General features: G+C 48.6%; 1 protein-coding gene across 2 annotated transcripts; it reads right to left on the bottom strand.

The window, feature by feature from the left end:
* Window positions 1-51,209: 51,209 nt before the first annotated feature.
* On the bottom strand, window positions 51,210-264,238 carry LOC147663529 (large ribosomal subunit protein mL66-like). Of its 2 annotated transcripts, XM_086950384.1 has the most exons (6): window positions 264,099-264,238; window positions 245,420-245,451; window positions 227,457-227,570; window positions 155,076-155,199; window positions 114,959-115,031; window positions 51,210-51,988 (listed from the first exon to the last, which is right to left on the bottom strand). In XM_086950384.1, the coding sequence occupies exons 1-6, from the start codon at window positions 264,187-264,189 to the stop codon at window positions 51,844-51,846; spliced, it is 579 nt and encodes a 192-aa protein (XP_086806510.1). In that variant the 5' UTR covers window positions 264,190-264,238; the 3' UTR covers window positions 51,210-51,843. The 2 variants fall into 2 exon arrangements, with proteins under 2 accessions (XP_086806510.1, XP_086806511.1); XM_086950385.1 differs by lacking the exon at window positions 227,457-227,570 and having other exon boundaries at window positions 264,099-264,220.
* Between the last annotated feature and the right edge of the window lie 24,120 nt (window positions 264,239-288,358).

Below are 288,358 nucleotides of genomic sequence, written 5' to 3'. Positions count from 1 at the left end.
CTAATTTCCAAGCTTGCTTCAGCCCTCCAATCTGCTTGAATAATTTGTGGTGGTGATATCATCCAATCTATGGATATAATTTACACAGACAACAAATTCATAACCCTCGCATGTGCCTATTCAGCGGAGACCCCAGTCTCCATACTTACCGGCCCCCGCATTCTGCTGTTGCCAAAGGTGGGAAATAATGTCAGCCAACAAAACCTGGTATCATTAGTGGTCGTTGTTGGCCGCAGTTTATTAATAACCAAAGACATATTAATAACACAAACTGGTTTCAAGCAATCTTCCATTTACGAACATTACTCATCAATCATAATTATCAATCATAATTGGCATATTACACATTATGACACCCTCTTGTGATAGCGGGTGTCAGTCTCTTTGTGCCCTCCTTAGTTCGAAAATGGGGCTTGTACCCAAACCAGTTTGTTGCCAGTCTATTGGTGCTCCAGTGGTTGGTTGACCACGCCCTTTGCGTGTTGCGGAGGGGAGCTTTCCAGTCGGGAGTTAGGTCCCCAGCTCGCTACCAAATTGCGCCCTGCCGTCCGGCCGGGTCTGGGCCGCGAGTGCCGTCTCCTCCTGTTACTCCCCTCCTTTATGCCGCCACGTCACCCTGCCGTGCGGCATTCAAAAGTGAGTGGCCATCCTCTTACACACCGCCCGCCGGTGTGTTTTCTTAGCCAACCAGTGTAGGATTTCCGCTAACACCCTTTCCCTTATCCAGCACTGCGACTTTTGCTGTTCCTTAGGTGTGGGTGGGTGGGCTTCAGTCGTTGTTGCTGTCGCGCCGTTCTCCCAGCTCCTCGAATGCGATGTGCTTCTGCTGGGAGGGCGGCGTCGCTTAAATCCTCTTGAGCCCTCCATGCAGGTCTCAGGTGAGTCCCCCTGATTGGGGGGTTCAAACAAAGCCAGGTTGACCATTGGGCGCCCTTTGGGGGCGCTCAGGTCAACAGGTCACTTCCGGTCGGGTGGCTGGTGCGCACCCCGCTTCCGCTGGTTCCTGTGCGCATCGAAGCGCCCAGAACCAGTTTACCCCCGCTGGTGGCACCACGAGGGTTATGGCGCCGGCCTTCGAGCCTCCCCCACCCTTCGGGCAGGTGCGGCGGCCTCTGCAATAACCCTCGCATGTGCCTATTCAGCAGAGACCCCAGTCTCCATACTTACCGGCCCCCGCATTCTGCTGTTGCCAAAGGTGGGAAATAATGTCAGCCAACAAAACCTGGTATCATTAGTGGTCGTTGTTGGCCGCAGTTTATTAATAACCAAAGACATATTAATAACACAAACTGGTTTCAAGCAATCTTCCATTTACGAACATTACTCATCAATCATAATTATCAATCATAATTGGCATATTACACATTATGACACCCTCTTGTGATAGCGGGTGTCAGTCTCTTTGTGCCCTCCTTAGTTCGAAAATGGGGCTTGTACCCAAACCAGTTTGTTGCCAGTCTATTGGTGCTCCAGTGGTTGGTTGACCACGCCCTTTGCGTGTTGCGGAGGGGAGCTTTCCAGTCGGGAGTTAGGTCCCCAGCTCGCTACCAAATTGCGCCCTGCCGTCCGGCCGGGTCTGGGCCGCGAGTGCCGTCTCCTCCTGTTACTCCCCTCCTTTATGCCGCCACGTCACCCTGCCGTGCGGCATTCAAAAGTGAGTGGCCATCCTCTTACACACCGCCCGCTGGTGTGTTTTCTTAGCCAACCAGTGTAGGATTTCCGCCACGCCGCAGGGAGGCCCACGTCTCACTGTGGCTCCCCCCCCTGCACCTGGTTCGTGGCTCCCACCTTTCACCATATCTTTTCCCTTTTTTTTTATTTTCTTTTTTTATATGCAACCTGCGAGTGACATTGCACCCCACAAGTTATCCCAAAACACCTTCATCCCCTTCTCGGATAGGTGTACCCCGTCTTGCCCATAGAGCTCCGGGCGGCCCGGGTGGATGAGGCTGTGCCGAATTGATTCCAGGCCATTGGCGAGGCAAAACTTGTGCATTGCCACATTTAGTTTCCTTCTTGCGTTGTCGACGGCCTTGTTGGAATCGTCCCCTCTCCAATGTTTCCTGCTGATCATTTCGGACCAGACTACCGTCGTGGGTCCCAGCCACGCTGCTGTCTTGGTGAGATCCCTTTGGATGGCTTGCCCGACTGCTTTTCGCCCTAGCCGGGTCAGGTCGTTGCCCCCAAGGTGGATGATCAGGACGTCGGGCAACCAGGCCAAATCTGCCATGAGGCCGTCCAGCGTCGGCAGTAGCTGCTCCCATCTCATACCTGGCTGCCCTATCCACCGGATGTACGTCGCTTTGGGCCTGTTTATGCTGCGGCCCCCCTGCCGCCACCAAGACTCCATCCGGGACACGAATGAGTGCCCCACCACCCAGACCAGCTGCGGGCGTCCCCCTGTCGAGAGAAAGCATTCTGTTAGGTGGCTTATCTGCGCACCGTGTGCATTTAGGAGAGGGAGGGGGGTGCTGTCACCCTGCCGTGCGGCATCCCAAGGCGAATCCCTCTCGTTCCCTCCCCCCCGTGGCTTTCTCTCTCTTTTCTCTTTTTTTAAATTTTTTTTTTTTATATGAGGTGAGGGCGTATGTACGACTTGTACGCCCCGGAGCGCCATCTGCCCACTGCCTGGATCCTGTCCGCTGCCGAGGTCGCTGCGCCGATCCTGAAGGAGTGAGAGGCAAAAGATGCCGCGCAATACCCGGCTTTACCCAAGCCTTGGCGCATTATGGCTGTAAACTGGAACTTACTCAGGTTCCTCCCGTCCTTATGTATGAAGAGAGGGCCCTCACCAGCTGGTCGAGCCCCCATGTACTTAAATAACCAGCATACCGCACAGAGCCCTGACTCTGGGATGCAATGGAGACGTATCGTCGTCCCCCTCCTTGCCCTGTCCGTTTTGGACTGTCTCAGCGTTAATTTGACTGCCCTCTCCATTGGTCTAATGTCTCTTGCCTGCAGGCATTGCTGCGCTGGGCCCGATTTGCTGGGGGCTACCAGTTCGCTGATACGGAATGCTCCGAAGAAAGCCGTCGTGAAAGCCGCCCTAAACAGCAGCAGCTCATATTTATCCGATATTAAGCCCGTGAGGGCTCCAAGGAGCTGGCCCAGTTTGGCAAAATCGATGGGACGCCTGTCGTCCTTCTTTCTACCTTCAACCCTCCTCCAGCCTTTTAAGGCCGCCTTTAGATAGGCCGAGGTAGTGGGGTCCTCGCCTGTGTAAAGCCTGGCAAAATGGGCGATGGCGGATAAATGCGCCTGGGCCCACGATCTCGTTTTTCTCGACTCGAATGCCCATTGCACGAATTTCTCGACTGCTGTGCGAGTTTTTGCCCTGTCTTCCAGCGATCTTAGGCCCCCCACTCTCATTACCGTGCCCGCGTTCGTCTTGTACCTTCTGTTAGCCTCTGCGGTAAGTGATTGCCCTATTAGCCATGATAAGTCTACTCCCCCAGGTCCCAAAGGGACGATGGAAAGGGGGTCATCTCCTTGTCCGCCCCGGGCACCAGTTCTCTGAAACGTTTCATTTGGGCCCGTGAGAGCGCGTCTGCTGCTGAGTTCTCTGCCCCTGGCACGTGGCGTGCTTTCAGCTCCAGGTTCCCTTCCAGCTGCAATTTAATTAACCGTCGCATTAGCCTCAGCATGTCCGGGCATCTCGCTGCGCCTCTGTTAATGGCCTGTACTACTCCCATGTTATCTGACCAAAGCGTGAGTTTCAGGTTTTTTATTTTCTCGCTCCAAATGGTCAGAGCCACAATGATTGGGAACAGCTCGAGAAACGTGATGTTCCTGGTGAGCCCCTGCGCATGCCATTCATCCGGCCACTGGCTGGCGCACCAACTGTTTCCCAGGACCGCGCCGAAGCCAAGGCTTCCGGCCGCGTCTGTGTAAAGAGCTATCTGTTCGTCCGTTACCCAACCTGTCCTCCAAATCAGTACCCCGTTGAAATCTTGTAGGAACTCGTCCCACACCTGCAGGTCCTGTTTCACGCCTGCGCTCAGCCTGATGTGGTGGTGCTTGTGGGTGACGCCGGACGTTAGCCCTGTTAGGCGTCTTGAGAATACCCTGGCGGGCGGGATTACTCGAGCCGCGAAGTTAAGTCTCCCTATCACTCGTTGGATTTCCCTCAGGGTGGCCTTGCTCCGACCCCGTAGCTTCGATACTTCCTCGCGAAATTCTTTCACCTTGTCGGGAGGCAGCCTGGCTGTTCCCGCTATAGAGTCCAATTCTATGCCCAGGAACGTGAGACTTGTGGTCGGGCCTGTAGTTTTCTCTTTTGCGAGGGGGACCCCTAGGGACCTAGATAGCTCCTCGAAGGCTGCCAATGAGCTTGCGCACACTGAGGACCCTGCCGGGCCTGTGAACAGGAAGTCGTCTAGGTAGTGCAGCTTTCCACCTTCCTGGTGCCGGTCATGCAGCGCCCATTCTAAGAAAGTGGCGAACTGCTCAAAGTATGCGCATGAAATTGCGCATCCCATGGGCATGGCTTTGTCAATAAACACGTCCTCGCCCCATTGGAAACCCAATAAATGGAAGCTGGAGGGGTGGACCGGCAATAGTCGGAACGCAGATTCAATATCGGCCTTCGCCATGAGGGCTCCTCTGCCTGTCGCCTTAACCAGCTCGATAGCGTCGTCGACTGACGCATAGCTCACTGAGCAAGCTTCGGGGTCGATACCGTCGTTCACGGAGGAACCTTCCGGAAACGATAGGTGGTGTATCAGCCTGAATTGACCTTGTTCCTTCTTGGGGACCACACCTAGCGGGGAGATGACTATGCCTTCATGCAATTCCTTTGGGAGGGGGCCCTCAACTGTACCCAGTTTCAATTCTTTCTCTATCTTGGCGCTAACCACTTCGGGGTGTTGGCTTGCCGACTTCAGGTTACTCGCTCCCGCCGAGGGGAGCGGGCCCTGGAATGGAATAACAAAGCCTTGCTCGAAGCCCTCTACCAGTGATCTGGCCTCTGCTTTGTTCGGGTATTTGTTTGTTAATCTGCGCAGCTGTTGCGTAACAATGGGGGATCTGGCCAGCTGGCGCCTACAAATGTCCACCAGTCCCCTCCTTTCCCCTGCGTTGGGGCTAACGCTTCTTGCTCTTTTCTCTCTTCTCTCTTTTCGCTTCGTGCTTGGAACCTTTGCACGCAACGGTGGCGTGCTTGCCCCCGCAGCTAGCGCATGCGTGTTGAAACTTACAAGACGAGCCCCATGAGCAGTCCCCCGCCTCGTATCTCCAACAGATCGCCTTGGTTGCGGTTGGGGAGTACGATCTCCCGTTCGACCGCCTTTGATAAGAACCGCTCTTCCCCTTTTGGTAGGAGCTCCGAAAGGGCTGGTCGCCTTTTCCCGCCCAGGCCCTAACATCTTTGGCTGTGAGCATCTTGTGGATGAAACCCGAGACATCCTCCTCATTCCACTCCATTTCGGGGTGCCTCTGCATTTTTAATCTAAACCCTTTATCGTATTCTAACCAGGCATCCCCCGGGAACTGCCTCTGTGCTAGGTGGATATTGGCCTCGTAAAGCCACAAGTCAGCCGCGCAATGGGGGAACCTTTCCACTATAATGCACGCCATGATTCTAAAGGCATCTAACCAATTGTCGAAATTGCGCTCCTTTCTGGCCCCACGCCTTTCTCTCCTGTCCTCTTCCTTCCTGTCGCACGTGGTTAGATCAAGTCCCTCTAGCTGTATTTCGAGCAGCGAAAATATGTCAATGAATTCTTTGCGCCATATCCTCTCTTTCACCGCTAGGGGGATGAGACATGCCAAGCCGGTGGCTTTCGTAGTCAGGGACGCCGGACCGGGGGATGGCCTGATGTAATGATCGTTGACTACCCCACTCGGAGGCGGGCTTCCCGAAACGGGGCCGTAACCCCAACCGGGTAGTGGGGAGATTTGTTCCCCCTGGTTGGACAAGCTTACCTGTTCTTGCACTCTTGTCTGACGGGCCCACCCCGGGTCGACCATATGCCACGTGAGACCTGCCGCTTCCTCCGCGCGCTGCTCCCTAGGCCCTGGTACCCCCTGCCCTGTGCCATTAAGTAGCCCCGGCGCCAGCGATTTTAGACATTCCCTTACGATGTTGCTAATATGCTCACCCTTTTTCTTTGGGTCGGTGGTCTCGCTCTGGTCGCCGCCCTCTGGTCTCGGCGGGAGGGGTTTCTGCCGCACTTTCCTCGGAGGGTTCCTCTTCGATGTTCTCTTCATCGGCGTGTTTTTCAACTTCTTGGGTGCGGAAGGCCCTGGCTCTTCGTCCGCCTGTTCTACCGGTCTGTTCTCTTTCCCTTTGCCCAGGTGGGGGTGAAGCCAGTCGTCGCCGTGGATGGCCGATAACTCTCGGATCTTCAACAGCACCTCTGCCATCTCGTCCGGCTGGCCTTCCGACATGTCGTGAGTCCCTGCGCACTTGTGTGTGGCTTCTTGGTTTCCCGCGTCTGCGCCAGGCCGTCAGCTGGGGGCACAGCTAGCTGCGTGTGCTTATCCCGGGCTCTGAGCTTGCTGCGGTTTTTACCTGCTGCTGCTTCGGGGGAGCTGGCACGGCGCGCCGCGCTCCGTAAGGCGTCCTCGGTGATGACGACCTTGATCTTCAACTGGAGCCTTGCCGTCTTCCTCTTCGTCCTTCGCCGCGTCGCCTCTCTTCCTCTTCAGTCGTTGTTGCTGTCGCGCCGTTCTCCCAGCTCCTCGAATGCGATGTGCTTCTGCTGGGAGGGCGGCGTCGCTTAAATCCTCTTGAGCCCTCCATGCAGGTCTCAGGTGAGTCCCCCTGATTGGGGGGTTCAAACAAAGCCAGGCTGACCATTGGGCGCCCTTTGGGGGCGCTCAGGTCAACAGGTCACTTCCGGTCGGGTGGCTGGTGCGCACCCCGCTTCCGCTGGTTCCTGTGCGCATCGAAGCGCCCAGAACCAGTTTACCCCTGCTGGTGGCACCACGAGGGTTATGGCGCCGGCCTTCGAGCCTCCCCCACCCTTCGGGCGGGTGCGGCGGCCTCTGCAAGACCACTTAAACCTAACAACATCAAGAATAACCTTTGCTCTTCTTACAGCCTTGCAGACGTTTGGAGACTGCATAATCTCCCAGGCAATGACTTAACCTTTTTTGACCCCTTCATCAGAGCTTCTTAAGAACTGAGTATATACTCATTGATGCCCGCCTCCCACAGGAAACGTGTTACTCGTCAGTTGAACCCATTGTCACATCTGACCATGCCACCATATCTTATCACTCAAGAATGCTTCCACTCAACCGAAATCCCACTCATGGCGAGGTAATAATTAACGACCAGAAAAGGATTCGGATGTCGAGGAGCCAGATTGAGAACTAAATCTTTTCCTACAAGAAAATGTAAACCCAGTCTCTTCCTCTGTGATTTTGTGGAATGCCTTAAAAAGGCTCCATCAGAGGCCAAAGTATAAATGCAATGACAAATGCTAAAACAAAGGATTAAAACACGCTCTCAAATCCTTACTTAAATATAATAAAATGAAGCAGGAAGCGATAGCACCACGCTGGGAGCCTGTGGGCTGCCCGGGGAGGCGACTTGATGTCTGCAGGGAGCACCTACATTTCGATTAGGTGATCACTCGGAGCCGGGCCCTGTTCTATGCAAACAGTGCGTTTTATTGGTAACACGACATCATGCAGTACTTGTTTATCGGTTTTCACTTCAAGCAGTTTTGAATATGAACTGACTGGTTCTGTACATGAAGTGATGTGAGAGGTGACACTTTAATTGATCTCACAGGAAGCGAGCCCAGGAGCACTGTTATTATCGTACTTCTAAAAACGAAAGATTTATATTCATGAGATGCTAACTGCTGATTTAAAAAGTGTGTTTTTATCACCAGCACTCGGCTTTCATAAAGGACTGTGCCTTTAACTAAAAGTTGCACAGATAGCAGTAGCTCTTCCATGTCAGTGTAAGATGAAACACCTGTGGGCAGCGCTTAAAATGGTGAAAAAACATGCATTGTAAGGTTGACAAAGGATGCAAGGACATCTGAAACGCGTTCCTGCTCCTTTTTAATCAAGCACTGCAAATAAATAAGAATCTCTTATACAACAGAGTGAGGGCTCCTTTGAGAGAACCGGTTATGGATGGATATATGGATTATATATATGTATGATCCCTTAGTCCAATATAAGTTAGATCGCTCACCCTTAATCTGCAAGAATGTAATGTTGATCTACATCGTACTTCAAACATGTACCTACAACCACAACTCTTTGAATGTCTGTGACTGCTCAACACCTGGCATGCCTGTGGTGCCTGGAGTCAACTCCAAGGCCTGCGCATCGGTGAACCTGAAGACTATCAGAGACTGCGAGGTGAAGCTTTACATCACCAAGTATAAAAAGACCACTCACCAGGATCTGTCCAAAGACTGACTCTGGTCTTGTTCGAGGAGTCAACAAAGCCGCTCTAGAGGCCGGTCTTCGTTGTGTTCAAAATCATCAGCAAAGTTGAAAAAAACCCACAAGAAATCAAACTGGGATTCTGCTCCCTCATGCCACTCGTGTTCACCTGAGCACTTGCCGTGGTGGCGCAACAACTCTCAATCTCGCACTGGAAGCCAGACTACTTTGGAGCCAATCCCGCAAATGGTTCAAACACAGTCCAAGTTACCGGAATCAACAGCCACACTACTTCAGATCAAAAAGTTCCACACCGCCATGTTCCGACTCTTCAGATCCTTACCAACTCACTCTGGGCTACTTCGGGCCCCAAGGAGCAGAGAGGCCTTCTATCTGGAGTACTGCCCTGTTAGACGGACCGGGAGGGTCGGCCGAGGACAAGGGGAGAGGTCTCCGAGGAGAGCCGTCTCCAGCGATCGTACAGACAAGTAACTTCCCCCCCACAGATGTACACCACACAAGGATAAGGTTCAACGTTACTTTATAAGCAATTCTTGAAGTACGGTGAAATGGTACAAGGAGGTCTGGACTCAGGGGTCCCCTCTATTTTAGTCTCTTGGTGGGGAAAAGGGTAGCGGGACAGTCTCGGTACCAATCTGGTAGATGGAAATAGCTCACAATCCTCGAGCTCGGCGTTCTAGGTGGTCGGGCCGCGGCGGAGCCAGCAGGTCCCGGGAGGGTTGAAGGTAGCGACGGTCCGCGGCGGAGCTAGCAGGTCCCGATGAAGGTGGTGGTTACAAACGGTCCGCGGCCACGCCAGCAGGTCCCGACGACGATGAAGGTTTCAGAAGGTTGCGGCAGCGCCAGCAGGTCGATAGTTCGCAAGGCAGGGCTACAGCAGCGCCAGTAGTCCGTCAAGGATGAGTTCTTCACTGCGTCTCTCGACTCCAGGATACAACTGCCTTCCTGCTCTGGAGCTGCCCCAGTTATAGGTCTGGCGCCCTTTGATGTCCGGACCCTCGCACTTGGAGGTCGGGAGGTCCGGGATGAGGGAGTCCAGACACCCAGCAGGGGGGGTGGAGCCAGCGCCTGGGGGAGCTGGGGGCGATCGGCACCTGGCGGGGGAGAGCCATCGACACCTCTTTCTCCCATTGACCTGCCAAGTAGTCCGCTCACCTCCTGGGTGGATGGTGGTGCCGGGATGTCGGGGCCTGGCCAGGCCCAGGGTTAGGGTCGATCGGAGGCCACGCGGCCTCGTGGTGCTGTGTCCAAGATGGCGCCCAGGCCGGGCGAGAGGGCCGGTAGGGAATCGGGCCCATGATGTGGAGATGTTCAGGGGCAGGGGTCCCATCTGAGACGGGAAACGGGTGGTTGTTGCGTGTAACACCTGAAGAGCCGGGCTCGGGCCTGGTCGTGCGGGGAGGGAGCAAGCCTTACACGTGGCCTGTCCAACATGCGTCCCCCCCAGCTGAAGGCGGGGAGAGTCACCCATCCTCTTGGGGACTCTCTTCGTCGAGGCGGAAAAAGCGTGACAGGCCATCTGCGTTGGCGTGGTCTTGCCCGGGTCGATGTTCCACAGTGAAGTCCATCCCCTGCAGGGAGATGGACCAACGCAGTAGCTTCGGGTTTTCCCCCCGCATCTGCATTAGCCACTGCAGGGGCCGATGATCAGTCTGTACCCGGAAGTGGGTGCCGAAGAGATAAGGCCGGAGCTTTTTGAGGGCCCACACCACGGCGAAGGCCTCCCTCTCGATGGTGCTCCAGCGTTGTTCTCGGGCCAGGAGCCGTCTGCTGATGAAAGCCACTGGCTGGTCAAGTCCTTCGGGGTTCAGCTGGGAAAGGACTGCCCCAATGCCGTGGTCGGAGGCATCCGTTTGGACGATAAATTCCCGACTGTAGTCGGGGGCCTGGAGCACGGGGGCGGAGCACATGGCGGCCTTCAGCTTCTCGAAGGCCGCTTGACAGTCTGGGGTCCAGTTGACCTTCTTTGGTTGGTTTTTGGATGTGAGTTCCGTGAGGGGCCCCACAATGCTGCCATAGTCCCTCACGAACCGCCTGTAGTAGCCTGTGAGTCCCAAGAAGGCGCGGACCCCGGTCTGGGTGATGGGGGGCTGCCAAGACTGGATGGCAGCGATCTTGAGTAGTAGAGGGGCCACCAGACCGCTTCCCACCTGGTGTCCGAGGTAGGTCACGGACCCCTGGCCAATTTGGCATTTGCTGGCCTTGATCGTGAGGCCAGCTCGTTGGAGGGCCTGTAGCACCTCTCGGAGGTGGTGGAGGTGGTCGGACCAGTGGCGGCTGTACACAGCGATATCGTCCAGGTAGGCGGCGCTGAATTCTTCGAGTCCCGCCAGGACCTGGTTTACTAGCCGCTGAAATGTTGCTGGGGCATTCTTCATGCCGAATGGCATGACCTTGAAGTGGTAGTGGCCATCAGGGGTGGAGAAGGCAGATCGTTCTTGGGCCCGGGGTGTGAGACCGATCTGCCAGTAGCCCGCTGTCAGGTCGAAGATGCTGAGGTAGCGGGCAGCCCCCATGCGGTCGATTAGTTCATCTGCTCGGGGAATGGGGTGTGCGTCTGTTCTGGTGACCGCATTCAAGCCCCGGTAGTCGACGCAGAACCGGAGCGCAGGCGTGGTGCCGGGGGCGGCCGCTTTGGGGACCAGTACCACTGGGCTGGCCCAGGGGCTGTCTGAGGGCTCGATGACACCGAGCGTGAGCATCTTGGCCACCTCCTCTTGGATGCAGGCCCGTACCCGATCTGGTACGCGGTAGGCCCGATGGCGGATAGGGGGACTGTCTCCAGTGTCCACGTCGTGTAAGCACCAGGGGGTGACCCCTGGGGTGAGGGAGAACAGGGTGGCGAACTGCAGCAGGAGGTCTCGGCAGCCTTGGTGCTGTTCCAGGGTGAGGGCCTCCGAGAGTCGGACCCCGTCCACGGAGCCGTCCTTCTCCCGAGTCCGTAGGAGGTCAGGGAGGGGTTCGGAGTCCTCCTCGGCTCCATTGTCTGTTGCCATCAGGAGGCTAAGCTCTGAGCGCACAAAGTGGGGATTCAGTCTATTGGCGTGGAGGACCCGGAGAGGGTTCCGTGAAGATTCCATATCGATGAGATAGGTGACAGGGCTCTTGCGCTCGACTACTTTGAAGGGCCCCGTCCACTTGTCTTGCAGGGCGCACGGTTCGGTGGGAGACATTACCCACACTTGTTGGCCGGGTTCAAATTCGATGGAGGAGGCATTTTGATCGTACCACCTTTTCATGTCTTCCTGACTGGCCTCCAATTTGGCTTTTGCCATCTCTCTGAACCGTCTGGTCTGGTTGCGGAGGGTTAGGAGGTACTTGAAAACATCTGGAGGGTTCTTTAGAGGGGGCATTTCCCAGCCTTCTTTGACTAGGCTGAGCGGCCCTCGCACAGGGTGTCCATACAAGAGTTCGAACGGGCTGAAGCCGAGGGACTTCTGGGGGACTTCTCGGTAGGCAAAGAGGAGGCACGGCAGTAGCACATCCCACTGGCGACGGAGGGGCTCCTCCAACCCCCCAATCATCCCTTTGAGCGTGCGGTTGAACCGCTCAACTAGTCCGTTTCCTTGAGGGTGATAGGGGGTCGTGAATTGGTAGGTGACCCCACACTGTTGCCAGAGGGACTTCATGTATTTTGAAATAAAGTTTGTGCCCTGGTCGCTGACGACTTCTCGGGGGAAGCCCACCCGGGAGAAGATCCCCATCAAGGCCCGGCCGACTACCGGGGCTGTCACAGTTCGCAGGGGAACAGCCTCGGGGTAGCGGGTGGCGTGGTCCACCAGGACCAGGATGAACCGATGTCCTTGTGCTATACGGGGGTCCAGGGGCCCCACAATGTCTATCCCCACCCTCTCGAACGGGGTGGTGACCACTGGAAAAGGTTGCAGAGGTGCTTTGAGCTTGCGGCCGCTCTTCCCGCTGGCCCGGCACGTGGGGCAAGATCGGCAGTGCTGCAGTACGTCGTTCCTCATCTTGGGCCAGAAAAAGTGGGTCACCAGGCGACTGTAGGTTTTGTCCTGACCCAGGTGGCCAGCCAGGGGGACACCGTGGGCCAGGTTTAGCAAGAAGTCTCTAAAGCGGAGGGGCACCACTAGCACTCGACTGGCCCCTAACTCTGCGATTCTCTGTTCGCTGTACAACAGGTCATTGTCCCAATAGACCCAATGGGTTCCGGAGGTATCCCCTGCACTCTGGGCGAGGGCTTGTTGGCGGAGTCCCTCGAGGGAGGGACAGGTCTTCTGCTCGTGGCGAAACTGTTCCTGGGTGGGCCCCCCCTCCTGACGCCACTGAGCCAGGTCGGGAAGGTCCTGAGGCTGAACGAGCCCCTCGGGAGTTTGCTCTGGGGGGACGGCCCGGTCGGTGTCTTCTACTGGAGCGACCGGGGGAGGAGGTGCCGGCCATTCAGGTTCTTCGGGTCGGGGGATGGCACGGGTAGCCATGGACCGGGTGGTTATGCACGCCCAGTCTGGGATGCCCAACATCCCCAGGTGCTCTCTTCTCTCTACGGCGGCCCACGGGGAACTCTCAAGATCATTTCCCAGGAGACAGTCTACGGGGGCATCATCTCGGACCGTCACTTTCAACATACCGGAGACTCCTCCCCACTCGAAGGGGACGCAGGCCATCCGACATAGACTCTCCGAATTGTCGGCTGAACGGACAGGGCAGAGAACGTTCGGCAGGATCTGTTCTGGGGTCACCAGGTGACAGCTGACGGCCGTTACACTGGCCCCGGTGTCACGTAGGGCTTCGGCCCGGCGTCCATTAATGTTCACCCACTGACTGTACTTCCGGGTGTTGGCGGGCAGGGGGACCCGCAGGACCATGTCTTTTCCCCCTAGGCACGCTAGAACCATGGCGGCTGGTTCCCACTCTTGGTGTTCTTGCTCGCACTCCTCTTGTTCTTCTGAGATATGTTCTTCCCCCAGGGCGGCGGCAGCCATCTGGCGGGGTCTCGGAGTCTCGGAGTCTGGCTCTGTGGACAATTTGGGTCGTTTGCGTAGTGGCCGACTCGCTGGCATCGGTGACACGTGACATTGGCTCTGTATCCCGGCCGCGCCGGGGTGTTGCCCCGGTTGGCCGGGGGTGGGGTGCTGGTAGCGGGAGCGGCCGGGGCGTTGTCTCTTCCGCGTCCCTGGCCCCCTCCTCCTCCTCGGGGACGGTGCTGACCGTGGCTGTTCCGGTTCTGTTCATGTGACCCATTTCGGCCCACTCGGGTAATTTCCCACCGGTCAGCCTCAGTGGCGAGCTGCCAAGGATCAGTCAATTTACTGTCGAGGAGGTGCTGCCTGAGCTCGACGAAGCAGTTGTTTGATAGATGCTCCCATACCATGAGATTGAAGAGTTGTTCGTAGGTCGTTACGTTGCTTCCCTTGATCCAACCCTCGAAGGCTCTGCTGAAATAGTTCACGTATTCCACCCACGTTGTACCCGGGATCCGGGTGCAGTCTCGGAACCTCTGGCGGTACATTTCGGGTGTGAGCCCATAGCGGGTGAGGAGGGTAGCTTTCATGTGGTCATAGGAGGTCATCAGATGGTCTGGGAGCTGTAGTAGGGCATCGCGGCCCTCATTGACGAACCTCCCCCATAGACCGGCTCCCCAGTCGTTTCGATCGATCCGGTGGGAGGTCATAGCGATCTCGTAGGCCTTGAACCATTGCTGTATGTCGTCATCTCGGAAATATTCACGAACGACATCCTTGGGGATGTGTACCTTCTTTTCTGTTGCCCCCGGGGTGCGCGGTTGCTCGGGCACCCCTAATTCTTTGTTCTGCTTGCGTAAGTCTATCTCAGCTAGTTTGCGCTCGTGTTCATACGCCAGTCTCTTCTCTTCGAGCTCTCTTTGTCTCTGTTTCTCTTCCCGTTCTTCTCGGAGCCGCAGATGTTCCAGGTTCAGTTTTTGTTCGGCTAATTTGAGTTCGCCATCCATTTTGAGCCGGGCCATTTCTAGTTCATGTAGTCGGTTTCTTTCTCGTTCTTGGATCTCATCTTGCGAGAGACCCGTTCTTCGCTCCTCGGGAGCCGTGGTGTCTTTCTCTGCTGCTGCGACATTTTGGTCCGGGGGTCTGACGGCCCCAGTTTCTGCCCATGACTCAATGGCGTGCTTGAAATCGTCTTTAGTACTCAGACCGGTGGTAGCGATACCTAGTTCAATGCAGAATTGTTTCAACTCACGATGGCTGTATTCTTCCAATTTCTCCATCTGGAATTTTTCGGTGGATCCGCTTTCTTTGGTTGACATTGTGGTTTTGTCGTGGGGTGAGCTACTCTGTACGATTACGCGTCGATTCGGATCGCGCCGCTGGCCACCAATGTTAGACGGACCGGGAGGGTCGGCCGAGGACAAGGGGAGAGGTCTCCGAGGAGAGCCGTCTCCAGCGATCGTACAGACAAGTAACTTCCCCCCCACAGATGTACACCACACAAGGATAAGGTTCAACGTTACGTTATAAGCAATTCTTGAAGTACGGTGAAATGGTACAAGGAGGTCTGGACTCAGGGGTCCCCTCTATTTTAGTCTCTTGGTGGGGAAAAGGGTAGCGGGACAGTCTCGGTACCAATCTGGTAGATGGAAATAGCTCACAATCCTCAAGCTCGGCGTTCTAGGTGGTCGGGCGCGGGCGGAGCCAGCAGGTCCCGGGAGGGTTGAAGGTAGCGACGGTCCGCGGTGGAGCCAGCAGGTCCCGATGAAGGTGGTGGTTACAAACGGTCCGCGGCCACGCCAGCAGGTCCCGACGACGATGAAGGTTTCAGAAGGTTGCGGCAGCGCCAGCAGGCAGGTCGATAGTTCGCAAGGCAGGGCTACGGCAGCGCCAGTAGTCCGTCAAGGATGAGTTCTTCACTGCGTCTCTCGACTCCAGGATACAACTGCCTTCCTGCTCTGGAGCTGCCCCAGTTATAGGTCTGGCGCCCTTTGATGTCCGGACCCTCGCACTTGGAGGTCGGGAGGTCCGGGATGAGGGAGTCCAGACACCCAGCAGGGGGGTGGAGCCAGCGCCTGGAGGAGCTGGGGGCGATCGGCACCTGGGGGGGGAGAGCCATCGACACCTCTTTCTCCCATTGACCTGCCAAGTAGTCCGCTCACCTCCTGGGTGGATGGTGGTGCCGGGATGTCGGGGCCTGGCAAGGCCCAGGGTTAGGGTCGATCGGAGGCCACGCGGCCTCGTGGTGCTGTGTCCAAGATGGCGCCCAGGCCGGGCGAGAGGGCCGGTAGGGAATCGGGCCCATGATGTGGAGATGTTCAGGGGCAGGGGTCCCATCTGAGACGGGAAACGGGTGGTTGTTGCGTGTAACACCTGAAGAGCCGGGCTCGGGCCTGGTCGTGCGGGGAGGGAGCAAGCCTTACACGTGGCCTGTCCAACATGCCCGCAGGCTCACTCTCCGCGCCAGTTGAATAGGTTGGCAGGCAATAACTCAGGACAGGAGGGTTCTACAAATCATTCACTGGGGCTACGCCTTATTCTTCCTTTCTTCCCCGTTGCACGGACGGTGGAAGAACCATCTCTATTTTTCAGCAGAAAGCGTAAGCTCTTTTGCCAAAGGGGTATCGAGAGCGTGCCTGCGCCAGGAGTAGGATGGTTTTCATTCCTGCTACTTTCTGGTGCAAAAGAAAGATAGAGGCCTGTATTTTACACATGCGCCCTTTCAACACATTCGCAAATGCTCACCTTGCAAGGCTGGATGCTAGTGTTGGACCTGCAGGGCACCTATTTCCACAAACCTGTCCTGCTGGCCCACCGGAGTAACCTGCGGTTTATGGTGGGACATGATCATTTTCAGTCTGCAGTGCTCTCCTTTGGTCTCACCAGTGCTGGCGGTGGTGACAGCACAACTTCGGAGGTCAGGGGGCACCAGTCTTCCCCTACCTTAGGGACGCGCAGTTGAAGGCAGGCTCACCCAGGCAGTCATCAGCCACCTCCAGACTGTAGCAAACCACCTATCATTCTTTGTCTTCACTGTCAATGTGCCCAAGTCACACTTGACTCCTTTTAAGATGCTCCCTTTCATCTGAGCAATTCTGGACATGGTTCAATTTTGTGCCTTTCCCCCAGGAAGGAGAGCCCTGGATATCAGTGAGGTTGACTCCCAGGGTATTGTGCTGATGGCCTCCTGCATCCCGCTGGTCAGACATGCTAGATGGCATATGTGGGCTCTGCTGTGGGATCTAAAGTCCCAGTGGGCCCAACAGCAAGGCGACCCCTTTGACCAGGTTCAGATTACTTCAGTGGACTATGCAGTGGTGGTTGCTGGACCGCTTTTGGGTCTGCGGTAGACCCCTCTCTTAACCCCACCCAGAGATCACAGTGGGGACCGATGCTTCACTTCTGGGTAGGGGCAGCCATCTGGGACAGGTGGCGATCAGAGGTCTTTGGTCTCCGGCGGAGTCTTAGTCCATATCAATCTCCTCAAACTGAGGAACATCTGCTTGGTATTGAATGTCTCCCATTAATCCATCAAAGGGAGGCTGGTAAGGTGCTCAAGGAAAACACCACTGCCATGTGGTACAGTACCAAACCGGGCAGGGTGGGGTCTCGGACCCTGTGCCTGGAGGCCTTGCGCCTCTGGAAATGGGTGGCCACCAATGAATTTTCCTGACAGGGAACCACCTGGCAGAATCTTTGAATGCTAGGGCAGAAGAGCTCGGCCATCAGCATCTCACTGATCACAAATGATAGTTCCACCTGAAGTTGCCATGACGTGTCTTCTGCAAATGGGAAGAACCTTGGCTCAATCTGTTTGCCACCGCTGAGAACTCACAAGGTCAGCACTTCTGTGCATTGGCGTTTCTCACTCAGGGACAAGTAGAGCATGATATCCAGAACTCCTGGGCTTGAACGTATGTGCTCTGATGCACCTTCGGGGGGACCTGCTGTTGCTGCAACATGGCTGGGTTGTGCACCTGGGCCAATGCAATCTCCACTTTCATGATTGAGCTGCGACCACTGAACATTTCAACCTTCCTCTGGAGATGGTGGATGTTATCTTGGAAGCCAGGCTTCCCTTGACAAAAACTAGTTACACCGGTCATTGAGGAGCGAAATTTATGGTTTGGTGTACATGCCAGATTGACCCCCTCCAGGCCAAGTTATCTGATGTTTGTTTTGTCTCTTGCCCTGCAAGGCTTTGCTTTCGGCACAGATAAAGGTTATCTTTCAACCCTTTTAGCCTTTTTACTGTTGCCAGATCTGCACTCCTTGTTTAACTCACCAGTTGTGATGTGATTTTTGAAAGGGCTACAACCTATGTTGCCCCCCCTTCTCCTACTGTGATGCCCCAATGGGAACTTTACCTGGTCCTCACTTTTTTGATGTGCACTCCATTCAAGATTCTTAACAGCTACCCCTTACAGCTCCTTACCTCCAAGACTGTGTTCCTTGTCGCCATTACCTCGACACAGCATGTAAGTGAGCTTCTGGAATCTCTGTGTTAATCCCCCATACACCACCTTCTTACCATACAAAGTTGATGTGCGGACTCGTGCATCTTTTCTGCTGAAAGTTGTGACGCAATTCCACGTCTGTCAAACCATCACCCTGCAGTCATTCTATGGTCCGCTCACCCCTCAAAGGAGGAGGAGAGACTCCATCGCTCGAACTCCAAAAGAGTACTGGGTTTCCACATAGATCATACCAAAGAACACTGGCTTTTTGTGGGAATCACTGGAGCAGAAAGAAAGCAAGGCTGTGTAGAAGAGAACCATCTCCTGCTGTATCACACTCTGCATGAAGATGTTCCGCAATGCCTAAAAAGTAGCCTCCTGAGGGACTGCCTGCTCACTCTACAAGGGCCAACGATACTAGCGCTGCATTAGCATGTGGAGTCCCCATCCTAGACATATACCAGGCGGCTACTTGGGTGTTCCTTCATACGTTCACAAAGAACTATTGTCTGAACCGTCAGGTTCACTGGGAGGGGCATTTTGCCTGCTCAGTTCTGCTGGACTTTCTGGTTTGGGTCCACTCGCAGACCCGCTTCCACATAGGTACTGCTTTGGTATCGACTCAAAAGGTGAGGAATTTGCGGTTAGAAGTCTTTTTCAGAAGAGCAAGTTACTTACTCTCTGAAACGCTCTCTCTGGTAATGATTATCTAGCCGCAGATTCCTCACTAGCCCGCCCATCCTCCTTGTATTGTAATTGAACTCTATCAATCAATCAATCAATCAGACAAGGTATTTGTAGACCGCGCTTCTCACCTGTGAGGGTATCAAGGCGCTGGATATGGGGGGGGGGGGGGGGGGAAGGTGCTGCTACTGCTCGAAGTGCCAGGTCTTGAGTAGCCTCCTGAAGGTTAGTAGATCTTCGGTCTGCCGTAGGAGAGTGTTACTTGTTATTCAATGTCCATCTGCTCCATGCTTCTAATTCGACACTGTTTTGACTTCCAAAATGAATCCTACTGATCTCTTCCATTGACCGCGCCTGTATAAACAGGACTCGAAATAGGTTTACCTGTATTCTCTAGCAACTATATACTACCCTGCAGATACATAGTATACCAGGACAACCAAACAACAGAGTAAGACACATTCCCTCTATTCCATTTACTCACAGAGAAACCATCAGGAATGCAACTCAATACAGAACTGAAGAACGTGCATTAATAACTTTTAACAACAACCTTTCCTCTAGACTAACAATTGCATGTAACTAATCAGCATAGCATCTTCAATAATGTTGCATACTACACAACCAACTGCAACGCCTACACCTATCACTACAGACTTGCAGTGGGGCTCCATGAGGTAGTGTACTGTCTGCAAACTATTACAGTGCTTCACCATGGGTAGTAAGCACTATATGAAGGTACAACTTATTTCTTTGTCGTTCAGCACCCCATGAAAGCGTATGTGATCTGTAGCTCTCTCCGTTGTGTGCTTCTCCCCTTGCAATACACCTTCATCCACACTCAGTGTTGCTATATCTACTGTCTGCATCGCTCACTCGTGTGCTTCTCTACCAGTCCAAATGTTCCATGCTGCTCTTTGCATTGTATGCCTCTTTTACCTACCTGGCTTTATTTCTAGTTTTATCTCTTCCCTGTCCACCATACATGTTGCTTTCCCCACCCACTCCTCCATTACTCCATCAACTCGCGAAGGAATGTTTTAAAACAATTTTTAAACAGCTTAAATGTAATGTTGCATTTTTGGAGGGCCTAGAAGCTGTCACTACTAGGGTGTTCTGCTACAATGAAAGCGCTTTCACATACAAACAATTTATTATTTTTAATTACTGATCTACGTGGTGCCCCCTCCCTCATCTTAGACTGATCCATGAAAAAAAACATGGTACCCAAATGTGTAGTGATGCTTGCGTACCCCTACAGAATGATGCAATTGCCAAAAGCCTTTTTAGGTATCGCCTATTCAGAGCATGCGTTGTCTCTGCGAGACGTGTACCTTCAGTGGGCTTACAGAATGCCAATAGCTCAGCATTTGTTAGCTTCAGCGTCGCTCTCATTTGCTTCCCTCCCGTTTCTCACGACATGTCTGTGTTATGTCCTCTTTTTGATTAGGCCCTCCCCTTGGAGCATGGACCAAGTACTGTGTCCATCCACTGCTCTTGTTTTTGGAGCGATTTGTTTCTGCGTGTTCAAGCACTCCATTGAGTTCTTGTATTTTTAGTCTGTCTCCCATATCCCTATACACGTAGCTTCTATTCCCTCCCACCCTTCAATTTCTATGTTGCTGCTTTTCCTCCCCACCCCGCTACTCTATACTCTACACCAATGCATTCTATGCCTTTGCATTCGACTCTGGAACACTTTACTCTAGACCATTCTACTCTACATCACTCTACTCAACACCACTGATCTCTTTGCTATTGTACTCTGCACCACTCTGCTCTTCTCTATGCCACTGTGCCATAGACAGCACAGGCATTTATGTCATTTCAGAAAAAACTAAATATGAGAAATACAAGTGTGACGATGAAATACAATGGAATTGGATCAAATCAAAGATATAAATCTCCACTTGCTGCACACAGTCAGACACTGTTCAGGCGGCCACAGGGTGAGCGGGGGCGACTGGTTCTCAGCCCAGGGGGCTGGGGTCGTTTGTCTTTGAAGTCCCAAGTTTCAGGTCTGTTGTGGTTCAGCTGGCCCAACACAACCCTATCAGCATTTGATTCAGAAATCAATAACAAATGACGTCAAACAAAACAGTCTCCACTTAGAATAAAACTGTGAATGTGTTCAAGCAATGCTTGAGGATCACGTTATAATATAAACTCATGTATGTTCTATATATCACACGTATGCACTTCTCGATGAATTGATTGGTACATGCAACTCAATAAGGGAAATACCCAGGAGAGAAAAGACACAATAATGGTGAAACTCTCACTCTGGTCACTCAAACACACAATGCATATACTACGCAGGTCCGATAAATGCACATGCATAACACGCACTCTGGATGTTAGCGCTCAGACCTGGTGAGTGCATAGAAGTGGCACTTTACACACGTGCGCCAGATAAAATGATACGATCACCACAATGGATTCACAAACACGTTCCACTGTCACCACCGCTCTACACGCCAAGTCCAAGACTGGCAAACGTGTCCACTGCCAGATAAGTACGAGCACACTCGGTGCACCCCTCCAGGTCACAGGACAGGACCTAGCTTGTGTCAAGGGGCCGGCTTAGGCGCATGCGCACTCACTAGACTAGTGTGACGCGAAGGCCAACATCAAACATCAGGATACCAGATGCGAGCATTCAGGGCAGGGGGACACGATTGGACACTATGCAGGGTACATTCCCACCCCAACATGCACTGTCTTGTATCATCTCTCAAACCCTCCCATAAAGCACAGAACTCAGCTGTCCCCCCACTGCACATGTTCGATAGAAATACCAAACATATACATATAGGGACATTTGGGTGATGGCTGTCAAAACCATACGCTTTTGCTAGTCATAGCACTTGCACCGGGGTTTAACTGCACGAGACATTGTTTTGTAATCATTCAATAAAATGAACAGCAGAACTTAACAGGCAAAGCATGTTTGAAAACGAGATGAAAAGTGGAGAAATAAAAAGTAGAAAAACAGGATTCCAGAGCTCATGTGGCGCCAAATTACGAAATCTGATCCAAGAACAATTTACATGATTATAAAAAGCAGAGTTAATGATTCGTTGCCTAACTGAATATTTTATGTTACTATCGCTACGTGCACATAAAGCAGCAAAAAATTACAATAACATACTTTGAAGGTTTTGCAAAACACACAAAGCTTGGCACACACAGCCGCGGCTCACATCAGCCAGGCATAACAAGCAGAGCTGTATCTAAACTTTATAAGAACAAGTTATAGGCACAGTCAAATGTGCTCTGGAAAACTCCAGTGCAAAGGAACAGTTATGTTATGTTAAAAGCATTTGTAAAGCGCGTATACACCAACTATCTTTTTTGGCGCTAAGTAACAGGACCATGACCTACTGCTCGCCTTTTCAATCACATGCTTGTTTGAAAAGCCATGTTTTAAAGAGATGTCTAAATCTAGTGTAGTAAGGAGTCATCCTGCTGTCAAGTGAAAGGAAGCTCCCGAAACGAGGGGCTAGTACGGAAAATCTGGAACCACCAAGTCTCTTCTTCCTAAAGGAGGGAATGGGGAGAAGATTCAGGCGAGTAGATCTCACGTCACAAGTGGGTGTGTCATTTTGGTTGTGGGAAGAGATAAACAATTGACTTATCATAGACCGATTTAACAAGCATTTGCCATGCAATAGGTCTCGCATTTGAGAGAGTTTAAGCTAATGGCATTGTAAATGATAATGCCTTTTATTTATATGTTTTAATAATTCACAGATAAAAGGCATGGTTATGTACAATGCCAATAGCTCAAACTCTTGTAAATGTGTGACCTATTCAAAGAAGCGGCCACTATTGTCCCGGCTTCTTAGAAAGTGAAAGCGCGCATGGCACGCTGAATGTTGCAGGAAAACATGTCGTGCCTGCAGTAGAAGAAACTATTTAAAGAAAATAGTGCTTACAGACTAAAAAAGACTCACCAGGTAGCAACTAAAGTAAAAGGGCGAGTCCTCATGGGAGGTTACGAATAAAGACAAGGCGGTACTAAGAAAGAACTAACAAGAAACAGAAGCCAGCATTTAGGAAGGACAATGACACAAGCCAATGACGAATATGGTCACCCTTTACAACGCCTCAGAAACATCGGAATCCAAGGTAAGGCACTGGAATGGATCACCTCGTTCCTCACCGGAAGAACCCAGAGAGTCCGCCTCCCACCATTCAAGTCCGAGGCCTCCGAAATCATCTGCGGCGTACCACAAGGATCCTCACTCAGTCCCACCCTCTTCAACGTATACATGAGCCCCCTCGCGGCCATCGCCCGCCAACACAACCTCAACATCATCTCTTACGCGGATGACACTCAACTGATCCTATCTCTCACCAAGGACCCCAGCACCGCTAAAACTAACCTACACGAAGGAATGAAAGAAGTCGCCGAATGGATGAAACAAAGCCGTCTGAAACTGAACTCAGACAAAACAGAAGTCCTCATCCTAGGTAAATCCCCCTCTGCATGGGACAACTCCTGGTGGCCGGAAGCCCTCGGAAATGCACCCATCCCGACAGACCACGCACGGAACCTTGGCGTCATCCTGGATTCTTCACTCTCAATGAACAGACAAGTCAGCGCTGTATCCTCTTCCTGCTTTAACATTCTTCGCATGCTCAGAAAAACATTTCGCTGGCTCCCCCCCGAAACAAGGAAAACAGTCACCCACGCTCTAGTCACGAGCCGACTGGACTACGGAAACACCCTCTACGCAGGTACCACCGCGAAACTCCAGAAGAAACTACAACGAATCCAAAACGCCTCAGCCAGGCTCATATTAGACATCCCACGCAACGAACACATCTCCGGTCACCTTAAAGACCTCCACTGGCTACCCGTCAATAAGAGGATCACTTTCCGACTGCTTACCCACGCACACAAATCACTCTACGACATCGGACCAGATTGCCTCAACTCTCGACTGTCCTTCTACACCCCCTCCCGCCAACTCCGCTCTTCCAGCCAAGCCTTCGCCACTGTACCTCGCATCAACAAGACCACCATGGGAGGCAGATCCTTCTCATACCTGGCTGCCAAAACATGGAACTCACTCCCCGCTTACCTTCGCCTCACCCAGAATCACCTAGCGTTCAGAAAGCAGCTTAAAACGTGGATATTTGACAAATAATCCACCTCCCCTTCCTAAGCGCCTTGAAACCCTCTGGGTATGTAGTGCGCTATATAAATGTTTTGACTTGACTTGACTTGACTATGGGCGGAGAGTGGGCAGGGATTCTATTCCATACTCAAATGCAGCAGGACTCGCATGACCTGCCCAGGCTCAACCTAAAAATGATGCATCCAGTTTTTAATGCAGTTTGCGGTTTTACCGGCAGCCAATGTAGTTTCCTCATCAGGGGTGATTGACACTTCCATGGTTGTCGGTGGATTTATCTGGCTGCCCGATTTTGTGCCAGTTGTAGTCTTCGGTTAAGGCTTTCGGGAAACCTAGGTCAAGTACATTTGCATAGTCTATCTGCGAGAGGACTAATACAAGGATGACCTGGATAAAAGCTTTGAAGGTGAAAAATTTACCAATTTTTCACATTTTCCGAAGTCATAAAAAGCAAGATGAAATAACTGCCCCCTACTTGAGGCTTCAATGACAAGTTTTTATCAATGAGAACTGCAAGACTCCTAACTGAGTTCTTAGGCTGGGTGGTGTACCCATTGCGGCTGGCTAGAATGAGGAGTTCCGCAGGTCATGCGTGCTGCTATATAAGACAATCTCCATCTTATCGGGGTTTAATTTAAGTTGATTACCATTCTTCCAATCGTGTATGAATTGCATTGTGTTTTGGAAGGTCCCTTTGGCTTCTGGTGAGTTGTCGATAGCAAAAAGCAGCGGCATATCGTCTGCATATTTGTAAATTCTCACCTTAATTATTTTCAGGGAGTACAACTGGGGACTTCTATAAAAATTAAAAAGGCAGGGGGACAAAAAGGATGCTTGCGGTACGCCACAGGTATTGGACCTTGGAGGAGCAAAAGGGGATACGTGGACTGCCTGAGAATGGTATTTCAAAAAGGAAACAATCCAAACGAGGGCCATGCCCCATAGCCCAGCGGTTCCGACATGATCCACCAGAAGCTCATGATCGACCGTGTTGAATGCCACAGAAAGATCAAGGAGCACCAGTGCCTGAGTAGTGTCCTTGTCAGCTTCTTCCCTCATATCATCCATGATTGAGAGGATGTCTTCTTTGGTAGAATGGCCTGGCCGAAAGCTCGCTTGATGGGGTCAAGAAAGTGGGTTTAGTCAAGGAATGAGCATAAACATCTAGCAGCACGTGCTTCCAAGACTGCTAAATATAGAAGCTGAGAAATAGGGTGGTAGTTCTTTAGAATATATGGATCATAACTTGTTTTTTCTTTTCTTTTTAATAGCGGGACCACTATCGCCTCCTTAAAAGAGCTTGGAACCAAACCTTGGCTCAGAGAATAATGGAGGAGGGCTAGAGCAGGGAAGAGGGAGAACATTTCTTTAACACCTTCAGCGGGCAAGTGTCAGAGGGGGCGCCCAATTTCTCTTTTGTCAGCAGGTCCATGAGGTGCACCTTGTAGATGACCGGCAGCTCAGACAGTGTAGTTGGATTCTTAGAAATGGTAGGTGTTATCACAGGGGTGGGGAGGACTTGGAGGGATGCTGTCTTTAATTGCTTTGATCTTATCAATAAACATGTAAGTGCGTCGCAAAAGGATTGGGTAGGCAGAATCGTTGCAGTCCCTGTGTTGGGGTTTGATAGTCAAGACGCAATTCCAGAAAGATCCTTTGACTTATTTGTTGAGTTTAGGATTATTCCATAGAAAAAAGCAGTTCTACCTCGTACAATTGATATTTTGTATTGTTTAAGATGGGAAAGACAGACTTTCTGTTTTCCAGGTGAGTAGTTCCTCCGCGAAGTTCAAGTTTTGCAAGTTTTAAATCCCAGAAAACCCTTTCGGAGCATCATGGTACCTAGTCAACCTGGCATCAGTATGTATTAGAGCAGAAAATCAGAATGGGACAAAAGTGTTCATGCACAAGTGTTGTTGATAAGATACACCAATGGAGGCAACAAAAGCAATCACACAAAGGCTGATTAAGCACTGATAAGATGAGAAGCGTAGCCCTGCCAGGCTGTTGATGTCCATGTGGAGGGTCACCCACATATATATGACTTTCTCTGAAAAAAGTAAAAATATGTAATGGAACATCATGTGCATTACAAGAGGTCAAGATTGAACATGCTGTGGCAATGCCAATAGATCTGGCTTTAAAGGAATGTTGTCTGTTAATGTGAAGCATTACAAGTTGATGACATGTAAATAGACATGAATTTGTGTGAAAGCAAAAAAATGTAGAATAATATTGGTGTAGGGTAAAAAGTCAGGTAACAGGTTCAATTTCAAGCCAGACCTAAACATCCATGTAGGTAAATGATTGCCCTCCTCCCATCTGTGCTGCTGCCAGAAAAAACATCATAAATTATTGAGTTATCTAAAACACTTTAACAGCCTTACAATGACATGTGTGTGCCCTGGAAAGTTCAAGCTGAGGAAGCTGGATACATAAACAAAATGATCACAGCTGTGTGAAGGGCAAGCACTTCTTTTGTGGAAGCACACAACTTTTGCCCAATCAAAACATGTACTCATGACACCAAACAGGTCATAAAAAGGGATGACAAAAATTATGTAGGGAAAAGGCACTCTGCTGAAGTATGCCTGTCGTAGAGATTAGTTGTAGGATATAAGGCTTACTTTCTGATTGGGCAGAATCAAGTTCCAGAAGTCATAATGGTATTCCAGGTCTCCTGGCAGCCCGCAGTTGAGTTGGATATCTACAGTTTGCTCAGGGGTACACCTTCAGAAGATCTCTTCGTGGCACTAAACAAGAAGGAAGATAGCAGGGCTGCTCCTCTCCCGACATGTCTGGAGTGTATATGATGACTGAGCAGGACTTACCCAGCTTGAGTAGATACACCTTGGCTTGGTTTCTTTTCAGTCTCAGGCGCAGCCCACCTGGAAGTGCAAGAGTAGGTGTCTGAGAGTGAGGAGTCAATGTGGGGAGCTGGAGGAATTCAAAAAGTCTCAGACTCATTATCTACGGAATGTTGAAGGGGTTGTCAATTGTGTACATGATGCAAGGGAAGTAAACCTGCCTCGCGCTGCTTGATTGGCACAGCAGGTATGCATGCTAATCGCTGTGGGAGGTGAGTGTGGATGCTCGAGATAAGTCTTTCCAATCTTAGGTGGGGTGAGCGATCCACCCTGGTCCCCGATTTATCATTTAAATGTCAGAGCTGCATACACATTGGTTGGGAGTGCCAACTGTGTTTTGAATGTTAGACGAACGCGAGGAGGATGATGTCCTGCGTAGTTAGCATTGCCCACTACAATGTTACTGTTTCAGGAAATGCACTATAGGCATGGATTTTAGCTCATGTTTAGGTTATACCTGCTGCTTAGCCAGTGTGACTGTGGTTGTGGAATGTTGGTGTGTGGGGATGCTGTGGAATGTTGGTGAGTGAATCAGCTGGAGGATGGGCGTCTTTCATTTACAACAGTTTAGTCCTGAGAATTGAGGTCATTTAAATTCTGAAATCATTGGGACTTCGGATGAGTAGATCAATTATTAACCTAGATGGGCAGTGGGAGATATGTTGATAGCTTCAGACAGTCTGTCTATTCATCATGTCACTGTGGGTAATATGTATTCAGTGAACACCGAGGAAATGGGGGGCACTTTACAATAACTTTCCTGTGGTGCAAGGACAGGGTACACAAAAGGGACTGGATCACTGCATTGATAGAGGACTTCACAATCACGTCAAGCCGGCCAAGAGCTTTGATGACCGGCTAACTGGGAAGTGGTTTTCAATATGTCTGGAATGCTGTAGCTTTGCAGTGTGACCTTTGGGGGGAGCCTAGCTGTAGTACATGTGATGTTCAGAGATGTGCACCAAGCTTGTCACAGTGAACACAAGGCTGTGCTCAAATCTGAATTGTGAGAAAAACCGCACAAGCACGTAATTCAATAATTGACTGTCTTGTTGACGTTATGTGCTTCGAAATGGACACCGTTCTAGCACTTTACAAATTTAGAGATAATTGTGAATTATTATTATTGCAGGAATCGAGACCGTCTGAACTGCAGAGCTACCAGATTTTTTTGAAGAGGTGCAAGATTTTTTGAAAGGAGAAATGATCATTTGTGTGGGGCAATCTAAAACAGAGTGGCTTAGTTTGGTGGTTGGCAAAGAGTTTGTGCTGAAGGAAAAATGGTCCTGTACTGTGGATGGCTGGAAATGCCAAGCACATATAAAAAAGCATCAAGGTGCTGGTGGTCTGATCTTTATGGCAGAATCTTAGGTAAAGAAAGATATAGTGTACAGATCACATGGTGTAGAACTGTGTGTAGAACACTCCTCTGGCAACTTGGTTTACTTATCCTGGAAATATGAGACTAGAACCCATTGTCATTCCAGAACTGCACATCTGGAGCGAGGTGATGAGGGTAGACCATGCTCTTCCGGGCAGATGGTGGAAGAGTAATACGCCCTAGACCTTCCATACGAATATCTTGGTTTTCAAAGACTTTAGCTTGATGTGTTTGATTAGCATCCAGTGGTCGACAGCTTGGAGGAACTGGCCCAAGGTAGGAGTCCTGATCCGCTAAGTTTGAGCTTTAGGTTGTCTGCCATGTTGTCAGCGCATCTGTAGCACGGCAGGATGATGGGGGTAATCAGGAAAACTATTTCCTTGAAATTTGGTGGAGGCTGAATTTTCAAAATGTTTGGGTCATTGGATAAGAAGTGAAAGGTCTGCTGGGCCGAAGCCTTAACCCGTTTATTGCTGTGACAATTCCGCAGCGATGCGGGGTTCCATTGCGCAGGTGGGGCCGCGTTGGCAAACGGACAAGCGCAGCACTACCGAGGTAGACCTCGCGACGGCCGCTGGCCGACAAACGCACGCAAGGGGTTAATATTTTGATGACTCAGAACAGCTTCTTATACCAAGGAGTAGTTGATGATAGCTTGTGCGATACATAAAGGAGCAGGCACATTATGCTGATACTCATGTTACAGAATTATTCTGTTTCACCAGGTCAGAAAAGAAGCTCTAGTGTTTTGTCGTACAACTGACGAATGTATCAACACATTACTCACTTACTCTTTACAATATATATAAAAAAGAAGTTTTAGCAAAGAAATGTTAGTACCTAAAGAATCTTTTTTACGAAAAAAAAGAAAAATTATTTTGCAGCACTTTTGCTAATCCTTATGTTCATTAAGTCGAAGAAACTGATTTTGTGCAAAACCTAGTCTTCCCTTTCACATTCGAAAAGTGGAGAAAATGCATTTTCTGCTATTGTTGCCATGTATACGCTGAAAGAATAGTGTGATATTAGTCACCCACATATTTTACCACATTCACTCATGCTACAGGCAAACAAGGCCCCCAGATAGGCGATGGCTTCTGCCACATGAGCCTGAACAGAGAGACTGAGTTTGCATCTGTAATTATTACATTAATCCATGGACTTTGTTAGGACAATTCTCCTGGACATGTAGGACTCACAGATACTGCCAACCCTCTGAGAAGTATTGCCTTTGTCCTTGTGCCCCAGTGACTGTGCCTACTACGAGCTCACTCAAACGCCGGAAACCATATGGTGAAGAAAGATGGCCTTTTAGGTCTCACCTAGGCAGCTCTTGCGAGGGCTCTTCAAGACATGCTGTATTGAGGTATGGACTTGAAGGTCCGCCCATCTTTTTAATTGCCTCCGGTCACTGTTCTTTGTAAATAGTGGCTTTTCATTGGTCAATAGGCGTAGTAGTACCTCCTTAGTACCGCCATTTCTCTTCTTGTAACCTCCCATGAGGACATCCCCGGTTAGATGTGTTGTTACTCTGTAAGGTTTCATTACTGCCTCAGAGCACTATTTTGTTAAATGGTTTTCTCCTGCCTGCTGTTGGAGATGCTCTCCCACAACACTTTTTTTTTCTTTTATCATCTGATGTAATGGTGGCAGCACCTTTCTTTTGTTATTTGCGGCGCTGAACGTGGCAGCATGGTTTTCTTTTTTTTTATTAACTTTTGTTATAATGGGAGCACCTGCACTTTAGCTTTTTTCATCTTAAGCTAAAGCGTAGGTGCCACAATTGCATTCAAAAGTAAAGAAATAAAAAAAAATTAAATCAATTTTGTTATCCATTTCTTGACTTTTGAAGCAATCGTTGCACATGCACTTAAGCTTAAGATTTTAAAATATTTGTAACAAAAGCAAATAAATAGAAAAAAAGGGCTTGGCCGGCATTTTCTTTCCTACTACATTTCTTTTTTAAGTCTCGCGCCTAGCGTTGCTGTGCACAGTATTAGAAGCGCAGCGCAAGACATTTAGTAGGTAAAAATGGGGTTTTAGAAGCTGACCTAGTAATGGCACATGCACAAGCGTGTGCTTTTCCTTTTGTGGCACGCTATTGGGCTTTGCAGGCGTGTTTTTTACCAAGAGAGCACGCAATAGGCCAAAGGCGGGCGCATTGCTCCACCGATGGCCTATTGGGGTCTATTACGCGCACCGGCCGTCATGTGGTTTCAATTATCATGCCCAGACACAGGGGCGAGAATTGAAACCACATGGTTCACCGTTACACGCGCGGGCTTGTTCCTTTTTTTTTTGGATCCATTTCTCAGGGAAGCAACTAAATGAAATTAGCCGTGTTTTGTTCGGCACCACTTTCACACCTCCCAGGATAGCGATGTTTATAAAACAAAGTCTACCTATTTTGATGTGGTAGGCAGGCAGTGAAATCGTTAAGCTTCACAGCAGACAATATTAGTAGCATATATATCGTCACCCATGTAGGTTGCTTTGGTCAGCGCCTGGCTTCCTTCCAGTATCACCTGTAGCAGATACAGTGTCAGATTCTTCGGAAGGCAGATCTGCTCTTTATGTAAAGTAAACAGCAAGAGCTTTGCAAAATCTGCAGGAAGACAACAGCAACCGCAACAGGCACCACATTTCAGTGTTTTCAAGACCTGTTCAAAGTGAATGGGAGTAACCTTGATGACAGCAATGGGACTAGTTCTGATGACAATTAAAATAGCGCTGATGATACCAATGGGACTAGTGCTGATGCCAACAATGAGAATAGCATTGATGATAACAATGAGACTAGTGCCGATGCGAACAATGAGAATAGCGCTGATGATACCAATGGGACTAGTGCCGATGCCAACAATGAGAATATCGCTGATGATACCAATGGGACTAGTGCCTATGACAACAATGAGAATAGCGCTGATGGTACCAATGGGACTAATGCTGATGCCAACAATGAGAATATCGCTGATGATACCAATGGGACTAGTGCCGATGCCAACAATGAGAATAGCACTGATGAGAACAATGGGACTAGTGCCGATGCACACGAGAATAGCGCTGATGATACCAATGGGACTAGTGCCGATGCCTACAATGAGAATAGCGCTGATGATACCAATGGGACTAGTGCCGATGCCTACAATGAGAATAGCGCTGATGATAACAATGGGACTAGTGCCGATGCCAACAATGAGAATAGCGCTGATGATACCAATGGGACTAGTGCCGATGCCAACAATGAGAATAGCGCTGATGATACCAATGGGACTAGTGCCGATGCCAACGAGAATAGCGCTGATGATCCCAATGGGACTAGTGCCGATGACAACAATGAGAATAGCGCTGATGATACCAATGGGACTAGTGCCAATGCCAACAATGAGAATAGCGCTGATGATAACCATGGGACTAGTGCCAATGCCAACAATGGGAATAGCGCTGATGATACCAATGAGACTAGTGCCCAAGACAACAATGAGAATAGCGCTGATGATAACCATGGGACTAGTGCCAATGCCAACAATGGGAATAGCGCTGATACCACCAATGGGACTAGTGCCCAAGACAAAAATGAGAATAGCACTGATGATACCAATGGGGCTAGTGCCCAAGACAACTATGAGAATAGCACTGATGATACCAATGGGACTAGTGCCCAAGACAACTATGAGAATAGCGCTGATGATACCAATGACTATAGCGCTGATGATACCAATGGGACTAGTGCCCAAGACAACAATGAGAATAGTACTGATAACCAGGTTACTAGTGCCCATGATAACAATGAGAATAGCGCTGATGATACCAATGACTATAGCGCTGATGATACCAATGGGGCTAGTGCCCATGATAACAATGAGAATAGCGCTGATGATACCAATGGGGCTAGTGCCCAAGACAACAATGAGAATAGCGCTGATGATACCAATGACTATAGCGCTGATGATACCAATGGGACTAGTGCCCAAGACAACAATGAGAATAGCGCTGATGATACCAATGACTATAGCGCTGATGATACCAATGGGACTAGTGCCCAAGACAACAATGAGAATAGCGCTGATGATACCAATGGGGCTAGTGCCCAAGACAACAATGAGAATAGCGCTGATGGTACCAATGGGACTAATGCTGATGCCAACAATGAGAATAGCGCTGATGATACCAATGGGGCTAGTGCCCAAGACAACAATGAGAATAGCGCTGATGATACCAATGACTATAGCGCTGATGATACCAATGGGACTAGTGCCCAAGACAACAATGAGAATAGCGCTGATGATACCAATGACTATAGCGCTGATGATACCAATGGGACTAGTGCCCAAGACAACAATGAGAATAGCGCTGATGATACCAATGGGGCTAGTGCACAAGACAACAATGAGAATAGCGCTGATGATACCAATGGGGCTAGTGCCCAAGACAACAATGAGAATAGCGCTGATACCAATGACTATAGCGCTGATGATACCAATGGGACTAGTGCCCAAGACAACAATGAGAATAGCGCTGATGATACCAATGGGACTAGTGCCCAAGACAACAATGAGAATAGCGCTGATGGTACCAATGGGACTAATGCTGATGCCAACAATGAGAATAGCGCTGATGATACCAATGGGGCTAGTGCCCAAGACAACAATGAGAATAGCGCTGATGATACCAATGACTATAGCGCTGATGATACCAATGGGACTAGTGCCCAAGACAACAATGAGAATAGCGCTGATGATACCAATGGGGCTAGTGCCCAAGACAACAATGAGAATAGCGCTGATGATACCAATGGGGCTAGTGCCCAAGACAACAATGAGAATAGCGCTGATGATACCAATGGGGCTAGTGCCCAAGACAACTATGAGAATAGCGCTGATGATACCAATGGGGCTAGTGCCCAAGACAACTATGAGAATAGTACTGATAACCAGGTTTCTAGTGCCCATGATAACAATGAGAATAGCGCTGATGATACCAATGACTATAGCGCTGATGATACCAATGGGACTAGTGCCCAAGACAACAATGAGAATAGCGCTGATGATACCAATGGGGCTAGTGCCCAAGACAACAATGAGAATAGCGCTGATGATACCAATGGGGCTAGTGCCCATGCCAACAATGAGAATAGTACTGATAACCAGGTTACTAGTGCCCATGATAACAATGAGAATAGCGCTGATGATACCAATGACTATAGCGCTGATGATACCAATGGGACTAGTGCCCCTGCCAACAATGAGAATGGCACTGATGATACCAATGACTCTAGTGCTGATGCGAACAATGAGAATAGCACAATGGGACTAGTGTCGATGCCAACAATGACAATAGCAGTGATGATAACAATGGGACTAGTGCCGATGCCAACAATGAGAATAGCGCTGATGATACCAATGGGACTAGTGCCGATGACAACAATGAGAATAGCGCTGATGATACCAATGGGACTAGTGCCGATGCCAACAATGAGAATAGCACTGATAAGAACAATGGGACTAGTGCCGATGCCAACGAGAATAGCGCTGATGATACCAATGGGACTAGTGCCGATGCCTACAATGAGAATAGCGCTGATGATAACCATGGGACTAGTGCCTAAGCCAACAATGAGAATAGCGCTGATGATACCAATGGGACTAGTGCCGATGCCAACAATGAGAATAGCGCTGATGATACCAATGGGACTAGTGCCGATGCCAACAACGAGAATAGCGCTGATGATACCAATGGGACTAGTGCCGATGCCAACAACGAGAATAGCGCTGATGATACCAATGGGACTAGTGCCCCTGCCAACAATGAGAATGGCACTGATGATACCAATGACTCTAGTGCTGATGCGAACAATGAGAATAGCACAATGGGACTAGTGTCGATGCCAACAATGAGAATATCGCTGATGAGAACAATGGGACTAGTGCCGATGCCAACAATGAGAATAGCACTGATGAGAACAATGGGACTAGTGCCGATGCCAACAATGAGAATAGCACTGATGAGAACAATGGGACTAGTGCCGATGCCAACGATAATAGTGCTGATGATACCAATGGGACTAGTGCCGATGCCTACAATGAGAATAGCGCTGATGATAACCATGGGACTAGTGCCTAAGCCAACAATGAGAATAGCGCTGATGATACCAATGGGACTAGTGCCGATGCCTACAATGAGAATAGCGCTGATGATACCAATGGGACTAGTGTCGATGCCAACAATGACAATAGCAGTGATGATAACAATGGGACTAGTGCCGATGCCAACAATGAGAATAGCGCTGATGATACCAATGGGACTAGTGCCGATGCCAACAACGAGAATAGCGCTGATGATACCAATGGGACTAGTGCCGATGCCAACAACGAGAATAGCGCTGATGATACCAATGGGACTAGTGCCGATGCCAACAACGAGAATAGCGCTGATGATACCAATGGGACTAGTGCCCCTGCCAACAATGAGAATGGCACTGATGATACCAATGACTCTAGTGCCGATGCCAACAATGAGAATAGCGCTGATGATACCAATGGGACTAGTGCCCATGCCAACAATGAGAATAGCGCTGATGATAACCATGGGACTAGTGCCAATGCCAACAATGGGAATAGCGCTGATGATACCAATGAGACTAGTGCCCAAGACAACAATGAGAATAGCGCTGATGATAACCATGGGACTAGTGCCAATGCCAACAATGGGAATAGCGCTGATGATACCAATGGGACTAGTGCCCAAGACAACTATGAGAATAGCACTGATGATACCAATGGGACTAGTGCCCAAGACAACTATGAGAATAGCACTGATGATACCAATGGGACTAGTGCCCAAGACAACTATGAGAATAGCGCTGATGATACCAATGACTATAGCGCTGATGATACCAATGGGACTAGTGCCCAAGACAACAATGAGAATAGCGCTGATGATACCAATGGGGCTAGTGCCCATGACATTGAGAATCGAGCTGATGATACCAATGACTATAGCGCTGATGATACCAATGAGACTAGTGCCCAAGACAACAATGAGAATAGCGCTGATGATAACCATGGGACTAGTGCCAATGCCAACAATGGGAATAGCGCTGATGATACCAATGGGACTAGTGCCCAAGACAACTATGAGAATAGCACTGATGATACCAATGGGACTAGTGCCCAAGACAACTATGAGAATAGCACTGATGATACCAATGGGACTAGTGCCCAAGACAACTATGAGAATAGCGCTGATGATACCAATGACTATAGCGCTGATGATACCAATGGGACTAGTGCCCAAGACAACAATGAGAATAGCGCTGATGATACCAATGGGGCTAGTGCCCATGACATTGAGAATCGAGCTGATGATACCAATGGGGCTGGTGCCCATGATAACAATGAGAATAGTACTGATAACCAGGTTACTAGTGCCCATGATAACAATGAGAATAGCGCTGATGATAACCATGGGACTAGTGCCAATGCCAACAATGAGAATAGCGCTGATGATACCAATGGGACTAGTGCCCAAGACAACAATGAGAATAGCGCTGATGATACCAATGGGGCTAGTGCCCAAGACAACAATGAGAATAGCGCTGATGATACCAATGGGGCTAGTGCCCATGCCAACAATGAGAATAGTACTGATGATACCAATGGGGCTAGTGCCCAAGACAACAATGAGAATAGCGCTGATGATACCAATGGGACTAGTGCCCAAGACAACAATGAGAATAGCGCTGATGATACCAATGGGGCTAGTGCCCAAGACAACTATGAGAATAGCACTGATGATACCAATGGGGCTAGTGCCCATGCCAACAATGAGAATAGTACTGATAACCAGGTTACTAGTGCCCATGATAACAATGAGAATAGCGCTGATGATAACCATGGGACTAGTGCCAATGCCAACAATGAGAATAGCGCTGATGATACCAATGGGACTAGTGCCCAAGACAACAATGAGAATAGCGCTGATGATACCAATGGGGCTAGTGCCCAAGACAACAATGAGAATAGCGCTGATGATACCAATGGGGCTAGTGCCCATGCCAACAATGAGAATAGTACTGATGATACCAATGGGGCTAGTGCCCAAGACAACTATGAGAATAGCACTGATAACCAGGTTACTAGTGCCCATGATAACAATGAGAATAGCGCTGATGATACCAATGACTATAGCGCTGATGATACCAATGGGGCTAGTGCCCATGCCAACAATGAGAATAGCGCTGATGATACCAATGGGGCTAGTGCCCAAGACAACAATGAGAATAGCGCTGATGATACCAATGGGGCTAGTGCCCATGCCAACAATGAGAATAGTACTGATGATACCAATGGGGCTAGTGCCCAAGACAACTATGAGAATAGCACTGATAACCAGGTTACTAGTGCCCATGATAACAATGAGAATAGCGCTGATGATACCAATGACTATAGCGCTGATGATACCAATGGGGCTAGTGCCCATGCCAACAATGAGAATAGCGCTGATGATACCAATGGGGCTAGTGCCCATGCCAACAATGAGAATAGTACTGATGATACCAATGGGGCTAGTGCCCATGCCAACAATGAGAATAGTACTGATAACCAGGTTACTAGTGCCCATGATAACAATGAGAATAGCGCTGATGATACCAATGACTATAGCGCTGATGATACCAATGGGGCTAGTGCCCATGCCAACAATGAGAATAGTACTGATAACCAGGTTACTAGTGCCCAAGACAACTATGAGAATAGCGCTGATGATACCAATGGGGCTAGTGCCCATGCCAACAATGAGAATAGTACTGATGATACCAATGGGGCTAGTGCCCAAGACAACTATGAGAATAGCACTGATGATACCAATGGGGCTGGTGCCCAAGACAACAATGAGAATAGCGCTGATGATACCAATGGGGCTAGTGCCCAAGACAACAATGAGAATAGCGCTGATGATACCAATGGGGCTAGTGCCCAAGACAACAATGAGAATAGCGCTGATGATACCAATGACTATAGCGCTGATGATACCAATGGGGCTGGTGCCCAAGACAACAATGAGAATAGCGCTGATGATACCAATGGGACTAGTGCCCAAGACAACAATGAGAATAGTACTGATAACCAGGTTACTAGTGCCCATGATAACAATGAGAATAGCGCTGATGATACCAATGACTATAGCGCTGATGATACCAATGGGGCTAGTGCCCATGATAACAATGAGAATAGCGCTGATGATACCAATGGGGCTAGTGCCCAAGACAACAATGAGAATAGCGCTGATGATACCAATGGGGCTAGTGCCCATGCCAACAATGAGAATAGTACTGATGATACCAATGGGGCTAGTGCCCATGCCAACAATGAGAATAGTACTGATGATACCAATGGGGCTAGTGCCCAAGACAACAATGAGAATAGCGCTGATGATACCAATGGGGCTAGTGCCCATGCCAACAATGAGAATAGTACTGATGATACCAATGGGGCTAGTGCCCAAGACAACTATGAGAATAGCGCTGATGATACCAATGGGGCTAGTGCCCATGCCAACAATGAGAATAGCACTGATGATACCAATGGGGCTAGTGCCCAAGACAACAATGAGAATAGCGCTGATGATACCAATGGGGCTAGTGCCGATGCCAACAATGAGAATAGCGCTGATGATACCAATGGGGCTAGTGCCCATGCCAACAATGAGAATAGTACTGATAACCAGGTTACTAGTGCCCATGATAACAATGAGAATAGCGCTGATGATACCAATGACTATAGCGCTGATGATACCAATGGGGCTAGTGCCCATGACATTGAGAATCGAGCTGATGATACCAATGACTATAGCGCTGATGATACCAATGGGACTAGTGCCCAAGACAACAATGAGAATAGCGCTGATGATACCAATGGGGCTAGTGCCCATGCCAACAATGAGAATAGTACTGATAACCAGGTTACTAGTGCCCATGATAACAATGAGAATAGCGCTGATGATACCAATGACTATAGCGCTGATGATACCAATGGGGCTAGTGCCCATGATAACAATGAGAATAGTACTGATAACCAGGTTACTAGTGCCCAAGACAACAATGAGAATAGCGCTGATGATACCAATGACTATAGCGCTGATGATACCAATGGGACTAGTGCCCAAGACAACAATGAGAATAGCGCTGATGATACCAATGGGGCTAGTGCCCATAACAACGAGAATAGCGCTGATGATACCAATGGGGCTAGTGCCCAAGACAACAATGAGAATAGCGCTGATGATACCAATGGGACTAGTGCCCAAGACAACAATGAGAATAGCGCTGATGATACCAATGGGGCTAGTGCCCAAGACAACAATGAGAATAGCGCTGATGATACCAATGACTATAGCGCTGATGATACCAATGACTCTAGTGCCCATGCCAACAATGAGAATAGCGCTGATGATACCAATGACTATAGCGCTGATGATACCAATGACTCTAGTGCCCAAGACAACAATGAGAATAGCGCTGATGATACCAATGGGGCTAGTGCCCAAGACAACAATGAGAATAGCGCTGATGATACCAATGGGGCTAGTGCCCATGACATTGAGAATCGAGCTGATGATACCAATGGGGCTGGTGCCCAAGACAACAATGAGAATAGCGCTGATGATACCAATGACTATAGCGCTGATGATACCAATGGGACTAGTGCCCAAGACAACAATGAGAATAGCGCTGATGATACCAATGGGACTAGTGCCCAAGACAACAATGAGAATAGCGCTGATGATACCAATGGGGCTAGTGCCCATGACATTGAGAATCGAGCTGATGATACCAATGGGGCTGGTGCCCAAGACAACAATGAGAATAGCGCTGATGATACCAATGGGGCTAGTGCCCATGACATTGAGAATCGAGCTGATGATACCAATGGGGCTGGTGCCCAAGACAACAATGAGAATAGCGCTGATGATACCAATGACTATAGCGCTGATGATACCAATGGGACTAGAGCCCAAGACAACAATGAGAATAGCGCTGATGATACCAATGGGGCTAGTGCCCATAACAACGAGAATAGCGCTGATGATACCAATGGGGCTAGTGCCCAAGACAACAATGAGAATAGCGCTGATGATAACAATGGGACTAGTGCCCAAGACAACTATGAGAATAGCACTGATGATAACAATGACTATAGCGCTGATGATACCAATGGGACTAGTGCCCAAGACAACAATGAGAATAGCGCTGATGATACCAATGGGGCTAGTGCCCAAGACAACAATGAGAATAGCACTGATGATAACAATGACTATAGCTCTGATGATAACAGTGGGACTAGTGCTAACGAGAACAGTGAGAATCGCGCTGACGATAACAATGAGACTAGCGCCGATGACGAGACTAGTGTTGATGACGAGACTAGTGCCGATGACAACGAGACTAGTGCCTATGACAACAATAACAATAGCGCTGATGTTAACAAGACTAGTGCAGATGGCAAAACTGCATGATTAAGAGACTGTTACTCAGGGTCCGCACTGCTCAGTCATAGGAGACACTGTCCTGGACTCACATGCCTCTCAACAGTGTGCACACTGGTCTTTAACCATATTCCTCCAACAGATTCTACCACATTATTACAGGTTAATATGTTCCTTGTGAGGCCTCCTGAATCCTGCCATTGGTATTTAAGTTCTGCCACTATGTTGATTATAATTCCAGTACTGGAGCATTGTACTTTTGGTAACACGAAGCCATCTCGTGCTTTACCTATACTTGTTTGTTTTTGTGAGTAACGTTAAAAGAGCCAGTATGCGTTGTTGAAAGGGCTTTTCGGTAACAACAAGCATTTGCAATGCAATAGGTCTCGCATTTACGCGAGTTTGACATATTGACTTTTATTTACGTTTCAAAAACCAATACATAAATAAAAGGTAATGTCATTTACTATAAAAATAGCTCAAACTCCCGCAAATGCGAGACCTATTGTATTACAAATGCTTGTTTTTTACCAATTGCGACAACCACGCTTTAGCTTTAACCCTCCTATGCTAAAGAGCAGGTGCCATGATTGCTTAAGTAAAGAAATAGAAAAAAATATGTTTTTTCTATTTCTTTACTTTTGACCCAATTGTGGCACTCGCACTTTAACTCAAGATGTGTAAAGCTAAAGCGCGAGTGCTGCCATCCACTTGAACTGTAATAGCTACTGAAAGTTTGAGCTATTAATGTTGCATTAATATTAGCAATGCCAACAGCTTAGTCTTTCAGTAATGCGAGACCTATAGCATTGCAAATGCTTGTTCACTGAAGGGACCAGTAAGACCGAAGCTGGCACAGGAACTCTTAACTGTGGCCTCAGTCCCATTTCATGGCGCTGCTACAGTAAGCCTCACTTGGACATTTGACTCCGGGGCTTTCCGTGCCTCTGGGTGTCTCCTGTTTCAGCGCGCACTTCCAGAATCGGTTTACTTTTGGTTTCCCTCCAGGTATCAGGTGCAGGGATGTCCCAAGTGGGGCTGGGCCCAGCTCTTGTCCCCGGTGGATTTCCCATGCTTGTGGCGCCCTCCCTTCCTACCTTTACCTCAAGGCTTGGTCCGTAGGTTGGTGCTCAGGGCTAGAGGCGAATCCTATACCTCGTGCCGAATTCAACCCTGTGGAGGTCCCTAAGCAGTTGAAATTGTGGGCCCCCCCTCGCAAATTATCTCCTACCCGATGCACCGGATTTTTTTTTACAAACTTACAGCTGGCAGAAGATGAGCTTTTAAGAGACAAACTTATGTGAATCTATATGTCTCTAGTTTATGTACTTCAAGTTGGTAATGGGTAAATTATATTAATACAATATTTTCACTATAGAGTCTTTAAAGCAATCTTTTCGTTTCGAGTTGATTAATGTTTTTCTCTTTTGGAAACAATATAAAAAAGTTTGATTGTAATTTTCTTGCAAACTCAAATCAATATTTTTTCATCCATGGCGTGGAGCCCCTAAAAGAAGTGGGGTCCATTGCCGGGGCCTATTTGGTAGCATTAGTTCTCCTGTTTGAACTTTGGCTTTGGGACCAGTTGGAGGTAAAATTGGCCACTCTTGAACTTCCCCTGTAGACTCCCACTGAATCCCCCTGAGCCCACAAACCATATATAATACTTTGACTTTTAAAACCATCATCCTTTGCGAGTGGACGGTTCGCATTTTCTAATCTATGATAGGTTTGGGAGTTTTAAAGACATCTTGCAGAGTCTAAATCTGCTGGGTTCCAACCCTCTTAGGTATCAAGCCTTGCACCCATTGCTGCTGAAAACGAGGTCAAAGAGAAGATTAATTATAAGCTGCTTAATAGGTGTGCTGCATTCTGCTGCCACTGGTGTCTGCTGGGAAACAACACAGTTGTAGAGGATCCGAGGTATTAAAACTTACAGAGATAACAAAGGAGCTGAGATTTCGTCCCTTAGTACACTACACCAAGTTTATAGCAAGACCACAGAAATAACACCCTCCCAAGACCTCTGCAACAAACTCTGCACCTACTTCCACCACAAGGTCAAGCAGATCTACGACAGTTTTGACAGATAAGACTCGCCCGTCTCTCCCGCTGCCACCACCACCTGCGACGACACTGCCCCCACAACTGATTCTACTCTGGACCCCGCTCACCACAGACGTCACTCAACCATGAAGCGCATTCACTCTTGAGCACCCTCGTACCTCTGCCCATACCACATCTTCCACAGTGCCGTCACCTCCATCGCCCCCGTATTACGCCGCACCATCAACTGCTCAATCGAGACAGCCACCTTCCACAACTGAAAACACACTCAGAACAACCCCCTGCTGAAGAAAATGTCAGCTTACCAGACAAACCTCAAGAACTTAAGACCCATCTCCCTGCTCCGCTTCCCAGCCAAGGTCATCGAGAAGGCCATCAATGCCAACTCTTCGAGTTCATTGAAGCGAACCACATTATGGATTCCTCATAATCCAGCTTTCGAAGCAATCACAGCAACAAGACCACCCTCCTCGCCGCTGCCATCGACATCCGCTCTCTACTTGACTGGGTAAGAATAGCAGCCCTCATCATCCTGGACCTCCCGGCTGCCTTCGACACCATCTCTGACCGTACCCTAAAAGCGGGACTCCACGACGCCGGCATCCACGACAAAGCCCTGGACTGGATTCGCTCCTTCCTCACCGGTAGCAAACAGTGTGTCAGACTTCCACCATTCCTCTCAGAACCCACAGATATCAGCTGCGGAGTCCCCCAAGGCTCCTCCCGGAGCCCCACCCGCTTCAACGTCTACATGGCCCTGCTCACAGTCATAGTAAGGAACCACAGACTCAACATAGTGTCCTATGATAATGACACCCTGCTGATCCTCTCTGTCACCAACGAACTCACAATCGCCAGAAACAACTTCCACGACAGGATGAAGGCCGTCGCTACCTAGATGAAAGAAAGCTGCCTCAAACTCAACTCGGAAAAGACGAAAGTCCTCATCCTAGGGCCCTCACCTCTGCCTGGGAAGACTCCTGGTGGCCAGCTGCGTTAGGAACCCCCCTCCACACCCACAGACTATGCACAAAACTCTATTTCATACTGGACTCTTGGCTCACGCTAAATAGCTAGATCAATGCTCTCTCCTCATCATGCTTCCACACTCCACGTCTGCTCCGAAGTACCTTCAGATGGATCTCCACTACAGCCAGAAAGACGGTCACCTACACACATAGCAGTAGCAGGCTTGACTAGGGCAATGCACTCTACGCAGGCGTCACCCAGAAACTCCTCAGGTAACTACAGAACATTCAAAACGCAGCATTCAAACTGGTCCTCAACATTCCCTGCTGCAGCCACATCTCCAAACTCCTGCGAGAACTCCACTGGCTCCCAGCCAATAAAAGAATCACGTTCAAGATCCTCACACAAGCCTACAAAGCCCTCCACGTCACTGGACCAGCATACCTGAACCACAGTCTTTCATTCCTCGTACCCACTAAACACCTCCGCTCCACCGAACTGGCCCTTGCCACCGTAACCAGGATCCGTAAGACCAGGATCGGAGAAAGATCCTTCTCCTACTTTGCCAACAAGACCTGGAACACCCTGTCTCTCCAGGCTATTCCGGCAGCTAACCCTGTTCAGGAAGGATCTCAAGACCTGGCTCTACGACTGATCCTCAGCGCCCAGCAGCACCTTGAGACCCTAATGGGTAAGTAGCCGCGCTTAACAAATACTGATTGATTGCTTCACTAGATAAGCGCTATACAACTATTTGACATCATTCTTAAAATACAGATAGCGCTAGAACCTACTAGTCGGTTGGTCATCACTTTCAATGCCTTACCGTTCCTTTATGCAAAAAAAAATCCTACTTTGCCACTGAATGTAGCAATGCGATAGTGTCCTAGCACCTCCTGGATTAAGATGTACTCGGTTAACTCATGGGAGGTCTACAGTCCCGGATGCCATTGGTAGACGGTGGTAAGCAGGAGTAGCTGCCTTGGATATGGCCCAGTAGCCCCTAATTGACATGCCCTGAAGCACTTTGTGGCCTGCTGGGTGTATGGATAGAAGATAACACAAATCCGACTGTGCACTATTTGAGGTGAATGGAATTGAAATGGATGCTTGCAGACTGTGACTTTCGGTGTAATATTTTCGAGTGAAAGGCACCACTTGATGTTCTATTTTTATTTTTTGTTAACATGGCCTGAGCTCTAGGTTGGGCACAGCAATTTGTAGAAAGGTGAAATTGGGCACGTAACTCAGCTTTGCAGGTGAACTAGAGAAAGTGTTAAACTTTTAGCCCAAACTGCGCAAGATGTATGAACTGTATGGGAACTGGAAATTTCAGTATTCGTTATAACCTGCTGTTTGCTTTTTCTTTTGCTGAATCTAGTAGGATGGGAATCTGCCAAAAATTAACCAACCAAACAAGCACTGCTAACGGCAACAGGTTTCACCTTGTTAACCTGTTGGATTTGCAGCATCAGAATAATCAGGGTAATGCCGTAGTCACCATCTAATTTTGCTGCAACACCACATGTTCAAGAAATGAAGTGGGCACCATTTTTTTTATTTACTAATCCAAGAATGCGGACACCCCTTGAATTGATGAATAAATAACCATGTAAATACTTATTTTAACAAAAGCTGTTTTGCAGAAGGGAGAGGCCCAGCAGCAAATTGCAGTTGCTGGGCCCTCCAAAAATCTAAATAAAATGAAAAAATATGTAATGCGTGCGAGTGGGAGAGTAACCAAGGAGCAGGTGGAGAAAAGCAACAAGGAATGGGTGAAATGGTGAAATGTAAAAGTGCTTACTAGACTGTGGGGCGGCCCGGCAGCAAATGCTAGCTGCTGGGCACTCCAAAAAGAAATAAATGAAAACGAAAGCATTTACTTATACCCTGAGGGGTACACGATCAACTAAGGGGCAGGTGGGCGGGGGGGGCAGTAGGTGTGAAAAGTGGAAGCAAGGTGGATGCAGTTATGTGAGGAGGGATCGCAATAACACACATGGACTGTCTTGGAGTGCTTAATAAAAATGTTGGAAGATACAAGTCAACCAATCAAAATCATGGTAAACAGGCTAAGCTCCAGGGCTGAGACAAACAAGAGAAGGAAAACAAGCCATCAAATAAGCAAGTAGATAAGTGACAATAAAATCAACCAATAGTAAACCTCCCAGCAGGGTCGCCCCTAAGCATCATGGTTGATGCAGTCCGACAAGCGAGTACACTTGCAAAGTCTTTAGAGTGTTTCACCAGGTGGGTGCAGATTAGTGCTGGCCATCTCTGGACAACTTTGCTGGGAGGTGAAGTGGTGTGCTCCCACACCTATTTTCTACTTGAAGGCTGCCCTCGAGCCGCTGTGGGCTGACGAGCTCGTGGAGAGGCACCTGCGCGCCTGGAGAGATACTACGTTCCAAGGATACGGCAGCCTGCTCAGCAACCCCAAATAATGCCTAATCTCTGCTGATGACAGATAATAATCTAGAAACACGTGTCCAGAGATGGCCAGCACTAATCTGCACCCACCTGGTGAAACACTCTAAAGACTTTGCAAGTGTACTCGCTTGTCGGACAGCATCAACCATGATGCTTGGGGGCAACTTTGCTGGGAGGTGAAGCGGTGTGCTCCCACACCTATTTTCAAATCTATATCTACTTGTTAGTAGTGCTCCATTTGTTAGGCCATTCTTACCTCTGCCCCCCATGGGCCTGGCATGGCCCTAGAAGAAGGGTCTATCCCCAGACCCCTCGCCTGCCAGACCATGCCATTCAGGCAATGGTGGATGGGGGAGAGTGGGAGTATGCAGGAGCCTTGCTGGGGGCCCCAGGATTTTCTGACTGTGGGCCATCTTCACCTCAGCCCTCACTAGAGCAACAGTAGCTGTGTCCTATTTCTTTACCCCTCCCCTGCAAGTCCATCGCCCTGAGGCTATGGAGGGCTAGGGAGGGAGCCTTTCTAGAGACAGTGTGTGTGTGTATTTGCCTAGGCCTCGGTGTGAGGCAACCTTTATTAACTTTTTATGAAACCAGATAGAGGTGGTGTTACAGACAAACCTGCTGCTGGCACCAGCAGACCAGTCTCCAGTCCTGGCGTCAGCTCATCATCCTGGGGTTCTGGACAAATCATTTAATCTCCCAATGCCTAAAGCAACAAGCATTTGCAATGCAATAGGTCTCACATTAGGAAAGTTTGAGCTATTGGTCTTGTAAATGACATTTTTTATTTATGTGTTGGTTTTGAAAATAGCGAAATTAATAGATTTGTCATTTACAATGCCAATACTTTTAACTTTTGCAAATGTGACACCTATAGCATTTTTTATGCAACATGTTTTGTATTTACGTGACTTAGATGTATTGATATTACAAATAACAATGGCTTTTAATTTTTTTAAATAATTAATACTTAAATAACAGTTATTGTAATTTATAATGGCAATAGCTTAAACTTTTGTAAATAACATGCCTTGGGAGGAATGCAACAAATGAGCTGCAGCAATGCAAGCACCATCCTATGGTTGTGCATGGCTGCAGTGGCAGCCTCTATTGCGGTCTCTCTTTTGCTGGTTGGGTTTTGAACTGCGGTCTCTTTTCTTCTCTGAGGACTATCAGCACAATTTGTCAAGGGTACCTTGGAGGTTTTTATAGGGTAAAGCTAGATGAAACATTACATTACTGAAATAATTGTAAAATTATAGCAAGCTGAATCAATGTCAGACGCCTTTTAATTGCTCATATCAGGGACAACTCAAGAAACACATTTTATGTCCGCTTTATATTCTGCTGCACCTACACATTTTAGATTGCCCTCTGTGACTTGCGGGGGAGGACCTTCGTCTTTCACAAAATAAAGCACATTTGGTAACTAAGCAACGAATAACCGCTTTGAGCTAAAAAGCAGAAGAAATTATTTTTTTCACACTTGTGGATGTTTTAACTTACCTGCCCATAGCCAGTTCCATTTTTTACTCCAGTGGTAAATAAGTGTGATGTGTTATTGAAGACATTTCATGTTCCCTGAAAAAGTTCTCTGTTCTTAAATCTCCCTGTATTTAGACACAGAGTTAAGAAGGTTCGATGTTGTTTGAGCAAAGAAGGAAGTAGGCTTTCCATTGTTCATTGATTGACAGACACCACCTTTAAATGCGTTACTAAGCGTGCAGTCTGCACTTCAAAGACTGCTGTCATTCCTATACATACCACCCAGACATTTCTACACATTTGTAACCTCAGTCTTTTTGCTCATCTTAAGAGCCCTTTAGGCAACATTTTGTTAAAGTGAGAGGCTTCGAATATTTTAATTTGAGCCTAATTATTTAAAAGCGTCAGAGACCGTTACCCTAAACTCAGAATTCCCCTTGTACCTTCTTAGTATAGTAAATATAGTTGTGACGAAAAGAAAGACATCTGGCTTTTAAAAGAACTTTCTAGTGGGTTGAAAGGACTTTTCTGACATTCAAAGCCCGGTCATGCACAGGTAAGTATTAAAATTCCGGATCCGTCATTAGATCTAGTTAGTTTTTTTTAACCAAATATTCTTGTGGTTTAAATTTGAATTCTGATCTGTGTTTACTAGCTTTTCAGTAAACACATTTGGTCTGTGATTCCAACCGCTGCCCTGAACTATCTCCAGATCTCAGCTGGAAAGCCGCGGAATTGTTTTAAACAGACTGTAAGCTGTAGTGACCCATTTTTAAGGTTATTAACTTTGCTTTGTTACTGCTTGGATTTTATGATCAGTGTTTGAATATTAGTTCCATTGCTAGCATCATTAAAGGCCTGCCATCCGCGATGAATTTAATTTGTAATGGTGCGGACCTCGCTTTTAATTCATGGAGCAGCAGTCCTAAAAAACAGACATTCAAGTGCTGCGAAGGGGTAGAGCTGCTGAACAGCAACCACGCCACGGGGGTTATGACCTTACACTGTATCTGACTCAGTTCCGCCTATCAGTCAGCAGAATGTGGCCCACTCGTCTATGCTGCTCCACGCGGGGCTGAGCCTGGTAAATTTAGAGCACAGCCTGCCCACACTTAAAATACTTACTGTGCGTCATGAAGTCTGTTTCTTACCCCCGCCCAAATAAAAACGGCGGATTGAGAGTAAAGGAGTGGGTGGCTGGAAAACAAAAAGGATCGAGTGATCCCTTGAGGTTCATTGGAAAATAAGTATAAAACCTTTTTCACAGTGAGTCGAGATTTAGTTGATTTAGTTGATGCTAGGAGAAACATCCCCCCTGACCCCCCCCTCTCCCTTATAAAACTGCCTAAGATCAAATGTGTGTTTATGTTCAGGAATTGAACGCGCAACTCGCCTATTTGAACAGCTCAGTCTATTGATTTTGCAGCACAAACCCCATGAATTCTGGGCGTGCGTGTAAACCAATGTATAGCCTTTTTATGTGGCAGAGAGCGAGCGGGCGCTGTGGGGGATACCATTCTGTATGATTTTTTAGGTATTTGATTTTGTAGTTTCTGCGTGTCCTGGAGAAATGTTCGCGCCTTCCTCTCTCTGCATGTTCAGAAAGATGCGGTATGGCCGCTTCCGTATTTCTGTAAACACTGCACAAACTACTGTATTCGGGTTTCTGTGCACCGTGTCTATCAAGTGCACTGCCTTGCATGCCATTTTAAAGTTGTTTCTTACACTGCCGTAAAAGTTGCGGTCACTCATGAAAAACGAGTCTAATAGGGGCAGAAGGGCAGAAAAACAAGGGAAAAAATATAGAGCTATTTGTAAAACAAAAAATAATATTCTCTTAACGAAAATCCCTCTTTCTCTCTAGGTAGCCCGGTGCAATACTGGAGTGATATCAAATGTTTCGGAAGGCTGAGTTTAGCCTCCGGTCGAGGCCTGTATGATTGACAATTAAAATAATGATTTCTAGTGCTTTTCATCTCCAATGCTGAAATCAAACGAGAATTCAGTGGTGCTTCACGGCGGTGCTCGCGGGATTTGGGCTGCCAGAACATTTGACTCATTTCATCACATCAATATCCTCAGCCTGGCTACTTACGGAAGAGTTGCAGCAGGAGCAGAAGCCGTGCGGGCTCCATTCTCAGCGGGCGCGCAGAGCTCAGCATCCCCGGCAACGCCTCCTGGCCTTGTCCGACGCTGTGGACTTTCTTCCGAGAGCCTGCAGCACGTGATCAGTGGGTTCAAAAGTCACCAAGGAGGCTAGATCAAACATTAAGCACGTCCAACACGATTCATTTACAGGAGACACAAAAAGTGCTTTTCTCTTAAAATTAAAGACGCACAGACGAAAAGTGAATGGTTTTCCTCTCGATGACTCTCCTGGCAAATGGAATTTCGACTGATTTAACAGGAAGCAAACCGTTTTAAAAGAGTGAGATCGGGTTTAAAGGCAAGTTGCTAGGACTGAAACCGAAACCTTCCATGGGGCGGGACTTCCGTCTTCAGAAGCCCGCGCACGCGCCCACGGAGAGAAGCAGTGCTGGTGACGCGGGGCTCCCATGCCCGAGGGAGAGCCCCGCGGAGGCTGCAAGAGTTTAGAATGGCGGTAAGTGGGGCTTGGGGGGGGCACTTGTATGTATGCGGCAGTGGCGGCGGCCGGGGGGCGCTTGCATGTATGCGGCGGTGGCGGCGGCCGGGGGGGGGGGGGGGGGGTCTCTGTATGTGTGTGTGCGTGCGTGTGTGTAGGTGCGCTACTGTGTGTGTGCGGTGGGTAGACTTTGTGATTTTCTTCATTTTCGCACCGGCCAGGATATTAAAATATAAGTCATATTGGTAAAAAAAAAAAAAAACGGCAAGGTGGGAACCCAAACCAGATCAGGTATTGTGGCCCTTGTACCATTTTATTTCAACTCGCCCACCTGTCCAAAATGCAGTGTGTTACATTCTTATCCATTGCATATCTCTTTAAAAAATGTAATGCTGTGGTCGCATGACAGTGCATGAGACATGTTTGTTTTCAAGTATGTTCTAAATTCTAAGGACTGCAAGCTAGGACTTTTGCTGTTGAAGTTCAGTACAGGCTGAACTGAGTTAACTGATGGATGTTATTCAAGCTGTCAATAAATTAAGATTTATTTTTATCAATTTGACTGGATTATTATAACACAGTGCTTCTAGTTTTCACCAATCTTACTGATTGTAAAGGTTTTAAAATGCTTAGGTTAGCAAACATTCAACTAAAAATGAGTCTACTTATTAACCTAATGATGTTTATGCAAGCGTCCGACCCGCAAATGTCGGCCACTTTTTGGGGACTGCCCGGGCCCAATTACAATCCCAATCCGACCCTGTAAAATACGAGCCACAGGATCCTGCTTTTAACACCATAAATGGTTGCTCCACAAACTACTACTCTACTATTCTGACCAGATACATCTCCAATGCAAATCTATGCTTGTCGAACCTCAATCTCCAAGCAACACTCGTACCTCCTTCTGCGGCACAATCATGGATGCTCTCCGAAACATACTACAATACTGAAAGAGTATCAATGTTCTGGCAGTGGTCAAGGAGAGGATTTGTGCCATGTTGACATGACTCATACAACAAACACTAGCAAAGCGAATAGGAAGTGCCTATGAAAGACGGTTGGTACCTTTTAAGTTTGCCAATGCTCGTTTCAGATTCTGAACAGCATTGGCAAAGTGAAAAAATACATCTGGCTGCAGTGTGATAACATTTACACATGCATAATACATTACACTGGTGGTGTACATGAGGACACTTGCACACGTATGCAATCAAGACACTGGCAGACTATTTTTTTAATTCTTATATTGGCCATTTTAACATGGTGAATCCATTTTACAGAGTTAAGGAAAGAAATATGAAGGGTGCATGAAGTGGCCTAGTAACAAACCGCAGTAACTGGGTCCTTCGAAAATAGATGAATGAATAATAAAAAATACAATGGGAAAGGACGGGGGATCAAATGAGGAACAAGAGGAAGGCGTTGCAACACGGGAGAGTATGGAAGTAAGGGGAAAGCAGCACACAGGCAAAAGAAAGAAAACATGTACTCTTGTAGAGTGCAGAAAGTACAAGGAGAAAAAAACAGTAGTTGCCTGAAACCAAGCAGTCGAAGGTTCCAATGTAATTGAATCAGAAGTATAGTAAAGAAGGTATGCTCCTTTGGAGGAACAAAAAAGAAGACAAATTCAAGCCATCAACAAAGAAGTAAGCAAATGAGTGACAAGAAAAGCAACCAATGATAAGCAAGGGGCTTACCCAAACCCCACTGTAAGCATTGGCACTGCGTACAACAGGTCTTTCAACAACAGAGAGCTTCATCGGTCTTTAGGTGGGAGCTAAAAAGAATTCAAACTTAAAAGACTGCTTTGCAGGCAAACTACACACCAGTTTTTAACAAAATAGTAAACCGCTTTTTAAATTATCTTAAAGGTTTCTGCTTATATTCAACAAGTAATTTTCATCATAGTTAAAAAATATATATTTGGGAAGATATCAAACTGTTTATACATAAGAATGGTTTGACAATATATCATGGCATTACTAGAACCTGCGGAAAAAATCGTTGCGGCTTGCCACTCTGGCTTCTTGTGCCGACACCCAGGCTGATGGGGCATCCTCTCCAAGGTAACGTATCAGGCTACACAAGCGTGTTGCCACTGACAACCACTGCTGAGCGCCAAATTAAATTTAAGATTTCTAGCTGGAATGGCATCATTCAAAATTATATGAAATATTGAGAAACTGAGACAAGACGTTCATTAAAAATATGTTTAGGAAAATGTTTTGAGTTATGGAGCCTTACGAGTCCAACCCTTTATGTAGACAAAGAGTTCCCGCTTGTAGCCAGCCTCATAACATCCAACTGGCTTCCTTATCTGCAAGGAAGAAGCATGTTTAGTAAACCACAGGAAGCCTCATTGTGCACGCACATATTTCATAACCATTTTATTGGACTGTTGTGAAACCAACTCAGACTGCTCTCCAAGTTACAGACTCAAGGGGCGATAGCTTTTTCCACAGAGTGAGGGGATTAGAAATAGGGAGGAAAACAAGTCAATACAACTGCTTGTTCTTGACCGCAGCCTGTTTGGACTCCTTTACGCTGGTCAGGATTACTTTCACATTGCGGCCTGGTGGTGAGTAGGACAGCTAACCTTACAGCACGACCATGAAGGAAATGCTGCATAGAGTGAGTCTCACTTCATGAAGTTTAGAAGAGATCTCCTTCAGTAGATGGTCTGTAACATCAAGCTTGAGGCACCTATTGATATATAGAGAAAACCTTCAGCTGATGTCACACTCCCACCAACTAAATACCTTAATCTAGCATGTGCAATGTTTGCCGTGAGGATCATCTGCCATCTTCTGGGTCCTGAAGTGGGGTAACTGGTCTTAGAAGTAAAGACTTTCTTCGGAGAATCTGTAATGGGCAAACCTAGTGATGGTGGCAAAAGTAAGTTCAGTGGAGACAGCAAAGTCCTTCTGGGGCCAGAAACGCTTCAGCGGAAGGCCCGATACATTGGTTTATAACGGTGACATAGTTAAAGGCGGTCAGTGTTTCAGGTAGAGAGGCTTCTTCCCATAGTTAATGTTGTCCTTTAGGACCGGGTCCCCCACTTCCATTCGTATTTTGCACCACTTCAGACCAGTCTTGTAAATGGGTTTTACAGAGCTAATAGACCACCTTGTGAGATACCTGTAACAAAAGCAAAAAAAACGCTGAGTCAAGGCTGACAGACTAAGAATTCTCAGTACTCGGTTGAGAGCTCTCTAGGCTTCCATTAGAAGGTACCAACATTTTAATTCATGCAAAGGTTTACACACACATTGCCCAAATCCTTACAATCAATGCATTTTACAAAGGTGGTAACAAAACAAACTTGGAAGAAACCACCAGGAAGCAACCGGCGTAGCACTCTCCCTTCATATAACATTAAGGAGCTGAGCAGCATCAAGAGGGAACCAAGACCCCGTCCTCAAATGCACTCATCTGACGAACAGGTATCTGCTCTATAGATTCACCGCTGCTCTGTGGGAATCTGCCACCATTTAGCATGCAGAGTTGTGTCTACTGTACTATGCATAATCTCACATACCTATTGCTTTGATTGTAGGCGCCTAGAAGCTAGGCTTGTTTCTGCCATTTGTTGTGCAAAACAAATTTGTAAAAACACACAGTAAATGCAAATAGAAATATAGACAACTATACAGTCAGCACCATAAGGCAAAAGGGCAACTGGTCTCAATCTTGAAAGCGATGAGTTGCATTCGTCCTAGATGAGTGGTTGCTGTTTCTATCACCAGACTGAGTAAAGGCTTCAAGATAAAGTAAACTGAGCTCAGTGTGAAGAAGAAAGGAGTACAAAGGAATCTTCAAATATCAGAATCAGTGGACACCTTCCAGATTTCAGGATGTTGGAGTCACTTTGAACTTGAAAACAAGCATCTGTCAAGGACCAAATTAAGGAACCCCTCAGATTCAGAAAATCACTGCTGATTGTTCTAGAGACAGACTATCCACTGGAAAATCCTGCTGTGGTGGAGAAGCCTGCTCTGAACCAATGACCTCATAACGTTAAGGTAACCTACTTCCAACTCACCAGCATGCAGAGCTGTTCCACAAGTTACCAGCTAAGATGATGAAAGCATACTCGGCCGAGATTACACCCTTGAGTGTTATGCTAGCATGTATCCCTTTGAGGGAATGCCTGGTCTCCCATCATTCCTGGAGACCCAAAGAGCACCTGATCATTTTCTCGACCATCATGTTCTTCACCAGAGAAACTGTTCATGTTATACGATGCCAGTGAGTCTGACAAGAGCAAAGGAAATACTCTGCAGAACAGGTCAGCTTTTCGCGCAGAGGCTTACCTAGCCCAGGTGGCATGGGTAGCGGTGTGGCACCCACAGTGCCATTGCAGATATCCAAGGCTCACTATCATCATCACAGGCATGTATCACCTTATGAGAGCCTTAAAACACAAACCAAGTCAAGTCTGTACATATGAACCGATCGGAAATCAGAATATTTATTCACAACAGAAATATCCCCGGAATGAGTACACTTCACTACATCCACAACATGCCAACTAAATCTACGGCAGAGGCTATGTATACCGGCTCATCCCATCTAGTAATCAACACTGTCACACAGCAAGACATGCTACAACAACAAACTGTCCATATGCTCAGAGAGGAGGCAGGGTAGAAAGAAACAATAGGCCATAGCCATGATGAATGATTTGGAGAGCCCATCTGTGGGATGTGACGTGTCTCCAGTTTCGGAGAAAGGTGGATCCCACCTCTAGGGGGAGGCTGTGCACCACCAATGGCAGGCTGAAGCAGCTTGATGAACGTTGCAGCAGGAGAAAGAGTAGGGAGGACTAGTGACCTTTGCAGATCAATGTCCCCAGCATCAAAAGGACTGCAGTGAGTACAGGTTAGGTTGGGGAGACTAACGTTGCCTATGCGCTTGCAGTACAGTACGGTAGCCTCAGAATTTCCGAAACTGGTGAGGAAATTGTTTGGCAGGGGCCAAACGCCTGGAAGCATGCGGTTGCCCTACTCTCCTTGAAATGTTCCAGGGTGAATCGGATTTCTCACTGAACAGGTGTTAGCCATCGAACGACATACTCATAAGCGAGGCCTGTAAGTTTTCCGGAGAAACCAGTTGAGAGCATCTGCACATACCAGTAGAGCACCATACTAGTGCCAAACACCCTTCCCATAAAATCAGTAGTATCAAGGCCAGCACGAATCATAAATTAGGCAGAATCTTGACCACTTTAAATGGTTTGCGTTGTGGCCCTAAGGTCTTTTGGGACCGCCAGCTAGATCTTGCTGGCCATGTCTGAGAGGGCATGCATATATCAGTCCAGTAGTAGACTGCATGGACTGACGTTAATGCTAAGGTAGCCAAAGGGAACATTTATTTACCGAATACCTCATTCCTCTTAGCCTCCCTATCCAGGGGAGTCGTAGAGAATGAACTGGGTTTGCCTTGCTGGTGGAAGCCTGATTAATCAGACTCTCTGGAGTAGGATCTTTAGTGAGGAAATACGGGTCGCCCAGGCAGCGCTCTGTGGAGTCTGGCCACTTGCTCACTTGTGGGGGTTCACTGAATGGGAGCAAGAGCTCAGATCTGGCTGGCCCAGGCTTGTCTTAACCTCAACGGAAGGCAGTCCTAGGTCGAGGACCTCAGCTGCTCATTGAATTATCCTAATAATCAAAGCACTCTTCTGTTGGAGTGCCAAAAGGCGAGTTCAATCCTGTATCAGGTGAAGTATCAAGCAACTGGCCTTTCATAAATCGATGTAAAGTTATCATAATGAGGGGCAAATCATCCTGGCCATCATCACCCCGGAGTCGTGGCAAGCTTTGGTCAGAATCAAAGCCGAAAAGGAGAATGGTGCGGCAGAGCATGCGTCCGCGAAAGTGGGGGCACAGAAATAGGCTTAAGCTGTACGGTGACCACCTGGGCTATAGTAATTGAGGACACAACTTTGGTTAGGGTGGTTCCAAAGCCGGTCGGGACATCGGAGCCAGCACCAGATTGCTTCTCTGGCTGCGTCAGCACCAACAAAGGGCATAAAGTTGGGCTGAAGACTGTACCAGATCAGACACCACTCAAGACAGGACCCCCAGGGTCAGATGGCAATCCGACAACAGTAATCTGACTCAGGGCCCCTCCAGATCCTTGGGCGCCACAGGAACGCTAAAGGGCCAAGAAGAGTGCCAAATATACACAACACAGCCTCCTTAAAGGTCTCAACTTGCTGCAGCATTGCGGATGCTCCGGGGAATTCGAGGCACACAGGATTCAACTGTGCAATCGGCTCTGCAATTAGAGATCGACTGATATTGTGACACCCTTGCGCCTTCTCTTAAACAGAGTGGAGGGATGGGGTGAAGTTCTGCGCTGCTTTCTTGTATTTTCATCAGGAGTTCTACTTCCTGGAGGACGTCGGCCACAAAGTTGACTTCAGGTGTTTTTGTAGATGTGCAACTTAGCTTACCAGTCCTGGATCACCTTCTGGTGCATGATGGTGCACTCTTCACACAACTTTCAGTTGCCCAAACAGCAGAGATGCACATCGTGTGGGCCTCTGACCAACATCGGCTTCCTGCAGCTGTAGCACAGTTTGAAACCTGTAGTTTTAGGAAGGGACATTGTTCCCTTGCGCACTGGATTTTAAGAGTTGTCTGAAACCCAACGAAAGGGCAACTTTAGCTCAAGATCCGTGTCTGAAGGTGTGGACAGAAAGGAACTAGTATTGGAGCGCAGGGGTGGCGCTTATATGAGGATTTGCTGTGTCACTGCCGAGGCAGTATGGGACAGCACAAGGCGCCACCGAGCGGCATGCAGGCGCATTACTGGAAAAAGCTTCCGGATCGAGTCTGACGCCTAGGGAAAATTCAAAAAGGTGAGGCATCTGCACTGAGAAGTATCCATCAGAATGAAGGTTAGTCTGGTCTTGTCCTGACAATCATTCAAGATAGTGTACAATAGTCCATTTATTAGTGTACGTCTTTGAGCAGACACAGTCTTCCCCATCTCTGGCAGGCGGTCCGTGTACCCAAGATCACAGGGTTTAGAAACATGATACTCCTGAGCCCAGTGCTCCCATGGTGGGCTCTAGAACTTTAACCAAGGACCCCATGAGCTGAGAATCTGGCCCTCTTCCACATGTGCGAACAGCTTTTGTATGTATTCCAATATCTAGACTTTGTCATTTATTCATCCTGCAGTACTACTTACAATGGACTTTTAACCCATTACAAATTCACAAAATGTGGAAGAACGATTCCCTCTTATACCCACATTCTTCCTTTCCATTATGACGTCAGCTGGGGCAAAGGAAGGTGGAACAAAAACCATAGCCTCATGTCTTCATGGTGATTTCCTATGCCTGCAGAGCGCTCAAAATGTCCGATTCAATGGTAATAGTAAGTGGCCCTGGGATCCGCTTGCTGAATGGACTTTAGAGCGGTTTTCTCCATACCACAGTGTTTGCTGATTTTGGCGTGGACTCTCTGCTCTGGAAACAGAACTTCAAAGAACACGACCATCCTTTTTCATGGACTGTCTAACTTCAATTCTAATCATACTTCGGACTAGAGCGTGGCTTGGGGGAGGTTAAACGGAGAGTGAAGAAGATTACACTGTGCCAAATCCAGGGTAATGAGACATTCCCCGCTTCAACCCCATATGCCTTCATGATAAAGTACTTTAATCAGAGTAACAAAACTTCAGCTGTACATTTTAAGCAGATTACAAGTCACTGTGGAAGACGTAGCGGCCATGAACGACGTACAGAGTACACATGACCCCAGACAGTGAGTGGCTGGATCCAGGGTCATTGCACGAGACTCCATTCATGTAAGGTGCCATTTTGGAAGATCCGACTTGGGTCTTAAGGGGGAAACAATATCACCTCATTAACACAAAACAAGCTTCAGTCTGGGGCCACGTGCACAGTGGGCTGAGATGTGACCCCACAAAGCAGGAACACCAGTAAATACAGCTGGCGGGGCTTTCACACCGCTGGGATACACCCAGGGAGCTTTTCCAAGTTTCATTAGTGCACAGAGAACACTTTGCTGTTTAGTGTCACCCATTCAGGAAGGGGGCGCAGCCTTATTAGGTCATGATGAATGAAAGTACCCCACCCTCCTGGGTGTTTGAAGACTTTAGAGGAGCTGGACAGATCACCAAGCCTGGGTACAGTGAGGCGCACCGACATGTCCAGGACCATGTGTGACCAAGGAGGCTGAGAATCTCAGCTTCACCTCTCACGAACACCATCTGGAGGTGGACAAAACTAATGAAACAAGTTCTACAATGAAGCGGGCATGGAAGCTCTAACCCAATGTACCAGGGTTTATCTAAGACTAGGTATTCATGTTGTGTGCATCTAAAGGTACAGATAGTCACACTTCTCAACTTTAAGCAACAAAGAAATGCAAAGCTCTGCTGGCAGTACAGTTATGTTGTTTCTTTGCTTGGACCAAATGGAGTCTAAAACTAAACCCCAGGAAGGAGGTAAAGCTAGGAGGCGAGCAAGGTGGGCCCTTTCCTTTGAGGCTTGGCGGCGGGCAGCAACCGCCAAAGGAGCGGTCGAGACTGCAGGGCAGGGAGACCAGGTGTCGCGGATTTGACAGGACAGGGTTTTTTTGCGGTTTCTCTCTTGTCCGGTTCTCAAGGAGAGTCGTCTAAAAACAGAAGTGGGCAATTGGTGAGTTCCAAGGGAGGAGGAGTTCGCAAATCTTATCCATAGCACGCAGGGTTTATGTGCTTATGTGTGACATTTCCAAGTGTTGAGGCTGTACGTGTATGACATTTGAATGTTTGTGTGCGACACCTAGAGTGGCACTTTCTTGCATTTCTGGACATTCAATGAGATCCTTTCCAGACATGTAACCATTGTGGGTCATTTTGAGGTCTAGAGTAAGACTTCCATTGATCATAAAACGTCTTTGTCACAGACCGAATTCCCAATTCAATCACGTTTATGCTTGAAGCATCACTAAAGGGACGGGTGAGGATCCCGGCTGCTTCTGGCCATAAGCACGGCAGGTGGACGGATCCGTGCTCCCACCTGTGCAGCACTCCTGCCTGCATGGATACCTCAATGCAGAGGAGTGCTGGTTATTTGAGGTACAACCTATCCGGTATACATCGAAGAGATACCATGACCTACTTAGAGACCAGAGAAAACTGGGATCCAAAAGGCAGACATCAGTACGGTTACCAGATAACCCCATGTTTCCACGGACATATTGCTCCTGTTCTAGGTTTTCATTTAAGGAGGAATCTACTGCATTGTGGGATTTGCAGTCCTGGCTAACAGAAAACCCAGGAATATAGCATTGTGTCCTTACTTACTTGGAGTCATAAGAAGTAACAGGAAAGTTTGGTTACCCAGTAGAGGCCTTAAAACCCGCCACAGGCAGCAGGCCTGGCGTGTGGCTGAGTCGAAGCAAGAAGAATATCCTCACACAATTTTCTTTTAGGGACAAGCGCAGCGGTCACAATCCTAGCCAAAGGAGTTTTGAGTGCCCCTCAGAGACAAACACAACGCTGCAGTGGTGTTTCCACTGCAGGTCTCTTATTATGAGCGGTTTTAATAGAGTCTGAACGCAGTATTTACATGCGAGTCAAGAATCACTGAAAGCAGCATTAGTATGGGCAGACTACAGAGACCGATGCGGCTCACAGTCCATGATACGCGTATAAGGTTTGTGTGCATAGCACAGCTTAAGTATTTTGTGCCCATAGACTTAGAGCGTTTTTTTTTAGTAAACCATTTTTATTGGCATTTTAAGTGATGTAACAATTATAAATAGTTCAATAGGATTTGACGGTACATATAGAGTGATACAATAAGTTATACAATAGTGAACTTGCATACATTCGACAGTTAGAAATGCTCTGCACAGAACTTTACTAGTGTGCAATCAGTATGCTTAGTATCGCGCATTCTTTCTTTTTTACGTTGCATTCCAGTCACTCACTTATATCCGACCCAGATTCTTCATGCAGAGGTTCACATATATTGCCTCAGTAAGTATTCCATCTACCCCATACCCGTGTCCATTTTTTGGGACATCCTCGGTGTATGTAGACTGATTTCTCCACTAACATTGCATTGTCCATGTCTTTACACCACTGGTGAAGGGTAGGAGTTTGATGTAGAGCATTTTTGAAAAATATTTTTGGGGATTGCATAATGGAAGAGAGCTAATCAAAATGTGTGCATCTCTAAACAATGTAGAATACCTCTCAGGGGTGCTTGTGATATGCAATGAAAGTCTGTCTGCCTATCACAGACAAGGAGAGGAATATGCTACTTACCAGTATGCATCTGTTCTTGGCATGTAGGGCTGCTGACATTCATATCGGTGCATGGATCGCCGCCTAGTGTTGGGTCCGGATGATTGCATATTGTTGGCCTGGAAGAGTCTTCGAGGTATCACAAGATAGGTGGTTCCTCCCACGGACTACAGTGCGCATGGGCATCCTCTCCATTCTCAGATTGTTTTTCGCCATTGTGGCAGAGATGGAGCATGATACAGTAAGTGATGTCCATGCCAGAAAGTAATAGTGAATGCTACAGCTGCGACAGGCACCGGGGAGGAGGGTGGGCGATATGAATGTCAGCAGCCCTACATGCCAAGAACAGATGCATACTGGTAAGTAGCATATTCCGTTCGAGGCATGTGGGCTGCTGAACTCATATCTGCGCATAGAATGTATAGCAGTCTCTCCCTTAGCGGTGGCTACCTGTGCCAGATGCAGCAGTTTGAAAAAGTTTTTAGAACAGCCTGTCCTACAGCAGCTTGCTGTTTGGAATGTACATCTACACAGTAGTGTTTTGGTAGACCATGTGGCTGCTCTACATATTTCCTCTAGAGGAATGTTTCCTAGGAAAGCCATAGATGCCCCTAGTTTGCGTGTAGAATGCGCTCTTGGGGGAACTGTTAAGGTGCGTTTTGCTTTTTGATAACATATTGGAATGCACTTAACGATCTATCTGGCTAACCCGGATTTTGAAATTGGGTTGCCTTTGTGTTGTGGTGAAAAGGCAACAAACAATTGTTTAGTTTTCCTAAAATCCTTAGTTCTGTCAATGTAGTAAAGAAGAGCTCTTTTGACATCTAGTGTATGTAGTTCTCTTTCAGGTACTGACTGTGGATTTGGAAAGAACACTGGCAGTTCTATTGTCTGATTGATATGAAAGTGGGATACCACCTTTGGCATGAATTTAGGGTTGGTTCTAAGCACCACCCTATTTGCATGTATTTGGATAAATGGCTCTTGAATAGTTAGGGCTTGCAGCTCGCTAACTCTTCTAAGCGAAGTAATTGCTACCAGAAAAGCCACCTTCCATGTTAGAAATTGTAATTCACATGAATGTAACGGCTCAAATGGTGGTCCCATCAGTCTCGTTAAAACAATGTTTAGGTTCTAGACTGGTGAAGGTGGGTGTTTTGGAGGAATGATTTGTTTGAGTCCCTTCATGAATGCTTTAATTGCTGGCACTCGTAACAGCGAAAGATGCTGTCTGTTTTAAAGATAATCTGCTATGGCAGCTAAGTGTATTCGTATAGATGAATAAGCTAAATTGCAACGATGTAAGTGCAAAAGATAGCAAATGATGTTTTGTGTTGAAGCATATAATCGGTTTATGTCATTATTATTACAATAAATGACAAAGCGCTTCCACTTTGAAGCGTAACATGCTCTGGTAGCAGGTTTTCTTGCCTCTTTGATAATATTCATGCAGTCTGGAGGTAAGTTTAGGTACCCAAACTCTAGGACTTCAGGAGCCAGATTGCAAGGTTCAGCTGTTGCGGATCTGGTATGTCTCCATGGCTCTGCGTTAGAAGAGCGGGTGTTAGATGCAGTCTTTGATGAGGCACCACGGAGAGTTCTAGAAATGTTGTGTACCACGGTTGCCTCGCCCATGTTGGGGCAACTAGGATTAGTGTCATTGGATGCTGGGGTAGTTTGCATGCCACCAGCGGTATTAGTGGTGCTGGGGGAAAAGCGTAAGCAAATCTGCCTGACCAGTTCATCCATATCGCATTGCCCTGGGACTGCGGATGTGGGAACCTGGCGGCAAAGTACTGGCATTTTGCGTTTTCCTTTGTGGCGAACAGGTCTATGTCTGGTTGTCCCCATTGTTGGAAGTATGGTTGTAGCACTTTGGGATGAATCTCCTACTTGTGCATCTGTTGGCTGTGTCTGCTGAGCAGATCCGCTATGTGATTGTCCTTGCCTGGGAGGTGTTCCGCCATGAGAAAAATGTTTCTTTGAATGGCCCACTTCCACATGCTTTGAGCTAGGTGTGACAGTTGTGGAGAGTGTGTTCCTCCCTGCTTCTGTATGTAATACATTGCTGTCATGTTGTACGTCCGGATCAACACAGTCTTGTTGCACAAATGTATTTTGAATGCTTTCAGTGCCAGAAAACTGCCATCCTTTCTAGCAAGTTGATGTGCATTTTCTTTTGTTGTGTTGTCCATAGGCCTTGCACTGTGTACTGAAGGACATGGGCTCCCCATCCGAACAGGGATGCGTTCGTCGTCATGACTATCTGTGGTACAGGCTCTTGGAACAGTCGACCTTTGTAAAGGTTTTGTGGATTCCACCAATGCAGAGAGTTGTATGCACGACTGGTCACCAACACTAGGTCTTTCAATTGTCCTTGAGCCTGGTTCCATTGTTGTGCTAGGCACTGTTGTAGCGGACGCATGTGTAGTCGTGCGTGAGGGACTATGAATATGCACGAAGCCATCATGCCTATGTGTTGCATAAACACTCGTGCAGAGAGCGAGTGTTGTGGCTTGAACGTTTGAATGAGGAGTTGCGTACTGTTGATCCTTGCTGTGCTTGGGTATGCTTTTGCTGCTAGAGTATCTACTGTTGCTCCCAGGTACTGTTGTACATGGGGCGGCTGTAGGTGAGATTTTGGGTAGTTCTGCGAGAAGCCTATACTGTGTAGGAGATGAATGGTGCGAGACATGTGGCTGGCACATTGCTGGGCTGACTTTGCTTGTATTAGCCAGTCGTCCAGGTATGGGTAGACATGAATATGCTGTCTTCTTAGATGTTCAGCTACTGTCGCTAGGCATTTTGTGAACACCCGTGGTGCTGTTGTCACACCAAAAGGAAGGACTTTGAATTGGTAGTGTTGACCTTGTATTGTGAATCTGAGATACTTCTGTGAGCCGGGTGTATCGGTATATGGAAGTATGCATCTTTGAGGTCTAAAGTTGCGAGGAAGTCTCCTTGCTGCAGCAGTGGTAAGACTTGTTGTAGAGTGAGTATAAGGAAATGCTCTGATAGAATGTATTGATTTAGGGGCCTGAGGTCCAATATTGGTCTGAGAGACCCGTCTTTTTTGGGGATTAGGAAGTATAGAGAGTATACCCCTGTACCCTGATGTTGTATTGGTACTGTTTCTATGGCTCCTTTTTGCAGCATACTGATAACCTCTTGCTGCAATAGGTTGAGATGTTCTGTGGACGTAGAACGGTGTACGGGTGGTATGTTGGGCGGTGTGGAGATGAGCTCTAGGCAATAGCCATTTTGGATAATTTGTATTACCCACCTGTCCGTGATGATGTTTTGCCAGGCAGGTAGGAACTGCTGTAGTCGTCCCCCGACCGGTGTTGTATGGTCTGGGGTTAGCGACAAGAAGTCACTGCTTGGTGTTGGTAGAGGATCTGGTGGTATTACCTCCTCTCCCTCTGCCCTTGTTGCTATTGCCTCGGTAACCACCTCCATTATTGTTTTTGTTGTAGGTGGTTTGCGTTTTCCCCTTGCAGTTTGAGCTGTGCTGTGACAAGGTACCTCTTGCAGCTCCTCTGTAATTAGAGCGACGAAAGGAGCCCCTATGTTGTTGGGACTACAAGGCTCCCATCGACTTAGCAGTCTCAGTGTCCTTCTTCATTTTGTCCAGAATGTTGTCGACAGCTGGACCAAACAAGAAATCTGGATTTACTGGCTGATTTAATATAGTGGACTGAACTTCATTTTTGAAACCCGAGATGCGAAGCCACGCATGTCTTCTGAGAATAACACTGGTGTTAATTGACCTGGCAGCTGTGTCTGCAACGTCTAAGGCACATTTAATGGAGGCATTAGTTATTAACTTTCCCTCCTGTACTAGTTCCTCAGCCTGTTCCTTGTAAGGTTCAGGTAAATGCTGGAGGAGTGTCTCTAAGGTGTCATAGTGTGCCCTGTCGCACCTAGCTAGCAGGGCTTGCGTATTTGCAATACGCCATGTGTTTGCTGCTTGGGCAGCTACCCTTTTGCCTGAAGCCTCAAGAATTTTCGACTATTTGTCTGGAGGAGGAGCTTCTACTGTTTGAGAGTTTGCACGTTTACGTGCATTGGATACAACCAATGAATCTAGAGGCAGTTGCCCCTTAATATATGTGGGGTCTAATGGTGCTGGCCTGTATTTCCTCTCTATTCTAGGGTTAATTACCCTTACCCTAGTTGTTTCCTTAAATATGTCTCCTGCATGTTTAAGTACCCCTTTCAACATAGGTAATGTTTTTACAGACCTTTCTGATGTAGCAAAAGTGTCAAAAAAGGAAATCCTCCTCGATGGGGTCTGCATGCATCTCTACATTGTGATGGAGGGCTGCCTTATCTATCAGTGCATTAAATGCAGCCATATCCTCTGTAGGGGAAGGCTTAGCATGGTATGCAGGTGCATCTGGAATGGGTGTAGAGCTATAAGGGTCCACTGAGTCCACCCATGGATGTGGCTGGGTGTCTGGGTCAGGGTCTACTGGGTAAGTGTAATCCTCATTATTTTCATCAATCACCTCTTCCTGTGAGTGTGTGGGTGAATAGGTGTATGGGTTAGGCATAGCTGGATGGATAGGCTCAAATAGAATAGGGGAAGTAGCACAGTCCCTTTTCTTCTTTAGTGGGATAGTATAGGAGTCTTTACTGGATACTGGTCTGACTTTCCTTTTGTAGAGAGTAACTTTGCCAGTATTAGGGTCAATATAGAGTTTTGACTGTTCTTCTGCTGAGGGGTCTGGGTACAAGTTCTCCTCTTCAGCAGTTTTTGTATTTTGCACTGATGCCTTTGTTTTTAACTGTTTCGGTCCGACACTGCTCTTTGGGTCGACCAGTCTTGACGTTACAAGAGTCTTTGGCGTTTTGTCAAGGGGAGTTGGAAGTCCAAATTTAATTGGTCCCAAAGGCTTCGGCAGTACAACCGTGTTTTTTGGCTGTGTTGGTTTCTTTAGAGCTGATGTTTTGATCGGTTCGACATTTCTAGTCGGTTCGATTGTCCCCTTTTGAACTTGAGGCGTCTTCGGAAGCTGTTGTTTCGGAACGATGCCTTGAGTTTTCGGCTCGATGCCCCTCTTTGGAATGATTGGCTTTGGCTCGATAGTTTTCGATGGAACTACTTTTGGCTTGTCGACTTTCTGTTTTGGTTCGACAACCCTTTTGGGATCGAGGCCTTCTTGAAGTACCCCTTTTGTTTTATTGGCAGTCGGAGCCGATTTTTTCGGGTCGACGGCCTTTGGTTTTGGAGTTTGTATGGGTACGTTGGCCTTCGGCTCGGCGACCTTTCTGTTCGACTCCGATGGGTCTACGTTGTTCGGTCCGAAGACTGTATTGTCTATTAGTTTCGGTTTTGGTTCCGGTTCCTCTGTTTTTGGTTTCGATACCAACAGTTTTTGATGCTGTTTATGAGATGGCTCTTTTTGAATATTCTTAGCCGAGCTGGAGTGCGGGCTATAGAATCGGTATCGAGATCTTGGCTAAGGCCTTCCGGCGATGCCGCGACCTGAGCCTTTGGAACCGACGTAATGTTTTTGTGGGGCGGTGTAATCACGGTTCGCCCCACTTCGTCACTGGAGTCGTCCTCGACAGCTCCAATCCCTTGATCATCGTCTCCTACCTCGACAATGTCTTCTTCGTCGTCGACATAGTAATTGGATTCTTGCTCGGAGTCTTGATCGGACTGTCCCTCCGATTCTTCGGCTTCGACAAGTTCTTCCTCGTCGCCGAAGATATTTTCTGGCTCCGGCGCTGATTGCTGCATTATTAACCTAGTGGCCCTTCGATCCCGGATCGTCTTTTTGGATCGAAACTGGGCACAGGCTAGGCAGTCGTCTTCGTTATGATCTGGGGATAGACATCTGTTACATACAGGGTGTTTGTCTGTATGTGGGAATTTAGCGTTACATTGAGGGCATCTTTTGAAAGGAGTCCGTTCCATCGACGACCAGTCCACGTGGCGCTGAGAAGGCCCTGCGGCCCGATTCGACGTCCGGAGCTGGATAACTCTAAATAAAGTTTCTCTACACCGATCGAAACAATACCGACGAACTCTAAGGCCTTTTGGCCTTTTAGAATAACTTTTTTCGATTCAGAACTTCGAGTAAAGGAAAGTACATCCGAACCCAATGGCGGAAAAAAACAATCTGAGGATGCCCATGCGCACTGTAGTCCGAGGGAGGAGCCACCTATCTCGTGATACTTCGAAGACTCTTCCAGGACAACAATATGCAATTATCCGGACCCAACACTAGGCGGCGATCTATGCACAGATATGAATTCAGCAGCCCACATGCCTCGAACATAATGTAATCAAGGTAATGTCCTATCAAACACCATCCCAGGATAGTCATCCCAGTTTCCTGTAACACAGAGGTGTTATCCCTAGCACTACAAAGACTCTGTGGTAGGATACACCTCCTGGTAGAATTACCAGTCTAGGCAAGCGGAGCATAGGCTTGGGGCAGACCCTCTTCTAGGCTAGAACAAGGGACGGTCTGCACAGACTCCAGCAGCAGACATGCCGCCTCCGTGCTAGTGAGCATAAAAGTAACCAGTGAGCCCTGTAGAATGTAGTCCACGCACACTACAATGGGAGGCTTCCGTGTTCTGGAGATCGGTATCTGGAAGAGCTCGGAAGTGCGTGACAAATGTTTTCAGTGCGATAATGCGGGACGGTAATGCATGCGCGTTGGTCTGATCCCCTAATGAGTGACACTTGGCAAGGCTGCTTATCATAAAGCAATATAAAAACCATGAGGCTGGGTTTAAACCTTGAATTAAATGCAGTCGCTTAAGTTCTTGCGGTCTGTGTTTTTATGCAGTTGCAGAGAGAGGCAATATGAACCATGGGCCCAAGAGTGGCTTCATCGCCCAGTGACGGTGACCCCGAGTTGTGAACAGCAACAGCAGGGAAGGCAGACACAAACTCTCGATTCTAAAAGGTACAGAGCACAGGGTTGCATACCTAGAGGGCAAAGCACAGGGGCTCAGCTGGCCCTGCCAAGCGTAGGAGGCCTTGATGGAGCTCTGGACTTGATGCTGAAAACACTGGTGCAGACAGTGGAGAAATCTCCATCTGCAGTTGAGGTAAAGCTAAAGGCATGCAGTCAAGGGAGAGGGAAGCGGGTCCGTGACATCCTTGCTAGAACATGGCATGGGCAGTGTGCAAGGCACGTCTGGTGACCTTGAGAGACACGTTAAAGACTGTGAGGGGTCAAGGGTCCTTGGAAAAGCGTCGCACTTCAGAACCCTCCTTGACTCAGCCAAAAATAGACCCAAAAAGCTATTCAATCTCATCAAAAATCCCAACTGCTCTCCCCCAACCTCTAAGTTGGAGGATTCTACAAAGAAATCAGCGGAATTCGCTATGTTCTTTGACGAAAAAGTGAAATCACTTGTGGATCAGGTCACTCATCCTACCTCTCCAGAGGAGCGCAAAGCCTTAGCCATTTGGCAGAACTTTGACCCCATCTCTGAAGATGCCCTCCTCAAATGCATCCTCGAAACAAAGCCCTCCAACCATTCTCTTGACACCATCCCTAGTGCCATTGCCACTGACTTCTATACCCATTGTCTTTCCTATTGGACCACTCTGATTAACTTCTCCCTCTGTCAAGGCTCCCTTCCTGTTTCCTTCAAAACTGGGCAGGTCACATCTCGGCTTAAAAAACCCACTGCTGATGCGAATGACCTCAACAACTTCCGTCCCATCACAAACCTACCCTTTCGTGCGAAGATCACAGAAAGATGTGTAGCAAAACAACTCTCTCGTCATATCAAGGACAATGATCTTCTTGACAATTTCCAGTCCGGCTTCATTCAAAACTGCAGCACTGAAACAGCCCTGCTGCAAGTGATTGAGGACGCGCTGCGGATACTCTATTCGGGGGGGGGGGGGGGGGGCTCGTCTTCTAATTCTCTTGACCTTTCTGCTGACTTTGACACTGTCAATCACAACACTCTTCAACAGAAAATGGGCATGGAAGGCACTGTGCTTAAATGGTTTGCCTCCTTCCTCTCCGATAGATCCCAAATGATCAAAATAGCGAACAGTCTTTCATCTCCTTTGGCGGTAGGTTAAGGTGCTCCTCAAGGCTCTATACTTGCACCCAAATTGTTCAATTTCTATTTAGAACCATTGGGAAATATCCTTAGTAAATCCGGGATCCACTATCATCTCTATGCAGACGACACTCAAATCTACCTCAAGGTTGCCTCCACTCACGATCTCTCCATCCTAAGCTCTACTCTTGACTCCATTCAAAACTGGATGTTAACTCATCAACTGAATCTGAATCCCTCCAAAACTGAATTCCTCCTCCTCTCCTCCTCACTTTCTCCTCCCCCGGTTCATTATGGATGGTCAGATAAATCTAATTAACAATAAACCCATCATTGTCGACAGCTCAAAATCCCTTGGTGTCATACTCGACAAAAAACTCAATCTAATCTCCCACATCAATTCCATTGCAAAGTCTGCTCGATACAAACTGCGCCTTCTTTGGGGGGTTCGTCGCTTCTTCCCAGAGCAAGACCTTAAAACCCTGGTCCAATCGCTGGTCCTCTCCAGACTAGAATACTGCAATTCTCTTCTTACTGGCCTCCCCAAATCCCATCTGTCCCCCCTTAAATCTGTTCCCCATTCAGCAGCTCGTTTCATATATGGGGCCAAAAGAAGCGACCACATCACACCCATTTTATCCACCCTCCGCTGGCTTCCCATCGAGGTAAGATCTATCTACAAGACTGCCTGTATCACCCACAAAGCCTTGCTCTCCTCGCTACCTGGCGAATAAACAAACTCTCTGGAGGCTCTAGACCATCACGTAATGCGGAAAATTTACTGCTTGAACCACCCTCTTTCAAGAAGGAAAGATCGATGGCCCAATCCTTTTCAGGCAACGCGGTGAGAATCTGGAACTCGCTTCCGCCTCAGCTCCGGACCACCACCTCTTCCCAGGCCTTCAAAACCGACCTCAAAGTTCTCCTCCTTCAAAGACACTTCCAAGTTCTATTCACACCCTCTCTATTATCTGAAGGAAGTCCTTCCATTATAGGAAATTCTATTCTCCATGACTATGGAAGTGCATCCCAGTGTGTTCTTGTGGTTTGAGTATCTGCCATTTATTGCCGTATTATCCTTCTACCTGTATTTTGTACTCTTTTGTAACATGCACACGTCACTTTTTTCTTGTAACATATTGTTTGCTACCTCTTGCATCTTGTTTGCTTTTGATACTCGCACAAGTGCCACCATTGCCTATGTAAAGTTTGTTCTTGTGTTTTGAGTGTCTGACATTTATTGCTGTATTATACCTCTACTTGTACTTTGTACGCTTTTGTAACTTGCACACATGTCACTTTTTTCTCCTGTAATGTATCATTTGCTACCTCTTGTATTTTTTTTGCTCACAATTGTCACTATTGCCTCATGTAACGTAACGTTTGCTTTTGTAATTTGTTCACTTGTAATTTTCTCCTCATGTATCATTACTGTTCCTATTGCAAAGCGCTCCGACAACTTCGGGTAAAGTCTGCGCTATATGAAAACACATAAAATAAGTAAAATAAAATAATCAAATTCTAGAGAAGAGGAAAGGGGTGCTAGAGAACTACAGGAGAGCGGTAAATATCTGCATACTGTGCGCTCCCTCAAATACCATCGATGACCCTTAGCTAGAGGCAGTGCGTGCCCTTCATTGAGGAGCATTTTGCTCCCCAAGATGGGAAAGAAGGAGGTGGTGCGCGGGGCCTCTGGGTTACCTTTAATGGTAACAAATGGCTGCAACCTGTGCTGGCGGCATCATGATGACCAACCTCAAGGACCCAGAGCCTGTCATGGTCACCCTCAGGAACCCAGAACCTGTGATAGCCACCCTAACGCACCCAGAGCCAGTGATAGCGAGACTGTGACAGTCACCCTCACGCACCCAGAGCCTGTGATTGCGCTACTGTGATGGTCACTCTCAGGCACGCAGAGCCTGTGATTGCACTACTGTGACGGTCACCCTCAGGCACCCAGAGCCTGTGATGGTCACCCTCAGGGACCCAGAGCCTGTGATGGTCACCCTCAGGGACCCAGAGCCTGCGACAGCCACCCTAACGCACCCAGAGCCAGTGATAGCGAGACTGTGACAGTCACCCTCACGCACCCAGAGCCTGTGATTGCGCTACTGTGACGGTCACCGTCAGGCACCCAGAGCCTGTGATTGCGCTACTGTGACGGTCACCCTCAGGCACCCAGAGCCTGTGATGGTCACCCTCAGGGACCCAGAGCCTGTGATAGCCACCCTAACGCACCCAGAGCCAGTGATAGCGAGACTGTGACAGTCACCCTCACGCACCCAGAGCCTGTGATTGCGCTACTGTGATGGTCACTCTCAGGCACGCAGAGCCTGTGATTGCACTACTGTGACGGTCACCCTCAGGCACCCAGAGCCTGTGATGGTCACCCTCAGGGACCCAGAGCCTGTGATGGTCACCCTCAGGGACCCAGAGCCTGTGACAGCCACCCTAACGCACCCAGAGCCAGTGATAGCGAGACTGTGACAGTCACCCTCACGCACCCAGAGCCTGTGATTGCGCTACTGTGACGGTCACCGTCAGGCACCCAGAGCCTGTGATTGCGCTACTGTGACGGTCACCCTCAGGCACCCAGAGCCTGTGATGGTCACCCTCAGGGACCCAGAGCCTGTGATAGCCACCCTCAAGCACCCAGAGCCAGTGATAGCGAGACTGTGAGAGTCACCCTCAGGCACCCAACCCAGAGCCTGTGATTGCGCTACTGTGACGGTCACCCTCAGGCACCCAGAGCCTGTTATGGTCACCCTCAGGGACCCAGAGCCTGTGATGGTCACCCTCAGGGACCCAGAGCCTGTGATGGCGGGACTGTGATGGTCACCCTCTGGGACACAGAGCATGTGAAGGCAACCCTCAGGGACACAGAGTCTGTGATGGTCACGCGGTCACCCTCACAGACACAGAGCCTGTGATGGTCACGGTCAGGGACCCAGAGCCTGTGATGGTCACCCTCAGGGACCCAGAGCCTGTGATGGCGGGACTGCAACGGTCACCCTCAGGGACCCAGAGCCTGGAGATGGTCACCCTCAGGGACCCAGAGCCTGTTATAGCGGGACTGTGACTGTCACCCTCCGGCACCTACAGCCTGCGATAGCGAGACTGACTGTCACCCTTAGGCACCTAGAGCCTGTGATAGCGAGACTGACTGTCACCTTGAGGGACCCAGAGCCTGTGATGGTCATCCTCAGGGACCCAGAACCTGTGATGGCCACCCTCAGGGACCCAGAGCCTGTGATAGCGAGACTGTGACAGTCACCCTCAGGCACCCAGAGCCTGTGATAGCGAGACGGACGGTCACCCTCAGGGACCCAGAGCCTGTGATGGTCACCCTCAGGGACCCAGAACCTGTGATAGCCACCCTCACGCACCCAGAGCCTGTGATAGCGAGACTGACGGTCACCCTCAGGGACCCAGACCCTGTGATGCCCACCCTCAGGCACCCAAAGCCTGTGATAGCGAGACTGACGGTCACCCTCAGGGACCCAGAGCCTGTGACGGCCACCCTCGGGGACCCAGAGCCTGTGACGGGCACCCTCGGGGACCCAGAGCCTGTGACGGTCACCCTCAGGGACCCAGAGCCTGTGACGGGCACCCTCAGGGACGCAGAGCCTGTGACGGGCACCCTCAGGGACCCAGAGCCTGTGACGGGCACCCTCAGGGACCCAGAGCCTGTGACGGGCACCCTCAGGGACCCAGAGCCTGTGATGGCCACCCTCAGGGACCCAGAGCCTGTGACGGCCACCCTCAGGGACCCAGAGCCTGTGACGGGCACCCTCAGGGACCCAGAGCCTGTGACGGGCACCCTCAGGGACCCAGAGCCTGTGACGGTCACCCTCAGGGACCCAGAGCCTGTGACGGTCACCCTCAGGGACCCAGAGCCTGTGACGGTCACCCTCAGGGACCCAGAGCCTGTGACGGGCACCCTCAGGGACCCAGAGCCTGTGACGGGCACCCTCAGGGACCCAGAGCCTGTGACGGCCACCCTCAGGGACCCAGAGCCTGTGACGGGCACCCTCAGGGACCCAGAGCCTGTGACGGGCACCCTCAGGGACCCAGAGCCTGTGACGGTCACCCTCAGGGACCCAGAGCCTGTGACGGTCACCCTCAGGGACCCAGAGCCTGTGACGGTCACCCTCAGGGACCCAGAGCCTGTGACGGCCACCCTCAGGGACCCAGAGCCTGTGACGGCCACCCTCAGGGACCCAGAGCCTGTGACGGGCACCCTCAGGGACCCAGAGCCTGTGACGGGCACCCTCAGGGACCCAGAGCCTGTGACTGGCACCCTCAGGGACCCAGAGCCTGTGACGGCCACCCTCAGGGACCCAGAGCCTGTGACGGGCACCCTCAGGGACCCAGAGCCTGTGACGGGCACCCTCAGGGACCCAGAGCCTGTGACGGTCACCCTCAGGGACCCAGAGCCTGTGACGGCCACCCTCAGGGACCCAGAGCCTGTGACAGCGGGACTGCGATAGTCACCCTCAGGGACCCAGAGCCTGAGATGGCGGGACTGTGACAGTCACTCTCGGGGACCCAGAGCCTGAGATGGCGGGACTGTGACAGTCACCCTCAGGGACCCAGAGCCTGAGATGGCGGGACTGTGACGGTCACCCTCAGGGACCCAGAGCCTGAGATGGCGGGACTGTGACAGTCACCCTCAGGGACCCAGAGCCTGAGATGGCGGGACTGTGACAGTCACCCTCAGGGACCCAGAGCCTGAGATGGCGGGACTGTGACGGTCACCCTCAGGGACCCAGAGCCTGAGATGGCGGGACTGTGACAGTCACCCTCAGGGACCCAGAGCCTGAGATGGCGGGACTGTGACGGCCAAACTCAGGGACCCAGAGCCTGTGACAGCGGGACTGTGATGGCTACACCCAGGGACCAGAAAGTCAAGGAAACTATCCTGCGGAAGGGGGCTTCCCTCAAGGATACCGTTCAAATAGAGGGTCACAGGATTTCCCTTTTTCTGATCTTGGTGTGCGGAGTCTTCATAGGAGGCAAAAACTACAAACGATTCGGAAAGAAGATTCGGAGAGAAGTATCAGAGCAGCAGTGTGGGCCTTGCAAGGAGGAGAGTCTGGCAAGACAAGACATCTGTGTGTTCATGTCAAGTTGCAGCTCAGTCCTTGCTACGGGGACTCAAAGCCACCCATAGAGAGGTATGGAGTGGTGCGGGTGAATGATGACGTGTGTCCTATAGTGTGAAACGTAATGCGCTCGAGCGGTCACCCAGGCAGCAACATTGGTGGTAGTGGTGGAGGGGGGTTTAGAAGTTTTGCTATTCATGGAAAATAAAAAGTACAACAAGGGGCAAAGGATCTGCCCCCTCATCCTGCAGACACCGTGTAATGTGTTATTTCACTTTTATCTGGTATTTATAGCTCACAATATTATGGTGATTTTATCCCTGACAAAAAGAGCAGGTACATAAGGCTTTGTCAGAAGTTTGGAAAGTGTAAGGTTTTGCATTGTTTTCATACTTGAATAAAAAGAATATTGAGACCTAAAAATAAAACCAAGGGCATATTCCAAAGCTCAATGTATAAATGAAAGAAGATTTTTGGCAGGGATAAATATGCAAGTAATTTGTATTAGTGGAGGCTGTAGCGCCCGCACCTCCCTACAGAGATCAAAGCCACAGAAACACCATCCGTCTGTACATTGTGGGGCTTAGGACCCCCCAGTGGGCCAGAGGCGTGCTTTCATAACCTCACCAAGTGGGCAGTGATACCCAGAGAGGAGGAAAGCTCTCACAGGAGGACACAGATGCAGAGCACGTTTGAAGTGATGTCAAGAGGTGAGGCTGCCCACGAAGACATTCATCTGTAGACTTCATATATGCTGAAAAGCAGCTTGATCCTTCACGCAGAACTTGGCAATCTACAACATGAAACTCTCACTGGCAGCGGAGCAAGCGCGGACACGAGCATTTCTGTGCTGCATCAGCCGGGATCAGGACTTTGAAATGTTAGTGAAGCAAACTAATATAGAGATGTTCATGAGAGCTCCCAAGGACAGCAACAGCTTGTCCATGCTCCCTTAAACACAGAGGAGAGCATACAAACAAGCCCATGCGAACTGTCAGTCTTCAAGGGCACTGGCATCCTGCCAAGAAAAAGTCCTTATTCAGGAACCATTTAAACCTTCAGCATGCGCTACATCTGGAACTCATGGTGGTTGCGCTCTTCCCATCACCAGGTGTGTAGTAACCAGGAAGAACCTACATCAAAAAGCTTACGACAAAGTCACCGGTGAAGTGATTGTGAGTTACAGAAGCGCTGGGTCATCCTTGGGTGAGAGAACTTCTAAGGATGCTAGCTGGGTGCACGTGACTAGACCCATTTCCATGTGCTGACCCTAGAAATGCTCCTGTGGCTGGGTTCCTTAGATGCAAGAAGCCGGACGTGGATGCAAAGCCATCCACTGGTACCTGACTCAAGAAAGCTCCTCAATCCGATTACTGCAAGTGAGAAGGGCACAGACTGCCTCACATCTTATGGGGGAGGCGGGCAGTAATCAGAAAATGCCAACTACAGACCACGAGCTCCCAGAAGCATGGCACTGTCATCAACCAGCAAAGAAAAAACACATTACAAAGAAATGCTGTCTCGAGAAAAAGCAACTTCGTGAATGAGAAAGCAGCTAACCCTTTGCTCAGTATCAATTTGAAGCACGATCACTGCGTAGCAGTTGCTAGTTTTCTTTAATCCACAAGAAAAGAATCTGCGGTATTACAGCAAGAGCCATTTATGAATAAACGCCCGTGTGTGGCAAGACCCATCATTGCAGCAGTCAGTAGTCTAAGGAGTTGTCTGATAAATAAACCAAACCTCTACTCATACCACCTGAACTGCCTTAAGCTGCGTCCAGTTTCTCTTTCTCGTTAAAGAAACCAAAATAAATGTATCTCCGTGGTTTAAAAAACTGGCAACTACGTAATTATACAAAAAAATGAATCGTTCACTACAGTGCCTTAAAGACCTGGTAACACGCCTAGTCACATCCACAACCAAGCTTGATTGTTTCAGATGCATATTTTAATTCTGTCATCATTTGTTTGATGTTGTGGTAACCTGGGCGTAGTTCGCAGAGTTTCACAACGTCGAACTCCACAAAGTGACAAAAAAAACCTCTGCGTGGTTCCGCAAGTGGCAGAGTGCAGTGCCAACTACCGTTCATGCTGGTCTTCCTGCCGTTTGGGTAGAAATTCTACCCAAGCAGCAGCTTGCACTTGCGAACTTAAACGCTTGAGTGCACGAATGGGGAAAAAACTCCCTACACGGAGCGGAGTTTTCTGCACTCTGTGAAGCGCGGAGTGCAAAAAACTCCGTGAGTCAAATACAGTGGAATGAAAAATCATATGAACTGGAAAAATCTCAGGAGTTTGCTCTGGCCCTCTATCTCATACTCATTTTTGGGTCTCGGCTAGAAACGCGCGAAGCGCGTTCTCGCCAGAGAACTATAGTGATCGTTTCAGGGGACAAAATCCGACAAAACGAGACAAGAGCTGTGCACACGCGCAGCATTGTGAATGGGAGAGGGAGCGACAAGAGCTGGGCACGAGCTTTGGCCGCGCGCCCGCTCACGGCACCAGCGTCTCCGCCGCGCGCCGATAACTGCTCTCTCCCTGGCCGGCTTCACGGAAGGCAGCATGGCGTGCGGTGCCACTCTGAAGCGTATGCGCCATGGGTGAGTTTCAAACGATGGAAATTGTAGGAAGGGGGAGTCTCTAGTTGGCGCAGTGCAACACTAGCGACAAGCAGGGACTCTCCTCTTCCTCGTCAGGGCTGAGGGTTACCTTCCAGACAACCTCTGCTTACCCTCTAGGTAGTGTGGCTTAAGCAGTCGCAGGCTAATCTTTGGGGCATATAGGTTAAACACTTGCAATAGTACACCTTTACAACCAACCCACCACACAACGAGACCAGACTGTATTCTGTAAAAATATATATCTTTATATAGATTTTAAGCAGGCTTGTGAATACAGTCAACGTACTTTATGATAACGGTTGCAAGTTACTCAGTTCAGGTTACCACAGTTCTTATAGCAGTTCTCTTAGGGCCCGTAGGCCGGTGTTAACCAAAGTTCTTGTGGAGCCGGCGGCTTCCAGGGGATCTGTCCCACGTCGCGTTGCCTTCCCGGGGTCGCTGATCGTTGCGGCTCTTCAGCCGAGCAGGTCACTGGTCATCCGGGGCAGCGGTGTTCTGTGGCGGCAGGGTCCTCTCCTCGCCGTCCGCTCCGACCCTGGAGGCGGCGGCTGTGCGGTGGTGGCAAGTGGCAGTACGGTCCCCAAGTGCAGGACGTACCCAACCAAGTGCCGGTGCAGCTGTGGGCTCACAGCTGGGCTGTCGGGCAGGCTACCGACCTTGCGGATTCTCACAGGGCAACTGTCCGTCTTTGCAGGTGAGTGGCTGCTCGTTATGCAGTCACCTCGAGAGCTCGGACCGGACGGGTCCTCCTTCGCTTTGCTCTCGGGCTCCCGGTGCAGTTGCGGTCACGGTGTTCGGGCCAGCGGCGGCTGGTCCTTACTTTGCTCTCGCTGTTGCTTTGGGCCCCGGTCACGGTGGTCAGGTGGATGTCGTTGCCTTGGAGGAGATTCCTCCGTCGGTGCTGCGGCGATGGTCAGCACCCGCAGTCGCTTTCTTCCAAGGGGGGTAGCGTCCACTGGTCCTGGGACGCTGGTCAGGGGGCAAGTTCAGTTGCAAGCCCTTGGAGATCTCTTTGCAGAGTTTGGCACAAAGTAAAGCAAAAGTCTTCTCGTAGTCTTTTCTCCTTCCTCTCCTTCGGCAGCAAGGCACCAGACACAGGCAAGAGTCAGCACCCTTCCTTGTCTCTCACGGTCCTTCTCGTCGGGCAGAGTCCTTCTGTGGCCCAAACCGGATCTAGTTTTCAAGGAGCAGGGCTCCTTCTTTTATAGGCCAATTCTTTTGTTCTCGCAGGCCAGGGGGGCCTTTGCATAGCCACTCTCAGTTCTGGAGTACCCCGGCGGGTGTACTCCGGCTTCTGCTTTCAGTGTGAGGGGCAGGCGCATCAGACGCCCCACAGGGGGTGGAGCCAGCATTGTGCGGACAGGGGCGGCCAGAGTACCTTGTTGATGGGGGCTTCGCCCTTCCTGGGCCAGGTGCCGGCAGAGTCATCCGCCGCTCCCCAGGAGGGTGGAGCCAGCATTGTGGTGGCCGAGCACAGCTACAGTTCGAGTCAAGAGGCACTCCTACCTCCCACTAAGGTGTAATCTGCGCATTCACCACCTGTCATCCCTCCAGCCCTGTCACTCACGCATCCCAGACAGTCAGATACACATACCAGCAGAGGCGGGCTGAAATGGTTAAGCAAGCAAATGCTAACTTTCTAAAAGTAGCATTTGCAAACCCAGGATACTAAAATAAACTGGACTACAAGAAATATTTTATCATCCTGAGTTCAGGCATACTAAACATGACTCGCTACCATGCTCCTTGAGCCTGCGGGAATTATAGGGTGTAATAATTCCAGCAGCTCAGTCTGGCCTAATGGAACAGGTAGCCTTCAATAGTGAAATACGGTCTTGGTTGTAAGTCACTACTAGGACATGCCACACACATCAGGGCCTGTCCTACCTTACACCTACAACGCACCCTGCCCGCAGGCCTACCATAGGGGTGACTAATGTGTAGTCAAGGGAAGAGTCGAGGCTGGCAAGAGGGTGCACTTGCCCAGCTAGCGTGACAGTACGGGACTGCACGCGGGTTCTGCGGTCGCAGTTCCCAGACACATCTTTACGGCTGCTTCGGTGGGTGGCGCAACCAGCGCTGCAGGCCCACCAGCAGTATTGGCATCTACAAGCCCCGGCACTCTCTAGTGCGCTTTACTAGGGACTGACAGTAAATCCAATGCACCAATCATGGATACCAATCGTATGTACAGTTTTACAGTAGGGAGCACTTGCACTGCGGCACGGATCAGCCGTGGCGCAGTGCCCTGAGTATCGGAAAACCAGCAAAACATCGGAGGCACATCAGCAAAAAGTGGAAGGGAGACTCACGCCAAGGTGCCAGGTCTAACAGAAATTATATACTTTTTGTTATGTATGCATGCATGCATGCATGCATAGGTAGCTCGCCGGAAGGCCCATGCTGTTGTGAACTTGTCCTCAGCAACATTTTTTGCCCGTGATGTCAGACGGGGGCAGTGCCCTCAGGCCGGCTCTCCACGTCATATAATCATAAACAGATACCTCCATATGCCCAGTCGGGGTTGTAGCCCCTTCAGATATTCAAAGCAGCAGGATACAAAATCAATCAGAAGAGGGCCCACTCCCATATCCCCCCCCCTCCCTCCCTCGCCCTGACCCCAACCCTCCCCTTCAAAGGCAGATTCCCTGCTTGATAAGTCGGCATAACAGATCAGCATTGTCCGCGGCCCCCACCGCCGGCTGTGCCGTCTGACAGACCTGTCCGTGCCGAGGACAAGCGCACAAAGGAAGTGGTTATGGGGCTGAAGACAGCCTGGCCACATACCGGCCGCCAATGTGCCCCCCGTACTGGACAGCAGATGAACAAAGGGCGGGCAAAATCACTCTTTAATGAACCCCTCGGCCTGGGCAGTCTATCACAGTCTTCAATGACTTTCAGCTCTGCAGTCTGTACTCCCACTGCTGTCTGCTCCGTCCCTTGTGCCTGACCGGGCGGGGCCTTTCATTATGCAGCTCTGTGGAGTCCAAGCCTCAGTCAAAATATGCATCACTCATAACTTCAAAAATGGAAGAATAAAAAGAACACTCATATTAAGCTATTGCCTTCAGAATTAATGCACGCTGACAGAAAACAACAGGGAAGATTGCACGAAGAAAGCCAAGTGGGAACATGTATTTTATTTGTCAATCATAAATTAAGATCTGGAAATACCACCATACTCTCTTGTGGCAGATCATATAGCCAGGGCAACGCCATGGATCTGTGCAATAACGAGTTAAGGGATAGATGTTCTAACCCCTTTTGTAGTTGCAACAGCACAATGTCGCACAATGGGAGCATTTGAGAACGCACAATAGGTTTTTCTAATGTACGAATCACCTAAAAAGCTTGCGAATGGACATTGATTTGCAATTTGCAAGGGTTTTGTTGTAGGCGTCCCTACCAAACTCCAAATCGGTGTCCTAAACACAGCTCTGATGATGCACCTCGGGCACGGGGCTGATGCAGTTATTCACACAGCTCTGATGATGCACCTCGGGCACGGGGCTGACGCAGTTATTCACACAGCTCTGATGATGCACCTCGGGCACAGGGCTGACGCAGTTATTCACACAGCTCTGATGATGCACCTCGGGCACAGGGCTGACGCAGTTATTCACACAGCTCTGATGATGCACCTCGGGCACAGGGGTGACGTAGTTATTTACACAGCTCTGATGATGTACCTCGGGCACGGGGCTGACAGTTATTCACACAGCTCTGATGATGCACCTCAGGCACGGGGCTGACGCAGTTACTCACACAGCTCTGATGATGCACCTCGGGCACAGGGGCGACGTAGTTATTCACACAGCTCTGATGATGCACCTCGGGCAAGGGGCTGACGCAGTTATTCACACAGCTCTGATGATGCACCTCGGGCACAGGGCTGACGCAGTTATTCACACAGCTCTGATGATGCACCTCGGGCACGGGGCTGACAGTTATTCACACAGCTCTGATGATGCACCTCAGGCACGGGGCTGACACAGTTACTCACACAGCTCGGATGATGCACCTCGGGCACAGGGGTGACGTAGTTATTCACACAGCTCTGGTGATGCACCTCGGGCACGGGGCTGACTCAGTTATTCACACAGCTCTGATGATGCACCTCGGGCAAGGGGCTGACGCAGTTATTCACACAGCTCTGATGCACCTCTGGCACGGGCTCACAGCTGTTATTATTCACACAGCTCTGATGATGCACCTCGGGCACGGGCTCACAGCTGGTATTATTCACATAGCTCAGATGATGCACCTCAGGCACGGGGCTCACAGCTGTTATTATTCACATAGCTCTGCTGCGCTCTAATACTCTTTACTAATAACTCTCTCCTTCTCACTATCGACTTCTCACTCTACTACTTACTGTGTGTGTGGGTGCTAATGCAATAGGTCTTGCATATGCACGTGATGAAGCTATTGGCAATGTAAATGACAATGCCATTTATTTATGATTTAAAAAAATAAAATAATGAGCAATGCCAATAGCTCTACCTTTAATGCTGCGGAGACCATTGCATTGTAAATGCTTGTTTCTCCCTGAAGATAGCTTCCATTTAAGAGCTTTGCCAGAAGCAAAGACGTTTTTTGCATTGAGTTACGGATGGTGGCACCATTTTCATTTTGGAAAAGATTTATATTTGAGTAATGGCCCAGCTGGCTCTGTCGCCAGCACTGAAGTATCCTGCTGTCACCTCGTCCGATCCTAAATTTGCTCCCTGATCATTTATCTATTGAGAATGGGCAAACTTCTTTGACAGGAACCTTGGCGAAAATGTTTTTTTCAAAATGTCATTACTGAAATCCTAACTATTCTTGAATGCCATAAAAAATATTCCTTATAGAATTACATAAGCAGAAACACACTATAGGCTTTGTTAGCCTGAGCGTGTTTATATATCTCAATAGCCTCTCTGCAAATAAATATTCAAATAGTTCTTAGGAGATTTACAAATGGTGCCAGGGTACACATGGCTGTAGCTATGCCTGCAGCCTGTGTACTTGCTCCAATAATAAAATGACTATTGATTTTAGGTCTGGTCAACAGACTGCTTTAACACCAGCATAATTTTTTCTTTTAAAATCCTAATAAAAATGCATAGATATAAAATGGGGCCTTGTTGAGTCAGCTTTATCCATCGCTCTCTCTCTAAGATGAAGGAGCTTCTTACCTTCTGCAGTTATATCTTGGTAGGTCCATAGCTTTTCTGCAGATTCCTCATCTTATGAATATCCTTTAGGTGCCACATCGGTCTGAAAACATTTTTCCTAACAAGATGATCTCCTGCATCGCCTGGCACATTAAGCGCAACGCAGCTGCAGGATGTGGCAACTTCTGTGTATAGTAGGTACAAACCTGTGTACTGGTGTCTGTTCCGGTCACTTTTTCACACGCCACTGAAGCAAAAGAAGAGGAAATGATGGAACCTCAGTGACAGCAACAAATACAGCAGAAGATATGTTTGCCCATGTTGGGATCTTAATCAATGCGCTAACTCACAGAAGGGAGGGCAGTGAGGAATCTGCGGCCGGATTATGTATCCACTAGAAATATCGTCAGCCAATCCACAGCACTGATGGACAGTGGGACCTGGCTCACGAACATCTTGAACTTGTCCTACTGAATGGAAAGAGCCAGGAAGCGAAAGTTCAGTAGTCCCAGAACCTCGCCTATTTAAGAACCAAGAAGTAAATGTAGCAAAATTCTGCGCCCCTTTCTTATATGGGCCTTTGAGTCAGGAGGGCAAGAACTGTTGCCGCCAATATTGAGGTGTACCAGACATCAAGTCTTTGTGGAATGAGGGTGTACTGGGAAGAGGGACAGACATGGAAGGGCATTGACCCGTGACAACTATCTGGATGACCTAGCAATCTGTGGTGATCGTCTCCCAATTCATTAAAAAATGACCAGAATATAGTGGCTTAAAGAAGAAGAGTCAGAGAGCTTTTGAGGCAGCAAAGCCATGACTAAATCGGCTCCAGTTGTTGAAGATGTCATCCCCTAGATCTACCTCTGTCCCTGAAGGAGCGAAATACTTGTGGGGGTATTTAGTTTGGCTGCAAAGGTTGGTGCTGCTGAGACGGCAGTCCTGGAATAGACTCAACATTTTTTGTACTTCTGATGGAACTTCCTCGCTGGTGATGCTAGGCCCAATGAGAGAGCCGCAGCCGCGCTGTTCATGAAGCCTTTCACCAAAAAGACATTTGCCTTTAAAGGCCATGACCATAAGACTCGCTTGAACATTGCCTGTGAAAGCCCTTATAACACATCATGCCTGGGGTTAGTTATCCTGAAAACCTACATGTTTCTCCAAATTAACTTTAACCACCCTGTTCTTCTTCAACTACAACAGTAGGAAACAAAACTTGTAGCCAGCGGACCACACTAGATTAGATGCACTAGTTCTAATGGTCTGAAAAGGGTTTTTAGTCAGGGTCAAACAAAAGGGCGCACTGCTAAGTATTGGCACAATCTTATTTGGCAATTCTAAGTGGAATTTGAGGTGCAAAAGGGTGAGGGGAAAAGCCCTATAACCGCTCCATGAAGTGTCAACCGAAGCTAACAATTCGTACGTACAATAACAGAATACCCAAGAACACTCTAATAATAGATAAACAGTAACAGGCAGTTACAGACGCACCTTGCTATTTCCACACAACAACCAACTTTGACAAGATTTTAATACCTACATCTCCACATTAACCAACACAGTCCAGGGCCCTGTCGGGTCGGAAGTATCACCATATACCAACGAGTGATTCTAAGAAAATAATCATTTCTGTTCAAGTGACAGGCTTTGTCTCCCTTGCTTATGGTGTCTACACTGACATTACTGTTTTTATATTATTAGAGTGTGCATGGGTATTCTGTTATTCTAGACTAGATGCACTTCCAATATGATTGAGGTTCATGGGTTCAAAACTTAAAATAAACAAATAGCAACCACTTCAACTTTCCAAATCACTACCCTGGACATTTTGTGATTAGTATGTTAACTACCTCAATCCAATGGCTACTGCCACGCCCGTAACTTTACATCCTAGCTTAACCATCTTCTTTCATGCAAAAAGAACTGCTACCACAGTAACAGCTTAGGCTTCAAGCTAATCAATGCTGTTGCCAATTTCACAACCTGAAGTCCCCACCACCTCTGAACATTTTTTGAACACATCAGCTTCACGCTTCTTTCCTGTTCCAAACTCCGCATTATTCAATAATAATTCTATACCATCCAACATGGCTTCCTGGGATCGTTCTTGGAAGACCTGGGACCCATTCTAGACTCCCTGCCAACATCCACACACGTCATGGTACTCCGGCAGTTTGGTGAAATGAAACCAAGAACATCCAACAACAGATACTTCTGGGTCAACTTCTCTCTAACTGCATCCTCTCAAACACTGACACTCAACCCAACTTGCTCTTACAGAAAAGCTCACTCACTCACTCATTCCAAACTCGCCATGGTATGTGCAATACTGGCATGTCACATTTCCAAGTCCATCCTTTTCTTTCTCAATCTCCAAAAAAGGCACCTGATCACATACAAATTCTTACCCGACTTGCTCACCAATTCCCCGAGCTCAAAACACTACTGCCTCACTACCCGTCTTACTACTTTAACCTATTGCAAAAATCTAAGGTCTTCCAACACCTCACCAACTAGCACTCCACTCCTACCCAGTATGTAGCTTGACTTCTTCTAGGCCTGGCCTTTATCCCTGGATCATCCCTGCATTCAGACCTCTGAAAATACTGATGCAGACCAGTTTGAACTGATGACAGAAATCATGCATTACATATCACAGGTCAGCTTGTAAGCAGCCTCTTCAAATACTACCCTGGACATAGCCAAGTTAGCTGTCTAGGGCAAGACATCTCCACAAGTCTCAATCCTAAACCTGTTGAAAGAATTCAAACCTTCAACAGTCCACCTCCCAAAGCACTCACCTGGTTCTCATCGACACAGAACGACCTCACCTCCTACTTTCCACCCAAAATCACCTATCTGCACAGCTCTTAGCTTCCTAACTGCACTCTCATACAGCTCAAGGCCTTCCACTACCTAGTCGCCCATGGGCCCACCTGTCCATCAGACCTCTGCTTCTTGAGTTACCTTGTCAAGGATAGCTAGACAGCGAGCTATCCCCTCCACTACAGCCTCATGTTATGCTCCTACACTGAACAAAAGGGGATGTGTTTTAAGACAACCAGCATACGCTTGATCTCGCTGCTGACACCTTGCTCTAACCTGCACCAACTGAATGCTCCCTGCATCTACTCATCGAAGACTGATTCTACATCGAGTTCCAGCATCATCACCAACACCCATCCTGACAACTTTCCCTAGATCCTCATTCACCATCAATTATAACCCCAGATTTCAAAATTCCCCGCTCCATGGGGCCATGCTCTGCTCTTGAGGAAACATGGATACAACATGCATCTGGGCTTTGTCTTAAATTTTAGACTTTACTTTTTGACTGCCCCTTCATGGTCTCATGTAGCTCTGACAACTAACTACACACCCTGCCCAGGCTCTGTGCTTGATCCAATTTTTCTTCTTTCTTATAAAACACCATCTCCCTCAGCAAGTTACCTCCTGAAACTGCTTTTCTTACCCTCCATTCACTGATTAAGGCTGGAAAGTAACGGGCCCTTCGGTTTGCCCTATCGTTCAAATTACTGGAGCAGGAAACTAACGGGCCCTTGGGTTCTCCTTATACTTCACATTACTGGAGCAGAAATCTAACCGGCCCTTCGGTTCGCCCTATCCTTTGGATTACTGTTTCAAAAGTAATGCCAACTTCACCCTATGGAGATGTGGTCTTTTTTGACAATCTGCTCACCGGTCTGACAGTGCTCATTGAAGGGCCTATAGGCTACTATTTGTCCTTTCTAACAGGACCTCCCAGACGCAGGTGAGATTCGAATTCAGTTTGTAGAAGCAGTCTAAAATGCATGAAGCTTCGTTCACAATCTATCTTCTGAAGGTGCGTGCTGCATTGCCTGGCACGTCAAAATATATGATTTGGGAGAAATTCAGTAGAAGTAGCTCGTGCAGTCAAATCCCTGGATGCTCTTTATGGACTGTTCTATTAGCAGCCAACGGAACATTGGGATTTACAATTACTTCTCCCAATACATAAGAAACCAATAGTTCAAAGTATATTTTACTCGGGTTAAACATGCTGCGGTCTCAAATGTAACAACTACTTCCTATTCTCAAACATATGTATGAATATTTTCTGCTCTCCTTCTCCCTGCCAAATGCGATTTGTCAATATTGGAGGTCAGCTCCGTCTGGAAGGGATTCTGAGGAAGACCAACTATTCGTCTCTCTTCGGCAAATGCGGAATCACTGTATATATTTGATACACTTCTGAAGGGAGCAGAACATCTGCAGGAAGTTACTGAGGCCAGTGTTTAATTGGCCGGGGATCAGGAGGTGTGCAGAAGCAGTTTGTGAATTTCTGAACAAGAGTCATTGGCAGTTTTTACGGTTTTCAATCTATAGATTCTGCTCCTTGTAATTGGACATGTTTTCCAAATTCATAACAATATTTGTAACTATAATTCATCTTTATTAACAATCTGCGCAGAATCGCACAACTAGACCACGCAGAGAAGCCGGGAATGGCATTCATCTCTCTCGATCACAAAGATGGCACTTTAGGCATTAGGTAATACTTTTTTCAAACCCCTGAACTGGGGGCTGGACTTGGCGACCGGGAACACAAAAGACACCTAAGTGGCAAGTAGCGGAGTACGAGACCTACATGCTGCAGGCGAGGCTCGCGGTATGGACCATCAACCACTCAGAAGCAGAGGTTGAAGTGGTTGAGATCGGAGGGGCATGGGGTGCCTATACTTTTTCAATTTGAAAAAAAACAGCCCCCTACTTTATATTAAAAAGCAACCGTCCCGGGAGGGTTAATTCTGACATTTGTGATGTCTCAGCTGTATGGAAAGGCATCACAGATGCTGTAAATCCGAGTGAGGGGCAAACAGCGGAACAAGAAACAAGCCTTCTTGCCCAGTATGCCTGCCGCCTGGAAACAAAGGTAATGGGCACATTTGGTTAATCTGCAAAGGTTAAGGTTGCTTGGAAGCTGAAATTGGCTTTAATTGATGGAGTCACTTGAAGAGTATTCTTTTAAGGGGTACTGTGAGGTGACCTGGTCAGCTGTGGGGTGCGTGCTTTTAATGGACAGTTATTAAAATGTTTGCACTAGCTCCGGATCTGCATTTTAATCAGATTTATATTTTACAAGCGTTTTTTAAAATCTTAAATATCATTCTTTTGTTCACTCTGTGGTAGCCAATCTTATATTGTGTGTAATGCAAGTTCAAAATAACGATGCACATATTCACAGTGCTGGGACCTCGTGGTCACACTAAAAACACACAGGTCATTCACTATTCCCAACTGCACCAATCAGAATGTAGTTATGTCTCTGGTTACACACACAGATATCTGCAGTGATTGCATTAACCAATAGAGGCTTTAAAAACGTAAAATAGCGCATCGCTCACCGATTCGTTGAACCTACTACTAGGATTTTTCAGTGAAGGTGCATGTCATTTCCTATGCAGTTTACTTGAAGGTGAAAGACTAATGAAGTAATTACAACATACTTTGTACTTTTTAGACGCTCCTCTGACCCTGCCCACGGTGGACTCGGGGTCACAGCTCCCACACTTTGTTTAAATGCACTTCAACCGCTGCTCTAAAGAGTCTAACGCCAAATCAGAACCGGTGACAACAGGAGAATCCACTACAAATATACCACGGCTCTGTCCTGGAGGGCGGACGCGTGACGCTGCAAGAGGCCGTCACGTGCTGGGGCGGAAGCGCCTGAGCATGCGAGGGCACGCGCTCTCCGCCGCGGCCCTGGCCTGGGGTCACGTGCAGCCAGTGCAGGCCGCTGGCAGATGCACTCTGTGCTGGGGGGCCTGGGGGTTGGTAATGGCTTGCACGTGGCCCGCTGCACCCCTCTCTCGGCAGTGTCTGGGATCCGCCGCTGAACTTGTGAACCTGCCTGCAATCTGGCTCTTGTTTGGACACAAAGCAGCCCGGGGGGACCCCGAGGAGGAAGCCCTCCATCACCGCTCCTGGCAGCAGCTTCCCAGCTAGGCAGCGAAGCGCACCGGCCGGGGCTGCAGGCTCGTGTCAGCACCCTGGCACTGTGGGAGGGGGCAGCCTGGCACTGTGGGAGGGGGCAGCAGGCTCGCGTCAGCACCCTGGCACTGTGGGAGGGGGCAGCAGGCTCGCGTCAGCACCCTGGCACTGTGGGAGGGGGCAGCCTGGCACTGTGGGAGGGGGCAGCAGGGTGACTATGCCAGGACTGCAGGCTCACGTCAGCACCCTGGCACTGTGGGAGGGGGCAGTAGGCTCGCGTCAGCACCCTGGCACTGTGGGAGAGGGCTGCAGGCTCGCGTCAGCACCCTGGCACTGTGTAGGCTCGCGTCAGCACCCTGGCACTGTGGGAGAGGGCTGCAGGCTCGCGTCAGCACCCTGGCACTGTGGGAGGGGGCAGCAGGCTCGCGTCAGCACCCTGGCACTGTGGGAGGGGGCAGCAGGCTCGCGTCAGCACCCTGGCACTGTGGGAGAGGGCAGCAGGCTCACGTCAGCACCCTGGCACTGTGGGAGGGGGCAGCAGGGTGACCATGCCATGACTGCAGGCTCGCATCAGCACCCTGGCACTGTGGGAGGGGGCTGCAGGCTCACGTCAGCACCCTGGCACTGTGGGAGGGGGCAGCAGGGTGACCATGCCATGACTGCAGGCTCGCATCAGCACCCTGGCACTGTGGGAGGGGGCTGCAGGCTCACGTCAAACCCCTGGCACTGTGGGAGAGGGCTGTAGGCTCGCGTCAGCACCCTGGCACTGTGGGAGAGGGCTGTAGGCTCGCGTCAGCACCCTGGCACTGTGGGAGGGGGCAGCAGGCTCGCGTCAGCACCCTGGCACTGTGGGAGGGGGCAGCAGGCTCGCGTCAGCACCCTGGCACTGTGGGAGGGGGCAGCAGGCTCGCGTCAGCACCCTGGCACTGTGGGAGGGGGCAGCAGCGTGACCATGCCATGACTGCAGGCTCGCATCAGCACCCTGGCACTGTGGGAGGGGGCTGCAGGCTCACGTCAGCACCCTGGCACTGTGGGAGGGGGCAGCAGGGTGACCATGCCATGACTGCAGGCTCGCATCAGTACCCTGGCACTGTGGGAGGGGGCTGCAGGCTCACGTCAAACTCCTGGCACTGTGGGAGGGGGCAGCAGGGTGACTATGCCATGACTGCAGGCTCGCGTCAGCACCCTGGCACTGTGGGAGGGGGCAGGCTCGCGTCAGCACCCTGGCACTGTGGGAGGGGGCAGCAGGCTCGCTTCGATCCCCTGGCACTGTGGGAGGGAGCAGCAGGGTGACTATGCCAGGACTGCAGGCTCACGTCAGCACCCTGGCACTGTGCGAGGGGGCACCAGGGTTACCATGCCAGGAATGCAGGCTCGCGCCAGCACCCTGGCACTGTGGGAGGAGCGGCAGGCTCGAGTCAGCACCCTGGCACTGTGGGAGGGGCAGCAGGCTTGCGTCAGCACCCTGGCACTGTGGGAGGGGCAGCAGGCTCGTGTCAGCACCCTGGCACAGTGGGAGGGGCAGCAGGCTCGCGTCAGCACCGTGGCACAGTGGCACAGTGGGAGGGGGCAGCAGGCTCGCGTCAGCACCCTGGCACAGTGGGAGGGGGCAGCAGGCTCACGTCAGCACCCTGGCACTGTGGGAGGGGGCAGCAGGGTGACCATGCCAGGACTGCAGGCTCACGTCAGCACCCTGGCACTGTGGGAGGGGGCAGCAGGCTCGCTTCGATCCCCTGGCACTGTGGGAGGGAGCAGCAGGGTGACTATGCCAGGACTGCAGTCCCACGTCAGCACCCTGGCACTGTGGGAGGGGGCAGCAGGCTCACGTCAGCACCCTGGCACTGTGGGAGGGGGAAGCAGGGTGACCATGCCATAACTGCAGGCTCGCGTCAGCACCCTGGCACTGTAGGAGGGGGCTGCAGGCTCGCGTCGATCCCCTGGCACTGTGGGAGGGGGCAGCAGGGTGACTATGCCAGGACTGCAGGCTCACGTCAGCACCCTGGCACTGTGGGAGAGGGCTGCAGGCTCGCGTCAGCACCCTGGCACTGTGGGAGGGGGCAGCAGGGTGACCATGCCATGACTGCAGGCTCGCGTCAGCACCCTGGCACTGTGGGAGCGGAAAGGCTCGCGTCAGCACCCTGGCACTGTGGGAGGAGGCAGCAGGCTCACGTCAGCACCCTGGCACTGTGGGAGGGGGCAGCAGGGTGACCATGCCATAACTGCAGGCTCGCGTCAGCACCCTGGCACTGTAGGAGGGGGCTGCAGGCTCGCGTCGATCCCCTGGCACTGTGGGAGGGGGCAGCAGGGTGACTATGCCAGGACTGCAGGCTCACGTCAGCACCCTGGCACTGTGGGAGAGGGCTGCAGGCTCGCGTCAGCACCCTGGCACTGTGGGAGGGGGCAGCAGGGTGACCATGCCATGACTGCAGGCTCGCGTCAGCACCCTGGCACTGTGGGAGCGGGAAGGCTCGCGTCAGTACCCTGGCACTGTGGGAGGGGGCAGCAGGCTCACGTCAGCACCCTGGCACTGTGGGAGGGGGCAGCAGGGTGACCATGCCATAACTGCAGGCTCGCGTCAGCACCCTGGCACTGTAGGAGGGGGCTGCAGGCTCGCGTCGATCCCCTGGCATTGTGGGAGGGGGCAGCAGGGTGACTATGCCAGGACTGCAGGCTCACGTCAGCACCCTGGCACTGTGGGAGAGGGCTGCAGGCTCGCGTCAGCACCCTGGCACTGTGGGAGGGGGCAGCAGGGTGACCATGCCATGACTGCAGGCTCGCGTCAGCACCCTGGCACTGTGGGAGGGGGCAGCAGGCTCACGTCAGCACCCTGGCACTGTGGGAGGGGGCAGCAGGGTGACCATGCCATAACTGCAGGCTCGCGTCAGCACCCTGGCACTGTAGGAGGGGGCTGCAGGCTCGCGTCGATCCCCTGGCACTGTGGGAGGGGGCAGCAGGGTGACCATGCCATGACTGCAGGCTCGCGTCAGCACCCTGGCACTGTGGGAGCGGGAAGGCTCGCGTCAGCACCCTGGCACTGTGGGAGGGGGCAGCAGACTCGCTTCGATCCCCTGGCACTTTGGGAGGGAGCAGCAGGGTGACTATGCCAGGACTGCAGGCTCACGTCAGCACCCTGGCACTGAGGGAGGGGGCAGCGAGGTAACCATGCCGGGGATGCAGGCTCGAATCAGCAGTTTGGGAGGGGGCAGCAGGGTGATTATGCCAGGCTCGAGCGAACAATATGGTACTTTTGAGGTGGGTGGGAGGGCCGCAGGATGATTGTGCCAGAGCTACAGGTACCCGTTAACACCCTTTCATGGGGGAAATGGTTGGGAGCAGCAGGGTGGCGCCAGGACTACAGGCTCCTGGTTACACACCGGCATTCGGAGAACGGGGCAGTGGGGTGACCAGGCAGGCTCTGTAACATCCTGGTACTGTGGGAGGAGACCGCAGGGTGACCCGGGCAGGGCTGCAGGCTCTAATGAACCCCCTGGATCTCTGGGAGGGGGTGGCGAATAGGGTGACCAGGTCTTGGCTTCAGGCTCTCATTAACAGCCGTGAACACCAGGCGGGTGGGTAACTGGTCCACCAGGACCAGGCTCTTATTCACATCCCTGGCCCTCGGGGAAATGTGGGCAGCAAAGGGACCAGGCCTGCAGGTTCACGTTTACACCATGGCACTGTCGGGGGTAGGTGCATGTGAGGGGAGGGGAGGGGAGGGGTGAGGACAGCAGGGTGACCAGGCCAGGGCTTCAGGCTTTAGCACTCCGGGATGAGTGGGCAGTGGGGTGACCAGACCATGAATGCAGGTACTATTTAACATCATGGTACTCTGGAGGGGGCTGCCAGCAGTTTGGGGTGCAGGCTCGCATGAACACCATGGCACCCTGGGAATGGGTGGGCGGTGGGGTGACCAGGCTAGGGCTGCAGAGTCTCCGTAACACCCTGGCACTCGGGCAGCGGGGTGGCAAGGACAGGGTTGCAGACTCTCTGTAACACACTGTCATTCTGGGAGTGGGTGGGTATTGAGGTAACCAAACAAAGTCTGAAGGCTCTTGTTAATACGGTTGGAGGCGTGGGCACAAGGGTGGCTGTGCAAACCACTGCTCTTTTGGGCTCGTACAACTCCAGAACCCGATGAAGCCACTAAGGGCATGTTGACCCCATTGATTGGTTACTGAAAGATGCCGTCATGTATACAAAAACACAAACAGTGGTTAGATTTAGAGTGCATCAAAATCAACAAGATATAAATGAAATGACGTGCCCACACAATAATTTGAGAAAACAGTGAATTATTATTGCAACCAAATGGAGGCTAAAACAGACGTTAGAGTAAGAATACTTACTTAGTGCTCAACTTTTTACACAAAGACAAATGAAACAATACAGTGTTTTAAAAACAAGCAGACAAAGGCATTAGGACAGTGTTTTGAAATTGTCCAAAGGTCCAAACTGAATTGGAAGTAAGGGTCTTGATCCCTTCCCAGATGCATCGACGGCGTTTCGATCCCACCTAGTAAAGGGTTATCATCAGCATATTTGAGAAGACCAACAACAGTCCCATATATGGGTAGGGTTATTAACGAGGCCTGCAACCAACCGGGGCAACAAGAAGTTGGGGGCGATTCATAAATTCACCTGGGATTATCCCGATCCCAAGAGGGAGGAGACCAGGCATCTTTCATTATGCACTTGCTGAGGAAAGTCGTTGCAGATGGCAGCCCTGGACCTTCCGTGAGTAGGAGTCGACTCTCAAAGATCAGAAATTTCACTTTGGAAATCTCCTCACCTATCTGGAATTCTATAGACCACATTAAGAGAATTACCAGCAGTTCTGGTCTTAAAAGTGCTTGCGGTCGTGCATTCGGGTCCGCGAGTTGCTGCGATCCGACGGTGAACAGTGTGACCTCCGCACAGCAGCCTCTTGGATTCTAGTGCAAAGCTGGCAGTACACCAGGAGCTAAACCCCAGCAGCTGAAGAGGCAGCAACACGAAGGACACTGACCAGGAAAAGCTGAAATGCTGGCTATCTTCCCTGCCTGTGAAGAGGGAAGACTCAACATGCAGACCTTCCCTTTTCCCAGGAAGAGCAGTTCAGAGCAGCAGCAGGTCTGCTAAGCCTCATGACTCGGGTATCATGCCAGAGATGTGTCCTGGTCTAGGCACGCGAAGCACCGGCGACTAGAGCTTCACTCAAGAGTGGCTGCTCACTCTCTGTGCACCAGGCATCATGGCAAAGAGCCCTCAGTGCACAGGGTGTGCCACCATGCCAAGAATGTGGACTGCTCCGAGCACACAAAGCACTGGAGACTATAGCTTCACACAAGAACGCAATACTAAGTGCAGCAACCTGATGCCAGTGGTGTCTAGTTCTCGGCTACTGATGCATCAAGAACTACACTACACTGTAATGAGAGGTATCCAGATCTAAGCGCAAAGGGCACCACAGACCACAGGATGATGGTAAAGATGTGCCCCACTCACAGCCTGGCACCAGAGGTTGCCGCTTCATGCTAAGGGCGTCCAGCTCTTAGAATATCAGATACTGCAGCTTCATGCACAAAGATGTCCCAGTCAGCATCTTGGGTACCAGAAACTTCCAGCATGGGCAGAAAGGTGTCCTGCACAGAGCACAAGGGGTTGCAGCTTATGGCCGCAATATCCCCCTGTCTGCACAGAGCACAAGGGGATGCAGCTTCATGGCCGAGATATCCCCCTGTCTGCACAGAGCACAAGGGGATGCAGCTCATGGCCGAGATATCCCCCTGTCTGCACAGAGCACAAGGGGATACAGCTTCATGGCCGAGATATCCCCCTGTCTGCACAGAGCACAAGGGGATACAGCTTCATGGCCGAGATAACCCCCTGTCTGCACAGAGCACAAGGGGATGCAGCTTCATGGCCGAGATATCCCCCTGTCTGCACAGAGCACAAGGGGATACAGCTTCATGGCCGAGATAACCCCCTGTCTGCACAGAGCACAAGGGGATGCAGCGTCATGGCCGAGATATCCCCTTGTCTGCACAGAGCACAAGAGGATGCAGCTTCATGGCCGAGATATCCCCCTGTCTGCACAGAGCACAAGGGGATGCAGCTCATGGCCGAGATATCCCCCTGTCTGCACAGAGCACAAGGGGATACAGCTTCATGGCCGAGATATCCCCCTGTCTGCACAGAGCACAAGGGGATACAGCTCATGGCCGAGATATCCCCCTGTCTGCACAGAGCACAAGGGGATACAGCTCATGGCCGAGATATCCCCCTGTCTGCACAGAGCACAAGGGGATGCAGCTCATGGCCGAGATTTCCCCCTGTCTGCACAGAGCACGAGGGGATGCAGCGTCATGGCCGAGATATCCCCCTGTCTGCACAGAGCACAAGGGGATGCAGCTCATGGCCGAGATATCCCCTTGTCTGCACAGAGCACGAGGGGGATGCAGCTCATGGCCGAGATATCCTCCCTCTCTGCAGAGAGCACGAGGGGGATGCAGCTCATGGCCGAGACATCCCCCTGTCTGCACAGAGCACAAGGGGATACAGCTCATGGCCGAGATATCCCCCTGTCTGCACAGAGCACAAGGGGATGCAGCTCATGGCCGAGATTTCCCCCTGTCTGCACAGAGCACGAGGGGATGCAGCGTCATGGCCGAGATATCCCCCTGTCTGCACAGAGCACAAGGGGATGCAGCTCATGGCCGAGATATCCTCCCTCTCTGCAGAGAGCACGAGGGGGATGCAGCTCATGGCCGAGACATCCCCCTGTCTGCACAGAGCACGAGACGATGCAGCTTCATGGCCGAGATATCCCCCTCTCTGAAGAGAGCACGAGGGGATGCAGCTCATGGCCGAGATATCCCCCTGTCTGCACAGAGCACAAGGGGATGCAGCTCATGGCCGAGATATCCCCCTGTCTGCACAGAGCACGAGGGGATGCAGCTCATGGCCGAGATATCCCCCTGTCTGCACAGAGCACAAGGGGATGCAGCTCATGGCCGAGATATCCCCCTGTCTGCACACAGAGCACAAGGGGATGCAGCTCATGGCCGAGATATCCCCCTGTCTGCACAGAGCACGAGGGGATGCAGCTCATGGCCGAGATATCCCCCTGTCTGCACAGAGCACAAGGGGATGCAGCTCATGGCCGAGATATCCTCCCTCTCTGCAGAGAGCACGAGGGGATGCAGCTCATGGCCGAGACATCCCCCTGTCTGCACAGAGCACAAGGGGATGCAGCTCATGGCCGAGATATCCCCCTGTCTGCACAGAGCGCGAGGGGGTGCAGCTCATGGCCGAGATATCCCCCTGTCTGCACACACAGCACGAGGGGATGCAGCTTCATGGAAGATATCCCCCTGTCTGCACACACAGCACGAGGGGATGCCGCTTCATGGAAGATATCCCCCTGTCTGCACAGAGCGCGAGGGGGATGCAGCTCATGGCCGAGATATCCCCCTGTCTGCACACACAGCACGAGGGGATGCAGCTTCATGGAAGATATCCCCCTGTCTGCACACACAGCACGAGGGGATGCCGCTTCATGGAAGATATCCCCCTGTCTGCACAGAGCGCGAGGGGGATGCAGCTCATGGCCGAGATATCCCCCTGTCTGCACACAGAGCACAAGAGGATGCAGCTTCATGGCCGAGATATCCTCCCTCTCTGCAGAGAGCACGAGGGGATGCAGCTCATGGCCGAGATATCCCCCTGTCTGCACAGAGCACGAGGGGGGTGCAGCTTCATGGCCGAGATACCCCCGCTGTCTGCACAGAGCACAAGGGGATGCAGCTTCATAGCCGAGATATCCCCCTGTCTGCACAGAGAGCGAGGGGGATGCAGCTTCATGGCAGAGATATCCCCCTGTCTGCACAGAGCACGAGGGGGATGCAGCTTCATGGCCGAGATATCCCCCTGTCTGCACAGAGAGCGAGGGGGATGCAGCTTCATGCCAGAGATATCCCTCTGTCTGCACAGAGCACGAGGGGATGCAGCTCATGGCCGAGATTTCCCCCTGTCTGCACAGAGCACGAGGGGATGCAGCGTCATGGCCGAGATATCCCCCTGTCTGCACAGAGCACAAGGGGATGCAGCTCATGGCCGAGATATCCTCCCTCTCTGCAGAGAGCACGAGGGGGATGCAGCTCATGGCCGAGACATCCCCCTGTCTGCACAGAGCACGAGACGATGCAGCTTCATGGCCGAGATATCCCCCTCTCTGAAGAGAGCACGAGGGGATGCAGCTCATGGCCGAGATATCCCCCTGTCTGCACAGAGCACAAGGGGATGCAGCTCATGGCCGAGATATCCCCCTGTCTGCACAGAGCACGAGGGGATGCAGCTCATGGCCGAGATATCCCCCTGTCTGCACAGAGCACAAGGGGATGCAGCTCATGGCCGAGATATCCTCCCTCTCTGCAGAGAGCACGAGGGGATGCAGCTCATGGCCGAGACATCCCCCTGTCTGCACAGAGCACAAGGGGATGCAGCTCATGGCCGAGATATCCCCCTGTCTGCACAGAGCGCGAGGGGGTGCAGCTCATGGCCGAGATATCCCCCTGTCTGCACACACAGCACGAGGGGATGCAGCTTCATGGAAGATATCCCCCTGTCTGCACACACAGCACGAGGGGATGCCGCTTCATGGAAGATATCCCCCTGTCTGCACAGAGCGCGAGGGGGATGCAGCTCATGGCCGAGATATCCCCCTGTCTGCACACACAGCACGAGGGGATGCAGCTTCATGGAAGATATCCCCCTGTCTGCACACACAGCACGAGGGGATGCCGCTTCATGGAAGATATCCCCCTGTCTGCACAGAGCGCGAGGGGGATGCAGCTCATGGCCGAGATATCCCCCTGTCTGCACAGAGCACAAGAGGATGCAGCTTCATGGCCGAGATATCCTCCCTCTCTGCAGAGAGCACGAGGGGATGCAGCTCATGGCCGAGATATCCCCCTGTCTGCACAGAGCACGAGACGATGCAGCTTCATGGCCGAGATATCCCCCCTCTCTGAAGAGAGCACAAGGGGATGCAGCTCATGGCCGAGATATCCCCCTGTCTGCACAGAGCACGAGACGATGCAGCTTCATGGCCGAGATATCCCCCCTCTCTGAAGAGAGCACAAGGGGATGCAGCTTCATGGCCGAGATATCCCCCCTGTCTGAAGAGAGCACGAGGGGATGCAGCTCATGGCCGAGATATCCCCCTGTCTGCACAGAGCACGAGACGATGCAGCTTCATGGCCGAGATATCCCCCCTCTCTGAAGAGAGCACAAGGGGATGCAGCTTCATGGCCGAGATATCCCCCCTGTCTGAAGAGAGCACGAGGGGATGCAGCTCATGGCCGAGATATCCTCCTGTCTGCACAGAGCACAAGGGGATGCAGCTCATGGCCGAGATATCCCCCTGTCAGCACACACAGCACGAGGGGATGCAGCTTCATGGCCGAGATATCCCCCTCTCTTCACACAGCACAAGGAGATGCAGCTTCATGGCCGAGATATCCCCCTGTCAGCACACACAGCACGAGGGGATGCCGCTTCATGGAAGATATCCCCCTGTCTGCACAGAGCACAAGGCGATGCAGCTTCATGGCTGAGATATCCCCCTCTCTTCACACAGAACAAGGGGATGCAGCTCCATGACAGAGCTATTCCCCTCTCTGCACACACAGCACGAGGGGATGCCGCTTCATGAAGATATTCCCCTGTCTGCACACAGCACGAGGGGATGCAGCTTCATGGAAGATATCCCCCTCCCTACACACAGAGCAGCTTCATGGCAGAGAAGGTGCCCCCTCACAGCACAGGCAGTATCAGGGACTGCAGCATCACGGGAAACAGCAGTCCCACTCAACATACACTGCACTAGGGATTGAACGTCATGACAGTTGTGCAGAACTATGTGCAGCTTTAGGCCATAGATGTTATCTACTCTGAGCGCACCAGAGGCGGCAGCATCATGGCAGAGGTAAGTCCCACCTTTGGGACAGAGGGCACCAGTGACGAGAGACGTGAGCAGCACACAATGGAATAAAGAGTGCAGCTACATGCCCCTAGAGTTCCACTCTCAGCATACAGGCTGCAGTGGCAGAGACGTCCCACTCATCCTTATGGATATCTCAATACTGATTTACATTTGGTGAGGGGAGGATATGTTGGGTAGTTCAGTGGCATGAACGTGGACGGGGCTGTAGGTATTTCTATCAACTCAGAACCATGACAAGCTGCACTTCATGGTGTTGGGAATACTGGACCTAGTGGCACAGAGGGTGATGGTTACAGGCGTTTAAGTGAGAAAGAGGACAAGAACAGCCCAAAGTTCAATAACAATGATTTATTGTCCTGGACAAACACAAGCTGCGTCCTAGCGTCCTAGCACCACCGCTGAATTTAACATGCATACTTAACTATCATATCACCAAGGAATCCTAAATTAAAAACATGATCCCAAATGAGCATCTTTTAAGCCCTTGACTTTGTTATGCGTATTTTTAAAGCACGCTATCAACAGCGAGGCTATCAGTTTCCTCAAAGCCTTCAGCATCATGGCTCTGCTGTCGGAGTACGACTTCGGATTGTGGATGCTCCAGTCACCAGAGACATATCAGATGGGGGTCTATGACCGACATGGCGCAGTGGCAGGCTCCGCATGGCTTGAATCCCGAAGTCTTCTTGGAGACGTCCTACACACCAAAAGAATTTTTAAAAAGTCTGTAAAAAGTGACAGGGGGTAGCTCTCTTCGACAGATCTGCGTTGGCTGGTGCAGAAAAAAAAACAAGACGTCAGCGCGCCAGGGTGGCACCTATTTTGGCACGGACGTCGTGACAACTACGAACCAGACGCCTAGGACGTCACGCGCGGTCGACTAACACTACCTATCAGCGCGCAGGGGTACTGCTATCAACAATCTACCGAATCCAGCCTGACGCCTAGAAGTTCAAAGGTAAGGAATCTGTAGCTAGAGGTCTCTATCAGATAGTAAGGGTAAGTCTGCACCTACCACTAGCAATAAGGTCACCAATGCAATATAAAGTCCAGACAAGATCTCAATAAATTATTCCCTTGCTCAACCCTTTGGTAGTTGGCAATGAGCAGGCAGGCTTAACTTAGGATACGGTATGTAAAGCATCTAAAAATACCAAAACATTAAATAAGACAACACAATAAAAATCCCACACCAACTTATAAAAATAGGAAATATGTGTATCTTTAAAATGAAACCAAACCGACAAAAACCCAATATGGGGAACCGGTGATATGGATTTTTAAAGATTTAACACTCTCCAGGGCTTAAAAATATATAGCGCCAACTTGGGACATCTGTTTGCGCTTGACTGGGACAGAGTAAAAGTTTGGTGGCAACCACAATGGAGCCCTGGCTGTAGACACTAAGTGGGAGGTCCCAGTCAAAATTTCACCTATCGACTTAGAAACTTTTCTGAAGGATTTTCTCTCTATGTCATGCGATCCCCTCCAGCAGGCCAATTTCGATGCAATGTTGTGTGATTGCTTCTCCGTGAGGCCCAGGCCATATCCTGGCAGTTTGAAGCTCCAGAGCTTGCAGCGGGAAAAAAACTGAAATCCAGGCCGGGTCGTGGTTGAAGGTAGTCGGCTTGACTCTCGACGTCGGGTAAGCCCACTAATGGGGCTTTTTCCAAAAGTTTCTTAAAACATCTCCAACCTTATGGAACTTCTTCCAGAAGTTCCTCTTGAGGGTTCAAGGTGTTGAAAACACAGACCCAAGGGTCTAGAAGTTTCCGAGATGGTCCTTGGAAGTTTGAGACTACAGTTCACATAATGCACCTGGCCAAATCCTTAAAAGTCCACTGGACGCATTCCAGGTTGGGGATTTCTTGAGGGACAGGGTGTAGGAAAGCTTTGTTAACCCTGTTGCTTTCAGGGAGTCCACTCCTTAATCTTTTTGAAGCAAGGCAAAGTCCTCATATCTGTAGTTCCAAGTGTGCGACAGGAGCAGTCCTTCAGGGAGCAATCCTTTGTGGTGGATACCACGGTTCCAGCAGGACAGTCCTTTACCTTGTAGTTTCAGGCTGCAAATCTGAGTTGCTATGCAGCTCTCACAAATAATCAATGTTTTGGGGTGACAAGGAGTGGGGCGCCCTGGTCAAGTGAGGTGCACGGTGCCACCCAAAATCATGACTGCTTCCTCCAAAGCCTGGAACATTCTTGTCCAACAAATTACTGCACTTTAAAATTCAAGCTGGAGATTTTCTGTCCTCTGGAGTAGGGGCTGGTTAAACCAACCTACTGGCATGGCTCATTCCTGTTAACATTCCCCATCCATCTCCTGCAAATTCTTTTCATGGGCTTGCCATCTAGCTGGATGTACAGGAAGAGGGGTAGGCCTGGCTGGCATTCCTTACTGTCTTGTCCTCTTTGAAGCCCAGTTTTGCTTTACCAAGCCACCAAGCTGGTCAGTTCTCTGCAGCTGCAGCGCTCCCCATCAGATAACCTCTGCTCTATGCAGGCCACTGGTCCTCTCATCAAAGCAGCTAAGGTAAGTCTGTTAAGGCATACCAATCAGGAGTGGCTCTAGAAGGCTAGATTTTGAATCACAGAAAATAAAGTTCCATCACTTCTTTTCTGCACTAGTTATGATAAATTCAGCAGTGGCAAGTGTTGGATTTAACAATGCCAATCTTTTAAGTCCTTGAATTACATTTTGAGCTCCTTCCTAGAAATATTTATACTTAAATAATAATTATCTACCATTGGGGAATTCAAAATGGAAGCTTTTCCTTCACCAGGTTATATACAGCATTTTTATATTGTCGCTGCTTATAGTTACATGGCACCCCACCCCTGGGGCACCACTGGGAGACCTTCGCACAAGGTCACATAGCGTCTGCACCCAAAAATACAAGGGTTGATGTGAATTTTGTAATCTATAAAGAGTTTCAGGACATTGAACCCTTCTATTTAAAAGGGGAAGCTCTAGTTTTCTAGACAGCATTGTGCTCGCTCCAATAAAAACACGGCAGGTCTGCATCCTGCTGCTTGGGTAGGTTATGGGAAATCCTGTAAGTGGGTTCCCTGGGCCATCCTGAAATGGATATTATTTTCACTGAAATGTAGTCGGTATGTAAGAAAAGCAGTTATTTGGAATGTGCAATTCTTGCTTCGGGCAAGTGTTGTACTGGAAAATACTTTTTTGTTTTATCAACCTGAGGTAAACACTGAGTCAATATCTTTGGAACATTTAAATGTAGCTCTTTATGGTTTCATGAACAGGCCTTCCTCCATTGACGTCAGTTAACAGGATACTTTTCTCAGCGCTGCATAAAAGAGAATTTTATATGAAAGGACACTTAAATGGAGAAATGATCTTTCACTCTAGGATTACTCCACTTCCAGAGTATTCAATGATCTTGGGCATAATGTTTGCTCTGCTTCCAAGCACACCTTCAGTGCAGTCATCCTTCTCTTAGCACAAATCTCCTGTGATTGAAACAGCTAACAAACACCTCCGCCCTCATCCTAACCAAGATGTCTCTACACAGGAATATACCTACAGGGCAATGTATAGTGGTTGCCAGACCGTAACGTACAATGGGGCACTCCTACAATTTCCAGACAGCAAAACACATTCTGCAATGTTCCAGACACGTTTTGTTCTCATTAGAGCTCATCAGAAGGGTAGAGCTGCAGAAGCAAAAGCTTGTATAATGATGTGGCTTGGCATGGACGGTACTATACTAATCCAACACTTGCAAGACTGTGATAATTCAGGAATTTAAAACAAAAAAAATATTGTGTTGCCGAGGGACTTAGCATTCCACAAAATGTATACTGTGCACAATCATAATCTACTGTGCATTCTGGTCTCACCTTCCACATAGCTTGGCTCAATCTTGTCAGCTTGGCTCAGTTAGCAAGCCTTTGGCCAGAGAAAAGGCATGCAGTGAATGCAAAAAGCTGAACAAATACCAATACACTTAAGATATAAAGGGGCCCATGCAAAGTCTTTGAAATCTATTAAACCAAGATATTTCACTCACAAGGGAAGATGGGTAGGACTGCTGAAAAGGACTGAGCAAATGTGTTAGGCTCTTGCAGCTAGCAACATATAGCTACAAAAAAAGTACAGTGGCCAGTTCAGACAACTGATACTGGACAACCCAAAACTGAGTTAATACTTTATAACCCAGAACTGATCAAATCTGCACTCACCAGTGGTATTTTCAGACCAAGTTAGCTGTACACTGCTAGTTTGTTTTTGATTACATTAATCAGTAAAAAGTCACTGAATAAAGGCCTCAATATATTCTTTACGGCTCGGGATGGGATGTCATGTGCAGCCTCGTGGCCACAATTGACAGAAGCTCTACAGGAAATATTATGTTTTTAAATAGTGAATTTGACCTCTACACCACTTCCCATACCAAGCACTTCAAAATCTGAGCAGTTCAAATCAAGCAGTCCCAATCTTGCGTCTTCCTACCAAACTCTAAGCCTCCTCCAGATGGTCACTGTGTCATGTTAATATGAAAGGACTCAGGAAATAAAGCAACCTCTTCAGTCTTTAATACATCTTCTAATGTTATCTTCCCTCCTGGATTTGAACTGTCCTGCAGCCCTACCTATTTCCTTGGCCCCGGGCCAAACCTTATCTTCTGTGCGTGTAACCTACAAGCAGGCAGATACATCCTCCAGAATCACTACAGCCCCTACGGCTTCAAAGGACAGTTTCAGAGCACTAAATATACTGTCTATCTTCAGTCAATGAGGACCGGCATTATTGATCCTAAAGCTGGCTTGGGGACCCTTAGAGCTCTCAGTCCAACGACCACCCCATTAGCCACCACACAGCCTGGACACGCTGACCTAGCTCTTTCAAATTTTGCCCACCTGCCCTCCAATCTCCCAACAAAACTGCCAATGTCTAGAAGGGAGAAAAAGAAACTTGACACACAATCCAAAAAACAATGTCTTGCAAAACGGAGATCGGGCTAAGCCAGACTCTGAAAAGAATGGGCTCTCTCACTTTCCTATTTTCAATCAGGCTTTAACATTTAAAACGAAAATCTCAGATTCCAGAGTGGTTCTCACTGATAATAACGATTCCATTGATAACCCTCGGACATTCATTCAGGAAGCTCCTAAGGTGACCTCTCTTGCCTCCAGTGATCGTCGTCTAAAATCAAGGGGATACCCCTACAAGGTAAAAGTTTGGGCAAGCAAGATACTACAGGTTAGCCTTCACGGGAAGTCCCAAACACATGGAGTGGTCCTAATAAGTGCTCTGGAAATGTAAGCCATAATACCGTCGCTCCACGTGCCACAACAGACAGCGTACTGATGGGCCCCTCTCTGCGTCACCCAACAGGTGACCCGACCAAAACCCTTTGGGACTATCCTCCACAAATGCCAATGCCTTCTCAGTCTCAACTTTTACAGGCCTTGGTGGGGCAAAGACAATTAGAGAGGAATCATTTTCTATCTGATGTTACACCTCTACACTTTAAGGCTCCACTGCTCCCACCTGATAAAGTTGAGAGACCAAATTATCAAGCTCCTGAAAAAGATGGAGAACTTGTTTTTTCTCTCCTCACTTTCCTCAAAAAAGCACACATGACATTCTTAACAGAAACAACTTTCTTTGCCTATTCAAGCACATCCCGGTGCTCAATGGAATTACCTCTTCTGATCTCATTGCAGTCAAGTTTGCCTCAATACCAGGCAAAGGGGCTTCGGAAGCAACTGTTACTACGTGGTCACGAGAATCCCTAAGGGATTCAATTCTTGAGGAAGCCAGTTTCTTTGAAGACTGGGGCATAGAACTCTGGGTCCCCCCCAACAGAAATATCCCCACGCATTTCTTCAGGATTGTAGGAAGGTAAATACCGGACTATGGTTACCCCCGACTTTTTGCCTGGTGTTTTGCTGGTTTTCCGACTTAGTTGACCTGGGGCCCTGCTCTCTCTCTAAAATGGATTCCATGTACCTTAGGTGCATTACCCAATTGGAACTCGGCCACCCTGTCAGACCCTGTAACTCAGGGCATCGGTGTACCCAGGGCCTACCAGGGGCTGAAGCATGTATTATGCCACCCCTGGATGGCCATCTAAATCTGACACAACTGGCTGCACGACAGCTGGGGCCACGTGGCGTACTCGCCCGTTGCTGTAGGTGTAGTATCCCTATACCTAACCTTAAAATGGACACCCGAGTTCCTCTCAGTCACTCCTATGGCAGGCCTTGACAATCCTGAAGGCAGAGTGCATGGAACCGTGTGAATTGGGCTCTGGCACGAGCCGAGCCCGGTTGCAGCTTGCGGAACCAAGACCCAATGGCTGTTCCATGATAACGCGTATCATATCGGTAACTTCGGTATCGCGTTATCAAGACATGTCGAGTAAGGTGTCATACGAATCGGGATGCTGCCCCCTCACCAATACTGACGACGAGGTTAGCATTCCGCCCTTCTAGAGGGACACGACATGTACGTAACTGTGAACCCCGGTTAAAGTTAACTGAAGCCTCAGCTCCACAAAATGGACACTGCCACCACAGACACAAGTCTGACCTCCTGCTGCTGGGAGTCCTTCCAGCGAGGAGAGCTTGGACAAAGGGTTTCCTGTCAAGGGCGGTGTTCGCACCGTCCCAGACAGAGTTTGTGTATTCTGGGTAGGTAGGGCTTTGCTAGAAGGTGACTGCGGAGTGGCACCCCGGTGCTCACTACGCATCTGCCGGCTAGAACCAGTTCCAGGGGCGCGCAGCCCCTGACCTGGGGAAAGTCCAGCAGGGGGAGAGGGGTGTAACTACCCCCCTTCCTGGTCCCACCCTTAGGGCAGGACCTAGTCATGTACCCGCCATTGCTTTAGGATAAAGGCCGGAGCGGGGACCCTTCCAAATTAGATTATCTTTGAATCAAGAATACTTTCTACGAAAGGACTTCAAGACTCTTCTCAAGATTTCTCCCTTGTGGCTAAGGAGTAGTCACCCTGCATCCGCAGGCACCATCTAAGAACTCTGCGGTTTGCTGCAAGTCCTTCCTCAAGGATCCGACGGCACAGCTCGACGAGAACCGGCTTCCCTGGCACCTCTGACCTCTACCCACGTCGTCAGCTCAGCTGAGATCTGTGGGTGCGACGAGACCTCGAGGGACCGGCCATCATCAAAACCTGCAAGCTTTCTTAACCAGCACGACCATCGAAGCAATTCTCTGGTGAGTGCTCTGGGGTCCGAGAAGCCCCGACCCTGAGTAGCTCCAGCACCGAAGTGCAGTCTCCCAGCATCTCCACGATCTGCGTGGGGCCCTTCTGCTCGCTGCTCAGCACGTTGTCTGGTCACTAGCCGCTGGCTTGTGCCCTTCTTTGACGACATCCGACAACCAACGCTGCTGGTCTGGTTGCTCCAGATCGGCCCTTGCTCCCTTTTTCGAGAGGAGCACCCCGGACCCTCCTGGTCCACTCAAGACGCCATCTTAGGCCCACCACGTGGCCCTGACATCTGCCAAGGCTTGTTGCCCCAATCCTGGGCCCAGCGACGCCGACAGCATCAACCTTCGTGGGACAGCTCGCACCTCCATCCTGGTCGCCGACAACGCCTCCTGGTACGTGAGACTGCAGAGCCTAACGTCGCCCACTCACCTAGTCGAGGTGACGGCCATCCGGTGCCTTCCTGGTACCCTCTGACTACTGGCTAGTAGTACGAACTTGGTCCCCTCTGCTTTCAGGTATCAACGATCACTGATCGAGGCTTGGATCTCTACGAACTATTCATCACTGGTCGCCGGCCAGCAACTCCTTTTCTTCCGGCTCCTGGCTCGTCAGCGAAGACCCCCCCGACGCCTGTAAGACTTGTGCAGCCGCAGCCCTCGTGGCTAGGTAACTTCGGCATTTCGGTGCCTGCATAACCTCCTTACTCTAGGGTCCCGAGTCCCTCGCTTCCGACTTGCCTTATCGGGTCCGCCCGAGACCACTAAACTTTCCGTGCCCTCGGGCACTTGTTTAAATTGTGCACTTGAAGTATTTTCTAAGAGCTTTGGTTCTGTGCTTAGTACCCTGTCCTCATAAAGAGTACAGGGCTGTTGTGATTCTAATAAATATACTGTTTATTTTCATAACACTTGTGTGGTGTCCTTTCACTTGGTGTTCAAGGGGTATGTGATGGTATTACAGCTGGCTTAACACGCCCTCTAGAGTTTAGCCCGAAGACTGCTCGTATCCACGCTACTAGGATAGCTGGTCTAAGGTTGACTTACAACCAATCACCATAAGGGTCGTTTGGAACGATACATAGTGGTCGCTAGAATAGCGAACGCTGCATATCGGGCCAACTTCTCACATTGGTGAGCAGCGGTTGGGATTTGAGCTTTCTGTTGTTTTACCACGCGTATCCTAAGAATATCTTGTGAAAGATCACATAAGTACTCCAGGTACATATAACTTAGCTTAGAATACTCTGAGTTCTACTGAACCAGCTGTTGTAGCTCCTCAAGGCTTAGCACACCTTGGCTACAACTCTTAGCAAGGGATCAGTAGGTAAACCCATAGTGTAGGTAGGTGCATCACTTACACCACACTAGAAGCAGCATGGCGGACAAAGGAGGAAACTCTGAGTCTCCCCTTGTGTCAGTCGACCCACCACAGGTCACCTCCAGATATGCTGCACTTAGCTTCCACGAGATGCGACAGATCTGTACATCTCGGAAGTTAAAACAGGGTGCAAACCCTACCATCCCGTTCCTGATTGGTCTCTTGGAGACTTATGATGCTAGGAGGGCGGGTAATACCGACCCTTCTCATCCAGAAACGGAGATGCCTCCCCTCGAGGGAACCCGAGGTGACCCTGACCTTATCCATCTCTCCGCCGAGGGTGAAGAGGAGGACGAGGAGCCAGAGACATCTGGGGACGAGGCAGACCAAGGTCCAGTCATAGTTAGTCAGCTAACTCAGGACAACTTAAGCCGGCACGAGATTGGTACTAGGGGACCCCTGGGCCCTCTCTCGGGTCAGCTTAACATTGGGAACGGACGAGTTAGGTCTCTGTCAAGAGGCTCTAACGGATCCGCTCGAACCAATGGCTCTCGAGGTTCTGCTCGAAGAGGGATGACATCACCTCAGAGGAGAATGTACGAAGCAAAGGAGAGGGAAGTCAATCTGCGGATCGCGAGGGAAGAACTTGCCCTAGCCAAAGAGAGACTCGCCTTTGCTCGAGAGCAAGAGTTGAGTGGGACAATTCCCACTGGTGGCAGCATTCCCCCACGGGAACCCAGGAGTTTAGACACTAAGCACCTGAATAAGATAGTGCCCCCCTTTAAGCAAGGGGACGACATCCACAAATGGATTACTGCTTTGGAGCGGGCCTGCACTGTACAGTGCATCCCCCAGAGTCAGTGGGCAGCTATCTTGTGGCTCTCCTTTGACGGTAAAGGTAGAGATAAGCTCCTCACTACTAGAGTCGAGGATGCTAACAATTACCAGTTCCTGAAGAACACACTGATTGATGGGTTCGGCTTAACCACTGAGCAGTACAGGTTGCTGTTCAGGGATACCCAGAAAACTCAGTCTCAGGACTGGTCTGACTTTGTCGATTGTGCCACTAAGGCTTTGGAAGGCTGGCTACTGGGAAGTAAGGTTACTGATTTTAAAGGATTGTACAATCTAATTATGAGAGAGCAAATCTTAAGTAATTGTCAGAACCAGTTATTACACCAGCACCTGGTAGACTCTGATCTGACCTCTCCACAAGAATTGGGTAAGAGGGCGGACAAATGGGTCAGAACCAGGGTCAGGCCGAAGAACCAGGGTGGTGACCAAAAGAAGGAATCGACCAAGCCTCAAGAGAAGGGTGGGAATAAATCTTCTGATCAAACCACAAGGCCCCAAAATTCCTCTGAAAAGGGTGGGTCCCCAACTTCTCCCAAAACTCAAAAGAAACCTTATTGTCACACCTGCAAACAGGTGGGCCATTACAAAACTGACAGCAGTTGTCCCAAGGCCAACAACAATAAGGAGAACATACCCCCAAATAAAGCTTCCCAGCCTCCTGTTACTATTAGTAGTAATCCCCCAGGTGGTGGGAGTGCCCCCAAGAATCTGGGTGCATTTTCTTTGGGAGTGCCTGGGGACTCTGGCCTAACCAGGTCCCCTGACTTAGATACTCTTGTCTGTGAGACTGGCATGGGGTTTGCCAACTTCACAGCCTGTCCCAACACTTTGGGCAGGTACAGACAGGAGCCCCTCATCAATGGTTCAAAAGTTGAGGCCTACCGAGACACAGGGGCTAGCATCACCATGGTGGCTGAGAGCCTAGTCCCCTCAAGGCAACTTATGCCTGGTGCCACATACCAGGTAGTGAACATTGATGGAGTGCAGAGAGATCATCCCATAGCAGTGGTAAATCTCAGCTGGGGAGGTGTCACTGGTCACAAGAGAGTGGCAGTGTCACCAAACTTACCTGTAGATTGCCTACCGGGGAATGATTTAGAGACCTCAGCCTGGGCTGAGGTTGAGCAAGAAACCCATTTTAAAATGGTAAACCTCCATGGTAAGGTTAGTGGGGCAGTGATAGCCACAGCCCAAGTCCCAGAAGTCCTCCCTGAACAGGTCAGGAGGGCTGTGCCAGTCACAGCCCTATCCCAGAAAGATGCCTTTCCTGAACAGATTGGCATGGCTGTGATGGTCACAGCCCAAACCCAAACTGAGTCCCTTCCTGAAAAGGTTGGTGGAGTTGTGATGGCCACAGCTCAAACTCAGACCGATAATAGTGTTGTGAAGCCTGAAACAATGGAGCACTCCACTCAAACAGAGAGCATTGAGGAGGAAGAAAAGTCTTCCCCCTCCCAGACACTAGGTGAGAGCCAGCCTCCTCAGGGAACTGACTCTACCCCTGGTGAAGGAACTGCCCCAGAGGTAGTCAGGCCTAGCCTGGCAGAGCCCCTGATGACAGTGGAACCTTCCCAGGTGGGACCCAGTCTGGAGCAGGTAACCTGCCCCTCTCTACCCTGCCTCAGTCAGCCCAGGGCTGTAGAGGTCAGGGAGGCCAGTGGTGGACCCCAAAGGGCCCCCTGTCCAAAAGAATTTCCCAATCAGCAGATTAGGATCACTGAAGCTAGTAGCCCTAGCCAAGTGAAAATAAAACACACTCCTGAGGGATCCCCCTTAAACTTAGTTAGGGAACTCCCACAGCTGGACACTGTTGGGCACAGCCAAACCGGGGGCCTAAAAACCCCTAACCTGACCTGTCCCTCCAGCAAGCCAAACAGAGGGACTCAGCCTCCAGCTTCAGGTAGCCAGAGGTTGACCCTGAGAGCTCATAGCAACTCAGTACTGGAAAGAAAGGCACATATGGTGGATAGTGATTGGAGGAAGTTGAACCCAACAGTAGTGGAGTCTCACTTCAGTACTCCATTCCCACACCAGCCTTTTACTTTGCCAAAGCACGCCACAGGTAGTGATTCCCTATGGTGGAGACCCTCAGATACCCTTAGGGTGAGGGGTTGCTTAGTGGACCATGATACCGGGGGTAACCATGCCAGTGCATGTACCACCTCATATGGCCACTCAGGCAATATAGGCTTACCTGGACAAGGATAGCCTTATCTCCTTTCGTTTGGGGGGGGGGGGGGTTGTGTAGGAAGGTAGATACCTGACTATGGTTACCCCCGACTTTTTGCCTGGTGTTTTGCTGGTTTTCCGACTTAGTTGACCTGGGGCCCTGCCAATCAGGACCCCAGGCCTACTGCTCTCTCTCTAAAATGGATTCCATGTACCTTAGGTGCATTACCCAATTGGAACTGGGCCACCCTGTCAGACCCTGTAACTTAGGGCATCGGTGTACCCAGGGCCTACCAGGGGCCGAAGCATGTATTATGCCACCCCTGGATGGCCATCTAAATCTGACACAACTGGCTGCACGACAGCTGGGGCCACGTGGCGTACTCGCCCGTTGCTGTAGGTGTAGTATCCCTATACCTAACCTTAAAATGGACACCCCAGTTCCTCTCAGTCACTCCTATGGCAGGCCTTGACAATCCTGAAGGCAGAGTGCATGGAACCGTGTGAACTGGGCTCTGGCACGAGCCGAGCCCGGTTGCAGCTTGCGGAACCAAGACCCAATGGCTGTTCCATGATAACGCGTATCATATCGGTAACTTCGGTATCGCGTTATCAAGACATGTCGAGTAAGGTGTCATACGAATCGGGATGCTGCCTCCTCACCAATACTGACGACGAGGTTAGCATTCCGCCCTTCTAGAGGGACACGACATGTACGTAACTGTGAACCCCCGTTAAAGTTAACTGAAGCCTCAGCTCCACAAAATGGACGCTGCCACCACAGACACAAGTCTGACCTCCTGCTGCTGGGAGTCCTTCCAGCGAGGAGAGCTTGGACAAAGGGTTTCCTGTCAAGGGCGGTGTTCGCACCGTCCCAGACAGAGTTTGTGTATTCTGGGTAGGTAGGGCTTTGCTAGAAGGGGACTGCGGAGTGGCACCCCGGTGCTCACTACGCATCTGCCGGCTAGAACCAGTTCCAGGGGCGCGCAGCCCCTGACCTGGGGAAAGTCCAGCAGGGGGAGAGGGGTGTAACTACCCCCCTTCCTGGTCCCACCCTTAGGGCAGGACCTAGTCATGTACCCGCCCCTTTCTTTAGGATAAAGGCCGGAGCGGGGACCCTTCCAAATTAGATCTTTGAATCAAGAATACTTTCTACGAAAGGACTTCGAGACTCTTCTCAAGATTTCTCCCTTGTGGCTAAGGAGTAGTCACCCTGCATCCGCAGGCACCATCTAAGAACTCTGCGGTTTGCTGCAAGTCCTTCCTCAAGGATCCGACGGCACAGCTCGATGAGAACCGGCTTCCCTGGCACCGCTGACCTCTACCCACGTCGTCAGCTCAGCTGAGATCTGTGGGTGCGACGAGACCTCGAGGGACCGGCCATCATCAAAACCTGCAAGCTTTCTTAACCAGCACGACCATCGAAGCAATTCTCTGGTGAGTGCTCTGGGGTCCGAGAAGCCCCGACCCTGAGTAGCTCCAGCACCGAAGTGCAGTCTCCCAGCATCTCCACGATCTGCGTGGGGCCCTTCTGCTCGCTGCTCAGCACGTTGTCTGGTCACTAGCCGCTGGCTTGTGCCCTTCTTTGACGACATCCGACAACCAACGCTGCTGGTCTGGTTGCTCCAGATCGGCCCTTGCTCCCTTTTTCGAGAGGAGCACCCCGGACCCTCCTGGTCCACTCAAGACGCCATCTTAGGCCCACCACGTGGCCCTGAGATCTGCCAAGGCTTGTTGCCCCAATCCTGGGCCCAGCGACGCCGACAGCATCAACCTTCGTGGGACAGCTCGCACCTCCATCCTGGTCGCCGACAACGCCTCCTGGTCCGTGAGACTGCAGAGCCTAGCGTCGCCCACTCACCTAGTCGAGGTGACGGCCATCCGGTGCCTTCCTAGTACCCTCTGACTACTGGCTAGTAGTACGAACTTGGTCCCCTCTGCTTTCAGGTATCAACGATCACTGATCCAGGCTTGGATCTCTACGAACTATTCATCACTGGTTGCCGGCCAGCAACTCCTTTTCTTCCGGCTCCTGGCTCGTCAGCGAAGACCCCAGACGCCTGTAAGACTTGTGCAGCCGCAGCCCTCGTGGCTAGGTAACTTCGGCATTTCGGTGCCTGCATAACCTCCTTACTCTAGGTTCCCGAGTCCCTCGCTTCCGACTTGCCTTATCGGGTCCGCCCGAGACCACTAAACTTTCCGTGCCCTCGGGCACTTGTTTAAATTGTGCACTTGAAGTATTTTCTAAGAGCTTTGGTTCTGTGCTTAGTACCCTGTCCTCATAAAGAGTACAGGGCTGTTGTGATTCTAATAAATATACTGTTTATTTTCATAACACTTGTGTGGTGTCCTTTCACTTGGTGTTCAAGGGGTATGTGATGGTATTACAGCTGGCTTAACACGCCCTCTAGAGTTTAGCCCGAAGACTGCTCGTATCCACGCTACTAGGATAGTTGGTCTAAGGTTGACTTACAACCAATCACCATAAGGGTCGTTTGGAACGATACATAGTGGTCGCTAGAATAGCGAACGCTGCATATCGGGCCAACTTCTCACAAGGATGAACCAGCGAGGTCTTACACAAGCGTCCTGAAAGTGTCATGGGGTGCAACCCACGACTGGCTGCCAGATGCATCTAAAGCAGATAACTTCATTAACATGTCATACAACAACAACCAACGTTTGGTGGGCTGTAAATCAATGTTCTCTATCCCCCACAATATTCACAGCCCCCATGGGCAGTCCCATCAAGAGCCTCCAGTCCTCTGTTCCCAGCAGTATTCCTCCTAACGGCCCAGTTAAGCAGTCAGATTCTAAACTGAGCGTTTCCTCTTGGAACGCTGCCGGGTTAAAGTTAACCCTTTCATCCAAATCAGCAATGGACTATTTGAGCAAAGGTGATATTATCTGCTTTCAAGAGACTTGTTCTCTGTCTCCATCAGCTCTCCACGGCTATTATGAATTCTTCCAACCAGCATCCCGGTCTAATCCCTAGGGCAGACCTTCTAGGGGCCTCTCTATTTTCATTAAACATATCTGCAGGATTGCAGCTACCCTCCTCTATCGGAACCCCTTGGTTGGGCACATTTTTATTAATCACAGGTCTTTCAACTCCAACCAGGGCCTTCCCTCTGCTTTTGATCAACTGCTACCACAAGACAGTTAAAACATCAAAGTCACTGGCAACAGCTTTTTTGATCAAGCATCTGGAAGAGCGCCTACTTGAGTTCGCTTCTGCTGAAGTTTTGTTATTAGGTGATTTTAACATCAGAGATCTGGGACTCAACGTTCATTCAGTCACCAAAACCAAAGAACAAGGAGCCATGAACACTTTCTTAACCAATTACAATCTATGTTCTGCGAAGCAAATTACATTGGCACAGGATCCCAGCGTCCATCTATCTGCAATATTTAAGAATCTCTCAACAATTGATTATATTTTTTATCACCATCTGTGGCAAGTAGGTTAGTTAAAATGGAGATCCCCACTCGTACAGAGAGCAATCATAATCGGCTGACTGTAATAATGGACTTGCAAGTTCCTGTTGCTGCCAAAGTAACTGAAGTGGGGCATTCAATGCAGATCGAACTCCACACTCTAGTCCGAAGAATCAAATGTGACTCCTTAGGTGCAGATAAGGTTGACACTTGGCTCATGGAAATAATTCCAAATTTCATTAAATACTCCCCCACAGGCCATCATCATAGGTGGGACAAGGCCATTACTGAAGGTACAGAGCTTACTGCCAACAATATGGCTTTATTACGTAAAGCCTACAAAAAATCTACATGGGAAGCTAAGAAACAAAAAGAACAGAAGGAATGGCAAAAAATATTTGCTCTGTTAAAGGAAAAAAAAAATCGGACTCACTTTTGGAACCACATAAACCAACTTCGCTCCTCCAACAAGAGCAGGGGGAACGCAGTTTCTGAAGAAGTCTGGTCTCAGAATGTTATTCAACAATACTGCTGTGATATCCCGGACCTCGCTGAAGTCTTAATTGGAGATCCTGCCGACATTACGCTGATGGATACCCATGAGCTGACTACTCCGGCCCAGGTCTGCAGGTTTCTGAAATCTATGAAAAAAGAAGGAACTTCAGGGCCTATCGGCCTTCCATCTGCTGTATTCAAATGTGCACTGGAAGATTGGGCTAAGCCATTTCTTCCCTTATACAGCTATGCGTTTACTACCTTTCAGATACCAGATTCATGGAAAGGCTAGAATCTTATGTCCAATTCTTAAAAAAGGAGATCCTTTCCTTCCTGCTAACTGCTGACTTATAGCCCTTTTAGATCTTGAGGCCAAGGTCTATGCTTCTCAAGTCACTAGAAAAATGGGTTGCGGAAAATAACATTTTACCATACTTTCAAACTGGGTTCCGAGCTTCTGCCTCCACAATTGACATCACCGCCTTAGCCATTCTGAGTCAACAAGCAGCACAATAAAATCAGCTCCCCCTCGATTGCTGCTTCATAGACTTCAGTGCCGTCTTCGATAAAGTGTCTCGAAACACTCTATGGAGGAAATTAGACAAGTGGGGGATCCCAAGGAGCCTGCTCGGGGCCATTATCTCCTTGCATAACATATGTGTGCGAGTCAGAACTGGCCCCACAACAGTCTCTGCAAAAATTCCAACTTCAGACAGCCTAAAGCAAGGATGTGTTCTTGCTCCCCTCGTGCTTAACCTCTGCACTGCTGACCTGGGGAGATTCCTGGAGAAAAGCAGCATCCTTCCGCCAAAACTAGGCCACGCTAAAACGAATTTGCACTTTCGGCACTATGCGGACAATATGGTCATAATGGACCAGGCCAAATCAGGCTTCTAACGAGTCTTGTGTAAGCTCAACGAATACAACACAGCTAATGCTCTTAAAATTATCCAGGATAAGACCAAAGTTTTGCTTTTCGGCCGTTGCAAGAAAAAGACAAATCTAACGTGGAACATTGGGCCCACAAAGATTAAAACAACATCAAAATACAACTACCTGGGGGTTTGGTTTAGTGAGTCTTCTAGACCATCAGTCCACTTAGCTGCCCTGAAAAAGAGAGCTGGAGCAACATACAGCCTGACTCGACTGAACCAGTCCCTGATTAGTCCATCCGCCGAGCCCACACTGAAGGTGATTAACGCTACCCTTCTTCCTGCCCTAAATTATGGGCACCAAGCCTTTCCTGATGCATGCTCGGCCAGTCTCGTTCACGCCCAGGTTACCATATATAAAAAGATCTTTCGTCTCCCGAACTATATTCACAGGGCAAGACTACGACTGGAGCTGCGTCTCCAAAGACCATCTATTTCCTGTGAGGCTAACACCCTGAAGTACTACACAAGTGTAGTAAAAGCAGCAGATAACACGCTTAAAGCCATGTTAAAAGTAACCCTTGCCAGCTCTGGGAACCCATGGAACCGCCAAATTGTAAAAGCCATAAGAACGCTACATATCGACGAAACATCACTAACTGCAGACTCTATTCCATACACAGTCAGGAAAAGGGTTATCAATAAGCAGCCAAGACAAATCTCTTATCAGATGGACACTTTTTTTTAAAACATCAACTATCTTGCTCCCCTTAAACGATTCATACCTCCCCGGGGTGTCGCAACCATACCTTTTTGATAGTTTGAACGCAGTGGCCAGCAAAAATATAATGCTTATGCGTCTTCTATGTCTGTGCTCCACTGTCTTCAACCGATGGGCTCCAACTGGTGAGGAGGGGGCATGTAGACTGTGCAATTACAGGTCTGAATCATGGCTGCATCTTCTGTGCGGTTGTCCCGCCCTAGATGCTCCTAAAACACTTCTCCTAAAACCATTATATCTAATAAGGGGCATCAGCACATGTTGGGAGGCATCTGCTCTCCGTTTTACTTGCACAGATATTCAAACGCTCGTAAGTTCCCGGAAAATATTCGAGTCTCTTGAGAAACCTGCTCTCTCCCTCTCGTGCCTCTCCCCAACCAGTCCCTCCTTCCCAAAAACTCATCACAGACTAATTTTGCACTTTGTCCTAGTGTCTCTTCACCAAACTGAGCCACAAGGCTAATTTTATCCTTGATTTTGAAGCTTATAATTACTGTTATGGTCACAGTACAAGATTGCCTTGTTCGAAACATATGTTATGAATTGGATTGTTTGCTTCGCTTTGTTTTTAAGGTGGTAAAGACGCTACAGAGACATTTTTATTGCAACGGTTTTAATTAACTGCGCTAACCTAATAAATAAATAAATACATCATTCCTGGTCTTTCTTCACTAAGTACTTTCTCTAATATGCCTTTCAGCGACAAAGATTTTGCCGTTTCTCTTATAAAATCAGATCATTTGCAACGACATTAACTCTTCAATCTCCCTTTAGTCGTCGACCACCTTATCACCTCTTCCACTACTTCCTCGCCGTCACCATTCTTTGCTCCTCCAAGTCTCAGATATCTGCTCATCTCGGCCCATACAATGGTCATTCAACTTTCTCTCATACTCGATCCCTTGTACTTTGAATCACTAACAGATCCCTTTGCTCTGGTTTGGTCACCCTTCTCTGAAGCAAGCTATTGTCGCTCACTCATGCAGACATCCTTCCCTCCATTACCCCAACCAGGCACTGCCACTACATCGCAAATCTCGTCACCTTCCAATACAAGCCTTAGAGGCACAGTTACTGTAGACATAAGACATAAGAGGCACAGTTACTGTTCATCTTAGCACTGCATGCACCTGCACCAAAGCTTTGGAGTTCTGATCATTTCAGAAGTGTCTGCAGCCAGTTACTCTCAGATTAATCTCACTTTGGGATTTCGCTCTGTGCTGTGAGGCAAACAGTGTAGCAGGTTTTAAAACAACTGCTTGAATTGTCACTTGTCAACTGAGCATAAACATCCAATACTACTGACGACTACAGATGGTACTTTGAAGACAAAAGGTCTAACCACGCCGACATGGAAAGAAGGGCAACTCACAATACAATACATTCCAGAACCTGGGCCCACTCCAATGCATGTTCTTTTGGCATATAGAAATGGCCCCCTTATGGGTACTGTCTCACCCCAGCTAATAGGACATTGCGTGATCAACAAAAAGGGAGGTTGGTGGCCAAGGCCGACGTGTGGTGGACTGCACTCGGTGAGTAATCTAATGCTACTGACAGAGAAAGCCACAGGTATCCCATAGCAATAAATACCAGCATGATGGACAATTCATAGCACCGAGTGAGGTGATAGAAAGCTCATTCTATTTCGTGATTTGTTTGCACAAGGCCCAGAATATTGAACAAAGAAACTGCCATAGAGAAAGATTTGAACGCACAAGAGGCGAACACACCTTCAAGAACAGGATTGGTGGAAAATCCCCATTATTCTTTCCATAAACCTGCAAAGGGCATGGCTAGGATAAAACACACTCACCTGTTCAAGTGGTACTTCTTCTTCTTGGAGACGTGACCCTCAGGTAGGGGAGGCCGGTGATCTGGCAGGAGCCCTGACGAGACCAGAAATAACAGATAAAAGGATGATGGAACCACCATAAAGCTTAGTTACATTTAATAATGTGACGGTGGGTCAGAGTGAGTCTCTGAAAGGGTGTCAAAAGTTTTACAAAAGCCCTATCAACCACGTACATAGGGTGTGTTCTGTGGGGGGTGCTTTTCAGGTGGATATAGAGGGCAATATCTTCTGAGTCACGTATTGAATGAGTCACTAACAGACTCATTATACTAATGACTACTGCAATGTGTTTATCTATTGCCTTATATTTTTAAGTTGATGGGTGTTTACATAACACGTTTTGTATGATAGTTTATGTATGTACTTACGAGCTGCATAAACTGTAATGATTCTTTACAGTATTAAATATACCGGTACTGCTGCAGTAGGTACATAAACTGGTCTCTCCGGGGTGCTCTCATTGTAATTACTGGTAACAGAATGTGCTTATTTGTCACACTGCTCAACAGTAAAACAGTCACAACACGCACTGGGCATCCTTTTCAGTGAACTAGGTCACCTCTTAACTGCCTCTAGAAAGATTGTGTAAGCTACATTTCTTAGGAGCAGAATTTACAAGTGTTTATTTTCAACAGGTTTACAGCCACAAATTGAATGTAAAAATTCTCCCCCTGCTATATTCCTTAAAATCCTGCATTACAACTTCACATTTTATCAAACTTTTGTAAATGTTACTTACTTCAATACCTTTTTTGTTGTTTTGAAGTGCACCACTCTCACTGCTTCCTTCTGCCAGCCTCTTTTGTATACAGGTTTCTGTAAATCCCATGCCTCTCAGTCCTAAGCTCTTTAGGAAACCATAACTATCTTATTAATTCCAGCAAGCAAATGCTTCTTACATAGCCCTCACTAAGGACCACACCAGTGTCAATGTACCACAAAGGAAATGGAGTGAATGCATTGAATGAGCATGCAAAATGAACCCCAAAAACGAATCGACTGACCCCTAAATTTGGGCTCCCAGGTACCGTGCTCCTCGCCGTAAAGCACTTTGACGCCTTGTGAGGGGTAGTAAGCACTATATAAATGAATTTAAAATGTTATGCAGCCCAACATTCACAGACAGTCCCTGATCCTCTGGTTACGCAGCACAACTTTCACCCACAGGACCTTATACTGCGGAACATGGAAAATTGAAGAGGGCAGCCTGTACCAGACTACAAAGATTGTGGAGATGAGTAACCCTCAGGCACAATTACACGATTGCTTCAGATCTGTAACACACGTGGGTCTGTTCCTTTGATGTAATAGCCAAAGATATGTCCAATGTGCTCGTCAAAGGGACAGTTTTTACAAATAAAAAAAAAGAATGTTTTGAATGGTTGCGAAATCTAAATGAGTCTTTTTACAAGTTGTTGGGGTGAGATGGTTAAAACCATTGATTCGCAATTCACTGCCAAGTTTGGCATGAACTTTTCTAGTTACTTGCATCGACAAAGGAGGATTTCTCTACTGATGTACTGTCTGGGTGCTGTTTTTACTTTCGCTGTAATGTGAAATTGTAAATCTCTATCAGATGGAAGCCTAGAAAGGGATTTTTCCACTGGCAATGTGATGTGGGAAGGATTTTATCTTCAGGTTTTCCTATGGGCGGTCAATCTATATATTTCTCCATATTGTCAACTAAGGTACATGTTATTCGTATCATGGCAGGTTCTGCCACTGTTATTTTCTCCTGGGGGTCTGGTCTGACAGGTTATTTGTCGACTGCTTTCATCATGTGCATTATGAACAGGTTTAGCACTATCTTATTTTAGGCCAAGCAACTTTTCCCCATTTTGTCAGGTTTTCCATCAGTTGTTACACATGCAATATTATCCTCTTTTAGGGGTCAGACGCCGCACCTTGTTTACTTAGCTCATCAAATCTGGGAGCAAGAGGTGGATGGCCCTCCTGAACTACTAAAAGGATGATCTAGAACAGATGATAAACAAATTGGAAATGTATATTGAGGACAGTAAAACCAAGGTTACACTATACTACTGTAGTAACATACTACAGACTGAAGTACATGATTTTTAACTCATTACTGCGATAGAGTATGGAACACACACAAGTACTCAACACATAATGGCAAGAACAGATAACTTGTAACAAAAAAAGCACAGGAAAGTGATATAAAGATGATGGATGCCAAGACAGTTTGAGTGATCTATAGCTCCGAGTGCTCAATGGAAGAAGCGGGTCGCAGCTGTAGGTAATATGACTGAGGGGTGACGTTTGTGATGGCTAATGTGAAGGGCAAGTTGAATAGCGATGCATGAGGCGCTGTTGCAGCAGAATAATGTGGCTTGAATACCTGAATAGTGTGCAGCAGCGGATCACAGAATTGACATGTAACGTGTGGGGTTAATTTGTAAATACTGAACATAGACGCACATTGGCTGATAATTCCCTGATCAGACCCTAGGTAAATTGCTTTCTCACATTAGGGTTGCTTAGCTTCATTTACACATTTTTAATAACCACAAACGTTTTGAACAGGAGCACATATTTTCCTTGCGAGGCTACTTCAATGAGGTTTTAAAAGGAGATCCCATGATCTCACAGTCCACGTGGTTGAAGGATGTGGATGCCAACCAGACTAGGTTGATGAAACATTAATCAGCCTGCATTGTACCACTAGCAGCAGACGCAAATTAAATGTACCATTACGGACAACTCCGACTAGAAGGTTTTGCATTCGGGGAGATGACAATTAACCAGACCCGAATACTGTCCAACCAGTGATGACGTACATTCAAGGGAAAGAAGGACGAATGTTTGGTGCAAATGAGCCCTAGCACAAGTGTAGGGCCAGAAGTCCCTGTCGCAGAAGCCATATGTGATCCTCCTCCTAATGTTCTTAGTCTGGCTGGCATAGTATTTTTTCCTGAACTGAAGACTAACATCAAGAGTCCCCCGACCGGTGTTCTACATGTTTTAGATGTTGCTTACCAGCAGAGTGGTAGACTCTGTGTGGCGACAGGTATGTTTAAAGTGGCACTCCTTTCATTACAGAAGACTAGAGTTCTAATAACTAGGCCATCACGTGGCATGACTAATAGTTTGGGGCAGAAGATCTATTGTCTAGGACCATAGCCATTTTGCCGGCACCCCAGAGAGCCTACTGTACTGCCCCGTTAACCATGCCAAAAAGTAGAAATACCACAATTGCAATTCTTCTGTCACAAAATATCCATGCAACTAATATTAACATACCACCTTTCACATCAACTCTTCACACCCATCACTGTAATTAGTGCCCCTCAGGGGTCAATCATATTCCCTCTATTATTCAACATCTACCTGACACCCTTTACTAGACCAGATAAAGTCATTTAACCTCACTATTTACAAATATGCAGATGACACACAAAACATTCTAAACACGGATGGCCCAGAAGATTTCTGCAACTTAAAACCGGACAACTGCCTTTGTGATATTAATGGATGGATGATCAGTAAATCACATAAAGTTCAACGTCACAAAGACAGAGCACATGACCTGCAGAGAATGGCAAGAGTCCCAGCCTACTGCCATATGACCAAAATAACCAATGTTCCCTTCAACAAGAGAAGCCAGAAGCCTGGAGCAAGCCATGGATTCAGATCTATCCTTGATATCACATATCATCAAGGTCACAAAGAGATCCCTCTACACACTGAAAGCACTGTGTTACATCCTTTCATGCCTTGTACACCAACAAAAGTTACAAACTATTCTCACACTTTCAATCTTCAAGTTTGATTATGCTAACAGCTAATTCCTTGGCACCCTCGGTTTCGCCATACGCAAAATACAACTAATCAAAAATGCTTCAGAAAGACTCCTTAACAGAAGAGAATGCATGACTCCATTCCTGCAATCACTCCACTGACTGCCTAATACTAGAAGAGCAATGTTCAAGGCACTCTGCATTACCCGCAGAACCTCTCAAGAAAAAGTATGTACAGGATAAATTCAAGTAAAACAAAAAAATCTAACACTGCAACCAGACTTGCTCCATCTTACTACAGGGAGGCGATAGGAGGCACAGCTTTCTCAGGATGAGCCCACCAAGCTCTTGAGGAAAAGTGTTTTTCTGATCAGCATCAGTTGTACCGGGACTCCATTGTTTTTTCATTGCCATCTCGGGTCAAACACTTTCACACAACCCACCTGGTCATTTCTGCTGATGCCTGAGGAAAATCTAACTAACACGACAACAGCCATCTTGCAGCCTGCATTTCTGCACAGGAACTGTCGCACACCCAAACCACTGTTCTTTGCAGTTCAACAGAAAGCCATGAGACACCCACGCCCTGTGTTAACAAGCTTGTTTTCCATCTCCTGCTGCCAGCCTGGTAAACATCCTTGACACCGTGATCAGGTTATCTGGACAATGGTCTGACTGTTGGGCCCTGATCAGGGCGATTAAACAATGACTTGAAAGACCGCCTTTGATCAAGCCGAGTGAACAATGATCTGTGTACCAAGCCTTGACCAGGTCACCAACTACAAACATCGTCTGGATCTGATTATCAACTGCAAACGCTGCCCTGATTGAACAATGGACTAACAACCAAAAGACTGGGATGGAAAATTTATAAAAGGCTTGTAAGCTACAGAGTGAAGTAGCAGCCTCCTCTGTCTTGTCTCTGACTTGCTTGGGACTTTGTTCCATAGCCCGGACTATTGAAATAAATCTGGGTTCCTCCTGCAAACGAAGGCTCCTGTGTCTCCTTTTACTAAGTATGGAAGGTATGGAAGACTTGGGCGGTTCCCCCACCACCGAGACCCAGTAAGTAGGTTATCCCGGTTCTTCAACTGGCACCTGAACAGGGACTCCACGAGCACGAAGGTCAGGCCCGGTAGATGTGAGAAGGTGCACGGAGAGACTCGGACAGAGGCGCCCTACCCGAGTGATTCTTGTATTCCGGTAGACCGAACGAATCGCCCGCTGCTCCTCCCCACCCGGTCTGGGTCACATGACCGCGTTATCGCTAGAGTGCCCTAGCAAATAATTTCTGGAACAGGACACAGTCCTACGTCTGGAGAAGAGAACTACCCCTGTAAGGTAAGGGTGGACTGATCATCCACCAAGTCTGTATGATTCTGTTATTGACTTTCGCAAAAGCCAAGTTGTTACTTGCCAAAGCCAAGCAAGCGAGGCAAAGTTTTAAAAACCCGCTGGTGTCTGTTCTGTATGATTCTGCTGGTATTGACTTTTGCAAAAGCAAAGCAAGCGAGGTGAGTTTTAGAAACCCGCTGGTGTCTGTTATCTGTTTTTAAGCATGCCAGTCAGTAGTAAGTTCAAGAAATTATGTTGTTGTATGTGTACGCAGGACTGCCAGCTGGAGGCGGCCTGTCCGCTTCCTTCAGAAGGGACCCCTGGCCATACGATGAATGTTAACATACATATTGCCTACCTGCCACGACGACCTGTTGTCACTTCCTGCGGAGACTGCTGCCCGTCTACAGGGCCAGAGGGAGCTTTACCGCTGGAGTTCGCGCTATTGAGAGCGCCGCTGCCTTGACTCACTGGTCCCCCCCGCCGCCACATCGGACGCGGCCGCCGAGCGGGGGGACTACAGGCCCCACAATCCCTGGCTGGGATAGCTCCGCCCACCTACGCCCTTTCACCCGCCCGGAGGTACACAAAACACCGAGGCTTCCTCCGCGTCGCGGGAGGCGCCGGGCTAAGCCCGGGCAAAGGGCGGGCCCTCTGAGGCCCTCAGAGGCCTGAGGAGACTGGGCTGGGCCCAGTCTCTGACGAGCCGAGTGGTCGCTCCCAGTGCCTCTGCTGAGACCTGGTATCGTAGCGCTGCATTGCCTCATAAGCTGCTTCTCACCTGCCTGCCTGTGCCTAACTAGCGCTAAATATCATTGTCGCTGTATTTCATTTGACTGTGCTGTGTTTAACGTGTTTAGCGCATCAGCCTTCAGCGCTCCGCTCATTGCCTGCAAAGTTGCTTTTTGTATTGCCTGCTTGTGCCCAGTTGCTATTGGACTCATTGGCGCTGTGTTGATAGTTTCTGCTGTTGCTTTCATGGTTTGCGCGTTGTGCTCCGCTCTGTTCCCCCCCTCCGCCTCCATTTTGTTTATTTGTTGTGGTCGTCGTCCTCGTGTGCCCGCCCCGCCTCCCAGCTGAGACGCCCTCCCACTGACCAGAAGTAGCGCTCCTCACCCTTCGCTCACCGTGACTCGCTCCTCTCTGACGAGCCGAGTGGTCGCTCCCAGTGCCTCTGCTGAGACCTGGTATCGTAGCGCTGCATTGCCTCATAAGCTGCTTCTCACCTGCCTGCCTGTGCCTAACTAGCGCTAAATATCATTGTCGCTGTATTTCATTTGACTGTGCTGTGTTTAACGTGTTTAGCGCATCAGCCTTCAGCGCTCCGCTCATTGCCTGCAAAGTTGCTTTTTGTATTGCCTGCTTGTGCCCAGTTGCTATTGGACTCATTGGCGCTGTGTTGATAGTTTCTGCTGTTGCTTTCGTGGTTTGCGCGTTGTGCTCCGCTCTGTTCCCCCCCTCCGCCTCCATTTTGTTTATTTGTTGTGGTCGTCGTCCTCGTGTGCCCGCCCCGCCTCCCAGCTGAGACGCCCTCCCACTGACCAGAAGTAGCGCTCCTCACCCTTCGCTCACCGTGACTCGCTCCTCTCTGACGAGCCGAGTGGTCGCTCCCAGTGCCTCTGCTGAGACCTGGTATCGTAGCGCTGCATTGCCTCATAAGCTGCTTCTCACCTGCCTGCCTGTGCCTAACTAGCGCTAAATATCATTGTCGCTGTATTTCATTTGACTGTGCTGTGTTTAACGTGTTTAGCGCATCAGCCTTCAGCGCTCCGCTCATTGCCTGCAAAGTTGCTTTTTGTATTGCCTGCTTGTGCCCAGTTGCTATTGGACTCATTGGCGCTGTGTTGATAGTTTCTGCTGTTGCTTTCGTGGTTTGCGCGTTGTGCTCCGCTCTGTTCCCCCCCTCCGCCTCCATTTTGTTTATTTGTTGTGGTCGTCGTCCTCGTGTGCCCGCTCCGCCTCCCAGCTGAGACGCCCTCCCACTGACCAGAAGTAGCGCTCCTCACCCTTCGCTCACCGTGACTCGCTCCTCTCTGACGAGCCGAGTGGTCGCTCCCAGTGCCTCTGCTGAGACCTGGTATCGTAGCGCTGCATTGCCTCATAAGCTGCTTCTCACCTGCCTGCCTGTGCCTAACTAGCGCTAAATATCATTGTCGCTGTATTTCATTTGACTGTGCTGTGTTTAACGTGTTTAGCGCATCAGCCTTCAGCGCTCCGCTCATTGCCTGCAAAGTTGCTTTTTGTATTGCCTGCTTGTGCCCAGTTGCTATTGGACTCATTGGCGCTGTGTTGATAGTTTCTGCTGTTGCTTTCGTGGTTTGCGCGTTGTGCTCCGCTCTGTTCCCCCCCTCCGCCTCCATTTTGTTTATTTGTTGTGGTCGTCGTCCTCGTGTGCCCGCCCCGCCTCCCAGCTGAGACGCCCTCGCCCCTCCCCCTCCACTATCCATATATGACAGTAGTTCCCGCGCGCAGCATTCACGCGCAGCGACCGCGCCCAATCCGCGCCAAAGGTAAGCCCGTCTACGCCCGTCCGCGCCTGGACCGCGCCCAGCGCCAGACCCCCTGCCCCTCGCGCTGCCCAGCCCCCCCGCGTTACCTACGATGCCGCCACCCTCCTAGCCCTTAACCCCAGTCGCGCCCACAACTGCGTCCAAGCCGCTCCTGGACACACCCATGGACCTTTCTCTTGCTTCTCCTGCAAATTCAGCGCCACCGACATCATCACCGCTACGACCACACCACTGACTCCCGACCCCAACCACCTACAATGCATCCTTCTCAACACCCGATCGGTCCACAGGCACGTCATTGACCTATGGAATCTACTAGACACCATCTCTCCAGACATCGCCTTCCTAACGGAAACATGGATGAACGCTTCCTCCGCCCCAGACATCACCATTGCCATCCCTGAAGACTATAAGATCACTCGCAAAGACCGCACCAGCCACACAGGAGGAGGAATCGCTATCGTCCATAAGAAATCAATCCGCATCTCAACCAGCTCTGACGCCAACCTCGCCAACTCCGAACACCTTCACTTCCAGATCCACATCGACCCCAAAACAACACTAAGAGGTACTCTCCTCTACAGACCACCAGGACCCCGAACAAAATTCAGTGAAGACATCACGGACTTCATCACTCTACACGCGCTCCCCTCCAAAGACTACATCCTTTTGGGAGACCTCAACTTTCACCTTGAAAAGATCAACGACCGCAACACCGCCACCCTCGTGGACAACCTCGCCAACCTCGGACTTAAACAACTAGTCACCTCCCCCACCCACATCGCAGGTCACACACTCGACCCCATCTTCACATCCAGCAATCATGTCTCCTTCAGCCACACCACGGACCTCCTCTGGACTGACCACAGCTGCGTTCACTTCACCTACAACAAACCAAAACCCAACATCCACCTCCAACCTACCCTGCAAAGAAACTGGAACAAAATCACCACGGACCAAATCTCCGCATCGCTCCTCCGAAACTCCCCAGCCCTCTCTTCTAACGCCAACGAAGCCGCCGCCAACCTCACCCTATGGTTATCAAACACCGCCGACACCTTAGCACCACTGAAAAAACGTCAAAGCAAACCTGGCAGCAGGAAAGCATCATGGTTCAACGACGATCTCAAGAAGTCCAAGAAACTCTGCCGCTCCCTTGAAAAGGCCTGGAAAAAAGACCCAACCACTAGCACCAAGGACGCCTTCAAAAACGCCACCAGCATACACCACCAACTGATCCGAAAAGCCAAGAAAACAGCATTCAAGGATCGACTTGACAACAACGCCCACAACAGCAAGGAACTCTTCAACATCGTCAAGGAATTTTCCAATCCCTCAGCCAACTCCAACGACATCACCCCCTCTCAAACCCTCTGCGAATCCCTAGCCTCATTTTTCCACAACAAGATTGCAGACATCCACAACAGCTTCGACAACCAACCCGGAATCCAACCCACCCTACCTTTTGCTGATCATCTTCCCCCCGTGAACACCCTTAACGACTGGAACCCAATCTCCACTGAGGACACCATCCGCCTGATGAATTCCATCCACTCAGGATCCCCCACAGACCCTTGCCCTCACCACATCTTCAACAAAGCAGACTCCATCATAGCACCTCACCTCCGAGACGTCATCAACTGCTCCTTCAACTCCGCCACCTTCCCAGAAGACTGGAAACACGCTGAACTCACCGCCCTTCTGAAAAAACCCACAGCTGACCCCACCGAACTCAAAAACTACCGCCCCATCTCGCTCCTTCCATTCCCGGCCAAAGTCATCGAGAAAGCTGTCAACAACCAGCTCGCCGCCTTCCTCGAAGCCAACAAATCCCTCGACCCCTCACAATCTGGCTTCCGAGCAAAACACAGCACGGAGACCGCCCTCATCGCAGCAACAGACGACATTCGAACTCTATTGGACAATGGAGACACAGTCGCCCTCATCCTCCTTGACCTCTCTGCAGCATTCGACACAGTCTGCCACAGCACCCTTTTACAACGCCTCAATAACATCGGTATCCAAGGAAAAGCACTTGAATGGATCACCTCGTTCCTCACCGGAAGAACCCAGAGAGTCCGCCTTCCACCATTCAAGTCCGAGGCCTCTGAAGTCATCTGCGGCGTACCTCAAGGATCCTCACTCAGCCCCACCCTTTTCAACGTATACATGAGCCCCCTCGCGACCATCGCCCGCCAACACAACCTCATCATCTCTTACGCGGACGACACTCAACTGATCCTTTCTCTCACCAATGACCCCAGCACCGCCAAAACTAACCTACACGAAGGAATGAAAGAAGTTGCCGAATGGATGAAACAAAGCCGTCTGAAACTGAACTCAGACAAAACATAAGTCCTCATCTTAGGTACTTCCCCCTCTGCATGGGACGACTCCTGGTGGCCGGAAGCCCTCGGAAAAGCACCCATCCCGACAGACCACGCACAGAAACCTAGGCATCATCCTGGATTCTTCACTCTCAATGAACAGACAAGTCAGCGCCGTATCCTCTTCCTGCTTCAACATTCTTCGCATGCTCAGAAAAACATTTCGATGGATCCCCGCCGAAACAAGGAAAACAGTCACCCACGCTCTGGTCACGAGCCGACTGGACTACGGAAACACCCTCTACGCAGGTACTACCGCAAAACTCCAGAAGAAACTCCAACGAATCCAAAACGCCTCAGCCAGGATCATATTAGACATCCCACGCAACGAACACATCTCTGCTCACCTTAAAGACCTCCACTGGCTACCCGTCAATAAGAGGATCACTTTCCGACTGCTCACCCACGCACACAAATCACTCTACAACATCGGACCAGATTGCCTCAACTCACGACTATCCTTCTACACCCCCTCCCGCCAACTACGTTCTTCCAGCCAAGCCCTCGCCACTGTACCTCGCATCAACAAGACCACCATGGGAGGCAGATCCTTTTCATACCTGGCTGCTAAAACATGGAACTCACTCCCCGCTTACCTTCGCCTTACCCAGAACCACCTAGCATTCAGAAAACAACTTAAAACGTGGATATTTGACAAGTAATCCTCCTTCCCCTCCTTAGCGCCTTGAAACCCTCTGGGTATGTAGTGCGCTATACAAATTTTATGACTTGACTTGACTTGACCAATTGTCGAGTAAGCAGTGCTTCATCTACCATTGTAGCCCCACTACTGTTATCGCTTTACGATGGCCGCAACGGCTGCTAGTCCTGCTATTGCTGGTTTTGACAAAAATGGGGGCGTGTTAAATTGAACTCTGGATGATTATTTTCCTAAAGTAGCTTCCGAGGGAAGTAAAGAATTATTATTAGCAGAGCGGCGGGCAGATCGCCGTCGTTCGATTGAACGTATTAAAAGCAGGACCCTATCTGAGCCCATTTTTTCTGCCACCTTGGATAATGACCACAACACTACATTGTCAGATACTATATCACCGACCGCTAGTGTGCCTCTATTACTTAAGGAATGTCTAGCACCTGCCACTTCCTCTACGCTAACCCAGTCAGAAACCCAAATTATCATACATGACCTCCCTAGTACACCCAATCCTCTTAATACCATGATTTCACCTACAGCTAGGCCGGGGAAGGTAGTAAGAGGTAAAAACTTGAGGCCCTTGCCATACAAAAGACATGGGCCTCCACCTTCCAAAAAGAGACGGAAGAAAACAGACTTAATCAAGCCTAGATTAAGCCACACTGAATTTGGGAAGAAGTCCAATTCTACTACTAATGTGACCACGGGAGAACTTGTTGGTAAACAAACAACAGGAACTGAATTAACTCCCCCAACACCTGTGTTACCATCTTCCCAAGCAGTCACAGAGTCTGACATCATCCACATTACAACGGAAGAAGGATCTCAACCAGCTTCCCCTAAGACTCTTCTGGACAATATTGAACTGATTGTGCGGAGTTACATGTTGGCCATAGCTGAAAGACTTAAGGGAGTAGAACTAAGACTGGGGAAAATAGAGGTGGATCTGACAGCATATGGGAATTCCATCAGGTCATTAGGGCCTCCAATAGTATTAAAACCTCCCAAAGCTCCTACCATGGTCCACACTCCCTCAACAGATGTAGTGGTCGCAACATCTTCTACTTCCACTATTGATAGCAACCAGAAAGCAGCTACCTCAGTTGCTTCTAACCACTTGTTTACAGGTGCACCATCTGTTAGTAGACCTCCCACTAAACCCAATCTAAAACAGCCAAAAACATCTAGGGGTAGACCAATTTTAACACCGAATTGTAACACTGACATTCCAACTAACACCCAAGTAAGGGAAACAAGTATCCCCCCGAATAGACCCCTAAGACCGGAAGAGAACGAAATTAGCCACGCAAGAGGGGGCCAGGGCAGGAGACCACCCACTGAACTCCCGCCGGAAGCTCTACCATATGTGGTGGTACTTACCGGTGTTCCGGAATTGTCAAGTGGTAAACGGGAAGGCTACTTTCAACTAAAAAATAAAATAATGCACTGGCTGTCATTGTATAGACCTAAAGTCAGCTATGTAAATGGTGAAATAGTCCACGTCCGACGCCTGTCATGGTTGGGTGGAAGATCTAAGGACATAGGGGGTGATATTGTTGTAGTAAACTTTAGGGATAAAAAAGCTGTACAATACATTCTGAATTGGCCTTATGGCAATGAAAATAATAGCATTGTACCGCGCCCTTTGACCTACTTTTACCCAAGATCCACAGTATTTCCCCCCCAATATTCAACCAACTACATCCCCTTCACCAACCATTTCTCTAATATGGAGACTGCCAGGAATCCCGCCTACATGCATCAATTAGCTCCAATTTCTGCGATTCATGGGTGGAATACTATACCGACCAGTCACAACAAGGTGAAAATGGAAAAAAGGGTGCGAGCGAAATTATGTGATCCGGATTGGAATAAATACATGAACACTTGATATCTGTGTGTTGCAGGAAACATGGGCCATAGTACAGATGCACAGGGTTGGTTATAAATCCTATCAAATAGAGGCTGTGCCTTCATTAAGAGGTTGCGCATCCGGAGGTCTACTAATATGGATCAGTGTATCCATTAACATTGGTATAAAAATGCTTAACACTGATTCTCCAGACATTCTTGGTCTGGAAATAACCACAGTTGACAATAGGGTGATCTACCTCTTTAATGTATATAATAGTCCCCACCCTTCCCACAAGGAGTCATCATGTATAGGGAAGCTAGAGTCATTCATGGATACACTAAAAACAGATGCAAGCGTTATCCTATGCGGGGACATGAATTGTAATTTTGAACCAGTTATAGGCATAGCCCAATTGTTTGAAGATGAGGATACTGCCAATGGAATACCTGCCCTGAATGAAAACAGAACGGTTGCTGGCACTGCACTGGCTCTTCAGATTACAAGGCTGTTAACTTCACATGGCCTGAGAGCATGTAACGGGCGTATGCCATCCGATAGCCCCAAGCACCCACCTTCAAGAGGCGTGATTACGAAAGTAAATTAGATTATGTCATCGTCTCTTTTGACCTGTGGCCTTTTACAGCTGACTTAAAGGTTAAAGAGAGATTCGAAAGTGATCATTACCCATTAGAAACTAGTTTTCTTCAAAGTTTACTAAAGGGGCCGGGAGATACTGAGGGAGGACATAGCTTAGCACCCTTATCCACAATAGACAACATTATCCTTAGTAATAACCGTAGGGCGGTTAAATGGGCCTATATACTGGAAAGAGAGGATCTACTGGCCAACATTTACTGCACCTTTGCAGACACCTTTGATTCATATTGTCCTCATAGCTGCGATTCTAAAGAATTTATTAAATTACACAAATCCCTTTTTAGTAAATTACTAGAACTTCTTACAAAAAACCCTAAAAAAGGTGCAGGTTCGACAAACGCAAAATCGACAGGTAAACCTTGGTATAACAAGGAATGTCGCCTTGCCAAAACTGCACTGATTGATGCTGTTAAAGGGAAAGGTCCAATTGAAATTAGAGATAAAAGGAAGTCATACAACAAAACAATACTAAGAGCGAAATCCTCTTGGGACGAGGAAATATGGCTTAGTATGTTATCAGCTGCCAAAAATAAGGACCAGAGACAATTTTGGGAACTTGCAGCTAAGGGGAATAAACGTGAAAAAGGTTCTAGGGAGGTTTTTCTAGACGAGGACACTTGGGTCAAGCATTTTACATCATTGTATGTAGCCAAAACTTTAACGAATGTTGTAATAGACGAATCTACTATCACATTGCCAGATAACACCCATCCAGTAGTTTTTGACATACAAGAAACAGAGACAGCAATTGCTATGGTAAAGCAAGGGAAGGCGCCCGGGCTTGATAAAATTCCGGGCGATCTTTATCTGTACAATGTTGACGTCTGGGCACCCTATTTGAATCACTTATTTAATATTGTTGCGGCAGGTGACCACATTCCGGACACATGGAATGGCGCAGAAATTATTACCATTTTTAAAAAGGGGGATCGTGGCGATCCAGCCAATTATCGTCCGATCAGTCTTTTAGACATAACACAGAATATATATGCCTGGCATATTTTAAATCGAATAAATACATGGTTGGAGGATGAGTCAGTTTTATCTAAATATCAGGTGGGGTTTAGGAATAAAACTGGAACAATTGACCAGGTACTTAGGCTATGCTGCTTGTATTGGAAATACGTTATTATCCGCAAAGGTCACTTGTATGTGACCTTCGTAGACCTACGAGCAGCATTTGACCTAATTCCTCGTGACTTACTCTGGAAAACTCCGAATAGGCAGGGGCTGCCAGGTGAATTGCTAAAACTTGTGATGGGCTTGCATCAGGAGAATTATGCTAAGGTCAGGTGGGGCCCAAATGGGGAACTTACAGACCCAATCCCCATAAAAAGGGGAGTACGCCAGGGATGCGTACTGGCCCCCACACTTTTCTCCCTTTACGCCAATGATATTGCAGCCTATATGGAAAATTGTGATAACGACTCGCCCCGATTGGGGGGGGGGGGGGGGGGGGACGTGTTGCGTCCCTCCTCTTCGCGGACGACACAATTTTAACTACGCAAACGCCACACGGCCTACAGACCCTACTAGACAGGTTCCAACAATACTGCACTTTAAAAGGACTAGAAATCAATATAAAAAAAACAAAATACATGGCACAAAACCCGCACAAATCTTTTAAAAGGAATTTAATGCTAAACGGCCAAAAACTAGATTATGAACATAGCTTTACTTACCTGGGGGTCCTGCTAGACTCGTTAATGGGATGGGGCCCACAGCTAGAGAAATCAAAACTGGTGTTTAAACAAAACTGTTTTCCAATACTACAGAGACACAATAAAAGTGTAAATAAGGCAGTTACCCCAGTATTAGAGCTCTTTAGATACAAAGTTCAATCTGCCGCCCTGTACGGTGCGGAAATCTGGGGTCCAGTATGCAAGAAAACCTTTGAAACACTGGAGAAAACGTTTATCAGGGGACTCTTAAAAGTACCCACCAATACCCCATTGATACCTCTATTTCTTGATTTAAACATCAAACATACTGATCATCATGCATTATTGAGACCAATATTGTTGTGGGTTAGACTATGGACAACTTTTGAACTATCCGATTACAAAAATGGCTTGAAAGAAGTCCTTGACCTTGACAGTGGCAGAAATTTTTTTTGGTTCAAATATGTAAAAACCTGGTTAACTAAGCTAGGCTTAACACATTTTTGGAATGAGCCGGAATCCCTAAATTCAGCCTCCAAGAAAATAGTCAAACTGTCTTTTTGGTCATATGTGAGCCATGATTATGTGTATATAAGAACGCATGGTCCTCTTACCGAAAAATTTCTTATGGTAAAAAATGAGGCATCCTTTGAACAATTCTTCGATGAAATTCAGCCACCCTTGGCCAAATCATTGTATTTAAAATTTAGATATGGAACCCTGAGGCTAAAGGCAACTGAGAAAAGATGGGGGAAGACAGATAATGATTATTGCACTTTGTGCACCATCAATCAAAGGGAGGATGTTCTACATATACTGTTTTTCTGCCCTAGCTATGGTAAGGCAAGGAAAAAATGGATAGTCCCCTTGTGCCGCAACATTGGCTCTACTTCCCACAAGGAAGCTGGCAGGATCTTAAGTACGGACACCAGTCAAGTAATTGTGTTCGGAATCAGCAAATTTTTATTGGCCGTAAATTTTATTAGACGGAAAGTAACTCTTTCTTTTTAATGTTTATCCTGGACTTGTTCAAACCACAAATCATGTTTAGCTAGTTGTGTCATTTTAAATTCCTGGCTGTTATAAACCAATTTAATGTTTTTTTTAATTCGATTTTTAAATATTTAAACTTGTGTGACAAATTCCAACCACAATATTGTGTCCAACTATGATGAAATGTAGATTTTATAACAGGGTGCTCAATTATAATGAATTGTAGCTTTGATTTTTGTTTTGAGTATTATCTTGTACTGTATTTTATTGTTACCTTTTATGTTGCAATGCAACGAAATAAAGATTGAACTTGACTTGACTTGATGTTAACATGGCCCTTCTGCCATAATGTTTTCCTCATTCTAAGTAAAATATACTAAACAAAGTAATGCGGAAGTACAGTGGCCACTTTATGGCTCCTTTAATTCCCAAGTTCTCGCCAACTTAGAGGAACAATTAATTAAAAGAAAAACATGCCCGTCTATGTATGAATCTGTCCGATTTGGGAGGAAAGAGATAGAGCAGAGAGCTAGAAAGCAGAAGGCCCAAGAAAGGAAACAGGAACGTATGTCAACAGCCGACCACGCTAGAGAAAATTTACAAAATCAAGTGACAAAATTGGTAGAAATAGCAGATAGGGAGCATGGGGCTCAGGTACAAAAATGTTATCCAGCTCGTGAGGAGAAGGGAAAGGGCCACATGGAAGGGGGAGAAGGCGGCGATTCCTTGCTTGATACCATGCTAGAAAGTCCTCCTGCATATGCCCCAATGTACCTTGCCCCGACGCCTCCCACCCCGCATGTCCCTCCGCCACAGCCCACTCCTGCCTCCACTGCCCCTCCTACTGTTCTCCCTGTCACACCGACCCTCCCGACTCTTCCTATGACACCTACCACGCCCGTTAACCCTGTCCACGCTGCGGGAATGACAACTAGTCTCCATCTGCCCAACCCCTGCGGCCTTACTCCTACCTGCCCTTTTCCTACTTTCCCGTTGTCTACAGTTAAGCAGGATTTATATAAATTGTTGAATTCCCCCCGACTGGCCTCCCTGCGCTCTGCAGTCAGCTTTTCGTCCCTTCGAGGAAATGACCTACAGAGGCAACAGTGTGAATGTTGGATAAATAACGGGAATATTTATACCTTTAAAGAAATATGGTCCACCTTTCCTCAGTGGACGATTATGGAACAGACCACCTGGGCTGAATATATGTGTACTTTGGTCATGCAAAGATTTGAGAATGCGCTCATGCAGATACCCGCCGGATTAATGGATCTTAGGTCACAAATATAAAGAGGCGATGGTCAGGGAGAGGGGATGTTTGGCGCTATGTCTGCTTTAATGGCTTACCGTGATATGACAGCTTTTCTCAACACCCCTCTGGAAACAGCTATGCCAATGAGAGATGGCCCTTGTCTTTGTTAACGCACTTACCGATGCCCAAAATAATGGCAGAGGGGCTGTTGAGGCACACTGGCGCAGGCTGTGGGCTCATGTTCCTTGGAAAAGGTCAGAAAATGCAGTTAAAAGGACAATTACCAGATCCCCGGAAGAATCCGGCTGCCTTTTACAGAGAATTAGGTCAGATTATATCTGCAGGTACTCTCGTTCTTTTTGGTACTGTTGTCCCCACTGAAATTTGGGACATAATTTGACATACTGACCATGAAGTAGCGTTAGGAGGTAAATGGGCTGACCTAGAGGCTATGGAAGAAGCAAGGGTAGGAGGGCCTAAACCAGAAGCTGCCATTCTGACTTTGCCCGGTAAAATAATGACGTTTATGAAAACACTTTTGCCGGAAACTGTCATTAACTGGGATAAAATAAACGCCTGTAGGCAGCGAACAGATGAGAATGTGGCTGACTTCTTTACCCGTTTTGGGACAGAATACAAGGGACATAGTCGTTTGGATCCCGGACACCAGATTCTGGCCCAGTGTTTGTCGATAAGTTTGTCGGCAACCTGCTTCCTGAGATCTCCGCCAGGCTTAAGAAAGTTGAAAGTAAGTGGTCTGCCCAAACTATGACTGGTATCTTGGCTATGGCACAATATCACGTGAAGAGGGAGAATGAAGATAGAGACAGGGAAAGTAAGAAGTTTAGGGATCTTAAGACTAAGGTGCTTCTGCAGCAGGCTTACCCTCCCCAAGGTACCGATGCCCGTGGGAATTTTAGACCTCAACTCCAACCCCTTTAGAGGGCTCACCAGTCTACCCCCTCCAGCCCTCAACGTACGGGAGCCCTCCAAACAGATCAGTGTACTTATTGTAAGGGGTACGGCCATTTGATAGAGGAGTGTCCAGTGTTAGCTGAAAACATAAGAACAGGGAAGACTCGGCCTCGCGCTCCTAGGGAAGTGGTGCAGACTAGGGACCATGGCCCGTCCCATCCACAGGATAAAGAACGTAGGCCAAGGGATGACGTTCCTGTCTGGCCGCGCCCGGCCAATAGGTTTGATGGGTACGTAGTAACACGCACTTATTACAATGAGGATTATGATGAAGTTGGTGACAGGGTCCTACCAAGCATAGGACAGCCAGGAAAGGGGTATTACCAGAGTGCAAATTCCAGTGGATCAAAGGGGCCCGTATGTTCAAATGTCAGTTGTGGGGAACAATAAAAAATTTCTTTTGGATACTGGTGCCACCAGGCCTTCTATTGCACGTCTGTCAGTCCCGGAGGCACCCCTTTCTGGCAATATGAATGTCTCCGTGGGTTTTGCAGGAACACCTGTCACCAGCCCCGTCTCTGAACCCCTCCCTCTCGATATTGGCCCTGCACATGTTGACGCTCCCTTGGTCCTTACTACAGATTGCAGTGAAAACTTGTTAGGCATGGATTTACTGAAAGCTCTGTATATCATGTAGTCCCCAAGGAGTATCCCTAACAATTTCCCCCACCGCAGCTTTCTACATGTATCTGTCCGGTCCCCTCCCACCAGAGTTGCAGTCTTTACCTTCCTCCCTCTGGGCATCATCAGACACTGATGTGGGGTGTCTCAACATACCCCCTCATGTGGTACGCATCCAGCCAGGTGCCCTTCTCCCCCGCCTCCGGCAGTATCGACTGCCCGCGGAAGGAGAGGTAGCCCTTTTAACCATAATATCTGAATTGATGTACAAGGGCGTAGTGGAGGAAACACGTGGCAACATCTGTAACAGTCCCATTATTCCGGTTCTTAAAAAGACCAATGGAGATGTTCTCTCCCCTAAAAAATACAGATTTGTGATGGACCTAAGAGCCCTTAACAAATTAACAATCACCCTGTCGTCCCCGACATTACAACCCCCTCAACGATGGTCCCTTCTGACGCCACGCACTTTTCTGTCATAGACCTGAAGAATGCTGTTTTCAGCATTCCTATACATCCTGACAGCAGACAATTCTTTGGTTTCCCCCTTTGGGGGGGAGGAGCTTTAGATTCTGCCGTGCCCCTCAAGGTTTCACCGAGATCCCCACTATCTATAGTTAAGCCCTAAAAAGTCAACTAGATTCCGTGGAACTCCATGATAATTCCACCCAATTACAATATGTAGATGACCTCCTCATTGCTGCAAATTCTGCCCCAACATGTAAAGAAGCTACTCACTGTCTGTTACGCCACCTTGCCCTCCACAACCACAAAGTCTCTATAAAAAAGCTTCCGTTTTACCAAGAGAAGGTGACCTACTTAGGTCATCTCCTCTCGAAGGAGGGAAGGCAGCTCACCGCTGATCGTGTAGCCAATGCTATAACAGGCCCCACGAACACAAAAGCAGGTGCGAGCCTTTATAGGCCTAACCTCATACTGTAGACAGTGGATTTCATATTTTTCGGCCATGGTCAAATATCTTCTTGCACCTCACCACTAAAGACATATCAGACAGTTCCTTTCCATGGACTACAGAGCATGCGACGTCCTTCCAAGATTTGAAGAGGGCCCTGTGTACTGCTCCAGTCCTCGGTACTCCTGACTATAGCAAACAATTCTTTCTTTTTGTACATGAGAAAGACGGCTGTGCCCATTCCGAGAAGCTGCCTGTGTGCCTCACCCCCCCCCCCCGAGTTGTGTCAGAAACTTAGCCAAATTCTGTCCATTGTTCGTAACTCAGCCTGTCACGACCAACTCCTGTGCCCACACCATCTGGTCAAGGAAGCACGAGGCTGTGCCCCGTGACCACACCATCTGATCAAGGAAGCACGAGGCTGCACCCTGTGGCCACACAATTGAGCAAGGAAGCACGAGGCTGTGTACATTTTGCAATCAGAGACAGATGTTGCCTGGCCACGATTGCACCACAAGACTGACGAAGAACTTGTCAGATGAGGAACTTATCAAAATGTGGAACTATGTATTGTGCAAATGGGCGTGGCTAGTACTATAAGTATGTGTGCGCTGCGGATTGAAGCAGCAGTCTCCGTAGAATCGTCTTTGTACCATTCTGGGACCCTGTAATTAGCTCGAGCTAATAAATAACTTACTTCCCTCCACGGCTGGTTGTCCTGGTCTCTTTGGTAATGTATGATTTAAGAGAGAAGAACCAGTAGATTCTAGGTGTCCCCTGCACCGCTGGATTTGACTCTCCTAGTGGGGGAGGGGTCTCCAAAAAGCCAGTTCTACAGACACAGTACCTCACGACTTACAGGATATGAACTGACACTCTTTGCCAGCCACATTAACATCAAAAGATGCACTGCACTGCACTAAACCCCACCACATTACTCCCACTAGATACTCAGGATGCCCGCTTAGATCCACATGACTGTATATTGAGGACAGAGGAGACGAAGGGATGGGTTGACTTACAGGATACCCCGATAGCAGAACCAGAAGTTACACTGTATGTGGACGGATCATGTCTCAGAGGGCAAGATGGTAACACCTCAGCCGCCTACGCCCTCACGACATTGGGGCAAGTAGTGGAAACAGCTCAGATTCCGCAGTGCTCTGCTCAGGCAGCAGAATTAGTGGCCCTCACTAGAGCCTGTGAGATAAGCAAGGGAATAACAGTAAATATCTATACTGATAGTCAGTATGCCTTTGGGGTGGCCCACAAGTTCGGGAGGTTGTGGAAAGAAAGGAATTTCCTTACTTCCCATGGGACCAAAATTCAACATGGCCCCCTAATTCACGACTGTTAGCCTCCCTGACACTCCCCAGAAAGGTGGCCATTATAAAATGTAAGGCCCATAAGAAAGTGACAGATGATGTTGGGAAAGGCAATGCCCTGGCTGACCAGACGGCCAGACAAACAGCTCTTAGGAAAAGGGAAGGAATATATGTAGGAGGCCCCGCTAGGTGGGCGGCAGACGAGGGCATGGTTGAAAACACAGTACAGAGTGTGATTGATATTCGGTCCCATATACTCCTGAGGAACTAAGGGTGTGGAAGGAGAAATTAGCAAAGGAGGGAATTGATGGTTGCTGGGTCCGTACCACTATGGAAAGACAATGAATGTTACCTGACAGTCACGTGCCACCAGTAGTTACGATGGCCCATGGTCCTGCTCACATTAGTGCAAAAGGGATATGTAAACTGTTGGAACCTACATGGTACAACTCTAAGATACCAGCATATGCTGAAAAGCTGGTTAAAACATGCATGATTTGCCTAATGTTTAACCCAGGAAAAGGCACAGTTACTCCTAAGGGAGGATTCTCTCCTCCTACCTTCCCTTTTGAAGTCCTCCAAATGGATTACATCCAGATGAACAGATGTAACAATCTAAAATATGCCCTGGTGGTGGTCTGTACCCTCAGCCGATGGGTGGAGGCCTACCCCGTCAAAAAGACTGCACCGCTATCACTACCACCAAAGTGCTATTAAAAGAATACCTCCCACGATTCGGTTTGCCCTGCTTGGTCTGGAGTGACAACAGAACCCACTTTACGGCCCAAATTATGGAATATATCTGTACAGCATTGGGTATAAAATAAAAATGTCATGCAGCTAACCACCCCCAGTCAGCAGGTCTAGTGGAGGTGTACAATGGCATCCTAAAAACTAAAATGGCCAAAATAGTATCAGAGACAGGTACCACTTGGGTTGATGCTCTGCCCTTAGCGCTACTGTCGACAAGAACAACGGCTCACACCAGGATAGGGCTATCCCTCCACGAGATAGTGTTCGGGAGGCCTGCCAATATATGGGGTATCCCACGGCCTAAGAAACGGTCTGATGTTGAATACCCTGTATTAACGATTATCTGTACAGTCTAACTAATACCTTTCGTACTCTTCATCACCAGGTGCACAAGGCCATACCTGACAAAAGCGAGGGCCCGGGAAACGTTATCCAACCTGGAGAATATGTCCTAATAAGAAATTTTCAACGGACCAAGAGCCTCGAGCCCCACTGGACACAGCCCAGTCAGGTGTTGCTGGCCACCCGCACCGCCGTGAAAGTAGAAGGTCGGAAGAATTGGGTGCATGCGTCGCATTGCAGGCGTGTGCCTCTGCCCTTTCCCTATGATCAGTGGGTAAGGGAAGGACAAGGAGATGCAGAAACAGAAACAATCCCAATGTTTGTCTCGTTCAGCTATGCCAGACTGCATTCTACATCTACGGAAGCAGAGAGTGACAGCGTACTGAAAGGAAGGGTGGAACCATCCCTTAACTCTGCTCAACACCAAGAACAATTGTTTCACGACCATACTGTTCCTACTTCCGACCGATATAACTTGCGCCCCGAGGGAAGGCTTGCCCTTGACTTCGCCAAGTGCAGATAGACTGTAAGGCTGTGATCTTCCCACATGATAGTAGTGCTGGTGTGTCAGACTAAGGTATGCCATAGGGCTCCTTGGCACCTCTGCCCACTGCCCAATGAAGCAACCACCAATCACAGACAGACACTAGAGGTCCCTGGCTTAGCACAATGGCAGCCGTCCAAAAATCCCGAATCCAGAAACCAGATGTCAGTCTCAGACATAGTAAATGCTTCATGACCACCATGGTGACGCTGTTTGTCTCCCTCATCCAGTCTATCCTTGGTTGGCTGTTACTAATCTACCATCCTGTTACATCACCAACTCCTACACCGACTCCTGTAGAGCACCAATATTACACACTACCAGCCCACGAATTACCCCGCCGTGCCGAATTCTTCAACAACACCTTCTTCCAAATGTGGCATCATCACCAGCTGATCATGAACACTTCCAACTGCTGGGCGTGTGGACTGATGCCGCATTCCATGATACACCCTGTCCCATTCTTTCCTTACCCATTTTCCATATCTGGGTCTTGTCTTGCATGGTGGATGTTGATGCAGGAGGCCTACACTGTCAATGGTACTGCCAATTCTGTTCTTGGGACATTTCGCGATGACTTCTGGCGTAACAGATCTGGCAATGCCAATGCTCCTTTTTGCCCGACCTGCTTTTCCACATTGCTACTACCACCAGATGAACTCGGTGAGATGGTAGTATTCAACTCAACCACTCGACAAACATTTTCTAGATTCCGCACTAGAAGGATACTGCCTGATGAACGAAACACTCAATGTCATAAATGTGCAAGGCCGTCTCTGCATCAATGGCCTAGGGACTAAGAAAGTTGGTACCAGTACATGCGATATCACTAAAGCCTTAAACTCTACATCTCATCCGACGCTGGTGGCATCCCCCAACACCTATTTTATCTGTGGCACTGCCGCCTACACTTGGCTCCCCCATAACTGGTTTGGTACCTGCTATCTGGCCTTCCTCCTTCCACCAACGTATTCCACCCATTCTACCACCTGTCAATGAAGGGCGCCCTGCACCGCTCACGTAGGGGCGTCATATCAGCCGAGGATATAGCGGACCATGAAGCCGGGGACTTCTTTAAAGGTTTCCTTCCATTCTGGGGCCCCATGGCAAACAGTCGAGCTGTACGAGGACTGACCAGGGTCCTTGAGTCCACCATCACAGTAACAGCTGGTGCCCTCTCCATCACTGCAGAGCTACAGGTGGACCGCCTTATAACGCTCCAAAACAGCATGGTCCTCGACGTCATCCTTGCTGATCGTGGTGGTGTGTGTAAATTGATCGGCTCCAGCTGCTGCTTGTACATCCCAGGCAACGCACCTACAGTGTACAATGCCATCCAACGTCTGCATCGCCTTTCTTCTGAAATTCATTTAGATGAAGGCAACTGGTCCCTCACAAGCTGGACCTCGGGTGTTCTTTCCCAGTGGGGTTGGAGGGTCCTCATCTTCCTTACCTTGGTGTAGTATTTTGACAGCGATTAGATTAAGCATTAGCAGAAGACATCTTAGTTCTAGCCGTTATCTTGACATTTAGCGGACTCCATTTTGTATTTACGCCAGCCATCTTGTCTGCTACATGCTGCCTCGTGCCGACCATGTGCTTTGTCCTATCTTCCTGTCCACAGCGCTTGAAATCTGCCCGCCAACAAGTTATATTTAGAATCCCTCACTTTCGCGCATGTCAAGTAGGGTCCACATCTGTTGAGTATGTGGAGCGATATATGTTTGAGCGGAAGTCTAGACGTCATATGTTTGAATGTATGCAATGCACTGAATAGCAGGAAAGTGAGACAGTTAACTAGAGTTGTAGAAGCTGTCACTAATCAGACTACTATAGCGCTAGGAAATATTACTGAAGAGTTGCAAGTTGCTAGAATTGTAGCGCTCCAGAATAGAATAGTTCTGGATGTGATGCTAGCCGATAGAGGAGGTGCATGTAAAATTATCAGTAGAAGTTGTTGTGTTTTCATCCCAGATAATTCGCCCTCAGTGTATGATGCAATTCTTAAACTGCATAAGATAGGTACAGGCATTAACACAAAGAATGGCACCTGGTCTTTTACTGAATGGTTTTGGGCTCTAGTCTCTGCTTGGGGTTGGAAACTACTGACTGCTCTATGTATCGTTATTACAGTTGTATGTGTATCCATTGTGGCCCAATGCTATGTTCTATGTGCATTACTACCTGTACACCAATCAGGAAGGATGTTGTAAAAATGAAAGCACAACACTTGTTAGATAAGGAAGTAGCTGACATGATGCGAATAAATGTACAGGATGAATATTTAGACTAACCTAGAAAAGCGAATGTCTTCAGCTAATGCTGAAAGGGTCGTCTGTAGTTATCTGACAGCGATTAGATTAAGCATTAGCAGAAGACATCTTAGTTTTAGCCGTTATCTTGACATTTAGTGGACTCCATTTTGTATTTACGGCAGCCATCTTGTCTGCTACATGCTGCCTCGTGCCGACCATGTGCTTTGTCCTATCTTCCTGTCCTCGTCGCTTGAAATCTGCCCGGCAACAAGTTATATTTAGCATCCCACACTTTCGCGCATGTCAAGTAGGGTCCACATCTGTTACTGATTAGTTCCAGATAGGAATGTGTTTGTCGACCCCCAAAACTGTTAGCTCCTCCCACTGATCGATTGTGCCTCTCGATATTGCCTTATATGTACATAAACTGTGCTCTTGTGTTTGTACCGCCTTCTTTTTAAGCCCCTGTGCGGGTATAAATAAACCATGATTTCTTAGCTCGGTGTGCTACTTCTTGCAATAGCGAAGGGTACTGTTTGAACCGTAGCACCACCTCATGAGGTGTAATAAATGTTACTTTTCTATTCCAGTTTTCGTGCCAACTTCTTCCTATTGGTCAGAGGACTTTGTGCAGAGAACGGCGAACCCCTTGCACTAGCGGGTCTGGCTGAGGCCTGCTACGACATTGGGAGTAGCCGTCCTGGTCTCCTGCTGTTTGTGCTTTCAGTGCCTGCCAGTGTTCTGTACAATATATGTGTGTCCAGACCATCAAGCCTCCCCCCTCTAACATTCACAACACCAATATGATGATGATGCTCCAACAAGAAACAGATGGTCTTATGAACATTGACATTTCTTAAAGTATTTTCCACTCAATGGCAAAAGGAGGGTCTGAGGAAAAGTGTTTTTCTGATCAGCATCAGTTGTACCGGGACTCCATTGTTTTTTCATTGCCATCTTGTGTCAAACACTTTCACACGACCCACCTGGTCATTTCTGCTGATGCCGGAGGAATATCTAACTAACACGACAACAGCCATCTTGCAGCCTGCATTTCTGCCCAGGAACTGTCGCACACCCAACCCCCTGTTCTTTGCAATTCAACAGAAAGCCATGAGACACCCACGCCCTGTGTAAACAAGCTTGTTTTCCATCTCCTGCTCCCAGCCTCGTAAACATCCTTGACTTCGAGATCAGGTTATCTGGACAATGGTCTGACTGTTGGGCCCTGATCAGGGTAATTAAACAATGACTTGAAAGACCGGCTTTGATCAAGCTGAGTGAACAATGATCTGTGTACCAAGCCTTGACCAGGTCACCAACTACAAACATCGTCTGGATCTGATTATCAACTGCAAGCACTGCCCTGATTGAACAATGGACTAACAACCAAAAGACTGGGATGAAAATGTATAAAAGGCTTGTAAGCTACAGAGTGAAGTAGCAGCCTCCTTTGTCTTGTCTCTGACTAGCTTGGGACTCTCTTCCATAGCCCGGGCTAATGAAATAAATCTGGGTTCCTCCTGCAGACGAAGGCTCCTGTGTCTCCTTTTACTAAGTATGGAAGGTATGGAAGACTTGGGCGGTTCCCCCGCCGCCGAGACCCAGTAAGTGGGTTATCCCAGTTCTTCACTCTGAAACTCAGAACCAGCAAACTTTTTATGCACTCAGAAGCAAATAAGCTTCAAAAGAGAGTTGAAAACATTACTACTTACAATATAACTACATGACCCAGCAGCCCTGGGATAGAATCCAGAATAATAATTGCAGCTTCAAGTGTAAAATTATGTAAGGATAAATTCTGCAGGCCTTCTTCATCACTGCCAAGCTCAAACAACCCAATGCAATTTCCAGTTCCATCAGAGTGTTCCATCTGAGTTCAATGAAGTCTACCACTCTTGGGTCGCCACTGCTGCTAGGTACACTCTCTTGTTGTAATCTGATTGATTCTGTGACAGGGTCCTTTTCTATGTTAACTGAGGCAGATTGTTCATTTTCCACTTTGTGTAGTGGTTGACAATTTTTCTGTAGTCGATCCATCAGTGGTTCCATGTGTCTCCACCCAGCCCCATGCCACCTCTGGCTCCGTAAAGAGGATTGCAGACTCACTATAACCTTTAGCTTGTGGAGGAAGAGAAGTGCATACTCAGCCTCATCTCTCGTAATTTGCACATTATTTTATAAAAGGGCTCCAAGATGTTTGACTACTTCTGTGAAATCAGGAAGTACCACCACTCTGTTATTACCTACAATTAATTCACTTGTATTCCTGGCCTACTGTAGGACGGGGAAGCGGGTTAGGAGCTCACAAACGATTTTACTCTATCAAGTGCAGTTTTCATCATCTTGCGCTCTCCTATTTGGGAAACAACCACTCCTATTGGAGTGGTCAATGAGTTCACACATAAGTTCCTTTAGGTCAGTTTGCAGAGGACTGCAGAGACTAACATATGTTCGGCCTGTGCCACCATCTCTGCTTTTCGTTGTTCATCTCAGAGTTGGTCCAGGTCAACTGCCACTCTATCGATTTACAAATCAAGAATCTCTCTTGTCGCTGTAGTATCCTTTAAATCTCATCTAACTTGTTTGGACCTGTGTTCACGGGAGCACTACTTTCCCCCTTTGTTCCAACATGTGGGAGTATGTGCACCTGTTTGGTAAAAAGAGGGGTTTCCTCCAGTATCTTTTGGGTCATTCTGGGCTTCTCCATATTTAACTTATGTAAGAGACCCCTTTCTGCAGTGTTTTGTATTTCTGTGCCTTCTACCAGTTTAGCGGCACCAGCCTGCCAGGCAACCTACACCGCAGCCATGTATTCTCAGCTTACCCATTGGCAGGGGATGAATTCAATCCTATTATAGGCTGCAGACCTCCCCCACTTTCATTATTACCAAGGGGTGCACCCAGCTTCAATCCTCCTCAGTGACTCTTTGCCACTCTGCAGTTACCGGATTAAAGTCTGAGGCCACATGCTCTGTCTGTCGTCTGAACACTGATGATCCTGCCTGGAGGGGATTGATACCAGCTCACCCAAATTGGCTTTCACATACAATGTTTATTTGCATTCGTTGGTGGACTAAGTTCGAAGAATGGGTAGGCACCAGTACATCAGCTCCCCCAACCGATCCTCCAATAACATGCCCATCGTCCACTCACTAGTAGCTTACTAGGTTGGATATAAACCACTTGCATGGGCCTATCCTCCTTTGGGCTCTGAAAAGACTCAGCACTGTGTCCCTCGATCCTCATACCTCGTCTTATTCCTGACCAATCCTCACAGCCCATCATAGCCAAAACATGAACAACAAAAACAGAGAACAACACAAATTGAGTGTTAACTGACTAAACTAGTCAGTGATCAGTTTAATTCCAATGGTCAATATACATTCCTTTTGATCTCCAATGAAATTGACACGTAGGTATAGAAGAACAGCGACACGTGTTGCATCATGGGACGACTTTCTCAGGCTGTTAACAAAAAATCATGACGAGTTCTGCAATGTCAAGATAAGAGGGAAAAACATACTCCAACTAACATGTCAATAACAAGATTCAGATGAGTACGTGCACAAGCGAAAAAGTATGTCCAGAAAAACTGTTGAAATGCCAAATTGAACGTAGCACTAAGCCAAGTGAAAAGAGAGGAAACAAAAAAGGAAAAGACAAAGAGAACAGGGCTCAACATGGCACCCATCACTGACTAGTGTTAGTCAGTTAATACTTAATTTGTGCTGTGCTCTGTTTTTGTTGTTATGGTTATTGTATTTGGAGAGTTTCTCTTTTTTACATAGTAACACTGTGATGGCACTATGTACATTAACATTGAGCACGCCAAAGGACATTTTGTATTATGCACTTTGCAAACTAACAGAGGTGCTGGCTTTTCTCATGAAACCACTGCCATCTTCCGGTAGATTACTTAGCCAAAACGGGTATTGTCACTTTCTCTCCTATTCTCATGTTAATAAAGGCAGAGTCTGGCCTCTGCTTCCCACATCTTTGGACGTGCAACCTGATGATGCGATTCAAGGCCCCAGACACAGCTTCTACTTCCACACCGGTAACAATACTAATAGCCTCAACCTGCCCACGCTGGACCTCGCAACAGACACTATCTTCATTCTGCAGCTTCATATTCTTGGCGTAACCTTTCAAGGCAGACCACTTCAGCGGCCCAGGTGTATCAATTTACAGTATTCACAGTTCCCCACTCTACCACATTCCATTCTGGCTGCCATTTTGCTTGTGAACTGTTGCTCCTCACACCATCAGGATGATTATGTCCAGAACCCCCTGCTTAAAAAGAGAGTAGGGTTGTCAGAGATCAAAGCAGAAGATGTGGGGATGGAAAGGGGAAAATGTATGTGTGTGGGTACTGCACACAGTATTCAAATTGTGAGGGCGTTTTATCAAAATTGTGTGCTACCTTTGATTGATGCCTGCCACACCCAATGAAACTTGAATTAAGCCTGACCCCAAAAAGGCTGCCAGGACTCTAAGGTGCACAACATAAAACTGAGCAAGCTCTTAATTCGTTTGACTTATTCATTTATGTTTAAACCATTAAATCATCATTTTATAAACATTTCTTGGACATGGTTTCTTTTACAAAAAATCACAGTATACGTTGTTACAAATCATTGAAAATCATTGCATGAACATAAAGATAACATAAAATAGCGTTGTTTAGTATAAACACATAAGAACCCAATGCATTTCGGGACCCTTTGTGGCCCCTTCGTCAGGGGTCTGTTGAAAAAACAAATGAAAATAAAGAAAAATTAGTATAAAGCAAACTATTGCCTTGATGTTTTTAAGTAGCTCAGTCATTTATAACTACTTAATAGTTTCTGTGACTCCCTATTAGAGATCTATATCTTTACAAATTTTAGTGAAGTTAAGTTTCCTTTTTTGCTTTCCTATTATTCTCTATGTAAAACAAATCGGTGCAAAAACTGCACTCTAATAGTTATTATACCTACATACCGTGTTTCAGCAAGTTGCTTGGAACAAAAAGGTGTTCCTGCGTACAAAGAAGATGACATCAAAGTAATTATTTTAAGATGCCTGATATCTAAACTTAATTACAGCCTATCAATTTGATCTTATGAAGTAAGAGTAAAGTACGATGATTAAAAATGATTACCTGCGAGCCGTTGCGTCATGCGTTGGTCTCGCTCTGCTAGCCAGTTGAAATGAATTAATACTAGAAAGAAAAAATGAAATTGCAGTCTGGGTTCCTAGAATAACTAAAGTATTATGTGCCCTACGTTTTAATATGAAAAGAGTGCTCGTGGTACCTGTAGTTTTTCAGGGTTCTTCTTATTATTCGGCGACCTTCAACCTATGAAAGGTTGAGAGTATTATTTTAACATTGTGATCTTATCGTTGATCAGTACGTGCTCTCGCAAAAACAAGGGGGTTTCAAGTTTACCTGCGGTCCTAGGCTGTAGCGCTTCGGTTCCGCAGTGTCGGTCTTTGTTTTGTTTGGCTGTGGGAAAACCACAGGATTAGTATATCCGATTCATGTTTTAAAATCCCTTCTCAATCGAGCGTTTTCGAAGAAACGCATCTCGGGGCTTACCTTAAAAGCGAGTTGCACTAGCCTTCAGTTATTTCACTCTGGCGTCTTCACAGTCGCCATTGAGATTTTAGTCCCTCTTCTAGTCTTGGGGTATGAAGATTCTTCTGGCACTAAAAACGGACTTAGTTGATTCTACACTGTTTAGTTCTAAGTGAATTAGGGCAGCCATCTTGTAGTATTATATACAATCGATCCGTTTTAATCTATGTTATTTGAACTATCAGTATAAATAATTAGATGAACCTCTTGACTGCATGCGTGCTGATTTTCGTAACGCATAAAAAACAAAAAATAGAGACTAGAAAATAATACCGCTGTATAGCATTTAAACCAAAGAAAATATTTAGGAACAAGCATCAACAAATTGTCATTTACAATCCTCTTGCACTTAGAACATAACCTGCCTATTTACAATCTTCTTTTTTGTATATTAGAATATGCAGACTCTTTTGTGTCTTTATATGTTTATGTTATTTTGAGTTTGTATGTGTGGTTGAACACAGAACGTGTATTCAAAATCCCGGGAATCAGTATATTAAATTATGACCTAAGGCGTGTATCAGAATTCACTGGGGTAACAGGACCGTCCATCAGTTTTGGTTGTTTTATAGAAAACATGCCATCTCAATTTTATCGTTGAGCCCAAATGGGACCAAAGTCTGCAATTTGCGTATCCAGAAGGTTTCTCGCTGGAGAAGAATCTTTGCATTATCGAATCCCAACCTTTGTGGTACCTGCTCTATTATTTGGAATCTCAGTTGCGCTATCGTATGTCTTGCTTCTGTCCAGTGCTGCGCTAGAGGTGATGTGTTGCTTTTAGAACGTATCCTACTCTTATGTTCCGTTAATCGTACTTTAAGCTTTCTGTCAGTTTTTCCTATATAGAGGAGTCCACACGGGCATTTGATAGCGTAAACCACATGTTCTGAATTGCATGTTGTCTCGTGCTTAAGTTGAATTTTCTCCCCTGTTCTAGGGTGTAGTAGTATATTGCCCAAAATGATGTTATTGCAATTTTTGCAGTTATGGCATTTCATTGTCCCTTTGAATGACGTTTGTTCTTGAGTAGTAGTTACCGACTTGCTCGGTTTATTAAGCATTTCCTTTAGATTTTGTGCCCTTTTGTAGGCGAACAAAGGTTGTTCTTGAAACAATGTGCCGAAGTCCTTTTCTATTTGTAATATCTCCCATCTTTTTTTGATTATTCTCTTAATCTGCCAGGATGATGTGGAGTACTTCGATACAAATGCCATTCTTGTATTTGCATTCTTTGGCTTTTTTACTAGTAGTTCACTTCTCGGAATAGTCTTGATCTTCTCTACATGTGCTTCTAAAAGTTTCTTTGGATAACCTCTGTCCAAATATTTTTGTTTCTGTTCATTGATGTTTTTGTCACATATTTCTGGATTTGATGTGATCCTCTTAATTCGCATGAATTGCGACACTGGCAAGTTATTGATCAGATTGGCTGGGTGGAAACTGCCAAATAGCAGGGCGTTATTCTTGTCTGTTGGTTTTTGATATACACTTGTGTGTATAGAGTTTTCTTTAATTTCCACTAGAACATCCAGAAAAGGCAGTGCTTCTGTGCTTATACTGTGTGTAAACTGGATGCGAGCATCAATGCTATTGAGTTTTTGAATGTTCTCCAATAGTTTCTTTTCAGAATCTTTCCAAAATATAAAGATATCATCTATGTATCTTTTATAATACATTAGCCCTTGTTGCCATTCAGGTTTAGTCAAAATATAGTTGTCCTCGAATTTAGCCATGAAAATATTGGCATAAATACAAGCTCCGGGAAAACCCATTGCTGTTCCATTTAGTTGTAAGTAAAAATCATTTTGCCATGTAAAATAGCTATTTTCTAAGCAGAACTCCAGTAGCTTGAGGGTCATGCATTTTACTTCTTCTGATTTTTCTCCTTTCAGGAGCGCCCATTCCATAGCTTCCAGGCCTTGTTGGTGCGGTATTGAAGTGTATAGAGATGTGACATCTATAGTACACATAATCCATTCTGTTAGATCCTGTGCATCGATTGTTTGGAGGTTCCTTAGAAAATCTGAAGTATCTTCCAGATACGTTGACCAGTTTTGTATGAATGACTGCATATGGGTGTCAATAAATATTCCCAGATTTTCAAAAATTGAGGAGCACCCTGAAACTATTGGTCTGAATGGTGGATTTTGCAGACTTTTATGGATTTTAGGTAAAAAATATATCCGTGGTCTCCTTGGATACAATTGTCTCAAATAGCGTTTTGTTCTTGTGTTTATCCAGCATAACTCTTCTGCTTTATTTAGTATTTCGTCCAAAGCGTATGCTATTTCCATTGTGGGATCTTTGTCTAGTTTTGCATATGTAGTTATGTCACTTACATGCTCTGTGCCTTTTTGCGAATAAAAAGTGGAGTCCATAATGACCAGACCCCCTCCTTTGTCTGCCCTCTGGATTACGATGGTTGGATTCTTCGCTAAGGATTGCAGTGCACTGTATTCAGCTTTAGTCAGATTCTTTAGTTTGCTCTTGAAGTGAATTTTGCTTAAATCAGCCTTGACTAGAGTCTCAAAAGTGTCCAATGATTTGTGCGATATTGGGGCTACGAAAGTGCTCCTAGGTTTGAATTTAGTATCATCATTTTCCTCAGTTTGAATTGGATTTACTACAGTAAAGAAATGCTTGAGCCTTATCAGGCGCATAAACTTGAAAAATGCTATCTCGGTTTCAAGTTCGTTTGTTTGGTACGTCCTCACGAAGCTTGTTCCCTTGTTGAGTAAATCTGTTTCAAATTGTGTCAAAGGATACTTAGATATGTTGATCACGAGGCTTTGGCTTGACTCCTGAGGCTTGCTTTCCTTATCCTTTCCTTTTCCTTTTCCTCTTCTCGTTTTCTTTCCGCTTGCGATAAAGTTGTTTGATCTGGTGGTTTGCTGGGCAATTGGCCCTCCACTAAAAAAGGATCCGAGCTTAAATTGGTGCCACTTGCACCTTCTGTTGATGTTGAAGGAGTTGCTTGTTGTTTCTGCAAAGGTTGTCTCGTAGTGCTGGTATCACTATCGGATACACCACTTTCATCTGATGTTGTGGGTTGTTGTTTCTTATTTGTGTACCTCCTTTTAGCGTAAACTTCTGCCCAAGTATAAGCTTCGTTGAGCTTGTAGTCGATTGTATCGCGTTTAAATTTTCGCAATTTTGTCTCCTGTATTTCCTTTCCGTATTTGTCTAGTTTAATATCCAAATCTGCTAAGAATTTATTCCATGGTTCTACCTCCATTCTGGATGATAAATCTTTCTTGACATTGAATATTTCTTCCTCTAGTTCTTTAATAATCCTTGAGAGTTCTTCCACTAGTAACAGGATTAAATCAAGTGAGCATTTATTGAGAATACAGTACCATTTTTCCATGAATTGAGGATTGTTGTTCAATCTGTATAGCATTGGTCTGATGGCGAGCCTGAGGCCTCTTGGAATTCGTCTCACGCGATGGTATTGAATTAATGTTGAGGCGTGTAGTCGTTGGTTCAATTCACGCTTTGTTAAATACTCCAGTTGTTTAAGCTGCTGTGTTACTGAGCCACTTTTTGCATCAAAGGTTTTCGTTTCCCTTATCAATTGGTATATTTGATCTGCTTCTTCCGTCGTGTATACTTTTACATTTGCTCTATTTTCCGTGATTCCAGATATCGAATCGAACGACATTTTCTATGGTGCTAGTGCCCACTGTTTTGCAGAATGTTACGTGAAAATGTATGTGTGTGGGTACTGCACACAGTATTCAAATTGTGAGGGCGTTTTATCAAAATTGTGTGCTACCTTTGATTGATGCCTGCCACACCCAATGAAACTTGAATTAAGCCTGACCCCAAAAAGGCTGCCAGGACTCTAAGGTGCACAACATAAAACTGAGCAAGCTCTTAATTCGTTTGACTTATTCATTTATGTTTAAACCATTAAATCATCATTTTATAAACATTTCTTGGACATGGTTTCTTTTACAAAAAATCACAGTATACGTTGTTACAAATCATTGAAAATCATTGCATGAACATAAAGATAACATAAAATAGCGTTGTTTAGTATAAACACATAAGAACCCAATGCATTTCGGGACCCTTTGTGGCCCCTTCGTCAGGGGTCTGTTGAAAAAACAAATGAAAATAAAGAAAAATTAGTATAAAGCAAACTATTGCCTTGATGTTTTTAAGTAGCTCAGTCATTTATAACTACTTAATAGTTTCTGTGACTCCCTATTAGAGATCTATATCTTTACAAATTTTAGTGAAGTTAAGTTTCCTTTTTTGCTTTCCTATTATTCTCTATGTAAAACAAATCGGTGCAAAAACTGCACTCTAATAGTTATTATACCTACATACCGTGTTTCAGCAAGTTGCTTGGAACAAAAAGGTGTTCCTGCGTACAAAGAAGATGACATCAAAGTAATTATTTTAAGATGCCTGATATCTAAACTTAATTACAGCCTATCAATTTGATCTTATGAAGTAAGAGTAAAGTACGATGATTAAAAATGATTACCTGCGAGCCGTTGCGTCATGCGTTGGTCTCGCTCTGCTAGCCAGTTGAAATGAATTAATACTAGAAAGAAAAAATGAAATTGCAGTCTGGGTTCCTAGAATAACTAAAGTATTATGTGCCCTACGTTTTAATATGAAAAGAGTGCTCGTGGTACCTGTAGTTTTTCAGGGTTCTTCTTATTATTCGGCGACCTTCAACCTATGAAAGGTTGAGAGTATTATATTAACATTGTGATCTTATCGTTGATCAGTACGTGCTCTCGCAAAAACAAGGGGGTTTCAAGTTTACCTGCGGTCCTAGGCTGTAGCGCTTCGGTTCCGCAGTGTCGGTCTTTGTTTTGTTTGGCTGTGGGAAAACCACAGGATTAGTATATCCGATTCATGTTTTAAAATCCCTTCTCAATCGAGCGTTTTCGAAGAAACGCATCTCGGGGCTTACCTTAAAAGCGAGTTGCACTAGCCTTCAGTTATTTCACTCTGGCGTCTTCACAGTCGCCATTGAGATTTTAGTCCCTCTTCTAGTCTTGGGGTATGAAGATTCTTCTGGCACTAAAAACGGACTTAGTTGATTCGATGGAAAGGGGAAAGCACTAAATGGGAAGGGCATTGACCTGCTCTGCAATTCTGTGAGATGTAGCGGTCTGTCGGATAGACTAACAGTGTGCCAAGTGGTGGAACACTGTCCTCCCACATGCCTCGTGTGCACTCCAAATGACTAAATAGGTTTAGCTATAAGGGCTGGGGAGAAAGGGGACTGTTGTTGTTGCCCACAGCGACCCTTGGAACTGCTATGCCATCTTTAGCCCTCCATAGGCTGTGAGGGCTGATGCCGCCAAAAGAGTGACAACCAGGAGAGAAGGTTCAGGCAAACCAAAAGCATACTTAAAACAGTCAGGCCTTCAAAAGCTTCCTTAACCTCAAAGTTTGGTTCCAACCTGACCGAGGAAGGGAGAGGTCCATAAGATCAATCAATCAATCAGGGCATTTATATAGCGCACTACTCACCCAGAGGGTCTCAAGGCGCGAGGGGGGGGGGGGGGTCTGCTACTGCTCGAACAGCCAGGTCTTGAGTTGTTTCCTGAAGGCGAGGTGGTCCTGGGTCAGGCGGAGGTGGGTTGGGAGGGAGTTCCATGTCTTGGCGGCGAGGTAGGAGAAGGACCGTCCCCCTGTGGTGGCTCTTCGGATGCGGGGGACGGTGGCGAGGGCGTGGCCGGTCGATCGAAGCTGGCGTTTGGGAGCGTAGAAGTTGAGGCGGCTGTTGAGGTATCCTGGACCTTGGTTGTGTAGGGCTTTTTGTGCGTGGGTGAGGAGACGGAAGGTGATTCTCTTGTTGACCGGGAGCCAGTGCAGGTCTCTGGTGCCCGGAGATGTGGCTGCGACGGGGGATGTCCAGGATGAGTCGTGCTGAGGCGTTCTGGATCCGCTGGAGTCTCTTCTGGAGTTTGGCAGTGGTTCCGGCGTAGAGGGAGTTGCCGTAGTCCAGACGGCTGGTGACGAGGGCCTGGGTGACCGTCTTCCTGGTCTCGGTGGGGATCCACCGGAAGATCTTACGTAGCATGCGCAGGATGTTGAAGCACGACAAGGAGACGGTGTTGACTTGTCTGGTCATGGAGGAGTCCAGGATGAAGCCCAGGTTGCGTGCGTGGTCTGTTGGTTGGGGTGCGCTGCCTAGGGCGGGGGGCCACCAGGAGTCGTCCCAGGCGGAGGGTGAGGATCCCAGGATGAGGACTTCCGTCTTGTCCGAGTTCAGTTTCAGGCGACTGTTCTTCATCCATTCGGCTACCTCTTTCATCCCTTCGTGAAGGTTGGCTCTGGCGGTGGCGGTGTCGTTGGTGAGGGAGAGGATCAGCTGGGTGTCGTCGGCGTAGGAGATGATGTTGAGGTTGTGCTGGCGTGCGATGTCTGCGAGGGGGCTCATGTAGACGTTGAAGAGGGTTGGACTGAGCGAGGACCCTTGAGGAACGCCGCAGATGACTTCGGTGGCTTCAGATCTGAACGGGGGGAGTCGGACTCTCTGTGTCCTTCCGGCGAGGAAGGAGATGATCCATTCCAGTGCCTTCTCCTGGATTCCGACGTTGCTGAGTCGCTGCACTAGTGTACGGTGGCAGACAGTGTTGAAGGCCGCGGAGAGGTCTAGGAGGATGAGGGCCGCTGTTTCTCCGTTGTCAAGCAGTGCTCGGATGTCATCGGTGGCTGCGATCAGGGCGGTCTAGGTGCTGTGGTTGGCTCGGAAGCCAGACTGCGAGGGGTCGAGGGATCCGTTCGTCTCGAGGAAGGCGGCCAGCTGCTTGTTGACGGTCTTCTTGATGACTTTTGCAGGGAACGGGAGCAGCGAGATGGGGCGGTAGTTCTTGAGGTCGGAGGGGTCGGCTGATGGCTTCCTTAGTAGAGCGCGGAGTTCGGCGTGCTTCCAGCTCTCCGGGAAGGTCGCGGTGTCAAAGGAGGTGTTGATGATGTCCCGCAGGTGGGGTGCGATGACAGCGTCGGCCTTGTTGAAGACGTGGTGAGGGCAGGGGTCGGTCGGAGATCCGAAGTGGATGGAGTTCATCGTGCGGACGGTATCCTCGGTGCTGATCGGGGTCCAGGCGCGGAGGGTGGTGGTGGGGGGCGGTGGTTCGGTCGTGGCGTGCGTCGGTTGAGTGCTGAAGCGGTTGTGTATGTCCGCTATCTTGTTGTGGAAGTAGGAGGCGAGGGAGTTGCAGAGGTCTTGCGAAGGGGTGATGTAGTTGTTTCCGGCGTTGGGGTTGGAGAGCTCTTTGACGATGTTGAAGAGTTCCTTGCTGTTGTGTGCGTTGTTGTCCAGTCGTTCCTTGAATGCAGTTTTCTTGGTTGCGTGGATGAGTTGGTGGTGTTTTCGGGTGGCGAGCTTGAGGGCAGTCATGTTGTCATGTGTTGGGTCTCTGCGCCAGGTTCTCTCGAGGGCTCGGCAGTTCTTCTTGGAGCTCTTGAGTTCGTCGGTGAACCATGGGGCTTTCTTGCTGCCGGGTCTGCTAGGCGGGGTCCTCAGGGGGGCGAGGTCGTCTGCACAGTCGCTGATCCACTTCGTGAGGTTGGTGGCCGCTTGGCTGGGGTTCGTTGCGCTGGTGGGTGGGTTCTTGCTCAGGGAAGTCGCGAGCTGGTCGGCTGTGATCTTGTTCCAGCTTCTGCGTGCAACCTGTTGCTGTTGGTGGTGGATCGTGGTACTTTTGAAGCTGAAGTGGACACAGCTGTGGTCCGTCCAGTGGAGTCCAGTGGCGTGGCTGAAGGCGATGTCCTTGCTGGATGAGAAGACTGGGTCGAGTGTGTGTCCGGCGTAGTGGGTGGGGGTGGTCACCAGCTGCTAGAGTCCGAGGTTTGCGAGGTTGTCCAGCAGGGTGGTGGTGTTGCGGTCGTTGTTGTTCTCCAGGTGGAAGTTGAGGTCCCCGAGGAGGATGTAGTCAACGGAGGGGAGGGCGTGCGGGATGATGAAGTCGTCGATGTCTTCGCTGAATTGTGTGCGTGGTCCCGGGGGTCTGTAGATGAGGGTGCCTCTGAGGGTGGTCTTGGGGTTGATGTGGACCAGGAAGTGGAGGTGCTCGGCGGGTGCGAGGGTGTCGTCAGTGTTGGTCGTGATGCGGATGGTGTTCCTGTGGATGATGGCGATGCCTCCTCCGGTCTGGTTGATGCGGTCCCTTCGGATGATCTTATAGCCGTCTGGGATGGCGATGTCGGGCGCTGAAGAGGCATTCATCCAGGTTTCCGTGAGGAAGGCGACGTCTGGTGAAGTAGTGTCGAGCAGGTTCCAGAGCTCGACGGCGTATCTGTGGACGGAGCGGGTGTTGAGCAGGATGCATTTCAGGTGGCTGCTGCTGTTGCTCGTCTTGGTCTTGGTCGGTGCAGGAGTGGTGCAGGTCCGGATGCAGGTGAACTTGCAGGAGTGGCAGCAGAAAGGTCCATGGGTGCGTCTCGGGGTGGCTCGGTAGCAACCCGGGGTTCGGCCGGCGTTGAGTGCGTAGTGTTCAGTGGCGTCGTAGGTCCGGCGGGAGGGCTGGAGTCTGCGGGGGCCAGGGGTCCTGGCACTGGGAGCGGTCCAGGCACGGACGGGCGCAGACGGGCTTACCTTTGGCGCACCTTCGGCGCTCAGTCGGTGCTCCCGCTGCGCGCGTCCGCTGCGCGGTCGCTGAGGGGGCGTCATAAGAAGGGAGCCGGGAGGGCGGGTCCGCTGGGAGGCGGGATCGTGGTAGCCAATCGTCTGGCGTGGGGGCGGGGCTGCAGGCAGGCAGCGGCGGTAAAAAACGGGTGCAGGCAAGCGGCCGGCCCAGCGGCGGCTGGGGCGCTGCAATCGGCTAGGACAGAGAAACTCCTGTCCCCTGCTCTCTGTTGCTTGAACCGACAGATGCGCCAACACCAACACCAACACCACAAAACACAAGATGCACCCACATTAGCACGCAGGAACAAGTATAATACAGATGCCACTCCTCAACATTAGTAAACTCAAAGATCCTGCTAATCAAAACGCACCCAAAAAATGAAAAATGATTGTTACCTTCAACCCAATACTGCCAACATAACAAAAGAATAAATGCACAAATGCTACATGCTCATCAACATAATGACCAACTAAAACCCTTATACTTGCCTAACCATTAACACTGGGCTCTCACCCAGTAGTGGGTTATATGTCCGCAAAGTGCTTCAGGGGTCGTGAGACTGATGCGAACACCTAAAGCATAATGGATTGCTCTTCTACAGAACTGCAGTCAAAGAGAACACACAAACCAGAATGTTCACCATACTGTCATGCATCCAGTAGTGCGCCAAATGCAATTGAACATTGTGGTGATGGTCAAATCTAATACAGCACCACTGTGAATAGCTTTACTTTGCCTTACAATGCACTAGAACCACCTTGGTTATCTACTCTGCATATAGTCAACCATTTTCATTCAAGAACATGAAACAAAGCAAACACACACCTTGGCTCATTTTAAGTAGACAAACTCAGCCAGACACAAACACCATGAAGGCAGGAATCGCTGATCAAGCCAATGCACAACGGTGCCTTTTAGTGGACTGCTAGCACACCCAAGCAGAGCTCTGCACACTCTGGATGTTACACAAATTATAACAAACATCCACAATCCAAATTCCAGACAACCCATCAGGGATTGGTATGGTATGGAGAATTCAGAAATGTAAGATGTACCTGATCTATGAGCCATTGCAACACAAATGGCTACTTTCTTGTGTTCTTCTGCACAGAGTCCAGTGACGCGTCTGGAAAGCATCCCTCCCTCCGCACGAATGAACTGGCTCAACAAAAGAACATCCTGAGGAAAGAGAAGAATAATCAAAAAATTACTTTCAGACCACCAATCACATTTAAAAACAAAGTGCTAAATTACAATCAACATTGTGCGGGCACCAAGAAGTCTGGTGATAAATGTACACCTAGTGGGTACATTCTTCTTTGGTATCATTTTGGGTTTAGCTTTATAGACTGAAATCCTCATTTGTATTATTCCAGGTATTGCTATATAGATTTAATTCATCACTAGTATTTCCTCCAGTTGCAGCTACAGTATTTAAAATGGATTCCTTATGCATGTAGGAATTGCAAAAAAATGAGCGATTCCTACACATTCCTTATTTGCGACTTGCAAATTGCGAATCGCAAATAAGGAATGGCTTCCCATTCATTCCTATGGGCATAGGAATTAATGGGAATTGCATTTGCAATTTGCAAGTACCAAATAGGTACTCGCAGATTGCGCATGCAATTTCAAGGGTGCCAAAAGGACACCCTGATGCACCCCTGAAAGTGCAATTGAAAAGCATGTGGCACACACATGCCCCAAGACCATGTTTGTGTGCAACACAGAACTTTGAAAAATACACTTTTGTGCATTTTTCAAAGTTTTTGCAAATTACCATCAACTTTAAGTTGATGGTAATTTGCGTTTCTTAAAAGCGAAATCGCAATTTTTGTTGTTGTTACATTTCATTTAGGGGATTGCAATTTGTGATTCCCTAAATGTAATCGCAATTCAAGTAATCGCACATTTTGCGATTACTTAAATAGTGATTTTTGCATTTGGGATGATGCATCCCAAATGCAAAAATTGCAGGCATAAAGGGGCTGATTCTGCAAATCTGCCCCTTTGCGACCGCAAAAAACAATGATGCATGTGCCCCTAAATTTCTTAGATGCAGGATACAACACAAGTGCAACATTCAAAATGTTACACAATGCACAATATCATGAACATGTTCAATTTCATGCCCGATGCATTTCGGGTCGTCAGTGTCCCTTCCGCAGGGGCATATCTCTTAAGATCCCACACAACGTAGGATCCATGTGTAAAATGCCAGTCAGTAATGTAACCTCAACAAAAGTCCAGCAGTAGATGGTATTTAATTGTTGGTGATCACGGTTGTAAACAGAATCTGATTTCCTCCTGGCACGAGTCTCCGGCATCCTGTGGTTCCCCATACCCTACCACTTACATGTCATATTTCTAAGTCACCCCTACAGCAGGGTTAACAGCCCTAAGGCAGGGTGCTGAATAATACATGTAAGGGCATATCTGCATAAGCAGATATACCCTGTGCTGGTCAGTTCAATTACTGCCAGTACTAGTGACCAGGGAAGCCATCTTAAGACATGTCCTGGACACTGGTGAAAACGAGTTCCCAGCTACATGATGGCTTCACTGAAAATAGGAATGATTGGTATCAAACATCTTGTATCGGTAAACCCACACTGATGCCAGTATCGGGTTTACCAATACATGCTCTCAGAGGCTACCTTTGAGGTGCCCCTGAAAAGCTACCAGCATCTGGTGTCCTTTCTGAGTGGTTCTGACAGCCTGTCATCTGAGACACTGTTCTGACCTTCTAAGGTGAGAGCCTTTGCTTTCAGGAGACCCAGAAAAAAATCCTGACCGGGAAGAGGGGTAACTCAGCCTTCCACAGGATGACCTGCTGATTAGCCTCCTTTGGCTGGCCGGCTTCAAAGTAGCTCCCGCTTTGGAATGTGAATCTGGCTCCCCTCATAGGAGAGCAAGCCACCCCCCTGTCTAGAGACCCCTTGGCACCTGGACAGGCAGAACAATTAGCCAGTCAGGGAGGTGTGCAACCTCCAGGCTAGTGCCACCCATAAGGTGGGCTACTGTGAGGTGGACATGCTTTTTCAGAAGTAGCCATCTTTGGGATGGCATACTTAGGAATTCTGGAACAGAGTTATGTCCACTTTCCACAGGATATAGGGGCATAGTGATCCCAAAGGTCATTAGCCCATTGGCTACTAGCCTACACTCCCCAAAGCCCATAAATTCAGGTTTTAGGGGAGCCCTGGCACCAGAGAAGCAGATCTTGACAACCTGAGACAAGAGAGGACACCGAAGAGCCGCAAAAGCAGAGAGGAGAGAAGAAAGAGGAAGCAGCAGACCTTGTACCAACCCTGCCGACATGTCTACATCCCTTGTCGAAAACTGCACCAAAGTCGACTTTCCCTACAGCTGTTGACTCCAGAAACCTGGGAGAACTGCCTGCCTTGGAGAAGGACTCAAGAACACCTGTGAAGGCAGAGCTGTACTTAAGAAACTCCAAAAGAGAATACCGAGGCCTCTGGAACTGCCAAAACCAGACACCCAAAGCCACCAGTGCACCGGCCGCCTCCAGACCAAATACAAGAGTGCCACTGGTGTCAACAAGGTCCCCCAGCCCTCCAGAGCTTGAGTGCATTGTGGTTTTACTCCTTTTAGACTCAGACGTCACCAGCAGCCTCTGCACACAGGCTCCCTCAACCACAACTACTCCGGTAAGGAAAATACAGACGCCTAAGAACATCCCTGCACCCGTCGCCCCTGGGCCTTGGAGAAGAGGACCAAAGGTGTCCCCACTGTCTCAGAGTATAGCAAGGCCTGAGCCCACTTGCTGGATCAGCCCGACTGGCCTTCTGGCCACAGACTGCAGCCTCTTTCCACAGTGACCAATCTCCACTGAAATACATTGGGCTCCCGACGCGGTTTTCATCCCCGCACCCAGCTACCCCCGTGCTGCTGGTGTTGTACTGTTGGAGTTCCCTTGGGCCTTGCTACCACTCACTTAACTACTGTAGATTGGTCTTGTAAGTCGCTGTACTATGCCTGTTTGCAGAACTTGTTCTTCCTTCCATAGGATAACATTGCAGAACTAAAATAATTTATATTTAAAAACTCTGTGTGAAACCTAAGGCTGCTCGACCACACTACTAGCACTTTGGGATTGCATAGCAAGTCCCTGTCCGCTCATAAGGGATCCCTGGTCGTCCATAGATGCCATCAGCAGTTCTGTGCTTTGGCCTTCCCACCGATCCATGTAAAAGTGTTCCTCCCAGGAGAGGTATAAAAAGACTGAACTGTCCCAGCAGTGGCTGATGGTCGACGCACAGCGTGTAACGGGTCCTAAGAGAAAATGAGGGAACTTATCCAATGGGCCTTAGAATATGGGCGCAGTCAGATATACATATGCGGCATCCCACCTCACACAGCACACACTCCATCCCTGACACGTGTGTGTCTGCCCCCTCTGTCCGTGGCCCTCCAGGACTTACAGCAGGAGCCCAGGGACCTCGAACCCTTCTCCGCAGCTTCAGCCCAGAGGCGCCGGCAGCACCCGGGGCTGCAAAGGGGCTTCCTTCCTGCACGAGCAGAAGCCTCTTCAAGCCAGCCACCAGGATTCCCATCGGACATGTGAACCAGGCCAGAGGCACTTGAGACTTGGCAGGGCTTCAAGGAGCCCCCAAGGATGCCGCAGACCAGGAATGCCATTAAACTCTTCAGAAGGGAGGGCACAGGGTGGGGCCTGGGAACAGGGAGAGGCTGAGCAATTAGCATGTTAATTGACGCTCAGGGAGGGAGGTACACTTCTCGCCCGTCAAGGGAAGTGACATTCATTGATGTGCAGGGATCTGATGGAAGAGGAAAGCAGGGCCACCCACATGGCCGTCTCGCTGAAGACGCCGCCCAGCTACAGGTGCAACCGTTCCGTCTGGCCGCAGAGTCACTGCACAGACACATCTGGGGGAGAGATTCCACCAGCACGAACAATTCAATGAATGTATCTTTTGCATTTTGGGAAGATCGCTTAATCTTAGCTGCAGTCTGACATGGCACATCTACAATTCCAATAGCATCCTGTCCATCTGATGTACACATCTTGGGTTTTTTCATGCAGAATATTTAAAGAAAAAAATCCCAGGCTACAACCAGGCATTCATATTTGTAGAGGAGTAAAACAAATACCATTAGGTTCGGTATTAATGAGGACTTCGGTTCACGAGGAGTGCGGCACAGAAATGTGCAATGTTATCACATTACTTACAAACATGGTATGCCAGCAGCTTTTCCCAGAACCTCTTTGGCAGAAGCCAACGTCCAGATATTGTTAAAAAGGTCAATGGAAAGTTTCATATTCTTACTTTGCACAAGTTCTCTTGAGTTTGGCAGATGTGAGCTGACTGGACAGGTGTTACGGAGAATTTTACAGAATCCCTCTCATTGGTCAGATAGTATCTACGACATATCCCGATTTCACGTCACACACTTTATAGCTTGGTCACATCACACCACCATTGTGCATGACTAAGATGGAGCCCAAATTCTAATAAGTCATCCGCAGAGCAAGTTATTTTATCAACAAGTTTAAAAGAGGCGGGTCGCCTCCTCTCTCTGGCATTTAGTCGCTCAGCAAAGACAGATTTTAGCTTTCAGATTCAGACGAGTATACAGAGGAGCACCCCAAGAGGTACTTGGCGGACTCAAGGATGTCGCGACTGCATGCACCCAGGCCTGTAGGACAGGACAGAGGAGCCACCAATGGTCCAAATTAACTCAAGCCCTCCATCCATCTTCTACTTGCCTTTCTAAGTGGGACTCCCTAAGAGCAAGAGGTAAGGCCGGATGTACGTCACGTGCTCACTGCGCCACAGGAACCGAACAGCACCTCGTGGAGTACGCCCAGACAGGCTGCACATGGTCTGGGAGTTCCTGTTCAAAGAGGACGTGCTTCAACCCTTCACTCTGGAGCAGGAGCAAGGCGGATTTCCACGTGGTTGGCAGATCGAGTCATGAAAAACGATAGACTTGAATGTGGCACACAAATGCTTAATCATCATCCGCCTGGCAGAGGACGCCATCTTACTATGGTATGTAAAATGTCATCACCTCCACCAAGATGATACCCGTTGCAGGAGGATGGCACCTTCACCCCTCAACAGCAAGATGGCACTCATGGCTGCAGGACAGTGGCTTGGTTCACAGAGATGACGCTGCTCTGAGCGGCTGGGGGGAGGCCTCCATGTGAGACATACTAGACATCTTGGCAGGCCCGAGGCTTCACGTGTCAGCTCCGAGGAGGTGGGGCAGCCCCTGGAGGATGGAGCCTCACACACATCCTGCCCTGAACTGCTCTTCAAACAGCACACCAGAAATAAACAAAGCCTGTCTAAGGGCGATGACTTGAAAGCATCAGAACACAAACAGAAGGCTCGTGACAGGTTTAGGTTCCCAGAGCGACCTCTGGGATTCCAATCCAGGGCTCCATCCCCAGCTCCGCTCATCCGCCCTTGCAGGGCTCTGCAGGTGGGGAGAGATCCCTGCAGCATCTGCTGAACACATCCCCGCAGGCCTGGAGCGGAGGAAGGATGCATCCAACGAGCTGAGCTTAGCCCGAGCAAGGATGACACATTTATGGCCTAGCTGCAGCCACAATGTACCTTATTGATGGCGAGGGAAACACGGCTGCTGTCGGCCCCTTGAACACGAGAACCTGGCTGATGGATAAACAAGCAGGCAAAAACACACTACGCATGTCTACTCATTCCAGAGACAAGGCACGCGCCTTCTGAGGGGAGCAGAGAAGACACTACACATCTCTACTCCTTCTTGAGGCAAGGCACGCACCTTCTGAGGGGAGCAGAGAACACACTACACATGTCTCCTCCTTCCTGACGCAAGGCACGTGCCTTCTGAGGGAGCAGAGAACACACTACACATGTCTACTCCTTCCTGAGGCAAGGCATGCCCCTTCTGAGGGGAGCAGAGAACACTACACATGTCTCCTCCTTCCTGACGCAAGGCACGTGCCTTCTGAGGGAGCAGAGAACACACTACACATGTCTACTCCTTCCTGAGGCAAGGCATGCGCCTTCTGAGGGGAGCAGAGAACACCCTACACGTCTCCTTCCGGAGGCAAGGCACGCACCTTCTGAGGGGAGCTGAGAACACACTACATGTCTCCTTCCTGAGGGGCACGCGCCTTCTGAGGGGAGCAGAGAAGACACTACACATGTCTACTCCTTCTTGAGGCAAGGCACGCACCTTCTGAGGGGAGCAGAGAACACACTACACGTCTCCTTCCTGAGGCAAGGCACGCGCCTTCTGAAGGGAACAGAGAACACACTACACATGTCTACTCCTTCTTGAGGCAAGGCACGCACCTTCTGAGGGGAGCAGAGAACACACTACACGTCTCCTTCCTGAGGCAAGGCACGCGCCTTCTGAAGGGAACAGAGAACACACTACACATGTCTACTCCTTCTTGAGGCAAGGCACGCGCCTTCTGAGGGGAGCAGAGAACACACTACACATGTCTACTCCTTCCTGAGGCAAGGCACGCGCCTTCTGAGGGGAGCAGAGAACACACTACACATGTCTCCTTCCTGAGGCAAGGCACGCGCCTTCTGAGGGGAGCAGAGAACACACTACACATGTCTCCTTCCTGAGGCAAGGCACGCGCCTTCTGAGGGGAGCAGAGAACACACTACATGTCTCCTTCCTGAGGCAAGGCACGCGCCTTCTGAGGGGAGCAGAGAACACACTACATGTCTACTCCTTCCTGAGGCAAGGCACGCGCCTTCTGAGAGGAGCAGAGAACACACTACACATGTCTCCTTCCTGAGGCAAGGCACGCGCCTTCTGAGGGGAGCAGAAAACACACTACATGTCTCCTCCTTCCTGAGGCAAGGCACGCGCCTTCTGAGGGGAGCAGAGAACACACTACACATGTCTCCTTCCTGAGGCAAGGCACGCGCCTTCTGAGGGGAGCAGAGAACACACTACACATGTCTCCTTCCTGAGGCAAGGCACGCGCCTTCTGAGGGGAGCAGAGAACACACTACATGTCTCCTTCCTGAGGCAAGGCACGCGCCTTCTGAGGTGAGCAGAGAACACACTACATGTCTACTCCTTCCTGAGGCAAGGCACGCGCCTTCTGAGGGGAGCAGAGAACACACTACACATGTCTCCTTCCTGAGGCAAGGCACGCGCCTTCTGAGGGGAGCAGAGAACACACTACATGTCTACTCCTTCCTGAGGCAAGGCACGCGCCTTCTGAGGGGAGCAGAGAACACACTACGCATGTCTCCTCCTTCCTGAGGCAAGGCACGCGCCTTCTGAGGGGAGCAGAGAACACACTACACATGTCTACTCCTTCCTGAGGCAAGGCATGCACCTTCTGAGGGGAGCAGAGAACACACTACATGTCTCCTCCTTCCTGAGGCAAGGCACGCGCCTTTTGAGGGGAGCAGAGAACACACTACATGTCTACTCCTTCCAGAGACAAGGCACGCGCCTTCTGAGGGGAGCAGAGAACACACTACACGTCTCCACCTTCCTGAGGCAAGGTACGCGCCTTCTGAGGGGAGCTGAGAACACACTACACATGTCTACTTATTCCTGAGGCAAGGCACGCGCCTTCTGAGGGGAGCAGAGAACACACTACATGTCTCCTCCTTCCTGAGGCAAGGCATGCACCTTCTGAGGGGAGCTGAGAACACACTACATGTCTACTCCTTCCAGAGACAAGGCACGCGCCTTCTGAGGGGAGCAGAGAACACACTACATGTCTCCTTCCTCAGGCAAAGTACGCGCCTTCTGAGGGGAGCAGAGAACACACTACACATCTCCACCTTCCTGAGGCAAGGCACGCACCTTCTGAGGGGAGCAGAGAACACACTACATGTCTCCTCCTTCCTGAGGCAAGGCATGCGCCTTCTGAGGGGAGCAGAGAACACACTACATGTCTACTCCTTCCAGAGACAAGGCACGCGCCTTCTGAGGGGAGCTGAGAACACACTACATGTCTCCTCCTTCCTGAGGTAAGGCATGCGCCTTCTGAGGGGAGCAGAGAACACACTACATGTCTACTCCTTCCAGAGACAAGGCACGCGCCTTCTGAGGGGAGCTGAGAACACACTACATGTCTCCTTCCTGAGGCAAGGTACGCGCCTTCTGAGGGGAGCAGAGAACACACAACACATGTCTACTCCTTCCAGAGGCAAGGCACGCGCCTTTTGAGGGGAGCAGAGAACACACTACATGTCTCCTCCTTCCTGAGGCAAGGCACGCACCTTCTGAGGGGAGCAGAGAACACACTACACATGTCTACTCCTTCCAGAGGCAAGGCACGCGCCTTCTGAGGGGAGCAGAGAACACACTACACATGTCTACTCCTTCCAGAGACAAGGCACGCGCCTTCTGAGGGGAGCAGAGAACACACTACATGTCTCCTCCTTCCTGAGGCAAGGCATGCACCTTCTGAGGGGAGCTGAGAACACACTACATGTCTCCTTCCTGAGGGGCACGCGCCTGCTCAAGGAAGCAGAGAACACACTACATGTCTCCTTCCTGAGGCAAGGTACGCGCCTTTAGAGGGGAGCAGAGAACACACAACACATGTCTACTCCTTCCAGAGGCAAGGCACGCGCCTTTTGAGGGAAGCAGAGAACACACTACATGTCTCCTCCTTCCTGAGGCAAGGCACGCACCTTCTGAGGGGAGCAGAGAACACACTACACATGTCTACTCCTTCCAGAGGCAAGGCACGCGCCTTCTGATGGGAGCAGAGAACACTACACATGTCTACTCCTTCCAGAGACAAGGTACGCGCCTTCTGAGGTGAGCAGAGAACACTACACGTCTCCTTCCTGAGGCAAGGCACGCACCTTCTGAGGGAGCAGAGAACACACTACCCGTCTCCACCTTCCTGAGGCAAGGTACGCTCCTTCTGAGGGGAGCAGAGAACACACTACACATGTCTACTCCTTCCTGAGGCAAGGCATGCGCCTTCTGAGGGGAGCAGAGAACACACTACATGTCTCCTTCCTGAGGCAAGGTACGCGCCTTCTGAGGGGAGCAGAGAACACACTACACATATCTACTCCTTCCTGAGGCAAGGAATGCGCCTTCTGAGGGGAGCAGAGAACACACTACATGTCTCCTCCTTCCTGAGGCAAGGAACGCGCCTTCTGAGGGGAGCAGAGAACACACTACATGTCTACTCCTTCCAGAGACAAGGCACGCGCCTTCTGAGGGGAGCAGAGGACACACTACATGTCTCCTCCTTCCTGAGGCAAGGCACGCGCCTTCTGAGGGGAGCAGAGAACACACTACATGTCTACTCCTTCCAGAGACAAGGCACGCGCCTTCTGAGGGGAGCAGAGAGCACACTACATGTCTCCTCCTTCCTGAGGCAAGGCACGCGCCTTCTGAGGGGAGCAGAGAACACACTACATGTCTACTCCTTCCAGAGACAAGGTACGCGCCTTCTGAGGGGAGCAGAGAACACACTACACATGTCTACTCCTTCCTGAGGCAAGGCATGCGCCTTCTGAGGGGAGCAGAGAACACACTACATGTCTCCTCCTTCCTGAGGCAAGGCACGCGCCTTCTGAGGGGAGCAGAGAACACACTACATGTCTCCTCCTTCCTGAGGAAAGTCATGCGCCTTCTGTGGGGAGTAGAGAACACACTACATGTCTACTCCTTCCAGAGGCAAGGCACGCACCTTCTGAGGGGAGCTGAGAACACACTACACGTCTCCACCTTCCTGAGGCAAGGTACGCGCCTTCCGAGGGGAGCTGAGAACACACTACACATGTCTACTCATTCCTGAGGCAAGGCACGCGCCTTCTGAGGGGAGCAGAGAACACACTACATGTCTCCTTCCTGAGGCAAGGCACGCACCTTCTGAGGGGAGCAGAGAACACACTACATGTCTCCTCCTTCCTGAGGGAAGGCATGCGCCTTCTGAGGGGAGCAGAGAACACACTACATGTCTACTCCTTCCAGAGACAAGGCACGCGCCTTCTGAGGGGAGCTGAGAACACACTACATGTCTCCTCCTTCCTGAGGCAAGGCACGCGCCTTCTGAGGGGAGCAGAGAACACACTACATGTCTACTCCTTCCAGAGGCAAGGCACGCGCCTTCTGAGGGGAGCTGAGAACACACTACATGTCTCCTTCCTGAGGCAAGGTGCGCACCTTCTAAGGGGAGCAGAGAACACGCTACACATGTCTACTCCTTCCAGAGGCAAGGCACGCGCCTTCTGAGGGGAGCAGAGAACACACTACATGTCTCCTCCTTCCTGAGGCAAGGCATGCGCCTTCTGAGGGGAGCAGAGAACACACTACATGTCTCCTCCTTCCAGAGACAAGGCACGCGCCTTCTGAGGGGAGCTGAGAACACACTACATGTCTCCTTCCTGAGGCAAGGCACGCGCCTTCTGATGGGAGCAGAGAACACTACACATGTCTACTCCTTCCAGAGACAAGGCACGCGCCTTCTGAGGGGAGCTGAGAACACACTACATATGTCTCCTTCCTGAGGCAAGGTGCGCACCTTCTAAGGGGAGCAGAGAACACGCTACACATGTCTACTTCTTCCAGAGGCAAGGCACGCGCCTTCTGAGGGGAGCAGAGAACACACTACAGGTCTCCTCCTTCCTGAGGCAAGGCACGCGCCTTCTGAGGGGAGCAGAGAACACACTACATGTCTACTACTTCCAGAGGCAAGGCACGCGCCTTCTGAGGGGAGCTGAGAACACACTACACGTCTCCACCTTCCTGAAGCAAGGTACGCGCCTTCTGAGGGGAGCTGAGAACACACTACACATGTCTACTCATTCCTGAGGCAAAGCACGCGCCTTCTGAGGGGAGCAGAGAACACACTACATGTCTCCTCCTTCCTGAGGCAAGGCACGCGCCTTCTGAGGGGAGCAGAGAACACACTACATGTCTACTCCTTCCAGAGACAAGGCACGCGCCTTCTGAGGGGAGCAGAGAACACACTACATGTCTCCTCCATCCTGAGGCAAGGCACGCGCCTTCTGAGGGGAGCAGAGAACACACTATATGTCTCCTTCCTGAGGCAAGGTACACACCTTCTGAGGGGAGCAGAGAACACACTACACATGTCTACTCCTTCCAGAGGCAAGGCACGTGCCTTCTGAGGGGAGCAGAGAACACACTACATGTCTCCTCCTTCCTGAGGCAAGGCATGCACCTTCTGAGGGGAGCAGAGAACACACTACACATGTCTACTCCTTCCAGAGGCAAGGCACGCGCCTTCTGAGGGGAGCAGAGAACACACTACACATGTCTACTCCTTCCAGAGGCAAGGCACGCGCCTTCTGAGGGGAGCAGAGAACACACTACATGTCTCCTCCTTCCTGAGGCAAGGCATGCACCTTCTGAGGGGAGCTGAGAACACACTACACATGTCTACTCCTTCCTGAGGCAAGGCACGCGCCTTCTGAGGGGAGCAGAGAACACACTACATGTCTCCTCCTTCCTGAGGCAAGGCATGCACCTTCTGAGGGGAGCTGAGAACACACTACACATGTCTACTCATTCCAGAGGCAAGGCACGCGCCTTCTGAGGGGAGCAGAGAACACACTACACATGTCTACTCCTTCCAGAGACAAGGCACGCACCTTCTGAGGGTAGCAGAGAACACACTACATGTCTCCTCCTTCCTGAGGCAAGGCATGCACCTTCAGAGGGGAGCTGAGAACACACTACATGTCTCCTTCCTGAGGGGCACGCGCCTGCTCGAGGAAGCAGAGAATACACTACACACGTCTCCTTCCTGAGGCAAGGTACGCACCTTCTGAGGGGAGTAGAGAACACACTACACGTCTCCTTCCGGAGGCAAGGTACACACCTTCTGAGGGGAGCAGAGAACACTACACGTCTCCTTCCTGAGGCAAGGCACGCACCTTCTGAGGGAGCAGAGAACACACTACCCGTCTCCACCTTCCTGAGGCAAGGTACGCACCTTCTGACGGGAGCAGAGAACACACTACACATGTCTACTCCTTCCTGAGGCAAGGCACGCGCCTTCTGAGGGGAGCAGAGAACACACTACATGTCTCCTCCTTCCTGTGGCAAGGCATGCGCCTTCTGAGGGGAGCTGAGAACACACTACATGTCTCCTTCCTGAGGCAAGGCACGCGCCTGCTCAAGGAAGCAGAGAATACACTACACACGTCTCCTTCCTGAGGCAAGGCACGCGCCTTCTGAGGGGAGCAGAGAACACACTACACACGTCTCCTTCCTGAGGCAAGGCGCGCACCTTCTGAGGGGAGCAGAGAACACACTACACGTCTACTCCTTCTTGAGGAAAGGCACACGCCTTCTGAGGGGAGCCGAGAACACACTACACGTCTCCTTCCGGGGGTAAGGTACGCACCTTCTGAGGGGAGCAGAGAACACACTACACAGGTCTCCTTCCTGAGGCAAGGCACGCACCTTCTGACGGGAGCAGAGAACACACTACACATGTCTACTCCTTCTTGAGGCAAGGTACGCGCCTTCTGAGGGAAGCGAAGAACACACTACACATGTCTCCTTCCTGAGGCAAGGTACGCGCCTTCTGAGGGGAGCAGAGAACACACTACACAGGTCTACTCCTTCCTGAGGCAAGGCACGTGCCTTCTAAGGGGAGCAGAGAACACACTACACATGTCTACTCCTTCCTGAGGCAAGGCACGCGCCTTCTGAGGAGAGCAGAGAACACTCTACATGTCTCCACCTTCCTGAGGCAAGGCACGCACATTCTGAGGGGAGCAGAGAACACACTACAGGTCTCCTCCTTCCTGAGGCAAGCCACGCGCCTTCGGAGGGGAGCAGAGAACATACTACATGTCTACTCCTTCCAGAGACAAGGCACGCGCCTTCTGAGGGGAGCAGAGAACACACTACACAGGACTACTCCTTCCTGAGGCAAGGCACGCACCTTCTGAGGGGAGCTGAGAACACACTACATGTCTCCTCCTTCTTGAGGCAAGGCACGCACCTTCTGAGGGGAGCAGAGAACACACTACACGTCTCCTTCCTGAGGCAAGGCACGCGCCTTCTGAAGGGAACAGAGAACACACTACACATGTCTACTCCTTCTTGAGGCAAGGCACGCACCTTCTGAGGGGAGCAGAGAACACACTACACGTCTCCTTCCTGAGGCAAGGCACGCGCCTTCTGAAGGGAACAGAGAACACACTACACATGTCTACTCCTTCTTGAGGCAAGGCACGCGCCTTCTGAGGGGAGCAGAGAACACACTACACATGTCTACTCCTTCCTGAGGCAAGGCACGCGCCTTCTGAGGGGAGCAGAGAACACACTACACATGTCTCCTTCCTGAGGCAAGGCACGCGCCTTCTGAGGGGAGCAGAGAACACACTACACATGTCTCCTTCCTGAGGCAAGGCACGCGCCTTCTGAGGGGAGCAGAGAACACACTACATGTCTCCTTCCTGAGGCAAGGCACGCGCCTTCTGAGGGGAGCAGAGAACACACTACATGTCTACTCCTTCCTGAGGCAAGGCACGCGCCTTCTGAGAGGAGCAGAGAACACACTACACATGTCTCCTTCCTGAGGCAAGGCACGCGCCTTCTGAGGGGAGCAGAAAACACACTACATGTCTCCTCCTTCCTGAGGCAAGGCACGCGCCTTCTGAGGGGAGCAGAGAACACACTACACATGTCTCCTTCCTGAGGCAAGGCACGCGCCTTCTGAGGGGAGCAGAGAACACACTACACATGTCTCCTTCCTGAGGCAAGGCACGCGCCTTCTGAGGGGAGCAGAGAACACACTACATGTCTCCTTCCTGAGGCAAGGCACGCGCCTTCTGAGGTGAGCAGAGAACACACTACATGTCTACTCCTTCCTGAGGCAAGGCACGCGCCTTCTGAGGGGAGCAGAGAACACACTACACATGTCTCCTTCCTGAGGCAAGGCACGCGCCTTCTGAGGGGAGCAGAGAACACACTACATGTCTACTCCTTCCTGAGGCAAGGCACGCGCCTTCTGAGGGGAGCAGAGAACACACTACGCATGTCTCCTCCTTCCTGAGGCAAGGCACGCGCCTTCTGAGGGGAGCAGAGAACACACTACACATGTCTACTCCTTCCTGAGGCAAGGCATGCACCTTCTGAGGGGAGCAGAGAACACACTACATGTCTCCTCCTTCCTGAGGCAAGGCACGCGCCTTTTGAGGGGAGCAGAGAACACACTACATGTCTACTCCTTCCAGAGACAAGGCACGCGCCTTCTGAGGGGAGCAGAGAACACACTACATGTCTCCTCCTTCCTGAGGCAAGGCACGCGCCTTCTGAGGGGAGCAGAGAACACACTACACGTCTCCACCTTCCTGAGGCAAGGTACGCGCCTTCTGAGGGGAGCTGAGAACACACTACACATGTCTACTTATTCCTGAGGCAAGGCACGCGCCTTCTGAGGGGAGCAGAGAACACACTACATGTCTCCTCCTTCCTGAGGCAAGGCATGCACCTTCTGAGGGGAGCTGAGAACACACTACATGTCTACTCCTTCCAGAGACAAGGCACGCGCCTTCTGAGGGGAGCAGAGAACACACTACATGTCTCCTTCCTCAGGCAAAGTACGCGCCTTCTGAGGGGAGCAGAGAACACACTACACATCTCCACCTTCCTGAGGCAAGGCACGCACCTTCTGAGGGGAGCAGAGAACACACTACATGTCTCCTCCTTCCTGAGGCAAGGCATGCGCCTTCTGAGGGGAGCAGAGAACACACTACATGTCTACTCCTTCCAGAGACAAGGCACGCGCCTTCTGAGGGGAGCTGAGAACACACTACATGTCTCCTCCTTCCTGAGGTAAGGCATGCGCCTTCTGAGGGGAGCAGAGAACACACTACATGTCTACTCCTTCCAGAGACAAGGCACGCGCCTTCTGAGGGGAGCTGAGAACACACTACATGTCTCCTTCCTGAGGCAAGGTACGCGCCTTCTGAGGGGAGCAGAGAACACACAACACATGTCTACTCCTTCCAGAGGCAAGGCACGCGCCTTTTGAGGGGAGCAGAGAACACACTACATGTCTCCTCCTTCCTGAGGCAAGGCACGCACCTTCTGAGGGGAGCAGAGAACACACTACACATGTCTACTCCTTCCAGAGGCAAGGCACGCGCCTTCTGAGGGGAGCAGAGAACACACTACACATGTCTACTCCTTCCAGAGACAAGGCACGCGCCTTCTGAGGGGAGCAGAGAACACACTACATGTCTCCTCCTTCCTGAGGCAAGGCATGCACCTTCTGAGGGGAGCTGAGAACACACTACATGTCTCCTTCCTGAGGGGCACGCGCCTGCTCAAGGAAGCAGAGAACACACTACATGTCTCCTTCCTGAGGCAAGGTACGCGCCTTCTGAGGGGAGCAGAGAACACACAACACATGTCTACTCCTTCCAGAGGCAAGGCACGCGCCTTTTGAGGGGAGCAGAGAACACACTACATGTCTCCTCCTTCCTGAGGCAAGGCACGCACCTTCTGAGGGGAGCAGAGAACACACTACACATGTCTACTCCTTCCAGAGGCAAGGCACGCGCCTTCTGATGGGAGCAGAGAACACTACACATGTCTACTCCTTCCAGAGACAAGGTACGCGCCTTCTGAGGTGAGCAGAGAACACTACACGTCTCCTTCCTGAGGCAAGGCACGCACCTTCTGAGGGAGCAGAGAACACACTACCCGTCTCCACCTTCCTGAGGCAAGGTACGCTCCTTCTGAGGGGAGCAGAGAACACACTACACATGTCTACTCCTTCCTGAGGCAAGGCATGCGCCTTCTGAGGGGAGCAGAGAACACACTACATGTCTCCTTCCTGAGGCAAGGTACGCGCCTTCTGAGGGGAGCAGAGAACACACTACACATGTCTACTCCTTCCTGAGGCAAGGAATGCGCCTTCTGAGGGGAGCAGAGAACACACTACATGTCTCCTCCTTCCTGAGGCAAGGAACGCGCCTTCTGAGGGGAGCAGAGAACACACTACATGTCTACTCCTTCCAGAGACAAGGCACGCGCCTTCTGAGGGGAGCAGAGGACACACTACATGTCTCCTCCTTCCTGAGGCAAGGCACGCGCCTTCTGAGGGGAGCAGAGAACACACTACATGTCTACTCCTTCCAGAGACAAGGCACGCGCCTTCTGAGGGGAGCAGAGAGCACACTACATGTCTACTCCTTCCTGAGGCAAGGTACGCGCCTTCTGAGGGGAGCAGAGAACACACTACACATGTCTACTCCTTCCTGAGGCAAGGCATGCGCCTTCTGAGGGGAGCAGAGAACACACTACATGTCTCCTCCTTCCTGAGGCAAGGCACGCGCCTTCTGAGGGGAGCAGAGAACACACTACATGTCTCCACCTTCCTGAGGCAAGGTACGCGCCTTCCGAGGGGAGCTGAGAACACACTACACATGTCTACTCATTCCTGAGGCAAGGCACGCGCCTTCTGAGGGGAGCAGAGAACACACTACATGTCTCCTCCGTCCTGAGGCAAGGCATGCACCTTCTGAGGGGAGCTGAGAACACACTACATGTCTACTCCTTCCAGAGACAAGGCACGCGCCTTCTGAGGGGAGCAGAGAACACACTACATGTCTCCTTCCTGAGGCAAGGCACGCACCTTCTGAGGGGAGCAGAGAACACACTACATGTCTCCTCCTTCCTGAGGGAAGGCATGCGCCTTCTGAGGGGAGCAGAGAACACACTACATGTCTACTCCTTCCAGAGACAAGGCACGCGCCTTCTGAGGGGAGCTGAGAACACACTACATGTCTCCTCCTTCCTGAGGCAAGGCACGCGCCTTCTGAGGGGAGCAGAGAACACGCTACACATGTCTACTCCTTCCAGAGGCAAGGCACGCGCCTTCTGAGGGGAGCAGAGAACACACTACATGTCTCCTCCTTCCTGAGGCAAGGCATGCGCCTTCTGAGGGGAGCAGAGAACACACTACATGTCTCCTCCTTCCAGAGACAAGGCACGCGCCTTCTGAGGGGAGCTGAGAACACACTACATGTCTCCTTCCTGAGGCAAGGCACGCGCCTTCTGATGGGAGCAGAGAACACTACACATGTCTACTCCTTCCAGAGACAAGGCACGCGCCTTCTGAGGGGAGCTGAGAACACACTACATATGTCTCCTTCCTGAGGCAAGGTGCGCACCTTCTAAGGGGAGCAGAGAACACGCTACACATGTCTACTTCTTCCAGAGGCAAGGCACGCGCCTTCTGAGGGGAGCAGAGAACACACTACAGGTCTCCTCCTTCCTGAGGCAAGGCACGCGCCTTCTGAGGGGAGCAGAGAACACACTACATGTCTACTACTTCCAGAGGCAAGGCACGCGCCTTCTGAGGGGAGCTGAGAACACACTACACGTCTCCACCTTCCTGAAGCAAGGTACGCGCCTTCTGAGGGGAGCTGAGAACACACTACACATGTCTACTCATTCCTGAGGCAAAGCACGCGCCTTCTGAGGGGAGCAGAGAACACACTACATGTCTCCTCCTTCCTGAGGCAAGGCACGCGCCTTCTGAGGGGAGCAGAGAACACACTACATGTCTACTCCTTCCAGAGACAAGGCACGCGCCTTCTGAGGGGAGCAGAGAACACACTACATGTCTCCTCCTTCCTGAGGCAAGGCACGCGCCTTCTGAGGGGAGCAGAGAACACACTATATGTCTCCTTCCTGAGGCAAGGTACACACCTTCTGAGGGGAGCAGAGAACACACTACACATGTCTACTCCTTCCAGAGGCAAGGCACGTGCCTTCTGAGGGGAGCAGAGAACACACTACATGTCTCCTCCTTCCTGAGGCAAGGCATGCACCTTCTGAGGGGAGCAGAGAACACACTACACATGTCTACTCCTTCCAGAGGCAAGGCACGCGCCTTCTGAGGGGAGCAGAGAACACACTACACATGTCTACTCCTTCCAGAGGCAAGGCACGCGCCTTCTGAGGGGAGCAGAGAACACACTACATGTCTCCTCCTTCCTGAGGCAAGGCATGCACCTTCTGAGGGGAGCTGAGAACACACTACACATGTCTACTCCTTCCTGAGGCAAGGCACGCGCCTTCTGAGGGGAGCAGAGAACACACTACATGTCTCCTCCTTCCTGAGGCAAGGCATGCACCTTCTGAGGGGAGCTGAGAACACACTACACATGTCTACTCATTCCAGAGGCAAGGCACGCGCCTTCTGAGGGGAGCAGAGAACACACTACACATGTCTACTCCTTCCAGAGACAAGGCACGCACCTTCTGAGGGTAGCAGAGAACACACTACATGTCTCCTCCTTCCTGAGGCAAGGCATGCACCTTCTGAGGGGAGCTGAGAACACACTACATGTCTCCTTCCTGAGGGGCACGCGCCTGCTCGAGGAAGCAGAGAATACACTACACACGTCTCCTTCCTGAGGCAAGGTACGCACCTTCTGAGGGGAGTAGAGAACACACTACACGTCTCCTTCCGGAGGCAAGGTACACACCTTCTGAGGGGAGCAGAGAACACTACACGTCTCCTTCCTGAGGCAAGGCACGCACCTTCTGAGGGAGCAGAGAACACACTACCCGTCTCCACCTTCCTGAGGCAAGGTACGCACCTTCTGACGGGAGCAGAGAACACACTACACATGTCTACTCCTTCCTGAGGCAAGGCACGCGCCTTCTGAGGGGAGCAGAGAACACACTACATGTCTCCTCCTTCCTGTGGCAAGGCATGCGCCTTCTGAGGGGAGCTGAGAACACACTACATGTCTCCTTCCTGAGGCAAGGCACGCGCCTGCTCAAGGAAGCAGAGAATACACTACACACGTCTCCTTCCTGAGGCAAGGCACGCGCCTTCTGAGGGGAGCAGAGAACACACTACACACGTCTCCTTCCTGAGGCAAGGCGCGCACCTTCTGAGGGGAGCAGAGAACACACTACACGTCTACTCCTTCTTGAGGAAAGGCACACGCCTTCTGAGGGGAGCCGAGAACACACTACACGTCTCCTTCCGGGGGTAAGGTACGCACCTTCTGAGGGGAGCAGAGAACACACTACACAGGTCTCCTTCCTGAGGCAAGGCACGCACCTTCTGACGGGAGCAGAGAACACACTACACATGTCTACTCCTTCTTGAGGCAAGGTACGCGCCTTCTGAGGGAAGCGAAGAACACACTACACATGTCTCCTTCCTGAGGCAAGGTACGCGCCTTCTGAGGGGAGCAGAGAACACACTACACAGGTCTACTCCTTCCTGAGGCAAGGCACGTGCCTTCTAAGGGGAGCAGAGAACACACTACACATGTCTACTCCTTCCTGAGGCAAGGCACGCGCCTTCTGAGGAGAGCAGAGAACACTCTACATGTCTCCACCTTCCTGAGGCAAGGCACGCACATTCTGAGGGGAGCAGAGAACACACTACAGGTCTCCTCCTTCCTGAGGCAAGCCACGCGCCTTCGGAGGGGAGCAGAGAACATACTACATGTCTACTCCTTCCAGAGACAAGGCACGCGCCTTCTGAGGGGAGCAGAGAACACACTACACAGGACTACTCCTTCCTGAGGCAAGGCACGCACCTTCTGAGGGGAGCTGAGAACACACTACATGTCTCCTCCTTCTTGAGGCAAGGCATGCGCCTTCTGAGGGGAGCTGAGAACACACTACACATCTCCTTCCTGAGGGGCACGCACCTGCTCAAGAAAGCAGAGAATACACTACACACGTCTCCTTCCTGAGGCAAGGCAAGCGCCTTCTGAGGGGAGCAGAGAACACACTACATGTCTACTCCTTCCTGAGGCAAGGCACGCGCCTTCTAAGGGGAGCAGAGAACACACTACATGTCTCCTTCCGGAGGCAAGTACACACCTTCTGAGGGAGCAAAGAACACACTAAACATGTCTACTCCTTCCTGAGGCTAGGCACGCGCCTTCTGAGGGGAGCTGAGAACACACTACATGTCTCCTCCTTCTTGAGACAAGGCATGCGCCTTCTGAGGGGAGCTGAGAACACACTACATGTCTCCTTCCTGAGGGGCACGCGCTTGCTCAAGGAAGCAGAGAATACACTTCACACGCCTCCTTCCTGAGGCAAGGCACGCGCCTTCTGAGGGGAGCAGAGAACACACTACATGTCTACTCCTTCCTGAGGCAAGGCACGCGCCTTCTGAGGGGAGCAGAGAACACACTACACGTCTCCTTCCTGAGGCAAGGCACGCGCCTTCTGAGGGAGCAAAGAACACACTAAACATGTCTACTCCTTCCTGAGGCTAGGCACGCGCCTTCTGAGGGGAGCTGAGAACACACTACATGTCTCCTCCTTCTTGAGGCAAGGCATGCGCCTTCTGAGGGGAGCTGAGAACACACTACATGTCTCCTTCCTGAGGGGCACGCGCTTGCTCAAGGAAGCAGAGAATACACTACACACGCCTCCTTCCTGAGGCAAGGCACGCGCCTTCTGAGGGGATTAGAGAACACACTACATGTCTCCTCCTTCTTGAGGCAAGGCATGCGCCTTCTGAGGGGAGCTGAGAACACACTACATGTCTCCTTCCTGAGGGGCACGCGCTTGCTCAAGGAAGCAGAGAATACACTACACACGCCTCCTTCCTGAGGCAAGGCACGCGCCTTCTGAGGGGAGCAGAGAACACACTACATGTCTACTCCTTCCTGAGGCAAGGCACGCGCCTTCTGAGGGGAGCAGAGAACACACTACACGTCTCCACCTTCCTGAGGCAAGGTACACACCTCCTGAGGGGAGCAGAGAACACACTACACATGCCTACTCCTTTCTGAGGCAAGGCACGCGCCTTCTGAGGGGAGCAGAGAACACACTACATGTCTCCTCCTTCCTGTGGCAAGGCATGCGCCTTCTGAGGGGAGCTGAGAACACACTACATGTCTCCTTCCTGAGGCAAGGCACGCGCCTGCTCAAGGAAGCAGAGAATACACTACACACGTCTCCTTCCTGAGGCAAGGCAAGCGCCTTCTGAGGGGAGCAGAGAAACACTACACACGTCTCCTTCCTGAGGCAAGGTGCGCACCTTCTGAGGGGAGCAGAGAACACACTACACATGTCTACTCCTTCTTGAGGCAAGGCACGCGCCTTCTGAGGGGAGCAGAGAACACACTACATGTCTTCTCCTTCCTGAGGCAAGGTACACTCCTTCTGAGGGGAGCATAGAACACACTACACAGGTCTCCTTCCTGAGGCAAGGCACGCGCCTTCTGAGGGGAGCAGAGAACACACTACAGGTCTCCTCCTTCCTGAGGCAAGGCATGTGCCTTCTGAGGGAAGCGAAGAACACACTACACATGTCTCCTTCCTGAGGCAAGGTACGCGCCTTCTGAGGGGAGCGGAGAACACACTACTCCGTCTACTCCTTCCTGAGGCAAGGTACGCGCCTTCTGAGCGGAGCAGAGAACACACTACATGTCTCCTCCTTCCTGAGGCAAGGCAGAAGCCTTCTGAAGGGAGAAGAGAACACACTACACATGCCTCCTTCCTGAGGCAATGTATGTGCCTTCTGAGTGGAGCAGAGAACACACTACACCTCTCCTTCCTGAGGCAAGGTGCGCGCCTTCTGAGCGGAGCAGAGAACACACTACACATCTCCTTCCTGAGGCACGGTACACGTCTTTTGAGGGGAGCAGAGAACACACTACACGTCTTCTCCTTCCTGAGGAATGGCACACACCTTGCGCGTTCTGAGGGGAGCAGAGAACACACTACACACGTCTCCTTCCTGAGGCAAGGCACGCGCCTTCTGAGGGGAGCGGAGAACACTACACATGTCTCCTTCCTGAGTCAAGGCACGCGCCTTCTGAGGGGAGCAGAGAACATACTACATGTCTCCTCCTTCCTGAGGCAAGGCACGCGCCTTCTGAGGGGAGCTGAGAACACACTACATGTCTCCTTCCTGAGGCAAGGCACGCGCCTGCTCAAAGAAGCAGAGAATACACTACCCACGTCTCCTTCCTGAGGCAAGGCACGCGCCTGCTGAGGGGAGGCAAGGCACGCACCTTCTGAGGTGAGCAGAGAAACACTACACATGTCTCCTCCTTCCTGAAGCAAGGTACACGCCTTCTGAGAGGAGCAGACAACACACTACACAGGTCTCCTTCCAGAGACAAGGCACGCACCTTCTGAGGGGAGCAGTGAACACACTACACATGTCTCCTTCCTGAGGCAAGGTACCCGCCTTCTGAGGGGAGCAGAGAACATACTACATGTCTCCTCCTTCCTGAGGCAAGGCACGCGCCTTCTGAGGGGAGCAGAGAACACACTACACATGTCTCCTCCTTCCTGAGGCAAGGCACGCGCCTTCTGAAGGGAGCAGAGAACATACTACATGTCTCCTCCTTCCTGAGGCAAGGCATGCGCCTTCTGAGAGGAGCTGAGAACACACTACATGTCTCTTTCCTGAGGCAAGGCACGCGCCTGCTCAAGGAAGCAGAGAATACACTACGCACGTTTCCTTCCTGAGGAAAGGCAAGCTCCTTCTGAGGGGAGCAGAGAACACACTACACATGTCTCCTTCCTGAGGCAAGGCGCGCACCTTCTGAGGGGAGCAGAGAACACACTACATGTCTCCTCCTTCCTGAGGCAAGGTACACACCTTCTGAGGGAGCAGAGAACACACTACATGTCTACTCCTTCCTGAGGCAAGGTACACGCCTTCTGAGGGGAGCATGGAACACACTACACGTCTCCTACCGGAGGCAAGGCACGCGCCTTCTGAGGGGAGCAGAGAACACACTACACGTCTGTTGGACAGGCCACATGAAGGGCTCGCTCCCTCCCCGCACGACAGGGCCCGGGCACCGGCTCTCCAGGTGCTACCCACAGAAGCAACTCGCAAACCGTCCCCTACGGGACCCCTGCTCCCGGACATCTCTGTATTACCGGCCCGGGCCACCGTCAGCACCATTGCCCGGCCCGGCCGCCATCTTAGACACTGCACCGCTTGGCCTCAGCTCGACCCCAACCCTGGGCCTGGCCAGGCCCCGACAGCCCGGCACCACCATCCACCCAGGAGGTGAACGGACCACTTGGCAGGTCAATGGGAGAAAGAAGTGTCGATGGCTCTCCCCCGCCAGGTGCCGATCACCCCCAGCCTCCCCGGGCGCTGGCTCCACCCCCCTGCTGGGTGTCTGGACTCCCTCATCCCGGACCTCCCGACCTCCAAGTGCGAGGGTCCGGACATCAAAGGGCGCCAGACCTATAACTGGGGCAGCTCCAGAGCAGGAAGGAAGTTGTATCCTGGAGTCGAGAGACACCTAGAAGAACTCATCCTTGACGGACTGCTGGCGCTGCCGCAGCCCTGCCTTGTGAACTGTCGTCCTGCCGCTGGCGCTGCCGCGGCCCTCTGCAATCTACCATCTTCGTTGGGACCTGCTGGCGCTGCCGCGACCCGTTGTGACTACCATCTTCGTTGGGACCTGCTGGCGCTGCCGCGACCCGTTGTAACTACCATCTTCGTCGGGACCTGCTGGCGCTGCCGCGGACCGTTGCCACCTACGACCACTCCGGGATCTGCTGGCGCTGCCGCAACCCGTCCTTCAAGAACGCCGAGCTCGAGGATTGTGAGCTACCCATCATCTCATCGTAACTACCAGATTGGTAATAAGACTGTCCCGCTACCCCTTACCCATCCAAGAGACTAGAATCGAGGGGACCCCTGAGTCCAGACCTCCTTGTACCATTCTACCGTACTTCAAGATTACTTATAAAGAACGTTAAATCTTATCCTTGTGTGGTGCCTATTCTGTGGGGGGGAAGTTACTTGTCTGTACGATCGCTGGAGACGGCTCTCCCCGGAGACCTCTCCCCTTGTCCTCGGCCGACCCTCCAGGTCCCGTCTAACATTGGTGGGCAGCGGCGCGATCCGAACCAACGCGTAATCGTACAGAAAGCAACTCACCCCACGACTAAACCACAATGCCGGCCCAAGAGAGCGGGTCTACAGAGAAATTCCAAATGGACAAGCTGGAGGAGTACAACCATCGAGAATTAAAACAATTTTGTATAGAACTGGGCATTGCTACCACCGGTCTGAGCACAAAAGATGACTTTAAACACGCCCTAGAATCATGGGCAGAGGTAAACACCGCTGGTCCCCGGGACCAACACAGCGAAGCCCCGGAAACTAACCCCGCTCCTTCCGAGGAAAGGAGAGCAGGTCTCTCCCGGGAAGAGATCCAAGAGCGAGAGAAAACCAGACTGCATGAATTAGAGTTGGCACGGCTCAAAATGGATGGAGAACTAAAACTAGCGGAACAAAAATTAAACCTAGAACACTTACGGCTCCGAGAAGAGCGGGAGGAAAAACAAAGACCAAGAGCTTGAAGAAAAAAAACTGGCATATGAACACGAGCGCCAACTAGCCGAAATAGAACTACGTAAGCAAGGCAAGGAACTGGGGGTGCCCGAGCGACCACGCACCCCAGGAACTTCAGAATCAAAGGTCCACATTCCCAAAGATGTCGTCCGAGAGTTCTACCGAAACGACGACATACAGAAGTGGTTCAAGGCCTATGAGATCGCCATGTCCTCTCACCGGATCGATCGAAGTGACTGGGGAGCCGGTCTATGGGGGAGGTTCGTCAACGAAGGCCGTGATGCCCTGTTACAGCTCCCGGATCACCAAATGACGTCCTATGATCACATGAAGGCCGCCCTCCTCACTCGATATGGGCTGACACCCGAAATGTACCGCCAGAGGTTCCGCGACTGCACCCGAATCCCGGGTACAACTTGGGTGGAATATGTGAACTATTTCAGCCGAGCCCTCGAGGGGTGGATCAAGGGGAGCAACGTAACGACATACGAGCAGCTTTTTAACCTTGTTGTGTGGGAGCACCTCTCCAATAACTGCTTTGTCGAGCTCAGGCAGCACCTCCTCGACAGTAAAATGACTGATCCATGGCAGCTCGCCGCCGAAGCTGACCGATGGGAGAGCACCCGAGTGGGCCGGGGTGGCCCGAACGAGCAGAACAGGAACAACCAAGGCCATCACCGCCCCCGAGGAGGAGGAGGAGGCCAGGGCCGGGGGAAAGACACCGTCCCGGCCGCTCCTGCCACCAGCACCCCGCCCCCGGCCAACAGGGGCAACCCCCCGATGCGCCCGGGGTTCAGAGCCAATGTCACGTGTCACCGATGCCAGCGAGTCGGTCACTACGCCAATGACCCGAACTGTCCACAGAACCAGACTCCGAGGCCCCGCCAGGTAGCGGCCGCCGCCCTCGGGGAAGAGCAAGTCTCCGAGGACCAGGAAGAGTACGAACACGAGCAACAAGAGTGGGAGCCGGCCGCCATGGTCCTGGCGTGCCTGGGGGGGAGAGACATGGTCCCGCGGGCTCCCCTACCCGCCAACACCAGAAAGTATAGTCAGTGGGTGAGCATCAATGGGCGCAAGGCCGAAGCCCTACGTGACACAGGGGCCAGTGTGACGGCCGTCCGCTGTCACCTGGTGACCCCCGAACAAATAATACCGAACATTCTCTGCCCCGTCCGGTCAGCCGACAATTCAGAGAGCATGTGTCGGATGGCCTGCGTCCCCTTCGAGTGGGGAGGAGTATCCGGCATGCTGAAGGTGACGGTCCGCGATGATGCCCCCGTGGACTGTCTCCTGGGGAACGATCTTGAGAGTTCCCCATGGGCCGCCGTAGAAAGAAGAGAACACCTGGGGATGTTGGGCCTTCCGGACTGGGCGTGCGTAACCACCCGGTCCATGGCGGCCCGCACCATCCCCCGACCAGAAGAACCCGAATGGCCAGCACCTCCTCCCCCGATCGCTCCAGTGGGGGACGCCGACACCGTCGACCCCCCAGAACAAACCCAAGAAGAACTCGTTCAGCCCCAGGATCTCCCAGACCTGGCTCAGTGGCATCAAGAAGGGGGACCCACACAGGAGCAATTCCGTCAAGAACAGAAGACATGTCCCTCCCTCGAGGGACTACGACAACAAGCCCTCGCCCAGAGCGCGGGAGTTACCGCCGGGGCCCACTGGATCTATTGGGACAATGATCTATTGTACAGTGAACAGAGAATCGCCGAGTTGGGGGCCAGTCGAGTGTTAGTGGTGCCCCTCCGTTTTAGAGACTTCCTGCTGAACTTGGCCCACGATGTCCCCCTGGCCGGCCACTTGGGTCAGGACAAAACCTACAACCGCCTGGTGACCCACTCTTACTGGCCCAAAATGAGAAATGACATGCTCAACCACTGCCGGTCCTGTCCCACTTGTCAGGCCAGCGGGAAGAGCGGCCGCAAACTCAAGGCACCCCTGCAGCCCTTTCCAGTGGTTACCACCCCGTTTGAAAAAGTGGGAATAGACATTGTGGGGCCCCTGGACCCCCGAACAGCACAAAGACATCGTTTTATCCTGGTACTGGTGGACCATGCCACCCGCTATCCCGAGGCCATCCCCCTTCGAACTGTAACCGCACCGGTGGTCGGCCGAGCCTTAATGGGGATCTTCTCCCGAGTGGGCTTCCCCCGGGAAGTCGTCAGCGACAGAGGCACGAACTTCATTTCGAAATACATGAAATCCCTCTGGCAGCAGTGCGGGGTCACCTACCGATTCACAACCCCCTATCACCCACAGGGGAACGGACTGGTTGAGCGGTTCAACCGTACACTCAAGGGAATGATTATGGGGTTAGAAGAGCCCCTCCGCCGCCAGTGGGATGTGCTTCTCCCGTGCCTCCTCTTCGCCTACCGAGAAGTCCCTCAGAAGTCCCTCGGCTTCAGCCCCTTCGAACTCTTGTACGGGCACCCTGTTCGAGGGCCCCTCAGCCTAGTCAAGGAAGGTTGGGAGATGGCCCCCCTGAAAACCCCTCCAGACGTCTACAAGTACCTCCTGACCCTCCGCAATCAGACCAGGCGGTTCCGAGAAATCGCCAAAGCCAATCTTGAAGCCAGTCAGGAGGACATGAAGAAATGGTACGATCAGAACGCCTCCTCCATAGAGTTCGTACCTGGCCAGCAAGTATGGGTGATGTCCCCCACCGAACCTTGTGCCCTGCAAGATAAGTGGACGGGGCCCTTCAAGGTGGTCGAGCGCAAGAGCCCCGTCACCTATCTCATCGACATGGAATCTTCCCGGAACCCCCTCCGGGTCCTCCACGCCAACAGACTCAAGCCTCACTTTGTGCGCTCGGAGCTCAGCCTATTGATGGCTACAGACAGCGGGACAGAAGAAGACTCCGAGCCCCTCCCTGACCTACTGAGGACACGTGAAAAGGATGGTTCGGTAGACGGAGTCCGGCTGTCAGATGCTCTGACCTCAGAGCAGCGCCAAGACTGTCGGGCGCTCCTGCTGCAGTTCGCAGCTCTCTTTTCCCTCACCCCAGGGGTCACCCCCTGGTGCCTACACGACGTGGACACGGGGGACAGTCCCCCCATCAGACATCGGGCGTACCGCGTGCCAGATCGGGTACGTGCCTGCATCCAAGAAGAAGTCTCCAAGATGCTCACCCTCGGAGTCATCGAACCCTCGGACAGCCCCTGGGCCAGCCCAGTCGTACTGGTCCCCAAAGCTGCTGCCCCCGGCACCACCCCTGAGCTCCGATTCTGTGTTGACTATCGGGGTCTGAACGCTGTCACCCGAACCGACGCTCACCCCATTCCCCGAGCAGATGAGCTGATCGACCGCATGGGGGCTGCCCGCTACCTCAGCATCTTCGACCTGACAGCGGGGTACTGGCAGATCGGCCTCACCCCCAGGGCCCAAGAACGATCCGCTTTCTCCACCCCGGATGGCCACTACCAATTCATAGTGATGCTATTCGGCATGAAAAATGCTCCAGCCACTTTCCAGCGACTGGTGAACCAGGTATTGGCGGGCCTTGAAGACTTCAGCGCCGCCTACCTGGACGATATCGCAGTGTACAGCCGCCACTGGTCAGACCACCTCAACCACCTCCGAGAGGTCCTGCAGGCCCTCCAACAGGCCGGCCTCACAATCAAGGCCAGCAAATGCCAGATTGGCCAGGGGTCCGTGACCTACCTCGGACACCAAGTGGGGAGCGGTCTGGTGGCCCCCCTCCAGCTCAAGATCGCTGCCATCCAGTCCTGGCAACCACCCATCACCCAAACCGAGGTCCGAGCCTTCTTGGGGCTCACCGGATACTACCGGCGGTTTGTGAAGGACTAAGGCAGCATTGTGGGGCCCCTCACGGCACTTACATCCAAGAACCAGCCAAAAAGAGTCAACTGGACTCCTGACTGTCAAGCGGCCTTCGAGAAGCTGAAGGCCGCCATGTGCACCGCCCCTGTGCTCCAGGCTCCCGACTACAGCCGAGAGTTCATCGTCCAGACTGATGCCTCCGACCATGGCATTGGGGCCGTCCTCTCCCAACTGAACCCCGAGGGAGTCGACCAACCAGTGGCCTTCATCAGCAGACGCCTACTGGACCGGGAACAGCGCTGGAGCACCATCGCGAGGGAGGCCTTCGCAGTAGTGTGGGCCCTCAAGAAGCTCCGGCCCTACCTCTTCGATACCCACTTTCGGGTGCAAACAGATCATCACCCCCTGCAATGGTTAATGCAGATGCGGGGGGAGAATCCCAAGCTGTTGCGATGGTCCATCTCCCTGCAGGGGATGGACTTCACTGTGGAGCACCGCCCTGGCCAGGATCACGCCAACGCGGATGGCCTGTCACGCTTTTTCCGCCTCGACGAGGAAAGTCCCCAAGAAGATGGGTGACTCTCCCCGCCTTCAGCTGGGGGGGGGACGCGTTTTGGACAGGCCACATGAAGGGCTCGCTCCCTCCCCGCACGACAGGGCCCGGGCACCGGCTCTCCAGGTGCTACCCACAGAAGCAACTCGCAAACCGTCCCCTACGGGACCCCTGCTCCCGGACATCTCTGTATTACCGGCCCGGGCCACCGTCAGCACCATTGCCCGGCCCGGCCGCCATCTTAGACACTGCACCACGAGGCCGCTTGGCCTCAGCTCGACCCCAACCCTGGGCCTGGCCAGGCCCCGACAGCCCGGCACCACCATCCACCCAGGAGGTGAACGGACCACTTGGCAGGTCAATGGGAGAAAGAAGTGTTGATGGCTCTCCCCCGCCAGGTGCCGATCGCCCCCAGCCTCCCCGGGCGCTGGCTCCACCCCCCTGCTGGGTGTCTGGACTCCCTCATCCCAGACCTCCCGACCTCCAAGTGCGAGGGTCCGGACATCAAAGGGCGCCAGACCTATAACTGGGGCAGCTCCAGAGCAGGAAGGCAGTTGTATCCTGGAGTCGAGAGACACCTAGAAGAACTCATCCTTGACGGACTGCTGGCGCTGCCGCAGCCCTGCCTTGTGAACTGTCGTCCTGCCGCTGGCGCTGCCGCGGCCCTCTGCAATCTACCATCTTCGTTGGGACCTGCTGGCGCTGCCGCGACCCGTTGTGACTACCATCTTCGTTGGGACCTGCTGGCGCTGCCGCGACCCATTGTAACTACCATCTTCGTCGGGACCTGCTGGCGCTGCCGCGGACCGTTGCCACCTACGACCACTCCGGGATCTGCTGGCGCTGCCGCAACCCGTCCTTCAAGAACGCCGAGCTCGAGGATTGTGAGCTACCCATCATCTCATCGTAACTACCAGATTGGTAATAAGACTGTCCCGCTACCCCTTACCCATCCAAGAGACTAGAATCGAGGGGACCCCTGAGTACAGACCTCCTTGTACCATTCTACCGTACTTCAAGATTACTTATAAAGAACGTTAAATCTTATCCTTGTGTGGTGCCTATTCTGTGGGGGGGAAGTTACTGGTCTGTACGATCGCTGGAGACGGCTCTCCCTGGAGACCTCTCCCCTTGTCCTCGGCCGACCCTCCAGGTCCCGTCTAACAACGTCTCCTTCCTGAGGGAAGGCACGCGCCTTCTGAGGGGAGGCAAGGCACGCACTTTCTGAGGGGAGCGGAGAACACACTACAAATGTCTCCTCCTTCCTGAGGCAAGGTACACGCCTTCTGGGCGGAGCAAAGAACATACTACACAGGTCTCCTTCCAGAGACAAGGCACACGCCTTCTGAGGGGAGCAGAGAACACACTACACCGTCTACTCCTTCCTGAGGCAAGGTAAGCGCCTTCTGAGCAGAGCAGAGAACACACTACACAGGTCTCCTTCCAGAGACAAGGCACGCGCCTTCTGAGGGGAGCAGAGTACTCCCTACACATGCCTACACCTTCCCGAGACAAGGCACACACCTTCTGAGGGGAGCGGACAACACACTACTCAAGTCTAATCCTTCCTGAGAAAGGCACGCGCCTTCTGAGGGGAGGGGAAAACACACTACACATGTCTCCTTCATGAGGCAAGGCAGGTGCCTTCTGAGAGGAGCAGAGAACACACTACACGTCCCCTCCTTCCTGAGGCAAGGCAGAAGCCTTCTGAGGGGAGCAGAGAACACACTACACCTTTCCTTCCTGAGGCAAGGTACGCGCCTTCTGAGCGGAGCAGAGAACACACTACACATCTCCTTCCTGAGGCAAGGTACACGTCTTTTGAGGGGAGCGGAGAACACACTACACGTCTTCTCCTTCCTGAGGAATGGCGCACACCTTCTGAGGGGAGCGGAGAACACACTACACATGTCTCCTTCCTGAGGCAAGGCACGCACCTTCTGAGGGGAGCAGAAAACACACTACACAGGTCTACTCCTTCTTGAGGCAAGGCATGTGCCTTCTGAGGGGAGGGGAGAATACACTACACATGTCTCCTTCCTGAGACAAGGCACATGCCTTCTGAAGGGAACAGAGAACACACTACACATGTCTACTCCTTCTTGAGACAAGGAACGTGCCTTTTGAGGGGAGGGGAGAACACACTACACATGTCTACTCCGTCCTGAGGCAAGGCACCTTTCATCTCCACCGCCATTAACATGGCATCAACTTTATGGGCACTGCTTGCTGCAACTACTTACTGTTCAATGTTCCAGGTGTAAAGATAGGGTAACAACGCCCTCTGCAAGGAGTGGGAACAGCTGTTAAATGCAAATAAGGACCTGACCCAAGGTAAAAGTACCCATCAGAGGTGACAAACACTTCTGTCCCTGTCTAACTAGCATTCAAGGCTATTTTAACCCTTGCCTAGCACTAAGGGAGAACTGTTCATGTCACAGTACCACAAAATCGAGACCAACATGACATTTAAGGCTACTATACCACTGGACTGGATACTAGAGCAGAAAGCAGCCATTTTTTCCCAAGTGCACATCAACAAACTGTTCTGTCTGCTTGGATATGAACCCCTGTTTCAACCAGCAAGTCACAACAGAGAACTCATATGTCTAGATGAAGATGCCCAAGAGGGCCCTCTGGCTACTACAGATCAATCAATCAAATCAAATCAGGATTTATAAAGCGCGGCTAATAACCCAACAGCATATCCAGGCACTTGCAGGCCCTGGAGGCTTATTTGAACAGCCAGGTCTTGAGGGCCATAGGTCTTTGCTGAGATGTGGGAGGAAGAGCGTCCTCCACTTCTGCTGCGGTAGATGCGGTGAGCCATGGGCAAGAGAAAGGGAGGAGGAGCATAGTCTTCTCTAAGGATGGTGGAAGTTTAGTTGGTGGTCAATGTAGGCATGTCTTTGGTTGTATACAGTCTTGTGTGCATGGGTTAGAAGCTTGAACTGGCATCTCTTCTGTGCCAGGAGCCAGTGGAATATCCAGAGGTGGGGTGTGATGAGGATTCATCAGAGAAGGTAGAGGATGAGTCCGGGTGCGGCATTCCGTATGGTCTGAAGTCTCTGTAGAAGGTGTGCAGCAATTCCTAAGCAGAGGGCATTGAAATAGTAGTCAGCTGGTGATGAGAGCTTGTGTCACTGTGCATCTCGTGTGTAGGGGTAGCCACTTGACGATCTTACGTGGCATGCACAGAGTGAGGAAGTAGACCGAGGAGGCATCGTTGATATGTGATTTTATGGTGAGCTTGTTGTCAATAATGATTCTGAGGTTTCTCGTGTGGTTGGAGGGATTGGGTGCCTGTACAGATTAAACACACACACATCTTTATGTTGTCTCCTCGAGATTACTGCTGCAAAGCCTAGAGTAGCACCCAGGAAAAGAACACATAGAAACTTCAGAGGGCTCAGACTTGAGCAGCAGAGACCCTGCATCAATCCGAGGAAACTAGTAAGTACATCTCATAGGCCTAGAGAAATGCTAGCTGCCAGTGAACAACAAGTCATAAAGCGATGTACTATGCAGAGAGTCCAAGGGATTTAGGGACAAAAGTTCCACTAGTTGTGGACACTGGCCCACTGTACTTAAACCTCCAACCTTAACGTGAGCACATAGAATCGCAGGATGATCATCAACCTAACAAAAATGTAGCAGGTTAAAAAAACCTCCATAGGGCAGGACCCACTGCCCCAAAATACCCTAAACCTGCACTTATAAACCTGACCTAACTGGTGTCATTCAGTGGGTCATTGAAAATGGACTCCCAGACAAATGCTGCTAGGACCACCCCCTAAAAAGGGCCCGGTTACATTGCTGTCTGAACATCACTGACTTTGCATTACTGGAGTCATTTAACCCCTTAGGTGACAGAGCCTTTGGCACGTCACTTAAGCCTTCATAACTTTTTTCTCATAATATTTATTCAGGCCTAATTTGTATGTCTTTTCCAACACTTTGAGGATTTTAAAAAGGCAGTTATTGTTTGTTGATTCACCTGGAAAGAACTGAGAAAATAGCCAAAATCTAGCAGATTAAAAAAAAAAAAAGTGAAATTGTGCTGTCACTGCACCCACCTGCATGGGAATCCCTGCCCCCTTTCAAATGCAGCCCATGCATGTGAAATAAGAAGAACCAGGGGCTTCACAGACGCTCTGACGTCCACTAATGCAGTGCTTCAGCATCACACAAGTTCACGGTTCAGAGTGGGACAACACATTCACGGTTACAGAGCCCACTTAGGAAGACTGCACCTAGCAAACCTAGTTAAAGATGCGTTGCGTCACAGACCAGGACAGTGAGCCTGGTCTGTGATATGGGCCCTCGTGATCAGCTCGATCTGTGGAAAGGGACAGGAAGAAGCAGAGTTGTACCCAAAACATTTATTTTACGTTTTTTTCCTATTATTTTCATTTTTCCAGGTCGTAGAAGATTTTTGAGGGGGTTTTTTCTACTTGCATTTTGTGGTGTAAAGAGATGTAAAACTCATGCTGAAACTGGAAATCTGTACATTCTGAAAAGTAGAAACAATCCAAACTCAGCGGCAAGAGAACATTTTTGTAAATCGTTCATGGTTTTCCCAGAATTCAATCTGGAATATGGAGGTAAAGATATGTCATCCTTTCCCAAAGCAACAAGTGCAGCTGGAATACATGTTGGCGAACGGCCAATGCTGGTGGTGGATTAAGAGTCCGTCATCTAGTAAGCCTCTGGGTGAGAAGCATTTCACAAAGCTCATATGCCACCACTTATGTTGTGGTTGGGCTACGGTGGGAGTAGCAGTAGAATAATGATGATGCGGATAGCATTCAGTGATGGTGAAGGATGTACTTGAGTGGTGTCAAGAGTGGCAGTGGGAAACTACGGGGCGACAGGATGGTGGACAGTGGGGACGATGGCAGCGGTATAGTAATGGTGAGTGCCACTGAGTGAGAAGTAAACTTCTAGGCTGCAGGGGAGACATTATACAGGCAAACAGTTCTGTGAGAGATGGTATGGCGGGTGATACTCCAAACTGCTGTAAGATATACCTTACAATGTGCTGAGGTAGTTTCAATTTGTGGGTAATTGAAGTGCCTGTGCTGGCGTGTCCAACCTCGAGTAATCAGTACAGCATGATGAACTTGTGTAGAAGTTCCTTTATTCACTGCCCAAAAACCAAGGCTTTGACTTTCCACTAATACTGGCAATGTCGTTGCTTTTTACTCCCCTGGATTCACATAGGAAAATCCACTGATATGGCAAAGGGAGATGACCCACAGTCCTGATGTGTGTTGTGACCCCAGCACTGCTCAGAGGAGTCCACAGAGGTCACCTAGTTTCAATTAGGAAAGCCTTGGCTCACCTTCAGTATCTTGGCCCGAGCAGCACAGGCGGCCCCCAAAGAAAACCTACTGGGTACCACGTGCAACAAACAAAACCGATAACAAGACAATTGAGGACAAAAAGAAACTGGATGATTTAAATGTGAAATCTCATCAGAGCATCATTCTAAGGGGCTAAACAGTTCATAAAATCAAAAGATGGAATCAAGTTACATTTCCGCTCATGAGGCAGATATTCTTCAAGGTAGAGGTCAGAGGTCACTGCAGCTCCTAGACTGCAAGACATTCATTGCCAAATGTGGGGGAAATATCTTACTCTACAATTTTAGAGTAAGGTACGCTGGAAATGTACTGTTGCCTACTTATGTCTAGTTTATTCTTTAGCGTTAGCCTAAGGCCCGGACAGAGAGCCAAGCCGACAGGAGAAGGGGCTGCAGTGGGAGAAGAATGGCCCACCGTAGAGGCGGAGCACATGGGCTGAGACCGATCATCAGGCCAGACTTCCAAGTCACAGTAACAGAGGCAGGGTAACACTGTGCATGTACACAACTCTAATGCTCAACATGAAGGCGCTCTTGCTTTACGTAATCCAGAAAGATGTGTTGTGGTAGTTGGCCGCAAAGAGCGAAGAACCAGTTTAACTTTCATCTCTTTGAGCGCAGCGGTGATGACGTCACTGAAAAGGCTGCCAATAGCCTTACAAGGAAAGTGTTCACCTGATCAGCCTCACATTCATGGAGCCATTAGGCCTCTCTGTGATCTTACTGATCTATTTCGATGCTCGGCGCATTGAAACGCTTGAGACAATATCATGACCAGGGGTGGATGGATAAGCCAACATTCTTTCAAAGGGCTTACTGTCAGGCAAAAATGACCGTCCTCCAGCCCAAGTGCCATTCATTTCCAGCCCAGCAGAAGAAAAGGCATCTCAACAGAACAGCAAGTGGAGAGGAGAGTCAGATCATTGAGGACATTCATTTGGCCCCTTCATGGCTTATTGCTTTAAAATCATCAGCAACACCATCTTATGAGTGAACCCTTCACGGCAACAAATCAATACGTTCAAAAGGTGGCTCTGAGTGCTCACAATACCAGGTTGATGTTCAAACTCGAAGACAGTTAAATACTAGCAGAGTATTTTCGAGTTTTTCATCAAATTCTATGAAAGAGAGAAGTGTCCGCTTTAAATTTGTAAATATCCATAGTCTTGGAGGACAGAATTGAAAACTCTAGGTGTACACAATACTGAACAAAACATACGATTATGGAAAACGTGGATTTAGGGTCCTTTGACAAAATGACCAGTTTTCCAGATGTACAAGAAAGCTTACTAGCTTCTCCAATTAATGAGAAGTTCAGTTCAAGGCATCTGTAAATTCTGGCGCACTACACGAAGGGAAACGAGAGAAAACTGAGCAGAACTAAGGAAGAGCAGAAGTTTGGCTGGGTGATTCTGTGTATGTGAGAATGTTTGCAGCATCTGTACTTAGCAAAGCTCATATGACAGTGGTATGAGCCCGAAAATCAGCTGAACTGGAGAAAACACACACAGAAGAAACTGATACCCAGCTAGGGTGACCAACTGGCATGGGTGCAAATTCAGGACGGTGAGTGTAAAAATTGAGGACAAAGGGACAAAATTCAGGACAAAAATTCAGGACAAAGGGTCAAAATTCAGGACAAAACTTCGGGACAAAAGTAAAATTTTACATACACGTCAGAGGTGGTCGCGCAATAGTGTATAAGTAAGTAAATAGACAACCACCTAAGTAAAAGTCAAAATAAGTTTATATTAGGTTGAGACAACCATGCATGTCACATTTTTTCAGTATGGCCGCAGCTTGCTACCTTAGACGATTCAAAATAAGTTTGCATCTCGCTCCAACAAGTACATTACTCACCAGACAATGGTGAACCACACCAGAATAGGAGTGAGGCCGCTTTTATTGTTGATTGAAAACTACTGGATATACAAGGAGGTTTGCAGTGCCAGCCCCCAGTAACAAAACCGCTCTTCCCCCCCTTTCCAGCCTCCCAGGGAAACACCCGATGCCCGGTCCGGCCAGTCCGGCCTTGCTACCACCCTTCAATGGTACCCCTCATCTTCACTTAGACCGTCTCTCGTGTATTTGATTTCTTTTATAGTGTTACTCATCCCAAGTATGCAGGGCAGGGTGTCGGAGTACATTACATCACACACACATTATATAGAGACAATGACTCATATTAACGTGAAAGTCATTGTATAGGAAATGTTACTTGAGATAATGGGTGCTACAAGGTGTAATCATTCTTTCATCAATCATTCACTCTTTCACCATTCATTCTGTCCTTCCATCTGTGCCCATCTATATCCAAACATATTCAACCATTTGCAAACCTATCCACCATATATCATTCCATCCATCATTTCACTCATCCATCCCTTCATCCACCCTTTCACTCATCCATCCATTATTCATCTACCCACCCTTTCACCTCATCCATCTGTACACTCATCCATCCACTCTTCCACCCATCCATCTATTCACTCACCCATCCAGCCATTTACCCTTTCACCCATGCAGCCATCCAATCACTTACTCATCCATACATCCATTCACTTGCCCATCATCTACCCTTCCACCCATACATCCATCTATTTACCTTTTCTCTCATCCATACTTCCACTCATTCACTCATCGATCCATCCTTTCTTTCATTATCTATCCATTCACCCTTTCATTCATCCATTCATTCTTTCAGTAAACCATCCAGCCATTCACACATTCCTTTACTTTTTTACTTTCCCACCTTTTCACATTATGAGCTGAGCCCTTGTCTGCAGAGTCACAGACAGAAGAGGCCCATCAAGAACTTCACCTCGCTCTAGTTCCTAAAACAAGGCGTGGGGGAGAGTTCACTATGCCCCTGCACATAGGCAATATGAAAACGTAGAAATCATGAGTCCTGCATGATGCACAGTGCCAGGATGTGAGATGACTGTGACATGGTGTTGTTTCCACGCCTTTAAGTGGTGTAAAAAAACTTGGGGGTCTCTTCAAAGTGTGTGTTCGATGTAATTAAGGGCCTGGTTTAAAACACCTAGGTAAAAAATCTGCGCTTAGCATAGTCTTCTGCCCGACGGTTATTATGTTGTTTCTGTCATTGCATCCAGATGTATAATACAGCAAGTATCATTACACCAACAAGAAGCCAGGACTATTGGCTTTGTCAATGGGTGTTAGTTGCTTAAAATGAAAAAAAAAGCAGTAACAAGGGCTTTTTTTAAATATAATATTGAAAATACCTCACTCTAAAATGATGGGACAGTAAAAGAACGATAACCCCTCCTTTTTAACTTGTTCTTCAGACTTCTTTAAATAAACTTTTTTCACGTTGCAGCATGGGCGTTTTAGCTTTTTTCTAACAGGTTGCCCTGCTGTACACTAAGGTAGGAGGAGGCCACCACATGCTTTAACACCCCCAGACTGCCACAATGTCATTCTGCATGTGGCAATCAGCCGGCATACAGAATGACAATGGGCGGGTGGGGGCTGCTCTTGTGCTCCAGAAGGATCGCGAGGCGGCCCCATCAGGGGGGTGAGGCCTCTCACAGGGGAGCTCTCTGCAAGGCCAAAATTACGGACAAAAGGCGTCCGTAAAAGGGATCCTCACGGACAACGGACGCGAGGTCCCAATTACGGACGGTCCATGAAATTTACTGAGAGGTTGGTCACCCTAACCCAGCCCTGCCCTAGACTTTCCCCTGCTGAGACAGACAGCAGAAGGAGCTGTGTTCGCAGTCAGGACTGTATAAATCAGATGCTCCAGAGGAGCCAATTCAGCCTTTCCACCACAATGAACTACCTACCACCGAGTAGAGCTTTAACATCCATTATTCCGTTTTAGACAAATGCCACAAAAGTGGAAATGACAGATGTGTCAGTTTTTACTCTAATACCCCTCGGACATGTATGGATCACTACATCATTCTTCTCTCCAAGTCCATGCTCACCCTGCCCACAACACCCAATACTAATCCTACTTTCAGTTCTTTTCTTCCATCGTTTGGCATCTGCAAACAGGTATGTTCGCGTCAAATAAGGCACTCGCACCTTTACCCTCTCTGCGGCTTTGTTGAAACGGTGAATAGACAAAAAACTGATCTCTCCAGCAAGTCTATTAACCAACAGTTATTTTACTGTTCTTATTAATAACGGAAAATTATTGGCCACACAAAGATTGTAGCAGCAGGTGCCTACTCGCAGTAAGATATTTTTAAATTCATCTTCTTTGTGACCAGTAAAGTAAACCAGAAAATATTTTCTGTCCCGTTTGTCCTTGTTGACAATTTCTTTGCCTTGCAGTTTAAAAAAATTAATGGGTTAATCTGTCAAACTCTGCTTTTTATTACTCCACCCCTCGGAACTCCACTCCCTTTCTGCTGCCAAACTTTGACCCCCCCTCCCCCCTATTAATGGATTCCCAACATACTTTTTTCCCCATTCTATTGCTGGCCTTACTTGTTTAAAAATATTAGAAATTGTGTGCAATTGCAAATAAATCATCATATACGCAACCTATTCTTTTTCTAAGCACTTGAGAAAGGATCTGTAATTCACGTAGCATGATCTTTACATATAGTAATTGCATTTATATATCGCGCACTACCCCATATGAGGCATCAAATCGCTTTTCGGCAAGTAGCACACTACTCCGGAACCCAAACAGGATAAGTGGTGAATTAGTATAGGGAAATATTAAATTCATTTGTGCAGTGGACATGCGAGTCTGCTAGTTGGATAGAAAAGGATAGTGGATGCATAGAAGAGGTAAGGGTCTATAAAGTGTTTATTTGGAGATCATAGCAGCCGGGGTAGGTTTGGGATGAGTAGAGGGGAGGGGGAAGGGTTTAAAGAGGCTTGTTTGGGAGATCTGAATAGCAAAAGAGGTATGAGATGATGCAAGGAGGAAAGAGTCTAAAAGGGTTATTTTGGGGATCATAGTAGTAAAATGGAGCTTGTGATGAGTCAGAGGTATATTTGTGAAAGGCAGTGAGTCTTCTAAGACCCTCAATGCTGCCCAGTGCAGGGTTCCACATCTAATTCACTTTGGATTCTCTCTATCAAAATAAAAGAGGCAAGAGCTGGAAACTCGAAGACAAGAAAAAGGTTTCTTTCTCATGAGGAGACCACGTCAACTGCAGACACTGGGATGTCTGAGGGAGGTGTTCTGCTGATAACTCCTTTGGCTCTTCCTTTTATACAGGTTTCACACAATGCATTTGTTTCTTCAACATGGTTACACAAGCTTGGAGTCCCCGCCCCGGGCAGGTTGCCACACAAGCCCAACAGTAATACACTTCCCACCCAGGTCAAACAGACAATCTTATCTTGCAGCTGGATCTTGCTTCAGGGTCTAAAGCATGTGAGACCGGCCAGATCGAAGAGTCTGTTGATAAAAACAGTTCCCATTGTTGGTGAAAACAAGTCTTGCTGTTTGCAGCGCAATAAATCATGTTTGCAAGAGTCTTTTTGGTATTTGGAACCTGTTTGTGTAACTATGTGCAATGAGGAGGTAGAGTGTCCAAGGGTTTGCCTGTAAACAGAGATGAGAGGAAAAACAAGTTTGTGGCAGCAAGTGGCGCTGAGGTTTGTCGTGGCAATAGAGTTTATAGCCCCCAGCACACATACCAGGTGAGTCAGAGGGATGCTAGTAAGGGCAGGGTGAAACAAAGGTGACCAACGGAGTACAACATGGCTGCAATAGATTAAAATGACTGCAGCTTATGTGCACATAGAAATTTCCACCAGACAAGATGGCGCAGGTAATGTTCACGATTGTCAAGTTGCTTTTAACATAGGGCGAGATATAGGTTAGTGCATTGAAGATGTTGAATTAGGAGTAAAGTAATAAATATGAAGATACATACATACATGGAAGGTATATACGGATAAATATGGTAATGTATCTAGATTTGAGTTGTATTTAATAAACTCAGACTTTCAAGTTTTCCTGTACTTTCAGCTAATTTGTTTTAATATATTCTTTCTTCCTCCAATAGTGAAGCAGTTGAAGATGGAAAGTTATGATAAAAATGTACTTATGTATGCAGTGACCTATATACATGTTAAACATAGAATAATATAACGATAATGTTCATATGTGTGTTTGTTAAGCAGGACTAATATATATTGATGTAGTTATAAACATAATTACACACATCTATACAAAGGGATACACACATCTAGGTACACATATATAATCCAAATAACTGCTTATATACAGAGGGCTATACTGTATGTTTATGTTTGAGTATGGTGGTTATGTGGGAAGAGCCAACCATTGAGTAGTCTTCAGAAGATACAGTAGTTATCCGTGAATCTTATGTTTGGGGGTAAAGAGTTCCATAGGTGTGCTGCTTAAACAGAGAAAGATGTGCCACCTTTGGTTTTTTCCTTGTATGGAGGGATTTTGAGGCAAGTTGCCAATATAGAGCGGATGTTCCTTTGTTGAATGTAATGAAGAAATGTTATTCCTGATGATGAGCGACCCTGGTCCATAGATCGCTTTGTCGGTGATACAAAGCAGCTTGAATGTGGATCCTCTGGAAACCGGTAACCAATGTAGGGCCTTCAAGACAGGGAATTGTGGGAATGCGGCTTTATATACAAGAGTAGCCTGGCAGCAGAGTTCTGCATCCAATGAAGTCTTCTCATTGTTGTTAAAGATGATCCGTAGTAGAGGCCATTGGTGTAATCGAGTTTAGACAGAACAAGAGAGATAGTAGTCTGGAACTTGAGTGGAAATCCCAGGTGGGGGAAGATGCGTTGCAGAGTTTTTATAGTAATGAAGCAGGATCTTGCTAGTTTGTCGACATGGGCATTCATCGATAGCATGGAGTCCATGGTAATTCGAAGGTTGCTTACTTCCTTAGATGCTCTAGGCAGTGTTCCCAGATCGTCAGGCCAGGTAGTGAATGTGTTCTAATTTTCCCAATTGTCACATGTGAGTATTTCAATTTGAGATGGCTCCATGTCATCCATTGATGCACAAGTTACTTACCTTCGGTAACAATATATCTGTAAGAAACAGTAGTTAGTATTAGATTCCAAAGAAGCCATCCCTCCGGACTTGGCTGTCCAGGCAGTAGTGTCTTGCGAACGTGTGCAGCGAGGCCCACGTAGCTGCCTGACAGATGTCCTGCAAGGGGACTCCCTGACCCAGGGCAGTAGTAGCCGCCGTGGCTCATTTGGAATGGGCCCTCAGCCCAACAGGAGGCTCCTCCTTAGCCAGAGAGTAGCATGCCTTGATGCACAACACGATCCACCGAGAGATGGTCCGTCCCTTCTTAGCGCCCATGTAACCAACAAAGAGTTGGTCATCCACCCGGAACTGGCGTGTGCGATCCAGATAGTATGAGAGCGCACGTTTTGGGTCCAGACGGTGGAGCCTCTCTTCCTCTTTAGAGGGATGCAGAGGCGGAAAGAAGGTGGGCAAGGTGATTGACTGCCCGATGTGGAAGGTTGTGACTACCTTGGGCAGGAAAGAGGGTCTTGTCCGCAACACAACTTTGTCTGGATGGACAGAAAGGAAAGGAGGCTTGGAGGAAAGAGCCCGGAGCTCACTCACTCTCCTGGCAGAGGTGATGGCAACCAGGAAAGCAGTCTTAAGAGTAAGAAGACGGAGAGGACAGTTATGAAGCGGCTCAAAAGGAGTGCACATCAGGTAAGTCAGAACCAGGTTCAAGTACCACTGGGGCATCATAAAAGGACAGGGGGAAACATATGAGTAATGCCCTTCAAGAACCTTGTAACAATCGGGGACTTGAACAAAGAAGGATGATCAGGTAGCCTTAGAGAAGGCGGAAAGGGCAGAAAGGTAGCCCTGGATAGTGCCCAGAGCAAGGCCCTGCTGGGCAAGAGAAAGAAGGAAGAGGAGAACCTCAGAAAGGGGGGCAGAGAGTGGATCCACAGCCTTTGCTGTGCACCATGCCACAAATCTGTTCCACCTGCAGGCGTATACCGACTTTGTGGAGGGACGCCTGGCTGCCAGAATCACATTACAAACTTCAGGAGGCTAGTGCTGCTGCGACACAAGGTCCTCCTGAAGAGGCAGACAAATCGGGGGATCGACAGACATGCTGAGTAGCTCGGGATACCAGTATCTTCGTGCCCAGTCCTGAGCCACAAGGATAACTTGGGCCCGGTCGCGTCTGATCTTCTTCAGCACTCTGGGCAGAAGTGATATAGGCGGAAAGGCGTACAACAGACTGCAGCTCCACTTGCGACGAAAAGCGTCTCCAAGCGAGTGCCGCCTTGGAAATTCCAACGTGCAGAACTGATGACATTGTGCGTTCTCTTCTGTGGCGAATAGATCTAACCAAGGCTCTCCCCACTGCTGAAAGAGACCTTGCACCACATCAGAGTTCAGATACCATTCGTGATCCATCACGCACCAACAGCTGAATTTGTCCGCCCTGGCGTTCAGGGAACCTGCCAGGTGTTGAACCACCAGAATCTCGCCCTGATGTTCCACCCACTGCCAGAGGCGCAGAGCCTCCTGGCATAGGGTCCACGACCCCACCCGCCCTGTTTTTTGCAGTACCACATGGCGGTGGTGTTGTCCGTGAACACCTGCACTACACTCCCCCGGACAGAGCGGAGGAATGCCTTCAGTGCAAGCCGGATTGCCCGCAGCTCCAGAAGGTTGATGTGGAGCCGGGACTCCGCCGGAGACCAGAGGCCTCTGATCTCCGCCTCTCCCATGTGGCCCCCCCAGCCCTGGAGGGACGCGTCTGTCACAACTACGTGCTCCAGTTGGGGTAGGGAGAGGGATCTGCCGCTGACCCAATCGCGGTCCGTGAGCCACCACTGCAACTGTGCCCTCCGAGATCAAGACATGGTCGGACAAGTTGCCCTGATGCTGGGCCCACTGAAACTTCAGGTCCTACTACAGAGCCCGCATACGCTACCTGGCGTGATGCACCAGAAGGATGCAGGAGGCCACCAGCCCCAGAAGCCACTGCGTCAACCTGACCGAGACTCGGGATAACGGCTGAAAGATCGGAATCGGAGCCTGAATATCCCGAACCCGCTGCTCGGGAGGATTAACCCGAAACTGCGCCGAGTCTGGAACCGCTCCGATGAAGAGGAGCTCTGAGAGGGACACAGGTGTGACTTCGGCACATTGATGGAGAACCCCAACAGGTGCAGGAGGTCGACCCTAGTCTGGAGGTGGCTGACGACTGTCTGGGGCGAGCCCGCCTTCAACAACCAGTCGTCGAGGTAGGGTAAGAATGAAACCCCTAACCTGCGCAGATGAGCTGCGACCATCACCATCACTTTCGTGAACACCCGTGGGGCGCTGGTAAGGCCGAAGGGGAGCACGGTAAACTGAAAGTGCTCGTGGCCTACCGTGAACCGCAGGTAACTCTGGTGGGCTGGTAGGACGGGGATGTGGAAATAAGCGTCCTGCAAGTCCAACGCTACCATCCAGTCTCCCGGGTCCAGGGCAGCTAAGACCTGAGCCAAAGTCAGCATCTTGAACTTCTCCTTCCAAGGGAAGCCGTTGACGTTCCGCAGGTCCAAGATAGGGCGTAGGCCCCCTTTGCCCTTCTCGGGTACCAGAAAGTAGTGGGAGTAACAACCACACCCTACTTCTGGCCCAGGAACGCGCTCAATGGCCCCCTTGGCCAAGAGGGCCGCAACTTCCTCTTGTAGAAGTTTCAAGTGATTCCCCGACACGCGGTGGTACTGCGGTGGCATGGCTGGAGGGGTCGCCTCGAAGGGGAGGGAGTAGCCCCTTCAGACGATTTGCAGCACCCACCTGTCCGATGTGACAGTGTGCCAGTGGAGGTGGTGATGGCAAACCCTGCCCCCCACAGGCGTCACATGGGCCTGAAAGCTCGGACTAGGAGGGTTTTAAGGCGGATGCTGCAGGGGCAGGTGTGGACTGGCCTCGCCGTTGTCCCTGACCGCCACCACAGCGGTTTCCACGTCCGCCACCGCGCTGGATGGTAGTCTGCAGCCCATGGCTGGCAGGACGTGTGGGGGCACCCCTTCCTTGGCCACAAAAGGAGCAAAAGGCAGCCGTTTGCTGGAGTGGCGCCGAGAGGCCCAAGGACTTGGCCGTAGCCCTTGAGTCCTTAAAGCCCTCAAGCGCATGGTCTGCCTTGTCGCCAAAGAGGCGACGGACATCAAACGGCATGTCCATAAGGGTATTTTGGACATCAGCCAAAAAGTTGGCGGACCTCAACCAGGCGTGGCGACGAATCGTCACAGTCATTGCCATCGCTCTGCCCAGTGAGTCCGTGGTATCCAGCCCACACCGGATGGAATACCGTGCAGCATCTCGACCCTCCGCAAGGGCTTGGATGAGTTTAGTCTGGACCCCCTACTGACATTGTTGCAGCACGTCCGCGACCGTGTCCCACAGAGAGTGGGTGTAATGGCCCAAGAGGCACGCGGGGTTGACTGACCGCAACCCCAAACTCAGGGAGGAAAATACCCTTTTCCCGTATTGCTCATACCCCTTGGATTCCCGATCGGGGGGAGCCGTCGGGAATGCAGTCTGGGAGTTAGTGGTCTGGATGACCAGGCTCTCGGTGGTGGGGTGGACAGGAAGCAAGGGTCGCCTTGGCAGCCCGCGTCAGCACCACACTATAGGCAGCCCCCTCCTCCATAGCCACGGTAGGAGGGGAGACAAAACTAGTGTCGGGCGAAGTGTCCAGACCACTGGCCTCCCCAAGCTCACTTGCCCAGTCTGGAGAAGACTGGCACTCACATGTCACAGGGTCCACGATCCCCTCCCAATCCTCCTCGTCACCCATCACCTGGTACTCAGACTCCAAGATGGGGCCGGGTCGTAGAAGCAGAAATCTCCAAGTGGCGTAGAATACGGCGCCGCTCCGATGTCGAGCAGCGCCGGACCCGAATCGAGGGTGGGACCGGGGACGGCGTCGTCCTGGGACAGCGCCGGGGGCGACACCCTGGGGGCCGGTGCCGGCGAGGTCGTAAGGTCGACCGGCGACGACCCGGATCCGGAGGCGGATCCGGCGGGCCCTGTGGCGTCAGGACCGAAGTCGCCGACGGCGCCGGAGCACCCAGCCCGCGTGGGGACCCAGTCGGGGCCGCTTGGCCCGAAGGCGCCGCAGAACCAGAAGGAGGAGCAAGCGACCTCATGGCCACGAGGAAGGCCTCGATCTCCTCCGGCGTCGCGTTCTGCCCAGGGACCGGCGGGTGTGGAGCAGGCCGCGACGCCTGCAGCTCCGGCGGAGTCGCGGGGGCAGTGTCGCCTGAACCCCTGGCCTCGTCACGCGAGCGTCGGGGGGGGGGGGGGTAGGGCTTGTCAGTAGAGCGATGTCGCCTCTTCGACTTCTTGTGCTTCTTACCGAAGGACTTCGAGCCCGAAGACGGATGACGACTCCCGGAACTGTGGTGACTCCGACCCCACGACCGGTCCCTCGACCTCCTTGCGGACCAGGCCCTCGAGCGGCAGGGGCTGACTGCCGGAGCCCGAGTCGCTTGCGGGACCGCTCCGGTCTAGCTTTGGACGTCAGGGCCTGGCAGTCGGAGCAGGACTTGTCGTCGTGGTCGGGGCCTAGACAGTGAAGGCACCGGCGATGGGGGTCGGTAACCGACATCAGTCGGTTGCAGTCGACGCAGGGTTTGAAAGCGGGCATCACTACCGGCAACGTCGGAGTCGATGAGACTTCGAAAGATGATCATAAAGGATCGAAAAAGTTAGTCAAAAATTGACTAGGGTACAACTTTTTCCGGATCGGCGCTTGCTGGCGTGGAAAAACAAAGAACCGACGTCAGCGCGCGAGGGCGGCATCTAAGTACTCCGGCGACATCATCCCGGCGCCAATGACGCCGACGACGGACACGGAGCCGCAGACGACGCCTACCGACGCGCAAGGGTACTGCTACGCAAAAATTTCCGGATCCAGTCTGACCCCTGGGGATATTCTAAGGTAAGGAATCTAATACTAACCTGTTTCTTTCAGATCCACGGCTCTGAGGCAACTGAACATTTGTGTGTGTCCAATGTTTGTGGGGCTTTCCAGTTTAAGGAGTATCTGTGTGTCATCTGCATAGTTATAGCATTTGAGGCGAAATTCATTGATCAGTGCCGGTAATTACTTCACGTAGATGTTGAAAAGCATGGGTGAGAGGATAGAGCCTTAAGGACCCCTGCTTTTGTGAAGTACGGTTATGATGAGAAAGGGAGGGTATGTGTAGGAGAGTAGGGTCTGCTATCCTATGGTCACCCCAAATTTTTGCTTTTTGCTTCACTGGTTTATGACTTAATGTGGCTGTGGGCCTGCTAATCAGACCCACAGCCTGCTGTTCTCTCTCTAAATTACAGCCAATGCACTTTAGGTGCATTACGAATTGGAACTGGTTCACCTTATTGGCCCCTGTAACAGTGTACCCTAGGTACCCAGGGCATAGGTGTTTCCAAGGCCTACCAGGGGCTGCAGCATGTATTGTGCCACCCCTGGCCTGGCCTCCATATTTGACACAACTGGCTGATCACTCAGCTGGGGTGAGTTGGTGTAACCACCTCTTACTTAGATATAGTATCCCTATATCTAACCTTAAACTGGACACATATGTTCCTATCAGCCACTCCTATGGAAGGCCTCATCAATCCTGGAGGCAGAGTGCTTGGAAATATGTGAGATGGTGCTCTAGCATGAGCTGAGCCTGTCTGCAGCTGTCGGGAACCACTCCCTTAGCTGTTCCGGGATATTGCCATACCATATACTCTTAAGTGCATTCTAATCCTCGCGGTTATATGCTAACTTTGGTTTGGCTTTATCAAAACATGTTGAGTAAGGTGTCATACGATTTGGAATACTATCCCCTCGACAGTTCTGTCGACGTGGATAGCATTCCACCCTTCTAGAGGGAACGACATGTGTGTAGCCTTAACCCCGGTTAAAGTTAACCAGAGCCTCAGCATCACAAAATGGATGCTGCCACCACAGACACAAGTCTGACCTCCTGCTGCTGGGAGTCCTTCCAGCGAGGAAGGCTTGGACAAAGGGTTTCCTGCCTTGGGAGGTGCGAGCACCACCCCAGACAGGATTTTGTGTATTGGGTAGGACAGGGCTGAATAGATTGAGACATGCCCGGGGCACACAAGGTGTCCCCGTGCATAAGCCAGTCCAAACCGGTCCTGGGACTTTCCAGACCCAGGCCTGGCGAGGAGCTGGACAAAGGAAAGGGGGTGTAACCGCCCCCCTTCCTGGTCCCACCCAGAGGAGGGACCTAGTAGGTGATCCACCCCTCAGATTGGGAATAAGAGTGGGAGCAGTGCCATTGCACAACAGATCATCCTGAATCAACTTGAAACTAAGAAGACGACTGGACTTCGACATTCTGCTGCACAGAAGACTGAAGAGAATCTCCCTTGTGGCCTAAGAGTGGCCACCCTGTGAATACACGTACCAACCAGCGAATCGACGTCTGCTTTGCCGCCGCCTCCCGCCGGAGCCCGAGCCCAGAGCCTGACAAGACCCAGACTCCCAGATTTCTCACAGCCCGATCCACAGTCCCTGCAAAGAAGGGACCCGTGGAGGCACCGAGAGACGTGGGACCGGACATCTTGGAAGACACCCGAAGAGCTGACTGCGCAGCATCAGAGGCACCCTCGATGTTGTGCTTTGGGGACTGAGAACCCCCACCACCGAGCAGCCCTTGCACCGAAGATCAGCCCCCCAGCATCTCCACGATCTGCGTGGGGCCCTTTTGCATTGTGCCACTCGACGCGCCATCCCGGCCACTAGCCACGTGGTCAGCGGCCATCTTGGCGATAAAACCGAAGAACTACACTGCGGGTCTGGTTGCTCCAGACTTGCCCTCGCTCCTGTAAAAAGGAGCACCCGCTCTGACCTTGCTGGTCAGAGTGATAAGCCTTTTTCAACTCCTGCGTGGCTTGCATTAGCCAAGGCCTGTTTGCTCCGATCAAGTTACCGACACCGCCAACAGCGAGAAGCCTGCGTGGGACAGCTCGTGACCGACTCCTGGACGTCCTCGACCCCCGGTGTCCACGTGGCTGCAGAGAGAAGCTACACCTCAACGCCTGTTTGCACCCGACATCGCCTGGTTCCAATCTGGTTCCACGGTAGTCACTGGCTAGTGACTTTGAACATTGTCCCCTCTGCTTTCAGGTCTTCACATCTTCAGATCCACCCTTGGATCCACCGGAACTCTTCACATCGAGCCGCCTGCAGCATCTTCAGCTCCAAGCACCATCGACCAGCGTGACGAAACCCGACACTACTTTGACCCTATGCACCCGCTTCCTGTGGGTGAGGTAAATCAGCAACGCCGGTGTTCCTACACTGGTACACACCTCTAGGGCCTGTGTCTCAAGTTTCAGCTTTCTAGGTCACTCGGAAGGTTCCGAACTAACTAACTAACTTTCTAACTTTTACGTACCGTAGACTTTGCATTGGTGAGTGCGTGCAATTTAAACACTGCACCCGAGTCCCGCGGGCCTTTCCCGACTTAGTCACTGCTAGTCCCGATCAGCTCCAGCGATTCCCAAGGCCCTAGGCCTATTTCCTTTCCGATTGGTATCTCTTATACCACTTTCTTAGTATATGGTTTAGGTGGCCCCTAGGGCTCATCCATATTGTGCAACTTTTGTGTATTTTAAACTGTGTTTTGTTTAGCGCTTGTGCTTCTGGGCTCATAAAGAGTTCAGGGGATATTTGTAGTTAATAAATATATATATATTTTCAATATATATCTGTGTGGTGTCCTTTCATCTGGTATTCAAGGGGGTTGTGTATGGTAATACAGCTGGCTTTGTAGCGTTCTAATCTAGGACCCTGATCGAAACTGTGACCTTATGCCCCTATTCGGCTATAAATCCATTTATTCCCTATATTGGCATAACCGTTCAAGTGCAATATTCAGAAACTCGTCTCTGGCCTCACACGAACAGAGCCACATTTCAGAATCGCTTTCTCTGCCACTTCCTTTACAACCAATTAGTGCAATGACATAGCAGAAGCTACTATCTAAGATTCCTAGATTAACACTCAAGAGTTCTTCAACAAGATAAAAACTCAGCAACTTGGAAATCCCCGCTTGCTATGTTTTGTTTAGTAATAGTACTCTAATGAGCACTGATAGACGATCACTTCCTAGTGACATCTTTATTGACGTCTTATGTCCAAAAACGTACGTCAAACAAGGCACCTTTCAGGTATAAATATTACCAACGTTGCCTTAAGCAAATGCTAGCTGCCTCAATGCCATCGCTGCTGAAGATGCTGCTGTTATGCTGATGATACCATAGCTGCTATCGCTACTGCTATCGCTGCTAACTAGCGAACGATGGTGTGGTGAACCTAGGAGCTGAACAGCCGTCCCCTGCAAGAGCCCAGCAGATGCAAGCTGCCCACGGACGCTGCCCCTCCTCCTCTTCCTCGACGCGCTGAGCGAGACGCTGTCTTTTCTCCTGCAGAGAAATCCAGCTCCGGCTTTTCTAGTCTACCCTTGCGGGTGACTGGGATATCGACCCCTTGAAGGAGATACCAGACCTCCATCATTCTATTCCAGAGGTATGGTGTTGACTAAACCCTTAGAGAGAATTCTTGAAGCAAACCTTGGCAAAACCAACTTAACTTAAAGCTACTTACTTACTCCCCTCCCAAGTATTAGGCTTAGGTCAGGTACACTGGGGTAGGCGTAGTTAGAAGCACCAGTTGAGTATTTTAGCCTAATGTATATATGAATGTATATATGTTTTATTCATTTTAAACCATTGTATGGCTAAGAAACCATATCAATGCTTTTACAGTATTATTTCGCAATACTCATCTTACTGTACGTACTTTTTATAATAACAAGCCTTGCAATTGTGGCAATTCATTTCTCTTGTACGAGAAGAAAGACTGTTCAATAAATGTTACCCTTTATTGAAAACGCCCGTCTCTCTATTCTCTACATATTGTGAAACTAAACTGCACAACCACTGACTGAGTAAAATAACTGTCTATTGTTCACACGACCCTAGAGATTGACTCTTGATCTGAGGAGCAAAGTTGTCATGTTGCATGGTTGTTGGAAAACTGAATCCCTTCTTGTCTGTACCAGGGAAGCTGATCACTTCCTATTCAGTCAAGAAAGTTTCCAGTGACCTCTGAGCTAGTTGGTAACAAACCCAATTAAGTTTAGCATAGTCGTCGGGGGCGTGGCTAGCCGAGCAGCGAGATGGCCGCTCTCTGAGTGAGCTCCGCCGGCTACGTTGATTAATCCTGTGTTTATCCTACTCCTGGTGCCTGCGGACCCTAGATATCCCCGGGGTCGACGTCAACCACCCAGGTGCTCCTTCGGCTTCAGTTTGGGGCGCATAGCCAACAATCCTGAGGAGCGGCGGCAGTCCAGACATTTGCCGACCTGCGCGCCCGCTCTGCTCCTCGCCGGAAGTGCCGGTCTCTGGGCATTGCGGAGCACCGCGGACCGCGGCTTCGGGGGCCTCCGGGGACCCGACGTACTGCAACGTGGGACATCGCCTGCAGAGGGGCTGCTGCCGTATAGGATACCGGTGAGTCCCGGTTGCGCCTGTGTAGAGATCTGGCTGCTGTGGTCCTGTGCATTGCGGAAGAAGACCAACGCTCCTTCTCTAGCTGAGACTCCAGCCGGGGCGCCGCACAGAGCTCGGACATACACCCGGAGCAGTGGTGAGCTGTAGGAGGCCCCGGGGCTCGGCTGGGAGGTGGTGTCTACAATTGTAAAAATACCAAGCGGGTTGGGAACGGTGCACAGCGGGACTGTGGCGAGGCGGGGACCGATCGGAAATCCACCCGCCGCGCCATTACACCGGGACATATCGGCTGCCGCCCGTTGTGGAGAACGGAGCGCCACTTGAACATTTATGCACCTTGCTGACCGGATCCCCGGGGTTTCAATTAAACCTCCGATGCTACAGACTTATTGGCCGACACGCGGTCTCGCTGCTGGGATTCCGGCGCCCGCCATTTTGAGACTTGGTGCTGCCCCGATTTGCGCGCTGCAGCTTAACAGTAACACTGGGCAGCTTCGCCATTTGTGCTCAATACTTGGCCGGTGCATCGATATCCCTCGGATAAGTCCGGCGCAACTTGACACCACATGGGCCATTGCACGAAAAAACTGCTGAGAGAGACGCAAAGAGGCGCTGCTCCTTCGCGACGCTAGCGGAAACCTCCAGACTTCAGGGATGGGGAAAAACGAGGCCAGGCAGCCCAAAATCAGCTTTGATAACAAGAGGCCCCCGAAAAACCAAGCGACAGATGGAGGGCGGCGAATCGTCGTCGCATGGAACACCACCGGACATAGACTTTGGGGCGCTTATTATGGAGGTGAGGTCCAGCTTAAAGAGTATTGACGCTAAACTTGATACCATGGCCTCGCAGCTAGAATCTGTGAAAACTAAAGTGGACGCCCATGAAACCAGACTGGACTGCCTAGAAAATAGACAGACTGAATGCTGCGAATTCCAGCAACAGGCCAAGCAACATATCACATCCCTGGAGCAGGAAATAGATAACCTACGCGCCAAGTCAGACGATTTGGAAGCACGTTCCAGGAGGTCCAATATCCGCATTACGGGTATTCCGGAGACAACAAACATTGGCAAGATGGAGACGTTTGTGTCAGACCTCCTACATGGAACTATTCGACCCGAATCTGTCCCCAGTCTTCACAGTCGAGAGAGCGCACAGATCACTTGGGAAAAAACCTCCGCCGGGTGCCACACCTCGCCCCATCCTAGCTAAATTGCTCAATTACCAGGATAGAGACCTCATCCTGCGATTGGCGAGAGAGAAGGGTAAGATCACGCATCACGGGAATAACATCTCCTTCTACCCGGACTTCACCCCCTAGTGCAAGCAGCCCGTAAAGAATTTCTGCCGGCGAAGAAAGTGCTGCTGTACCCGGCGAAATTGAAGGTACAGCATGACAACACTTCACACTTCTTCACTGACGCTAAATCTGCGCTCAAGTTCGCTAAACATATCTGTGCTGGGGCCAGAAGAAAATCGCCACGGCTGGAGGATGCTTCGGAACACCTTAGTGACAATGACTGAAGGGGCTACTGCTGTGAATCTGTGCAACTGCACCTTCGCCCCCTTTGAGTCTCGAATGGACGTCTGAGTTCTCCTTGGGCACACGGCTGTTGCATCTGAACTGAGTAAGTGGGGGGTAAGTCGCTGATGCGCCCTCAGGCGCCAGGATGAAGCTACTGACTCCATGCTCTCTTTGTGACTATGGTTAAATACGGGTTTCGTGGACCCTGGGATGGGGGCACCGTTAGGACCCAGGAGATTTAACATTTGTATGTAGCCACCCCGTCCATACGGGGGTGTACGCTGGGCGCACCACGCCTCATGGGGTGCTTCCCATTGTTACTGATGTTGGGGTTTTTGCACGCCTTGCGTGCCTGCTTTTGGGATATGTCACGACCTGATTGGGGGGTTGCTGAGGGTGGAGGGTGGTGGGGGGTGTTTATGAAGTTGCAAGTTCTAGTTCTAATCTGGTGCAATGTACTGCTACAACGGACTACCTGTTTGCGCATTGTGTTGATAGTCATGATGTATAGGCGACCTTATTGCTTTGGGGGATGGGGACAATTGGGGATGGATCTGACTCTACAACACCTACTCGATGGGGTGGATTAAGCTTTGGACTTGGAACATTAGAGGCCTTGGAGATTACAAGAAAGCCCGCTTGATGCATGGTATACTGTCCAGGCATAATGTAGACATTTGCTTCTTGCAAGAAACTCATCTAAACACGACCCCTTCACCCAGATTGAAGAATTCCCGATGAGCACATGTATACTCTGCCATTTATTCCAACTATGCGAGAGGTGTAGCTATACTCATACGCAGAGGGCTGGATTGGCGGGAACACTCTCACGTGCAAGATGTGGAGGGGAGATATGTTTTACTACATGGTTCCTTGCAGGGGCGGCCTATTGTGCTAGCTGCCGTCTATGGTCCAAATGTGGACGATCCAGACTTCTTCAGGGGTGTTTGGGCGGAAATTGCGTTGCTGGACTGCCAGTCGGTCGTGTTGGGAGGTGATTTCAATATTGTACTAAATGATGACATGGATCGAAGGGGTGTGAGCAGACCACCGCATGCTAGAGCACGTCAAGCAGTCTTGGATGTAATGAGTGAGGGTATGCTTTCTGATGTGTGGAGAGCTAGACATCCGGATGTCAAAGTGGGGACCTGCTATACTTGCCACAAAGCTGCTTGGTCCAGATTAGACTTCTGGCTGGTGTCTCCCGAGGTTGCAACGTGGGTGTCGAATGTTGATATCCTAGCTAGATCACTGTCGGATCATGCCCCATGCATGTTGGAGTTGCGCCCCCCAGACACTATTCACAGGGCGTTCACATGGCGCCTTCCACCACACGCGCTCACGGACCCAGTATTTGTAGAGGAGATTAGAGAAGACATCATTAAATATTTTGCCGAAAATGCTGGGTCAGTCTCATCTGAGGCCATCGAATGGGACGCCTTTAAGGCGGGAGTCCTACGCGCCATCAGAGACACGTTAGCTAAACTGGAGGGAGAACTGAGAGAACTAGATACTGCTTTTAGCGCTGACCCGTCGTTAGAGATTGCTGGGACTCTGAAAACCAAGCTGCTAGCCTTCAATGAGGAAGCGGAGCGGGAAGTGCGATTCCTGGGGAAACAGGCAGAGGCACGCAGGTATGGGGAGGGAGACAGGCCGAGCAGGACCCTTGCTAGGTTGATAGCTCCTCGCACACAGTCCAACTACATCCACACCATATATGACAGGGCCGCGAACCTAGCAGTAGGTCAGGAGGCAGTGTTAGGCGCCTTCGCGGATTTCTATGCATCCCTCTACACCTCCAAGCAGCCCACGACACCGACCTCCTTGCAAGACTTTCTTGACTCCATTGCCCTCGTATGGTTTAACAACAACCACAGACAATACATGGACCTTACTGTAACTGTCCAAGATATCGCTCAGGTGATTAAAAGCATGCCGGCCAACAAAGCCCCTGGCCCTGATGGCCTGACAACACCCTTCTATAAAACTTATGTTGATGAACTGGCGCCGAAACTACACTCTGTGTTTGTCGAGGCCCTTGAATTGAATTCCCTACCAGACTCCATGCGGGAGGCCTTAATAATCACACTCCTAAAACCTGATAAGGATGAGCTGCGCCTGGATTCCTATAGGCCCCTTTCTCTGATAAACATAGATGCTAAAATTTACGCAAAGGTAATTGCAGATAGATTACAGCCAATGTTACCTATGATTGCACTCCCTGACCAGTCAGGGTTTATCCCTGGCCACGCAACATCACATAACCTCAGAACCATTTTCTCTGTCCTCCACTACTTGCACCCATCTGTACAGGCGGCGGTGGTGTTCCTGGACGCCACCAAAGCCTTTGACTCCTTAGAGTGGCCTTATCTGTTTAAGGTTTTGGAACGGATGGGCTTCAGTCAAAACTTCATGACCTTGATCAAACTACTGTACACGGAACCTAGAGCTAGGGTGAGTGTGAATGGACTCGTATCCAAGCCCTTCAGTATCTCCAGGGGGACCAGACAAGGGTGTCCTCTGTCCCCTCTCCTTTTTGCCATTGCAATGGAGCCGCTTGCGGCTCGGATAAGGCAGCACCACACTGCAAGGGGCATCGGATTCAGCTCTCGGAGCTTACTAATCTCGTTATACGCGGATGATGTCACCTTATACATCATCAATCCCAAAGACAACATGAATCCGCTACTCCGAGAATTCGTGAGGTTTGAAGGCCTGGAGGGAGTGTCCATCAACTGGTCTAAGTCGGTTGCCTTCCCCTTGACGGAAGAGACCGGTCGCCCGGCTCCGGACTACCCTTTGAGGTGGGAGACGGACGCTGTCAAATATTTGGGAGTCTGGGTCAGTCGGGATGTGCAAGAGCTGTGGTCACTCAACTTCGGGAGGGCGGTGGACTGGCTGGAAGGGAAGATCGCGGTTTGGAACAAACTACCTCTATCCCTGGTTGCAAGGATAGCCTTAGCGAAAATGGTGGTTCTCCCCAAATTCTTGTATTTGTTTGTGAACGTTCCGCTGCCAATGACAGCACACTTTCACGCTCGTGTTCGCTCGCTGTTGCTGAAATTGGTGTGGGCTGGTGGACAGGCGAGAGTTTCCTGGGACCTGCTCACACTACCGCTCCGACAAGGGGGCCTTGGGGCTCCTGATTTGAAGCTTTACTCCCTCTGTGCACAAGCGCAATTTCTACATTTCTGGGCCTTCCCTACTCCCTATCAACCGCATGTGGCGGTGGAACTGGCCGTGGTCGCCCCATTGCCGCTGCGTGTGGCACTATACGGGAGGGTTTCATGCCCGTCACGGGAGGTGGATACCGTGGAGATGATTCGCTGGGCCTGGCGCGAACTTCAGAAAAGAGCGGGACTCGCCTTGCTTTATGCACCGGCCATCCCCCTACGGGGAAACCCGATGCTGCCTTGTTTGACCGCCAGGGGGGACGTCCTCGTGATCCGAGGGAAAGGACTGCACACCTTTGCTGATATATATCCTGACGGTACCTTTGTCGAGATGGGCGTGAGCGAGGATGTCCAACCTGACTCTTTCGCGGACGCGTTGTTGTACCATTCCCTTCGGGAATCCTGCAAAAAGATAGGGCCCCAATTCCCGGAGGAGCCATGCACCCTGGACGCCCTCCAAAATTTGCTTTCACGGCCTTCCCCCAAAAAGCTGGTACCGAGACTGTATAACTGCATGCAGGAGCAGGCCCCGCTAACAGTGGCCACGGCCAAACAGGCTTGGGCTGCGGACCTGGTAGACCCGTTAACAGATGACACATGGGAGTACTGCTGTAAGCAACTCACGGCACTGTCTCCCAACTATCGGCTGCGGCTCATCCACTTCAAATTCCTGCACCGATATTATCGTACGCCGACACTGTTACACCGAATGGGCATCCGCGCGGATGCCTCCTGCTGGAAATGTGGAGGGGAAGATGCGTCCTTTATCCACGTAGCATGGAGCTGCCCCAAGCTGGATGCATACTGGTCGGAGGTCTTTACAGCCATTAATCAAATCACACATAGAAATGATACACCGACACCACTCCTGGGATTGCTAGGCTATGTTAAGGATACTGAACCCTGCGACAGGAAACTACATGCACTACTCCTTCTCTATGCCAAAAGACAGATCGCACTGCATTGGGGCAGAAGGGCTCTCCCCTCATTCACGGGGTGGATTAGGGATGTAACATATGGCCATGCACAACTGACGCACTACTGGGAGACCATGCCCACCGCTTCTAGACCTACTGATATCTGGGACCCATTCATACAGTGGGCTAGAGAACGTGCGGGCTCGGACACCTCGGGGGGGTCACCTGATACAGGTGTTTCGGATGATATGGGCTGACTGTGTTCATTACGTGGTTGAGTGCTTGCTGCTCAGTGAACCTGCGCTAGTGCGGACCTGCCCTGCCCTGTCACACGTTCCGAGCCTGCGGCCCCACTGATCCTGTGTATGCCGCTGGCCCTGTCCCCGCTGACCCTCCTGCGACCTCAAACCTCGGTGGATGGCCCCACTCAACATCCTCCCCTTCCCCCCCCCCCCCCCTTCGCCTACACGTGAAAAGTGTGGAAGTCGCCACACCCCCACCCTCACCATGGCTCGTCTGCTCATGACGATCCAGCGCAGGTCCGCGCAGCCCAATGGATGGATGATATGTTGTGTAGCTGTTTCTATGTACTTGTGTACGAAGCTTGCTGTTTTCGTTTTCTGTTTGTTGGCGGGATACGTTGGGAGACAACAGTGCTGTTAGACGTATCCTTTCAACACGCCGCTGCAGCAGGTTGTTGACCGCTGCTCGTTCCGAGGCGGCCTAGTTGCTTTCTGATCCATCTGCGAGTCTACGACACTGAGAGAAAAGACCATTTACGTGCTGAAGTTGCACTGCTCACATCCAAGTTATTACTGTATTATATATCTCTCTGGGAGTACTAGACCCGGCCGGATCAAGGCACCCGAACTGTTTTACTGAACCTTGTGCATTGTATACCTGATAGCGGCCTGCCTCCGGGTTGTTGGCGTGACGCAGTGTAAATCTTCTGTCTCTTTATTGCAAAATAAATGTCTTACACCAAAAAAAAAAAAAAAAAGTTTAGCATAGTCAGTGGAGGCCAGGAAGATCCGCACTTCTACGTCGATACTACTGTTTATGTTATTCCAATGCGCAGGGCCTATTGGGAAAATAGGAACTACACTACATGGCGCCCAACGTTTGGTAAGGCGATAAACTAACGCAAGACAGAGTAACTCAGTCGTGCATTTTTCACACAGATCCCTTTCTTCCGTAAATACTCCAATAGACGTCTGGAGTGGGTGAAAGGTTAAAATCCGCCCGAACTCAGTAGGAAGAAATTCCTATGTAAAGCTCTGGTTTATTCAACGTTGAAGGATACAGTGTTCCAAAATATTGTGCACCTAATCTTTGTCTCCTTGGAGACCTGCTCTGCAAACCTTGCATTTATACAATGCCAGGAGAAAACGGAACCACTGGGGCCGCAGCAGATGCGACTCAGCAGGGTCCCGACACTACTACTGAACCGGGTGCAATAATCATCCCGGCACATTTAAGAAAATCTATAACTTTAAAACTTATAGAAAACGGACAGACACCACAAGGTGGTACAGTAATTTTCGTGATAGAGGCACACGAATATCGGCAGACAGAGGTATTCTATTCATGGATAAAATTTCCAGCGGCAAACGCCGCAACACACGAGTTCCACTACTATACAGTAGAGGAACCACCGGAAGAGTATGCTCCTTTCGAGGAGACTGAAATCCCACTAAAATTCCAAGAGCACCTTCTCTGGTTTAATGGCGCCCTAAAACATAATGATCATATTACCAGGCTCGGTCCACTAGGTAGACCAGGAGCAACGTGGCCGGTTCTAGCCAGCTACACACCACATCCGGACATTGCAAAAATGTCTAGAGAAGAGCTGTTAGTACAGCTAAAAACATTAATTAAAATACATAGGCAATTAGTCCAATATGTAATGCGGACTGCAACAGTCCAACCAGCTGTTAATGTACCACAGCTGACCCCTCATCAGGGGAACACTAATAAAATTACACCACAGAACATACAGTCATGTCTTGGTAAAACACCCATAAAACGGGAACAAATTCCTTTCTGGTTAGCACAAAAAATCACTCAAATAGAGGCAGTATTTCCGGATACTACCCCTATTGAGAAACACAGAATCTTGACAATCTGCCTTCCTATGGGAATCGCACCACACGTGGAGGACTGTGACACTTGGGGTACAGTCTTTGCTTCCATTTACACAAAAACACATGGTGTTCCGTCTATGGCGGTAATACCAGATGTACTAAGACAGATTCAAAATGAATACGGTCCAGAACCTGCTTTAACTCTTGGTATGAAATTACTGAAAGACTTCAAGCAGGTCTCGGCTATATTATTAGCCAATATAAAAGGAGAAGCAGCATCTGTGGCGATCCGCCAGAAGTTGAAGGAAACAGATATAACAGATCAGCCAGTTGAGCTTGCTAGAATCATAGAAAAGTGCTATGAAGAATTAGGTAGAGACAGCTTGGGTGGAAAACCAGTAAAGCCCCAACTGCTCGAAAATCCTGAAAAATTATTTATTAAAAATAATTCAAACACTCCTAAAAAGAGCTGGGATGGAAATAAACAATCCACTCCCAAGGAAAAAGTTTTCCAGTCCAGAGGAAGGTCTCCTCGGCGGAGGGAAAGAACTCCGACTCGAGAACACCAGTCTCCCCAGAGGGAGCCCTCTGAGAAAAGATACAACCTTAGAAATAGGGATAATTTGAAAAAGCCTGATAGATATCAAAGTATTGATACACGTCCCTTTCGATCTTTTTCGCAGAAATCGGAAAGAAGAGGACGGTCAGACCCAGGAGAGCACACTAAGTCCAAAGACAAGGTACCTGCTCAGAGTAAAAAATCTCAATTCCCGAAAAAAAAGGTAGCCAGTATTAGAGTAATCAACCATGCCGAGAATACTGAGGACACAGTTGAAAAACGGGGAGTGGGCACAGACAATGTTAGACAGTGCAGCAGAAATCAGTATAGCCCGCAAGATCTTGATGAGTCATCTGGAGACAGTGGACACGAATGAATACATTCAGGTTGAAACTGCCGACACCAGACTTAGCGAGCCCCATAAGATATACGAAATAACATTGCGTATAGAGGGTGATAAGACTAGGAAAATAAAGGGTCTATTTTGGGATAAACTCTCAAAAGGCTATGATATTCTGTTAGCTGAAAAAGATTGCCCCCCGGAGTTTGTCAGGGAGTGCCCTCGTGGCGAAGAAATGATTATGCCTGCCTTCTCGAATCACATTCCGATTCACAAAAAATATACTTATGCAAGGAAATAGGCAGTAGCCCAGGCACCGGCATTATATAAAAATCATGTAGGATGGGATGAGGACTCACCTCCTCACAAAATCCAGTTAAAAAGTGAACCAACTGCCCAACGACAGTATCCCATTAAGCAAGAAGCTAAAAAACAAGTCAGGGAGATCTTAGATCAACTTGAATACCAGGGGGTGATTGAAACCTGCACCTCTCAAATGAACAATCCTTTGTTTCCTGTCTCCAAGCCAGACAAATCATATCGTCTAGTTTTGGACTACAGACACCTTAATGCATGTTGCAAAACTTTTGCAGTACAAAACTCGCATAGTGCAGCCCTAATGAACAACATAGTTAGGAAAAAATATAAAACGACATTAGACATATCTAATGGTTTCTTTTGTCAAAACATTGCACCAGAAAGCAGATATTTGACCGCTTTCTCCGTAATGGGGTCTCAGAAAAGTTTCTGTAGGCTCCCACAGGGGTTCAAGAACATCCCAGGACTATTCTCAGCTAGAGTAACAGAGTTACTACAAATATGTGATGATGAGGCATTATCTTACGTAGATGATATCTATCTCACAGATGACGACTTGGATACTCACTTGAAAAGAGTGAACACCATTATACTTGGGTTCGCAGCAGAGGGTTACAAATTCAACTTTAAAAAGTCTCGAATTGCCCATCTGACAGTATTATTTTTAGGATACGAATTATCAAGTGAAGGAAAAAGCCTAGCGGACAACTTCTTAGAGAAGTGCGCTGTACTCCAAGCTCCAAAAACGCTGAAGAATTTACAATCCATACTAGGTTTTCTGAATTTCGGAAGAACTTACATTCTAAATTACGCAGAGAGGGTTAAACCTCTCTACAAACTAATTAAACCTGATTTTAAACAAATCAATTGGACTCAAAAACACACAGAAATTTTGAGATCACTGCAAACAGACATGTTAGCAAAAACAAAATTAGATACACGTGACAACACACGCGATCTTGTAATCCGAGTCATCCCAGGAGGATGCGGATTCACGTACCTGACCTCTAATGAGGGAGAAAAGGTACCAATTTCAATTAAATCTCACTTGTACACACAAGCAGAAAAAACATTCAGTCCCACAGAAAGAACTGTGAAAGCAGTGAAAATTGCATTAGCAATTGAACGAGAATTAGCACATGGTAAAAGGATTAATATCCTCACAGCGGAATCCGCCTTCGAGGCGCTATTCAGCCCAGTAAACCTGCCTACAGTGTCACTGGATCCGAAATGGATACAGTGTATAGATTCTCTTGGAGCGAAAGACGTGAAATACTATTTCGCCCCGCAATTCGAAGAACTGAATGATTTAGAATATGAAGAAGAATATCCTCTGCCAATCGAACTTCTGCCTCTCCCACAGTACGCCTGTATAATCTATACAGATAGATTTGTACAGCATTTCAACGTAGAGAGCAAATCCTACAATGCAGCCTATGCGATTGTTAAAGGTCGCTGGCTGAGCGGTAAATTCAGACTGAAAATAACAAAAACTGAATCAGTAAAGTACTGTACGGCTCGGAGAGCTGAAATCAGATCTTTAAAGATGGCGCTTGAAAATGCAGAACGTGAATTCCCGACACTTATCGTGTGCGATTCTCATTTATGCGTCAACTCTTACAATAATAAACTGCAGACCTGGATTGAAAACGATTACAAAGATGATACAGGTGCCACAATAAAGCATAAATTGCTCTGGAACCAGGTAGTTCTTTTACAGAAAGAACTGCAAAAGACTCACGTGATACACACTCTGAGTCATCAACGTGATGGCGTTCACGTTGCAGGGAATTCATTGGCTGATGAAGTCGCGAAGGCAGCTGTGCAAACGGCTTCCGTAGCTGCGATAACTCGGTCAAAAACAAAAATAGACAGTGAGATTCTACAAGCTGTCAGTGCGTCAGTAAAAGATGATAAGAAAACACTCCCAAAAGGCTTTCCAGAAAAGTACTTCTATTCAACAGATACGAATAATGTTCCTTTTGCTCGAATCCCTGGAGTGGGGGATAGGGTAATTCCAAACATGGAACACAGGTTAGGACTAATCAAAGCGGCACACGAAGGGCTTGCTTCTGCACACGCTGGCGTTTCCGCAACAGTATCACTATTAAAACAGATATTGGTGGCCTTGCATGAGAATACAAACTAAAAAGTATGTATTAGAATGCGAAATATGCCAAAGGATATAAGTATCAACAGTTAAACGACCAGCGCAGACACCCCTTCTCATCTCGGATAAACCATTTGCATGTGTTTACCTGGACCACTGTGGTCCCCTACAAAGGGACGGCAACTATAAATATATCATGGTAGCAGTGGATTCCTGTACGAGGTTCATATGGATGTGGCCCCAGCGCTCGGCTGACGCCAGAACGGTTATAAAAGATCTGCGAGTCTTTATCGGCACATACGCAATTGCCATGTTCCATTCTGACCAGGGTCCTACTTTCAGCTCTCGAGCTTATAAAGGAGGCCATGGCCAGCATGGGAGTTGGGTTGCGGTATTCTTGTCCGTCACACCCCGAAGGGAATAGTGTGGTAGAAAAAAAAAAAACGGGACATAAAGCGATCTATAACAGCGAAGGTATTAGGTTCAGGCGCTGGGTGGGTCAAACATTTAATAAGTGTCCAAACGAGTCTTAATAACTTGCCAAGAAATTCTCTAAAAGGTTTCAGCCCATACGAACTATTGTTCGGAATTAGAATGAGAATTCAGGACTTAGATAGTCAAGTATCAGTGGTACAAGATAAGAAAACAGACTTTGACATCAAAGATCGTTTGACTGTTTTACAGGACTTGAATGAAACAAGAAAATCCTTAAGCAACATAAAGTTAAAGCAACAGCCAGATACCACTGACGAGGCCCCACAAGCAACAGCCCCAGCAAGGCCTGTCTGGATTCCAAAGATTGGGGATCTAGTCAGAGAAAAAATAGCGGTGAAGAAGGAATTTGGGCCTTCTTACAGAAAAGCAGTACCTGTCTTGGCAGTCACCGGAACAAGATCAGTAGTACTACTGCCCCTTGCTGGTAAAAAGGAGAACAGAGTTGTATCTATCGACCTGGTAAAACCACAAGCATGTGGCCTATAAATCAACAGTAGGCCCAGTGGACTCCCGAGAAACAACAGAATACCCAAACTTGCAACAATCCAAGAGGTTCAAACTGAAAGACTAATCACATTCGATCAGCCTGCAGTGCACAGAGAAGGACTATGCAATAATGCCATGGAACTCGTGCCTCTTGAGACACAGATTGAAACAGTTCGTCAAGAAACACCAGTCTACAATAATGTGGCATCAGAAAGTGCTACCGAAAGACAGATTGAAAGAACAATCCCAACAATTGACAGAACTGCCTCTGGTTATTTCATCGACTTCGACAACTTTTCCGAGGTTCAAAGTAAGAAAGATTTGATTTGATTGATTTGAAAGAAATGTATAATGCGCAAAACAATAACCCGCAGGTATCAAGGCGCCTAACAATAACAATACCATCAGAAAAAGGAAACAGACATCGTTACACATAGGCTTGCAGAAAGAGGCGAGTTTTAAGGGCACTTCGGAATTTCTGTAGGGAAGGTAGGGACCTAAGATCCAAAGGAAGATCATTCCACCATTTGGGGGCTAGGGTAGAGAAGGCCCTGCCACCCCACTTGGCTCTTTGTATGCGGGGAACTGTCAGGAGCGATTTCCCGGAGGAACGCAAGTTCCTTCCGGGAATGTAATGGGAGATGATGGAACCAACTCCCATAACGCTGTTTTTTGCAATGGCTCTATAGGTCATGCATAGAACTTTGAACCGCACTCGGTGTTCTACCGGTAGCCAGTGCAGCGTTTTCCTGGCCAACGTGGCCGAGGAGCGTCTGGGAGCATCCAGAACAAATCTGGCTGTGGCATTCTGAACTACCTGTAAGCGCTGCAGGAGGCTCCTATTTAGCCCCGCATACAGCGCATTACAGTAGTCCAGACGTGAGCCAATGAGTGCGACTGCTACTTGCTTTCTGGACTGTAAAGAGAGGTATTTCCTGATCCTTCGCAGGGTGTGAATTAAGCCCCAACAGGTGGAGATGGTTCTACTCACCTGCCTGCCCATATCCAGGGCAGGGTCTATCATCACCCCAAGATTCTTAGCAGATGTTGTGGGGGAAGGACACTCTCCTAGCGAGTCAGGCCACCAGTTGGCTGACCAGATGTTCTCTTTCCCTCCAAACACCATCACCTCAGTCTTCTCCCCATTCAGTTTGAGAGAGTTCTGGATCATCCAATGACCAACCGCCTCCATACAAGATCTAAACTTGGAGGCAGTTTGTACATCTGAATGGGGAAGAGAGACGAGTATTTGGGTGTCATCTGCGTAAGAGACTACCTCCATCCCGAAAGATCTTGTTAGTCTGGCTAGTGGGGTCACGTAGATGTTGAAAAGGGTCAGACTAAGGGCCGACCCTTGTGGGACCCGCACAGCACTGGTCGGGATGGAGATAGGAACTCCCCCAGCTTGACCCCGAAGTGATGCCAGAAACAAAAATGACTTTTAAAGAAAAAGCAACTGAACTCTTTCATCAACTGAAGGAAATCTACCTTATTTCCCCATGGTTAGAGTTCTGGTTCGGTCTAGGTGTATTTTTCCTCCTGCTTTGGCTCATCATGGTACTTTGTTTGGGAAAATTCATTGAGGGAAAATATAGTACAATGGACACAGCAAGTCAGAACATCAACCTAGTCCTCAAACCACACAGATCATCCCACGTGAAGAAAATAGAACTGTCAACAGTAAATGTCACAGCCATTCCAATACCCGGTGGGGTAGTATGGGAGAAAACTGACTATGAGATCTATGGTCCGGTCGAGATCCTGAAGTATCCTCATCAACTGAAGGTTTCCTTAAGTGACTTTGCAAAACCTAGTACATTCTCTGATGATTGGGACTTTAACAGTATTAATGACATGATGTCTGATTTAGTAATGTCAGCTAGATTCACAGAACATGATTATTTACAAGGTTCGTCTAGTTATGAACAGTTGTTCTGTTATACACATTATGGCGATCATTATTTGCATAAATCTGCACAGCCTAGAAATGTTTTTAAGTATAATCAATGGGAACATTGTGCTACACCACCTAAAAGCAGTTCTAAAATATTCTTTGAGAAATTCAAGTACTTCTCAGGGTTTAACACCAGTGATGCAGAAACGTTTTATTACAAACTGTTAGATAAAACAGGAATGAAAACAATGCTGACAAATACTAAATTAATATATTCAGAAGCATTTTATGAAAAAATGATGACATTCGGTTTTGATTATTGGAAAAATAACATTGAAACAAAAACCATTTGGGGTACGAAAGATTGGCAGGTACAAGGCCTAGAAGCACTATTCAGAACCTGCATGATACCAGAACAAATGATGTTTTTAAATGACACAATTCACCAAACATCCTGTCTTGGCCTAGCTAAGATCAAAGACCTAAACAAACCGTCTATTCCAAAACCAATACCTGAAAATGCAACTACAGATATTGAGATAGACGTAACTAAAATTTTACATTTTAACAGAACACCTCCTGATTGGAAAAAGTGGTTAATCTGGCCTACTGACACAAACAACTGTCAAGATAGATTCCTGAACAAAACACAGGGGTTACAAATGACCAGACAAGACCCTAGATACTCCCAGAGACAACATCCAGGGATAGTAACAACATACAGTGTAGGGAAACTCTGCCTAGAATGGCTAGGATCATCCACACTGGCTGAAATTAAGCAACACTTATCTTTACTTAAGGATGGTGCTGATTTGCGCAATTTTATTATGGGACCACGCAACCGCGTCAAAAGCGTTTCATAGCGGCCAGCATCTATGCTGCGTACAACGAGGCTTGGAAAGTCACACAAATTGAAACAGCAGAAAAAATACGAGAAATTGATTGTATTAATTTGGAAAAATCACTTTCTGTAGTGGACAATGGGTTAATGACTCTGTCCTCCAGAATATATTTGTTGGACAATATTGTATCCTCTGCCTTTGATATAATAGACAGAGACTTGCTAATGTTACAGCATGGCCAGTCACAATTACGTTCTATTGTACAATTAGGCTGGACGCTGCAAAATCTTCATTCAGGCTATGTGCCTTGGCGTTTAATCAACACAACGTCATTATTTTCCATTTTTAACCTTACTGATAAACAAATCAGCTTGGCACAGAAAGGAGCAGACTATACAATCCTGAGCATCGAAAAACTTGAGAGATTACCATTGACAATGTCAGAAAGTCCTGTCATTGAATGGATAATACACGGAATTATCACTATTCCGATAACAATTTTCCGATTTAAAAAGTGCCTTGAATACATACCTACTGGCCAGTATGAACGATTGGGTAAAGGATATGTTAAGTCAGCATGGAAATTACCATACACACATTCATGCTATAGTGACAGCGACAAAAATTTATTTCTTAGTGGTGAAAACTGTAAACGTTCACTAAGCGGTATACTTTTGTGCCAGGGTATTAATTTACACGGAGCCTGTGAAGGTAATTCTAACAACCTTTCATGCCACCAGCTTGTCACACCTGCAACGCAGATAGAGCCCTTCTTTATGCAACTCGCGAATGGGAGTTACATTCTAAGAATGGATCACAGATGTTGAGGCCTTGTGCCAGGAAAAGCCTATCTCGTAAGCGTAACTTCCATGGTCAAATGCTGTATGCAAGCATTGTTCCCGAGCGGGCCTGGAGACATAGAGACTCCCATCTGGCCTCGTCTGCATTTCTCTTCTATACGAATTGATACTTTAAGCAAAATGAAGTATGTGCTTTTGCAGACAACAGTGCCCATCACGTCATCAAAAGACGTATGATCTCCTAGTTGCAAGGACAGCTACGGAGGTTCATGACCTTTTATCAACAAATTGCCCAGTGCATTTCTTAGAAATGTTGAGCCAACTCCTTAACATGTCTAGTGCCACAGGCATCCCAGGCATATTTAAGACGATTTTTACGGGACTGCTAACACCATTTCAAGCAATTCTGGGAATCATTCCAAATTTTGTCCACTCTGTTTTTGGCGGCATACCCATATTTTTGGGACTTGTAGCAGGGATTTTATTTTTGACCCTCCTGCTTCGTTATGGCAAGCCACAACTCAGACATGACTCCTATGGGAATGGAAGAAACAATCCTAGCAGTGCGCTACCGGGACAGAATAACTAGAGTCCTTGGATTGGCCAGGCTGAGTGATCTAAACATGACCTGGTTCCTTTCATTCAGACCGATATGGCACAATTGCATCTTACCTGTACTACGATGTATGCTATGCGGAGATGAGTGCGTGTTGGACACCTGTCTTTCACTTCCATCAGCAGTACCAATGGATATCGATACTTTGCTAAGTCCGATAACGGCTCACGCATTGTGTTGTCCCCAGCGGCTACCAATCCTGATGACGGCATTCGTTGAGACTCCTGTGCTACGACTAGGTGGTAACAGTGGAGCGAGTGACAAAAGCAACATCACCCAGGTACGACGTTCTGTGAGCATTGCTGATCCAGCCTTTGATGACAGCAATCATTCTCACACCTGCCAAGTTACAGCACTATCGAATTTGGTCGAACTGTCACCTGATTTTGTAGACCAATTCTTTGAGAGCCTGTCTGATATGATGTTCTCACCCGAACAGAAACAATAACTTTAGAGAAGCATTCCGACACACAGCGGTCCCATGAACTCTGAATTCGGCCTTCAGTTTTGAACAACAAAAACTGCTAAAAGCGTTGGAACTCTATTTTCCCCGTTCAAGCAATAATTCTTTTGAATTGAACACTTTTTAATATTCACCTTTTCTGGCACGAAAAATTCTTTGCTTAAAGTGGAACTATTCATAGAGAACAGAAGCTTCTACTTCTATTTCTATTTCTATATACCTCTAGAGACATAATAACTTTACACCAGCCTCTAGCACATTTTACTGCAATGCATTTATATGTGATGAAATTATCTCGCCCTTCTTCTGTATTCAGAGATATTTCATGTGTAGTTCTTTTTGCATAATCGTTCATTGATTTCATATGCTATAATTTTTGAATGATTTCTCTGCTTCAAAAACGTACAGTACCTAAATTTTCACATATTACAAATACGCCTATTTCAAATGCATATATGTATTTTGGGGTGGGCAATGTTACACATGCATCTTATTGCTCTAGTTTTAGTAATTTGATGGACATGAATTCGTGGAGTGGGTGTAGCATTCTAATCTAGGACCCTGATCGATACTGTGACCTTATGCCCCTATTCGGCTATAAATCCATTTATTCCCTATATTGGCATAACCGTTCAAGTGCAATATTCATAAACTCGTCTCTGGCCTCACACGAACAGAGCCACATTTCAGAATCGCTTTCTCTGCCACTTCCTTTGCAACCAATTAGTGCAATGACATAGCAGAAGCTATTATCTAAGATTCCTAGATTAACACTCAGAGTTCTTCAACAAGATAAAAACTCAGCAACCTGGAAATCCCCGCTTGCTATGTTTTGATTAGTAATAGAACTTTAATGAGTACTGATAGACGATCACTTCCTAGTGACATCTTTATTGACGTCTTATGTCCAAAAACTTACGTCAAACAAGGCACCTTTCAGGTATAAATATTACCAACGTTGCCTTAAGCAAATGCTAGCTGCCTCAATGCCATCGCTGCTGAAGATGCTGCTGTTATGCTGATGATACCATAGCTGCTATCGCTACTGCTATCGCTGCTAACTAGCGAACGATGGTGTGGTGAACCTAGCAGCTGAACAGCCGTCCCCTGCAAGAGCCCTGCAGATGCAAGCTGCCCACGGACGCTGCCCCTCCTCCTCTTCCTCGACGCGCTGAGAGAGGCACTGTCTTTTCTCCTGCAGAGAAATCCAGCTCCGGCTTTTCTAGTCTACCCTTGCGGGTGACTGGGATATCGACCCCCTGAAGGAGATACCAGACCTCCATCATTCTATTCCAGAGGTATGGTGTTGACTAAACCCTTAGAGAGAATTATTGAAGCAAACCTTGGCAAAACCAACTTAACTTAAAGCTACTTACTTACTCTCCTCCCAAGTATTAGGCTTAGGTCAGGTACACTGGGGTAGGCGTAGTTAGAAGCACCAGTTGAGTATTTTAGCCTAATGTATATATGAATGTATATATGTTTTATTCATTTTAAACCATTGTATGGCTAAGAAACCATATCAATGCTTTTACAGTATTATTTCGCAATACTCATCTTACTGTACGTACTTTTTATAATAACAAGTCTTGCAATTGTGGCAATTCATTTCTCTTGTACGAGAAGAAAGACTGTTCAATAAATGTTACCCTTTATTGAAAACGCCCGTCTCTCTATTCTCTACATATTGTGAAACTAAACTGCACAACCACTGACTGAGTAAAATAACTGTCTATTGTTCACACGACCCTAGAGATTGACTCTTGATCTGAGGAGCAAAGTTGTCATGTTGCATGGTTGTTGGAAAACTGAATCCCTTCTTGTCTGTACCAGGGAAGCTGATCACTTCCTATTCAGTCAAGAAAGTTTCCAGTGACCTCTGAGCTAGTTGGTAACAAACCCAATTAAGTTTAGCATAGTCAGTGGAGGCCTGGAAGATCCGCACTTCTACGTCGATACTACTTCCTATGCGCAGGGCCTATTGGGAAAATAGGAACTACACTACAGCTTCACATGCCTTTCAGAGTTTAGCCTAAGACTGCTTTGTCCACGTTACTGTGAGAAGTTGGCCCGATATGCAGCGTTCGCTATTCTAGCGACCGCTATGTATCGTTCCAAACGACCCTTATGGTGATTGGTTGTAAGTCAACCTATAGACCAGCTATCCTAGTAGCGTGGATACGAGCAGTCTAAGGCTAAAGACTCGAGAGGGCGCGTTAAGCCAGCTGTTTACCACACATGTACCCCTTGAACACCAAGTGAAAGGACACCACACAAGTGTTATGAAAATAAACAGTATATTTATTAAGAATCACAACAGCCCTGTACTCTTTATGAGGACAGGGTACTAAGCACAAACCAAATCTCTTATGAAAATACTTCAAGTGCACAATTAAAACAAGTGTCCGAGGACACGGAAAGTTTAAGGTCTCGGGCGGACCCGATAAGGCAAGTCGGAAGCGAGGGACTCGGGACCCTAGAGTAAAGAGGCTATGCAGGCACCGAAATGCCGAGTTACCTAGCCACGAGGGCTGCGGCTGCACAAGTCTTACAGGCGTCGGGGTCTTCGCTGACGAGCCAGGAGCCGGAAGAAAAGGAGTTGCTGGCCGGCGACCAGTGATGAATAGTTTGTAGAGATCCAAGCCTGGATCAGAGATTGATGATACCTGAAAGCAGAGGGGACCAAGTTCGTACTACTAGCCAGTAGTCAGAGGGTACCAGGAAGGCACCGGTTGGCCGTCACCTCGGCCAGGTGAGTGGGCGACGCTAGGCTCTGCAGTCTCACGGACCAGGAGGCGTTGTCGGCGACCAGGATGGAGGTGCGAGCTGTCCCACGAAGGATGATGCTGTCGGCGTCGCTGGGCCCAGGATGGGGCAACAAGCCTTGGCAGGTCTCAGGGCCACGTGGTGGGCCTAAGATGGCGTCGTGAGTGGACCACGAGGGCCCGGGGTGCTTCTCGCAAAGATGGAAGCAAGGGCCAGTCTGGAGCAACCAGACCAGCAGTGTTGATTGTCGGATGTCGTCACAGAAGGGCACAAGCCAGCGGCTAGTGACCAGACAACGTGCTGAGCAGCGAGCAGAAGAGCCCCACGCAGATCGTGGAGATGCTGGGAGACTGCACTTCGGTGCTGGAGCGGCTCAGGGTCGGGGCTTCTCGGACCCCAGAGCACTCACCAGAGAATTGCTTCGATGGTCGTGCTGGTTAAGAGCGTGCAGGTTCTGATGATGGCCGGTCCCTCGAGGTCTCGTCGCACCCACAGATCACAGCTGAGCTGCTGACGTGGGTAGAGGTCAGAGGTGCCAGGGAAGCCGGTTCTCGTCGAGCTGGGCCGTCGGATTCCTTGAGGAAGGACTTACAGCAAACCGCAGAGTTCTTAGATGGTGCCCGCTGATGCAGGGTGACTACTCCTTAGTCACAAGGGAGAAATCTTGAGAAGAGTCTCGAAGTCCTTTCGTAGAAAGTATTCTTGATTCAAAGATGATCTAATTTGGAAGGGTCCCCGCTCCGGCCTTTATTCTAAAGAAAGGGGTGGGTACATGACTAGGTCCTGCCCTAAGGGTGGGACCAGGAAGGGGGGTAGTTACACCCCTCTCCCCTGCCGGACTTTCCCCAGGCCAGGGCTGGTGCCCCTGGAACTGGTTCTAACCGGCAGATGCGTAGTGAGCACCGGGGTGCCACTCCGCAGTCACCTTCTCGCAAAAGCCCTACCTACCCAGAATACACAAACCCTGTCTGGGACGGTGCGAACACCGCCCTCGACAGGAAACCCTTTGTCCAAGCTCTCCTCGCTGGAAGGACTCCCAGCAGCAGGAGGTCAGACTCGTGTCTGTGGTGGCAGCATCCATTTTGTGGAGCTGAGGCTTTAGTTAACTTTAACCGGGGTTCACAGTTACGTACATGTCGTGTCCCTCTAGAAGGGCGGAATACTAACCTCGTCGCCAGAGTTGGTGAGAGGGCAGCATCCCGATTCGTATGACACCTTACTCGACATGTCTTGATAACGCGACACCGAAGTTACCGATGTGGTACGCGTTATCATGGAACAGCCATTGGGTCTTGATTCCGCAAGCTGCAACCGGGCTCGGCTCGGGCCAGAACCTAGTTCACACGGGCCCACGCACTCTGCCTTCAGGATTGTCAAGGCCTGCCATAGGAGTGACTGATAGGAACTCGGGTGTCCATTGTATGGTTAGATATAGAGCTACTATACCTAAAGCAAAGGGTGATTACACGACTTTGCCCCAGCTGTCACGCAGCCAGTTGTGTCAAATTTAGGAGGCCAGCCAGGGGTGGCATAATACATGCTGCAGCCCCTGGCGGCCCTGGGTACACCAATGCCCTGCGTTACGGGGTCTGATAAGGTGGCCCAGTACCAATTGGTAAATGCACCTAGGGTACATATCGTAATTTAGAAAGAGAACAGCCAGGCTGTGGGTCTGATTGGCAGGCCCACAGCCAGAGAAAGTCGTAAACCAGTGAAACAAAAGCAAAAAATCTGGGTGATCATAGGATTGCAGACCCTACTCTCCTACAGTTACCACTAGGATAACTGGTCTATAAGGTTGACTTACAACCGATCATCATAAGAGTTGCTTGGCATGGTACAAAGTGATCACTAGAACTAGTGAGCATTATATACCAGGCCAACCTCTCACAGTATGGATGAAATTAGTTCTGTTGTGAAGGTAGGATGTGATCCAGTCAAGAGCATTCCCCTCTATTCTTTCTATTCTGGCTTCGGAGAGTCCTTGTACTAGAGTGCCATGGTCAAAAGCGTCAAAGGCGGCTGAACGGTCGAAGAGAAGTAGTGCAGCAACCCTGTTGCATTCAACTGTTTTCTTAATGAGGGAAGATTCTGTGCCTTTTCCGGGAAGGAATCCTATTTGGAAGTCTGAAAGTATGAAATCATCTTCAATGAATTGTGACATCTTGGTGAATGCTCCTCTTTGTAACAGTTTGCCCAGGAAAGATAAATTTGTAATGGGTCTGTAGTTGTCGGGGTTAAGAGGGTCCAGGTTTCTTTTCTTTAGCAACTGAAACTCAAAGCCCAGTTGGCTTAAATCCATTATAAATTATCTTGATAGTATTGCTCCCTCCGAATAGCCGGGGACCATGGTTCGCAACAGAGACGCACTGATCATATTAAAAGAAATTCGATCTAGGTGGATATTGTTATTTAAATATCGGTGATATTTTTATAAAAGGTCTGAACATTTTTTTTTTTTAAAGTTAAAATATACAAACTCAGGTGCTGTATAAAGCATAACTCTGGAAATGCTTACTGTGTAGTTGTACTTGTGTTTCAAATTCCAGCGGCAGATCGGACACTGTCCAGCGGGATTTGGGGGAAGAACGCTGGCAGTGGACTTCAACTCTTCAATCAATTTTCCTTCAATCTAAAATGATGAAAAAAAGGAACAACATTGCAGAGTAGGTCAGTTTCAAACACAAGCATTAAAAAAAAAATGCTCCTCAGTGGCAAACAGGGCCTGAGTGGGGTGAAAAAAAGATGAGATGAGGTGGTCTCTAGCCCTCATGTGCATGCCACCACAGCAGCTTTGAGCATGCCTTTCTGACTGATATTTGACATATTTACAAAGAAGGAAGGCAGGCACAGTATAATTCTAGCCAGACTGTTATTTATTTGTTCCCATTTGCTTTTTTTATTTTTGTAGAACTACTTAGGATGCTTTTTTTATAAATGCAAATCAACAGTAAACTATAAACAGCAATGTTGAAAAAGGGGGGCAGGGCAGGGATGTCGACACCAGCCAATTTGGGTTACAGAAAGGATAACAAGTCCACAACAATGAAAATATTCATAAAAAAATACTGTTTCAAACTTCTCTAGTGCCATTCATTGCAGGTCAAGACAAAAAAGTGCACAGCTTTCGGTATCCAAACCTGGCACGTGACTAATGTTAAATGGCTTGTGAGTTTCACTAGCCACAGTGGCTGTTTGTAGGCAGGAGTTCTCAAATCTATTGGTGGAAAAAACATGTATAAAAAGTTTTTGTGCCTACAAATTTAGACTTGTAAGGGGTCCCCAGGATGAAGTATTCAAGCCCTGTTGTAGAAGAGTAATTACGTTTTATACAATTAGGGTTTTGCTCTGGCACAGGAACTATTTTATCCCTATGAAACCTTGCAGCTAAGACATAAGCCTTATAGGTATTTCAGTAATTAAAAGCTCAGTTAGACTTTAACAGACTCTCCATGTTCCCCTGTGTAATGTGTTGGACATTGTCTGACAATCAAGTGACCTAGCCTATTAGAGAATTGCTTATTATGTTGTAGACAAAGATGGCCTATCAGAGTGGAGGGAAACTTGAGAAAGTAAAAAAAAAAAGGAGGGAAACAGCATACTTCTTGGCCCTTTGGTGTTGTGTAGTTCCTAGAACCCTTCAGGACCTGCGCGTTTTGGATGACCAAAACTGAGGGCTCGGTGTGCAGACAGACTCTGGTCACCCCCACAGGATGAGTCACCCGTTAGACCTGCTAGCTCTACAGTGCCACTATCACCCCTCTGTACTATACAGTGTGGTATGTAGTTTCTGGCAACCACTGAACATTACAACATGGATTCCTCAGGTATCGTGGAAACAATATGGTATCTTTCGCTCAGTCACTCGTGCTTGCTTTTCTCAGAATACATAGAATGGCGATTGGAACGGTTTCAATAATGATTTAATGGTCAAGTGTCAGTCTAGTATGAAACACGTTAGCTGCGACAATCAAAAGACAGGAGCAGACAAATGCAATCGCTAGTACCAATATCGTAAAAAGTAGATACATTTCTACCATAGTACTAATAAGATAAATAAATGCATATTTCTACATAAAACAATAGCATTGGCGTACTCCTACAATGCGTATCCTACCTAACTGTGCCTAGCCTAGAGGTGTAGGTGAAGCAGGTACGTGTAAGTGCTAGGACATGTTCTAATTGAGCCTAATGGAGCCAAGAATTCCCCGGGGAAGTGCTAACCCCTCACCTGATGGTTCTGAATCAAGGACCCCGTCTTTGCGTCGAGGATGGCACCCCGCAAGGGATGTCAGATCTCCGCTTGTCGAAGGATCATCCTGCAGTGTCTCGGTCCAGCCTGGAAGGAATATTTCCTCTGACTTTGTAAGGCGTAGTGAGTCTTTTATACTAAAGTGGTAAATCCTGGGTTTTTCTAGAATCAATATGTTATGAAAACATTTGCTAATCCTGTGCTAATACTTTTCTAAACAAACATGAGTACATGCAGCTGGCTGTTGGCCATGAATGAATAAAGTGGTGACCCTTGTACAGAATAAATCTACTGTGCCTGGGGACATGTTTTGTGAACGTCCGGTACAGGGATTAAGATATGGTACCACAAGCCTGATGTAGGAGAGACAGAAGTCAGCTAATGGGTAAAAAGTCACCTGTTATGGTCCCATCCACATGACTTATGTCATGTGGATGGGACGCAATATATGCAATTGGTATATACATGATTGGAACTAACCCAAGGGACATGACATTAGGATTTTGTGATGTTATTGACTGGGAGAACTGTACATCTGGTATAGTTGTTCATCATATTTGGACTGCAAAGACCAGGTGGAGTTCAAGTCGACAGCTTAGAAAGCCCAAAATGTTGGAAGACACTCTTGGCGAAAGTAATAATTAGGTGATGATAATCAGTCCAGGCAAGTGAGAGGGAACCCAAAAGATAGAAGGATAGATTTAGGACAGATGAATACGGGAGTGCGGTCAGTTGAGGCCAGAAGCAGAATCTTTGGGTTGATACAAATTGTACTAATAAATTTATTCCTGAATGTGGATCTGGACACCTCCAATTATTCAGTCATCCCAAGATTCTTCATGCATTTTTAGTTATAACCAAGTATCATTGGCACACACCATAGCTGATGCTGCAGGACCAGATGTGTGTAAAGGGGTCACACACAACCATACAGAACTGTACATGGTAAGATGGATGTTTGGACAGGAAGGTGGCAATATTGTCTTATTGTGTCCTGATCTCATGGCTGCTGTGAACTACCTATAAGCATCACTCTTCCAATCACTGCTTGTTAAGAAGGACGGTTTGGGTGATGATAATGAAGTCAATGGAAATGTCTAAAAGAGTAGCAGCCACATGGGTAAGAACTAAGAAAATGTGGATGAACAGTTTAGGTCCACACACTAGGCAGTGGGGTACAAGAAATGCTTACAAGTTGCAAGTAACAACTCTTCAAATCCTTGGACATTCAAGTCACACAAGTGAAACTTCTGAAAGAGACTGGAATCCCAGTCAGTATTTGGTTTCTTCAGGATGGTGTAATGCTAGCAAGCGTCAGCTTCTCGGAGACTGTGCCAATGACAGTTGCGGCATTAGTGGATTGATATTCCTACATTCGTGACGTTGGTGTTGCAAGTGCCACTGGAGGCAATATTTGTTTCAGGAAAACAAATCTTATTGATCTTGGCTAGACGTCAATTCCCATAGCAGCAAAAGGATAGGAGGTGGCAGCGACACAAAAGAGTGTGGTATATGGGTATGTCTGGTATATGGGTTACTTTGTCCTGATGTTCCAATTGCCTGTTTTGCCTGCTTTTGTAGGTACTTCATAGATCCTCAAGGGCTTCTGGTCTCAATGCCTTAATTGTAAACCTGTCGAGATTCAAGCTCAGCAAGCACTTTGCGAGCAGGGACTGCCTGTTCTCCTCACTGCAAAGGCTCATGGTGACCATGCGCTTTCAGAATAGAGAGCGTACAGTCACTGTGAGATGTCATGCTCTCAGAAAAAGGGAGCGCGTGGTCACTGTGTGACGTTGCAGCGAGGAGAACAGTCATTCTCCGTTCATTCTCCGTTTAAGAAGGGCACATGGAGCATGAATATCAGCGGTTTGACAATTAAGGCATTGAGACCAGAAGCGCTTGAGGATCTATGAACTAGACCTGTTGTACCGACATAAGCAGGCAATTGGAGCGTTTGGACGATGCAATCCATACACACCAATATACCACACTGTGGAGTGTCAACTGGATGAATATGTACAGAAGAAACCCTATGAATAGTTTGGGATCATAACGTCAACCATCCCCCCACTGGATTGTCATTGACTATTACCGAATAAAGGGATTGTTGATTCTGTTGTGCTACCCATTCCCCTCTATGGTGTTTGGATTAACATACAACAACCAATGGTTTTTATACCTTACCTTGTATATTACATGATGTAAATGTGATCACTATGTGAGCACTGCATCGTCTTAACTTTATTCACTCGCATCCCTCTGTACTTCACATGGATGGACTTAATACAGTTGTGTCAGAAACTCAGATTTAATTTCTAATATAATTCAGTAGGAAAAGAACTGCATTACTAATTTGTTTTGGATTCCTCTAATGTACAGGTGAGGTCTCCCTATACAAATGAGTCCGATGTGACCTTTTGTAGGGAGAATCAGTTTTAGTTCAAACAGAAGATAAAGAGTTCCAAATTATACCCAGAATGAATTAATGAGAGAATTTGTAGAGCGCATAGCTACTGCGAGTGTGTTACGGCGCTAGGTTAACTGCACTGTGTGGAATATGACAACTAGTCCTGGAATAAGTATGTTTTTATTTGTTTGCAGAATACTTTTTTGTTTGCAATACATTTGATGGGAAGCAGTAGCTTGTTCCAGTGTCTGTCCGCCAGTACTGAACAGGCGGAACCGCCCCATTATTTCTTTTTTGTAACGGCGATAACTAGTAGATGTGCTGATTGTGAGGGAGGGGCTCTTTGAGGGCAATAATTAGCAAGTCTCTTTTGAAGATAGAGGGGATTGTTTTTGTAGATGGCTGAGTGGGCTTGTTTTTGTAGATGGCTGAGTGGGCTATCGTTAGTGCCTTGAAAATTATTAGTTTTTTTTCACTAGTAACGAGTTCACATTCACATAATACAAACTGGACAGAATCAGTGCCTGTACCACCATCTTCCGAGTGTCCCATGGGAGGAGTTTAAGACATTTTCTTAGCATTCTCAGAATCCATCATGATTTTTTTGTATTACTGCTGCGATCAGGGGTTTGAACGAGAGCTGGGTATCTATCAGTACTACTAGGTTTCTGGCTATTTCAATTGTAGGGAATGGTATGAAAGCAGGGGCATCACAACTGGATGACCAGGCCCCACTAACCAACTGGCTAAGGGGTCTGTACCAAAAACCAGGATCTCAGTTTTGTTGGGGTTGCATAGCAGCGAGTTGGAGTTTAGCCATCCCATTACTTCTGTGATGCAAGCTGAAAATGTAGCTTTGGTCTTCTCGTCAGTCTTGGTATATGTCTATAGCAGTTTAGTATCGTCAGCATGGGAGACTATCTGAACATCAAAAGATTCGATCAGATATGCCAAGGGTGTCATATAGATGTTAAATAGAGTGGGGCTCAGGGCCGAACCCTGAGGCACTCCGAATTTGATGGTTTTGGCTTCTGAGAGAAATGGCTTGAGCAACACTGCATGTTCCCTGTGTTCGAGGAAGGATTTTAGAGAGGTTAGGGCTTGTCCCTCAATCCCAATTGAAGCGAGACGCTGCATTAAGATCTCATGTGAGATTGTATCGAATGCTGCAGATATTTATTTATTTTCAAAGTTTTATATAGCGCGAACAAGATCTTTGCAGATATCAGAGCGCTTTACAGAAAGAAGGGGTAAGGGAAACAAGAGGGTGATTAAGCAGACTTTTTGTTACAATAATGGTAAAAGGTAGTACATGAGTAACAAAATAAGATCGCAGTCAGATAAAAGCATAATACATGTAGATAATCAAATAAACAGCTAATACAGAGTCGGTGTAAAGTCTTAGATCGGACCAAAATAGAGTTCAAGTGAATTTAGCCATTAGGATGGCTTTTACTTCTTTCTTAAAAAATGCAGTGGAGGAGATCAGCCTTGTTTCGGGAGGGAGTGCATTCCAGATCCTGGGTGCCATTCCTGAGAAGGAGCATTTGTATGTTTTTTCCTTCCGGAATCTGCGAGGTTTCAGGAGGAGATTTTTTGAGCTTCTATTGGTTCTCGAGCCTCCTGATACAGTCAGCTTTTGGGTGAGGTAGTTGGGTGACTTGTGATGTACAGCCATGTGGGTCATGCAGGCAATTTTCAACTGTATTCTGGCTTCAAAAGGCAGCCAGTTCAGGGATCTTAAGTCAGGGGAAATATGCGAATGTTTTCTTGATCCAGTGATCAGTCTCGCTGCAGCGTTCAAGGAGGCTCTTAGTGGTGCAGTTGTAGATAGGGGGAGTCCGCTGAGAGCCACAATTCCGTAGTCTATGCGTGGGATGACTAGGGCTTGTACTGCGGTTTGGAAGTCCTTAGCTGAGAAGAAGGGTTTAAGTTTCCTCAAAGTGTTCATTTGGAAATTGGCTCCCTTAGTTGCTTTGCTGATATGCTGCTGCATGTTGAGATTGGCGTCAAGTGTGATGCCTAAGGATTTTGCTGAGTCCACGATGGTGGGTTGGATATGGAGTGCGGTTAGGTCCTTGAGCCAGGATTGGGTGGTGGAGATTTTCGCAGGAGGTGAGATCAGAAGGAACTCAGTTTTCTGCGCATTAAGTTTGAGGTGATTATCGGCCAACCATGATTGGGTGTTTCTGAGCGTGGAGTTCAGAAGTTTGATGTCTTCTGGGGATTCTAGTTTGAGTGTCATCAGCCTACATGTGAAAGTGTACATTAGATGCTTGAAGCAAGGTGGTGAGTGGTTCCATGACTAGGTTGAACAAAGTGGGGGATAGGGAAGATCCTTGTGGGACGCCTAATGTTACAGGTACAGATGAGGACAACACGTTGTTGATCTTGAACTTCTGAGACCGGTTATGTAAGAAGGAAGTGAACCATTTGAGAACAGTCCCAGATAGACCCATTCTGGTGTTTAACAGCTCAAGTAGATTCTCATGTTTGACGGTGTCAAATGCTGAGGAGAGATCAAGTAGGATGAGGAGGCAGGAGTCATTGTGATCAAGGATTTGGAGGGCGTCATCAATTATGTGCGTCATAGCCGTTTCCGTACTGTGTCTTGCTCGGAAGCCTGATTGATGAGGGTTGAGGAGGTCAAACTGATCAATGTGTTTTGTCAGTTGGAGTTGTACGCATTTTTCCAGCAGTTTGGCCAAGGTGGGGATATTGGTGATAGGGCGGTAATTGTTTAGGTCGGCCGGGTCAGCTGTAGGTTTCTTGAGTATAGGCGTGACTTGTCCTACCTTGAGGGAGTCTGGGATGAGTCCTTGTTGTAGGGAACTGTTAATGTTTTTAGTCCAGAGTGGGAGGAGCAGGGGGGTGAAGTCTTTTACAGCATTAGCAGGTAAGGGGTCTGTGTGGTGATTAGAGGGTTTCAAGGTGCCGAGCAGTTTGTTAATTGATTCTTCTGAGTAGGTGTCGAAGGACGACCATGCCGCGTTATTTTTAGGTTGAGTGGTAGTTCTGCTGATGGGGCTGGAGTATCGGTTTACATCATTGAGGAGTTCGCTTTTTATATTAGCAGTTTTTTGCTTAAAGAAATCAGAAAAGTCTTCACAGGATGGTATATTACTTGTTGTGCTGTTTGATTGTAGAGGTTGTTCCTTGGTTTGAGTTTTGACTAGTTCAAACAGTTTTCTTGGTCGATTTTTTGCTTGGTCGAGCTGGAGGCTGAAGAAGTCTGTTTTTGAGCGCTTGATTTTCCTGAAGTTGGCGTTCCTCTTTTTCTTGAGCGTTCTAAGGTGCAATGCTGAGGGATCTGATCTCCAGGTGCGCTCTGCCATTCGCATGGCACGCCTATCTTCATTGAGTCTGCCGTCATACCATGGGTTCGAGATCTTGGTGGAGGCTCTCTTCAGTTGCAGTGGGGCGGCTTCATTGATTATTGAGGTCATAGAGTTGAGGTATAGGTCGGTCAGAGATTGCACGTCAGAGGCGCCGGTAGGGGGAAGGAGGAGGCTGCTGCTGTGGGAAGGCAAGGAGTTGGGGTTAAGCTTCTTCATGTCCCTTTTCCAGATCTTGGGTTTGGAGGGTTGAACCGGGTTACGTTTAACCTTTTCTTTGATGTAGAATGTGATAATGTGGTGGTCTGACCAGTCACAGGGTATGGATTGCCCCCATATGGGTAGAGTCCTCTTTGGCGATGATAAGGTCGAGGATAGAGCCTTTGTCATGTGTCAGGCTGTTGCAGATTTGGGTGAGATCAAGCGCATTAAGGAAAGATTTAAGACTATTCACCACTGCATCTTTCTGCGTTCCAGTGGAGGTTGAAGTCACCCAGGTAGATTTGAGTGTTCTGCCGTCCGGAGTTGGTTGAAATCGTGTCCATGAGTTGTTGGGAGAAGGTGAGGTTGTCCCCGGGTGGGTGGTAGATGACATGTAAGGAGCATACAGGTTTGCCCCTGCTGGTGATCTCGATGCAGATGAGTTCACAGGAGGTGAGTGAGGGGACAGTGACTTTAGTCACAGAGAGGTTGTTCCTAAAAATGCATGCGATTCCCCGCCCGTCTTGCTGTTCCTGTCGAGTCTAATGATGTGGTAGTTGGGGGGAACTAGAATGTCCAATATAGGTGTAGAAGATTCGGATAGCCAGGTTTCGGTCAGAATAGCTAGGTCAAGGTCCATTGTTATGATGAGATCCGCGATGGCGGAGGAGTGTCTAGGGGCCGATCTGCAGTTGAGTAGGATGCATTTGAGTCTGGGGGTGAAGAGGGTGGTGGAGGGTTCTAGAGAGAGGGGGACTTTTCTAAGGTTCTTGGGGACGGAGCTTCTGTTATTTTGTGTGGGGGGCCTAAGGGGATTTGAGAGAATCGTGGGTATTGAAAGGTGTGTGGTGGTTGTGTTGTTTAGGGGAGCTGGGACATATGAACGGAGGAGGGTGTGTATGTCGTGGTCCGAGAAGGGATTGAGGGCGCGTTGGGGGCGGTTGGTGTTATTGCGAGCGGGGATAGATAGCCAATGTGGGGCGTGTTAAGTGAGAGGGTCAGTGGGGCGGGTGGGGTGCTTGTTGAGCGCGGAAGTGGTGGTGGGTGGGGGATGTCTGGGGTGTATGAAGAGGAGTTCTTTGATGGTGTGAAGATCTTCTTTGACTTGTAAGAGGATGGAGATAATCATGGTCAGTGTGGGATTAGGGATGGTGTTGGGGAAGAGAGCCGAGGGTGAATGATTGAATAGGGAACTGGCGAGGGGGGGGGGGGAGGGGTGCGCTAGTGTTAGTGCAGGGTTCTGCGGAATTAGTAAGTGGTATGAAATTCGGTAGGTGAGAGAGTTTGGGGGTGATAGGTGTAGGTGAGGTAGGGGGGAGGTTGGTGGTATAAGTGAGGGCATTGGTGGGAGGCAGTGAAGGCGAGTTGGGGGATGAGTATAGGCTTGGGATGGTGGAGGTGCATGGAGGGTGGTGGGGGCTGAGAATGGGGGGAGAGAGGAGGAGGGGATAGGGTAAAGGAGGTGGTGTGTTCCGAGAGACTAGTTGGGAGGGTGGGGAAGTGGGGACTGAGCGTGGGTAGGGAGATAGGGTGGGAGATGATCCTGCTGCGGGGAAGGGGAGATAAATTAAGGGCGGTGAGGGGTTCTGCGGGACTAGTAGGAGGTGTGAGGTGGGGGTGTGGAGAATGTAAGAAGAGGAAGAGGAGTGCTCTATGCCTGTGGTTGAGGGGTGTGTAGTAGTTACAGTGGGTGGGTGAGTGACTAGAGCGTTGGGGGGGGCGGGGGGGGGGGGGGGTGCGTGTCCTTCTGATGCTGTGCTGGATTAGGAGAGTTAGATAGGCGATTAGAGGTGGGGGGTGTTGTGTAGTCTGAGGAGCTAGGATAGGAGATCCGACGGTTCGAGATATGATCTTTGATGGTAGGGAACATATTGTCGAGTAGTTCTAGGTTCCTATCTGTGGATTGACAAAGGATGATCCCGTTGTTGTAGATAGTGATGGTAGCTTTGCCTGGGAAGAGCTGGGATGGTGTGATAGAAAGTGTTAGACCATGGGCGGATTTTCTAGTGGTGGAGACAGTGAGAGAGGCGAGGAACGCTTTCCTCCACTGTGCTCTACGTATAGTGTAGAAGATGATGTTGGTGCTCGTGGCTCCATTGAACAGTGAGAAGTAGGTGTCCACAAAGGGTAGGAAGCAATGCTCTCGCAACCACAATATTGTGGTTGCGAGAGCATTGCTTCCTATAGTTTGTGAAAGTCTCTTAGATTTTCTTTGAACGGTTTAGGGTTTTCCCGTTTGCTCTTTGCGCACCACGCCTTAGATACCTTTTCCCCACGGAGTGTAACGTAGACTCTAGGCAGAGCGCCCACTATATCTGAAGTTCTCTCAAACCCTACCAGCTGCTTTTTCTAGGTGTCCACAAAGGGGATTTCCGGGTGGGCCGCCAGGAAGTTGTGCTTGAAGCGTTTGGCATTTTTTTTGGTGAGCTCGGGTGGGTAGGTAATTTTATATGTGTGTTTGCCCGTGGGTTCCATGTTGGGAGAGGTGGTGTATTTATTTATGCAATTTTATGTAGTGCGGACTTTACCCGAAGGTGTCAGAGCGCTTAACAAAAGGAACAAATTAGAAGAACAAGCAATAAGTTACAAGGATAAAAGTGACACTAGTGAGCAACCAAAATACATGAGGTAGCAGTCGGTGCATTACAGCAGAAAAGTGATACGTGTGCAGGTTACAAAAAACGTATAGCATACAAATAGAGGTAAAATACTGCAAAGAAAGGCAGACACTCCAGCACAAGAGCAAACGTTACGTAGGCAATGGTGGCACTTGTGCAAGTATCTATAGCAGGTAAAATGTGTGAGGTAGTAGACACTGTGTTACACGAAAAAAAAAAAGTGATGAGTGCAAATTGCAAAAAGGAACAATACAGGTATTGGGATAGCACTAAAAAAATCAAACTACCAGAACACACTGGGGAGGAAGGTGTAGGTAGGTGAGGGGGAGTTTGAGCGGGTAGGTGTAGAACCGTGCTGTGGGAATAAGATAAAATAATAATATAACCAGAGTGGAAGACTAGTCTAAGATGGCCTCCAAAAAAGGAGAAGGGGAGACAAGAATAGAAGTCCTCTGTCTGTTGTAGTTACAGTTTAGTTTCCCTTTCTAATCTGAGGCAGGTCGAGTTAGTCCAGATGCTAGGAGGGGAGGAGAAAGTCTTATCTGTGTTTGGTGAACCCTGGCCGAGATGTTGTGCAGCCACGTGGACATCTGGGGGCCATGGAGGCGATTTATTGCTCCAGGTTTATGGCCCTGGCCATTTTGGGCCGTGGAGAGACCAAAAATGAAAAGAAAGTCAAAGCTTACATTTTGAATGTAAATACCTTATATTCTTCAAAGTTCCTGACATCGTAGTCGACAACAAACACGATGCAACAGAACCAAGGTGAAGAGCCAGACTGTAGGTCTGAGCAGCAGGCAGGCACTCCCACGCAGCAGTACAGGCACTTCAAAGCAGAGCTGCACCGTAGCTTCAACAGCAGAGCTGCACTGTAGTTGCCCGATCATGCATGCAGGGCATACCGGAGAAGCCCTGAATGCCAAACTCACCAGTGTAGCAGCGGGCAGCTGGGGGGCAGTGGGGGGCTAGGTGAAACAAGCACTTGCGTTGCCAATAGGTCTCGCAGTAGAAAAGTTTGAGCTATTGGTTTTCTAAATTACATTTTATTTTTTTGTTTTGTGATTTACAATGCCCATACTTTTAACTTTTCGCATTAGGAAAGTTTGAGCGATTGGTATTGTAAATGACACTTTTTTAATTCATGCTGGGCGGGGCCAAGGCCGCGAGCAGAGGCCGGGGAGGAGTCTATCGCAGGATTTTTATTGCAACAGCATCAAAGACAGATGCGGCTAGCCTGAAATGCCACAGGCTAAGACCTCACCAGCATGAGCGGTCATTGGATTTCATGAGGAGGGCTGCTGGACCGAAAAGTCACGATATATATCGAATCATCACGGACAGCTCATGCTATCCATGTTACAATATAAAATGAGTTACCGTTGGGATCAACTATTAGTCGCCTAAAAGCCATAGCTCTTTCTGTGCTAGTCCTTGGGGATAAAACAAAAAGCCTTCGATGTAAAACTTATAGAGCTGGGAGATACAGAAAAATAAACAGGTAAAAACATATATACGCAACAAAAAAAAAAAAAAAAAGAAGAAGAGCAGGGACTGAGGCAAGCTGACGCCGGAAACCGTCTGGTCATCTCAGGGGTGCTTTTATAAGAGATGTCATTTCGGTGACCACTGGTGGATGCAAGGCCGACTGACCTCACACGGGCTAAATACAACGCGTGCCCGAGCGCACCAACGGGGGTTGAAGGCCTAATGCACGGACACAGAATCGGAGCAGAGACGGCGGGTGTGGCGCCCTCTACAGCAGCATGTTGTTACTGCGAGTAGGCGCCCAGCGGGAGCTCGCAGGACAAATCATGTGAGCTGTGGCTCAGTGCTGTAGTAGCGGGTAGCACCACGGGCAGGATACACAGATCGGGTGCGGACAGTTAAAAGGGGAAGACAAGGCGGCCGTGGCCTCTCTGGGTGTTAACCTTGGAGACGCATCAACACAGCTGTACATACAGGGAAATAAAATTTTAAAAAATATGTTTTTCTCCGGCGCCTTGAGAGACCAGGAATCTCACAGGCCCAAGCAAAAATTGACACTGTTCCTAAACACGGCCTTGACATGGCTGTGTGAGAGCAGAGGGCGGCTTTACTGCCCAGCTGGAAGGAGGGGGGGGGGGGGGGGGGGGGGAGGGGCCCTGGGTCGAACCACTTGCAGTAGAGAGGGGTCACTAGCAAAGGGGTATAGAGAAGGGGAGATATTACAATAGACTGGAGGTTCCGAAAGGCAGAGGAGAAAGAAGAGCGGGAGGAGCAGAGTCATCCAGGAGACACTACCCCCACGTCAATGGCTAACCCAGCGCTAGATGGCGCTAAACATGGCATGGGACTGATCAACCCTTTAAAGCAGTGGTCTTCATACTATTTTACTGCAGAGCCTGCCCCGCCCCAGTGGAAAAATCATAGCCCACCCCCCCCAGATTTTTTCACAATTACTCTATTAATTGTATCTATTAAAAGTATTCACAGTGTGTGGATGGGGGTTTTGAAGAAAATTTGGCGTCCCCCCCTTTTTGACACATATTCCTAGCTAGGATATAAATGACAAAACTTGTTCGGGATGGCCCATTACAGAGCATAATGCTGGTTCAGGCTAGAACTGGGACACTCAAAGTAGTGGGGGGCTGCATGTGGCCCTATTGACCTCTAATTGTGGCCCCCTGGTGACCCGCACTGGGCTGTTCACTTGACAAAAGAGCAGGAACATTCTGGTAGCTGTGAAGCAGGCGCACTTTATTTGAAGGTTAACGGAAAGAAGCCAAGAATGTTTTCTAGGCAACTTATCTTTGGCATGCATCTGCTTTGCCTCCCCTAGCCCAACTTTCAACACCCGACCCTTCCCTGCTGGCATTGGTACGACCCTAGGGAAGCTACAGACACAACACCCGACCCTCCCCTGCTGGCATTGGTATGGCCCTAGGGAAGCTACAGACACAACACCCGACCCTCACTTGTTGGCATTGGTAAGGCGCTAGGGAAGCTACAGACCACACTTTGTGGCCCCCAGGGATTGGATTGTGAGTACACATGGGCTAGAGCCAGCAGCCCCCCCCGTGTTTGAAGGAATGCCCCTGCTGTTCAGCCTTGGAGGCTGTGCACCCTGAGAGCACTGTTGCTTCGGTCTTCACTGTCACTCACATGGTGTCGTCCAATGTATGAAACGGCTTCATGTCACCATGCCTGATTTATTGGTCCACCGCTACCACTTTTCAGGTTAATGTTAATTTTTTCTGTAACCTCCGCCCTTCCTATTTCCACCCATCCCCCCCCGCCCCCCAACCATTGTATTCTCTCCATGTCCTTATGCACTCAAGATGTTGTTTTGCTTTGAAGGTTCCACGTTCTGTGTGAGGGCCTTGGTCCCCGTTGTGTAAGTGTGTGTGTGTCCTTGTGCCTGCTCTGGCCTCCCCTTTATGCTGATTCCCCATCGAGTCCACTCTCGAACGTACTCCCAGTGTAAGATTCCGTGTCCATTCGGGCTGTTGCGTTCAACCGCAATAACCCTCCCACATTAGTTATGCGGCATGTGTGCTCGATAAGTGCTTATTTGTTGTCCGATCAATATTCAATACATGCGTGATTGCAAGTTTTAGTGCGAGCAATGCACAGAGCCCAGAAGCCTGGCTGGGTGGAGTCGGTGCTACATATGACAAATGCACTCAGCAGAGCGCGAGGTGTAACTGATCTCACGCCACTCTAGCCCCTTCCAGAGGTGTGGGCCTCACTGTCAAACACCAGCGCACCTCTGTGCAGTCTGTCGGGGGGTGGGGGGGTAATGTCATTAATTACAATGTCATTAATTACATCAGTCAAATAAGCAACATTTCTGATTTTGTCGCTACATGATGTTTTTGCAAAATGTTGCTTTGCGTAATTTCTTGGAAGCTTTTTACGCAAGTGAGCATCTCCCAATTAAAGCGGGAAGAGCGCAGGTCTCCGCAGTGAGACCTCTCACTGAGGTGTGCTGTTAAGTGTCCCACAGGCAGGAATATGTCAACAACAAAATAAATACACGCAACACCAACCACAGGGGACCACCTACCACAAACCTCCCCTTCCAAAATAAAAACTACGGTTGGAGCTACGGATCTTGCGAGACAAAACCATGCGCAAAACAAATCCCACGACAGACTTCTTGGCACGTCTGCAGCGTGTTGCATCTCTCTCTCTACCTCATCCTGCGACACAGCTTAGTGACACCATGGGTTGGGAAAATATGGCGCCTGGAAAAACAAACCGGCACTAAGGAGCTACATGCCCGCCTGAATTCTGCAAATGTTGCACGCGTGGTTACCGCGGCTTCGTCCAGAGTAATAAATACATTGAAAGCAAGAGTGTGCGTTAAGTCAGGCATAAGCAGCCTCTAGGCGCTGCCTTTTGCACCCACGCGCTCTATGAACCCTTACAGTTAAAATGAACACCGACTGCTGTATGTCGGCTTAAAATCCCGCCAGAGGCTCACAGTCCAGAAGCATGCAATGACAAATGTACATTGTGTAGGTGTAATATGAATGTATGCGTCCCTCGTCATTGAGCTCCATAAACGGCTTAAGTCACACTGGCAAAGATGTTTAAAATTATAGTCAATAAAGTGGACTTGTGAGCCTCAGACCTAAAATATCAACACTTTGTAACCTTCAACAATACGTATGTAAATAAACAAACTGTTAACCTACTAAGAAATGGAGCAAAGAGGTAAAATGCTAGTGGAGAACATCACGAAAAAAGAAGGGACAGAGAGGAGGAAAGGTGGGAGGGAACACGGCCTGGGGAAAGCTGGCTGGGGAGGGGGAGGAGAAATGCAAGTAAGGCTGTGTGCGGGGAGAGGGGAGGTGCTGGAGCTGGGGAACAGATGGCCATGAAAGTTTATGGCCCAAAAGCGCGTGCCTGTGGCCACGTGAACTCGAAGAAAACCGCACGAAAAAACCCGTGGTTTCACGAGTATTTTGAGCACTTGAATTCTCGCCATTTCCCATTCCTTCGGAATAGAAAAGGCGAGACCTAAAAAAATGATTGGAGCGGCAATGTATCCTTTATATAATGCGTATTTTATAGTCTGTAATTTCCATCAGAGATGACTCTGTACTGTAGAGGGGTCTGACCCCAGATTGAGAGGGGTGGAGGAGGTTAGAAAATTCTAGAAAGGACATCACCTGTGTATTGGCTGCTTTTTCGATTATTTTTGAGGATCCCAGTAGTAGGGATAGAAGTATAAAATTTGAAGGAATTTTCGGATCAGTATTTGGTTTCTTGAGCAATGGCAGGACATTTGCCTTTTTCCATTCAACCGGTATGGTACCACAATGCAGGGAGGAGGTGAAAAGCTGCTGTTAGATGGGAGCGATGGTAGCTGCTAACGATCTCATGATTATGGGCGGAAGGGGACCATGTGGGGATCCCGATTTAATCTTGGAGAAGGAGGTCTCCAGTTCCTGAATGGTGGGGGCTTTAAATTGACTTAATTTGACCTGCGACATACAAAATGGGGGGCAGATGTCTGAGGAAAAGTTGTGTATTGATATTAAGTGATCCTGTATTTTTTTAATTTGTCCTCAGAAAAATTACTTGGATGTACACAGAGAGAAACCATAGTCTCAAGAGGGGGAGCAGAATGTTTGGGGTCTGTGAAATTAGATAATATAACATGTGTATTTGTAAAGTACACGTTCACCCCAACGAGGTCTCTTGGCGCTGAATACTGAATATTTATTGTTACCCAACTCAATGGTACTCATTTTATCTACCTCAGATGGATGAACGGCTGAGTGGACCCGCCGGGATTTGAACCTGTGACCATGAGGTCGAACACAGGTCCCTGCAGTGGATGCATTAGTCCACTGAGCCACTAGACGTGGCTACAATATTAAACATTTCCTTTGCGTTATTGTTAGCTTACAAATGTGTTAGTATCAAAAGTGTGTTGTGTGGCTTTCAGATTGCCATGATATATACTAATGGCACTTTTATAGAGGCTCTTATCGACCTCATAGTAGTGTTTCTCCAGATGCGTTCCAGTTTTTTACAGCCCTTACTTTCTTCCGCGAGTTGAGGGGTAAACCATCGGGTGAACTGAATATGTTTTGAAGTCCTAGGTTTGGCAGCCAGGGCTGCTATGGCGGCTGCCTGTACAGCCAGTCATTTACCAAAACCTGGACTGTTGAACTGTTTTACTTGAGTGAAAATATATATTTTACAATCAACCCTAAACATTGCTGTGTCTGGTTCTATACAGAGCTTTCATTCAACTATCACATAACTTCCACTGCATGACATATCGATCAGCAACTAATGATCCTGAGAAGAGGACTCTTCTCAAGACTGACTGGTCACTGTATCAAACCTAGAAGACGGCTGATTTTGCCTTGGTAACCACCACCACAACGGAACCTACAACAGGACACCAAAGAAGGTAATTTGGAACCTTCAAAGATTATAGAATCTCTCAGCAAGAGCCTTAATAAACATATAAAAAAGAACTGACTCTGCAAACCTTGAAAGAGATTAACTGGTACCAAGTGGTACAAAGGAGTGCATTCACAGTCTTCTCGGTCCACTAAGCCTCCGAGCCACGGGACAAGAATATCTACAGTACCTAGCAACCCACTACACATCCGAAATTCAGCCTCGGCTCATCTGAGCCAAATCTGATATTGCAAGTAAGGTTCAATTGAAGGAAACACTTAGAAAGAGCACAGGTATAAAAATAATGTACTTAGAGCGCTTTAACCCCTCATCTGAGGAATTAACACAGCCTGCAGGCAGTCAACAGAGCTCCAAAAAACAACCCTCCTCTAGAAGGTTTGTCAAGCTGTTAAGTCATCTCTGGAACCACATTACTTTTGAGCCTTTACTAAAGAGCCAAGGACCCTATAAGTATGACATTCAGAATGCCATGAATATCCTTTTGTGAAGACACGAGCAGCCGGCCAAAGATACCACCTTTGACTTTTGGAATGAGACTCTCCACAAGTGCTATAATCGGTATTGAAAGTTCAATGCTGAATATTACTGTGACCAGTCACACAAGCCATGGCTCGGTGTATTATAACTTCTATTTGTCTTATGCTGTGTCTTTTCATCTTACTGGCCATTGATGTCACAAGTTTCATCTCAGGGTACTTGAAGTCAATCTTTAGCACCCAGTAGAGAAGTGGTGTCCACCCTATTAAATTCATATTGTGTTGCAACGTCTTTTTTCGGGGATAGGTTTGTATTTGAGTGTTTTGCGCTAGGCAGGCTAGAATGCTGGTTTTATGTTGTGGCATACTGAGTCTTGGAGTACACTCCTTTTGTGTATCTATTGAAAGAAGGTGAGCGTGTTTGCCTGAAGGTCACAGTTGTCCATCTCATGCCAATGTGGTATTCTGCCCCACTACCCGTGATGTCACAAGGTTCCATCTCAGGATTCTGGAGGTTCTTAGAAATTGCTTGGAGACTGCGCAAGTAACATCAAGATCTTTGGGACACTTACCTTTGTATGTGAACTACCTATACTGTTGTGCATCCAATGCTTCGGCCACCACAGTAAACACGCTTCCACACATAACAACTTGCCTCCAGTTAGCCTTACCTACAGCTACATAAGTACCCTGCAATACAGAGGTATTTCAGACAACAAGGAACCTGCTGATTAGGCTGCAATTGTAGCAAACAACAAATACTCACAATAGAAGTCTTCCCTTCTTTCTTTTCAATCACTGTAAAAAAGAAAGCACAAGGGTCAGTTTTGAGACTAATAATGTATACTGACTAGACAGAAATATGTGTATACGTACACAGAAACTAGTTTAGTCAATGGTTTCGGGGTTCAAAACTATCAAAAACTAGCAGATGCATTACAAAGGACACTTTCTTCGATGCAACACTATTTTGCACAGGTTTTCTCTGGCTTTGGCATGATGCGTTCACAGATTTGGTTATGCTACATTTGAATATGCTATTTTCGCCTTAGTGCATTCACATATCAGGCCAACTCCAACCCCATCTACATTACAAAGGCCTTTGGCCTGCTACTCCCTCACTCCTATGCTCTTGGCAGGGAGCCACTCATCGCTTTTCTCCCATCTGGTTCCCTTTTAACATCTTCTTCCAGGATGAAGAGGTTAAGGATGGAGGTCAAAAACCCTGCTGCTCTGCCCTGTCACACCTTTCCCACCTACTGCCTGTCCCTATTATTCCAAGGGTTTCACAAATCTCACCTGCACAAGTAGGTTGTTATTCCTCGTGGTTCTAAGTGGAACACTATGGACTCGAATAATGAATTGTCTGAATTTTATGAGGGGTCTTGGTTCTGATTGGTGACCACAGACCTTACTGAGGTGTCTGAATTCACTATAATTGTGCATTGACTGTTTCTGGGTAGTACAGCAGAGACATCTATTAAGGATCAGGGAATTTACTAGGGTGGCCCCTTCACTTCTATGTGGTACACAATAGAGCCTCTACTAAGGCTTGTGAAATGTACTGGGTTTGACACTTCACTGCTTCGGTTGGCACATTATGGAGCCTCTACTGACGTGTCTGAATCTATATGGGTTATTTCTTCACCACTTCTGGATAGTAAACTACAGACGGAGGTGCCTGTGCATTGCACTTCCAATGCTTGTCAATGGTGAAACTTAAACCCTCTACTGAAGATCCTGTGAGTTGCGTGTTCTCCACTACTGAATGGTAGATCATTCACCCTCTACAGAGACTTCTGCAGAATTCGTGGAGTCCTCTCCATGGGCTCCAGTGGTCCCAAATGCTGATGTTACTAGATTGTCAGTGCTCATTACTGGGACTCCTGAATGACCCAAGTCCGGGTGCATTTTAGTTACTTAGTCCCTGAAGATGGGAAACTTGATAAGGTTACTTAAAGATGTATTCGCAAAAGCACAATATCCTTCACACTCATCTTTGATACACATCATGTTAAGGTGCAGCTACAGGATAATTACAGAATGATTAAAGTACAGTGTCCAAATCACAAACACAATACCACAATTCTTCACATACAGAGCACAAACACACACCAACAACTCTGCACAGCAGAGAAGCCCATTTACTTGACTACCTGAAAGTACACTGCACCCCACAAGGGGTAGAAAGGAGCAATTTAAATGCTATGCAACACAATTTTTTGGGGGGGATGCCTCCATCGCCGTGTATTATACAGTAAACCCATGAACATCAACGGCATCAGAGGAATTAGGAGCAATAAACTGCAGGCGTCAACAGACCATTCCCAAGATGGCGCTCCTGTGTATTCAGCAGAAAACTAAATAAAACTATGCGACTTTGAAGCACTCACAATTGGAGGGAATTGTTACGGTATGGCGATCTTCAAAACAGTACAGTTTTGTTGGACTGAATAGATCATTGTCATAACTAAGCAAACCATTAGCAATAAGTCCCTAACCATAACCAATTTACTACCACTTTCATTATGTTTGTTACCACTGCTCCTCTTCTGTTGTTAAAACCCCACTGAGCATCTCTCAACTCTCCTTCTCCCTCATACCGCTGAAGGATATATAAAGAATGGTTCACTTATTTTTTCCATAGAACTGAAGTTCTGGGTTAGGTATTTGAAATGTTCATATAAAGCAGACTGAATGGTAATTCTGTTTTAAGTAAATATGTAAAGTTTATTTAGAAAATTAAACCAAAAGAGGAGCTTTATTACAAACGGAAGAGACATATTGCCTCTCCTCCTTTCCAGCTTGCAAATTTTCAATCACCAAGAGCTATAACTCCAGGGCTCTTCTTTCCCAATGAACCTATAATTTGTCGTTTCATTTTTGCTCCAACTCAAAGGCGTTCACATTGTTCTCTTCAACCAGATAACTTGTGCTGTTCATTCACACAGAGCTATAGCTCCAGCCCACCAATCTCTTGAAAAAGCCAAAGAGCTGCAATGATATAGTTACATTTTCCAGTCCTTATCCGTTTCTACCAGATTTGCAACTTTCAAAATAATTGCCATCTACGTAAAGAAAATAACTGTTCTAAACCTGCCTTTCACTAAGACTACAAGGTATTGATGATCCACAATCAAAAACTGGACCAGGCAAATATTAGTAAATGTAAAATTAAAGATAGACCAGCACTTTACCTTTTGTCTCACAGATTTAAGAAGCTGCAAGGTCAGCCTCCCATAACAGCAGTACACAAAGCACAGCGTGATTTTTAAATTAAAGCAACTAAATAGCCAAAGACATGTCCAATATAGAGTGAACATACCCTGGATAGTAAATGGTAGCCCCTACTTTTAAAATTCCACTACAGATTGTGCACCTCAACGAGGAAAGGCTGACTGCCATGCCTGATATTAATATGAACTGTTGGTGTGATCTAAAAATGCATTGGGTGGGTAATTTTTAAAGCGTAAAAACTAATTACTAATGGAAAAGATCCATTGCTAAAATGCTGAAATTGGCAGTCTTCTCTCAATACCCCTCATAGCTTGGTAACAACCACTTACTAGATCTTTAGCCGAGGACAGAAGCCACTATTCCAAACAAAGCAGAACTCCAGCGCACAAGCACTGGTGGCCACAAATTTGTGCTTAACCTAATGGATCTGTCTTTGACCTCTGGTGTTGTAGTAACGTGGCTGTTAACTTTCAAAGAATGTGCAAAGCAGAAGAACATTTACAACCTGCCACCCCCCTCCCACAAACGCTAAACTTGGATCCTTCCATATCAAAACAGTAATAGAAACTACACTGTGGCTACAGGAACAGTGCTCTCGACAACCATCATCACCAACTCCCACATGCACGCGGGCAGCAATGGACTACATTTTAGCCGACAGGAAGGTTCTGTGCACAGACACCAAGGGGTGATCTATGTGAAAAAGTTCTAACATCAGATTAGCTGAAAAAAGACAAGACCTAAATTCTGTTTATGGGTCTAGTTCACCCCTCACTCAGTTCCTTTAACTGGGCCGTCACACAGGGTCCCCCCCAAGCAGAAAACAAAAGGCTACAAACCTAGTGCAACTGTTCAACTGCGACCTATCCTTCACATCTGGAGCAAACAAACTTGCTTTGAGAAATCTCACAAAATCTTCATATGAATATATCTCGACTCGATTACTGCAATTCATTCTATTTGAAACTACGGCACTCTACAACATGCAGCGGGACCAAACTGCTTGGCCTTCACCATCATTGGTTATGCTAAAACTCCACTGAAGGCTGGCTGATGATCTAGGACAGAGAACACTTTACAACTCAATGTGTATTACGTAAAGGTTTGCTACCTGGAAACCACTCCGAGGGTTTAAAGATATATACATCAACCTGCCTCCCAAAAGCTCCTCTCCTTCCACAAAAAAGACACAAAGGATTTTAAGAAAAGTTGCTACCAACCTCAACACCCTCCAATAGCATCTGGGGCATGAAGAGCAAACCATTTCCTCATATAGCCTTTTAAACATTTGTGCACATACAGGCATCATCAAGTTCACAGCAACACAACAAGACTATTTGTCAGAACCTCACACACTTTACCAAAGTCTTCCAACATTGGCCATATTACAACCAACAGAAAGGTCCGTCTGCAGTGGGTCCAGAGAGTTAGAGGGCTACATAGCCACACTAGTGCAGCTGCGCACTACATAAAACGCTAGCTAACCTAACACAAAAGTCTGCTTTTTGAACAGTAATTTTTTTTTAAATCAAATCCCAGGACGACTGGATCCAGATGCTCCTGGCAAAACAGGTGCACTAGTGGCAACTTGGTACAACTAAGGTCTCTGAGTGTTAGAACAGTTCCTAAGCTTCCGTTCAAGGAGAATTTGGAGGTGCATGGCCCTACAAGAATTTCGAAAAGAGGTACTGTTTTTAAAACTAGAACCTCCATGTGCCAGTCAAACAAGCTGTGTAATCAATACAGGAGAACATTATGTATTTACACAGCTGGACGCAATGCTGGAGTTTATAAAGTGGCCAAATTTGAAAATAGGAATGGCTCTTGGCTAAATATTCTATTTCTTTTCACTTCAGTTAACTGTTCTTTTTAAGCCTCTGTTTTAACAGCACAGCTGCTGAGGAGACCTACTGCTATCAGTAGACACAGTGGACTTTAGGTTCTACCCCTCCACCATTGGTTTTCTTCAACCATCCTTTTAGGTCCTGGCTTCAAACTGTGTTACTCGCATCTTGGCTCAGCCCATTGAGTATCCATCTCTCACCAAAAGCTTTTTGGGTGTATCCTTCTGCCGCCACTCAAGTGATTGTATTGACCTGTATGAGAGACTACTTTACAACTGTAGCCTTCTTAGCCTGCTCCTGCTGACCTCCTCCCATATGTCTTATTCTGATGTGCGAACACTGCATGTATTGGTAGAACAAAACCCAGGCCAATTGGCTTTGCAAATGTTTGTTTATCTATAATGCCAAGGGAACGTTATACCTGATGAATGGCTTCTATTAGCTGTAGTGCCTTTAGCCTCAAGGGCTACATAGGCCTATTCTAGTTGATCAAACATCTAAGCGCACATCTGTTAGAAGAAAAAGTGTCTCGACATGGGCTGCTTTAGAATGCTCTTTCCAGCCGACCAACCCTGAAATGGAGACATGAACTTAAATTGGTCAATTTAGCAAAGCTTTGAAATGTTGGCATGCTAGAATTTAACTGGATTTAAATTAGCTGCTTTGGTTATTTCCTTAGGTTTTGAAAAACCAATAAACATGAATCAAAAATCAGAAACACAAAGAAATAAAAAATCATGGGGTGGTGGCTGGGAGAGAATATAAACAACTAAGACCATGTATGGTCTTTGTGTGATTAGATGCTGCACAGGCCGGTAGTACTTCTCTGCGGTCACAATGCACGCCCCCATCTGCCTCCACAGTCGTTTTTGGTGTTGGTCCATTCCCTTTAGTTTAAACATTTTTCCTCATCTGACCCTGAACGACAGTGCCAAACAGCTCTAAGGTTTTCTGTTTGAAACATCTGCCCATCACTAAAAGTCTGAGTAAGCTTCTCTTAAACTTTGCTGCCATTCTGAATGCCTGGCTGAAGAGGGGTAAAACCCCGAAACCGGTCCTAGGATGCTTGTTTCCGGTCCAGGGAGGGCCTGGCTTGGCAGTTCGGGCTGGACTGTTCCCATGAGGCACAGGGCCAAGACTGATTTGCATATGGCCAGGTCTAAACTGGGGTGGCATGGTGAGCAAAAGAATGATGAATTTAACCCAGATCTCTTGACTGGGGGTGAATGTTTTGATTTGTTCTGCATTCCGTCCATCAATTGTGTGTCTTTTGCATTATGAATGCATGAGCATGCCCACGGCGGTATACTCACTATTGGATCCTCAAGTATACATCTGCTCATGCTGTTAAGCCCAAGCCCAAGACCAGGCCATGCACCTTGGGGGACGCACATGCTCCCAATATTTAACCCTATCCCCCAACCATGTAGTCTATCCTTGCTGTTAACCCCTTATGTGCCACTGAAAGCCGTTCCAATTTGTTAGTCTCTGGACTTTGCAGTCGCTTCTAAACCCACTTTTAATCCCTCGTCTGTCATGGAGCTTTCCTTGTCACTGAAACACTCACTAGTGGAAATTGCTTGTTCATGCAATAAAGTCTGTCAGTACTGTTTAATCCTCGTTACTGCCATCTTGACAAAAAGATCTCCGCCTTGCTGTACATGCCTTGTCTACATCATGGAGTAGGTGTTTGCAGTCAAACAGTTTCCACACTCACAGAATCTATCCCATTACTAATTCCTTGTCTCTACACTAGGTCATTGAGTACAGTACTGCTGTTAATCTCATGTCCGTTTCATTCAATCGGTCAATGTTGTTTAACCAATGCTCCCTCGATTAGGTGTCCATCACCGGTGTAACACCTTGCTCCTCACTATTTCCACCCCTTACTTCTTAGTAACTATCTCAACCTCCTTGGAGGTCCATCAATTAAGATAATGAAAGAAACCTTCTTTGACCTCCTCGGCACATCACACAACACCCTTCCGAGCATAACCACGCAAAAGTCAACATTCATGACTTGGTCTTCTACTCCATGCCTTTACTCAACTACCAATCTCTGGAACCCCATGACCAGACCTGCCACTTTGACATCCCATTCTTGCTCCATCACACATCATCAACTTACCATTGTCAGCCTAAACAGACAAAACAATAGTTCCGCTCTTTCACAGACTTCTCTATCAACACTCAAAAATCAAAACATCGCAACCAAAAGTGAATCCAAAACCAATGTTAACAGATCTGCTGCACAGAATCTTAGCCTTGGTACTCAAATAATTAAAAAATAAACAAAAACATCTGAGAAAAAGAATTATCGAAAATCACTCAAACTAGTAACTGAAGACTCAACCAGAACAAGTCAAAGCTACCTAATTCAAGCCAAAACAAATCGCAGCAGCTGCCTCCAAGGTCAAAGACCATCAAAATGTTCAAATTTCACGATAATTCATTCTTTTAATCTTATACAGACACTCCCAAAGCCGACCTAATTGACAAATACAATGCCATCAACCAATTCTTCATCAAACAAGATAGACCAGTTTAGATGCTACATGGACTGCACCCAATAAATCACCCAAGTATTGTTATACAGTTTCTACAAATTAAGTAGGACTGTGTATCTGAACACAAACTTCAGAATATGGGAATTTAGTTCACAAATATCATCAGAAAATATTGGCATAAATCCTAGCTAGCTCACAGTGCCCCATCTGAAATCCTAACATTACCAGAGTACCAGATGGTATCAGCAACCTTGAACATGACCACTCTTATTTCCCAAAGAAATTGTGGCTACAGACCTACCCTTTTGTTGTCACTGTTGCATGCCCAAGGTAAACACAAGAAAGACACAAAAACAGCTTTCCAAACATTTATTTAAACAATAGTATTCTTCTACAGAAAGTGTGAGCTGCAAGTATTAGGCAGATGGAACAAAGCATTGTAACCAGCATTTCAAAAATGGTGAAAAAGATAAACAGTTCAACCATGATAATGTTACTAAATGATTATACTCCTACTTACACTACACCCATACTATTGAGAGCATAGTAGGAGTAGCCTCTGCCACATCCATTGGGATAGCCTAACCCCCATACCAGAGTGAGAGGTGTCAGGTCTCTGTAGTAATGGCTATTGTCCTTTACAGGATATAGTTCAGAGTCAGCAGGGCTGTATCTCAGTAACAGTGCATCATGTTCCAGGACAACCCCAGCAGAAGTGTTCCTCTGCCGAATGAGACTAAGGCTATTTATATAATAAAATCACTGTTCTAATTGCACTGCGTCAAAAGTGCAGAGCCGATGCAATAGTTGGTCAGGAGCCTTAGAGAGGTCAAGGGCATCACGTTCTATATGCAGAGCCTTGGACAGAGTGGACATGCATGTAAAAACATGCATGTACACTCTTATTAGGGTGTAACATACGGAAGAGGTATCATCAGCCTTATCTTGTAAAGGTGGTGCTACTGTCCAGCTGATATATATTGCCCAGTGAAATAAACATTGTGCAGCATAAATTCAAGTACATATATCGTAATTGCGAGTCACAAAAAATGAGGTATCAGCCTTATTTTGTAAAGTTGGTACCACTGTGCAACTAATATACCCCAGTGGAGTTGTACACTGTGTGAAACTCACATGCCACAGTATTATGTGCATATTTTTAAACAACAAGGGGACCTAAGGAAAGACAGCCGGGGACCTCAGGAATAGATAATTTAACAACAGTGGTCCCTAGGGAATTAGAGATAAGCCTGTAGAAATGAATACAGACCCAATCAGTACTGTATTGATTCAAACTTGTCCAGCCGGACAGAGGTCTGATATTTAATTTTTCACAATTTCGCAGATATATACAAACACAAAATACTGAAAGTGGGACAAGCCTGTATCCTACTACAGAAACATGTAGACAAACAATTAAGAAACATTCATGGGAGGCTGAGGCAACGTTCACGGTTTGTTTTTAGCAAAATCCTTTATAACGTAAACAGATCGCAAGAAACACCTCTACATAACAAATGCAAACATAATGGTTATAGTATGAGGCGTTTTTCGGGTCACAACGGCGTTTCGATCTGTGTGTGAAATATATGGATCATCATCAGGACATTAAATTACGCATGCCTGTGTGATTGCCTTAAATGACTGTAATATACCACAATTATTTGGGGGTAAAAAAAGGGAGGGAAGGGGGAAAGGAACATATTTACATAGTTAAAGGAGGTAATCAGGAGTTACGCAGCCTAGATTCAGAGATGACAAGCTAGTCAGTACAGATTATCAGCGTTACCATTTTACATTGCAACCTCAATTCATAGATGACACGCTAATCTGTACAGATTAGCAGCGTAACCATTTTACAACGTATAGTGACTGAGTGGGTAATGGGTGGCATTGTAGGAATGCTACCTAGGTTGCAGTGACTAGCTACTGGGCGAACAAGATTGCTGTCGTAATTAATTAAGTGGGCAGAATAGCCAGAGTGCGACAGGTGTCGATGTGTAGTGAAGGGAACTCACTTGTTGAACCGGTGGATGGGGGGGGGATCAGTTATGCGGGAGAGGAGCCAGTGAGGCAGGGGGTCGGTTCTGAGGGGTGAGAAGGGACAGGGTTAGCGGCCGACCATTAAGGAGCATGGAACTGGGGTAAAGGTCGATATGGCAAGGGGGCTTACCAACAGTGGGGCAGAATCTCAAGGGTTGCTGTATTCGAAGACTTGCAGTTATGAAGGGTGGAGTGATGTCTACGTAGGAGCCACCAGCGTGTGCTCGGGGAGTCAGGTCCTAGAGGGAATTAAATGAGGATTATTACGAGGAGAGGGATGGGGATTCTGTGCGTGTGAGTCGAGGTGCACTCACCTCGAGTTGCTGTGATTCTGGAGCCACCCGTGTGTGCTTGATCCTGGTAGTGGCCTGGGAATAAATTCAGAGGGTAGGAGGGGCCTGTGTGGAGTTGTGAATATTCCACAAGTAAGGCGAGGAGTTGTAGCATGCTTACTTAATAGCCCATTTCTACGTTCTGCTCCACTGGGGGTCAGCTATCCGGTCAATGCGGGGTGAGGGGAGGCAGTGAGCCTCTGTCTATATAACGAAATTTGTGCCGCGATTAGCCAGAAGGAGCATGTGATCAGTACTGAGTGCACGAAATAGAGGAAGGCTTGGGATTTGAGTATGGTGGCCATCATGGAGTAGAGTGTAACCCATGACAGCAGTGATGTGAGGGCATAGTGGGTGAATTAAAAACCAAGGTGATAGTGACAGTAAGGTGTACACATCGTAAAGAATAATGACAGTTACAGTCAAAACTTTTTCACAAATGAAAGGATCTGTAAGGAGGTCACTTGAAGGGAACTACATTCTGTTATTGGTTTATGCAGCAATCTAGATAAGAGTTGTCCAGTCCTCTAGACGGTTCAGTCCTGTATGGAGACTGTCAGTCTTCAAAATCCATTTGAGTCCTTATTTGTTGAGCAATTTGGAAATTTCGCCTCCCCTTGGTGAGTTTGACCACACATATGATAGTCCAGCGTAGATCATCTTCGCAATGTCCAGTCTGTGAGTAATGTTCCACCAGATGTGCATTAGGTGTTTTACATCGTATTCTGGTCCGGTGTTGGCATATTCGAATTCGTATTTTTTGAGTCGTTTGCCCAATATATAATTTGTTACAGGGACAAAAAATTGCATAAACGACATTGCATGTGTTACAGTTTGTGAATGATTTTAGTTCAGATCGTATATTACCGAAAGGCAATCGCACAGGCATGCGTAATTTAATGTCCTGATGATGATCCACGTATTTCACACATGGATCGAAATGCCGTCGACACCCTAAAAACGCCTCATACTATAACCATTATGTTTGCATTTGTTATGTACAGGTGTTACTTGCGATTTGTTTAGGTTATTAAGGATTTCACTAAAAAAAACCTTGAGCATTGCTTGAGCATCCCTTGAATGTTTCTTGATTGTTTGTCTTCATGTTTCTGTAGTAGGGTACAGGCTTGTGTCTCACTTTCAGTTATTTTGTGTTTGTATATATCTGCGAAATTGTGAAAAATTAAATATCAGACCTCTGTCCGGCTGGGCAATTTTAAATCAATACAGTACTGATTGGGTCTGTATTAATTTCTAAAGGGTTATCTCTAATTCCCTAGGGACCACTGTTGTTAAATAATACAGTATTATGTGCAAACATTATCAAACAAGTGATTGCGGCATCGTAAAAACAGGAGCGTGATCATGTACTGGACAGTGGCACCATCTTTAAAAACGTAAGGCTGATACGTCTTCCGTATGTAACACCCTAATAAGATGTTTTTACATGCATGTTGCACGATATCCTCTTGATCTACCTTCTTCCATGTTATATGTGCTTCTCTCTTATACTTATTTAAATACGTCTGGCAGCCATTTCAGCCCCAGACACACATTCTGGTCCAGGATAAGGGACATTCTGGTTAATAAGACGTTCATATGTCAGAAACATGGCTGTTGGTTTACCATACTATTTTCTCTCCCAACAGGTTGGACAGCCAACACCAAGACAAGTAGGTACCACACTTAGGGCACTTGTATCAACACAATTGTGGGGTAGACTTTTCACCCATTATTATTTTTGTCCTGAAAAAGCGCCACAGATCCTTTTGACCACCACAGGCATGAAACATGTTGGCTTGGGTTTGACCCTACCCATGGGTACAAAAGATAAGCTACTAGGGAACATTAACATCCTATTAGTTAGTAGCACTAACCTAGAAAGGGTTTTTTAATATGACGGGGAATCAAGTTATTAAAAGTTTCAGTGATATCTCATATCAGTTTAATTTTGTGTCATAACACACCCAACACCACCCCACCTAGACCTTCATGGCACTCATCGTACGGCAATAAAAACAAAAGATCTCTGCCAAAGTAAACCTTCGGGAGACCGTAGGGCATTGCAGCTCCAACCCGACGAGGAGCAACCACCCTATGATGAAGCATAACATCCCTCGGGATGTGTGAGGGCAACATGAAACGGTCTTGTTGACTGCAACTCTATAAATGTGTCTAACCTTGATACAAACTTCTCTAGTTCTCCTTTCCGAACTAGGAACAGTGACCCCAGGTTTTTTGCATTTGGCATTTTATTATAAGCACTTTGAAACTTCACATGCAAGTATCTACGAATCACAACTGGGCAGGTTCAATGATTTCCAGGGTACATCATCAGTAACAATAATAATGCTGCTTGTGGCAACAGGAGCCAAACCCTCCTAAGAACAGATGCATAAAAAAAAGAAACTGTGAAAGAAAGTAACCCATTTGCTTAGATCAATCGCTCATCAATTTTTGCTCACCCTCTTCTTTGGTGAGGAATACTTATTTCTTTTTTTTTTCATTCATATTTGTAGATCGAGGAAAAGTCAGGTTGAGGCGTTATGGACAGAGCTGCAGACTTAGGCAATGACGAAATAGGTACGAGTCTTGGCGTCGGCTTAACATCCTGTGACTCTGGGAAAATCACTTAATCTCCCTGTACATATCAAAATTAGTATAACCTTGTGTAATGTAACTGGTGCTCATGTAAAGCACATCAATACCTTTGAGTCAGGTTTGCGCTATATAGAACTACAAAGAGAAAAAAATGTGTGAATTGTGGCAAACACAACATGCATGGCTCACAGTGTTTTCAAATACACATCTGAGTTATTTGCAGCGAGAAGTCAAATACTACTTTTGCATGAGGGCCAGACTGGGAACCCAAGGCAGCCCTGGCAATTTTCTCAGACCAGCCTCTGGGGAAGCACTGCCTGGCCCTATGAGGTTGTAAATGCTTGCTTGCTGCTTTTGTTACTGAGGGCCGATATTGCAGTACTGCTACAAAACTGGCCTCCGGTAACAAAACCGGTCCCACTCTTCCAGCCTCCCGGGAAAAAGCCTGATGCCCGTTACGCCAGTCTGGCCAAATTTAAACTAAAACAACATTATTGGAATGTAATGTTTTAGAAAAGGACCTCGTATTTCTGTCCTAAAAATCTTACAGAGCACGGAGCCCACTCCCCGAATAGAGATCAGCATCTTTAGGACGGGCTCACTGGTGCTGATAGCACTGCAACTCAAGGTGGCACAGCGAGCAAGCTGCATGATCTTGGAGATTTATCAGGAGTAGGGACTAGTGTAAAGTGTCCAGTGAGGCTGCCATCTGAATTTAATTTGCCCCCTGCACCCAAGTCCATGACAGGCTCATATAAAATTGGAGTAGACCATTTACCACAGCAGCCTCATGTCTAGAACATATTCAGATGCACTAGGTAGATCGAATGTGCAGCCCTCGCCCCATATACATATCATGCTCAGATGCTCTTGAAGTGCATCACTTGCCCCAGAATCTGATAAAAAGGCAGTGACTGCCCTTCCAGTTCCACTGATCCTTGTTTTGTACGTAGCGGTTGTATTACTAATGTATATTTAATTTAATGAACGGCAAATCTCACTGTGCCTTACAGAGCCACTAGCCGATGCTTTGTATTTTTCCTAACAAATCTATTCCCAGCGTATTTACATATATCACATGACCCCTGACTATGCTTAGGACATTGAATGCCTTATTTGTGATGCGTCTGGTTTAATGAAATGTGTGCTACTATTGTAAGTAGTAAAAAGTACTGCTGGGCACACAAGTAGGTCCATCTAAGGAAGGAGTTCCTCAAACATTTTTAAATTATCAACCCAAGGTCTAATTGCATGTAAAATAGGTATGCTGTAAAATACACAAATTGCCACTCTTTTTTCAAACTTTTCACAGGGCAGGGAACTCGTGTGCCCCCCTTTTGTTGGTTGGGCTTGCTTGCTCATGACATAACACTCTTTCCCAACATTTTCATCCACCACTTCAAAAGTCACCAGCCACCACTTGTTTACCAAAACTGTACCCCCCAGGGACAGAGAGGGGCCCTAGAAACCAGGGGAAAGATAGCCCCAACACAAAAAAGGGGGTGGTTCGCCCACACATCATGCTGCGCCCTTCATCCAGAATGTTTTTTATTTATTTAAACAAAAACAAGAGCAACCCTTATGTCCATGCGAACAGGGGTATTAAGTAATCCTTGGAAGAGGCTTTAACTTGGAACTCATTTTTAGGCAGATTATTCGTTTCACAGGTCTTTGTTTTGAATCAATCATTATAGAAACAAAATTGTGTATATCGAACAGTGTCATCAGTCAAGATTTGTGAGTGCAATAATAGCACAGCCAGTATTTTTGTAAGAAACAACAATTCAGCTGAACAGAGTTTTATTAGACAAGAATGATTTAAACAAACAATATTGTGAGTGTCTTTCAGGACACAAAGGAAAGAATAAGTAGACCCCATGTGTGAGATCAAAACAAAAACTGAAATTGAAAAGGTGAAGTAAGAAATAAACATTTAAGGTGTATTGTATCAAAGTTTACGAAACGTTGTCTGTCTCTGTAATTGTGTCGACAATGTTTCGACCCTTAGAAGGATAAGAGGGTCTCATCAGGACAGAGATTTCCTGGGGTCTAGGGAAGACAAAATAATAGGAATTGGGGGTTAGGTGGGACCCAGTGTGGTTGAGATTAAAAAAACGTATTCTATTGCGGGGATACATACTGGCTGGGAATGTAGAAGTTCTTATCAACATAAACATAATGAAACCATTGAGGGTTTTGAAATTAAGCCAATGATTTCAAAACCCTCAATGGTTTCACTATGTTTCTCTGTATCGTAAAATGTACTGAGCATTCAGCAGTCATTCACATTACTTCAACTATTCTGTGTTTTTCAGGTACGACATCAGGCTCTGGAAAAGGCAAGTAGACTAAACTGCAACACTCACATTTAGGCATGTGAGAACTAAGCGCCAAAAGGTGTAGTTGCTTGGTTTGATGACAACATGTTTGCAGAATTCAGAGCAGAAACCAACACTGAGGCCTTGTGCGAACTGTTGCTTAAAAAACCATCTTCCCGTGGTTTCTTTAAATGTGCTCCGACTGCCTATATTTCAGTCCTATACTTTTCATAAGGCATACTTCTATGACAAATGTACGGCAAACAAATAGCCACCTTATGCGATTAATGCGGGTATTTACTGATATAAGAAAAGATTTTGGCAATGTAGGTTATATTTTAAATTCTATCCATTTTTTTTGTTGATCCTCCTTATTTTGTTATTCCCTGTTAATATACATGTCAAGCTTACCAGTTGCTGCACAACTACCTAATAGTTACCCTATTCTAATGTAATTCTCCGGAAATCTTCAATCCCTGCACTTTAAAAAGTAATGCCCATTTACCCATTATATATACAAATGCATTGAACACCTATGTAAATCGCATGAGAGCTGTATTATAAATGTTTACGAGTACGTTTTTATGTCTCCATTCAACAAATGTGTGATTCCTGCCTGGGGTTCTCACATTGTCATGTTGTACTGCACTCTGAAACCCTGTTGGGTAAAGTTTGCATTAAACAAAAGAAATAATTTAAAAAATGAATAAATACTGCAACTCTTCAAACAAGTGTTTCATCCAGAGCTGAATGAGCTACCAACCAAGGCGAATGAGAATGATGGAAGTTAACCATAAAGACAGAGGAGACGTATATACCGAAAACTCTTTAAAGCAAAGCTCAAAAAATATTCTAAGCATGTGCAGCAGTAAAGTGACAGTTCCACTGCACGTGTGCAGCAGTGAAGTGGCAGCTGCACAACATATGTTTTGCACGATCTAGACCTAAACGAAGGGTACTGTTCAAATAGTTACCAATTGTGATAGTCAGTCGCTGAGAGTTTGTTTTCCTCTTGTTTTCTGGGTTCCTGCATCCTTTCTAGTCTAACCCTAGAGTCTGGAGTCAACCTGCAGTTCGATGATTTCTGTCCGTAGGTTCAGCTTTTGCACCCTGTTTCTAGTCTGAGATCCTAAGATGCCTAAAGATCCGCAGTAACTAGAAATTTAATTACCGCAAGGATAGTGGAGAGGGCAACACTTGGAAGTATAACGATGCAAAAAAAGGACCAAATAGAGTTCCAACACCTAAAAAACACTAAAAACACGTGTTCTGCAGCTTTCCGATCCAGCGTGTGTTTATTGTATACAAATCAAGGTAAACGTGAAGTACATATCCACACCTGTATCCAGTGTCTATAGATCAAGCACGTCATCGTCAGACCACAGGTTCAGAACCAACCCTAGTCTGTCACTGGGTGTACTTTTAGTAACTATATGTTCCTAGATTATGTGCTTGTACTTGCATTTACATCAGTAGTATGTTCATGGGTACTATTTGCCTCTTCTACCGTAGGTGTAGCGTGTATCATCATCTTTCTGTGGCCAATATCTGTTTCTTGGGTTCAGTGCCTAATCCGCTTTCCAACATGGCTCCTGATCTACCCCCAAGTACAGCTTCGGCTCTTGCTTGTTCTTAGGACAGATGCACTTTCACAGAGGGAGTCTTCCTCAGTATATCTATAGGTTCGGCATGTCTTCGGCTGTGCTGGGTCCAGAGCCTGCCCTGTCCTTTCTCTAGGCCCATTGGTAAGGCCCACCGGTCTCTAGGTTCAGAACTTGGTTATGTCTGTCCAACACATCTCAAGTAGCTCAATGTCAAGAGTGAGTAGCTTGTCTAGTCTTGTTTGCGGATCTGCGTTTTTAATGGCAAAAGAAATTCAAACTACAGAATCCGAAGAAATACAAGGCATGAATAAACTAAAAAGACCTGTTTCCCAGAAAAGAAACGCAGGGTGATTGTGGGCACTTCACTCTGTTGAGCTATGTTATGTATAGTCCATTGAACTCGAGGTTTTAAGATAAAAGATCATGTCAGACGTTTGCTTTAAGTTGATTCTAAAAAGCACATAAGCTTATTTCACAAGTGCAAATGCGGAACAACGTTTCTTCCAGGGTTCAGAGTCTGGGGTATAATGAATTCAGTGCTGATAGTTTTTATGATACCAAAATGTATGGTAGACAAGATTGTTTCTTACTATTTACTTAGCATTGTTTGTTCATCAAATCATAATCTGCTCTCTACTTCTCTTAACACTATAGTCTATGGGGGTGCTACATGAGCTTCCCGGGCTGCTCGCTATGTAAGTCTGCCAGATTTCTTTCATCAAGAATCTTGCTTCTACCATTTCAGGCTTAGAACACAACGTTGTAACCTTTGGCGTTTGAGACATGAGACCAGCTGGTGCGGAGAGATTCATCTGTTGAAACTGCTGGAGTGATCGATTGCAATTTGAAGAAACAGAAGTTTACAAATAAAGTCTCGTTCTACCACAGTTCACGCCTAAATGTTTGCCTTTACGTCTGCAGGAATAGTGAATTCCCATTAACACCTATTCAGACTGACACAGGCAGAACCTGTGCTTTAGGACTGTGTTATATGAATGTAATTATCCTTATCCACAAACCTATGCTTAGTCAATCATATAATAGGAGCAATGTACCAGAGGGGTATTTCTGAGCATTTATTGCCTCAGAGTGCCTTATATGTGCAACCTGAAGAATAGCTCTGATACCTAATGCCATAACGTGTACATTCTGTGTAGCCTTAGTAATAGCTATATGTTTCAAATGTACACAAGTTCTGTGCTACGTCAGGCATATTACTATATCTTTCTAAAGTATATCGGTTCTGTGCTAGGTCAGGCCTACAATTGCTGTCTGTAGCAAACGCGTAAGAATTGCAGGACCTCAACTCTACTATCTAAAGCTTGAGACTGTACTATTTGTGGCACTTGAGGAAGCTCTGTTGTTTAAGACTTCAAACTATCAAGATTGTGAAACAGTAAAAGTAGCTCTGGTGTAATCCAAATGACTACTTGACTGTCTAACTCTTGTGTCTGTAAAATGTATTTACCTTGATAGATAGAAGCCAATACCTGTAATGTGCGAGTGAAAGCTTCTGTGCTTGAGGACTGAGCCAGTCAATTCTGAATCTTCATATTAAATCAAATAATTAACACTTTTCTGCAAAGGTTCAACGTGATCCCGTTTCCTTAACATTTCTGCTCTCAAACACTATCACTATTGATGACAGAAACACTTCCTGTGACTAACATGTCACTTTATTTTTGCTGTCACAATAGCCTTATCAATTTCCATTCTGTCACTGAGCTCTGATCACTCTCCATTCAACCCTGACACTATTTCTTTGTATCTCGCCTTTTCTCTCTTTCTCGGTCTTTATGTCTCTTTCTCTGATTTTCCACCTGTCACGCGTTACTCTTTTTCAATCTCTAGCTCTCTGCCACACTCTTATACTGCCTTTGATCACATCCTGTTCCCCTGGCACTTTGCGCCCCCCCTAATTATTTATCATTTGATCCCACCTCTAAGCGTGCTTCTCCTCTGGTTCACATCTCTATGTACTTAGACCACAGCATGACCCAATTTATAATGTAACAGTGAAAGTCTTCTAATGTGTTACAGAATAGAAAGCTGCATGTGAGGTAAGCTTGTCAAAGAGATTGGCGCAAAAGCTAAAAGCCCTCATAAGAACGGACCCAGAAACGCTCATTTGAGAATGCGAGTTTTTGTGCATTTACCGCAAGTACAATTTTACCACTTCACATTGTGCCAGGAAAAATCTGGTCCAATGTCCGCTTCGGACTGCTGTCTTACTCCTGTCCCGTAGTGCCTCTTGGTCCCACTTCTGTAAAGGACTGTTCCTCAGTACACCTCCTGTCCAAAAGCGTTCCTAGATCCACTCCATGTGCCTTGACCTAGCCCCTGCCTTGGACTGTCCCTACCTAGGTCCAGTTCCTGACCTGGACTGCTGGTACAGCGCCTGTAGTGGTTTGTGTACAAGCCAGTCTCTATCCTGGTCTGCTTCTAATCCTGACCCTTTCTTGGTATGACCCAAGGTCCAGTCTCGGTATGCCCCTAAGGCATATGTCCTCTAGTGCCCTTCGGTCCGGCAACCTTCCGGGTCCTGTGACTTGGGGGAGCGCCTCCTCAGGTTTGCCTCTAGCTCCAGCTGCCAGTGTAGTCTGCTCTAAAGCAAAGGGGCCAGATGGCTCCAGGTCACCTGAGCAGCTGACCAAAAATGGGAGTTGTATTCTTGGGTCAAGTAAGTAGGAATATTTTAATACACACCCCTGAAAATAAAGCTAAATCTGGAAAAGCAGCGTCCCAGTGTGACATGCAGTAATCTGCTAAACCAGCCTTACAGCACATGTCTTCCCTCCTCTGCCCGCAGGTCAATCGCGGCTCCTGGTCTGTGTCTGTTCCCTGCAGCTGCCCGTGTTTAACTGAAAGTTGTACCAAAGTTTTCTTCCCTCAAGCTGTTCCAGGGGCGCCGCGGCCAGTGTCCCTTTCCCAGCAGGTGCCCTGCACAGGCTGCACGTACCTTCCCTCATCCCCCGGGTCTGCAGGCTCAGGCTCCCGCCCGCCCTCGGCAAGGCGCACCGCAAGACTCGCAAAAGCATCGCAGCCGCCATGCCGCTGCTGCTGCTGACATTGACCCGTCTGACAGCCGCGCTTCCGCTTCCGGGTACCTGAGCCGGGAGAGTCATGACACAAACGACGGACTGCTGTGCAGGACAGGAGCTACAGAAAATGGGCTGACCTGAGGGCGCTGCTCAGGGCAAAAAAAAAAATAGAAATACCAGATAATATCTAGCAAGAAGCTGCAGAAACCTCCAGCACATTTATAGATCCCCGAAGTTTACCAGGACCATGGATTGTGTAGTTCATCCAGTTCAGGACGGTTCTTTGAATTCTGGGACTGGAGTTTTGATTTGATTCTGGGATAAAAAATAAAATAAAACTACAAATCCCTGAATGCAAATTGAAATAGCACCATAGACTATTGAACGTAGGTGATGCTACACATACACACACAGGGATTTATTTCAGAGGACAAATGTTGGAACTGCAGAGTCCAGGCAACTCACCCCATTTGCTATTTCAGTACCGGGTCTTGTTCCTTATGCGTCAAGAAATTAACCTAAGCAACAGGGAAACATTTTAACATGCATATGTACATGGGCTACCTCACTATCACCCTGGGTATATTTGCAGTGGCAAAAAGAACATTTGATTGACAGAATACAGAACAATGTCGTACACCCCGATCGGGCCTAAATCAATGCGCATGCGCATTGAGTGGAGCGAGAATTCAAGTGCTCAAAATAATCGTGAAACCAAGGGTTTTGTTTGTGCGGTTTTCTTTGAGTTCACGTGAATCACGTGACCAAACAAGCACGCGCATCAGCCTCCCTCCCTCTCTCCTAATTGCATTTTTTTCATTGCCGCCACCACATCAAAGGGCTCCTCCCTTTGATGTGGTGGCGGCTTCTCCTCCCCTAATTATTCATGGCTGGTTTCTCTTTCAGCGCCTCCACTCTTTCCCAGGCCTGTAAAATGACCGGATTCCCCACCCTGTGCTGTTCAACCTGCATTGCGTGAACGTCAGTCTATGATTCAGTCTTTGCTGTGTTAACCATCATTTGTGCAGTACACATTTATTTTCCTGTGTGTTACCCTTTGTTCACGATCTCCGTCCAAAAATGTTATAATAATCAGCTGTCACAGTTTCCGTCCTTACAGGATGTAATTTCAAGTGAAAGAGGTTAGACTAGTTAGCACAAACAATGTAACCTGTGCTCAGAGACCCGCAGTCTGCAAATATTTGCAGTCACGCTCACATGCTGGCTCCTCTGCTACCTGAGGCTCGAAGCACCGAGTGGAATGCATTTTATGGAAAATATTCAGACTGTTTTCTCAGAATTCTTGGAGTTCATTCTTTCGAGTGACACATTGTTTGCTCTTTAGCATCTTTTAACCCGCACGCCACACCCACATCCAACACTTAACTTTTAATAATTTGCACGGGACAGAGAGCTCATCTAGGGTCTCCAGTTACCCCAGTAACTTTCTTAGTTTTTCACCTGGTTTATCATTCCATGCTAGACCATCATGCACCTTAGTTTAGCGTCCATAGTCACCTTGACAACGGCCTTAGTCCCTCCTCACTGCCGGAGTCTAACTGAGAGTTCACTTCCGGGCAACAGCTTGTAATAATTCGGGGGCACTTCCCAGCCTCATTTTTATTGAAGTTACCTGAACCCGGCGTCTCTACCGACCGGCTTCACAGGTATGCGAAACTATGACTTACCTATTTGTACATTGCTGCTCTGTTTATTACGGGTGGTATAGCGTGACTGGCGTGACCACATTGCCCTGTTGCTCACTTTAGGCACCTCGCATATATTATCAGCACAGAGCCGCTTTCACAATTTTGACTCTTTGAATTCGTTGACACTCCGTTTAACCCTTTCTTTTTACCATGTTTTGAGCTAGTTTTCATGATCTTATTGTTCATTTCTATTTCGTTTCACACGTACGTGTATTACCTGGAACCCAGTGGTTTTGAGCACATGGTTTTCCTTTCACTCGTTTCCTTTTTCACACTTTCCATCACTAAGCACACAGCACCTTTACTCTTTTCGCATTTGTAATGTTCTTTGATTCACCTCAGTTTCATTTCTTTCCCAGGGATTACCCCCTGACGAAGGGCTGGTCCCGAAATTCATTGGGGCTATATACAATTTCTGTGAAGTCACAACAGTATATACATGTGCCTCATAAATGCACTAGGATGTACCTATGATACGAATCACAGTTGTATCGGAAAATTGGATACTTCATGATCTGAACAACAACAGAATAAATTCATTTTGAAATTCAAGAACTGTGTGAAGCAATTTGTAAAAAGCGACAGGCTCTCTCAGGCTCTTCCAGAGTGAAGGGCACCTTTTCCAATAATTGAGTGTTCACCTCAAGGACAGGAGGCGACAACCTGTAGCACCCAAACCTCAGGATTAACTTTCTTATAGTTTAATACACTCTAAATATTTTTTTCCATAAAAAGGAGTGCGACTGATTCTTCTAAATTGATATTATGCATTGCTTACATCTGCTGCGCCCCATATTTTATGTGAAAGACTACGCAAATTAGGATAAATCTGGTGTAGAATATAATCTGGTGTAGAATATATTCTACAGAAAGTAACAGGTACACTTCCAAAAGTATCAAACAGGAAGCAACTTCTGTTTATAATGGTAAAAGCAGGCACCTGCTGAATTATTCTAATCTATGCAGCAGCCTTGTTTTTATTGCCAGTGTTTACATGCGCGGATGGATACGGACCGGCTATGCCACACCACGCCCGGAGCTTCTTTTTTTAAAGAGACTCAACGTTTGCTGGCATTGGCTGAAGTGTGGGGTTACGTTGCAAGTAAAGGCGGAGGAACAAGGACGACATCTGCCATGGGGGGGCTGCATTGTGAAACGCTTCTGCTAATACAAAGCGGTGCATTGGGAACCTCAAGCGTTCTGTTACACCCCAAAGAGGCACTTTTATGCAAAAAATAACACATGATTCACAGCAGATTAACAATGCATCTTCTCTACATTGTTTTATTAGTTGAACGTTTTGCAATTGGCAGGTCAAAGGCTTTGCGCATATAATTTAAAAAAACATTGTCTAGTCAAGCTGTACTTTGAAAGCTATCAAAAACAAAGTGAATGTATTTTCTGTGGTCTTAAACTGTGCAAAGAGTTTCAAAGCTATACGTATTGGCATTAGCTGTGGACCGAAGTCATGATGACACACATAGTCCCTCTAGCAGAGATGCTAGACCCACATACAAATGGCATTCTTTTTAGGTCTCGCCTTTTCCACTCAGTGCATACAGACCTCACTCAGTGCACACAGCCCTAACTCACACTGCACACAGGCCTCACTCAGTGCACACAGCCTTCAATCACACTTCATACAGTCCGCACTCAGTGCATACTGCACACACTCAGTGCACACTGCCCTAACTCACAGTGCACACAGCACTCACTCAGTGCACACAGCACTCACTCACTCGCACTGCACACAGTGATCACTCACACTGCACACAGGCCTCACTCAGTGCACACAGCCTTCACTCAGTGCACACAGCCCTCACTCACACTGCATACAGTCCGCACTAAGTGCATACTGCACACACTCAGTGCACACTGCCCTAACTCACACTGCACACATGCCTCACTCACATTGCACACAGGCCTCACTCACACTACACAAAGTCTTTGATTACACTGCATACAGGCCTCACTCAGTGCATACAGCCGTCACTCAGTGCACACAGCCCTAACTCACACTGCACACAAGCTTCACTCATACTGCACACAGGCCTCACTCAGTGCACACAGCCTTCAATCACACTGCATACAGTCCGCACTCAGTGCATACTGCACACACTCAGTGCACACTGCCCTAACTCACAGTGCACACAGCACTCACTCAGTGCACACAGCACTCACTCACTCGCACTGCACACAGTGATCACTCACACTGCACACAGGTGTTACTCAGTGCAAACAGCCCTCACTCAGTGCACACAGCCCTCACTCGCACTGCAAACAGGCCGCACTCACAGTGCACACAGCCCTCACTGACACTGCGCACAGGTATCACTCACACTGCGCACAGGTCTCACTCACACTGCACACAGGCCTCACTCACACTCCACACAGGCCTCACTCACAGTGCACACAGCCCTCACTCACACTGCACACAGGCCTCACTCACACTGCACACAGGCCTCACTCACACTGCACAAAGTCTTTGATCGCACTGCATACAGGCCTCACTCAGTGCATACAGCCGTCACTCAGTGCACACAGCCCTAACTCACACTGCACACAGGCTTCACTCACACTGCACACAGGACTCACTCAGTGCACACAGCCCTCAATCACACTGCATACAGTCCGCACTCAGTGCACACAGCACTCACTCAGTGCACACAGCTCTCACTCGCACTGCACACAGGGATCACTCACACTGCACACAGGCCTCACTCACACTGCACACAGGCCTCACTCAGTGCACACAGCCTTCAATCACACTGCATACAGTCCGCACTCAGTGCATACCGCACACACTCAGTGCACACTGCCCTAACTCACAGTGCACACAGCACTCACTCAGTGCACACAGCTCTCACTCACACTGCACCCAGGCCTCACTCACACTGCACACAGGCCTCACTCACATTGCACACAGGCCTCACTCACACTGCACACAGGCTTCACTCAGTGCACACAGCCCTCATCACTCAGCGCAAATACAGCATCACTCAGCACCACCACAGCATCACTCAGCACCACCACAGCATCACTGGTTCAAATATGTTCTCTCAATGTTTCAAGTTTTATTACAAATGTCACAAAAAAATGTTAATATTTCACTTCTGTTCTTGGATTTTCGTCACTGAACATAATCTTCACAAAAGTTATTTACAAAAGTTTAAGCTATTGCCATTAAAAATTACAATCACTTTTATTTAAGTATTAATTATTTAAAAAAATTAAAAGCCATTGTTAATTGTAATATCAATACATCTAAGTCACGTCAATACAAAACATGTGACATTACAAATACTAAAAGTGTCACATATGCTAAAGTTAAAAGTATTGGCATTGTAAATCACAAAACATAAATATAAAATGTCATTTACAAAACCAATAGCTCCAACTTTCCTACTGCGAGACCTATTGGCAACGCCAGTGCTTGTTTGCTCACCATGCCATTCTAGTTTGAAACCAGCCATATGCAAATCAGTCTTGACCCTGTGCACAATGGGAACAGTCCAGCCTGAACTGCCAGGCCAGGTCCTCCATGGACTGGAAACAAGCATCCTAGGACTAGTTTCGGGGCTTCACCCCTCTTCAGCCAGGATAGCTTAACTCCAGTGGCATGGAGAGCACGGGACCCACGTCTGGGCAGAGGCGCAACTAGAGCCAAATTTCGGGGGGGGGGGGGCTGAACCTTTAATCAGTAGGCAGAGTGGAGCTGCAGGGTCTCTTAGAAGGGGTGAAACAACTGCAAGGCCTAATTAACATTCAAATGGTCTTTAAAAGACCTGTGAAACGTTCGGGTGCGGCTCTTTGCGTGCCCGGGCTGCCACACACGACGGAGGGGGCTGAAGCCCGGTGAGTCCAATGGGTGTTGCGCGCCTGCGTCTGGGCATACTTGTCCCACTCAGAGTGACACACGCAAAAAGAACATTTGATAGACAGAATGCAGAACAATGTCTGTGGCTAAATCCATCCTTTTTCAGCTCACCATGCCATTTCATTTTGAACCCAGCCATATGCAGATCAGTCTTCACCCTGTGCCCAATGGGAACAGTCCAACCCGAACTACCAGGCCAGGTCCTCCCTGGACTGGAAACAAGCATCCGGCTAGGGCCAGTTTCGGGGTTTCACCCCTCTTCAGCCAGGATAGCTTAACTCCAGTGGCATAGAGAGCACGGGACCCACGTCTGGGCATACTTGTCCCACTCGGAGTGACACACGCAAAAGGAGCATTTGATGGACAGAATGCAGAACAATGTCTAGGGCTAAATCCATCGTTTTTTAGCTCACCATGCCCTTCCATTTAAACCCAGCCATATGCAGATCAGTCTTCACCCTGTGCCCAATGGGAACAGTCCAGCCCAAACTGCCAGGCCAGGTCCTCCCTGGACTGGAAACAAGCATCCTAGGACCGGTTTCGGGGTCTCAACCCATATCAGCCAGGATACCTTGACTCCAGTAGCTTGGAGACCACGGGGCACACGTCTGGGCATACCCGTCCCACTCAAGGTGACTAACGCAAAAAGAATCTGGCTCTCCCCTGGATACCTGCCCACTGAAAATTATCAAGCAGTGTAGGGAGACTCTCTTACCACCGCTGCTAGAAATAATGAATCTAGCCATCAGAGATGGTATTTTCCCTATGGAGTGGAAGAAGGCGGTAGTGAAACCCCTGTTAAAAAAGGCCTCCCTTGATCCGGAGGTCCTAAAAAACTTTCGCCCCATCTCGTTGCTTCCTGCCCCAGTGAAGATGCTTGAGGCACATCTTAACAAGCATCTCGCTATCTTTGTGGAAAGCTCGGGATGCCTGGACTCCTCCCAGCACGGATTCAGGAGGGAACACAGCACCGAGTCAGCCCTCACCATCGTGCTTGACAAGATCCGCACGACAGTAGATGGGGGCCAGACCACCCTCCTGGTCCTGCTAGATCTAACAGCGGCTTTCGATACCCTCTCCCCCTCAGTGCTTACATCTCGCCTGAGGGAGGTGGGGGTGAGGAACGCAGCCTTGGATCTTTTGACCTCTTTCCTTACTGGGAGGGAACAAAGAGTCAAGTTGGGGGAGTTCCTATCTCCATCCCGACCAGTGCTGTGTGGGGTCCCCCAAGGGTCGGCGCTTAGTCCGACCCTTTTCAACATCTATGTGACCCCACTAGCCAGGCTAATAAGATCTTTCGGGATGGAGGTAGTTTCTTACGCAGATGACACCCAAATACTCGTCTCTCTCCCCCATTCAGATGTGCTTATCGCCTCCAAGTTTAGATCTTGTATGGAGGCGGTTGGTCACTGGATGATTCAGAACTCTCTTAAACTGAATGGGGAGAAGACTGAGGTGTTGGTGTTCGGGGGGAAAGAAAACATCTGGTCAGCCAATTGGTGGCCTGACTCACTAGGAATATGTCCCTCCCCCACAACATCTGCTAAGAATCTTGGGGTGATGATAGATCCAGCCCTTGATATGGGCAGTCAGGTGAGTAGAACTGTCTCCACCTGCTGGGGCTTGATTCACACCCTGCGAAGGATCAGGAAATATCTTTCCTTGCAGGCTAGAAAGCAAATAGCTGTCACACTCATTGGCTCTCGTTTGGACTACTGTAACGCGCTGTATGCTGGGCTAAACCAGAGCCACCTACAGCGCTTACAGGTGGTCCAAAACGCCATAGCCAGATTTGTCCTGGATATTCCCAGACGCTCATCAGCCACTGCGGCCAGGAAAACGCTGCATTGGCTACCGGTAGAACTTCGAATCCAGTTCAAAGTCCTATGCATGACTTACAGAGCCATCGCTAAAAATAGCGACGCGGGTATTGGGTCTATTATCTCCCATTACACCCCTGGTAGGAACTTGCGTTCCTCCGGGAAATTGCTTTTGACAGCCCCTCGCGTACGAAGAGCTAAATGGGGTGGCAGGGCTTTCTCCACGCTAGCCCCCAAATGGTGGAATGATCTTCCTCTTGACCTGAGATCCCTTCCGTCTTTACAGAATTTCCGCATTGCCCTAAAAACTCGCCTCTTTCGACAAGCCTATATGTAAGGACGTTTGCTTCAATTTTGGCTGTATTGTTAGGCGCCTTGATACCTTCGGGTTATTGTTTATGCGCATTATACATTTTTATCATATCATATCATATCAAGAACATTTGATGGACAGAATGCAGAACAACAATGTCATACATTCACCCTAGTACAGATATCTGGGGCTAAATCCATCGTATTTTTGCTCACCATGCAATTCCAGTGTGAACCCAGCCATATGCAAATCTGTCTTGACCCTGTGCCCAATGGGAACAGTCCAGCCCGAACTGCCAGGCCAGGTCCTCCCTGAACTGGAAACAAGCATCCTAGGACCGGTTTCAGGGTTTCACCCCTCATCAGCCAGGATAGCTTGACTCCGGTGGCATGGAGAGCTCGGGACCCACATCTGGGCATACCCGTCCCACTCACGGGTGACAAATGCAAAAAGAACATTTGATGGAAAGAATGCAGAACAATGTCAAACATTCACCCCAGTACAGAGATCTGGGCCTAAATCCATTGTTTGTTTCCCCACCACGCCATTCTAGTTTGAACCCAGCCACATGCAAATCAGTCTTGACCCTGTAACCAATGAGAACAGTCCAGCCCGAACTGCCAGGCCAGGTCCTCCCTGGACTGGAAACAAGCATCCTAGGACCGGTTTCGGGGTTTCACCCCTCATCAGCCAGGATAGCTTGACTCCAGTGGCATGGAGAGCTCGGGACCCACATCTGGGCGTACCCGTCCCTCTCAGGGTGACAAATGCAAATAGAACATTTGATGGGCAGAATGCAGAACAATGTCATACATTTACCCCAGTACAGAGATCTAGGCCTAAACCCATCGTTTTTTTTTGCTCACCATGCCATTCCAGTTTGAACCCAGCCATATGCAAATCAGTCTTGACCCTGTGCCCAGTAGGAACAGACCAGCCCGGACTGCCAGGTCAGGTCCGCCCTAGACTGTAAACAAGCATTCTAGGACTGGTTTCGGGCTTTGACCCCTCCTCAGCCAAGATAGCTTGACTCCAGTGGCGTGGAGAGCCCGTCTCGGCATACCCATCCCACTCGGGGAGACAAACGTAAAAAGAACATTTGATGGACAGTATTTGATTTGATGGATTCAAGATAGCCTGGCTGATGAAGGTTGTTACCCAGAAACCGGTCCCAAGATGCTTGTTTCTGGTTCAAGGAAGACCTGGCTTGGCAGTTAGGGCTGGACTGTTTCCATGAGGCACAGGGTCAAGACTGATTTGCATATATCTGGGTCTGAACTGAGGTAGCGAAGTGAGCTAAATAATGATGATGGATTCAACACAGATCTGTGACTGGGGGTGAGTGTCTCAAAAGTTTCAGTGCTCCGTCAATCATCTCTTGTGTTTGCTTTGTCCGCCCTAAGTTGGCAGGGTATGCCCAGACGTGGGTCCTTTGCTCACTTGCCACTGGATTCAAGCTAGCATGCCTGATGAAGGGTGTTACGCAGAATCCGGTCCCAGGATGCTTGTTTCCGGTTCAGGGAAGACCTGGCTTGGCTGTTCATGCTGGACTGTTCCCATGAGGCACAGGATCAAGACTGATTTGCATACAGCTGGGTCTGAACTGAGGTGGCGAAGTGAGCTAAAAAATGATGATGGATTCAAACCAGATCTGTGACTCGGAGTGTCTGAAAAGTTTCAGCGCACAGTCCATCATCTCCTTGTGTTTGATTTATATTTGCATTGGACCATATCCCAACTTTCCAAAGAATGACCTCCTACTTATCTACTTAATACTAACACTGGCCCCAAAGCTCACTTTATCAGAAAACCTTAAACTGTTTAAATAGCCTTAGCTTAACCTAGTGCATAATGCAGATGTCACATCACCCTCCGGTATTGAAAAGAGGATGTATATATATTTAATGCATGAAATAATGTGGGAATTATATCTAGCTATTTTGGATGCCCACAACCTCTGCTCTTCCTACCAGCCCATCATCAAATTGACGTAGCTGGGGATGAAGCAGGTGCCCATATGTGACCCTTGTTTCTGTAAATAGATGGTATTGTCATATAAGAAAAAGTTATTATGTAAGCAAAAAGTGATCATGGCAATAAGCATGTCAGTATGTAGTGCATAGGCCATCAATCTACCTCTAAAATAGTGTTTCCATGTCTGTTCTCCTGTAGTGTGTTAAATATTGGTTTATAAATCAATGACATCAAGGATAACTAACAGAAAGTTATATTTCCTGTTGGAACCGGCCTCGTGGCGTGGTCCCACTCCTCCCGCATGGCGGGCCCTGGACGACATCACCCCCTGTCCCTCGGGCTGAAGATACCCCCTCCAACTTTCACGAGAGCCGCCACTCCTGGCGACCCCGGCTCTCCCCCCTCCAGAACATGGCGACCCCTACTCGCCCCACGCTGCTGGTCTGATCCCTATCCCGGGCCACCCTCTCAGGCCCCGACTCCATCTTGGGCCTTCCCCGTCCGGGCCCCGTGGCCTCGGCCCGACCTCGGCCGCGGCCCCAACAAAGCCCCGACATCGAGGCACCAAGATCCGACCAGGTGGTAAAACGGCCACTTGACGAGGAGGGGAGTTTCAATGGCCCTCTAGCTGTCCCCGGACGCCTGGTTTCGATCGCCCTCCGGCCTCCCTGGGCGCTGGCTCCACCCTCCTCCTGGGTGTCTGGACACTCTCATCCCGGCCCCTCTGACCCCCAGGTGCGAGGGTCCGGACATCAAAGGACTCCAGACCTATATCTGGGGCAGCCCTGGAATGGGTCGGTAGTTGTATCCTGGAGTCGAGAGACCCGAGACGAACTCACCTACTTCGAACCCTGAAACCCTCTTGGAGCCCTGCTGGCGCTGCCGCGGCCCAACCTAGCTGAAACCATTATTGGAGCCCTGCTGGCGCTGCCACGACCCAACCTCGCTGAAACCATCCTTGGAGACCTGCTGGCGTTGCCGCGGCCCAACCTCGCTGAAACCATCCTTGGAACCCTGCTGGCGCTGCCGCGGCCCAACCTCGCTGAGACCATCTACGGAGCCCTACTGGCGCTGCCGCGGCCCGACCTCGCTGAAACCATCTTTGGAGCCCTGCTGGCGCTGCCGCGGCCCGACCTCGCTGAAACCATCTTTGGAGCCCTGCTGGCGCTGCCGCGGCCCGACCTCGCTGAAACCATCTTTGGAGCCCTGCTGGCGCTGCCGCGGCCCGACCCTGAGGAACCCCCCAGCTCGAGGATTGAAAGCTGAGCGTAGGGTATCCCTGTACCAGGCTGGTACCAAGACTGTCCCGATACCCCCTTCCCGCAGTTACTAAAGACCTTAAGGATCCCTTGATCCATTTGTACTTGTATTGCTGAGATAACCTGCCCTGATTGCTGATAAAGACGTTAAGACTCTATCCTTGTGTGGTGTCCATCTGTAGTGGTGTGATTGCTCGCCTGTACGATCCTAGGAGAGGAACCTCGCCAGGAGGCCTCTCGACAGCGCTCGCCCAGTTCTAGAAGGAGAGGTGGGTCTCGGGGTGGTCAGCCAGAGAGCCTCTGCCTCCCCCCTAAGATCGCCTTTCTAACATTTCCAAAATATACCCTCAATATGTTCTAGAAAGACTTGACTACCTTCATGTATGATGGTAGTGCATTTACAAAGGAAGGGACAAAAAAACACCATACTTAGAGGTGTACTTCAAAAAGCTCCATTTAGTGGAAATGATGTATCTTTCTGGAGGATTTTTTCAGCTTTATGTACGTTTGGAAGAAAATTAAGTATAAGTAGAGTACCAAGGCAACGCCACAATCTCTGTAACAATGGCACCATACTCATTCAATCTTCAACCCATAACATGAAACTCTTCTGCATTTTCTTCTCCTACCTCAAACAGAAACGTGACAAGGCCACTCCCTATCTTCCCCTCACCTACCCCCTCCGACTCTCCCTGTTAGATAACCCCTCTCCCCTACTATGCGACAAATCCACCACCCCCCCCACTCCCACCCCTCTCCCTAGGTGGTTTTCCATCTGTCCACGTACACTACTCTTGTCCATCAAACCCCCCCACTACTGACAACTCTAAATCCCCCCTTCATCTACACCAGTACGGCATCACCACTGACAATTTCAACTCCCCCCGCATCTACACAAGTCTGGCATCACTTCTCCTCACTCCCTCAGAGCCGCCACATCCACACTCCAATCAATAGGTTCCATCCATCCACCTCAACCTTTTGCCCAACCACTACCAAGGCTCCGATGGTGAACCTCACCAGCGCCCGCTGCCCTAATGGCTCGAAGTCTACCGCTCACTCCTACGCTTCCAACCCAGAACTGCTCACTAATCTGTCCTATTACCTAATGCTATACACTATTATTTCCGAACTGCATATGATCGAGCAGACATTCTCAAACAATTTCGCATCACCTTCAATCTCGCACACAAGTGGCCCCCCACTTTACTCACCACCTATCTAACAACATCCCCACTATCTCCAGCGCTACTCTGACCGTATCCCTGTTCCCACAGTGGGAGCACTCAGCCCTCCTACAGGACCACACCCCTCCATAACTACTTCTACCGACCCAACAGGCTAGTCAGACAGCTATCAAAAAATGATCGACTCGACCTTCTAGACTCCTATAACCTTCCCCTCCAGTTCTACCCCACCCACCACCAAAATCAAGAATACCATCCCAACCTGTACCAGTACCAGGTCTATTAATAAATTGAACCTCACCCCAGTTTCCACTTTTCACTCGCCCTCTAATATGACTGCCTTTAACACACCCCTGAAATGTGCATTACTAAACTGCCCTCAACTTTGAAACACGCGCTGATACAGCTGCTCTTATTGTTGACCAGAACTTTGACATCCTCATGCTCATGGTTAAACGATTCCTCCTCTCCCCCTCTCCCTCCTTAGACATTTTGCCCCTCCCCCAGGTATGGCATCATCAGGTTTGACCACCCAGGAGGCCTGGGGGGTGGCCTAGTCTTTATTTACAGAGCCTCACTCTCTGTGAAACAATTGCACACTTCATCTCTGCCCTCTTGTGAGTACCTTATGATCAACATCTGCACCTCAAGTAACTCAAAGTTCTCTATCCACTTGTTCTATCACCCACCCAGGGATAATCACACTTTCATTGGACAGGTCATGGAGATTATCTTCTCCAACTTGACAATCAAACCGACCAGATCTTCCTTGGTGACTTCAACATCCATTAGAACAATACCGATGACCTGCTCGTGAACTCTTTCAAAGCCTTCCTCCAGGACCTCAACCTAATCCAAGCCTGCAATGTCTGACACTTAAGAAATGAGCATGTTGAAAGTAAATATCGCACAGGAGTCCAGGTGGTGGTTCCAGGTTGTATCTTTATTCAGGATGGTAAGTAGGTAGGCCAGGGTAGTAGGTAGGCCAAGAGTCAACTGAATTACATGAGTCATGCCACATTCTGTGACATCATTACCATTCTAAATATCCCCAGACTGAACAAGGAGGGAAGACAGGGTGGAAAGGAGGAAGACAAGAAAATACCTTACAACATAGCACTGGACCTAATCATTGCCAATGAGAACATCTTACAAGTTGACTCTATTCTCTTCACGTTTTGACTGACCACCACTGTGTCACCTACTCCTTAAATATAAAAGCAATCACCTGCAAGGGCCAACCAAAGAAAGCTAAACACTGGATCCGCAACACCTGTAACATTAACAAAATTTTGTTATCTAATGTTAGTTACAAAATCTTGCTCCCAGCTTCCACTATGACCGATGCCCAAGACCTCACTGATCACAATTTCAAATCCATGTAAAAAATCATGGAACGCCATAGCCCTTAAACAACTAAAAAGAATCCAGTCCAAACATTCCAACCCCTGGTCAACAGTGATCTTAAAGAAGAACAGTGACTCTTTAGACTTGCTGGAAGAACATGGAGACACTTCTTCCCAACCTCAAACTCCTACGTCAATGATGCGGCACATATAATAGGCTCCTTGAGACACCAGCCATGAGGGAAACGGCAAACAGCGGCAGCAAGGACACGGGCAGAGCGGGAGCGCCGAGAGACTCCCACACCTCTACCTCTACCGCCTACAAGCCCCAGCAGCCTTAGGGGCGGCGCAGCAGGAGCACGTCAGCAGAGCGCCCGGAGGCGCTAGAAAGCGGAGCCTGCGTCCAGGAGTCCAGGAGCCCGGGGGACCAAAGCTTACCTTGAGACACCAGCCGTGAGGGAAACGGCAAACAGCGGCAGCAAGGACACGGGCAGAGCGGGAGCGCCGAGAGACTCCCGCACCTCTACCTCTACCGCCAACAAGCCCCAGCAGCCTTAGGGGCGGCGCAGCAGGAGTGCATCAGCAGAGCGCCTGGAGGCGCTAGAAAGCGGAGCCTGCGTCCAGGAGCCCGGGGGACCAAAGCTTACCTTGAGACACCAGCTGTGAGGGAAACGGCAAACAGCGGCAGCAAGGACACGGGCAGAGCGGGAGCGCCGAGAGACTCCCGCACCTCTACCTCTACCGCCTACAAGCCCCAGCAGCCTTAGGGGCGGCGCAGCAGGAGCGCGTCAGCAGAGCGCCCGGAGGCGCTAGAAAGCGGAGCCTGCGTCCAGGAGTCCAGGAGCCCGGGGGACCAAAGCTTACCTTGAGACACCAGCCGTGAGGGAAACGGCAAACAGCGGCAGCAAGGACACGGGCAGAGCGGGAGCGCCGAGAGACTCCCGCACCTCTACCTCTACCGCCTACAAGCCCCGGCAGCCTTAGGGGCGGCGCAGCAGGAGCGCGTCAGCAGAGCGCCCGGAGGCGCTAGAAAGCGGAGCCTGCGTCCAGGAGTCCAGGAGCCCGGGGGACCAAAGCCTACCTTGAGACACCAGCCGTGAGGGAAACGGCAAACAGCGGCAGCAAGGACACGGGCAGAGCGGGAGCACCGAGAGACTCCCGCACCTCTACCTCTACCGCCTACAAGCCCCAGCAGCCTTAGGGGCGGCGCAGCAGGAGTGCGTCAGCAGAGCGCCCGGAGGCACTAGAAAGCGGAGCCTGCATCCTCTCGCCCCACGAGTCATGCGCGGAAGCGCCCGGGGCTAAGCCCGGGCAAAGGGCGGGCCCTCTACGGCCCTCATCGGCAGGAGTAGGCAGGGACAGGGCCAGAAACGCTGCAGGAAATATTTGCGTGACCCATTCTTCAAGTAAGACTTATTGCTTTAAGATTTTGCTACCTGACATTTTATTTGTACAATAGTGAGTTAGCGTGTATTTTGTAAACATGCCTACAAAACCTGAGGAAGCCCCACTAAACACTATTGACAATTACCTTGACCAGACTGTTAAAAAAATAAACATGCAGAGGAGAGATTCTCTGGGGTTGAGCCAATCTCCAGACTTACGATGTCTGTCCCCTTCCGCATCTACTCTGACTGATGACACCATACTGCAGGAAGCTCATCGCGTGGTCATAACTAGCGGCCCTATTTCTCAAGGAACAACTGGCACATCTGTTAACGTAGCCCCGGCCTCTGAGGTACCCAATGTTGAGGCTGAGAGCGACATTGACATTGACTCCGAACAGGAGAAACAGACTCGCGTCTCATCTGACGAGCAGTCGCCTATAGGGCATGCCACCAGGTCAAGACGACTATGCACCAAAAATCCACCAAAGCGGGGCGGGCTACGATCGGGGACAAGATGGAAGAGGGCTATTACCCCAAAGTCTAAGCAAGTGAAAAGTGTTGAGGATAAATCAAATCACACATTTGAGGATGCTTTTTTTGAAAAAATTGCTGATTTTCTTGAGTTAAAAATCAACGCTATTATTAAACCTCTAATATCAAAAATTGACAAACTGCAAGCGGAGGTCAAGAAGTTGGGTGGACTCCATACTATGGTTGCAGGTGGGGTAGAAAATATAACTACGCTAGTTACAAATTTGAGTAATAACACAGGGGGAAATGTTGTTAGAGAGGTTGTAGGTGAAGGCGTAGGAAACCAGTTGCCAGAAGAGAATTCACCACCTCATCCACCAACATTGACTGTTAACAGTGAGGGTCCTCTATTAGTTAACATCCCAACAGACAGAATCCCTTCGGTCAATATCCCCCCAGTACAAGTTCACTCAATGGACCCCCTACAATTCATAGTTGAAGCCACACCAGTGGTTTTAGTTCTAGCAAATGTCCCTCCTCTGGAAGGGGGAACAGCGGAAAGCCCCACTTCTCTCACAAGCAAGGCCTTACACTGGTTAACCAGTAACATGCGGCTAGCACCAGGGGGAAAGTACTATCTGGCAAGCGTAATCAAGTCAGCAACTAGGGTCCCCTGGTTGGGAAACCGGCCAAAATAGTTTAAAGGGGACTGTGTGGCAGTGAGCTTTTCAAATCAAGACGTCCTTCCCAACATTCTTGCTAACTTATTCCCTCCCCAACGCAGACAGGGTACTGTTGTTCCCTTAACCCTAAAGTTTTTCTACGGTGAACAGCAGAATGTTACCTACCCAAGGACCCCTGCGCCAGGGTGGGACAGAAATTGGGATTCGAACCTCAGATGGGGCCAGGACCCAAGGTATAATGTAGCAGCCCACCATTTCCATTCAGTACAGCACAATCCTTTTGCACAACCCCTTCAACTGTTCAATCGCTATGCCCCGTTATCCTTCATGGACCAAAACGATTGACTCTCCCCTAGACAAGACAGTAATGGTGAGGGTCCTCAGCCTGCTCCCAGTTCATCAGTTCGGAACTCTGCAGGTATTAGGGTCTGTAGAATTATGTGCTGGAATATCGCTGTCTCAGAGCCAAATATAACGACAAGAATTGGCTGGACATAATTAGATCCTACGACGTCCTTGCCTTTCAAGAAACCTGGGAAACGTCAGACAGACTGGCTTTGGACGGCTTTTCCCACTTTACTGTACCTGCAGATCCTAGTAAAGCAGGAAGGGCAAAGGGGGGCTTGGCTATATACATCTCACTAGATATTCAAGGAAAGCCAAGACATATTAAATCTAACTTTAAAAACTGTTTAGCAGTTGAACTAACTACACCAAACTTTCAGCCCATATTATTTGTTAATTTTTATAATTCCCCCGTCAGTCAAACCCCAAACGAGCATCTGGTAACTCTAGAGGAATTCCTGTCTACCCACAGTGAGAACAGTGTCCATGGGTATGAGGTGATCTTATGGGTGACTTTAACATCCATCCATGCCATGCGGATTGCCACGTGGAACACGAGGAATCTTCCCCCTATTCCTCCCCACCGCATTTCGAACACTCATCACGTGGAGAGGCTTTGGAATTGCTCTTAGCTACTTTTAACCTTTATGAATCATGTAGTTGCCCCACAGGCCCGAGGTTACCAACATATGTGGGCAATGACACAGGCACAATTATAGACTATATCTTTTTATCTTCTAGTATTCTGCCTGAAGTTATTAACTACAAGGTAGAAACTACAGTTTTTAGCGATCATAACCCTGTGATTCTAGAGACCATATCACAGGGAGTCTTGGGAAAAAGGGGGATTGATGCTTTATGTGTGACAGAATTAGTCCCGAGAGATCAGAATCGTAGACTGAAATGGGATCAAGTAACCCCAATCACCTTTTTACAGGAAACTCTGGCTAAAGTTGAGGGGGAGGTTGCCATTTGTTTGGATAATAATAATTCTGGTACCACCATGATAGAGGCTTTCAATGTTATCTGCCGTCAGGTCAATTTAGACCTGACCGTAAAGACAAAGCCTAATAGGCTCAGGGGTCCCAAATGGTTTGACTCAAATTATTCCAAGGCTCACTCAATCCTCCTAAAGGCTCTAAAAAACAAACCTAGAGATAAAGAGCAGATAGCATCACTGAGGAAACAATACAGTTATGCTATCAGGGTGAGGAAATCTGAGATTAAAAAGGAGGCCTGGAATGATTTATTATTGCCTGATATACAGAGAGACAGCGCCAAATTCTGGGCAATAATAAACCACCCATACTTCGTGGGACTAGAGAATCAGAGAGCAGATTGCATTATACCAGACGAACAGTGGGTGACACATTTCAGTAACATCTATAGCTGTCCTGATACCACTCCAGACTGTGAGATGCCATTCACACAAGCAGTAACTACCATCTCTCCTTTTAGTTTAGAGGAGGTGAAAAAAGCAATTAATGACACACTCTATAAAAAGCGGAGCCTGCGTCCAGGAGCCCGGGGGACCAAAGCTTACCTTGAGACACCAGCCGTGAGGGAAACGGCAAACAGCTAGTTTTTTAGTTGCAGGAGCACGCATAAATAAGCACCGCACAAGAACTAGGCACCTTATTCCTGAATATTGATTTCCCTTTTTTATTTCACTGATTTTAAACGCTTTTTAAAAAAAAAAGTCTCTTCTTAATATTCTTAACATTTTCGTATAACTCATCTTGTACATTGTGATTTTAGAGTTTTTAAATATTGATTGTCTGTTAAAATTATGTACTAATTCGTGTTCTGATGAAACGTTGCTATGTAATAATGCTCGTTCTTTTATGATTTTTAATAATCGAATAAAGATAATTGACTGACTGAATAGGCTCCTTAGGGATTGCAAAGCAGCTTTCTTTCAAAATCAATTAAACACTACTATTAATAGACCTAAGAAACTGTTTGAAATTATCAGAAAACAATGCACTTGCAAAAACGATCCTGCTTCCACAAACAAGAAAACTAATTGTGAATTCTTTGCCTCCTTTTTTACAGAGTAAACGTCGTTAATCACTAACAACATCCAGACTTTTAAAGAGAAAACATCGTTAATCACTATCAACATCCACACCGCTCTCAATCTTCTTCCACCCCACCCCTCCTTCACCCTTCCACCATGGACCATGTAGTTCGCCCGTATAACCGCCTCATCTCTCCCAAAAATGACACTGCCTGGTCCAGCTTAATAACCCTCGATGAGATTGGCACTCTAAGGAGAAGATGTACGACCATTTTTTGAGGTCGCAAAGGGGAATTTGGCCCCTTTGCATCCGCAAAACATGTCTGCTCATTGCACTAACCCTATTTTGCGAGTTGCTAATCTATTAGCGATTCGCAAAATATGGTTAGCGACTTGCTATTAGGAAGGGGCATACCAAGGGCGTCCCTTCCTAATAGCGAGTCTCAAACCTATGTATGATATTTTTGCAACCGCATTTGCAGTCGCAAAACACTGGCAGTTTACCACCCTTTACAAAAGGGTGGTAAGCCACTCGCAAACGTGAAGGTGTCCCTATGAGACCCCTTCCCCTTTGTGAATGGGATTGGAAATATTTTTTTTAGACAAGGCAGTGGTCCCAGGGTCCACTGCCTGCCCTTAAGAAATTAAACTGAAAAGTTTCATTTTTATTTTTTAAATGCAGCCCGTTTTTCTTTAGGGAAAGTGGCTGCATTGAAAAAAAACCTGCTTTTTTTAAAAAAAAAGTCACAGACGTGGCGGTATGCGGACCCCAGCAGGCCACCATCCCTGGGAGTGCTAGCCATTCCCAATGGGGTCGCAAATTAAGACAGCTTCATTAATATTTATGAGGCATGCAATTTGCGACCCCATTGGGCATCGCAAACAGTGTCTGAGACACTGTTGTACATTAAGTGTAGCGAGTCACTTAATGGTCGTGCATCTGGCCCTTAATCTTATGACCACCTTGAAATATTCTAACCACTTTATTGATCCCCTTTCCTCCAAACTCCAAATTGAATCCATCCACCTCCTACTACCACTGTGGACTAAGATAATAAAAGCCTTTGAATTAATATACTATTTGAGATCCCAAGCCCATAGAAAGCCATGGTCCCTGGTAAAGAAACCAAAAGGTGTTTTGGTACATTTTGTTTAATAAAATAGGCCAAATTGTTCCCACATGGAAAAAGCCAATTATTTATGTGTTTCGAGTGGTAGACGCAACACTCCTGTTGCCCACAACTGCAGACAATGTTCCCTGAGGAGCACCTCGAAGAAGGTTTATGGAGCAAATGTGATTCCATCCATTTCCCACAACAGCCGCTGAGGGAGGCATTGTAGCCCATAAGTTTTCTGCAGAGCTGCTGTTCACATACGCAGGAACGTAAGCTTCCCAGTGTGACCCGAAGAATGCATTCATTATAAATGGAATATGTTGGGGACAACAATACACATGGGCCTTTAAGGGGTCCATCAGTACTTCAATGTCTGGTGGCGCAACCAATTCTAATCTGAGATATTTATCTAGGAGCCATTCATGGCTGCATAGCAAATAGTGGAAAACAGGTTGTATGCAGTCAAGCCAGACAGGCCTGAATGATAAGATCCAATGCTCGTTTAGTTCTTGAAGCCAAGGAGTGCCGAAGCAGTGTAGCATGCGCTCAGGGCAACACAGCACAAGCAGCGCTATCTCCATCACAAGTTGAACTGGGCCGTCCATTGCGGAGCAGTTAAAATAAAATCAGGATTCCTGCTACAAGTAGCAGGACAAGCGGGAGTCCTCCAAAAACGCTTCCCAACATAGAGTGTCTGAAAGATGGTATAACTCTGAATATCGTCTGAAAGGTGCTAACCAGACCAGAGCAGATATATTTGAAAAAGTGCACTATTTCAGACCCCCCAGGATATAGCGGCATGGATTAGCAAATTTAGCGGCACAAAAATGGAAATTTAGCGGCACAAATATGGAAATTTAGCGGCAATTTTGCGGCATTTTATTTGGCCATTTTTCCTACAACAAACACGGATATCTTAGTTTTTTAGTTATTTAACAACATGAAGCTATGTATGTATACTAATGTAAGCATTCCTCCATAGAAACACTCTTGATTGTGGGTTTAAGTAATTCCTTTTTCCTACAGCTTCACAGTTATACGAAATGAATGTCCACAATGTAGTGGTAAAAGCTCTGGTTTAGGGGTTACTTTTTGTTAAAACCTCTTGAACTCATACTTGCATATATTGGGAATTTTTGGAAGACGAAAAATGACAGAATTAACTGCACAAGATGCATTTTTTTCAAGAAATAATTTTTTTACATATTCTGTTTTTGGGATTATCAACTTTGACTATTATTTTGCTCTTCCCTTTGGAGTATTTTGCCTGCCAAAGAAAGCACAAATCCACCGGCTCCCAGAGTTTCATCTGTCCATGCTTGCCGACTCCAAGCTGTTGCTGCATCCTGCCAGTGAAGAAAAAGTTTGGTCCAGTCACTAAGAAACCTTCGGTTTGAGCTAGTGTTTGTGTCTGCAGAGGTCATTCTTTTAACCTCCTCTATTCTGGCCACGAGGATACGGTTTAAAAAAACGCATTGCTTTTGTGGAGCCAAAGATAGATGTCGCTATTTTTTTTTTAAAAGCCCCGTGTTAGCATTGGCTGCACATGTTGTATTCCCGCCGGGCCTTCCTCACACAGGTCAGCGAACAATCGCCCTTTCTTTACCATATCGACCCTCGGCTCCAGGGGAGAGGGCGGCGCCTTGCCCCAGTGACCGGTAGGGTCTCCAGCGGGGAGCCAGAGGCGGGAGGGGCCCGTCACAGTGAGCTGCTAATGCCCCATTAATCCCCGAAAGTTATTCTTTAATACTTCTGTGTCCTTCCCGCCCGCCCCAATAAACAACGTAAGTGGCCCCAGACCCCCCAGGATATAGCAGCTTTTGTAAAAATGCAGCGATTTCTACAAAAGTGCCGATTTCGCGGGCACTTTTGCAAAAATCGCGGCATTTTTACAAAAGCGCCGATTTCGCGGAAAAATCGCGAAATCGCGATATCCTGGAGGGTCTGACTATTCTTTTCATATCAGACATGTTAAAGATAAGGTGGAACAGCTCCTCAAAATGCAGTGGGAAGTCAGTGTGGAGTAGTGTCTATATATCACACGAGGACCTTGCAACCTGGAGATCAAACGTCTCTCTGGCTAAAGTTAAGAACACATCCTTTTGAAAAAGCATGGCTTTCAGTTTGCTCAGAGAATCAAACTGTATGTTGGAAACATTTATCGAAGGCCATAGCGCTGTCTCCCTAACTGTGCAGGCAGGTGAAAACAGTACTTGTGTACAAGTCACTATGAAACTAACTGTCACTAGATAAACAATGCCTGGTTCCATTCTGCAGCATCCTTGATCATTCAGCATCAAATAGCTCCCATTCCAGAGCAGCCTGAATACAGGATGAATCACAGCATCTGGAGAAGCCTTCAGATAAGACAAGTTTGCTACTGAAGCATTTCATGCCCCATGGAGAGAAATGTCCTTGCAAACTAAGGATCTCCTTCAAGTATCTTCACAGTCGGAGTCACTAAGAAAAATGTCTATTTTCTCGTTCCTGCATCTAAACCTGAAACTTGACCAGAGCGGAGCCAAATATATTGCCCTCATAGACCACTTGCTACTAAGTGTGAACATGTGAAACGTGCCTTAAAGACACAACTACTGGACTCCAGAGAAATCATGGCATACAGATTGTCTGAACGTGACTTACACTACCTTCTGATTACTGCATATCTCAAGAGATTTCAGAACTGCATTGATTCTACATTCCAAATGGAAACTTCATTCATGATGATTTTTGTGGGGGCACGGTAAAAAAGTAGAGGGGCACACAGGAGTGTCAGCTGAGCAATCACTGAGCCAACAATCTTATACTAGCTGAGGAAGATGGAAGCTTAAAGATTTTAGTGGAAATATATTTTTGTTAATTGGTGAGTCCATCATTTGGAGTTGCTGCTTTCTTTCTATATATTCACTGAAAAAACAAAGGTTACAGGGACCTTATAGTTAGACTCAGATTTCACTCGTACAAAACCAGTGAAATTCAGCAGTTACCTGAGTTAACTATAACCTACGTCCCCGCAATGCACTGCTTAGGAACTCACATATTACATCACTCATGACATGGTCAATGAGATCGCTGATGACATCTCAAATGACACCAATGGTGACATCAACCAGTGAGTGTTAAAGAAATATACTAACCTACTACAAAATTTAGATTAGTATACTATGTGCACTACTAAGGAGTGATACTACTTCTAACATATATTATGTGACTGGCTGTGTGAGTGTGTGTGTCCGTGTGTGAGTGGGTGTCTGAGTGGCTGTATGTTTGTGTGAGTGGCTGTCTGGGTGTGTAAGTGGGTGTGTGCATAGCTGTGTGGATTAGTGAGTGGCTGTGTGAAAGGCTGTATTGGTGAGTGAGTGGGTGTTTGAATGGTTGTAAGAGTGAGTCAATGGATGTATAGGTAGCTGTAAGGGTGAGTGAGTAGATGTTTGAGTGGGTATTTGGTTAGGTGAGTTTGTGAGTGAGTGCCTGATTTGGAGAGTGATTGTCTGTGTGAATTGCTGTATGGGAGAGTGTATGGATATGAGAGTGCTTGTATGAATGTGTGAATTGGTATGCTAGTGGTTGTGGGTATGTGAGTGAGTGTGTGAATGCTTGTATGGGTGAGTGAGTGGCTGTGCTAAAATACTGTATGGGTGTGCAAGTGGGTGTGTGATTAGCTGTATGGGTGAGTGTGTGGCTGTGTGAGTTTCTATATGGGTAAGTGACTGGTTGTATGAGTAGCTGTATGAGGAAGTGAGTGGTTGTGTGAGTGGCTGTATGAGTGAGTGTGTCAGTGTATGAGTGGCTCTATGGATGAGCAATGGGCTGTGTGAGTTCTTGTATGGGTCTGTGAATGGGTATTTGAGTGATTGAGTGTGTGAGAGAGTGGATTAGAAGCTGTATAGGGTGTGAGTGGGTATGTGAGCACTTCTGTGGATTATGTCATCAGTAATGTCATCAATGATGTCATTTGAAATGACTCACTGCCCATATCGTAAGTGATGTAATATGTGAGATCATAAGGGGCGCATTGCGAAGGCATAAGTTATAGTTCGTTCAGCTAACTGAATAATTTCACTGGTTTTGTATGAGTGAAATCTGAGCCTAACTATAATGTCCCTGTAACCTTTGTTTTTTTTAGTGAATTTCCGGTCACGTGGTCTGAAGACGTGAGTCGAGTGAATCGAGTAGGCGAGGAGTGAGGAGCGAAGGGACTTGTCGCGGCTGCTGTGCAAGAGCTGGAGTCGGGCCGGTGCAGGGAAAGATAGATGAGAGACGGAACAGGGAGAGGGGCAGACGAGCAGTTGAGCTTCCTGGACCATGAGGCTAAGTGGGAAAGGCCAACACCTGCAGCACCCACAGCGAACGGGAGACAGCAAACAGAGTGGGGCAGCAGTGAGGGGTGTCGGAGTCACTTTTGCCCACCAAGTGTGTAGTTCTGGGTCTCTTGTGCCTACTTGTTGTGCCTCCCTGTTGTGTCTGACTTGAGTTTGGTATCCTCATTTAGGTACAGTGTGTGTTGTGTTCTGCGATGGCTGGGGACTACATGAGCACACCTTATAGAGTCTTTGTGCTCTGAGTTTTCACACACTGTGGACACTGCATGTGGACGCTGCATAACCATACTGTCACTTTCATCTGCTCTGCACCGCTCACCTGCCCTCCCGCCTGCGCTCTCACCTGCTG

This window comes from Lissotriton vulgaris, unplaced genomic scaffold, assembly GCF_964263255.1.
Source record: "Lissotriton vulgaris unplaced genomic scaffold, aLisVul1.2 SCAFFOLD_2155, whole genome shotgun sequence".
Lineage (NCBI taxonomy): Eukaryota > Metazoa > Chordata > Amphibia > Caudata > Salamandridae > Lissotriton > Lissotriton vulgaris.
This window is presented reverse-complemented; position numbering and strand designations above follow the sequence as displayed.

Coding starts and splice junctions, on each gene's coding strand:
- LOC147663529 (XM_086950384.1), bottom strand. CDS start 264,189: ATGGCGGCTGCGATGCTTTTGCGAGTCTTGCGGTGCGCCTTGCCGAGG. Junction 227,571..245,419: donor AAGAAGGGAAGACTTCTATT/GTGAGTATTTGT, acceptor TCATCATTTTAG/ATTGAAGGAAAATTGATTGA. Junction 115,032..155,075: donor TGCAATGGCTCATAGATCAG/GTACATCTTACA, acceptor TGGTCTCGTCAG/GGCTCCTGCCAGATCACCGG.